The 247,994-nt window shown below is 40.2% G+C and overlaps 3 protein-coding genes and 1 long non-coding RNA gene across 19 annotated transcripts; 3 read left to right on the top strand and 1 right to left on the bottom strand.

The window, feature by feature from the left end:
- Positions 1-6: 6 nt before the first annotated feature.
- LOC148149164 (uncharacterized) lies at positions 7-6,626 on the top strand. The gene is made up of 2 exons (XR_015758176.1): positions 7-1,941; positions 2,083-6,626. It is a non-coding gene; the product is annotated as an uncharacterized LOC148149164 (long non-coding RNA).
- Positions 6,627-7,438: 812 nt separating this feature from the next.
- Positions 7,439-61,715, top strand: clcc1 (chloride channel CLIC-like 1). Of its 4 annotated transcripts, none has more exons than XM_043699729.2 (11): positions 7,440-7,490; positions 29,021-29,167; positions 33,032-33,157; positions 36,790-36,900; positions 39,576-39,794; positions 42,521-42,658; positions 45,503-45,602; positions 49,579-49,676; positions 49,757-49,903; positions 51,291-52,037; positions 59,058-61,715. In XM_043699729.2, the coding sequence occupies exons 2-11, from the start codon at positions 29,030-29,032 to the stop codon at positions 59,097-59,099; spliced, it is 1,866 nt and encodes a 621-aa protein (XP_043555664.2). In that variant the 5' UTR covers positions 7,440-7,490; positions 29,021-29,029; the 3' UTR covers positions 59,100-61,715. The 4 variants fall into 4 exon arrangements, with proteins under 4 accessions (XP_087846930.1, XP_043555664.2, XP_043555662.2 ...); XM_043699727.2 differs by lacking the exon at positions 7,440-7,490 and adding an exon at positions 17,549-17,614; XM_043699728.2 differs by lacking the exon at positions 7,440-7,490 and adding an exon at positions 26,311-26,420.
- A 10,098-nt stretch (positions 61,716-71,813) lies between these two features.
- On the bottom strand, positions 71,814-140,523 carry gpsm2 (G protein signaling modulator 2). Of its 3 annotated transcripts, XM_087990803.1 has the most exons (16): positions 140,219-140,523; positions 123,942-124,243; positions 112,693-112,764; positions 111,772-111,993; positions 110,029-110,164; positions 104,026-104,168; positions 96,559-96,682; positions 95,503-95,618; positions 94,681-94,836; positions 91,683-91,791; positions 88,005-88,134; positions 86,450-86,520; positions 83,061-83,198; positions 76,053-76,209; positions 74,283-74,488; positions 71,814-73,082 (listed from the first exon to the last, which is right to left on the bottom strand). In XM_087990803.1, the coding sequence occupies exons 2-16, from the start codon at positions 123,998-124,000 to the stop codon at positions 72,906-72,908; spliced, it is 2,016 nt and encodes a 671-aa protein (XP_087846929.1). In that variant the 5' UTR covers positions 124,001-124,243; positions 140,219-140,523; the 3' UTR covers positions 71,814-72,905. The 3 variants fall into 3 exon arrangements, with proteins under 3 accessions (XP_087846929.1, XP_043555657.1, XP_043555658.1); XM_043699722.2 differs by lacking the exon at positions 112,693-112,764 and having other exon boundaries at positions 140,219-140,522; XM_043699723.2 differs by lacking the exons at positions 112,693-112,764; positions 123,942-124,243 and having other exon boundaries at positions 140,219-140,522.
- Positions 140,524-147,783: 7,260 nt separating this feature from the next.
- aknad1 (AKNA domain containing 1) lies at positions 147,784-235,395 on the top strand. Of its 11 annotated transcripts, none has more exons than XM_087990801.1 (24): positions 147,784-148,509; positions 152,937-153,027; positions 153,113-153,224; positions 154,161-154,611; positions 158,834-160,158; positions 164,593-164,667; positions 170,633-170,780; positions 176,107-176,225; positions 179,561-179,620; positions 185,090-185,223; positions 187,665-187,809; positions 189,077-189,225; positions 189,786-189,980; positions 192,139-192,289; positions 198,349-198,443; positions 206,092-206,297; positions 211,062-211,218; positions 216,229-216,375; positions 216,562-216,665; positions 219,681-219,833; positions 224,639-224,722; positions 230,178-230,295; positions 230,515-230,590; positions 235,185-235,395. In XM_087990801.1, the coding sequence occupies exons 4-24, from the start codon at positions 154,278-154,280 to the stop codon at positions 235,323-235,325; spliced, it is 4,116 nt and encodes a 1,371-aa protein (XP_087846927.1). In that variant the 5' UTR covers positions 147,784-148,509; positions 152,937-153,027; positions 153,113-153,224; positions 154,161-154,277; the 3' UTR covers positions 235,326-235,395. The 11 variants fall into 11 exon arrangements, with proteins under 11 accessions (XP_087846927.1, XP_043555653.2, XP_043555647.2 ...); XM_043699718.2 differs by having other exon boundaries at positions 147,884-148,509; positions 211,077-211,218; positions 230,515-230,677; XM_043699712.2 differs by having other exon boundaries at positions 147,884-148,509; positions 230,515-230,677.
- The last annotated feature ends 12,599 nt before the right edge of the window (positions 235,396-247,994 follow it).

Genomic DNA, 247,994 nt, shown 5'->3' with positions numbered 1-247,994 from the left:
AGAACAATGGTGGATATATGGGCAAACAGGAAAACATCTGTTCTCCTCGCTTGTACAGAGACACAGGAACAAACCCTAATTAAAGAGGTCAAAGTGGCCTCTGGATGGAAATAGATGCTGATAGAAGAAAAGATATGCCTAATCAATAATCTATAATAGACTGACGTCAAACACCCTTATGGGAGTCAGAGATAAGAGTTTGTCACGGACAAAACAGGATAAACAGAAGTTGTGGGATCAGTCTTAAGGAAATGAGTGACGTAAGCGAAGCAGGGAACAAACAATGGAATAAGGAAAAATATGGGGATTCAAACTGTATAAATTTCGAGAGTTTGTTGGATATAGTGTGCATTCTGTAATTACCATACCTGGTAATTAGACAAGGCATCCACCTATAGGTGTATAAATAAAAAAGAAGCTGTTATTCAGATATTTGTCTCGGACTGAAATTATTAAAGTGAGTGAGCTTTTGTTTCTCACAATTGGGGGCTCGTCCGGGATTTTCTTCCATCACCGGGGGGAGTGGCTGGCCTTGGACACTGGGAAGACGCGTCCCGTTCCCCATTGAGGAGCGGTCTCGTGTCCCGGTTTGGTCTGCTCCCTTGGGTGACTGATGTGAATCCTATAAGAGAGACATCTGAATCAGACAGTGATAGGAGCTCGATAGAAAATACGGTGACAAAAGGGGCCAGGCAACTCTGTGCACAGACCAAGGTAAGAAAATTGACTTTTAAGTATTGCCTTGGTGGCCGGGATTGAGTTTTAGTAGTTAATAAGGGACTAACGAAGGAACTCAATATGGCTTGCGCTTTGGGTTAGGAAAAAGCCTCCGGGGAAACAAAGTAAGGAAAAGGCAATGGAAATGGAGGCGGGGTCCCTTACAACATTCCTCCGGAAAGTCCTTTGGGCAGGATGTTGTGGAAATTGGCAAAATAATACTTGTGCAAGGGAGAAAGATGATTAAATATTGTTGCTTTGTATGGACTAAGGACTCCATTCTTCGTCCCGCTGTCTTCTGGCCAAAGTACAGATCGGACGAAGACTGGGTTTGTGAATATCTGAGTTTATATGTCAATGTGCGAAAGAGAGTGTGAGAGAGAGAATGTAAAGAGCTGTACAGCTGGTAGGAAGTTTAACCCTTTGTGATTTGGTTTGAGTGAACATTTGTTTGTTGGTGATTGAATGTTTGTGTTTTATTCCCTGGAGCTTGAGTTCCAGGACTGTTTTGAATCTGATTTTGTTATGGAAACTTAACATGATTTCTTTTAAGGTTAAGGATTCTATTGTGATTATGAAAAAAAAAAGGAATGATAACTCCTGTTCTTTTTACAGATCATGACTGCCTTACTATCAGTTTCTAACTAATCTCTTATCTTTACATAAAAGCGATTTATGGAGGACAGTTGAAGTTTCAGTTCAACATTAGATTGTAGTAAAAGCAAAATTCTATGGTTAATATCTGTGACCTTGGATTCAGCCATTGTTCATGCATTAGAAGTTTTTTTTTTAAAAAACTTGAGTAGACAAATTCTTTTAAGGCAAGTTCTGATTATTTTACGACCTATAGTATTGTAATTGAGCAATGATTGGTCAGGACTATTTAAGAAAACTAATTCTGGATCTAAATTAAAGGACTAAAACTGGGTAATTACAGTGAATTGCAAAATTGGGAACTGTATGCATTTTGCATTTTAACTATTAAATACTGAAGAAATGAACGTAAATATATATAAATATATTTATAAGTTAGGAACAGGCTTTGAAGGTTAGTCAAGCAGTAATTGATGAATTGGTGTTTGAAGTTATGGGGAGCTAGAAATATTGCAATATTTCTTTAAAAAAAAGAAAAAGGGGAAAAACGTAACGACTTATCCCCTTTGGGAGGTGCCCATAGGGGACAAAGAGATTGGGTTTGTAAGTGCCCCCCTCACCAGTGGGGAGGTCAGAACATTTAAAAAGGAAATGGAGGTCCTGGTTGAGGATCCGGTGGGGTTGTCTGAACAAATTGTTCAATTTTTGGGGCCCAGTCTGTATACATGGGCTGAATTAATGTCTATTTTGAATATATTATTTACTGGGGAGGAAAGGGGACTTGTACGAGGAACTGCCATTAAAATATGGGACAGGGAACACCCGATTGGAGATGGGGATGCTGGACAGGGAGAGATGAAGTTTCCCCTCAGAAACCCCCAGTGGGAAAACCAAAACCCAGAGCATAGAGAAGAAATGAGGGAATTGAAAGACCTGATTCTAAAAGGAATAAGGGAGGCAGTTCCGAAGTCACAGAATTTGATTAAAGCCTTTGAAATTAGACAGGAGAAAGATGAGACTCCCTCAGCTTTCTTGCAAAGATTAAGGGACTCAATGCGGAAATACTCTGGAATGAACCCTGAGGACCCAGTGGCACAGGGTCTTTTGAAAGTACATTTTGTGACAAAAGCATGGCCAGACATACAGAGAAAGATACAGAAGATAGAAGGATGGAGCGAAAAATCATTAGATGAATTGTTGAGAGAGGCACAGAAAGTGTTTGTAAAGAGGGAGGATGAGAGACAAAAACAGAAGGCGAAAATGATGGTAGCTACGGTTGATGAGGTAATTAAGAGGAGAATGGAACCAATAGTGAGCAACCGGAGTGGCAGGAGGCAGCATGTAGGACAGAGAGGGAGAGGGAGAGGGAGAGGACAAGGGGGAACATTTGATAGAGGGTTTGAGCGACAGGGGCAGAGATGGAAGTCGCTACAGGCAGGATGCTATTATTGTGGAAAGATAGGGCATTTTAAGCGGGAGTGTCCTGATCTACAAAGGGAAGAAAAGGCAATTCCGCTTATGAATTATGATGAAGAATAGGGGTGTCAGGGGTTCCTGCCCTCGGGGGCCCACCAGGAACCCTTGATAAACTTGAAGGTGGGACCGTGTAGGGAGGAGGTAATCTCCCTAGTAGATACGGGGCAGCACGGTCATCGTTGAATTTTAAACCAAAGAAAGTAGAAATGTTTACACGGTCAATTATTGTTTCGGGGGTGAAAGGGGAAGGATTTACTGTTCCAGTATTTGAACCTATGATGATAGAAGGTTCTAAGGATAGGATCACAGGGGAACTGCTGTATATCCCTGATATAGGAAGTAACTTACTGGGGAGAGACCTAATTATCCTTTTAGGACTGGAGATTGGAATTCAGGAAAAAGAATTAGTTGTACAACTGGCAATATTGACAGAGGATGCAGAGAGAGAGATAGACCCTATAGTATGGGCTAGAGTAGGGAATCGTGGAAAACTACAGATCCCTCCCCTTTTAATAAATTTAAAACGGAAAGGGGACGTTGTCTGTGAACGACAATATCCTATTTCCATAGAAGGTAAACGGGGACTGCAGCCAGTAATTGAGGGACTGATTAGAGATGGACTGTTGGAACCATGTATGTCTCCTTATAATACCCCAATTCTACCAGTACGGAAATCTGATGGAACTTATCGATTGGTGCCAGATTTGAGAACATTAAATCGGATAGTGCAGGTCAGGCACCCAGTAGTGCCAAACCCCTATATGTTATTAAGTAAGATCCCTCATGATCACAAATGGTTTAGTGTGATAGATTTAAAGGATGCCTTTTGGGCTTGTCCCTTGGCGGAGGAAAGATTTGGGACTATCCCCCTATGAAATCTTATTTGAATTACCTTATCTGGGAACACAGGGAGAATTGCCAATTCCCGAAACTAAAGATTTGTTTTTAAAGAAGTATATACTGGGCTTGTCCTCCTCTTTATCTTTCCTCAGAAAACAGGGTCTATTGGCACAGACTCCGCCCCTTGAATTTGCTGTTCATCCCATCCGGCCAGGAGATTGGGTCTTAATAAAATCATGGACAGAGACTAAGCTGCAGCCAGACTGGGAAGGGCCGTACCAGGCTCTTTTGACTACCGAAACGGCAATAAGGACGGCGGAAAAAGGCTGGACTCATTATACTCGGATCAAAGGGCCAGTGGACCCTCCAGTTGAGGAAGAAGTCTGGACAGCCGAATCAACGCAAGACCCGCTGAAACTCAGACTAAAGAGACTTTGAGTAATTGACTACACAGTGGCGACGCGAGCGCGGGATTATTTCTGTAAGATTGTATATTAAGCCTTTTTTGTGTTCTAGCATAATGATCAGAATACTGGGAATGCTTAGAGTTATGATGCTAGCCCTCTTGGTATTAGGATTTTGTCACATATCATTTTCATATGTATTATTAATGGTTCCTGAGTCTGATAATCCACAAGTAATAGACACTGATATATGTAGCTTAGTAAATTGTGGGAATGTAGCTAATCAGAGACAATACCGCAACTCAGAGATACATCTTAAGTCCTATGGGGATGGCCTTGGGGATGGTACCTGGTATAATGGTCTTGTCACAATACACCGGGCCCCCTTTCGACCAGCACCGATTGTCCCGATAAAAAGTGTAACCCCATATATTTAACGATAAGAAAAACCACATGGCACGGAGCGGTTTTGGGAGGTGGCACTTATGAGGTACAATTAAATGAAACATTTGGGATTGAAATGAAAGCAAATAGGAAGGAGTTTGTGGGCTGTTGTTTTCGAATTAGCATAGGACAGGGAAAAATGGGTAGAATTACTGGGTAATGAGATACAACCTTTCACCCCTCCCAATGATCCTACAGTAGTAAAAATTATAGAGGTAAAGGATTTGAAACAGACCATAGAGATAGAGACTGGGTACGGGGATGCAAATGCCTGGGTTGAATGGGTAAAGTATACTGTAAAAAGTCTGAACAAAAGCAATTGCTATGCATGTGCCTCCGGTAGGTCAGTGGCCCAGGTGGTTCCCTTTCCGCTTGGGTGGAAGCGAGACAGGAAGGGCATGAAATGTATGATAGCCCTGTATCAGGATGAGACTGCATGGAATGATAGGAATTGTACCTCCCTATCTCTGATGTTCCCTCCCTTGGAGGAGAAAGATGCAAAAGGTCCCCCCACATTTTCCGCCGCAGTTGGAAATCACACGTCATGTGTGCACAGGCGAGGTACAAGCCGGTCGAGAGATTTGGGGGAGCTGAAATTGTGTACAGAGATTAAGAATGTTACCGAAACGGAGAAGGGAGGAAACTACTCGGCATTAAAGGTTCCCCGAGCGGATCTGTGGTGGTACTGTGGAGGAAAAATATTGAGACCCACACTACCTCCGGATTGGAAAGGGATATGCGCAATTGTACAATTGGCAATTCCATTTACCCTGGCATTTGAGAAGGAAAAGATAGTAGGGAAAAAGGGAAGGGGTAAGAGATTACTGTTAGATAATTCTTTTGATGACAGGATTTATCTTGATTCGGTAGGAGTCCCTAGGGGAGTACCTGAATTCAAGGCTCGTAACGAGATTGCAGCAGGCTTTGAGTCAGCTCTCTTTTGGTGGGTAACAATTAATAAAAATGTAGATTGGATAAATTACATTTTCTATAATCAACAGCGATTTATAAATTATACAAGAGAGGCGGTTAAAGGAATATCAGAACAGCTTGATGCGACGAGTAGGATGGCATGGGAAAATAGAATAGCCCTTGATATGATTTTAGCAGAGAAAGGGGGTGTATGTGTGATGTTAGGAGGAAGCTGTTGTACCTTTATTCCTAATAACACTGCGCCTGATGGTTCAATTACTCGGGCCGTACGGGGATTGACTACCTTAGCAGAGGAACTGGCTGAGAATTCAGGAGTAGACACATCTCTCACAGGGTGGCTTGAATCCTGGTTTGGAAAATGGAAGGGGGTGGTGGTTTCTATCCTTACTTCCCTGATAGTAGTAGTCGGGGTATTGGTGGCCATTGGCTGTTGTATCGTACCCTGTATACGAGGGCTCACCCAGAGGCTGATTGAAACAGCCTTGATGAAACGAATGCCCCTGAGGGGAATCAGACAGAGGAACTTTATCAACTAAATAATAAGGAAATGAGTGAGACTAAGATGGATGAAATCTCTGAAATGATGCTTGCGAATTTTGGGAACAATGTTTAAAAAAAAGAGACAAAAATGCAGAAGATAACAGATAGTAATGAAAAGAAAAAGGGGAAATTGTGGGATATAAATGAATTAATGTTATTTCTGCAAGTATAAATTCTGATACAGAATAGGAATGAGAAAATACATATTCAGCAAAAAGAAAGGATATGTGAGCATGAGACATGAATACAGAACAATGGTGGATATATGGGCAAACAGGAAAACATCTGTTCTCCTCGCTTGTACAGAGACACAGGAACAAACCCTAATTAAAGAGGTCAAAGTGGCCTCTGGATGGAAATAGATGCTGATAGAAGAAAAGATATGCCTAATCAATAATCTATAATAGACTGACGTCAAACACCCTTATGGGAGTCAGAGATAAGAGTTTGTCACGGACAAAACAGGATAAACAGAAGTTGTGGGATCAGTCTTAAGGAAATGAGTGACGTAAGCGAAGCAGGGAACAAACAATGGAATAAGGAAAAATATGGGGATTCAAACTGTATAAATTTCGAGAGTTTGTTGGATATAGTGTGCATTCTGTAATTACCATACCTGGTAATTAGACAAGGCATCCACCTATAGGTGTATAAATAAAAAAGAAGCTGTTATTCAGATATTTGTCTCGGACTGAAATTATTAAAGTGAGTGAGCTTTTGTTTCTCACATTCTCATGAGTGTGCAAATATCTCACTTTTCCACACTGTATTCACTTCTTTGCTCATTCTCCTAGCCTGTCCAAGATCTTCTGCAGTTTGCTCTCTTTGTGTCATCTGAAAATTTAGTAACAATGCCCTCAGTTCCTTTGCTGAGATTGATAACGTACAACGTGAATAGTCATGATTTGGAGATGCCGGTGTTGGACTGGGCTGTACAAAGTTAAAAATCACACAACACCAGGTTATAGTCCAACAGGTTTAATTGCTTCCAATTAAACCTGTTGGACTATAACCTGGTGTAACGTGAATAGTCTTCTGCCTCTGTCCCTCCTTTAAATAAGGGCCATTTAGGGGTTGTGGGGTGAACAAAATGACTACTTATGAGGAGATGATAGGGTGCTGTGTAGCTTATCTGGTTTGTACCTGACCCTCCTGGTTCAAACATTAGCCATTTTTCATTCCTCTGGTACCCTGCCTAACTCCACTGATTCGGGAAAGATCGCCACCAATGCCTCTGCAATGTCCTCTGCTCGCTCCTTCAGGGCTCTCTCAGCTTCCCCAGCCTTTTCTTCTTAGTGACGGCCACTGCACCCACCTCCGCCCCCTGACTCTCTCCAACTTCTGGTTATCTTTCAGATCTCCACCCTCTGCAGGTTCGGCCTGGTCTTTGCTGAGTGGATTGAGGGGGAAGGAGACAACGACAAGGACTACAACTCCCAGCATGCACAGGCTGCCGGAAATGACGTCGTCGGCAACGGTTTCCGCGGCTCGAGCTGGTCGCTCGTGGTCAGAGGTGGGGGTGGAGCCAGGAGCCGAGGGAAGGTACAGTACAAGGCCCGGAGGTTTATGGCGTCGGTATTCAGTAACCTTCCGTGTGTGTTCAATGAACACTTGTTAGAATAATGTGCTTGAGTCTGTAGCTCAGCAAGAAGGAACGGCGACTGGAAATAGACAGGGCGGTGGGAGGATCTTGTGGCGCTGTGGTAGTGACCCTCCCTTGGAGCCCAGGAGGCAGGGGTTCAGGGCCCCTCTGAATTATTTAGAGCCGTGCGGTGACTCCTGCACATCTTTGTCAGCGGCTGTGAAAATAACCGCAGTCCACAATTTCCGCCAGGCGCCTGAGTGCTGAAGGTTTGCGTTTAGACAGGCAGCATCAGGAGGTGGCGAAGTCAACGTTTCAGGTGTAACCCTTCTTCATGACTTTGGAGGGGGGAGGGAGGTCACCTATCCCTTCCTCATTATCTCATCCCCATTACCTACAGCTCCCCTTACACCCCCCACCCCCGTCCTGAAGAAGGGTTACACTTGAAATGTTGACATCTCCACCTCCTGATGTTGCCTGGCTTGTTGTGTTCTTCTAGACTCCTGGCTGTCTAACTTGGATTCCAGAGTCCCTAGGTTTTTTTTTAAATCTTGAATGGTGGTTTGCATTTAGTAAGTTGTGGATGCAAAATTCTGCGAGTGTGATATGACAAAGTGAGAGCTGTGTGGTCTCGCACACAGGATTGCTAGCATACCTGAATTCCAGCAGTTAGCGGAACTTGTGCTAGTGCAGGCTTTTAATGATACACCTGTGCTGTAAATCAAGATGATGTTTTGTTTCCCACCTCAGTCAAAGCAAAATGCTCAGAGAGACAGTATAGTTTTACCTCCTTCATCTTTATTCCGGGCCTGGGAGGGAGGGAGATCGATTGCCTATGTGCAGAGGGATGTAAGTTCTCAGTCTTCTCTGGAGCAGCAGTTTTTTTACAGGGAGGAGTATCCATATAAGGTGACATACATATTGATTGGGTGACATTTCAATCAGTGAGTGTCAACAGTGAAGATTAATTGTCCTTAACCTTGTTAACTGGCTTCACATAATGAATACTTTTCCCTTTTGTTAATTGACGTTACATAATGAATGCTTCCAATATTGTTAAATGGCTCCACATAATGAATACTTTTCCACCTTGTTAACCCATTACCCTTGCCTCCAATACATCATTGTTAACTGTAAGTTCTTATCTAATCTGAGGAGAAAGTGAGGTCTGCAGATGCTGGAGATCAGAGCTGAAAATGTGTTGCTGGAAAAGCGCAGCAGGTCAGGCAGCATCCAGGGAACAGGAGAATCGATGTTTCGGGCATAAGCCCTTCTTCAGGAATGAGGAATGTTTGTCCAGCACGCTAAGATAAAAGGTAGGGAGGAGGGACTTGGGGGAGGGGCGTCGGAAATGTGATAGGTGGAAAGAGGTCAAGGTGAGGGTGATAGGTCAGACTGGGGTGGAGGCGGAGAGGTCGGGAAGAAGATTGCAGGTTAGGAAGGCGGTGCTGAATTCGATGGATTAGACTGAGACAAGGTGGGGGGAGGGGAAATGAGGAAACTGGTGAAATCCGAGTTCATCCCTTGTGGTTGGAGGGTTCCTAGGCGGAAGATGAGGTGCTCTTCCTCCAACCGTCGTTTTGTTGTGGTCTGGCGATGGAGGAGTCCAAAGACCTGCATATCCTTGGTGGAGTGGGAGGGGGAATTGAAATGTTGAGCCACAGGGTGGTTGGGTTGGTTGGTCCGGGTGTCCCAGAGGTGTTCTCTGAAACGCTCCGCAAGTAGCCGGCCTGTCTCCCCAATATAGAGGAGGCCACATCGGGTGCAGAGGATGCAATAGATGATGTGTGTGGAGGTGCAGGTGAATCTGTGGCGGATATGGAAGTTTCCTTTGGGGCCTTGGAGGGAGGTGAGAGGGGAGGTGTGGGTGCAAGTCTTGCACCTCCTGCGGTTGCAGGGGAAGGTGCCGGGAGTGGAGGTTGGGTTGGTGGAGGGTGTGGACCTGATGAGGGAGTCACGGAGGGAGTGGTCTTTACGGAATACTGATAGGGGAGGGGAGGGAAATATATCCTTGGTGGTGGGGTCCGTTTGGAGGTGGCGGAAATGACGGCGGATGATGCGCTGAACATGGAGATTGGTGGGGTGGTAGGTGAGGACCAGTGGGGTTCTGTCCTGGTGGCGGTTGAAGGGGCGGGTCTCAAGGGCGGGGGAGCGGGAAGTGGAAGAGATGCGGTGGAGGGCATCGTCGACCACGTTGGGGGGGAAATTGCGGTCCTTGAAGAAGGAGGCCATCTGGGTTATGCGTTTTTGGAACTGGTCCTCCTGGGAGCAGATGCGGCGGAGTCGAAGGAATTGGGAGAATGGGATGGAGTTTTTACAGGGGGCAGGATGGGAGGAGGTGTAGTCCAGGTAGCTGTGGGAGTCGGTCAGACCACAACAAAACGACGGTTGGAGGAAGAGCGCCTCATCTTCCGCCTAGGAACCCTCCAACCACAAGGGATGAACTCGGATTTCACCAGTTTCCTCATTTCTCCTCCCCCCACCTTGTCTCAGTCTAATCCATCGAATTCAGCACCGCCTTCCTAACCTGCAATCTTCTTCCCGACCTCTCCGCCCCCACCCCAGTCTGACCTATCACCCTCACCTTGACCTCTTTCCACCTATCACATTTCCGACGCCCCTCCCCCAAGTCCCTCCTCCCTACTTTTTATCTTAGCCTGCTGGACAAACATTCCTCATTCCTGAGGAAGGGCTTATGCCCGAAACGTCGATTCTCCTGTTCCCTGGATGCTGTCTTATCTAATTTGAGTCATGCTCAGCTGAACCTCTTGTTTCACGAAACTCAAAACTTAACTCTTTTCCCGACCTGCTCATACCCTATACACATTATCAATGCAATCGCTGCTATTTTGTTAAATATGGTAACTGCTTAAAATACTCAATTACAAATCAATAATTCAGAAACAGACCACAGTCAAATTATTAATATGATGCCATCAGCACTCAAGCTTGCATGATGTCTTCACCATTTCATCAAGGATCTGGTTTGGCTATAAAGCTGTACAGCACAGAAACAGACCCTTCGGTCCAACTCGTCCATGCTAACCAGATATCCTAAATTAATCTAGTCTCATTTACCAGCACTTGGCCCATACCCCTTTAAATCCTTCCTATTCATATGCCCATCCAGATGTCTTCTAAATGTTGTAACTGTACCAGCCTCCATAACTATTTCTGGCAGCTTATTCCATACACGCGCCACCCTCTCTGTGGAAAGGTTGCCCCTTGGATCCTTTTTAAATCTTTCCCCTCTCACCATAAACATATGCCCTCTAGTTCTGAACTCCCCACCCCGTGGAAAATACCTTGTCTATTTACCCTCTCAATGCCCCTCATGATTTTATAAACCTCTATAAGGTCACCCCTCCGCCTCCGACGTCCAGAGAAAACAGCCCTAGCCTGTTCAACCTCTCCCTATAGCTCAAATCCTCCAACCCTGGCAACATTCTTGTAAATCTTTTCTGAATCCTTTCAAGTTTCACAACATCGTTCGATAGGTAGTAGACCAGAATTGCATGCAATATTCCAACAGTGGCCTAACCAATGTCTTGTACGCCCACAACATGACCCCCAACTCCTATACTCAGTGCTCTGACCAATAAAGGAAAGCTACCAAATGCAGACTTCACTATCCTATCTACGTATGACTCCACTTTCAAGGCGCAATGAACCTGCACTCCAAGGTCTCTTTGTTCAACAACACTCCCTAGGACCTTACCATTAAGTGTATAAGTCCTGCCCTGATTTGCCTTACCAAATGCAGCACCTAGCATTTATCTAAATTAAACTCCATCTGCCACCCATTGGCCCTACTGATCAAGATCTCGCTGTACTCCGAGGTAACCTTTTCTGTGCACTAGAGCTCCATTTCTGGCTCTGAGGTAACCTTTGCTGGTAAATACACCTCCAATTTTGCTGTTATCTGCAAACTTACTATACCTCCTATGTTCACATCCAAACCATTTATATAAATGATGAAAAGCAGTGGACCCAGCACCGATCCTGTGGCACACCACCTATCACAGGCCTCCAGTCTGAAAAGCAACCCTCCACCACTACTGTCTGTCTTTTACCGTCGAGCCAGTTCTGTATCCAAATGGCTAGTTCTCCCTGTATTCCACGTGATCTAACCTTGCTAACCAATCTACCATGATGAAACTTTTCAAACACCTTACTGAAGTCCATATGGATCACGTCCATCACTCTGTCCTTATCAATCCTCTTTGTTACTTCTTCAAAGAGTCATAGAAATGTACAGCACGGAAACAGACCCTTCGCTCCAACCCGTTCATGCTGACCAGATATCCCAACCCAATCTAGTCCCACCTGTCAGCACCTGGCCCATATCCCTCCAAACCCTTTCTATTCATATACCCATCCAAATCCAGATTTTCTGAACCCTTTCAAGTTTCACAAAGTCTTTCCAATAGGAAGGGCACCAGAATTGCATGCAATATTCAACAGTGGTCTAACCAATGTCCTGTACAGCCACAACATGACTTGTACTCAATACTCTGACTGATAAAAGAAAGCATACCAAATGCCGCCTTCAGTATCCTATCTACCTGTGACTCCACTTTCAAGAAGTATGAACCTGCACTCCCAAGATCTCTTTGTTCAGCAACACTCCCTGGGACGTTACCATTAAGGTCCCAAAATGCAGCACCTCGCATTTATCTGAATTAAACTCCATCTGCCACTTCTCAGCCAATTGGCCCATCTGATCAAGATCCTCTTGTAATCTGTGGTAACCTACTTCACTGTCCACGACACCTCCAATTTTGGTGTCATCTGCAAACTTACTAACGATACCTCTTATGCTCACATCCAAATCATTTGTATAAATGACAAAACATGGTGGACCCAGCACCGATCCTTGTGGCACTCCACCGGTCACAGGCCTCCAGTCTGAAAAACAACCCTCCACCACCACCCTCCATCTTCTACCTTTCAGCCAGTTATGTATCCAAATGGCTAGTTCTCCCTGTATTCCGTGAGATCTAACCTTGCTCACCAGTCTCCCATGGGGAACCTTTTTGAACGCCTTACTGAAGTCCATATAGATCACATCTACCGCTCTGCCTTCATCAATCCTCTTTGTTGCTTCTTCAAAAAAACTCAATCAAGTTTGTGACACATGATTTCCCACGCACAAAGCCATGGTGACTATCTCTAATCAGTCCTTTGCACCCCGTTAGCCAACCTCCAGTCGACAGCACCTCACCTGTGACTATCGCTGATACAAATATCTCAGCAAGAGGCCCAGCAATCACTTCTCTGGCTTTGCACAGAGTTCTAGGGTACACCTGATCAGGTCCTGGGGATTTATCCACCTTTATGCATTTCAAGACATCCAGCACTACCTCCTCTGTAATATGGACATTTTGCAAGATGTCACCGTCTATTTCCCTTCAGTCTATATCTTCCATATCCTTTTCCACAGTAAATACTGATGCAAAATACTCATTTAGTATCTCCCCCATTTTCTGTAGCTCCACATAAAGGCCACCTTGCTGATCTTTGAGGATCCCTATTCTCTAGGAGAAAGTGAGGACTGCAGGTACTGGAGTCATCCTGAAGAAGGGCTCATGCCCGAAACATAGATTCTCCTGCTCCTTGGATGCTGCGCTTTTCCAGCAACACACTTTCAGCTCGGGTCCCTAATCTCTCCCCAGTTACCTTTTTGTCCTTAATGTATTTGTAAAAGCCCTTTAGATTCTCCTTAATTGTATTTGCCAAAGCTATCTCATGTCCCCTTTTTACCCTCCTGATTTCCCTCTTAAGTATGCTCCTACTTTCTTTATACTCTTCTAAGGAATCACTCGAATATCCTGTCTATACCTGACATATGTTTCCTTCTTTTTCTTAACCAAACCCTCAATTTCTTTAGTCATCCAGCATTCCCTATACCTACCAGCGTTTCCTTTCACCCTAACAGGAATATACTTTCTCTGGATTCTCGTTATCTCATTTCTGAAGACTTCTCATTTTTCAGCCGTCCCTTTTACCTGCAAACATTTGCCCCCAATCAGCTTTTGAAAGTTCTTGCCTAATACTGTCAAAATCGGCCTTTCTCCAATTTAGAACTTCAACTTTTAGATCACTATTTTAAATCTAATGGAATTATGGTCGTTGGCCCCAAAGTGCTCTCCCACTGACACTTCAGTCACCTGCCCTGCCTTATTTCCCAAGAATGTCAAGTTTTGCACCTTCTCTAGTAGGTACATCCACATACTGAATCAGAAAATTGTCTTGTATACACTTAAATTCCTCTCCATCTAAACCCTTAACCCTATGGCAGTCCTAGTCGATGCTTGGAAAGTTAAAATCCCCTACCATAACTACCCTATTATTCTTACAGATAGCTGAGATCCCAATAAGGTGATCATCCCTTTCCTATTTCTCAGTTCCACCCAAATAACACTCCTGGATGTGTTTCCAGGAATATCCTCCCTCAGTACAGCTGTAATGCTATCCAATATCAAAAATACCAATCCCCTTCTCTCTTGCCTCCCTTTCTATCCTTCCTGTAGCATTTGTATCCTGGAACATTAAGTTGCCAGTCCTGCCCATCCCTGAGCCATGTTTCTGTAATTGCTATGATATCCCAGTCCCATGTTAATAACCATGCCCTGAGTTCATCTGCCTTCCCTGTTAGGCCTCTTGTATTGAAATAAATGTTGTTTAATTTATTCGTCCTCCTTTATCCCTGTTGCCCTGACTGTTTGACTTGCTCCTGCTCTCAACTGTACCAGTCTCAGGTTGATCTCTTTCCTCACTATCTCCCTGGGTCCCACCCCACCCTCCCCACATTACTAATTTAAATCCTCCTGAGCAGCTCTAGCAAATCTCCCTGCCAGTATATTAGTCCTCTTCCAATTTAGGTGCAACTCGTCCTTGTTGCACACTTCTACCCCAAAAGAGATTTCTGTGATCCAAAAATGTGAATACTTCTGCCATACACCAGCTCCTCAGCCATGCATTCTGCTCTATCCTCCTATTCCTGCCCTCACTATCCCGTAGCACTGGGAGTAATCCCGATATTACTACTGTCGAGGATCTTTTTAAATTCCTGCCTAACTCTCTGTAATCTCCCTTCAGAATCTCTTTTTCTTTCCCTTCCTGTGTCATTGGTTCCAATGTGTACAATGACTTCTTGCTTCCTCCTCTCCCCTTTGAGAACATTCTGTACCCTCTGAGTCATCCTTGATCCTGGCACCAGAGAAGCAACATTCTGATTTTTCACTGCTGGCCACAGAAACGCCTGTCTGTACCTCTAACACAGTTGATCTCTTGGAACCTGACATACCCCTCATTGCATTAGAGCCGGTCTCAATTCCAGAAACTTGGCTGTTCATGCTATGTTCCCCTGAGAATCCAACACTCACTACATTTTCCAAAACAGCATACTTGTTTGAAATGGGGATAGCCACAGAAGACTCCTGCACTAACTGCCGAGCTCTCTTACCTTTCCTGGAGTTAACCCATCTCTGTGACTGTATCTGTGACTTTTCCCCCTTCCTATAACTACCATCCATCACATACCGTTCATCTTGCAAATTACTCATTGCCTCTAACTGTCTGTCCAACCGATCCATTCGATCTGATAGGATTTGCAACCAACAGCATTTATTGCAGATATAATCCACAGTAACCCGTAAACTCTCCTTGAACTCCCACACCTGACAAGAAGCGCATATCACACTCGTAAAGGCCATTTCTGCTCCTTCACAATCTACAGACCCAGAAAATAACACCATCTTATTCCTCTACAAAAACACTGCTCCAGATTAAACTATTCACTTATCTGTGTCTGTGCTGTGACTCCGCCTAAACAGTTCCTCCAAGTTCAGTTGTGAATTTCACTGTTTGTTGATTTTCCCAGACGCACTCCGATTTCCAGCAAACTCAAATAGCAAAGGCACTAACTGTGCAGGTTCACTGTAGTGTCTGTCTCTCTGTCTGTCTCTCTCTCTGTCTGTCTCTCTCTCTGTCTGTCTCTCTCTCTGTCTGTCTCTCTCTCTGTCTGTCTCTCTCTCTGTCTGTCTCTCTCTCTGTCTGTCTCTCTCTCTGTCTGTCTCTCTCTCTGTCTGTCTCTCTCTCTGTCTGTCTCTCTCTCTGTCTGTCTCTCTCTCTGTCTGTCTCTCTCTCTGTCTGTCTCTCTCTCTGTCTGTCTCTCTCTCTGTCTGTCTCTCTCTCTGTCTGTCTCTCTCTCTGTCTGTCTCTCTCTCTCTCTGTCTCTCTCTCTCTCTGTCTCTCTCTCTCTCTGTCTCTCTCTCTCTCTGTCTCTCTCTCTCTCTGTCTCTCTCTCTCTCTGTCTCTCTCTCTCTCTGTCTCTCTCTCTCTCTGTCTCTCTCTCTCTCTCTGTCTCTCTCTCCTGCATTGAGCTCACCATGTGCTTCCTTTGTCTGTACCTCTCCCTTTTTAAAACTGCTGTTTTTTTGACTTTGTTTTCCAAAGTTCCAAAACAATGCAACAGCATATGAAACAGTATTTGCTGCTCTTGGGATTCGAGGAAGTCACCTCCAACATCTGAAATACATCAAAAAAGGAGCAGCTGTTACAGCCAGAAATTTTTCCTATCCTCCATCTTGGATGAACCAGAAGTTTGTGAGATGTGATTTCCCATGCACAAAACCATGTTGACTACCCCTAACTAGTCCTTACCTCTCCAAATACACGTAAATCTTGTCCCTCTGGATTCTCTCCAACAACTTGCCCACCACTGATGTTAGGCTCACTAGTCTTTCATTTCCTGGCTTTTCCTTATCACCTTTCTTAAATAGTGGCAGCACCTTAGCCAACCTCCAGTCTTGCGACACCTCATCTGTGCTTATCGATGATACAAATATCTCAGCAAGGGACCCAGCAATCAGTTCCCTAGCTTCCCACAGAGTTCTGGGCTACACCTGCTCAGGTCCTAGGGATTTATCACCTTTACATATTTTAAAACATCCAGCACCACCTCCTCTGTAATATGGACATTTTTCAAGATGTCACCATCTATTTCCCCATGTTCTATGTCTTCCATGTCCTCCACCGTAAACACTAATGCAAAATACTCCCCTATATCCTGCAGTTCCACACCCTTGATAATAAAATCTATTTGGTAAACGTGGCAGTAAATGACACCCTGCTGCAGGTGCTTATGCATACCAGGTAGGAAAGGCTAGCATGTAACGAAAATCGTGAATCTGGTGTTTTGACCGGTTGCTGGTATGTTGCATTACTTTCCTCTTTAAGTTGTTTGGTCCAGGAAGTTACTAAATGTTCCCTTTAGAATCAACAGAAATTTTATCTTTGAGGTGATGAAGTTTGAAAGTGATCAAAATGAACAAGAATTCAATTCCTACTGTGAATTAAAATGGAATGCCATTAACTTTTATATAAATTACATAATAGATATTATATGGCAATGGTAATTGTTGAAAATTTTCCAATGGTTAGAGACCTACCTGCCACACAGAAAGATAGTTGTAGTTGTTGGACATTAGTCATCTCTGCTCAAGGACATCTCTGCAAGAGTTCCTCAATAGTTTCCTACAGACGACCATTCTCAGCTGCTTCATTAATGATCATCCCTCCATAATGTCAGAAAAGAGGATATGTAATTATCAGTGAAAAATGTTCAGCACCATTTACAACTCCATTTATTGAAGCAGTCCAAGTTCAAATGCAACAAGGCCTGGACAATATCCAGGCTTGGACTGAGAAGTGGCATGTAATGTTTGCGCTGTACAAATACCAGACAATGACCATCGCCAGGGAGGGACAATCCACCCATTAACAGTCAACTGAATTCTCCACTGTCAATATTCTGGGGGTTACCATTGACCAGAAACTCAACTGGACTCATCATATATATACATGTTCATGTCCCAGGAATGAATTTTTTTAAAAAGGGTGTAGATTGTGTCCCAAGTAGCCTTTGAACAGAAATTCCTTGAATAGTTCCAGTGGTTGTACTGAAATATCATTTCTGATATGCAGTTTTTGTTTTGTTTCAATTTTGATTCTAACAAGTTTTGAGTTCTGGATTTCAAATGAATTGGACTGCATACTGCTCATAACAGTAATAGTGATGGTAAGCATCCAATTTATACCAAATTGATTTTCTTGAATGCATTTACTTGTATATTCTGACTGAAATTAATTTTAAATGCTTCAGAAAGTATTATGTAGATGAGTTTTTCACTGGAACAGTCACAATCGGGAGTTGGGGAAATCCCATGAATGTTGAGAATGTTTTCAGTTAGAGGTTGCTGAGTTCTGATAAAGGGCCTACAACAGAAATAGGAGCTAAAATCTACACTAGTAGGACAATGAATAGCATATGTTGTTAAATAAATGTACCCATGCTCATTTAATCTCTTTATTATTTTTGTGCCAATTTGCTGAAATTTCAAGCTGATAAATCCACTGAGGGTGAACAGGGGCATCTAGCCATGAAAGCAACTGATGGCCCACTCAGATTGAAGAATTGTGAAGTTAACCATATGGATTGACAAGGGGGTATATATTTATGATAGAAGTAGAGAAATAAAGAGAGGAAGAAAGGTTGGGCTGAGGACGAGAGAAAAAAAGAGAAAGGAAAAGAAATTCACTAAACTTTTGTGGGACAGGTTTTTTGACAAAGCTGAGTTGTTATGTGCACATTTTCTTCTGTGCTAGGAATGTAAGCAGGCACGAGTGATTAGGGAGTCTGCAGGATGTCAATGATTAGAGTCATAGAGATGTACAGCATGGAAACAGACCCTTCAGTCCAACCCGTCCATGCCGACCAGATATCCCAACCCAATCCAGTCCCACCTGCCAGCATCCGGCCCATTTCCCTCCAAACCCTTCCTATTCATATACCCATCCAAATGCCTCTTAAATGTTGCAATTGTACTAGCCTCCACCACATCCTCTGGCAGCTCATTCCATACACTCTCTGCGTGAAAAAGTTGCCCCTTAGGTCTCTTTTATATCTTTCCCCTCTCACCCTAAACCTATGCCCTCTAGTTCTAGAACATAGAAGAATACAGCACAGTACAGGCCCTTTGGCTCTCGATGTTGCGCCGATCCAAGCCCACCTAACCTACACTAGCCCACTATCCTCCATATGTCTATCCAATGCCCGCTTAAATGCCCATAAAGAGGGAGAGTCCACCACTGCTACTGGCAGTGCATTCCATGAACTCACGACTCGCTGAGTAAAGAACCTACCCCTAACATCTGTCCTATACCTACCACCCCTTAATTTAAAGCTATGCCCCCTCGTAATACCTGACTCCATACGTGGAAAAAGGTTCTCATGGTCAACCCTATCTAAACCCCTAATCATCTTGTACACCTCTATCAAGTCACCCCTAAACCTTCTTTTCTCCAATGAAAACAACCCCAAGTGCCTTAGCCTTTCCTCATACGATCTTCCTACCATACCAGGCAACATCCTGGTAAACCACCTCTGCACCCGTTCCAGTGCCTCCACATCCTTCCTATAGTATGGCGACCAAAACTGCACACAATACTCCAGGTGCGGCCGTACCAGAGTCTTATACAACTGCAACATGATCTCAGGACTCCGGAACTCAATTCCTCTACCAATAAAAGCCAGTACGCCATATGCCTTCTTCACCGCACTATTTACCTGGGTGGCAACTTTCAAAGATCTGTGTACATGGACACCAAGATCCCTCTGCTCATCCACACTATCAAGTATCCGACCATTAGCCCAGTACCCATCTTTTCGTTACTCTTACCAAAGTGAATCACCTCACACTTAGCTACATTGAACTCCATTTGCCACCTTTCTGCCCAGTTCTGCAGCTTATCTATATAACCTGCCACATCCTTCCTCACTGTCAACAACTCCTCCGACTTTCGTATCATCTGCAAACTTGCTCACCCAACCTTCTAGCCCCTCCTCCTGGTCATTTATAAAAATGACAAACAGCAATGGTCCCAAAACAGATCCTTGCGGAACACCGCTAGTAACGGCACTCCAAAATGAACCTTTACCATCAACTACTACCCTCTGTCTTCTTCCAGCCAGCCAATTCCTAATCCAAACCTCCAACTCACCCTCAATGCCATACCTCTGTATTTTTTGAAGTAGCCTACCATGGGGAACCTTATCAAACGCCTTACTAAAATCCAAATACACCACATCTACCGCTTTCCCCTCATCCACCTCCTTAGTCACCTTCTCAAAGAATTCAATAAGGTTTGTGAGGCACGACCTGCCCTTCACAAAACCATGCTGACTATCCTTGATCACATTATTCCTATCCAGATGTTCATAAATCCTATCCCTTACAATTCTCTCTAAGATTTTGCCCACAACAGAAGTGAGACTCACCAGCCTATAGTTACTAGGGTTATCCCTACTCCCCTTCTTGAACAAGGCAACCACATTTGCTAGCCTCCAGTCTTCTGGCACTACTCCTGTAGACAACGAGGACATAAAAATCAAGGCCAATGGCTCTGCAATCTCCTCCCTTGCTTCCCAGAGAATCCTAGGATAAATGCCATCAGGCCCAGGGGACTTATCTATTTTCACCCTTTCCAGAATTTCCAAAACCTCTTCCCTACATACCTCGAAGCCATTCATTCTACTTAATTGTGACTCAGTATTCACATCGGCAACAATGTCCTGTTCCTGAGTGAATACTGACGAAAAGTATTCATTCAGTGTCTCCCCAATCTCTTCAGCCTCCACACGCAACTTCCCACTACTATCCTTGACTGGACCTATTCCTACCCTAGTCATTCTTTTATTCCTGACATACCTATAGAAAGCCTTAGGGTTTTCCCTAATCCTACCAACTAAGGACCTTTCATGTCCCCTCCTTGCTGCTCTTAACTCTCTCTTCAGATCCTTCCTGGCTACCTTATAACACTCGATCTCCCCAATTGAACCTTCACGCCTCATCTTTACGTCAGCCGCCCTCCTCCATTTAACAAGGGATTCCAATTCCTTATTAAACCACGGCTCCCTCACACGACCCTTTCCTCCCTGCCTGACAGGTACATACTTATCAAGGACACTCAATAGTTGCTCCTTGAACAAGCTCCACATATCAATTACGCCCTTGCCTTGAAGCCTACTTTTCCAAGCCACGCATCCTAAGTCATGCCTCACCGCATCATAATTTCCCTGCCCCCCAGCTATAACTCTTGCCCTGCAGTGCACACTTATCCCTCTCCATCACTAGAGTAAAAGTCACCGAATTGTGGTCACTGTCCCCAAAGTGCTCACCTACCTCTAATTCTAACACCTGGCCTGGTTCGTTACCCAGAACCGAATCCAGTATGGCCTCACCTCTTGTTGGTCTATCTACATATTGTGTCAGGAAACCCTCCTGCACACATTGGACAAACACCGACCCATCTAACGAACTAGAGCTATAGCTTTCCCAATCAATATCAGGAAAGTTAAAGTCCCCCATAACAACCACCCTATTATTTTCACTGTTCTCCTGAATCATCCTCGCAATCCTTTCTTCTATATTTCTAGGACTCTTGGGAGGCCTGTAAAAAAATTCCTAACAGGGTGCGTTCACCTTTCCTATTCCTAACCTCAGCCCAAACTACCTCAGATGGCGAGTCTTCATCCATCGTCCTTTCCACCGCTGTAATATGATCTTTGACAAGCAATGCCACACCTCCCCCTCTTTTACCCCTACCTCTGACCCTACTAAAACATCTAAACCCTGGAACCTGCAACAGCCAATCCTGTCCCTGTTCTACCCATGTCTCCGTAATAGCCACAACATCGAAGTCCCAGGTACCAACCCACGCTGCAAGTTCACCTACCTTATTTCGTATACTTCTTGCATTGAAGTATACACACTTCAAGCCATTTTCCTGTTTACAGGCACCCTCCTTTGAGATTGATGCCATGTTCCTAACCTCCCTACACTCCAGGTCCTGCACCCTAAAACTACAAGCTAGGTTCCCATGCCCCTGCAGAGTTAGTTTAAACCCCCCCCAAGAGCACTAGCAAACCTCCCCCCAAGGATACTGGTGCCCCTCAGGTTCAGGTGTAGACCATCCTGTTTATAGAGGTCCCACCTTCTCCTGCGCGCTTTTATAGGGAAAAAAAACCTACCCGGCTGCCCCTCTGGTCTTCGTCACTTCCCCCTGCTGCTCCCGCTTTTTCTGTGAAGAGAAAAAAAAACACCGCTGCCCGCTACCGGTAAGTAATTTTAAAACCATTAGCCTTCCGGGTTCCTTTACACTCTGCTGATGCTCGCACTCAAAATGCGACTCCCCAATTCCAGGGAAAAGACTTTGTCTATTTATCCTATCTATGCCCCTCATAATTTTGTAAACCCCAGCCTCCAACGCTCCAGGGAAAACAGCCCCAGCCTGTTCAGCCTCTCCCTGTAGCTCAGCTCATCCAACCCTGGCAAGATCCTTGTAAATCTTTTCTGAACCCTTTCAAGTTTCACAACATCATTACGATAGGAAGGAGACCGGAATTGCACGCAATATTCCAACAGAGGCCTAACCAATGTCCTGTACAGCCACAACATGACCTCCCAACTCCTGTACTCAATACACTGACCAATAAAGGAAAGCATACTAAACGCCTTTTTCACTATCCTATCTACCTGAGACTCCACTTTCAAGGAGCAATGAACCTGCACTTCAAGGTCTCTTTGTTCAGCAACACTCCCTAGGACCTTACCATTAAATGTATAAGTCCTGCTAAGATTTGCTTTCCCAAAATGCAGCACCTCGCATTTATCTGAATTAAACTCCATCTGCCACTTTTCATCCCATTGGCCCATCTGGTCCAGATCCTTTTGTGATCTGAGGTAACCATCTTTGCTGTCCACTATACCTCTAATTTTGGTGTCATCTGCAAACTTACTAACTGTGCCTCTTATGCTCACATCCAAATCATTTATGTAAATGACAAAAAGTAGAGGGCCCAGCACCGATCCTTGTGGCACTCCACTGGGCACAGGCCTCCAGTCTGAAAAACAACCCTCCACCACCACCCTCTGTCTTCTACCTTTTGAGCCAGTTCTGTATCCAAATGGCTAGTTCTCCTTGTATTCCGTGAGATCTAACCTTGCTAATCAGTCTCCCATGGAGAACCTTGTCGAACGCCTTACTGAAGTCCATATAGATCACATCTACTGCTCTGCCCTCATCAATCTTCTTCATTACTTCTTCAAAAAACTCAATCAAGTTTGTGAGACATGATTTCCCACGCACAAAGCCAGGTTGACTATCCCTAATCAGTCCTTGCCTTTCCAAATACATGTACATCCTGTCCCTCAGGATTCCCTCCGACAACTTGCCCACCACTGAGGTCAGGCTCACCGGTCTATAGTTCCCTGGCTTGGCTTTATTGCTCTTCTTAAACAGTGGCACCACGTTTGCCAACCTCCAGTCTTCCGGCACCTCACCTGTGACTATCGATGTACAAATATCTCAGCAAGAGGCCCAGCAATCACTTCTCTAGCTTCCCACAGAGTTCTCGGGTATACCTGATCATGTCCTGGGGATTTATCCACTTTTAACCATTTCAAGACATCCAGCACTTCCTCCTCTGTAATCTGGATATTTTGCAAGATGTCACATCTATTTCCCTACAGTCTATGTCTTCCATATCCTTTTCCACAGTAAATACTGATGCAAAATATTAATTTAGTATCTCCCCCATTTTCTGTGGCTCCACACAAAGGCCACTTTGCTGATCTTTGAGGGGCCCTATTGTCTCCCTAGTTACCCTTTTGTCCTTAATATATTTGTAAAAACCCTGTGGATTCTCCTTAATTGTATTTGCCAACGCTATCTCATGTCCCGTTTTTGCCCTCCTGATTTCCCTCTTAAGTACACTCTTAAGTTCTTTATACTCTAAGGATTCACTCGATCTATCCTGTCTATACCTGACGTATGTTTCCTTCTTTTTCTTAACCAAACCCTCAATTTCTTTAGTCATCCAGCATTCCCGATACCTACCAGCCTTCCCTTTCACCCTGACAGGAATATACTTTCTGTGGATTCTTGTTATCTCATTTCTGAAGGCTTCCTATTTTCTAGCCATCCCTTTACCTGCGAACATCTGCTTCCAATCAGCTTTCAAAAGTTCTTGCCTAATACCGTCAAAATTGGCCTTTCTCCAGTTTAAAACTTCAACTTTTAGATCTGGTCTATCTTTTTCCATCACTATTTTAAATCAAATGGAATTATGGTCGCTGGCCCCAAAGTGCTCCCCCGCTGACACCTCAGTCACCTGCCCTGCCTTATTTCCCAAGAGTAGGTCAAGTTTTGCACCTTCTCTAGTAGGTACATCCACATACTGAATCAGAAAATTGTCTTGTACACACTTAAGAAATTCCTCTCCATCTGAACATTTAACACTAAGGCAGTCCCAGTCGATGGGAAAGTTAAAATCCCCTACCATAACTACCCTATTATTCTTACAGAGAGCTGAGATCTCCTTAAAAGTTTGTTTCTCAATTTCCCTCTGACTATTGGGGGGTCTATAATACAATCCCAATAAGGTTATCATCCCTTTCCTATTTCTCAGTTCCACCCAAATAACCTCCCTGGATGTATTTCCAGGAATATCCTCCCTCAGCATAGCTGTAATGCTATCCCTTATCAAAAATGCCACTCCCCCTCCTGTCTTGCCTCCCTTTCTATCCTTCCTGTAGCATTTGTATCCTGGAACATTAAGTTGCCAGTCCTGCCCATCCCTGAGCCATGTTTCTGTAATTGCTATGATATCCCAGTCCCATGTTCCTAACTATGCCCTGAGTTCATCTGCCTTCCCTGTTAGGCCCCTTGCATTGAAATAAATGCAGTTTAATTTATTAGTCCTGCCTTGTCCCTGCCTGCCCTGACTGTTTGACTTACTTCTGTTCTCAGCTGTGCCCGTCCCCGATCGATCTCTTTCCTCACTATCACCCTGGGACCCCCCCCACCCCACCTTACTAGTTTAAATCCACCCAAGCAGTTCTAGCAAATTTCCCTGCCAGTATATTAGTCCCTTCCAATTTACGTGCAATCCGTCCTTCTTGTACAGGTCACTTCTACCCCAAAAGAGATTCCAATTATCCAAAAATGTGAACCCTTCTCCCATACACCAGCTCCTCAGCCATACATTCATCTGCTCTATCCTCCTATTCCTGCCCACACTAGCTCATAGCACTGGGAGTAATCCAGATATTACTACCCTTGAGGACCTCCTTTTTAAATTTCTGCCTAACTCTCTGTAATCTCCCTTCAGAATCTCAATCTTTTCCCTTCCAATGTCGTTGGTTCCAATGTGGACAATGACCTCTTGCTGGCCTCTCTCCCCCGTGAGAACATTCTGCACCCTCTCTGAGACATCCTTGATCCTGGCACCACCAGAAACAACCACACCATTCTGCTTTTTCTCTGCTGGCCACAGAAATGTCTGTCTGTACCTCTGACGACAGAATCCCCTAACACAATTGATCTCTTGGAAGCCGACGTACCCCTCGTTGCATTGGAGCCAGTCTCAACACCAGAAACTTGGCTGTTCATGCTACGTTCCCCTGAGAATCTATCACCCCCTACATTTTCCAAAACAGCATACCTGTTTGAAATGGGTACACCCACAAAAGACTCCTACACTAGCTGCCTACCTCTCTTACCCTTCCTGGAGTTAACTCATCTATGTGACTGTATCTGAGACATCCCCCCCCATAACTGCCATCTATCATATACTGTTGCTGTTGCAAATTCCTCATCACTTCTATCTGTCTCTCCAACCGATCCACTCGATCTGATAAGATTCACATCCAACAGCATTTATGGCAGATATAATCCGCAGTAACCCTTAAACTCTCTTTCGACTCCCACATCTGACAGGAAGTACGTATCGCTGCAAAGGCCATTTTTGCTCCTTCACAATCTACAGACCCAGAAAATAACACCGTCTTATTCCTCTACAAACACTGCCCCAGGTTAAATTAATAGCTATGGCTTATATTTTAAGTTTAATCAAAAGACTTATCTCCAAAAACATATAATCAAGAGAGAATCCACTGTACTCACTACTGCAGCCTTTCTCTTGGACAGACTTTAAACTACAGTTAACTTATCTGATTCTGTGCTGTAAACTTCGCCCAACAATTCCTCCAAGATTAGTTGTGAATTTCACTGTTTGTTAATTTTCCCAGATGCACTCCGATGTCCAGCGATGCACAAATTCAAACAGCAAAGGTGGTAACTGTGCAGGGTCTCTCTCTGTCTCTCTCTGTCTCTCTCTGTCTCTCTCTGTCTCTCTCTGTCTCTCTCTGTCTCTCTCGCTCCTGCACTGTCCTCACCATATGCTTCCTTTGTCTGCTCTTCTCCCTTTTAAACTGCTGTTGTTTTGACTTTTTTTTTTCCAAAGTTCCAAAACAATGCAACAGCATATAAAACAGTAATTGCTGCTCCTGGAATTCGAGGAAATCACCTCCAACACCTAAAATACCTCAGAAAAAAGGAGCAGCTCTTACAGCCAGAAATGTTTCCTGTCCTCCATCTTGGATTACCCAGAATCCCCAATCCTGAGTATTGAAGGATATATGATATTCAGGAAGAGTAGGATGCTAGGTAAGGTAGAAAGGTAGCACCGTTAAGCAAGAATGGTATTTGTGCAATAGGTAGAGATGACCTTGATTCGGGGGATCGGGGTGTAGAATTTATTTGGAAGAGATTAGGAATAGCTGGAGAAAGAACAATGAATTGGTGTGGTCGACAGGTTCCCTAATAGTAACCACACTGGAGAATCAAGAAGAATTTTTTTTCATTTACGGGATGAGGGCATTGCTGGCCAGACCAGCATTTATTGCTCATCTCTAATTGCCCAGAGGACAGTTAAGAGTGAACCACATTGCTATGCGTCTGGAGTCACATCGCAGCCAGACCAGGTAAGGATGGCAGTTTCCTTTCCTGAGGGACATTAATGAGCCAGATGGGTTTTTCCTGACAGTCAACAATGTATTCATGGTCATCGTTAGACTCTTAATTCCACGTATTTATTGAATGCAAATTCCTGCCGTGACAGGATTTGAACCCAGGTCCCCAGAATGTTACCTGGGTCTCTGGATTAACAGTCCAGCAATAATACCACTAGGCCATTAACTCCCCCGGTTGGGTGCTTGTGATGAAATTATTGCAACAACCATGGCTGACTTTAATCTACATATAAGCAGGAAAAATCAACTGACAGTAATAGCCTGGACGAGAAGTACATAGAAAGCTTTTCAGAGAGTGGCTTAGAGCAGCACATTCTGGAGCAGACAAGGAAACTGGCTAAGTTAGAATTGTTATTGTGTAATTTGGTAGGATTAATTCAAAACCTGCAGCAATCACAACAGGATTGAATTTTGCATCCAATTTGAAAGGGAGAAAATTGGGTCTGAGACTAATATTTAAAGATTAAGTAAGGGTGACTATAGCTTAAGAGCTGACTGAGATGAAATGAATTTAATTAATTGGCTAAGCTGTAAATCAATAGAGGTATTTAATGAGAGATTTCAGAATTGTATTATTTAAAAATCAAATTGGGAGAACCTACCATCCATGATTAACTAAAGATGTTAAGTAAAGCATTAAACATAAGAAAACATATACAACCATTAAGAGGAGTGGTGTTCAGATAATTAGTCAGTTTATAAAGTACAGTGACAATCAGGAAATTAGTGAGAAAAAAACTATATGCAAGTTTTTTTAAATAGTGTTTGTCCTCCAGAGTGAAAATGATGACCTAATGGTAATTAAGAAGGAATTGATAAATGAAATGAACACATTTTTTGCTTGTCTTCAAGAGAATATAAAAATCAATCCGACAATATAATTAAACCTCCTGATTTATAGGTAATCATGAAGGAAACCGTTCTAAGTGACTGATGGAGCTGTGAACATCTCTGGGTCTTGAGTTGGCTAACAAGATAGATGCTCTCGTGATGATTTTCCAAAATATTGTAGATACAAGGAAGATTGCATTAGATTGAAAAGTAGCAACCAGAACACCTCTTCAAAAAAGAGAAACAAGAAATTATAGGCCAATTAGCTTGATGTCTGTTGTGAAGAAGGTGTTAGAATTAATCATTGAAGTTATAGCTTTGCTCTTCGGAAAAGTTCAAGGAAATCAGGAGGAGTCAGTCTGGTTTCATCAAAAGGAAGGAAAAAGTGAGGACTGCAGATGCTGGAGATCAGAGCTGAAAATGTGTTGCTGGAAAAGCGCAGCAGGTCAGGCAGCATCCAAGGAGCAAGAGAATTGTCATTTTGGGCATGAGCCCAAAATTCAGGAATGAGGAAAGTGTGCCCAGCAGGCTAAGATAAAAGGTAGGGAGGAGGGGCGTTGGAAATGCGATAGGTGGAAGGAGGTTAAGGTGAGGGTGATACGCCGGAGTGGGGATGGGGACGAAGAGGTCAGGAAGAAGATTGCAGGTTAGGAAGGTGGTGCTGAGTTCGAGGATTGGGACTGAGACAAGGTGGGGGGAGGGGAAATGAGGAAACTGGAGAAATCTGAGTTCATCCCTTGTGGTTGGAGGGTTCCTAGGCGGAAGAGTCAGTTCCGTAGGCTGGTGCTGAGGAAGGAGATGTGGAGTCGGTTCCGTAGGCAGGTTCCGCCTAGGAACCCTCCAACCACAAGGGATGAACTCGGATTTCTCCAGTTCCTCATTTCCCCTCCCCCCCCCACCTTGTCTCAACCCTCGAACTCAGCACCACCTTCCTAACCTGCAATCTTCTTCCTGACCTCTCCGGCTTATCACCCTCACCTTGACCTCCCCTCACCTTGACCTCCTTTCACCTTAACCTCCTTCCACCTATCGCATTTCCAACGCCCCTCCCCCAAGTCCCTCCTCCCTACCTTTTATCTTAGCCTGCTGGACACACTCTCCTCATTCCTGAAGAAGGGCTCATGCCCGAAATGTCAATTCTCCTGTTCCTTGGATGCTGCCTGACCTGCTGCGCTTTTCCAGCAACACATTTTCAGCCCTTCATCAAAAGGAAATCATGTTTAATCAATGTATTGGAATTCTTTTGCTTTGGATAAAAGGGAACCAGTTGATGTACTGTACGTGGATCTCCAGGAGATGGTTGATAAGGTGCCATGCCAAAGGTTACTGTGAAAAGGAAAAGCTTATGGTGTAAGGGGTCACATTTATAGCATGGATAGTCGATTGGCCTGCAGGTAGAAAACAGACATGCAGAAATTTTGGTGTGATCGTCAATGGATCAGGTAACAGTTGACATGGAGATAATTACTTTGAAAAGTTTTTCCTCCACCACCAATAAAGTAAAGAATTTGCATTTGAATAGAATTCTTAATTATATCAACATGCCCCCACATGCTTAAATGACAACAATGTACAGTGATTGGTCTGATTAAAGAAAAGAAAAACAATCAATTTTGTATCTAATCATTACTTGTATTCTACATTACATATTTCTTAAAGCAAACTGAAGCATTTGCAAAGGTTATTTCAATGACATTGCCATGTTTATCTTGTGCCTTTAGATTTGAATCATGTTCATGCTTTGGTTGATATTTGAAGTACTGCTCGTAGTGAATGGTCTACAAGGTGACGATGTTGATGAATGGATTGATCCAACAGATATGCTGAATTATGATGCTGCTACAGGTAGAATGAGAAGGCCACAACAGGTAATTCTTTGTAGTAAGCTTTGTTGTGGCAGGATCCTGACACCACGTTTAAAACTTCGAATAATATGAAATAGTGTTGTAGCAAAGCTTTCCAAAATATTGTCTCCATTATTTTTTCCTGACTTGCTATATTAAAGATAATCTTGTCTAATTCAGCACATTTTCCAGCCAGCTTGGACCATATATGGTGACAGCTGCTAAAGTTTTTATATTGACATCCTTATATCTGTGAGAAGTGATGGACATGTCACCTCGGTGTGTGATGAGATTGTTTGCTCTCTTTTTGATTACTAAATAAGCTAATTCTGGGAATGCCAAGTCAACCATAAGCACTGCAAACAAAGTTGTCTTGTTCCCTGTTATAATTCAGCTTTCCTTCCCTGCCCTCCAACACACCCAACGCATTTAGCGCACATGCTCAAACTCTAGTTGTCATCAAGCATTTATGGCCAGTGTATGTACATTTATTTTATATTTCGTTTTAGCCTGACTGCATGTAATAGAGATTTTAACGAATGGTCAGTTTCAGATTGGATTACCAGAAACCTGACATGAGTCACCTGTATCAGGGAAAGACTGAGGACTTGATGTAGAACAGATCTACCAAATGCAATCTTGTTTGACGGCAACATCTTTATTGCTACTCAACAAACAAATCTGGATCCATCTAAATCAACAGCAATTTTGTGAAACAAGAATATTGACAATGTCTGCTATTTGTTATGTCATTTGACCATCAGACTTTTTATTCTAGATTTCCATCCAAATTTCCAAACAAAATTTGAATAAACTGCTAGCAAGCATATGACAAAACAGAAATCTCAAACACAGCACAAGTAATTAATAATCCCTTCCACAGCAATGGAATATTTAAGCGGGTTAGTGTTATAATAACAGAATATTAGAATTCTTGATTTTAAATCCTTTCACTTGGGTATTTTCATAAAACTGTCTGAGATACAGACACTCTGTATATACTGATACCAGCAACTGATGTGTATTCTGTTTTCAAGGAAGGTTTAAGTTCAAAATTAGTATTATTTGGAAGGTGACATTAGTAATTTCAACTATTTGAAATTTCTTGTGATTGAGCAGTCTCTCACTTATGTATAGGATGTGCTGGTACTAGTATTGCACCATACACAAAATATTGCAATAAACCTCACATAAAGGCATGGTAAAAATGTTTGGATGGACATTACTTGCACATATTAAAAGAATAGGGATTTTATTTTACTTTCAAAATAAATTAATTTGATAATTTTGCATTTAACCCAAAATCTCCACTTTGGAATGGACACCAGAACTTATTTTTGGTGAAATGTCAGTCTATTTTTATTATTATAAAGTTGACATGATTCTGAACTAGGAGAAAGTGAGAACTGCAGATGCTGGAGATCAGAGCTTAAAAATGTGTTGCTGGAAAAGCGCAGCAGGTCAGGCAGCATCAAAGGAACAGGAGAATCAACGTTTCGGGCATAAGCCCTTCTTCAGGAATGAGGAGGGTGTGTCAAGCAGGCTAAGATAGAAGGTAGGGAGGAGGGACTTGGGGGAGGGGTGTTGGAAATACGATAGGTGGAAGGAGGTTAAGGTGAGGGTGATAGGCCGGAGAGGGGGTGGGAGCGGAGAGGGCGGGAAGAAGATTGCAGGTCCAGAAGGCGGTGCTGAGTCTGAGGGTTGGGACTGAGACAAGGTGGGGGGAGGGGAAATGAGAAAGCTGGAGAAATCTGCATTCATCCCTTGTGGTTGGAGGGTTCCTAGGCGGAAGATGAGGCGCTCTTCCTCCAGGCGTCATGTTGCCTTGGTCTGGTGATGGAGGAGGCCAAGGGCCTGCATGTCCTTGGTGGAGTGGGAGGGGGAGTTAAAGTGTTCCGCCACGGGGCGGTTGGGTTGGTTGGTGCGGGTGTCAGAGAGGTGTTCTCTGAAACATTCCGCAAGTAGGCGGCCTGTCTCCCCAATGTATAGGAGGCCACATCGGGTGCAGCGGATGCAGTAAATGATGTGTGTGGAGGTGAATTTCTAACGGATATGGAAGGATCCCTTGGGGCCTTGGAGGGAAGTGAGAGGGGAGGTGTGGGCGCAAGTTTTGCATTTCTTGCGGTTGGAGGGGCAGGTGCCGGGAATGGAGGTTGGGTTGGTGTGAGGTGTGGATCTGACGAGGGAGTCGGGGAGGGAGTGGTCTTTCCAGAACGCTAATAGGGGTGGGGAGGGAAAGATATCCTTGGTGGTCGGGTCTGTTTGGAGGTGGCGGAAATGACGAAGGATGATACAATGTATCTGGAGGTTGGTGGGGTGGTAGGTGAGGACCAGTGGGGTTCTGTCCTGGTGGCGATTTGGAGGGGCGGGGTTCAAGGGTGGAGGAGATGCGGTGGAGAGCATCGTCAACCACGTCTGAGGGGAAATTGCGATCTTTGAAGAAGGAGGCCATCTGTGTTGTTCGGTATTGGAATTGGTCCTGGACTAGATCACATCTATTGTGGTCCTCCCTTGAGAATGAATGAAAGCTACAAAACATGCTCATTCCAGGTGACCATGTGTTTATTGCATCATTATTGTTCAATCTTAAGTGGCTGCAATGTGAAAACTACATAAATTTAAATCTAGGGCAATCCCCATTTCATTGCTTTGAATGGGAAGGAAGGTTAGTGGTAGTGTTTTGGGGATTAAGGTTGTAATCAAGTTCGCACAGTTTTGATAAGTATACTCTTGGAACACCTCAGCTCCTAGGAAAATGTGGTAACACGTACGAAACATCATATCTCACTCACTGTAATTTCCTAAGCTTATCTGCTGAAAAACAAACCCAAATTGAAGTTGGTGCAAATTTCCAATAAACTTTGGCATTATCCAAGTCTTTGATTTGAGATCAGAACCAATTTGGAGACATAGGAACTAGAAAATAAGCTGCCTTATTATTCCACCTATAGACATCAATCACAAGTTACAAACTGGTCTCATTAACTTGGACACTAGTTCAGGTTTTTATTGATGCGGGGCATCCAGGGTGTGGCCTGTTAGACATTTTCCCTCACCGTTCAGCTTGAATGCTTTTTGTCCTGTAAGTTGTACTTGTTTTTGTCCTTGGAAGTGCAAACTGATAACAGCACAATGAGGTCAACTGCATATTTCGGACTTTGAATGGTGGAACGAATAGTTTATCTCTTTCATAAATGCGATATAAGGATTAAGGAAGAAACCAAAACAACGAAATAAGTGAGAATGGGATAAAATCAGGTACATTGAGAAATACGTGAGCGAAAGAAAGACTGTTTCTTTTTCTCTCCCTCAAGCTAAAAGAAAAATTAAACACTAAAACTTACTGTGTGTGAATGAGATTGTGCAGTTTCACTTCCTCCTTGTTTGGGCTGCAGAAGTTGCATGACATAGATGAAAGGCATAAATTATCTTAATTTTTAAAAAAATACACTTAACATAGCAACCTTAACTTTTTCTAGTACATTTAGTTTTATGACTAATGGTAATTTACAATGAAGTGATTTCATTAAACTTATTGGGAAATTGAGGACAAACTGCTATCTTCATTAGGTTAGTGATGAGTCGTGCAGATTATTCAATCAGTAGCTCTTCGCAACAAGTTGCTGGACAGTACATGCATGAATAATGACAACCATCATTAAACTTATTATTTTGGCAGCATAATCTGAGTCCATGTTACTTATTTTACATAATTGGATTCATGCCTCATATTGAAGGAATTTTATTATAAATACAAGAGGTTTGCTTTACTTTTAGTTATGAATTCACTAGTTACACTAACCTGGCTGATCTTTATATTAGTCATTATATCCTAAAATATGTTTTATATGAAGTTAATTACATGCTTTTCTGTTCATTTCATCGAAGACTGGAACTACGGAAGGAGACACTGAAACTCTGACTACTGGGGATTATACAGAAGTTAATCAGGGAAAAGAATTATGTCCAGATTGTTCTGATTGTGAGAGACAACTTGATAATTTACAAAAAAGGGTTAGTGTTTTTTTTTCTATTTCATTAATATGTTGCTATTAACATATTTTTAGATTAAAAAACAAAAGGGGAGGGAATGAAAAATATACAACTGTGTGACTTGTATTGTAGGATTTCACAAACTGTTATGGGTGTGAGGTGCAACTTACTGCTTTTGCCTTTAAAAGCAATTTTTGAATGCATGTGACATCAAGAAACCATTCAAATTACAGTCAGTAGAGTTTGTGGGGGACAACTCCAGTGGTTGGAGTCATACCTACCACAAAGGAAGATGGTTGTAAAATTGGGATGTCAATCATCCCCTGCCCTAGGAAGTGGCTGCAAGTGTTCTTCAATATTCTTAACTGAGGGGAAACACTGACGTATTCAGAATTATTATTGACTAATCTAGTCTTATGATACACCTCTGGAGCAGGTGCGACATGAACATGGATCATCTGGTTCAGAGATAGGGACGTTGCCACTGCATCACAAGAGCCTGTGTTTCTCAGCTATTTTCTAATTGTCCTGTTGAGTGATGTTGTTACACACTTCTTGAGCAGGTGGGACATGAATGTGAATTATCTGGTCCAGAGGTAGGGACACTACCACTGCATCACAGGAACTCTGTTGGTCCTCAGAGTAGATATTTTAATCAACCTGGTTAGAGATATTCTCCAGTCCCTCTGCTGTTGGTGGAACTTGAATCTGGATCTCCTGGCTCAGAAGTTGGGACACTATCAAAGACCACAAGAGCTCTGTTGTTCCTCAGTTTAGCCCAGGGGATGCTACTCTATTTTCAGCTGCTTCATCAGTTATCTTCCCTCTAGCATATGATTAGAGATGGAGCTGTTTGCTAATTATTACACAATGCTCAACTCCATTCACAATTCCTGGCATATCTTTATGCCTGACTTGCACATCATCCTGACTTAGCCTGATAATTAGCAAGTAACACACAACAATCAATACCAACAAGAAAAAGTCTAATCATTTTCAAATGGAATGTCATCACTGAGAATCCCCACAAACAACTTCCTGGGGTCACCATTGACAGAAACTCAGCTAAACCATTCACGTTCTCCCCGTGTCTGTGTGGGTTTCCTGCAGGTGCTCTGGTTTCCCCCCACAGTCCAAAGATGTGTAGGTCAGGTGAATTGGCCATGTTAAATTGTCCATATAGTGTTAGGTGCATTAGTCAGGGGTAAATATAGGGTAGGGGAATGGGTCTGGGTGGGTTACTCTTCGAAGGGTCGGTGTGGACTTGTTGGGCCGACGGGCCTGTTTCCATACTGTAGGGAGTCTAATCTAAAAATAACCACACAAATTCCATGACTACTAGAGCAAGTCAGAAGCTGGATATTCTACCTCCAAACTACTCAAAGCCTCTCAACCACCTAAAAGGCACAAATCAGAAATGTTTTGACCACTCCTGACTTTTCTGACTGAATGAAACTAAGCCAACTCAATTTAATACAAATTGCATGATCAGCAGGCTATATGCATTCTGAATCATCAGATCCATCAGGATAGCATGATTACAGTGTGTACAATGTACAGAATCACAAAATTGTTAAGTTTTGACAATTCACCCAGACTACTTTGACAGTACTGCCTAAACATGTGATCACCCAATTGTAAGAAAAAAGGCAGCAAGTGAATGTGAATACCATCACTGTCCAGGTCTCTCACTTTGCTAGGTGAGAGGTGCTAGGTTTTGAGAGATCACCTTCACCATATGAACTGCAGTAATTCCCAAAGTTGGTGCACAACCTTTTTTGAGGTAAACTAATAATAGAAAGTAAGTGCTCGTATTGCCCAACCATGAATGTAAAAGAAATGAGGATGTTGGAGCTGATTGAGGAATGCACCAGGATGTCATAGAGGGAAAGGTCCCCTTGGAATGGTGACTGGATGCAAAATATGTTTAGTAATGATGTGCTGGAGGTTGCAGGAATGGTGGGGTATGACTTTTTTTGAATATAAAGACTGTTCGGGTGGTAAGTGAGGACCAACAACCCATCACAGTTCTGGGAAGAGGTGAAGGGGCGAGAGCAGGAAATGGGGTGGCCCTCTTGACCATAACGAGGTTGAGGAAGAACTGCTGTTCCTTTGTTGTCACTCAGTTAAATATTATTTATAAATTGGACAAAGACGTGAATATAAGGCATGGAGAAACGCAAAAATGTGTTTTGAGGAGGATATGTCAATCTGTGATATGCATATAGTGCAGTTATATCATTTTTGAACAATATTAAAGCTATGTATGTAATGTGTGATGCAGCACTCACTGAGAGCTGTAGGCTGTCTGATGCACCCGTTGCAGCCTGCATCACAACTTACTAGTGGGAATCTGTCTAGTTCAGTTGACTGGATTGTCGGCTTAGAGAGTAGTATGATGCCAACAGCGTGGATTCAATTCCCATCACCGGTTTGAGGTTACCATGAACAACTCTTCTCCTCAACCTCTTCCCCCACTTGAAATCTGGTGGCCCTCAGGTTAAATCAGCATCAGTCACATCTGTCTGATAAGAGAGCAGCCCCTATGGTCTGGTAAGACAATGGTGACACATAACAATTAGTATAAATTGCTATACCAACGTTGCCCATTTTACCAGGCAATTGAGCTCTAATTGTTGTCCCTGTCACTAAGTGGCAGTGTGCAACAAATTTCTGAAGTGTCTTTGCACATTCCATTTGAGGATGGATACAATATCACAGGTAAATTATTTGTGAATTCTGAGTGGGTTCTCGTATTTTTTCAACCACTCTGGATTTCCAGCAATAGAAACTTTATGAATTATTGATTGTTGAAAATGTGGTGTCAGCAGCAAAGTTAAATTTATTATCCATACTTGGTTCTCCTGAAATTAGTTGGGATGAATTTTCTCTTTGACTGCGCAACAGTGTTCTTCTGAGGGTGTTAAGTGGGAAATTCCAGAACATTGGGAGCATAGGAATACCATATCGCTTTGAACCTATTCCACCATTTAATGATATCATAGCTGAATTATGTCCAACTTCATATATCTGACTTTTTCTCACATTCTTTAATGCCTTTGATTAATTGCTGCTATGATGATAAAGAAATGAAATCGTTGTGTGTCAGAATGGAGTGTTAGTTGGAGAACATTTTGGTATGCTCATGAACATTGCTACTTTGCTCCTTCTTTATGTTACAGAACCCAGAGAAGGGAAATAAATATTTTTCATGCTAGTCAAAGATATGTACAGACCTTAGTCTGTATTCTAACATTCTACAGAAAAAATAAGTACATTTTTATTAACCTTCATGCACAAATAGATATCTTCTACTGTCCGCCACCTACAATACAATTGCAAAAGTGATATAGTTTAATGTAGAATTTATATCATATTGATAGAACAAAGAATCCTGCAACTGAAGTAAGTCCATACTGTGAAAACATTTACAATATCTTGTATGTTGATATGTTTAGTACTGATGTAAATTCCCTTATTTTATATCTCAGTAATAATTTCAAGGTATGATGTTTTATGTTACTAGTGATAGTGCTCAGGACTGATATTACACAATGTGAATTAATGTTGACCATTTAAATACTCTTGCATGTCCTGTGAATATGGTATCGGATATATATTATAACTGAGCTGATTTTTTTCCCTTTTAATAGTTTGAAGAATGTAGAAAGAAAACATCAACTGAATCAACAGAAATCGGTTGCAGTCCCGTTTTTAAGAGATACCTGAATAAACTGCTTTTGGAGACTGGAAAATTAGGTTTGGTAAGTACTCTAGGAGGAGAATATTTGATTAGACTTATGTTACTTTATCCACATTACAAATAGTTCAACACTGAGCAAGTATAAATTTGAGGTTCTCCATCCTGATGTGTGTTATTTTTCCTGGGATTTAGAGTGATGCAATTCCTAGTCAACAGTTAGCGGCTGGCTAACCATTTACTACTTTTAATCAAATGCTGTTGTTGCTGCAATGACTCCTTTTTCTGCTGACCTGGGCTTTCTCCTTTTATTCCCCATCAGAGTAAAAGCATATCGTGCTAAGTTCCTCAGTCGTTGTCCAAATGCAGTAAGACTTGGATATTATCCAGGCTCAGGCTGAAAAGTGGCAAGTAACATCTGTACTACACAAATGCCAGACAATGACCAAAACCAACAAGAGACTCACTGCCTCTTGGCATTCAATTCCATTGCCATTCCTGAACCCTCACTATCAACATAATGGGGGCTGTTTTTGCCCAGAAACTCAACTGGATTCACTATATAAATACATGACTACAAGGGTCAGCCAAGGACTAGGAATACTGCAATGAGTAACTCCTCACTTGATTCCCCAAAACCTGTCCACCATCTACAAGGCACAAGTCAGGAGTATAATGGAACATACTCCCACTTGACTGCATGTGTACAGCTCCAACAATACTTGAGAAGCTTAATATCATCCAGACAAGGCAACTTGCTTGAGTGACACCACATTCATAATCATCTGCCCCCTTCACCTTTGTTCAGTAGCAGCAGTCTGTACTATCTGCAGGATCTACTTCTTTTCAAAACATGTCAGTGTTTGTATGTTCTCATTGGTCATTTCTAGGCTGCACTGCAATATAGTTGAGTGTGTGGTGCTGGAAAAGCACAGCTGGTCAAGCAGCATCCAAGAAGCAGGAGAATCGATGTTTCGGGCATAAGCCCTTGATCAGGAATGAGGCTTGTGGGCCAGGGGGCTGAGTGATAATTGGGAGGGGGGTGGGCTGGGGATATGGTAGCTGGGAATGTGAAAGGTAGATGAAGGTGGGGGAGAAGGTGATAGGTCAGAGAGGAGTGTAGAGCAGATAAATGCAACAAGCGATGGACTGGTCAAGAGAGCAGTGCTGAGTTTCAGGTTTGGGACTGGGATAATGTACAGGGAGGGAAACTGGGGGCTGGTGAAATCCATATTCCTGTGTGGTTGCACAGTTTCAAGGTGGAAGATGAGATGTTCTTCCTCCAGGTGGTTAGGGTTTATCGATGGAGGTGGCCCAGGACCTGCATGTTCTTGGCAGAGTGGGAGGGGGAGTGGAAGGGATGTTCAGCCACTGGGCGGTGGGGTTCGTTGGTGCGGGTGTCCCAGAGGTGTTCTCTGAGATGATCCGCAAGTTGGTGTCATGTCTTCCCGATGTAGAGGAGACAACATCAGGTGCAACAGGTACAGTAGATGACATTGGTGGAGGTGCAGGTAAATTCTTGTCAGATGTGGAAGGATCCTTTGGGACCTTGGGCGGAGGTGTGGGTGCAGGTTTTGCACTTCCTGCGTGGCAGGAGAAGGTGCTGGGAATAGGGTGTGGGCTGGTGGGTAGGGGAGTGGTGTGGATCTGACGAGGGAGTCGCGGAGGGAATGGTCTCTCCAGAACGCTGCTAGGGGCGGGGAAGGAAATATATCCCTAGTGGTGGAGTCTGTTTGAAGTTGGCGGAAGTGGCAGAGAATGATGCGATGTATTACTGGTGAAATCCACATTAATCCCGTGTGTTTGCAGGGTCCCAATACTGGTGAAATCCACATTAATCCTGTGTGTTTGCAGGGTCCCAATACTGGTGAAATCTATATTAATCCTGTGTGTTTGCAGGGTCCCAATACTGGTGAAATCCGCATTAATCCGTGTGGTTGCAGGGTCCCAATGTTGGTGAAATCTACGTTAATCCTGTGTGTTTGCAGGGTCCCAACACTGGTGAAATCCGCATTAATCCCAATATTGCACTGCAGTTTAACCTATAACTTGTACTGAATATTGTTTAAAAGAAGAATGCTGTCTGAAGTTTACAAGGTAATACCCAGATCCTGATGATGATTGTGTGAGTGTTGTAGATTCAAAATTGCTCGTACCATGAAAATGTATTTGAGAAGCAATTGGAATGGGTTTAGTAATGTAAATTATACAATAAGTTGGTAGTTCTTGTTTTCACATGGCAGCTCTCAATGGACATGGAGAAATTACAAACTTTATTTAGAATGGTCCCCTGTGGTCACTTATCTCTATCTTGAGATATATATAATCAATTTACTCAATTTATGGCAGACTACTATTTTGCCCCTTTTGTTCTTTAAGGAATATAAGAACCATTAATCTCAAAGATTTCCTAGTGTGGGTGACCAATACAACAAGAATACCATTTTGAAAATTCTCAGTACAGGTCTTTGACTGATGGGATCTCCCAATAACCGTTTGTCAATGTTGCCCTTTGAAACCAATTAGGAATATTCTTGTACGCTGTGTGAATTCCTGATAATTATGGCTGTAGGTCATTCTCAATAGCTATAGTGAGGGCAAAGCTATTAAGATACAACACTTTCAGTTTATGTAAGATCAGACATACAGTTACAGGAATTTATACGCAGTTTCTATCTTGAATTATTGCTTCTATTAAAAGAAAACCTTACCCTCTTTATTTTTACTTGTTTCCTCCAGCCTGATGATGATAATGAAGTTCATTATGACGCCGAAATTTTTATTACAAAACAGGACGTAACTGCAATTAAGAAGTTTCTCAGTGATAAGACATGGAAGGCTGGTGCTTTGGATGATGCACTCAGTAAAATTTTAATTAATTTTAAGTTTCATGATTATGAAAGTTGGAAATGGAGATTTGAGGACACATTTCATGTGGATCCCTTAACAGCGTTTCTGGTAAGAGTAGCAGTTCCTAGATTTAACATTAAATGATTTTTGTTTATAATGCGTGAATTTTATCCAAGCTAAGACTGTCAATAAATAACAGTTCATGTTATGCTTTATAGATGTTAGTTGACTGTTGAAATAGGAAACTGGCTTAAATTGAGCAAACATGACCAGTATGGATGTGTGTATCAATTAGACTAGTAATCACGTCAACCAAAATTATTCACAATTTATTCTGTCATAAAGATGGTCCAGATTTTCATATGTATGTGAATCAGGTTTAATTAATCTCTGGTTTAACTGGCAACACTCTAACATCTGGATCAGAATTTTGAGTTTAAATCCCACTCCAGAGACTTATGCATGTAACTAGGCTGACACTGCAATGCAGTACTGAGGGAGGGCTGCACTATCAGTGATGCTATCTTTTCAAGGAGACATTAAACTGAGGGCCCATCTGTTTTCTCGGGTGGATATAAAGGATCATGTGGCTTTCTTTTGGAGACCTACAGCAGTCCATTTGATGTCCTGGTGAAGGTGTAACCAATGTTACTTAAACAGATGATCTAATAATTTATTACCTCTATAATAGTTTTGTCTCTTGTTTGCCTGTAAACAACATATCTCAAACACTAATTGAAAGCATTTAGTGAATCGTGAGGCTAGGGCCCAAGGAAGAATTCAGCATAAGAATATAAGATCTGGGAGCAAAAGTAGGCAATTCAGCTTCTCTAGCCTGCTCCACCATTTAATATGATCATGGCTGATCTCGCCTCAGCCTTGACTCCACTTTCCTGCCTGCTCCCAATAACCCTTTAACTCATTACAAATTAAAAATCTATCTCCTCCTTATAAAGTTGTTCAGTGTCCTGGTGTCCAATATACTCTGTGGTACGAATTTCATAGATTTACAACTGTCTGAGAGAATTACTTGCTGCTCATCCCTGTTTTTACTTCTGGCAGCCCTTAGCCTAAAACAATGGTCTCTCATTCTAGATAGCTCCAAAAGGGGAAACATCCATTCTGCATTTACTTTGTCAAGCCCCTATTAGTGTCTCATATATCTCAATCACTTCTCCTCTCATTTGTCTAAACTCTAGCGAGTACAGGCCGAAACTGCTAAATCTTTCTCCATAAGATGAGCCTTTCATTTCTGGAATTAATCGAATGAACTTTCTCAGAACTGCCTCTAATATAATTTTAGTCCCTTTGAGGAGGGATATAATTACATGTAATATTCCAGTGCAATCTCACTCTTGTACAGTTTCAGCAGCAATTCCCTCCATTTTTTAACAATAACGGCCAAAATTCCATTTGTCTTTTTTTTAACCTGTTGTATCTGCATACCAGCTCATGCATGAGGGCCAAAGCATTTTGAAATTTCTCTCCAGCTTTTGACAAAGATACAAACTGTACCTTGAATGGTTTTTCAATGATAACTATGAGAAATAGGACAAAATAGCATTTTATTTTAGAATGTTGTGAGATCTTCTATTGGAAATGCTCTTGATAGTCTACAACATTCTCAAACAATCTCAGTGGCTGTAGTGGCTTTCATCACGGTTGTAAAAATGAACAGAATTTTCAGAGCAGTTTGTTAGATATAGATTGGCTTGAAGTTCCCATGGTTAAATGGAACCTTTTAATAAAAAAAGGCTTATTTATTCTACACTGTAATTACAAAGCATCAAACAGACAAGGCAAAGCTTCCAAGAAGAGCAGTGTAATTGTAATAACGATGAGTTAATATGGCATGGCAGAGTTCAGTGCTCTACTGAGTGCCGTTCTATTATTTCTGTTTTCGGGAGCTTGGTATGTGAATTTGCCTGTCATATTTCATACAATAGTGACCACTCTTCAGAAGTGTTTAATCAATTATGAAGTGCTTTTGGGCATCCTGAGGAAGGCAGTATATAAAATCAGCATTTCTTGGTTTAATGTCTCACCTGAAAGACAGCTTTCCCGATTAAACAACACTTACCACTGAAGTGTGAGACAACTTTGCTTGAGGCCTGCAGATGGCCTTATACCTATGATCTGACTCTTGTAAGCATGCTAACAGTGTACTAAGCTGAGCCATTTGCACACATGCAAAATAACAGAATCTGCGCCCGCTTTGTGGGCGGCACGGTGGCACAGTGGTTAGCACTGCTGCCTCACAGCACTAGAGACCTGGGTTCAATTCCCGCCTCAGGCGACTGACTGTGTGGAGTTTGCACGTTCTCCCCGTGTCTGCGTAGGTTTCCTCTGGGTGCTCCGGTTTCCTCCCACAGTCCAAAGATGTGCAGGTCAGGTGAATTGGCCATGCTAAATTGCCCGTAGTGTTAGGTAAGGGGTAAATGTAGGGGTATGGGTGGGTTGCACTTCGGTGGGGCGGTGTGGACTTGTTGAGCCGAAGGGCCTGTTTCCACACTGTAAGTAATCTAATCTAAAAAAAAATCTAATCTAATGTATAATTACAGTAATAAAGGGCTTGCACAATGAAGGTAACTAGTTTATTTACACTATATTTCAGAACTTTCTTGTGGTTTTATTTCACTCTAGTTTCCATGCTTTTGTACTTCACTCAGTGCCTCCACACTAAAGGCTAGGAAGCTGACCCATATTAACAACTATTTACATAGATTAAAAAATTGCAGTGCATATTTGAACATTTTGTACATTAGATTTATGGATTTTGATTGCAAGTAGTATGGTATCTCTTTGACTTACTTTTCTCCATTCTTTTGTTTCAGTTGTTGGCCATGCTAACATTTATTATTATAATATTTCACATCGTATGGATTGTTGCCCCACCATTTACACGGCCTTATCGATTCTTCTTGTTGTGCTTTCTAATTAGTTTTGTTTGGAACTGGGTGTTTTTATACAAGGTACAGTAGTCAACAACTAGCACAACTGACTCATGCGTCTTCACTAGATCTTCGGGCCTGACAAATAATTGGACATTGAATAGCAATTTTAAATGTGCTGTTTTCTTGTTTGCACTGATATAATTGATCAATACTGGAAGACTCTTAGATTAATATGAAAACATAGGTCATTAAGTTTCAGTTTTAATTGAATACTATCAGTTCATATGGTTAATGTCTCAATTTTGATGTAAGTATTAGCATGTGAGCTCTTGGTTTGTTTTAATATGTTGGACATGATTATCCAGGACCTCTTTCCTTTTTACTGCTCTGACCACTGACCGAGAGGATAACCTCCTCCCAGGTCTTTATGTATATTGATCTGAATCTGGCCAGTTTTTACAAACCTCCCTTAGAAGCAATAAATAAGCAGATGTAGAGCATGCACTCTAGTCTTCCTGGTTTTGATTTTACCATCCAGTACCAATGCTAGATGTTATCCATATGGGCAAACAATCACTTTAAAAATGAATATATAGAACAACTTTGTCATTTGTCAGTGTTTCTATTCTTTTCTATTAGGCTATATGTTTTACACAGCAGGTAGTTGTATGTATCCCTTAGAATTGTTCTACAATGGGCTATAGTATACTTCCAGGAGGAGAAAGTGAGGTCTGTAGATGCTGGAGATCAGGGCTGGAAATGTGTTGCTGGAAAAGCGCAGCAGGTCAGGCAGCATCCAGGGAACAGGAGAATCGACGTTTCGGGCATAAGCCCTTCCTCAGGAATGAGGGAAGTTTGTCCAGCAGGCTAAGATAAAAGGTAGGGAGGAGGGACTTGGGGGAGGGGCGTCGGAAATGTGATAGGTGGAAAGAGGTCAAGGTGAGGGTGATAGGTCAGACTGGGGTGGGGGCGGAGAGGTCGGGAAGAAGATTGCAGGTTAGGAAGGCGGTGCTGAATTCGATGGATTTGACTGAGACAGGGTGGGGGGAGGGGAAATGAGAAAACAGGTGAAATCCGAGTTCATCCCTTGTGGTTGGAGGGTTCCTAGGCGGAAGATGAGGCATTCTTCCTCCAACCATCGTTTTGTTGTGGTCTGATGATGGAGGAGTCCAAAGACCTGCATATCCTTGGTGGAGTGGGAGAGGGAATTGAAATGTTGAGCCACAGGGTGGTTGGGTTGGTTGGTCCGGGTGTCCCAGAGGTGTTCTCTGAAACGCTCCGCAAGTAGCCGGCCTGTCTCCCCAATATAGGGGAGGCCACATCGGGTGCAGAGGATGCAATAGATGATGTGTGTGGAGATGCAGGTGAATCTGTGGCGGATATGGAAGTTTCCTTTGGGGCCTTGGAGGGAGGTGAGGGGGGAGGTGTGGGCGCAAGTCTTGCACCTCCTGCGGTTGCAGGGGAAGGTGCCGGGAGCGGAGGTTGGGGGGTGTGGATCTGACGAGGGAGTCACGGAGGGAGTGGTCTTTACGGAATGCTGATAGGGGAGGGGAGGGAAATATATCCTTGGTGGTGGGGTCCGTTTGGAGGTAGCGGAAATGATGGCGGATGATGCGATGTACATGGAGATTGGTGGGGTGGTAGGTGAGGACCAGTGGGGTTCTGTCCTGGTGGCGGTTGGAGGGGCGGGTCTCAAGGGCGGGGGAGCGGGAAGTGGAAGAGATGCGGTGGAGGGCATCGTCGACCACGTTGGGGGGGAAATTTGCGGTCCTTGAAGAAGGAGGCCATCTGGGTTGTGCGTTTTTGGAACTGGTCCTCCTGGGAGCAGATGCGGCGGATTCGAAGGAATTGGGAGAATGGGATGGCGTTTTTACAGGGGGCAGGATGGGAGGAGGTGTAGTCAAGGTAGCTGTGGGAGTCGGTCGGTTTGTAGTAGATGTCCGTGTTGATTCGGTCGCCTGAGATAGAAATAGAAAGGTCGAGGAAGGGGAGGGAGGAATCTGAGACTGTCCAGGTGAATTTGAGGTCGGGGTAGAAGGTGTTGGTGAAGTGGATGAACTGTTCAACCTCCTCGTGGTAGCACGAGGCGGCGCCGATACAGTCATCGATGTAGCGGAGGAAAAGGTGGGGGGTGGGGCCAGTGTAGTTGCGGAAGATGGATTGTTCCACATATCCTACGAAGAGGCAGGCATAGCTAGGGCCCATGCGGGTGCCCATGGCGACTCCTTTCGTTTGGAGGAAGTGGGAGGATTGGAAAGAGAAGTTGTTCAGGGTGAGGACCAGTTCAGTCAGTCGAAGGAGGGTGTCAGTGGAAGGGTACTGGTTGGTACGGCGGGAAAGAAAGAAGTGGAGGGCTTTGAGTCCTTCGTGATGGGGGATGGAGGTGTACAGGGACTGGATGTCCATGGTGAAAATAAGGCGTTGGGGACCGGGGAAGCGAAAATCATGGAGCAGGTGGAGGGCATGGGTGGTGTCCCGAACGTAGGTGGGGAGTTCTTGGACTAAGGGGGACAGGACGGTGTCAAGGTATGCGGAGATGAGTTCGGTGGGGCAGGAGCAGGCGGAGACAATGGGTCGGCCGGGGCAGTCAGGTTTGTGGATTTTGGGCAGGAGGTCGAAGCGGGCGGTGCGGGGTTGTGGGACTATGAGGTTGGAGGCGGTGGATGGGAGATCCCCCGAGGTGATGAGGTTATGGACGGTCTGGGAGATGATGGTTTGGTGGTGGGGGGTGGGGTCATGGTCAAGGGGGCAGTAGGAGGAGGGCTATATGGAAGTATAGTATACTTCCATATAGCAACGTATTGGCTTGCCTTAACTGCAGAGTTTCGGGGCTTTCAAAAATACAATGTGCTGAATGTGCAACTTTACAACAATTTTTGTAATGCAAACCTTCAATTTATAAGATGTAATTTTTCTTTACAGACAGCTTTTGCTAAGCGACAAGCTAATTTTGCCAAGTTACAACTTGATAAACCCATGTGTACAGGGGTACAGAACATGGATTGGAAAGGGAGCCTGCTTGGTGAGTAGGAGTTGCTGAGAATGCTAATATTTAAATAAATCAAATGCTCCGAAGCGTTGGCCTTGTAAAATACAAACTTTTTAGCATTATTAAAATAGCAAGCACTATTTATCAAACAGATGTAGCACTGGAAAAGTACTTTGGTTTCATTTTATTGTATCACGTTGTAAAATGTTAAAATTGTCAGTAATTATGTTTGTTTGGTTATAGTTTGTATTGGTCGCTGTCTGATTTAGTTTACTGTTTAAAGTTTTGTTGAGGAATAATTTGATCAGGCATGTGGAACTGATTCAGCTGAGGTGAAGAAACATTTGGTACTGACACCCAGTCAAGCCAGAATTGGAGCCACACCAGTTTAAACAAATGAGCTTGTCTTTCATGGCATTTGACACCATGAATAGGTTCCAGGATGAGGTGAATTGTACCAAAAAAGGTTGATGCTGAGCTAACTGATCATTGGGCAGAGCTGATGTTTGACAATGCAATATTATACAACGGGGAGCAACCAGGAGAACTTGAAAAGCTTAAAGCACCAAAATTAAATGCCTTAGTAGACTGATCTGCAATTGAAGGTGTGCACGTGCAAACATCTCATGATGTCAGAGGGGGGCATAGTCTGAATCATTGGAAATATATAATAACAAAGCAGTCTCGATCTGATTTTCTAAATCCAGCCCTCTTATTAGTGGGATCGGCGGCCTCCATTTTTATAGCAGCAACAGGAGCAATGAGAGCAAGGACCGGGGGTTGCCAGGAAGGTAAATTTATCCGCCTGGCAGTCGGTGACCAGTGGTGTCCCACAGGGATCTGTTCTTGGGCCTCAGCTCTTTGTAGTTTTTATAAATGACTTGGATGAATAAGTGGAAGATGGGATAGTAAGTTTGCCGATTACGCAGAGATCAGTGGTGTAATAATCTTAAGGTGATTGGAGGAAGGTATAGGGGAGATGTCAGAGGTAGGTTCTTTACACAGTGGTGGGTGCGTAGAATGCACCGCTTGCGGTGATAGTGGAGTCAGAGACATTAGAGACATTTAAGCGACTGATGGTCAAGCACATGGATGGCAATAAATTGAGGGGTGTGTAAGTTAGGTTGATCTTAGATCAAGATAATTGTTCGGCACAACATCGTGGGCCGAAGAGCCTGTGCTGTGCTGTTCTATGTTTTTGATCAGGAACTGGAGAATTCTGACAACTTGTGGCAGTAGCCCATGGGTGACTTTCTCACAGGAGATAAGGCAGCAAAAAATGTATAAAAATCAATTCTACAGCTTTCATTGGCCAATATTGTAAAAGGTACAAATGAAGTTTTTTTACATCAATGACCAATGTCAACAAATAAGTAAATTCAGGAATTGTAGCAAATGTTCCTTCCATTATTACTAAATCCATCACAGGAATCAGCATAAATATTGCTGATCCTTTGTCCAATGGAAGTCAGTTAGGGCAGTGGTGCTTTTAACATAATATGCTACAAGCCCAATTATCCAGATACAGATTTTTAGCTTGGTTACAGTGATCACTTATGGCATAAATTTCACCCATTTTGAAAAATTTTATTTGCCCAACTTTCTTCTTCCATTTATTTGTGTGTTGCTGTTTGCAAAATATGCCTTGGGGCAGCGCAATTGGACATTATTTATAAAATAATGTTTTTTTTTTAAAATGCCTAATTTGCTTCGAGCAAACTAATAAAAAAAATTTGCAGAAACACAAATAGTAAAATGCAATTCTGTTAATCTTTTTTCAATTTGTACCAGTTGTGTCGATTTTCAGCCAAATTGTAGTGAAAAGATAACATAATCAGGTAGAAGTGCTAGGTCTATCCAACTGAGAGCTAATATTATGTTTAATGGGGAAAATTATGGTAATACACAAAATTATTTGTTAACTCCACATTTCTCAGGCAAATGGGCTTACAGCAAGATTTCATGATAGTTAGCTTGTATGATGTACATCTAAAAGACTGATGTAAAATTCTATCATATTTGCTATTTACTATGGAGAGATACATAATCGGTCTCGAGGCTGCTCTCCTTTCAAGTAACTGCATGCATGCCAAAGGCACAAGTGTTCATACTAACTGGACAGGTATGAGCTCAAAAAAACCACAAACTTTTCAAATCAGCATTAACCACACAGCTGTCATGAACTATCACCATTACTTAATTGAAAAATTTGTGTAGTTTGGTTGAACTCCATTAGTGTTCAGCAAATCAGTGCTGATTTTCTTTTGTTAACACATTTTTGAGATTGCTTAATTACTGACTTTTAAAAGTTTCTTCACCATTGATGTTACATTGACTGTCTGTTAATTGTCAGGTTTATCTATGTTAATTTTGAACAGGAGTGTGAATTATAAATTTAACCTCACTGATCAACACCCTCTCTCAATTCCCACCGCGCCTCAAATTTCTTTTCCGTTATATTGGTGGCGTAGATTTGTTTTCAGAGAGCATAATGTCAAAACTTACAAATGAAGCAAAATTTGAAAATGTAGAAATCTGAGGAAGTTGTTAATGGATTTCAGAAGCATAAATATGTTAGCAAAATTAGATGCTAGATGAAATTCAGCACAGGAGTTGCAGCCTTGTACATATAACATAAACATATTTGGAAGGGCACATTGGTCTATTTTATTTGACACTTGCGTGTTTGATTTTTAAAAATTTTTTATGGCACTGTATTAAACATCATTTCAAATCTTGAGTTGAAGCATGTAATGAAGATTTGGTATCTCAGTGACCTTTTGCTTGCTACTGTTTAATTAACTCCAGTCTGAAAGGGTCAAACCTATTATAGTCGATAAAATGTGGAGCTGGAAAAAGCACAGCAGGTTAAGCAGCATCAGAAGAGCAGGAGAATTGACGTTTCAGGCAGGAGCCTTCATCTATGTTTTCTCCAGCTTCACATTTTATCGATTCTGATTTTTCAGCATCTGCAGTCCTCACCACCTCCAAGTTGCTCAGACCTATCACAGACTTGTAGAAAAATATTTCCAGAGCACCGAGTTTTGCTTCATATGCCCAACTAGAGATTTTCCTTCCACTCACAGGTGTCTTATTTCTGATGGTAGATAAAGTAAGTTTTCCAATTAGAACTATAACAGTATAGGTTAAGCAAACTTGGCTTGCAATACAAGGTAATAACTTATTCTTTTCTGGGATGTGGGCATTCATAGAATCATTAGAATCCATACATTGCAGAAAGAGGCCATTCAGCCCATGGTGTCTGCAGCAACCCTCCAAAGAGCATCTCATCTGGCCCTAGATGAACTCCCTAACCCTAGCCCTGTAGTTCCATTTACCATGGTTAATTCTCCTAGCCTATAAATCCCTACCGGCAATTTAGCATATCAATCCACCTATCCTGCACATCTTTGGAGTATGGCAGGAAGCTGGAACACCCGTGGCAAACTCATGCAGACACAGAATGTGCAAACTCCACATAGACAGTCACTGGAGGCTGGAATTGAACCCAGATCCCTGATGCTGTGAGGCAGCAGTGTTAACCACTGAGCCACCATGCCACCCCATTCTGGCAAGGGCCAAATCTTTTGCCTATCCCTAATTGTTTTTGAACTGAATGACTAGGCCATTTCAGAGGACACTCAGCCATGTTGTGTGGGCCTAAATTCACACACAGGCCAGACCAGATGTAAATGGGAGAGATGCTTCCTTAAGCGACATTATTAGTCTACTGCATGCATTTTTACAACAGTCGATGAAAGTTTCATGGTCACCATTGCGGAGACTAGTTTTCAATTCTAGTAATATTATTTGAACTTAAATTCCATCAATTGACATGGTAGGATTTGAACTCCTGACTCCTGGCCCTCTGGATCCATTGACATTACCACTATGTCTCCATTTTGGAAAAAAATTGTAAATTCTGCATAAATAGCTTTTTTGTAACTCATGGAAGAATAAGCTTTTTTTAATTCACAAGCCCTTTAACAGTCAGATTCTTCTCCAACAGAGTGGTTCAGGCAAACTTGGACATTACAGAAAGACCCTTGTGAATTGTACTACGAGGCTCTGTTAGTGGATCCAATTTTGGAGGTTCCCCCAACCAAGGTAAAAACAAATAATTTTGGATCAGCAATGTAATGATTTTACTTGAAATGCCAAATAATGTGATTTGCCTTCTTTTTAAGGCCTTCATGCTTACTGTAACAACACTGATGACTGAACCACTGAAACATATTGGGGAGCCTATCAGTCACTTTTTCCGCGATCTCCTGAAAGACCTACCATGGATCTGGCAGTTCCCTGTGACCCTGACAGTTATATTGGCTGTTGTTGTAAGTCTCTGTTCTGAATGCCAAAGTGAATAGTGTTTATTTAAAATTATATTTTATGCAATCAGCACTCACGTTACTAGTATCATACTAATTAATGTTCCACTGGTGTTTCCAAGTGCAATGACACAAAGTACAGGAATGCAGATCACTTGATGGTTCTAGCCATATTACCACCACTTTTTTTTTTAATTTATGTTCAATAAAACTATTGTGAAAGTTTTATTTTCTGTACAGGCCTGAAGTTAATGAATTAAAATAGCTTATTTTGCAAGTTAATTTTAGAACATTGAATAATACAGTGCAGAACAGGCCCTTCGGCCCTCAGTGTTGCACCAACCTGTGAACTGTTCTCAGCTCGTCCCCCTACGCTATCCCATGATCATTCATGTGCTTATCCAAGGGTTGTTTAAATCTCCGTAATGGGCTGAGTTAACTACATTGGCAGGTGGGGCATTCCAGACCTTAGCACTCTCTGAGTAAAGAACCTGCCTCTGACATCTGTCTTAAATCTATCACCCCTCAATTTGTAGTTTTGCCCCACATATAAGCTGACATCATCATCCTAGGAAAAAGACTTTCACTGTCTACCTATCTAATCCTCTGATCATCATATATGTCTCTATCAAATCCTCTCTTAGCCTTCTTTCCAATGAGAACCGACCCAAGTCTCTCAGCCTTTCCTCATAAGACCTTCCCTCCAGACCAGGCAACATTGTGGTCAATCTCCTCTGCACCTTTTCCAATTCTTCAACATCTTCCCAAAATATGGTGACCAGAACTGTACACAATATTCCAAGTGCGGCCGTACTAGCGTTTTGTATAGTTGCAGCGTGATATTGCGGCTCCGGAACGCCATCCCTCCACCAATGAAACCTAACACACCGTATGCTGCCTTAACAGCACTAGCCACCTGGGTGGCAACTTTCAGGGATCTATGTACATGGACTCTGAGATCCCTCTGCACATCCACACTACCAAGAATCTTTCCATTGACCCAGTACTCTGCCTTCCTGTTATTCTTCCCAAAGTGCATCACCTCACATTTAGCTGCATTGAACTCCATTTGCCACGTCTTAGCCCAATTCTGCAGTTTATCCAAGTCCCCCTACAACCTGTAACATTCTTCCAAACTGTCCACTACTCCACCAACTTTAGTGTCATCTGCAAATTTACTAATCCATCCACCTATGCCTGCATCTAAGTCATTTATAAAAATGACAAACAGCAGTGATCCCAAAACAGATCCTTGTGGCACACCACTAGTAACCAGTGACATTCTTCCTGAAGCACTCAGATTTTTTTTAATCATGGGGATAGGATTTGCATAATTTACTATTCAGCTAGTCTCAGGTATTACTATAATCACCATTTTTTTTTCTCTTTGCAGGCATTCTGCTATTCTTGTGGTCATGCAGTTGTCCGATATGGTTTATCTAGATCACTTCCAAATGTTGGTCCTCAAGCTCCAATTGCACATCATAACGTGCCATATAGTGTACATGGACCTGTTGATAATACCTTATACCAAAGGGGAGGGTATGTGGATTACCAAGCTGGAGGTGATGCTAGTTATTTTCCTCTCATCAGAAGAGATCCCAATCATGATGCAGTAACTGCAGATCCCTTTGGGCAAAGAGATCTAAATTTCCAGGGTGTGGAAGATTTAAAGAATTGGGAAAGAGCTGAGATGGCAAGTAATGGGCAAGGTGACAATCATCTACGTAGAAGAAGAGTACCAAACCATAAAGATTGTCATTGTGCTAGATACACTCCTGACCAGTTGGTGTCAAGGAATGAAGTCATTGCACAACCATCAGAGGAAAATCCTGACACAGAAGATGTTGATATTTACCAAGCTCAAGAGATTGTTGAACAGTGCAAAAGTAATAATTTCCAAAATAAGAAGGCAACTGAGTTACCTGTCAGTAAATTACACAAAGTGAGACGAGCAAGTGAAGAGGATATACAGAGTAGAGTTCCTGATGAACTTGGTACAGCAGACAGGCCTCTTGATGCAGTTTCACAGCTTCCGTCAGAAATGAATGTCACCGAGTTGGATGTTACTGAGAAAAAGCGAGTACAGGAAAAGAAGCATGAAAATGAGTTACCCATCATAGAAAATGTGGGAGCGCAAGTAAGTCTTCCAAGAAACTTAGATGCATTTATGTCAGAAATTAAACCATATTTGATTAACCCTTAACTGTAAAATAGCAATCGGTTGATTTGTAGGATGTCATTTTCTCTAAACATAAATGTACAGTACAGCAAGTATTGGATGTTTTATATTGGTCTGTTGACAGCCAGTTTTTGGAACATGTTTATAAGTCATTGAGCTATGTGTGAAAACCAAGCTTCGTAAGTATTTTTAAATATTCCTCTTAGAGGAAGTGGCACAAAGATAGGAGAAGGACTAATGTTTGTATGAATAGGAGGAACAATTTGCTGCAAACAATTTAGTAGCTTTTAGATGATCTTGTGATCATAATCCAGCGGGGGGGGAGTGCTTAAATGGAATGAATTGTAGATGATTTATTTATCTTTTATTTATTTGTTTGTTTGTTTGTCTGTTTGTTTATTTATTTATAGTCACGTGTACTTTGTTACAAATTACAGTGAAAAGTGTTATGCAGTGTCACCACTCTCCGGTGCCATTAAACAAGTATTTTTATCAACCGGTTCAGAGATGCTATCATACCTCTGGAGCAGGTGGTACCTGAACTCAGCCCTCCCAGTCTAGGCACCACTCTTCATCTTTGTTCTAAAGGGTCGGCCCTTCACTGTGTGGCTGTACACTCGGGTTCTAGTCTCTCCTGTTAGTAGAAACATCTTCTCCATATCCACTCTCTCCAGGCCTCTCAATGTTCTGTAAATTTCAGTGAAATCCCCTCCTGCCCCACCATCCTTCTAAACTCCATTGAGTACAGACCCAAAGTCCACAACCACTCTTCATATGTCAAGCCCTCATTCCTGGGATCGTTCTTGTAAACCTGCTCTGGATGCCCTCCAAAAACAACACATTTTTCCTTAGAAACCACTTGCAATGTTCCAAATGCAATCTTATACAGCTTCAGCAGTACACCTCTGCTCTTGTATTCTAGCTCTCTTGAAATTAATGCTAACATTGCATTTGCCTTCCTGACTGCCAACTGAACTTGCATATTAATCTTAAGAGAATCCTGAAACAGGACTCCCAAGACCCTTTGTGCTGCAGATTTCCAAAGCCGACTCTATTCTCCCTGGGAGAAAGTGAGGACTGCAGATACTAGAGAGTCAGTGTCGAAACATGTGGAGCTGGAAGAGCACAGCTGATCAGGCAGCATCCAAGGAGCAGGAGAGTCGATGTTTCTTGAAGGGCTTATTTCACTTCTTTCCCCACTCTCTTGTCTTATTAAGTCCTTCTGCAGCCTCCCTGCTTCCTAAACTCTACCTGCCCCTTCACCTATCTTTTGTGTCATCTGAAAAATTGGCAATAATGCCATCATTCCGTTATTAAGATCGTTAATGTATAATGTGAATAGTCTTCTGCCTCCCTCCCTCCTTAAGCAGATGTATTATGTTAGCCATTTTACAGTCCTCTGGGACTCTCGCTGACTCCAGTGATTCCTGAATGATCACCACCAATGCCTCAGAATTCTGGTGTGCAGTCTATCTGGTACACATGGTTTATCCACCTTCAGACCTCTCAGTTCCTCAGCATCTTCTTAGTGATGGCTGCTACACTCACCTCTGCCCTGACATTCTCTTCAGGTTCTCCAGCCTCTGCAGTTCTTTGTCTTGGGAAGTGTATGCTTGGAGATTAATTGCTTGGTATTGAAATTATTTCTTTTTCCAAATGTGATGGGGGCACGTATCATTTGCAGTTAATTTCATTGAGGCTTGTACAGAACTGCTCAGTTAAGAATCAGGGAGGTATAAGAAGTAGCCACTAAACAGGACAGTGACACTCAACTAGGAAAACTAGGTTATTCCTCATCAGGGCAGAGGTCCTCCTTTTGCAGCAAGAATGCTGGTATTTTTGGTATCTGCCTTCATTTCTTTTAAAGCCTTTGTCTGACTGACAGAGGTCAAAACAATTGGAATGACCAAATAGTAACCTGTTTATATAGCAGTGGCTTAGCGATCTTGTCTGCTTCCTAAATGATGCAAGGGTTTAGTAGTAAAGAGTGGGAAATTTGTTTTTGCCAGCTAAGAGATTAGTAACCAGGAAATGCACATTTAAAGTAATAGGCAAAAGAACTAGAGGTCAGTTGAGAGTTTTTTTTGCACAATCAGAAAGGACGACGGAAGCAGATTCAGTTCAAATGAAATTTAATAAAATCTAAAAACAGTGGAGAATGATAGGGGTGCAGGGAAGGCTTGGGGAAAGTTGCTTAGCTCTTTCAAAGCAAGTGAATAGGAGGGCAGATGGGATATTGTCATTGATTGCAAGGAAAATGGAGTATAAGCTTAACGGGAATTTTACTGCTGCTGTAAAGGGCATTGGTTTAACTACAGCTCAAGTGCTGTGCACAGTTTTGGTCTCATTTGATAAAGGATGTAATTGCTTTAGAAACGGATCAGAGAAGACTTTTTCAACTCATTCCTGGGTGTGAGGTTATCTCATGAGGAAAGGTTGAACAGTTTGGATCTGTATCCATTGGAGTTTAGAAGAATGAGAGGTGATCTTAATAGATTTTCAGGGGATTAGATAAGGTGGATTCTGGCAGCATTCCATCATACAGGGGAGACTAAAACTAAAGGGCATAGCTTAAAAATAAGGGGTCAACCCTTTTAAGGCACGTGATTTGTTTTCACCCTCTTGGGTCATTAAAGTGTGACAGTGATGGAGTCTGAATCTTTACACTTAAGGCAGTATTACATGGATTTTTGATAGATAAGGGAGTCAAAGTTTATAGAGTATAGACTGGAAAATGGAAATGAGAGCATAGTCTGATTGCTCATGATCTTATTAAGTGTTAGAAGGCTTAAACTGTCAAATATTCTGCTCCTGCTCAGAGGTCCTCTCTCCTTTTGGTGATGAAAACTTTCATGATAAAGTGTCAATTATTGTATTTATAAGAAATAGATATGTTGGGTCAGAACTTGAATATCACTGAAAATAATCTTTCCATTTTGGACTCATCAAGACAAATACATGATTGCAAAATTGTAATGACTTGTACTACAAGAGAAAAGGGTGTTGATTTGTTCATATGGCAACTCTGGCTATGTTACGTTCGTTTGAAATTTGGTGTTCTTGCCGTTCTCTCGCTGCCAAAGCCAGTCGTCCTGTGCTCATTTTTCTCTCCTACAATATTCAAGAAGTAGATGTATAGTACATGTAATCAACAAAAGCTGACAAACAAACAAATGAATAAATGTTCATGTAAGGAATATAACATCTTATGAGTGCAAAATTAATTTATTCAGTTCATTTACATCATTTATATTAGGAGATTAGAAAGTTTAATGAGTTCGTAAGTAAGATTAAAGGATAATTTAAAGGAGAAAATTTGGTGAGCAAATAGCTGATTTTAGTAGTTTCAAGATGTTAACATGATATTAGAGTCTCAAATGTGTCTTAGTGCATGCTGGTACATATAGGCACGAAAGTACCTTGGCCCTTTGGAAAAATGGCAACTTTAAAAGCACTTCAGTGCTCAGAAATAATGCAATGAATTGCTGATTATTTATTATATAAGACTGAAAGTTAGCAGATGTATTACCAAAAAGAATGTAAGGATTGTGGAAGTGAAAAAAAAGCTGTTGTACCTAGAATGGGGAGGAAAGGTATATGAAGATCAAACCATTTCTCAAATTAAGTTATAGTTGACATTTGGTGATGTAAAAAGGATGTGATTTGAGTGCATATATGTATATAGTCTTCCTGGAGAGCAATGGGATTTTATTTTCATTGGATGAGTTTCATGAATTAATAAAAAGTGATGTATTAGGCTTCAGGTAGAAAGATCCTGTTGTGACAGTTGATCCAGAAGAAACAAAGTAATTTAGAACTGTAGAGAAATATTACCTCAGTGAAAAGAGTCAGCTTGAGAGAAACGTTTGCTTAAAATCCTGAAGGGTTTCTATGAAAGTTGAAAAGTGTGGTGCTGGAAAAACAGCAGGCCAGGCAGCATCCGAGGAGCAGGAGAATCGATGTTTCGGGCATTAGCCCTTCTTCAGGAATGAGGCTGGTATGCCAAGCGGGCTGAGATAAAGGGTTAGGGGGGAGGGAATTTGGGGGAGGGCCACTGAGAATACGATAGGTGGAAGGAGGTGAGGGTGATAGGCCGGAGAGGGGGTGGGGACGGAGAGGTCAGGAAGAAGGTTGCAGGTCAAGAGGGCGGTGCTGAATCCAGGGGTTGGGACTGAGATAAGTTGGGGGGAGGGGAAATGAGGAAGCTGGAGAAATCTACATTCATCCCGTGTGGTTGGAGCGGAAGATGAGGCGCTCTTCCTCCAGGTGTCGTGTGGTCAGGGTCTGGCGATGGAGAAGGCCAGGGACCTGCATGTCCTTGGCCAAGTGGGAGGGGAAGTTAAAGTGTTCAGCCACGGGTCGGTTGGTGCGTGTGTCCCAGAGGTGTTCCCTGAAACGTTCCGCAAGTAGGCGGCCTGTCTCCCCAATGTAGAGGAGACCACATCGGGTGCAACGAGTACAGTAAATGATGTGCATGGAGGTGCAGGTGAATTTGCGACAGATATGGAAGGATCCATTGGAGCCTTGGAGGGAGGTGAGGGGGGAGGTGTGGGCGCAGGTTTTGCACTTCTTGGGGTTGCAGGGGAAGGTGCCGGGAGTGGAGGTTGGGTTGGTGGGGGGTGCGGACCTGACGAGGGAGTCGCCTCTCCGGAACGCTGATTTGGGTGGGAAGGGGAATATATCCCTGGTGGTTGGGTCTGTTTGGAGGTGGTGGAAATGACGGAGGATGATACAATGTATCTGGAGGTTGGTGGGGTGGTAGGTGAGGACCATGGGGTTCTGTCCTGGTGGCGATTGGAGGGGCGGGGTTCAAGGATGGAGGTGCGGGAAGTGGAGGAGATGCGGTGGAGAGCATCATCGACCACGTTGGAGGGGAAATTGTGGTCTTACCTATCTGGCCTGCTCTGTTTTTTCCAGCACCACATTTTTCAACTCCGGTCTCCAGCATCTGCAGTCCTCACTTTCTCCTAGGGTTTCAATGAAAGTCTAAGTGAAGTTATATAGACTTGAGGAAGAGGCTGGTTCTCAAGATTGGGAATTGAAGCCACGTTTAGGTTAAGCCCGTATAGCCGTCTCTGCTATGACTACTGTACTTGAGTGCTCTTGCGTTTAACCATGTTTTTCAATCTTTACGTTTAACACATTCAAATAGTTTGGTTTATTCTACTTTTCTTCATTTCTTTGAATAATAATCTTAAACCAAGCCTGCAACATTGTGTGCTTGACATTCAGTGAATGTCATTTTGTTTTTAAAAATAAAAATAAAAAAAAAACAAAAGCCAGATTTCATTCTGGGAGCAATCAAGTCCAGTAATAATATAATTTGGGTTCATAATAATTGGCATGTTTATAGATTCTACTTGAGAACAACGTTATTTAATTCGGAAACCACTTTAGTGTTAGAGTTGTGAAAATTAATATTTCTGTATGGACAAATGGAGTTTATACTGACTTTATTTTCAATAAGTCTGGTCTAATATGAATAACTGTATAATACAATTGACAGTGTGGAAAATGTGTCTAAGTGTTGCTTCTGCAGAAGTCATAAAGACTCAGTGTGCAGAAGTGATGAGATCCAGTGTTGCATCAGCAAAAGTAATAAGACTCAGCTATCAAGGAGGGTTGCACGCTCACAACAGGCCACAGACAGATGTGGTAAGCCGATTAGATTAGCAGCTGCACAAAGCAATACAACTGTCACGTGAGGTAAAAGGGGAGGTACAGAGAGGCTCATAGAAAACTGTATAAATGTGCAATAATATTATTCAGAAGTGTGCCTACTTTGTGGTCACCCAGACTTGCCTGAATGTATGAATAAAGACTGCTTCGGAATTTGACTCTGACTAAAATTATTTGGCAGTGAGCTTCGTTTCTCACAACAGCAAATGTTGTTTTGATAAATTGTGCTTTGCAGTGACTGTGATTTCCTGCAAAGATGAATGCTGAGTTTAGAAAATAAAAGAATCTTGTTCATAGGAATGGTAAAAATCAATGAAAAACCCAAGCCAATTTGAGACCAAAATTTAAAAATTTGAGATTAGTCCCAGGGTCCATGTTCACCTTGATTGATTGATTGTACAGAATACCAACCATGTATAAGATGATCTCCACACCAGTCAGAAACAGGTCCAGATCTCTCTAAGTTATACAAGAGAGAGTTTGCCACATCCTGTGGAGTTCTGTTGATAGGTTTGATGTTCAGCAGCCAACTAAATTCCTTGCATAATCTATAAGCATGACCCCAGTGTTCCCTCACACAGAGTTAAAATAATTGGTCCACACAATGCAATCCAGCTTTTTGTATTGTGTATATCTCCATTGAATCGCCTGTTCTCAAATGCTTCCCAGAAATAATACAAACCTAGCTCTGCTAAGCCTATTCGCATGGCTAAGGCACCCAACACCAGCTCAGGGCAACAAAGTCAGCCCATTCCTGGAGAATAGATAATAACTAAAATCAATCCACAATTTTAATGAATTATCAGAATTTGCTGGAAGAAAGAATGCGGTGCGTTCCTAAGCAAGAGTTGAATTATTGGTTTTGTGGACAATTTCTGTCATGTGCAGTGTGATTGAAATAACACTGTTCTAAAATTGAGATTTTTTATTTTAACCGAATTTGTATAACATGAGCTTTGTTTTTTTTTAAAGACTTTATCTCCAACTTCAAATTTAAACAAGTGTTTTGTTATTACTGTAGTAGTGTAATTTATGTCAAATATTGTAATGTAGAAGAATTTGAAGTCATGATAAAAGGTTCATTTTTCCTGGAAGAGCTTCCTAATGTACATAATGAGTTTCTTGTGTGAATCTTTCCGTATCCCATTTACTTGAGTGATTAAAAAAATCGTTGAAAATCTCAGAAAAAGTAAATGGAGTAATATAGTGTTTTTGATTACTTCACCAAAGTGTTTGATTATGTGGATTACTATTTTTAAAACTCTGGAGTTGAACCATTAATGCTTGTTTGTTCCATAGGCTTTCAATAAACCAAAATCTGAAGAAAACCAAAGAGAATGAGGATTTTTGTTGAAGAAAACTTCATTAGTTGCATCTTGTAACATTTGGTGGATTGTTGGAAATTTCAGTCAAATGAATTAAACATTTTTCATAACACTTTTTCTCAAACACAAATTTGTTAACATTTGTGCTGCTAATGAGCTTTTTATATTTGGGCAGACAGTTACAATCTTTGTGTGCACACATCTCTTTGTGAACAAAGTTTGAATGATAAAATGGCAAAAGCAATTGTAAGAAAAAAGTATACAGTGAGATACTGCCTTTAAAAGTTAAATATTCCTGTTGAAATGTACATTTTCAAATTAGAGCTTTATGTAGCATAAGAGTAATTTTAAGATTATTTCAGAAATAGTGTAGTTTCATCTTTCAATTTAGTTTTAATCTGTAGTACTTTAGATATTTTTTTTTAAAAGTTCCTTTTTTTAATTCTTGAAGGCAGAGAATTTTGATTACAGTATGTACATTTTTCAATTGAATTTTTAAAAAATTGTTTTGACTAGAAGCAGCATTTGTTGGTCTGGTCCATTGCCATTGTTTCAGCCAGCCAGAATGGTGTATATCAACTTTAGGAAATTCTATAGATAGCACAGATATTTTGATTTTGTGCAGACCTTTAGCTATGGTCAGTGCATGTTAAATTTTCAGTTTCCAGCTTTCAGTTCCAGGACTGAACATCACCTGCAGCAGTACTCTATAGCTTTCCCGTATTATCACTGATCTGCTTGTACTCTACTGTCGTGCAATTACCTTACTGCAAAACAAAGGTTCCTTTTCTATGAGGAAGTACAAGAAGTGTGCATACTTTGGCCATCAGTCTGTTTCCCTTGATGCACTGTGATATTGCTGTGATGTTTTACTGAGGAGCACCTGAAATATAACAGCAGTATTAAACAAAACTAAAATTAATGAAAACCAACTAAAAACAGGATTCTATCATTGCATGAGTCTACCTTGAAAAGTCATTGGGCTTAGTCTAGTTTATATTATTTGTGATGTACAATAATATTTTAGGCTTTATTCAATAGCATTAGAATGGCACAATTAAGCTGTTTTCAGTAGCATTTAAATTGCATAATGCCATCCTTGTCTACCTAATAATTAAAATATTTACATGCATATTGTGATTAAAGAGGCAATTTTTAAAAAATATTTTTTTGTTTAACATTTGGATTTTAAATTAGTAGCATATACATGTTAATCTCTTTTTGTGAATGGGCATAATAAGTAACTCGATCAGTCTTTTCAGAATCATGAATTTAATCCAGTGTGTGTCAGAGAGCAGACGACTAAAGGCTTAAAGAGTAATTGAGTTATACAGCATTGAAGCATCTTTGGTCCAACTCATCCATGCTGACCTGCTATCTCAACTGGTCTAGTCCCATTTGGCAGCAATTTGGCCCATATCCCTCTAAACCCTTCCTATTCATATACCCATCCAGATGCCTTTTAAAAGTTGTAATTGCACCTGCTCCCATCACTGCTTCTGGCAGTTCATTCCATAATGCAACATTCATTGCGTGAAAAAGTTGCCCCTCAGGTCTCTTTTAAATCTTTTCCCTTTCACCTTAAACATATGCCCTCTAGTTTTGGATTCCCCTAACCTGGGCTATTCACCCTATCCATGCCTCTCATGATTTTATAAATCTATATAAGGTTACCCCTCAGCCTCTAACATTCCAAGGAAAATAGCCCCAGCCTATTCTTCCTCTTCTTGTGGCTCAAAGCCTCCAGCTCTGGCAACATCCTTGTAAATCTTTTCTGAATCCTTTCAAGTTTAACAACAGGTTTCCAGTAGCGATGAGACCAGAATTAAATGCAGTATTCTAAAAGTGGCCCAACCAATGTCCTGTACAGCTGCAACATGACAGCCCAACTCCTATGAACAATAAAGGCAAACATACCAAATGCTGCCTTCACTACCCTGTCTACCTGCGACTCCACCTTTGAGGAACCATGCACCTGTGCCCCTCGGTCCCTTTGTTTGGCAACACTTCATTGAGTCTGTCATTAACTGTATTAGTCCTGCTCTGATTTGCCTTACCAAAATGCAACACCTAACATTTATCTAAATTAAACTCCATCTATTGTGGAGTTTAACAACAGGACAGAGAAAATATTGAAAGATATCAGGGTTTAGAATAATCAAGGATTGATGTTAATTCAAAAAATTGGAAGTTTTTATGCATTTCATAGAAAACCTGACTGACGTTAAGTGCAAGTATAGTTTCTGCCAGAAAACCAGGCTGTTCAGAGCAGTTAATGGAAGAAATTACTTCTATAGTTTGTGTAAACTCCTAAACCAGGAGTGTTTGCTAATAAATTTGCAATGGCTCTTCAAAGCTGAGAAAGTGTAAGATCAGTTGTGTAACTCTTCAAGAAAAGGGCTTCAGATGTGTCTCAGGACTGAAACTGAAAGTAAGTGATTATGCCAAACCTTTTGATTTGAAAGGGAAGGAACATCCTTCTGGTTTTTAAGTAACTCTAAAATGATGGTTTTGAGGAGTAATGGGATTTTGTTTTACTATGTGGTACAAAATCTTTCAAACTGATGCATATATGGGTTTGTTTTATTTTTCTTTCTTTCACATAGTAAACTTTTTTTTATTGTTGAAACCAGATCTGTGTTTTGTGTTCTTATGTTTGTGAGAGTGTAAATTAGACAAAGAACAATATATGATTTTTCAAGCAACATTTCATTCTGGGAATTTGACTTGTCCAGTAGCAACACCAGCTGTGATCATAACAATATGCAATGCTTTATATATTTTTCACTTTCACCTTAAACATATGCCCTCTATTCCTGCAGTGGGCTTTCCTGATGATTTGAGCAAAAAACCCTTTTGTATTAAATGGCAGAGAACTAACAGAACTTGTGAAACTATATTCAAAATGATTAACTGGCCCCTTCAATTATATTAGAAGAAAGTCATCATGGGACACAGCCAGTCTTTATCTCCCAAGTTTCTAACTAATACCATAACTTGCTTCAAAGGAAATATTTAAAAAATCTAAGAGGAGAAAATATTTTCATGCCTTCTAACAAAATAGTATTACTTGTGTGAAATGTGCATTTTTAAAATGAGTGACCAAAACCTGAAATTTCCCACTTTGAAATTGAAGTATGGCAATGATCAAGCTCACTGCAGGAAGAGTGAGCCCAGTGCAGTGGTGAGGGAGGTTCCCCAGCATCTGCAGCAGTGAGAGCAAGCAGTCCGAGGTCTCCTGGAGAGCAGGCCAAAGTGGAGAAGATGGAGCCCTTTTAGGAAGTGCAAGCTCAGCATGGCTAAGTACTTGAGAGACTGTTGAACTTTTAACTTTATTTCTTTATTTTTCTACCTTGTATCTAAGATTTTGTACCTAGGTACTGGGAATGGCGACATTATACACTTTTCATTGTGATCACATGGTTCCGTACTTGTGACGATAAAACATAACTCTAAAAAGTAACAGAGAGAAAGTTCATGCTGTTCTCAGATGATCGCACCAGGAGACCATCTCTTTAGATTCATTCTGCCTAGGAGCAGTTTGCAGGGCAGTGGTGCAAGAAACCGAATGATATCCTACGTGCCAGAAGGGTGAGTGACACTATCTTTTTTTTCCTGCTACCTCATACAGGGGCATCACTCAGTCTCATTTTGTCACTGTACAGGCATCTCACTAAGGATTACAGCTTGCAAGCCTCACTACAGCATGATGTTGTGCACTCAAGGAGTGATCCCTCTTCCTCTCAGACTGCTAACACTTCCTGCTCACTGCACGTCCTGTTCACTGAGTACATCTCGCTGCCTGATAAGGCTATACACATTCACAAACTGTTCCTGCTCCTGTTACCATCACACTTAATTCTCTTTATCTTGTTGCAGGAGAAGCTGGTGTATAACCATGCTGAGAGGGCCAAGACCAGCAAAGGTGATGCCAGATAAATTCTCACCCCCTTAAAAGAAAGACCCAACAAGCCAGCCAGGGATGACTGGGACAGTTTGTGTGAAGACAGGGAAACCTGAATAGACCAACAGCCCAGTAAGCAACTGGACCGAACAGTTCGCAGTCTCTGTATGATGCACACTTGCATCCTCTTTGATCCGAGTTGCTTGAAGCAATGAGGTCTCTGGCAGTGGAGAGTTGGAGGGAGCACGGCAACTCTGGAGAGTCCTTAGCTATTCTCTGAGCACAAAAACAAATGAGCTGACTTGCATCACCTATTCTGCATCTTCACCAACTAACTCTTTCCATCTGCAGGTACTACCAACCCCAGCTCAAGGGGCTTCAGCCTGAGTTCCAGGTACCCTCTCTTCTCAAGGATACAGGATAATGCCAACAGGCACTCCCTGGGAGGAGAACTGACAGACAGCAACCTTAGCAGCAGTTTCTAAGGACTCTCCAGAGTTGCCCTGCTCCCTCCACTGCCAGAGACCTTGTTGCTTCAAGCAACTCAGATCAAAGAGGATGCAAGTGTGCATCATACAGAGACTGTTAGGCCCAGAGGATACCAGCCAGATTCTTCGAAGTAACCAGGGTGTACTTCCTTCACCACATTTACTGAAGTCAGACTTGCATCTGGATTGTAGTCCAAGATTCTATAGGCAAATATTGGGACCACTGAAGGTAATCCTAAAATCTACTGGAGGAACTAGCACCTGGGACGTCCAGTTGTCCACACGTGTAGCTTATTGAAAGAATAGTGGAAATTTTCATGTATCTATTACAGGTTCCAGGAGGGAAACATCTGTCCTATGACTGAGGTTCTCAAAAGCCAGAGGATGTGGTGGAGGCTGGTACAATTGCAACATTTAAGAGGCATTTGGATGGGTATATGAATAGGAAGGGTTTGGAGGGATATGGACCGGGTGCTGGCAGATGGGACTATATTGGGTTGGGATATCTGGTCGGCATGGACGGGTTGGACCAAAGGGTCTGTTTCCATGCTGTACATCTCTGACTCTATATTCAACACTGAGATAGGCAATGGCCAAATCACATTTCAATGTAAAATAAGTGTGGAGCTAAATGGAGGATGCAGTTCCTTACTGTATATATCATTGTGTTGTTGGTGAGGATCCTTGGGCTTTACAAGAGTACAATGAGGACTCATTTAAAAGCACTGAAGGGATTATGAGGGTATATAGCACAAAAGGTGCACGCTTAGGATGTGGAACAAAGCAGTGATATTCACCAAGGAATGGACTCCCTGATGGCGCTCATATGTCTAACATGATTATTTTTGTGCAAACCTTCAGGAGTTTGAGTAGAAGAACTAACTGCTCCAAGTATCACAGCTGTTTTAGCATTGACTTTGGTCTCGGGTAAGATTTCAGCATGCATATTAGTTGTCAGAGGTGAGGACATCAGAACCATAGTTGAAAGAAAAAGTCTATGTTTGATTGCTTAGATCAATAAATAGAAAAAAATACCCAGCCCTAAAGGAATGTGGCAAGCAGAGAGATGACTAACTACATCAATTAAATATTAATAAGAGCTTAAGTCTAACAAAGCTCATGCATCTTAGAATCAGGCGACTAGAGGTTGTAGCTCAGTTGACAGTCTTTCAATCTTTGATAACCATCCTAGCCCATCTTTGGATTCTTGCCCTTGTCCTCCTCTTTGTCGTCTTGCTGTGAATCTCCTAGCAAGTACATCCCTACTTTGGAAAACTGAGATTGTGCTAGATGCAGTGGATTGCTATGATGCAAGAGCCTTGTTTGGGTTATACTGTACAGCACCATCCAGAGCCTCATCTCTGCAAGGCCTGTCAGTGGTCTGATCTGCAATGTGTGTGATCTCAGGCATGTCTTTGCGCTGCATTATATCTCTGTAGAAGGGAGCATTTCTTAGAGGTGTCATAAACAAAATGTGAAGGGATATTCGTTGACAATCCAGTAACTATCCTTGTATGAGCTGACAGCCTTTGAAAAAGTGGGGAGGATATAAGTGTTGTGCAGTTTCTTAGACATCTAGTGCAGATCTGCAATATGGTCACAAATAGTTTAAAAGTGATGGAGTGGAATCCTTTGTTGACAAAGGTTTGCAGTGGATCCTTTGATAGCTATGTGAGCACATTCAACTGCACCCTGAACCGGTGCGATACCAGCAAGATCAGATTCCTAATGTGTGAGCTATCTGACTCTCTCCATCAAGGAGAAAAGACGTAAATTGGTGGGCTGTCATAAAGAAAGAATCAGTAATATCCTTGAACAATCTACTGGTGTGGAAATATAGGGCAGCTGCTATCTGTAGTCTACCAGGTTGGGATTATCTGACCTCAGGACCTTGTCTAAAGCTTTAGGGATGATACACTGGCGCAGGGTAACCTGAGTTTTATTCTACACTGTTTCTCACTCATTTGCAGAGTTACACCTAAGCCTGTAGATTCTGTTTTGTATAAGAACTGTCCTTTGGCTTGTTCTTGTCCGGCTGCTTCTCCCTGTGCCATGATTAAAGGAGGAATTGTTGGATTGACCCCAGCCATGCTTTATTCACCCATTATTTGTCACAGATCTTTTACAAGTGAAAGTACACAGTCTTAGTAAAGAGACATTGTAGCTCTGACCTCCTTCCTCATGAAGTTCCTAGATTATGCTCTTGGAGGTTAATCTTGCTCCAGTCTAAAGCCACAAAATATTCTGTGATTCTGCATTGTTGTGCTTCTTGAAAGGGCAGTGCAATTAGTTCTGTCTTATAGAAGCAAGAATTAATTTCCCAGAAATGCTAGGGAAGCAATGGGTCTATGGGGAAGGTAGAATTGAAGATGCTGGCAAAATTAATGCGACTGAAAGCTGATAAATCTCCAGCACTGAATAATTTGCATTCCAGAGTACTTAAGGAGGTTCATATTATTATTGGTTGACATTTTCAAAAATTCTGTAGATTCTGGAACAGTACCAGCAGATTGGAGGTTGACTAGTAAAACCCCACTATTTTAAAAAAAGGGTGGGGAAGAAAAGCTGGGAATCACAGATTGTTACCATCAATAGTACAGAAAATGCAGGAGTTTGTCTTGTAAAGGGATTTGATAATGGATTTATGAAGGGGAAACTGGAGATTTCAGGATGTAACTTCTAAAATATATAAGCTATGTTGTATTTGGATTTTTAGTATGTAAAATCAAAGCATATCAAATAAAAGGTAAATAAACTGGCACGGATTGAGAATTGGTTAGGAGACAAGAAACATTGGATGTAGGTTTGCTAGCTGAGCTGGAAGGTTCATTTTCAGAGGATCCGTCATCATACTACGTAACATCTTCAGCGAGCCTCCGGACAAAACGTCTGAAGATGAACCTTCCAGCTCAGCGAACAAACTGAAATCCAGAACCTCAACCTGAGCTACAAATCTTCTCAAAACTCACTGACAAGAAACATTGTAAGAAGAAATGGGTCATTTTCAGAATGGGAGGTGGTGATTTGGGGTACTGCAGGGATTAGTGCTTGGGGTCCCAGCTATTAACAATGATTTGGATGTGAGCATAAGAGGTATAGTTAGGAACTTTGCTGATGACACCAAAATTGGAAGTGTAGTTGACAGCGAAGAAGGTTACCTCAGATTACAAAGGAATCTTGATCAGATGGGCCAATGGGCTGAGAAGTAGCAGATGGAGTTTAATTTAGATAAATGTGAGGTGCTGCATTTTGGGAAAGCAAATCTTAGCAGGACTTTTACACTCAATGGTAAGGTCCTAGGGAGTGTTGCTGAACAAAGAGACCTTGGAGTGCAGGTTCAAAGCTCCTTGAAAGTGGAATCACAGGTAGATGGGATAGTGAAGAAGGCATTTAGTATGCTTTCCTTCATTGGTCAGAGTATTGAGTACAGGAGTTGGGAGGTCATGTTGCGGCTGTACAGGACATTGGTTAGGCCACTATTGGAATATTGTATGCAGTTCTGGTCTCCTTCCTATCGGAAGGATGTTGTGAAGGTTGAAAGGGTTCAGAAAAGATTTACAAGGATGTTGCCAAGATTGGAGGATTTGAGCTATAGGGAGAGGTTGAATAGGCTTGGGCTGTTTTCCCAAGAGCATTGGAGGCTGAGGGGTGACCTTCTAGAGGTTTATAAAATTGAGGGGCATGGATAGGATATATAGACAAAGTCTCTTCCCTGGGGTGGGGGAACTAGAGGGCATAGGTTTAGGGTGAGAAGGGAAAGATCCGAAAGGGCAACCTTTTCACTGGCACGTGTATGGAATGAGCTGCCAGAGGCTAGTACAGTTGCAACATTGAAAAGGCATCTGGATGGGTATATGAATAGGAAGGGTTTGGAAGGATGTGGGCCAGGTGCTGGCAGGTGGGACTAGATTGGGTTGGGATATCTGGTCAGCATGGACAAGTTGGACTGAAGGGTCTGTTTCCATGCTGTACATCTCTGAGTCTAATACGTATCAACAATTTGGATGAGAAAAATCAAAAGTAATATCTCTACAAGTTTGTTACAGCACAAAGCTAGGTAAGATTCTGCATTGGTGTGGAGGATATAAAGAAGTATAATGGAATTAAAGTAACAGTAAAGAATTGTGTTGGAGAACAAGTTTGAATTCTGTTTTGCTATTTCCAATGACGTTTCTTATTGTCTTTTTTCTATATATAATAGTTTTGTTTTTTAAACTGTAAACTTATTTTTAAAGAACATCAGCCTTATGAATAAGTTTTGGTGACTAATGACCACAATAGCTAAATACAAAATTGAAATATCTAATCTATCAAGTCAAGTTTCCTTCTGGAATCTGACTTATGCTGCCAGCTGATGGTAATACTGGGTAAGGTCACAAGGTGCCAGTCAAGTCACCATGTACTCTTAGTGAGTGCTTTGAGGGATTGGGTCAGAATAGGATCATATGAACTAAAACGAAAATCATCTATTTACTTCTGGCAAAGGTGGGATTTGAACCGAAACCTTACAAATTAAAGGTATGCATGCTACTGTGCTACATTTATTTATCTACCCAAAGTCACCAGGTAGGTGCTTTCTTTTTACAGTTGAGTTTCTGAAGTGTCAAATATCTCAACTGGATAGAGATTAATTGCGAACAGGAAGTTAATTCCAGTAAGTTGTCATTGATAAGATGCAAATACATGTGTATAGGCTTCTTGCCATGTAAGAAGGGAGAACTTTAATTGTGAAGGTTTATTTCAATGGTCTGATTTTGGAATACTCATCCAGTTTTATTATAAGCACATTCACCCTTCTTCTTGCCACCTCAGAAAATGGAAATCCTGTCCTGAGATTATGTTGTAGCATCTTTGAACTATGTGGATTAAATAAAAAGTTCGTTTCAGTTAGTTTAGTCATTGGTATAGTATTAGTCACTCTGGGGGGAAAAAAGGCTGCTTTTATTGTTTCCTCAACTGAAATAACTACTTTCTTTCCATTTGTATTCATTATCAAAGTTGACACAGGAAAGACTACCTGAAAATCTTAATGCAAAAATACATTCCTAAATAAATAACTTTTAAGAATCCTATTTCAAAATTTGATTTGTAATTTAAGACCATAAGTTGTAGGAGCAGAATTATACCATTTGTCTATAGTCTACTCTGTCATTCAATCATGATTGTATTTGTCAACCCCATTCTCCTGCCTTCTTCCTGTAACCTGTGATCCCCTAACTGAACCTGTCTAGCTCTGTCTTACATGTTTAAGAAAGTAATGTAGTCCTGGTTTGATCATGTCCATGAAATACAACTTTTCATAGTCATGTGATTTGGACTGGTTCTGGCTCTTTTTCTAATTAGGTGCATCTAATGTTTCCTCCTTGCCCTGTAATTTCTCCTTCAATTATTTATAAAAACTTAATTTTAAAGTAGCTACTGAATGTTTCCACAAGCCTTTCAGACAGTGCAGTCCCGATCTCCTCATTCTAATATTTCTAACATTTCTATTGCCGCCCTTTACAATTTTGAACACCAGGGAACAATCTTAGCTTCTTCAGACTCTTCACATCACTGAAGTCGCTCATCCCAGTCAGTGAGATCTGCATTCTAATACTGGATATCACACTTTAAGGAAGAATGTTGAAGCCTGGAAGAGACTACTCAAACTGGGGCCAAAAGGCTCATTAATTCCTTGCTTTTGTACTCTTTCTCTATTTAAAAATCCATTAATTCCATTTTTTTTTTAGTAGCCTTCTGAACTTGTCATGCCACCTTTAAAGATTTGGACAAATACATTATCAGATTATATATCTGCATCTCCAATAAAATGTGCCTGTTACAGTAACAGTTTAGTGTCAAAACTGAAGTGAGGTATTGCTTCATCTCAATGGAAATTCAAATTAAATTAAAGTTCATTTGTGGACACTTTGGTCTGGCAGATTGAGGCACCTTGGGAAATTTTTGTTACGTTTAAAAAGTATACTTTGAGACCATCTTATTTAAATAATGGGCTCCTGCATATTTGATGCAAGTGTTACTGTAGTTGAGCAGGATATTTGCCCGAAATATGCCATTGCTCTCATTTAAAAGGAGGACTTATAAACTGGATGTGTTGCTCTGTTGCCTATATTAAAAAGAAAACAGATTGCCCTTTTTGGTATTACTTTGAAAGCTGCTACTAAATATTTCCACAATCCATTCAGGCAATGCAGTTAAAATCACCTTAGATCTGTGTTCTCTTAAACTGTATTTCCTGTAAGTGAGCCATCCTTGGTAAATAAGGTGATTTTCAGGCTCAATATGCAAGTCCAGATTAGATGCAAAACTCGCACTTTTTTTTTTACAACAAAGTAGTAAGAGACAACTTGAATAAAACAGATCTCTGGCTTTCTCTCCAAATGCTGCCAAACTTCCTGAACAATCTGTTTTATTGACGAAGAGACAACTTAAACTGCATTGTTCACAATAGGCTGAAATTCCAAAGCCTGGACCTCATCAACATTTTAATCACTTTCTTAGCATATATGCTAACTTTAACAAGTGTGGACATGTACCCTCAGCTCTCTGTTCCAGCATTTTTTTTTAAAGTCCTAATCTACATTATCTTTGTGCGTGGGGAAATCATGTCTGACAAACTTGATTGGGTTTTTTGAGAAAGTAACAAAGAAGATTGATGAGGGCAAAGTAGTAGATGTGATCTATATGGACTTCAGTAAGGCGTTTGAAAAGGTTCCCCATGGGAAGCTGATTAGCAAGGTTAGATCTCACAGAATACAGGGAGAGCTAGCCATTTGGATACAGAACTGGCTCAAAGGTAGAAGACAGAGGGTGGTGGTGAAGGGTTTTTTTTTTCCAGACTGGAGGCTTGTGACCGGTGGAGTGCCACAAGGATCGGTGCTGGGTCCTCTACTTTTTGTCATTTACATAAATGATTTGGATGCAAGCATAAGAGGTACAGTTAGTAAGTTTGCAGATGACATCAAAATTGACAGTGTAGTTGACAGCGAAGAGGGTTACCTCAGATTACAACAGGATCTTGACCAGATGGGCCAATGGGCTGAGAAGTGGCAGATGGCATTTAATTCAGATAAATGCAAGGTGCTGCATTTTGGGAAAGCAAATCTTAACAGGACTTATACACTTAATGGTAAGGTCCTAGGAGTGTTGCTGAACCTTGGAAACCAGGTTCATAGCTCCTTGAAAGTGGAGTCGCAGGTAGATAGGATAGTGAAGAAGGCGTTTGGATGTGCTTTCCTTTATTGGTCAGAGTATTGAGTACAGGAGTTGGGAGGTCATGTTGTGGCTGTACAGGACATTGGTTAGGCCACTGTTTGAATATTGCATGCAATTCTGGTCTCCTTCCTATCGGAAAGATGTTGTGAAACTTGAAAAGGTTCAGAAAAGGATGTTGCCAGGGTTGGAGGATTTGAGCTGTATGGAGAGGCTGAATAGGCTGGGGCTGTTTTCCCTGGAGCATCGGAGGCTGAGGGGTGACCTTATAGAGGTTTACAAAATTATGAGGGGCATGGATAGGGTAAATAGGCAAAGTCTTTTCCCTGGGGTCGGGGAGTCCAGAACTAGAGGTCATAGGTTTAGGGTGAGAGGGGAAAGATATAAAGGAGACCTAAGGGGCAACTCTTTCACGCAGAGGGTGGTATGGGTATGGAATGAGCTTCCAGAGGAAGTGTTGGAGGCTGGTACAATTGCAACATTTAAGAGGCATTTGGATGGGTATATGAATAGGAAGGGTTTGGAGGGATGTGGGTCGGGTGCTGGCAGGTGGGTCTAGATTGGGTTGGGATATCTGGTCGGCATGGACGGGTTGGACCGAAGGGTCTGTTTCCATGCTGTACATCTTTATGACTCTTATCTGTACACTGTCAAAAATATTCTTCTAAAACATTTACAATGTTCTTTCACACTTGGATCACTGAAAATATAGCAATTGACCACTAGTAATTTTACTTTATATACAGTCTTAAAGAGACATGAAAATTCTGATTTGAAGGCAACATACTTTAATGTTATATATACAATAAAAATACATTTAGTGAAGTCATGATTCCACAACACACTACATCATTACAAAATAAAACACTCCACTAACATTCAGTATTTGAAGCGAAAGCCAATAATGATCAACACAAGACAAAAAAAATTGGTAGTCATTGCCTCCCTAAAAATATTAAAAGTAATGAAATTTTATATTTTGTCAATATTCAGTGTTTTGTAGTGACAAATACAACATATTGCTCCTTTTGCTTTGGAAACACATTTTCAAATTGCGCTGCTTGGGATCATTTTTCAAAAAAACCAAATCAAATATTGACTCAATATTTGTAAGCTTGTTCACTCGCTTTATTCTATCATTATTGCAAAAGATATAAGAAATGCATAGTGTTAGGAAACATTACCAGCTCAAATTGCTTTATTAAGAGACACTAGTAGGGGAAAAAAGTTCAATATGCCTCATTATAGCTTTTATCCTGAGATTTACATTTGAAAAAAAAATCTGGTAGATAGTCCAGAATTGTCATTCTCCTACAACTTTGAGGAATACCTTTGTTTAGAACTTTTACAACTATATTTTTTATTAAAAAAAAACATTTTTTACCTGACTGAAATCAACCTAGAATGAATGACTTCAAAAGGGATAGACTTGGAGATTTTAAACCCAATGTGAAAAGTCAAGACTGACACTAACCACAAAAAAATTATTACAAAGCCAGTACTCAGCATTTATAAAGAACTAAAACCATTTCTTATAGCAGCAGATTTGTTTTTTTACAAAATCTGGAAATTGTACAATTTGAAGAAACTTTTCTAAACTGCAAGAGAAAATAAAAAATCAGCACAGGATTAGTAGAAGAATACATCAAGGCTACAAATATATTTGTACTTCAGATAATTGTTATAAACACTGATTTCCTGTAGTAATTAAATGTTGAAGATCAGTTTGAAATGAAATCCTAAAACAGGTAGTGCTCATCTTTCAAAAAAATCTGGTTGCAACTTTATTATCCTAACTGAAATTGAAATACATCTAAAAAAAATGTAACCAACATTAATATTTTTGATCTAACACTTTTTTTAAAAAGAAGCAGGATGATCCTGTTATTACTCATCATTACATTGATATAAGAATGCTTTCAATTTTACAAAAAATGGAGATTACTTAAATATTTTTGACTAGTTTTTAAGGAATTCGAACCATTAGTCCAGTTTTAATGTCTTCTCAAGTCATTCAAATTCCTTTGAAAATTTAGAACTGAACAATGAAAGAAAACCTAAGAGCCACATCCACTTGTGGGCAACAGAACCTTTAGAATGTAAGAGAGCCATTATTCCAAAGTGCAGTGTGAATTGTATCAAATTCAAGACATTAAATTTCAACTTTCCCAGAATAATTATATTCTTAATTATGAGTAAGCAAGCATGTGTATGTTATTCAATGGGAGAACTCCCTCTTTTGTTCCTTTATATTTGAGGGAAGTGCCACACGCTGTTCATTCATCCGTTTGGCCTGAGATCGCAGGACAAGACTGAAGAAATCTTCATCAGGAACAGTAATAGATTTATGTAAAGTCTGAGGTGGTGCACATCTCTGGTCATTTAGTCTAGCACCCTAAAAGAAGAATGAAATTCAAATGAAGAAACTAAAGATTTAAGTCACTTACAATGAAGTATTTATTATAATAATAGTATTTTCAAAATTAAAATTTCAGAATATTATTTTGAAATTTAAAATCCATTGATTGCATTTTAGCACATTTCCATATTTGAATTTTTCTATTTCCCTTATAAATGATTCTGAAAGATAGGATTTATATGCATTTGGAGAGGCAAGACAGATTAGGGATTGTCAGCATTGTTGTGTGTGAGGGGAAATAGTGTCTCAAACCTGATTGAGGTTTTTGAGGGAGTAACCAAAAGATTCAGAGTAGAGGGGTAGACATTGTTTAAATGGACTTCAGTACAGCCTTTGATAAGGTTCTACATGGTAGAACCCAGTTAGATCACATGGGATTCAGGGTGACTTTCCAACAGTATACAAAATTGACATGGTGGTAGGAGACAGAGGGTGGTGGCCAAGGGATGTTTTTCAGGCTGGAGACCTGTGACCACAGGTATTCCATTGGCGTTGGTTCTGGGTCCACTTTTGTAATTTATACAAATGATTTGCATGAAATTGTAGGAGGCTTGGTTAGCAAGTTTGCGAATGACACCAAAATTGTTGGTATAGTGGACAGTGAAGAAGCTTATCTAATATTACAAAGGGATCTTAACCAGTTGAGTCAATGGGTTGAGGAATAGCAGATAGAATTTACTTTAGATAAATGCAAGGTATTGCATTTGTTAAAACATAATTGTTTGACATTTGCATTGCGGGTAGACATAGTGGTTAAGAAGGCATTTAGCACACTTGCATTCATTGCTAAGACCTTTGAGTATGGAAGTTGGGATGTCATGTTGAGGTTGTACAGGACGTTAATAAGGTCTCTTCTGGAGTACTGTGTGCAGTTTTGGTTACCCTGTTACAGGAAGGATATTATTAAATTGAAGGGGACTCAGAAAAGGTTTACCAGGATGTTGCCAGGAATGGAATACTTGAGTTATAAAAATAAGCTAGATGGGCTGGGATTTTTTTTCCAATGAAGTGTAGAAGGTTTCGAAGTGACCTAGACGTTTATAAAATCATGAGGGGCATAGATAAAATGAATAGCAAGAGTCTTTCCCTTGTAGAAAAGTGGGGGGGGGATGAAGCAAACTTCATTAACCACAATATTTGCTTAATAAAGATGCATGGTATTGAAATTTGGCTTACCTGACATTTTACCAGCATATCAAAGAAAGAATCGTCTGGCTCCTTACTATCTCCAGTGGTGATCAGGTGACCAAGTACAGAGTGATTATTATGCTGGTCTAGCCGTAAACCTGGAAGATTGCCAATGCTTGCACGTTGATCATCTAGCCGACGACTCTGGGAGCTTGCAAGCAGATCCAAAAATTCACCTGTCTGCGGTGAGGCACCTGAAGGGCAAGATTATTGGGGATATGTTCACTTTAACACAAGAATGTACAAACTACACCTTCAAAAAAAATGATTTTCTCTGTCCAGTTTAAATTTTTAAAAATTCATTCATTTATGACAGCATCACTGGCAAGGCAGCAACCACGCTTCAAATATTGGCACCACTTTGACTACATTCAAGATTTCTGTAAAGGTTTTAGCTCGGGTGCTGGTTGTCGTAGTTGTGGGTATGTACGCCGAGCTGGGGAGTTGATTTGCAGACATTTTGTCCGCTGTCTACATGACATCTTCAGTGCTATGAAGCCTCTTGTGAAGCACTGCTGTACTGTCTCTTCTAAAATTTACTTGCTTCCATTCCTGTTGCTTCCGGTTGTTTGTTGTAGTGACCTAGGTTCAGGTCAATGTGCTTGTTGATAGAATCTGTGAATGAGCGCCATGCTTCGAAGAATTCTCTGGTTGGCCTGTGTCCAGCTTGTCCTATGATCGTTGTGTTGTCCCAGTTGAATTTGTGGTCCCTGTCATCTAGGGACAGCTGGTCATGGCGTTTAGTGGCTAGTTGGTGTTTGTGGATGCAGATTGCTAGTTGTCTGATTTGCCCAATATAGTGTTTGTGCAGACTTTGCATGGAATCTTGTAAACTACGTTACTCTTGCACATGATGGTATAGGGTCTTTTGTTCTGATGAGTTGTCTGAGCGTGGCTGTCGGTTTATGGGCTGTTATGAATTCCAGTAGTTGGAGAGGTCTGGCTGCCAGTTCCAAGACCTTTTTTTATGTAAGGTAGCATGGCTAGTGAATTAGGTAATTGCATATCTTCGTCACATTGTTTGTCTATTAGGCCTCTGCAGATGAAGTTGTGGGGATTTCTGCAAGATCTTCGCCAAGAAAGGAAATCCCCGTAACTTCATCCGCAGAGGCCGAATAGACAAACAATGTGACGAGGATATGCCACAACCCAACTCGTTAGCCATGCTACCTTACATAAAAAGAGTCTCTGAACTGACAGCCAGACTTCTGATCACTGGGATTCATAGCTGCCCATAAATCGACAGCCATGCTCAAACAACAACTCACCAGAACAAAAGACCCAATACCTATCATGTGCAAAAGCAACATAATTTATGATGTTCTATGCAAAGACTGCACGAAACACTATATATAGGGCAAACAGGCAGACAACTAGCCATCCACATCCACGAACACCAACTAGCCACTAAACGCCATGACCACCTGTCCTTACTAGCCATACACTTAGATGATAGGGACCTGGGGCAACACAACGATCATAGGACAAGCTAAACAGAGGACAGCTGGAGAATTCCTAGAAGCATGGCACTCATCCATTGACTCCATCAATAAGCACATGGACTTGGACTCCATATACTGGCCACTACAACAAACAACTGCTTCCAGTCAAAAAAAGGAGCTAGATACCCCACATAGACAAAGAACTGGCTAAGAATGTGAGCAAAATTGAAGATATCCAAAAGAAATTTGAACTGAAAGGAATCAATATATCGGTATAATAAAGATATGTAATAAAGTCCCAGAAAGTCTCACTCACCAAATATTTTAGATGGGGTTGATGAGGTTGGTGCAGTGCTTGTCAACCCATTCTGACTCTTTATGAATGAACATCGTTGATCATCCATCCGATTGCTCTGAAATCGGCTCAATAAGTCAAAAAATCCTTCATCTCCCACCACACTGGGATTGATTCTCTATGGGGGGGGGGGGGGGGGGAAGATATAATAAATTTACAATGACTACAGTATTTAGCCACAAAACGCCACGACCAGCTATCCGTAGTAGCCACACACACAGACGACAAGCAACATGAATTCGACTGGGACAACACTAATTCGACTGGGACAACACTACCATTATAGGGCAAGCCAAACAAAGAGCAGCCAAGGAATTCATAGAAGCATAGCACTCATCCACAACCAAATATACGAACAAATCAACGGAACACCCATGGGTTCACCGATCTCTGGACTCATAGCAGAAGCAGTAATGCAAAGGTTAGAACAAACAGTCTTACCACAAATTCAACCCAAACTCTGGGTCAGATATGTTGAAGACACGTTTGTAATCATTAAAAACACAGAAATAGATAAAACACACCGGATCATTAACGCCACACTAACAGGAATCCGATTCACGAGAGAAGAAGAAAAGGATAACCAACTCCCATTCCTAGACGTGATGGTACAGAGAACACCGAATGGAGAATTCACCACAAAGGTATACAGGAAAGCCACACACACAGACCAAATCCTGAACGATGAAAGCAACCACCCCAACACACTCAAACGAAGTTGCATCAAGACACTTCAAAAGGGCCACAACACACTGCAGCACACCAGAACTGCAAAAAGAGGAAGAGGAATACCTGTACAAGGTATTCGCCAAAAACGGATACCCGCGCAATTTCATCAACAGATGCCTAAGAGAAAGACAACGGAACGAGGACATGCCGCAACCCAAAGGACTAGCCACACTACCATACATCAGGAGCATTTCAGAACTGACAACCAGACGACTGCGACCACTAGGACTTATAACAGCACACAAACCAACAACTCACCAGAACAAAGGACCCGATACCCAGCATGAGCAAAACTAATGTAGTGTACAAAATCCCATGCAAGGACTGCACAAAACACTATATAGGACAAACAGGAAGACAGCTAACGATCTGCATCCATGAACATCAACTAGCCACGAAACGCCACGACCAGCTATCCTTAGTAGCCACACACACAGACGACAAGCAACATGAATTTGACTGGGACAACACTACCATTATAGGGCAAGCCAAACAAAGAACAGCCAGTGAATTCCTAGAGGCATGGCACTCATCCACAAACTCCATCAACAAACACATCGACCTGGACCCAATATACCGGCCACTACAGCGGACAGCTGAAACTGACAATCGGAAGCGGCAGGGACAGGCCACTATAAATGCCGGAGGAAACACCACAGAAGCACTTCACAAGAGGCGCCCAAGCACGGAGGATGTCACCTAGACAGTGGACGAAACGTTTGCAACAAAAATTTCCAGCTCGACGAACAGAACCACAACAACAGGTTCTACATAAGTTATACAAAATTTGTGCATATAAACACCAGAAAAGAGGTGTTCATGGCAAGTGGTTGACAGGGCCTTTGATCAAAGGTTCCTCTAGCCCTCACTTTCCACACCACCAGCTTTCAAATTCAGTAGATCATCTGCCACTTCTGTTAATTCCAGCACAATGCCACCAATCCCTCCCCTCCCCAGTCAGCAATCCACAGATACTGTCCCACTATAGCATCCTGATTCACTACTTAAAAATGGCCCTAATACCTCATCCCCTTCCCACAAAGTGCTCTTTTCCTCTTACTCTCCAAAGCCCTGAACACTCCTTCCAGTGGTGAAACAATAATTGACTTGTATTTCTTCCAAATCACCATACTGTATTTGCTCCTCACCATATAGTCTCCTCTACATTGGAGACTTCATTTTGTGAAAGTTCTCCACCCAGTACATTAAACCCAACTCAGAATCTGGTTGTTTGCCATTTCAGTTCACCATTTTGGTCTCATGTTTCTGACCTCAGCCTGCTGCTTTGCTCTCTTGAAGCTCAAGGTAAGCTTCAGTAATGACACCATCTGATCAATTACTATATAGTCTTCTAAGCAATGAATTCTACAATTTTAGACTATAAATTTGTCCCTTTTTTTAAATTCCCCTTGGCATATGCTGATCATAGTTTTTCATGTTTTTGTTTTCAGACAAAAATGTTCATTTTTCTAGAATGTGAATGGAAGCATAATGTTTTTTGCTTTATTACAACCTTTTGTTCCAAGGTATCTGTGCTGAATAATCTCTTCCTCCTCTTTCTTATCCCAGACCTTGCCTTTTGTTCTTCATCTTCTCTCCTCATTCCCCACCCGCTTCTCCCAGCAGCATAAAACACTTGATATTTCTATTTTCCTTCCACTCAAAATGTTTACTTAGCAGTATCCACTTGATTGTTATTAGCTTTCAAGGATATCCATTTATTACTTTAATGACCCTTCAGGAGAACAAATCATTTCATTATCTAGGGAATATATCTAGTATCCAAGAAGTGAGACTTGCACCTTGGATTGTAGTCCAAGATTCTATAGGCAAATATTGGGACCACTGAAGGTAATCCTAAAATCTACTGGAGGAACTAGCACCTGGGATGTCCAGTTGTCCACACGTGTAGCTTATTGAAAGGATAGTGGAAATTTTCATGTATCTATTACAGGTTCAAGGAGGGAAACATCTGTCCTATGACTGAGGTTCTCAAAAGCCAGAGGATGTGGTGGAGGCTGGTACAATTGCAACATTTAAGAGGCATTTGGATGGGTATACGAATAGGAAGGGCTTGGAGGGATATGGGGCCAGGTGCTGGCAGATGGGACTATATTGGGTTGGGATATCTGGTCCGCATGGACAGGTTGGACCAACGGGTCTGTTTCCATGCTGTACATCTCTATGACTCTAAGTATACTCCATTGAAGTACATCTTGTTTTTTTCCCTCAAGAATTACTCCTGTATTCATTTTTCCCACCCGAGAAAAAGTCAGTCATGCAGCCAAGATTAGGACATGATCCAGAAATCAAAACATAATGATTGTGAAATTCGTGCTTTTTCATTTATTCATGGGATGATATACCACTGATTTAGGGCAGTTGCCTATCTCCACATGCCCTTGAGCACAGCATGGTGAGCTGCCTTCTTGAACCACTGCAGCCAATTATGTGTATGGAGATCCACAATGGTGTTCCAGTGTTTAACCAAACCAGTAATAATGGAAGAACAGTGATTTAGTCCAAAGTCAGAATTGTGGAATAGAGCAAAAATCCTCAATATTAAAACATATGGACCAATCACTGGATTTTGGGCAGAGTCCTAGACTTTTAAAAATTCTAAAAAATAATGAGTGTGAAGGAAATACACAACCAGCAGGCCTGGGAATGGAGATTGCTCTCTAGGACTACTGTTCAGCCTGGCATTCCAATTTCCATTTCTTCTCTTAAAAAAAACAATTGACCAAAACGAACAGACTTTAGCCCGAGACAGCTTTTACATCTACACAGCACAGATGATATGGTGCCTATAGATACTAGTTCAGTTTCTGATCAATTGTATTCCATTGATAATTGATATTAGGATCCAGTGATGGTAATGCCACTGATTATGAAAGGGTAATTGGTAGATTACCTCTTGGAGATCTCAATGCTCAGCACTAGTACAAATGCTACTTGCCAGTTCTGGATTTTGTCCAGATCATGCTGCATGTGGACACAGACTGCTTCAGTACCTGAGGAGTAGTGAATGGTACTGAACATTCTGTGATCATCAGCAAATATTTTTTGTGAGTTCATAATGAACAGATGTTAATTGATTTAAGTGGTTAAAGATGGTTGGGCCCAGAATACTCTTCTGAGGAACGCTGCAGACAATGGACCTCCAACAAACATAATTGTCTTCATTTTGTGCTAGATATGATTCCAACCAACCAAGAGTTTCCCAACCCACGTTGTCAAAGGCAGTCACTCTCACTTGGCTTCTGGAGTTCAACTCTTTTGGCCATGTTTGAACCTGTATGGAGGTCAGGAGGTGAGTCACTTTGTGGAATCCAAATTATGTCAGTGAGCAGTTATTCCTTTGCAAATGCCATTTGATAGCACTGTCGATGGCCTCTACCATCACTTTGACAATAAATCTACATTGTTTTGATAAGTTAGTAATTGGCTGGATTGGATGTATTCTGCTTTTTATGCAGAGGATATACCTGCACAATATTCCACATTGTCAGATATATTTGTGCTGTAACCATACAGAAATAGCTTAGTTAGGAGTGTAGTTGGTTCTGAGACACAATCTCAATGCCTGAAAGTTGTCAGGACCAATGGACTTTGCCTATCCAGTGCCTTCAGCCATTTCTTGGTATCACATGCAATGAATGAATCGGTCAAGAATGGCAGACCTCAAAAGGATGGTGAAATGGATCATCCACTTGGCACACCTAGTTGAAAGTGAATGTAAATACCTTAGCCTTATCATCTGCGGTCATGTGCTGAGTACTCCAATCATTGAGGGTTGGGATATTTGTGGAAACAACTCCAGTGAGTTGTTTAATCATCCACTGTGATGAAAGAAGTCTGATTTATATTAATGCATACTATTTTTAGAGTTTACTTTTAAAATAGTGGCATGTGGATTTGGTTAGTTTTCTGGCAAGGCTTTTAAAAAAAAACTAGGTCAAACAGTCCTCCCAGAGCACTGATCTAATCCAGGGTATGTCAGACAGCAAGAATCATCTAGAATGAAAAATTGCTTTTACTTGGTGATTTATGACAGGTGGGGTAAACATGGAAGGCAATTTGCTTGTTTTTGCTTTAGAAAAATCAAGGATTGATTTTAGCTTAGAAAACGTAAAAAAAATGAAAATTTTTAGGTTAGTTCAAAGAAGACCTGACTGGGATTGGAGGATATATAATTTATCTCTGGAAAAGGAGTATCAGACAGTTCAAGAAAAGCAGTTACCCCAATAGAAAATTTAGTTTGTTAAAGGACCATTTGATTTGAAATCTGCAAGTTATTAAAAGGTGAAAATCTGAATTCAGTTTTTGTGAGCATTGATAAAAGAAGATTTCATAGTTCACAGCAAAGGACTAGGGAGAATCAGTTAAGTCAAACTTAAATCTAGAGAAATTATTCCTGAATATCAAATCTTTGAATCTCCATAATGGATAGTCTAGTCTTAAGCTACAGTCTAAGGATAAGGGGGGAGGCCATTGAGGACCAAGATGAGGAGAAATATCTTCAGCTACAGAATGATGAGTCTGTTGAATTCTAGTCACTGAAATAACAAAGGCCAAAACATTGAATGTTTTGAAGAAGTGACTCTGGATTTTGGTAGTGATTCTGAAAGATAGGACTTCTATGCATTTTGAGAGGCAAGGAATGATAAGGGTAGTTAGTATGGTTGTGTGAAGAAAATAGTGTCTCACAAATTTGATTTGAGTTTTTTGAGGAAGTAACCAAGATGATGATAAGGGCATTGTTAACTTGGTCTTTACTAATTGGTCTACCATACAGAACCTTGTCAAAGGCTTTACTCAAGTCAGATCACATAGATAGAATTCCAGTTGAGCTTGCCAATTGGATACAAAATTAATGCCAGGAGAGAGAGATGATTTGGAAACAGAGTAACGGTAGAGGGTTGTTTTTTGGACTGGAGGCCTGTGACCAGTAGTGTTCCACAGGGATCTGTGCTGGGTTCACTCTTGTTTGTCATTTATATAAATGATTTAGATAAGAATATAGAAAACATGGTTAGTAAGTTTGCAGATGACCCCAAGATTTTGATCAGTTGGGTCAATGGGCTGAAGAGTGACACACTGAGTTTAATTTGCATCACATTTAGTGGGGTGATTAAGGTGGCATTTAACATGCTTGTCTTCAGCGCTCAGACCTTGGAGTATAGGAATTGGGACGTTACGTTGGAGGTTGTGCAGGAGGTGTTAGTGAGGCCTTTTCTGGAGTACTCTATCGCCCCTTCTGGAGTACTGTGTTGTCCCATTTATCGGAAAGATAATGTTTAAACTGGAGAGGGTTCAGAAAAATTTTACCAGGATGTTGCCAGGAATGGTGGGTTTGAGATATCAAAATAGACTGGAAGGCTGGGACTTTTTTCATTGGATTGTAGGAGATTGAGGGGTGACCTTTTAGAGGTTTATAAATACATGAGGGCCATAGATAAGGTGAATGGAAGATGTCTTTTCCCTAGGGTGGGGGATTTCAAAACTGGGGCCATATTTTTAAAAGGGAGAGGAGAAAGATTTAAAAAAAAAAGACGAGCAATTTTATTTCAAACAGTGGTTCATGTTTGGAATGAACATCCAGAGGAAGCGTTGGTTGCAATGTGTTACAATGTTTGAAAGGCATTTGAGTAAGTACATGAATTAGAAATGTTTGGAGGGATATGGGCTAAGCACAGGTAGGGGGACTAGTTTAGTTTGGGATTATGGTTGTATGGGCTGGTTTGAACAATGAGTTTGGTTCTCTGGTGTATGACTCTAATGATTTGAAGTTAGATATAGTTATTTGGGCTAAATGGACAAAAAGTGGAAGCAGGGTACTGAGTTGGATAATCAGTCATGATCATATTGAAGGATCATGGGCTACTACTCCAGTTCCTATTTTCTGTTTCTACAATGTCAAGAAAAGGGATAAGATTTTGCTTTGAGTTATTTCAAACCATTTTATATTTAGCTACTTTTTTTTTCCTCTATAATACTTCTGTTGTTTAAAAAAAGCTCTGCGGCCTCATGTAATGGAGTTTCAGTGACTGGCTATTATGTTAATTAAAATGAATTAAACAAATATGATTTATAGAGTCAAATTTAATTCTGTAACTATCATCAACAAGGATCATTACACATCATAACTGACAACTTACGGTTGTTTTAAAAAGTTGTGTTGTATAATTTTGCAAATTACAAGATGCAATGAAAATAAAGTATTGTAACAAAACTTACCTTTTGAGGAACTTTAGCAGATGAACTGTTACTTTTATGCTTTTTGACCCTGAATCGATTTAGAAATAGCAACTTTGTTGATGGCTTCCAAAGTGCAGGTTTCTGTTTCACAAGAATTTCACTGTTCCAGTTTTCAACCTGGACAAAAGAATTAAATTAAATTTTTTCAATTACAAAACCTGCATGTTAAATTCCTCAAACATGGCAACTGGATGGTTGATGGGCACTGAAATGTGGGAAGAGAAAAGTTGAGCAGTCCATCTTACCCACCATCCACTTAGTCTCTCCTGAAGAATTAGAAGATGGCAAAACAGTTTTCACTAGGAGGTGGTAATCTGCATTTTGTAGTTCAACTTCCAGTTTCAGATAGATCTTTCAAGTTTGATACTGTATTGACTGACATTGAGGCATAGACAGGGTAAACAGGGAAAGAAATCTTCTCTGCTTGGCGGAGGGATCAATGACCAAGAGGTTTAGGAGGAATGCGAAGAGAAACCTTCTTCACCCCGACTTATGTCAGAATCCAGAACTCTCAGCCTATAGGTGTGGTAGAGGCAGAAACCCTTAACTTTTATGAAGTATTTAGATGTATACTGTGATGCTAAGGCATATGAGGCGATGGGCCAAGAGCTGGAAAATGGCATTAGAATATAGTTGTGTTATTTTTGATTGATGCAGACTCGATGGGCCAAAGGGCATTATTCTGCACTCTAGACATTTACAACTTTAACTTTCAGGCTTAGGCAATTATCTCAGCAACTGGATATACCTTGAATGTTAAGGGAAGCTATAGTTATATATTGTCCATCACATTTTTTTCAGACCATGGCAAATTCCACTCAATGCTTCCAATATATTTTCCTTTTTCCTCAACTAAGAATTTCTCTTCACCATGGTCAATGTAGCCCTTGACCATGTTCTTTCCATTTTCAAACTTCTGCCTTCATCCCTCCAGCACTTACTCAAAACCATACCACATCTTTAGCAGGTCATACTCCACTAAGCACCTTTCATTTAATCATTCTTAATACCTAGATTAGATAGATTAGATAGATTTAGATAGATTAGATTACTTACAGTGTGGAAACAGGCCCTTCGGCCCAACAAGTCCACACCGCCCCGCCGAAGCGCAACCCACCCATACCCCTGCATTTACCCCTTACCTAACACTACGGGCAATTTAGCATGGCCAATTCACCTGACCTGCACATCTTTGCGATTGTGGGAGGAAACGGAGCACCCGAGGAAACCCACGCAGACACGGGGAGAATGTGCAAACTCCACACAGTCAGTCGCCTGAGGCGGGAATTGAACCCGGGTCTCTGGCGCTGTGAGGCAGCAGTGCTAACCACTGTGCCACCGTGCCGCCCACTACCTACTTGCCCTTCTCATGGCAGTTCCCTATACAAGCACAGGTGATAAAACATATGCCCTTTCACCTCCCCATTTCCCACTGGCACTTCGAGACAAAATAGTTCTTCTGTCATTTAGTGTACTGTTTCCCTGGCCAGGATAAAGTCTCCGTTATGATAATTAATATAGTAATTATTTCGCAAAAACACTTGAATCCAGTCTGGAATCATAACCCTGAGCATCCGATCGCTTATTATTTTAATTTTGTCCCACTTTGAAATCTAAAGGGTCCTCACCTTGTACAGCATTCATATTAAGCCAAACAGAAGCTTGATAAATTAGCATTCTTCAAGCTTTATAGAACATGTAACTAAAAATTCATCATGGCCTATCTTAGGTACAAAATCACAATTCACAAACTGCCTGCACCAGTTACAACTGAGACAGACAGCATTCAAACCGGTGCCAGTTATTTACCTGACTGTAGCCTTGACTAAAGTGTGGCTGATGCTGCTATCTACCTTAGCAGTCAGTCAAGGAGCTAAGCAGCCTGCATTGATCTCATTAGGTGCAGCAGATCAGGACATTGACAAGGATTCACAGTATTATTTAACAACTACATCTGTGCCTTCTGAAGCTATGTCAAAATGCCACTACACATGAATATAACATGCACAACACAAACTTTACTCATGTGTTACTTTAAATTATAATCAAGGTGTCAACTATATCATCAGAAGTGAAAAAGATCCATTAATGGTTTCATACAAGTACTTCAGCTGCCCAACAATTCATTTCTGTGAAAGGTACAAGAAATCAACCATTAGGTAATGGGGTTCTAACTCCAAGTGACAATTGTCCTGAAATGTTACAAAATAGATCCATGCTGACATTTTTCAACCAGCAAAGTCAGTCACATTTTGATTTACCAGGTTTAGAATTTTTCCAGTCAGAAAAGAATTACCTCATTTTGCCAAACCCACTGGATAAGAAAACTTAATAAGAAAAACAAAAGTTACAGGTCTATAAATTCAGTCATGCATAAAAATGTGAAATTAGTGCTAGCAACTTCCTCTACTAAGAATGATAAGCAGCCAGCCTGAACCTCATTACTTACTGGATGTGTGCCCTTTGTAGGGTTGAGAAATCAGGTGGCTGCAAACACAGCGTGTTAATCAATAACTAGCTTAAAAATGTGTTGCTGGAAAAGCGCAGCAGGTTAGGCAGCATCCAAGGAGCAGGAGAATCGACATTTCGGGCATAAGTCCTTCCGAAACGTCAATTCTCCTGCTCCTTTGTTGCTGCCTGACCTGCTGCGCTTTTCCAGCAACATATTTTTAAGCTCCGATCTCCAGCATCTGCAGTCCTCACTTTCCCCGTGTTAATCAGTAAGCACTGATCAAAATGGCACTTGCACATCACTGAAGACAGGTGAAACATTCTTAGGATCAGCAAAGTGGTGCTTGGATTCTCCCATCCAAAACATAATTCAGGTCTAGGTGGGAAGGTGGTAGAGGTCAGGTCCAGAACCATCTCGGCCAATCAAGTCTTCTTGTTGGCTCGACAGATTCTGTCCAGTAATGCTGTTTCATTGCACGGATTCCACTTGAGCTGCCCTAAAATCTAATTTAGACCGAATCCCATTTAGCCTGTTGGGGTCTACATTGACTCGTAGTCCAATAACACCTCAAAGTATGAACATCTTCACACTTGTGCTCAAATCTCTCCACAGCATTATTTCTCCCTATATGTGTAATCTCCTCCATTCCTACATCTTCTGAGATCTAAGTATTCCCCAATTCTGGCCACTTGTGCATCCCGATTACTTTGAATCTCCTACTGATTAGCTGCACCTAGCTTTCTGGGCCACAGTCTGTTAATTTCCCTCATTAAACTTCGAAGCATCCCAGACTTGTTTTAAGATGCTCTTTAAAAATCATGCATCTTGGTCCAAATTTATATCCAAATATCCTCCTTTGTGTCACAAGATGTTAAGTTGTTCAATTTTTTTTTTTACAAAAACTATATACCAGTACCTTATCTGGTGTTAGCTTCATTAGTTCCATTTTCTCCATACTCTGTCGACGTCCTAAGCTTGGTCGAGCACCTAGAATAATAGATCAATAAGAGGGTTTTTGCTGTTGCCTTTTGACCTTGGTTTTTAACTACCAACTGTAATAAATATGCAATATAAGCTCTTCTATCTACTTTCTCACTCCAGCAAAGAATCTTCCATCGAATTTTCTGTTCGCTGGGGAAAATCATGTCTCAAAATGCTATTACTTTTATTTTTAATATGTGTTGCTTTCCAACTGGAAACTGCGACTGAAGATGAGTTTGTATTATTTAATGAAAGTATAAAGACTGATTTTATGATCTCTTCCAATGTGTGTTGAGTCACCTATGAGCTAGGCAAAGCTCTTTCAATTTATGTTTTTTTAAAAAGTTGCACAAACTTCACTTAAAAATTCATTTTAATATTATATATAGAATCTCTACAGTGTAGAAGCAGGCCATTCAATGCATCAAGTCAACACAGACTCTCCAAAAAACATCCCACCCAGAACCACCCCTGCCTCATCCCTGTAACCCAGCATTTCCCATGGCTAATTCACCTATCCTGCACAGCCGTACCCATGGTGTCGAATTTAGCATGGTGAATCCATCTAATCTGAACATTTTTGGGTTGTGGGAGGAAACCAGAGCACCCAGAGAAAACCCACTCAGACACTGGTGCTATGACGCACCGTGCCTTCTATTAACTTTTTTTATTTTTAGAATTAGAATCTCTGCAGTGTGAAAACAAGCCATTCGGCACAACAAGTCTACACCGACCCTGCAAAGAGTAACACACCCAGATCCATTTCCTTACCCAGTACTTACCCCTTACTAATGCATATAGCCTACACATCCCTGAATACTACGAGCAATTTAGCGTGGCCAATTTACCCAACCTGCACATCTTTGTGATTGTGGGAGGAAACCGGAGCACCCAGAGGAAACCCATGCAGACACAGGAAGAATGTGCAAACTCCACACAAATAGTCACCTAAGACTGGAATCGAACCCGGTCCCTGGCGCTGTGAGGTAGCAGTGCTAACCACTGAGCTACCATGCCTTCTATGTAGCTAAACACAAATAATTTATGCAAAAGTTGATATGAGTAAAATGTTGAAAATAATTTCCAAATCACCATGTTAATATTTTGAGCAGTACTAGGCTCTTCCAAAAATACACACTTCATTATCCTGCAGGAGTCTAGATCTGGTCTTTGTTTATTGTTTCACCAATACGAAGCACTTTAGTAATTGTGATGGTGATTATTAAAATAGATAAGCCAGTGCTGATTAAATTAAAGACTCATATTTTAAACCTCAAGATACCCTTCATACCAGTACTAGTAACTATATTTAGTCCGAAAAAAAAGTGAACTATTAGCAAATCACTTTATGGTTAAGTAAAATACCAACATTAAAACATAATTTTGTGCAATTTGCAGTAACAGAGCCACTTCAAGGACTGCAGCAGAGAGCTGTTGTCAGCGCACAGTTTAGAGTTAGGACCTCAAAAATTATCTTTCATTGTACTTACCTTGTGAGTTGGATTCCAGTTCGTGGCCTATGGCCAAAATGGAGTTATTTGCACTATAACTTATGCCCAAAACCATCTGAAGATCTGAAAGATTCATCCGAGCTGCAAGTTCACCACTTCTATCCCCAACCTATAAAATATTGATATGTTGAAAAAGAATTGCACATTACTATTATAAACTGTGACCCAGCATGTAGTTCCACAATGTTAAGCAGTGACTTAAGTATTTCAAAAGCTGCCTCATATTACTAGACACAGGAAATCTTTGAAGTCTAAACATGTAGTACATAACTAATGGTGTTTTGAATAACAATAATGCACTAAGACAACAATATTTTATCCCGTCTTACAGAACTCAAACTTTTAGATTATAAAACGACTCTTCAATCAGAAGATGTCTGGTAAAGGAAACATTGACCAGTGAGCACAGAGCCTATTACAGATAGCCCCCACTACCTGAAAGTACAGCCTTCCCAGGAAACCTTTTGTAAGCCAAAAATGGCATAATGTGAAAGTGCATCATTTATATGGGAAAAAGTATTGCTGTTTTTCATAAAAGTGAAAATCTTCTTCGGATTCGCAAAAACAGGTACTAAGGTAGGTCTTTCATAAAAGCGAACTTGTGTAAAGCAAATGTTCGAAAAGCAGGCGATACCTGTATTAATTTCCCATATCCAAGATTGGTAGTTGAGGCTACAAACCAAAAAGATTGGAATACCTGTTTAACTGGCATTGTAGATGGGCAAGGAGCAGAAAGACTGATGAAGGTATTGAACAAGTTCAAGGAGGATTAGGATTCTTCCTACTATCCCCACCCCTTATGCAGGAGGAATAGGAACACACAATCATGTACAAGACTAGAAAAGACTACTGTGTTCAGCTGAAGGACAACAATGAGTCAGATTGAAGCTTGCTTCTTAAAAAAAAAACGTCATGTTTACATTGAAGACACAAAGATTCACCTTTAGAGCTGAGAGTTCTTAAAATGATTTACAGCTTTAATCTGAAATGAATTTTTACTTCAAATGTTGTTACATTTCAGGTTCTTTACACAATTTTCTCAAACTAAATCCTAGTATTCGTTCTGTTGAATAGACTTTTATCCCTAATGTCAAAAGCTAAATATATTATAATAATAGTTGGCAGCAGAGTAACACAGTTCACTGCCATAAAAACTGCCTTGGTTAAAAGATGACATTTAATCGCCAGTTTCAAGAATGAACAACAGTGAAGCCTTGCCAGACACTCTCGAATCCCAACAATACCAATGCCCCCATGCTAAATCTATTTTTTTTTTTAGTTAGCCAAACCTCTATCCTTGCTAAAGTACAAATTCTAACATTGTGGGATTTCAAGTCACCTATTATGTGATACCTTATCAAACACTCTGAAAATCCAAATATGTAACATCCATTGCTTCCCCTTTACCTATCCTGCTAATGACTACTTTTTTTCCTTCTAGTAATATAGTTATTGTGTTTATTTCCTCCTTATTTTGCATATTGAAATTTTAGTAATTTTAGAATGTTATTTGTGTCTTCTACTGTGAAGACTAATGCAGAATATTTATTCAACTCCTCTGCCATTTCCAAGTTCCTAACTGTATCCCCAGGATATTCTCTAAGGGGCCTATGTTCACTTTGGCTTCTCTCTTGCTTTTCACATATTTAAAAGAAGCTATTGCTGTCCATCTTGCAAGTTTATGTTCAAAGTTTATCTTCCACCAATTATTTATTTGGTTGTTCTTTGTTGCTTAAAACTTTCTCAGATCTGGTTTACTATTAATTTTTGCCAAATTGTTTTTTCTTCCTTTCAAATTTGATACTATCCTTAACTTCCATGGTTAACTATGATAGGCTTATAGACCATAAGACATAGGAGCGGAAGTAAGGCCATTCGGCCCATCGAGTTCACTCCGCCATTCAATGGCTGATGGGCATTTCAACTCCACTTGCCCGCATTCTCTCCATAGCCCTTAATTTCTTGTGACATCAAGAATTTATCAATTTCTGCCTTGAAGACATTTAGTGTCCCAGCCTCCACTGCACTCTGTGGCAATGAATTCCACAGGCCCACCACTCTCTGGCTGAAGAAATGTCTCCGCATTTCTGCTCTGAATTTACCCCCTCTAATTCTAAGGCTGTGTCCATGGGTCCTAGTCTCCTCACCTAATGGAAACAATTTCCTAGCGTCCACCCTCTCCAAGCCATGTATTATCTTGTAAGTTTCTATTAGATCTCCCCTTAATCTTCTAAACTCCAATGACAATCTTCCTAGAAACCTTCTTCACTGGGGTATATCTTTGCTTTGAGCCATGAAATAATTTTCTTACATGTCTGCCGTTTTTCCTCAATCATCTTTGCTGCAAAACTCCTTCAGGCAGCTCTGCCCTCATTCCATTGTAATTGCCCTTATCTATGCTCAGCTCAGTTGCTGCAGACCCAAATTCCTTCTTCTCAAACTGAATGCAAAATTCATGCATTCAATACACTTAAATACAATACAAGCCAACTGACAATCCTAAATTGTTGTCTGTGTGTTTCTTTGCACACCTGGGTCTATTTAGCAAATGGTGTCCAATGGGAAAAACACATCTAATGTCCAACACTGCATTTTAGTTTTACGAGCATGGGCTGATGGTACAATCAATACCTTCCTTGCTACATAGAACCAAATGGTACTTGCTGTTTGATACAATCCGACAGTCTGTTTCGGCTTATCATTTATAGCTTCTTCAGCAGTTCTTCACCTTCATGTTCAAGACTATGAATGAGAACTATTAAAAAAACTACAGAACTGACTACTAATTGGTATATTTATTAATCTGCAGGCAATGCAAAACTTGAACTGAATGGGAGGAAAATAGCTTGAATAATTAGTGGATCTAGCAAAGTTTGAAACTTCTTCTCTTTCCCCCCCGCCACCGAATAGTATATTTTGGAACAAGTTTTCATCATTCACTCACAAAATTCTGTTATCATTTCATGCCTCAACCCTCAGCTCAATTTGTAACCCAGATAAAAGCTTCTGGATAATGCAGCCTCAGCAAAATATGCTGAACTGCAATATTACAATGCTTAGAGTGCACATTCCTACTAAAAGCTTTCTTGCCGCTTTGTGGACTTCCAAGATCCATGCATGGCAGTAATGTCTGGAATCGAAGGTCAATTCATCTGCACTCCAATTGCAGTGCATGGACCCTCAAAGCAGCTTTGCAACCTTGCAATCACACAGTGCTCTTACTCAAGTCACAAGGTTCCAGGTTCAGTCCCAATCCAGAATTTGAGTAGAAAAATCGAGTACAATACTTGAGTGCTGCACTGTCAGAGTAGCCACCTTGCGGATTAGACGTTAACCAAGGTGGTCCAATTGCCCGTTTAGATGGATTTAAAAGATACCATAGCACTACTTTAAAGGAGAGCAGGGAAGCTTTAGTGTCTTGGCCAATATTTATCTTTCAATTATCATAACAGCAGATTATCTGGTTATACAGTTTGTTGGGATTGTCTATGCACATATTTACTGCTCTGTTTCCTATATTGAAAAGCATTTAATTAACTATAAAACATTCTGGTAGTCATGAATTACACTGCATGAATGCAAGTCATTTTCTTCCATTCACATACATGTTAATAACAATTTAACTGCACCGTTAAGCAAATTATACAAAAATGTTACCTCTTTTGAAATTTCCAAGTGCTTCTCAGCAAACTGTACAGCTTGTTCATGATTTCCTAGTGCAGTGTAAGCATTTCCTAAACTCCAACAAGCTCTCCCTTCACCAATCCTAAAATTCAAAAGAAGAACAGAGTTAACGATGTTAGTTCATATTATTTGATTTTTTCCTTTAATTTCAAGTGCTATTATTTCTTAAACAAGAAATATATACCTCTGGAAGTTGTCTGGGCTATAGTCAGAACATGTTAACAAATGGATTTCTGTATATATTTATAAAACAATGTCACCTTGCAAAAAGTGGAATGCATATAAAATGTGTATTTGAAAAAGACTAAACAAGTACTCTGATGAAACAGAGGAATACTTCATTTAAAAACTTTGTTTGTTACTAATACTGCACTATACATGGGGTATACGGGTGAGGAGATAGAGTTAGTACTTTGCATAAATTCTAGATTTCAATTACTGGGCCACATATTTATAATATTAGTTGGGGAAAAAATAACTAGACGTGTTTTTTTGGTGCAGATCTTATAATAGCCATGCAAAGTCTTTTAATTAAGATTTGAATAAATTTTAAAAATTTGATCTTAAGATTTCTGAAAACATGGAGGACAGTGTAGAACTTCAAAATGATATTAGAGAAGTTGGAGGAGTGAGCGAATAAATACCAGATGAAGCTCAGTGCAGAGAAATGTGAGATAATGCAGTTTGATGGGGGGGAACATGGACAAAAAGTACAAAACAAGACTATAATCCTAAACAGGGCAGCATGGTGGCTCAGTGGTGAGCACTGCTGCCTCACAGTGCCAGGGACCCAAGTTCAATTCCAGCCTCGGTCGACTCTTCTCCCAGTGCCTGCATGGGTTTCCTCACACAATCCAAAGACGTGCAGGTCAGGTGAATTGGCCATGCTAAATTGCCCATAGTGTAGGTTATTAGTCAGAGGTAAATATAGAGTAGGGGAATGGGTCTGGGTGAATTACTCTTCATAGGGTCAGTGTGGACTTATTGGACCGAAGGGCCTGTTTCCACATTGTAGGGATTCCAATTCTAATTCTAAAAAAAACAGCAGACGAACCTTGGAGTATACTGAAGGAGGCAGCACATGTAGAGAGAGCAGTTAAATAAGCATACTGTATTCTTGGCTTTATTTATAGGGGCATAGAATATAACAAGGAGATGATGCTGAGAATGTAAAACACATTTGTTAGACTTCAGTTGGAATACTGTTTACAGTTCTGGATACCACATTAGAGGAAGGATGCAAACGCATTGGGAAGAGTTCAGCACAGACTTACAAGAACTATTTCTACATCTGAGAAATCTACATTATGAGGATAGATTGGAGAGGCTGGGATTGCTCTTCTGGAGGGGAGAAAGGCGAAGAGATTATCAGACAGAAGTTTTCAAAATCATGAGGGGGCTGGATATAGAAGGTAGGGAGAAACTGTCCCCACTGGTACAAAGTATGAAGAATGAGAATGCACATATTTAAAGTGATTTGCAAAAGAAGCAAATTATTAGGAGAGTTTTTTTCCACATAATAAGTGGTTTAGGTCTGGAAGCATAGTGCCTGGATGTGAAGTGGAGGCAAGTTCAACTGAGGCATTCAAGAAGGCATTGAATGAACATCTGAATAGAAACAATATGCATGGGTATGAAGAGAAGACAGGATATAGGCAGTAATGCATGATGTCTTTTTGAGGCGATACAGATATAATGGACCAAATGGCCTCCAATGCCATAACACCTCTATGATTCAGTCAGATAAAATCAAGTACAAATTTGCTCAGAATTTATTGCAGCATATTGATGAACAATAACCACCATTCTTGCTCATGGCCATTTAATTTCTATGATATTTTGCTCTGGAAACTGCACGATAGAAATAGTGCAATGCCCTTGCTTAGGAAACTGAATGGTACTTGTACTGTTCGACCTCCTTAACCAGGCTGTAGGAACGTTTACTTATAACATGATTAACAGAGCAAATAAATGCAATGCTGAGGGAAAGCAAACAAGAAAAATAGGATAGGAAAGGAGGAAGAAAAGGAAAGAAACAAAAGGATAGAAAAGCAACTCTACTACAATTAAAGCCTGAATGAAAAAAAGAAAGCGACTACACATTTAATACCTAACTTTCAGTACCCAGAGGTTGACTGGCAAAATTAGCACTTTACCACATTAAGAGGGCAACATCATGCATTCAGTTGGAAGAAAAAGGTTAAGGCATAGAAATAAAGTATTCACCCATCATTCATCTGTCTGAAAAAAATGTTAAGGATAATCCTCTTATCTAGCTGTTGGTTCTTAGGTATTCAATGTTTTTCTAAGATAATGAAAAGAATGAAAGACAGTTTTCATAGGCAAAAGTAAATCTGCACAGCTTGAATGATGAAAGCTAGATTTTCAATTGTTTTAAATCCAATTTTCCAAACCAACCTGTTCAGAGATGTGATTACACACCTCTGGAGCATGTCAGGTTTGAACCCCGATCTCTTAGACCGGGAGTAGGAACAGACATCACAAGAGGACCCTTGAAAGTTAGATTTTCACACTTAACCAGCAATTTCCTTAACCTGAAGCTGCAATAACAATAAGTAACATTAGTCTCACCACTATTTCTTATAGAATAAAACAAAGACTGCAGATTCTGAAGATCTGAAACAAAAATAGACGTGCTGGATTCTGTGTCACCAGATTGAAACATTAACTCTGCTTTCTTCCCATACTTGCTGCCAGACATGTGGAGTTTTGCTAGCAATTTCTGTTTTTATTTTATTATTTCTGTTAGGCTGGATAGATAAGCATTATTCTCATTATGAACATCTGTCAATAAAGCTTAATTTCTTACTATAAGAGATGCTTGCAAACTAAATGTAGTACTACAATGAACATTTCTTCACATACTGGAATGAATATATTGTGGATTATTATTTGTGGTAACAGCCATAAACTAGATCTTAGAGATTAAAGCAATTAAAAATAACTTTACCTATCTGCAAGTTCTTGTGCTATCATAAGATGTTTCAAATGATATTCAATGGCTTTTCCGTAGTCTTGAAGAAGAGTATAAGTGTTTCCAAGGCTGTAACAAGCTTGTGCTTCAACTGCCCTGTCCTTTAGCTGTCTAGCAAGATGTAACGTTCTCCTGAATCAGTAAAGCACAAGTATTTTAAAACAAACATTTTAAAATGTTACACAACATTGAAATATTTTGTTCCATTTCAAAAGAAATAGGAATTGACAGGCCGTTAGCTTCCGTCAAGCTCACACTCATTAAAACATAATTTGTTATCATGGTTATACATTGATTGCACCTTGTGGTGTGGGACCAAGACATACAGACTAATCTTTTAATGAAAAGGCCTGGATTTAAACTCTGGTCCGTATATAGCTAAGTGACCATGCCATGCAATTTAAGCATGCATTGGTCCTTGCATTGCTATTTTGAAGAGAGAGGGGAAAAAAAAAGTCCTGCAACTACACATCATCTGTGGATTATGCACAAGTGAATTTTAGTCAAGTACCAGACCATATAGTCAAGACACGTGAATTTGATCAGGGTACAGGTTTGATCATTGAACTATGCCGAGGAAAGGACTTCAAACCAGAGCAACAAACAGTCATTCAAATTAGCCATGATAATGTGGACCATGTCTTATTAGTCTGAGTTTACACATGAATGGTCACTTAAGGCCAAAGCTCCTGAAAATTGTTGAAATTGTGGCTTTCAAACAAACTTTTCTCACGGTCTTTAACTTACTTGATTTCAAAACAAAAGATAAAAAGATTTTCATATGCAAATAAAGCTCACTTGTAATATTCAGCAGCCAATGCAAATTCACCAAGAAACACATAGGCATTTCCCAGATTACTACTCGCTCTCCTTTCAGCTGATTTGTCTCCAAACTCCTTTGCAATCTCTAAGCGCTAAAAAGCATGAAGTGAGTTAAAATCAAGCAGAATATCAAAGTAGTCAACTTAAATATTTAAAGAACTGTAGTGTACACTGCACAGTAAGCTGAACTTGCAGGTTACAGTTTTATTTACTGCAATGTTTGACATAGAGCAAAAACATAGCCCCTTTAAAACTAAATTAAAGGCATCTAGCTGCTTGAAATGCACAGTCTACATACATAAGATTGCATTTAAAATTTCAAATGATTAAAGAATCCAAATATATCTATGCAAGGCACAATTTAAACACAAAACACTAACTATAAATATTCATTTATGGTTTGATAGCATCATCCCTTTCTTCAAGTTCATAATTTGATATTTTCATAAATTGGCTTTGACAGAAGTTCATATTTAAAAGGAATGGCATGAGTTGCACTTGTGTAGTTGATTCGCATAACTCTTACAATATAATCAGTCAGTTAGTCGGCAAAACCAATAGAAGGAAACTTCCATTTCCTGCAGTTTAAAAACAAGGTTTCTTGCCCTGGTAACAATTTAACATGGAGAACAATATAGATCAAATCCACAGATCATGCAAACATAAACACAATATGCAAATTACCTCTCAACATCTGTAGAAGCATTGTGAACTGTGACAGACATGAACAGGCAAAAAAAAGCCAAAAATGATTTACAAGCACACAATAAGAGTTTATGCCTTACAGATAGCTACAGCAGGATCTAGTGGCTTCAGATCCATGCCTATAGTAAGTAAATAAAGAACTAATACATTGTGGCTTCACTTTCCAACAGGGCACAAAACATTAATCCAAGAAAATCCAGATTACTGTATCCTGCCTTCTAACTATAGAGAACATTACAAAATTATGTAATTTTAATAAATTTGCATCTCCATGTAAATATTCTGAAATTAAGATTGGGTTAAATATAGATGTTTGCTATTTCATACCTCTTTGTGGGATTTCACTGCTTTTCTGAAGTTCCCCAAAAGATAATGTGTATTTCCTAGATTTCCATAAGCACGCCCCTGAGCTGCTCGGTCTCCCAGCTCCTTTACTATTGCTAAATTTGCCCTATGAATGAAATTATTACCAGTAAATAGAACTGATCTTTGATGGTTAGTTCAGATTGTAATTTAACAAAGTAAGGATTAATTCAGTTAAGAAATATAAGATAGTTGATAATGATCACTGCTCATATCTATGTCTATGCAAACCCTTTGTGAAAATCAGGAGTACCAGAATCAAACCTGTACATCTACCACTTAAAAGCATAAATTGGCGGCTAATGGGTTTAGTGTAAGACTATGTTCCTTTTTACAAAATAGTGTGGGCACTTTTATTTAAAATATGTGTATAGTCTCTTTAAAAATTATTTGCACCACCTCACTTTATGTCAAAGTGGTCAACACACTGCACAGGTACTTCAGGTTCCCGCACGGTCTAGAAGAAACACTGGCTAGAACCCTTTGTACAGAAATCCCAAGCTCTTCATTCCTTTCCAGGAACAAACTAGTAAAACTGGATAGAGGATTTTTCTTTTAAGATTGATCAAAATTCTCCAGAAGATTATATGATGTCAAACAGAAAACATTTTACCCACCATGAACAAAGTACATCAGAAAACAATAGAAAAAAAACCCTGGGCACATTAACCAGATCTAATCCCTCCATATTCCACCACATACCCTAAAGACATGGAACCATAAATCAAGATGTTAGGAATCCAGAGATTTATCATTTTTCTTTCTTTAATTTTTAGCTAGCTCTCATCAGAATTAGCAAATCTGCCTCCCAATGCCTCATCCTTACTATCAGAACTAATACTTACATTGCACACAGACGTGAATCTTTACCAAAAGGCATATGTTATGGAGCAGCTTAGCACTATAACAAAAAACAAACTGTGCCTATGTATGCAACAGGGACCATCATAAACTGTGAAATGTTGCTCCTAAAAATTATGCTTCGTGTCAATGGCCAATTATCAATTCAAATCGTGCTCCCAAATTGCCCAAATGGCAATACCTGACAAATTTGCCTTAAAACAAGAAATAAATGTCATTAACTGGATGTTATAGACAATAGACAATAGGTGCAGGAGTAGGCCATTCTGCCCTTTGAGTCTGCACCACCATTCAATATGATCATGGCTGATCATCCTTAATCAGTATCCTGTTCCTGCCTTATCTCCTTAACCCTTGATTCCACTAACTTTGAGAGCTCTATCCAACTCTTTCTTAAATGAATCCAGAGACTGGGCCTCCACTGTCCTCTGGGGCAGAGCATTCCACATAGCCACCACTCTCTGGGTGAAGAAGTTTCTCCTCACCTCTGTCCTAAATGGTCTACCCCGTATTTTTAAGCTGTGTCCTCTGGTTCGGCACCCACCCATCAGCGGAAACATGTTTCCTGCCTCCAGAGTGTTCAATCCTTTAATAATCTTATATGTCCCCTCTCAGTCTTCTAAACTCGAGGGTATACAAGCCCAGTCGCTCCAGTCTTTCAGCGTAAGATAGTCCCGCCATTCCAGGAATTGACCTTGTGAACCTATGCTGCACTCCCTCAATAGCTAGAATGTCTTTCCTCAAATTTGGAGACCAGAACTGCACACAGTACTCCAGGTGTGGTCTCACCAGGGTCCTGTACAGCTGCAGAAGAACCTCTTTGCTTCTATATTCAATCCCTCTTGTTATGAAGGCCAGCATGCTATTAGCCTTCTTCACTATCTGCTGTACCTGCATGCTTACCTTCGTTGACTGGTGTACAAGAACACCCAGATCTCTTTGTACTGCCCCTTTACCTAAATTGATTCCATTTAGGTAGTAATCTGCCTTCCTGTTCTTGCCACCAAAGTGGATAACCATACATTTATCCATATTAAACTGCATCTGCCATGCATCTGACCACTCACCTAACCTGTCCAGGTCATCCTGTAATCTCCTAACATCCTCCTCACATTTCACCCTGCTACCCAGCTTAGTATCATCAGCAAATTTGCTAGTGTTATTACTAATACCATCTTCTATATCATTAACATATATTGTAAAAAGCTGCGGTCCCAGCACGGATCCCTGCGGTAACCCACTGGTCACTGCCTGCCATTCCGAAATGGAGCCGTTTATCACTACTCTTTGTTTCCTATCAGCCAACCAATTTTCAATCCAAGTTAGTACTATGCCCCCAATACCATGCACCCTAAGTTTGCTCACTAACCTCCTATGTGGGACTTTATCAAAAGCTTTCTGAAAGTCCAGGTACGCTACATCTACTGGATCTCCCTCGTCCATCTTCAGAGTTACATCCTCAAAAAATTCCAGAAGATTAGTCAAGCATGATTGCCCTTTCATAAATCCATGCTGACTCTGACCTATCCTGTTACTACTATTCAGATGTGTCGCAATTTCATCCTTCATAATAGACTCCAGCATCTTTCCCACCACTGAGGTCAGACTAACCGGTCTATAATTTCCTGTTTTCTCTCTCCCACCTTTCTTAAAAAGTGGTACAACATTAGCCACCCTCCAATCTGCAGGAACTGATCCCAAATCTATCGAACTCTGGAAAATAATCACCAACGCATCCACGATTTCTCGAGCCACCTCCTTCAGTACCTTGGGATGTAGACCATCAGGCCCCGAGGACTTATCAACCTTCAGACCCAACAGTCTCTCCGACACCAATTCCTGGCAAATATAAATTCCCTTAAGTTCAGGTCCTTCAGCCACTGTTACCTCAGGGAGATTGCTGGTGTCTTCCCCAGTGAACACAGATCTGAAGTACCAATTCAATTCTTCTGCCATTTCTTTGTTCCCTGTAATATATTCCCCTGTTTCTGTCTTCAAGGGCCCAATTTTAGTCTTAACCATTTTTTTCCCTTTCACATACCTGAAAAAGCTTTTACTGTCCTCCTTTATATTTTTGGCCAGTTTACCTTCATACCTCATTTCTTCTCTGCGTATTTCCTTCTTAGTAATCCTCTGTTGTTCTTTAAAAGCTTCCCAATCCTCCATTTTCCCACTTATCTTTGCTATGTTATACTTTTTCTCTTTTAACTTTATATGTTTCTTAACTTCCCTCGTCAGCCACGGCCACCCATGCCTCCTCCTAGGGTCTTTCTCCCTTTTTGGAATGAACTGATCCTGCATCTTCTGCATTATACCCAGAAATATTCGCCATTGTTCCTCCACTGTCATCCCTGCTAAGGTATTGCACCATTGCCACTGTCATCCCTCCTAAGGTATTGCACCATGTTGCTTGAATAAAGTCTGCCACATGTCTGATTCCTGCCTGCCTCCTAAGACATTGTCCCTGGTCGGGGGTTACACTTCCACAGTATCTATGTGACAAACTGAGTTCACAAACAAGTTTGATTAAAAAGCATAAATACTGCCAATGCTGGAATTCAGAAACAAACACAGACAATACTAGAAATTCAGCAGGTCTGGCAGCATCCCTGGAGAGAAAATATATGTTGACATTTAGAGTCCGGTATGACTGTTCTAAAATGGAAACTTCAGAGTGCTTTTGTGCAGAGGTATCTGGTTGCTGTAGTGCATGAATTACAGGTACAGCAGGTAATAAGGGAGGCAACTGAATTTTAGCATTTATTGCTAAAAGAATAAAGTAGAAAAGTAGAAAAAAGTGTTGCTGCAACTGTCCAAAGCATTTGTGAGACTGTATGTGTAATGACAGTTTTGGTCCCCTTACACAAGTAGGGACTCAGAGGGGATTCACTAGATTGATTCCAGAGATGAGTGGTTTGTCTTGAGAGAGTGAGCAGGTTAGACTTGTATTCTCTAGAGTTTAGAAGAATGACTTGAGATCAAATTGAGGTATACAAGATGCTATTGAGTAAAGGGGATTGACTAAGTAGACATAGAAAGGAAGTTTCTTCTCATCAGACAATCTAGAGTGAGAGGTCATAGTTTTAGCATTGAGCAGCAGATTTAAATCAGAGGAGAAATTAATGCTCTCAAAGGGTAATGAATCTGTGGAATTCACTACCCCGGAGTACAAAATGCCAGGTCATCGAACATAGGACAGTACAGCGCAGTACAGGTCCTTCGGCCCTTGATGTTGCACCGACTTGTGAAACCAATCTAAAGCTCATCTAACCTACACTATTCCATTATCATCCATATGTTTATCCAGCAGCCATTTAAATGCCCTTAATATTGACATGCCCACTACTATAGCAGGCAGGGCATTCCACTTCCTTACTAGTCTGAGTAAAGAACCTACCTCTGACATCTGTCCTATAACTATCACCCCTCAATTTAAAGCTATGTCCCATCGTGCTAGCCATCACCAACCAAAGACAAAGGCTCTCACTATCCAACCTATCTAATCCTCTGATCATCCTGAATGCCTCTATAAAGTCACCTCGTAACCTTCTTCTCGCCAGCGAAAACAGGCTCAAGTCTCTCAGCCTTTCTTCATAAGGCCTTCTCTCCATACCAGGCAACATCCTGGTAATTTTCCTCTGCATTCTTTCCATTGCTTCCACATCCTTCCTGTAATGCAGCGACCAGAACTGTATGCAATGCTCTAGGTGCTGCTGCACCAGAGTTTTGTACAACTGCAACATGACCTCATGGCTCCTAAACTCAATCCCTATACCAATAAAAGCTAACACACTGTTCGCCTTCTTAACAACCCTATCAACCTGGGTGGCAACTTACAGGGATCTATGCACATGGACACCGAGATCTCTCTGCTCATCCACACTACCAAGAATCTTACCATTCGCCCAGTATTCTGTATTCCTGTTATTCCTTCCAAAGTGAATGACCTCACACATTTCTACATTAAACTCTATTTGCCACCTCCCAGCCCAGCTCTGCAGCTTATCTATGTCCCTGTGTAACCTGCAACATCCTTCTACACTGTCCACAATTCCACCAACTTTAGATTCATCCACAAATTTACTAACCTATCCTTCTACGCTCTCATCCAGGTCATTTATAAAAATGACAAACAGCAGTGACCCAAAACAGATCCTTGCAGCACCACACTAGTAACTGAATTCCAGCATGAACATTTCCCATCAACCACCACACTCTGTCTTCTTACAGCTCACTAATTTCTGATCCAAACCGCTAAATCACCCTCAGTCCCATGCCTCTGTATTTTCTTCAATGGGGAACCTTATCAAACGCTTTATTAAAATCCATATATACCACATCAACTGCTTTACCCTCATCTACCTGTTGGTCACCTTCGCAAAGAACTCAATAAGGTTTGTGAGGCACGACCTACCCTTCACAAAACAGTGTTGACTATCCCTAATCAAATTACTCCTTTCGAGATGATTATAAATCCTCTCTTATAACCCTTTCAAAAACTTTACCTACAACCGAAGGAAGGCTCACTGGTCTATCATTACCAGAGCTGTCTCTACTCCCCTTCTTGAGCAAGGGGACAACATTTGCTATCCTCCAGTCTTTTGGCACTATTCCTACAGACAATGACAACATAAAGATCAAAGCCAAAGGCACTAGCTTCCCAGAGAATCTTAGGATAAATCCCATCCAGCACACTTTCCAGAATTGCCTACACCTCTTTCTTCCTTATGAACCTCAATCCCAGCAAATCTAATAGCCAGTACATCTCAGTATTCTCCTCGACAACATTGTCTTTTTCCAGTGTGAATAATGATGAAAAATATTCATTTAGCGTCTCTCCTATCTCTTTGTACTCCATGCACAACTTCCCACTACTGTCCTTGATTGGCCCTAATCTTACCCTGGTCATTCTTTTATTCCTGACATACCTATAGAAAGCTTCAAGGTTGTTCTTGATTCTACCTGCCAATGACTTCTCATGTCCCCTCCTGGCTCTCCTTAGCTCTCTCTTTAGGTCCAGACTGGCTAACCTGTAAATCTCAAGCATCCTAACTGAGATTTCACATCTCATCTTTACATAAGTCTCCTTCTTCCTCATGACAAGAGATTCAACTTTCTTTAGTAAACCACGGTTCCCTCGCTCAACCACTTCCTCCCTGCCTGACAGGTACATTCTTATCAAGGACACACAGCAGCTGTTCCTTGAACAAGCTTCATATTTCAATTGTACCCATCCTCTTCACTTTCCTTCCTCAACCTATGCTCATAAATCTTACCTAATTGCATCATAATTGCCTTGCCCCCAGCTGTAACTCTTGCCTTGCAGTATATTCCCATCACTTTCCATGACTAAAGTAAACGTAACTGAATTGTGATCACTATCACCAAAGTGCTCAGCTACCTCTAAATTTAACACCTGGCCTGGTTCATTACCCAGTACCAAATCCAATGTGGCCTCGCCTCTTGTTGGCCTATCTACATACTGTGTTAGGAAACCCTCCAGTACACATTGGACAAAAACTGACCCAAACTATAGTGTTTCCTGTTAATATTTGGAAAGTTAAAGACCCTATAACAACTACCCTGTTACTTTCACTCCTATCCAGAATCATCTTTGCAAGGCTTTCCTCTACATCTCTGGAACCTTTTAGAGGCCTGTAAAAAACTCCCAATACTGCGACCTCTCCTTTCCTGTTTCTAACCTCAACCCATGCTACCTCAGTAGATGAGTCCTCATCAAAAGTTATTTCTGGTACCGTAATACTGTCCTTGACTAACAATGCCACACCTCCCCTTCTTTTATCACCTTCCCTGATCTTACTGAAACATCTAAACCCCGGAATCTGCAATAACCATTCCTGTCCCTGCTCTATCCATGTCTTCGAAATGGCTACAACATCAAAGTCCCAGGTACCAACCCATGCACCTGGCATTGAAGTATACACACTTCAAACCACTTTCCTGCCTGCCAGCAAACTGAGTAAATTTAAGGAGGAGATAATAGATATAGTTGTAATTATTTATGGGTTGATAGATTATTGGGAGTGGCAGCAAAGTGGAGGAGAGGCTGAGATGTGATCAATCGTGGTCAGATTGAAGGGCAAAGCAGATTCAAGGGGCTGAATTCCTGATCCTAGCTCTTATATTTTTTCAGAAAGAACAAATAACAAACAAGCTCATCATGCTCACTAAACCAAAGGTTAGCCATCAAGCAGTCTTTCATGTTCAAGTTTATTCAGTAGCCTAATATATTTATTGTCCCAGTTACTTTGTTCCTCTTCTTAAGCAAGATATTATGCTAGACAAAAAAAAAATGCTGATTTCTATACAAAAATACTTTCCTTAGTAAGAGGGGATGCACAAGGAATATGAATTTCTGAAGTGGTAGTTTAGCAAAAAAAGATTTGAACTACTGCCAAAGATCGGAAACAGAATCCATCACAGCTTTTAAGGTGGCAGGCACATTTCGATAAACAAATAACTCACTCAGAAAACTGGCACGCAACAATAGACCAAATGGTTTCTTTTACTATTTTAATGTATCATATTTTATTGAAAGAAACTACTCACTCATAGTAGTCTGAAGCTTTTTGTAAAACCACAATCACCTCTTCTGGAAAGTCACCTGGATTCTGAGTTTCTGCACAAACTAGACTTTTGCCTTTAGCATGGTATGCATTACCAAGGTTGTAAAGTGCTCTTGCTTCACCCACCTGTTTTTATAAACACAGTCAAAATAAAAATTGTATGAAGAAAACGAATTACTCAAAAGATTAATAAAAGTCTACCGTGCAAATCATTTCTTAAAATTCTAACACAGTTACCATTCAACCAAACAAGTTAGTGGTTTTATTTTCAAATTTTATGATTTCTTAGAAAAGCTACAGTAATGTCAATGGACTGTAAAAGTCTCTATAGGTATGGAGAAAGGAAACATTTGGCCAAAATGTGTGTGTCCCCATTACAGAGCCAGGAAAATGTATAGAGTGTAATAGAGAAATGAGAGAACCAAAATGATTTTTTTTTTGTCTCATTTTCACTTAGGAATATACAAGAAATTTCCCAGAGATCAGGTGGCTAAAAGATTTGAAGTAAATCAGCCTTGAGAAGATTGTAATAAGAAATTAAATGAGGCTGAAAGTTGGTAAATCCCAAGGACTGTATAGTCTACATCCCAGAGTACCGAACATCATCGGTAGTTATGTTCCAAATTTTTATAGATTGTGAAATAATGCTGGATTAGAAAATGCTAAATGTCATCCCACTATTTAAGAAGGGAGCGAGAGACAAAAAAAACAGGAATTATTGACCTCTTAACTTCTTAAGTTTTTACTTAAGAGTAGGGAGAACATTAGAATCTATTACAAAGAATGGGATTAATTGGACACCTGAATGATAATGATCTGATTAGGCACCATCAGCAAGGATTTGTGAATGGGAAATCACATTTGACAAACCTGTTGGAGTTTACAAAGGGAGGCCGATGGATGTGGCACAGCTACATTTTCAGAAAGCTTTTGATAAAGTCCTCCATAGCAGGCTGGTTAGAAAATCAAAATATATGGAATAGGATATAATGAACTGTATTTAGCTAACAGACTTAAAACACAGAGTAGGAATAAATAGGTTATTCTCAATTGGTATGCTCAGACTGGTAATGTACTGCAAGGATCAATACGTGGGCCCCAGCTGTTTATATTATCAATGACTTGGAGATGGAGACCAAATGTAACATTTCCAAATTTGAGAATGATACAAAGCTAAGTGTGAACGTGCATTGAAAGGAAGATGTAAAGCAGTTTCAGTAGGATTTGGATTAATTTATTTAATGGACATCAAATGGCACATGTGAAAATGTGAAGTTATCCACTTCGGCAAAAAACAAAACAGACGTGCAGAACTGTTGGCAAGGGTCTTGTGGTGTCCCTACCTCAGAGATTGTGAAAATTCATCCCATAATTTTTTTTCTGTATAATAAGCTTACATTTCCTTATTAAGAACATCAGCAGCCTCATATATAGTATGCTCAATGACTGACGAGCTAATTGTAAAATTAAAACTCAATTACCTAGCAACCTCCCAGGTTTCATTTCAGGATCTGATCTAGCCAGTATTAGCAAAAGGTGGGATCATAACAGTACTTCCATTAGATTTTGCATTCAAATGAATATCAGAAAACTACATTAAGTAGCTGTCAACAAAAAATGAGTGCACATGGAATAGCGAGAAATTTATTTACTTGGCAAATAAGTTTTGTTTATTTATTCATGGAATCTGGACATATCGAAAGACAAGCATTCCCAATCCTAAATATGTACAAGAATGTCACTATGAGCCCCTTCTTCATCTGTAGTCTTTGTGATGTCTGTATATCCACAGTGCTACTGGGGAGGGAGTTCCAGGACTTTGTTACACTGACAGTAAAAGTGCAGAGATATACTTATTGGTTAAGCAGTATGAGACAGATAGTAAGCAGAATTTGTTGTCCATTAAATAAATTAATCCAAATCCTGCTCAAATTGGCAAGGTGCAAATAGTGGGCTTCCCAAGAATGTGTTTCCCTTGTCGAGGCAATCTAGAAAGACAAGATAAGGATATAGGTATAGTATATTTACACAAGGAGAGAGAATGGCAGATTTAAAACAGAGACAAGAAGGAATTAATCTTGGAATTTTCTAACCCTGAGTGCAATGGATGCCAGGACACTGAACAAATGTATGTTTTTTAAAATAGTAATGGGTTGAAGGGTTATGAAAAGCAGACAGGAAAGTGAAGTTGAGGCCAAGTTATTGGCCCTGATCATATTGAATTACAGAGCAGGCTCGAGAAGCTGAATTGCCTCCTCCTCCTCCTTCTTATTTTCAACTTTCCATTCAATTTATAAAATTATATAAATGGAGTAATAGAGAACCAGATATCTAAGTTTGCTAAAGGCACTAACGTGATACTAATTACTGCATAATTACTTACAGTAAGTTAAAAAGGCATAAAGTTGCAAAAGGACAGTCATTGTTTTTCCCACTCACTACAGGGGAACCTCGATCTTCCGAAGTCCTTGGCGGGCAGGTTTTCATTCGGATAATTGATTATAAGGTAAAGTGATTTGACGTTAAACAAAGGAAGCTGCACTGCCCATAATTGTGTTAAAACAGAATTTTTATTTCATTTGATCACTAAAAATCTGTACAAACACTGCATATCGCTTAAAAATTAATGACATTTTACAACTCAGATCACTTTTTCTGAACCTGTACAATAAAAAGGAATTCATCAAAGTGGAGGTTGGTTAGTATTTCCGAAGAAATTATCCAGCTGCTATTGCTTGAGGAAGTGCTGTCTCTTTTTTTTGTAGCGAACAGTAACATTTGACAAAGATGCATCAGTTTAAAGGCATCAACTCCATCTTGTGCTTCGTACCACTCCATGAAAAGTCACAAACTGTCAATAGCTTCATTAATGGGTTCTGGAGGTGCTGCCAGTATCAGACTTTCCTTGCTATCCACACCATTCATACATTCCTGCTGTTCCGCTGTGACTACGTTGACTATTTGATCATCGGTGAGTGTCTCTGTTCCAATTTCTTTGTCACAGTTCACCCAAGCATCAATCTCTGTTTCTGCAAAGTCTTCTAAACCCAGCTGTCTGCAGTTTTCAGTGATGTCAGTGGTTTTGCTTTGCTCTGGATGGGTGTCCACTTCACTGGCATGGCTCCCAATATGCGAGCTATTGGACCAACAGTCTGCAATTGTCGATGGCATGATGCAGTCCCAAGATTCAACAATCATGAACAGAGTGTCCTTGACTGTGATTCCCTTAATGATTTCTTGCAGTCCTTTGTCAGCATTGTCTTCATCCAGGACGGCACGCAACATGTCATGGCGGTAATATTTTTTCATAATTGCAATGATTCCCTGATCTGTAATCTTGAAGTGGTGTTGGGTGGTAAAAACAAACACTTGGTAGCTCAGTCTGCTGAATATAACTGGCTGACTTTCACATTGTCAACAAGCAGAAGGGTGCATTGGTAGAGTCCTTTGCTTGCCAAATGTGACCTGACAGCGTGTACAAAATCTTCATGGAACCAGGTTGAGAAAAGTGGATATGTCATCCATGCTTATTATGTGCTCTGTACCTCATGGGAAACGAGTTCTAGTCACAGTTTGTAAAGCAACGAGGATTAGCATATCGCCCAATGCAGACAAGCTGTAATTTATGAGTGCCGGTGTCATTGACACAGGGGAAAATAGTGAGTCAATCCTTCTGCACTTTATTCCTGACACCTGATTTTCCACGGTGGACCTAAGTGTTTTATCTGGCAGTGCATGCCAGAACAATCACGTTCATCTGCATTGTATAATTGCTCAGGTTCATACTTTCCTTCATGAATGATGGATTGCAGTTTCAGTCTGTCATCTTCCACGGTGCTGTCATCCACAGACTTCTGCTCTCCCAGAACGCTGAGCTGCCTAATACTGTGACGATGTTTGAAGCGCTGTAACCAGCCCAATGATACACTGTGATCAGACTCACCGGTGTGGAGAAATTCATGGAAACTGGCAGCTTTTTCCAGTATCATCAGGCCAGATACGAGAATTCCCTTTTCATGCTGCTGTGGAAACCACAAAAATACAGCTTGAACAATTTGCTCATCCTTTGCTGCTTTCATGGATTTTCTTTTTAGAGCATTTGCAGTGTCACTTAGGCTGATGAATTTCTCAATCGCTGGTCTTGCTTTCTTGATGTCAGACACTGTCGCTATTCCAATGTTGTACTTCTGTGCAATTCTCACCACGGTCTAGGCACTGTAAAATCTCATTTTTCTGTTCAATTGTCACCGTGGTGTGCTTTCTCTTCACAGAGATGGTAAGTACATACAACAAACTCGATCAGTTACACCAGATACGAACTCAGAAAAAAAGTTGTAGAGGGAATGAAGACACCACTGACTTTGTCATGTATTTTAAAATCCTTCAGCATGTCAGTCATTTTCATGTGTTAAAATTCTTTCAATACTGCAACAATTGATGGACTAAAATTGTTGGACCAGTGTCATTAACACCTTATTTGCTGCGACGCTTGCACATCATTTTTTGTGCGAGTACTCCCCTGTTTTCCTCAGTTAAACTAAAGACCCGATCTTTGCACCATTGTTGGTTAAAATTATGTTAACACTTGTACAATTGACTGGCTGAGATTTTTGCAGCAGTGTCAGTAACACCGCTTTTATGCAACATTTGCAGATCTTCTTCAGTTCAGGTAACCCTCATTTACCCTATGCTGCCAACAAAAGATGTGATGGCAACACCATTATCAGTAACACCACTTTGTTGTAATAGTTTCACAGGACCGTCAGATTCCGTTCGGATAATCCGATTTTCGGATAATTGGTATTCGGATAAACGAGTTTCTACTGTATGCGCAACAGAAGGTATGGTTATCCACTTTACAGGGGCAAGTGAGGACTGCAGATGCTGGAGATCAGAGCTGAAAATGTGTTGCTGGAAAAGCGCAGCAGGTCAGGCAGCATCCAAGGAACAGGAGAATCGACGTTTCGGGCATAAGCCTGAAGAAGGGCTTATGCCCGAAACGTCGATTCTCCTGTTCCTTGGATGCTGCCTGACCTGCTGCGCTTTTCCAGCAACACATTTTCGTATCCACTTTACACCCTAGAAAGTTAGGTCAGACTATTTTCTGGATCACAAGAGTTAAGAACTTCTAAAAAGAAGCTGGAGGTAAAAATATGGAATGCTAAAAGATAGTGTACAAGTACAAAAATAAATCAACAATCTAATAAAATGTTGGCCTTTATCTGAAGGTAGCTAGGAGTTACATTACAGTTGTACAACATTTTGAATCAGTACTATGTAGAGCACTGAAATCTGATTTTGGGCGCACCTCAACAAAAATATAATGACCTCAGAAATATCTCACTATTCAACCAAAATTATACCGGCACTAAAAAGGTTTAGTCAAGGGCATGTTGCATAAATTATTGCTTGAGTATTGAAAGGGTGATCTAACTGGATTGTTCATATAGCAGATACAGGGTCTCTCTCTCTCTTCTGATGGAGAATCCAGAATAAAGATCATGGTCCTAAAATTAGAGCTAGGATGGGATGATGTCAAGGTGTTCTCATTTATATTAAGGATAGTAGAAATCTGGAGCTCTTCTCGACAAAGCAATTGAGATTAACAGATCTATGTGAGTTAAAGATTATAGTAGTACAAGTCAAGAGTACTGTGTGAAGTTAAAATACAGATCAGCCATAATCTAACTGAATAATCGAATACATTCAAGATACTAAAGTCAAGAGGAGGGGTTGAGAAGGAGAATCCTTCACAGTAATCTAAGCCAGTGCAGAGAATTTAACTCACATTGTTGGCATCATTCTGTGTTGCAAATCAGCCATCTAGTCAACCAAGCTAACTGACCCTGCTGAATAATCAGGGCCCACACATCATTAACAAAATAATATTATAGAATATGCTAAAGCAATTGATCACAAAAGCACAGAAAAAAAAGGTTAGCAAGTGAACTACTACCATGCACAATGAATTCTTCCAAACTATTACCTTATCACAGAGTTCCCTGGAAATGTCTAGATGTCTTTGACAGCAAACAACTGCTTCATCGAAGTGTCCTAAAACCTTGAAAGTATTGCCAAGGTTACCACTAGCTTTAGCTTCTCCCAGTCGATCACCAATTGTTCTGAAAAATTAAGCAAATGGTAATTTAAAACAAAAAGAAGCTAAGTTTTCTGCATCAAATCCTTTGATATTGATACTCCTTTATGCTTTCTAAATCCATCTGTACTAACTATTCCCTTTGTTCTACATGTACGTTTGATTTTTGTCAGCATGTAATATTTAATAAATCTGTAACTAACATTAATCAATTTTCAATGTGGAACTGATGCAGTTCATTAAACACATTTGATATCCTTTTCTGTTCTTCCTGCTTAAGTGTCCTTGCCCAAACTAAATAACATTGGGTTCTGCAATACTGTATGTATTAGCAGGTCTTTGGAATTCAACTGGATTGAAATAAAGGCTGAAGTTTTGGGCAATTTCTTCTCTTTTCATATGTTGACAGGCTAAATATATCCATTTATAATTTAGTATTTTGGACAAAATGGCTCATTTAGATCATAAAACTGAAACAAGAATAGCTTATGTGGAAAAACAACATAGGCTTCCAAAAAAATTGCAATTGCCATTTCATGTTTATTTCACTTCAGCAATAGAAGATTCAAAACTTGAAACTTAGATAGGTTATGCTGAGTTTCATACAGTTTAAGTTTACAGCACAATATTGACTCAGTTTTCTAAGCTGAGCAGTCATTAAAATGTTGTTAACTTAAACATAAATCGCATTATGCATCAGATAAAAAGCATGATCTTAAATCTCCCCTTTTGGTGGAAACCGGGTGCAGGTAAAATTAGAGCAGTAACTTACCTGTTCCACTAACAAAGATTTTTTTTAAGCATATCTTTCAAGCAGAATATCTATTTAAAGGCACAATCACACTTTAAACTAGGTGGCTCGGGCTCTAATGGTATCAACAGGGCTCAAGTAACGTTTTAACTCCATGTCTACGCAAGGAAAACATTGAGGGTATCTTGCCAGGCCAACTTCAAAACTAAAGTCAGCCTAGTACACCAAGTAATTTTAATTGTTCTTTCTATGGGAGCGAACAGGTGTAGTCTTCCAAGCCTCACCCCCTATGAAAACCTTGGGGCACCTCAGCCCTATTCTTTCCTTGCCATTCCCAACCCATCAACTGCAATCATTTTCCCCCACTGAACCAGCTACCTTGAAAGGTCCTTTAGGTTTCTGGCAGCAGTCTCTTACTGCAAAAAATTCCACTTGCCTACAGGGTTCAGGTGGAAAAACAGAAAGTAGGTATGCAGATGAATCTGGAGAATTAAAAGCTCATCTTGTAAAATGTTGGATGTTTTAGTGTTTACCTTGGTTTCCACCAATAGTCAAAAAGGAAACTAAATTTAAGTTGAAAGAGTGGGGTAGAGCAAATGTTTAATGGTTCACAGCAATATCTTAAAAGTGGAATCTATTGAAATACTGTTTGAACTGTCGTTAAAAAAAATCACAAATAAAATTAAAATACAGAAAACATTGAAACTGGTTTACAAGTAACAAAATTAATTTTGATATTCTTGCATAAAAATATTCATAACTATAAGGAATGAAATTCCAGCAGAATGTTTTTAACATAACTCCCCTCAAGAAAAAAGCTGAAATGAATGTGATAGTTTTGTATACACGGAGACTCAAGGTAAGGGAAAATGCATGCCTACCTTGCAAGAGTCAAATCATGATGGTGGTAGTCCAGTGCTTTTGAATAATCATGCAAGTAAAAGTAGGCATTTCCAAGCTGACTGTAGATGGCACTGAGGGTTCTCAGGTCCTCTGTTCCAACCTGAACAGCGGCTTCAAAAAATGACACCCCAGCTCGACAGTCTCCTGTTTTACATAGCCGTTCACCTTCTAAGGCCAATTCCAAGCAGGAAGCTTCCATTCTACAAAAATCACCATTAAAAGTAATCAATTCCATAACATGGCAACTTGAGACATCACAAAATTGTTTCATGAAACAACATGCATCAGTACAGCCATATAGAGTGTGGAAACTTATCTTGTTTTAGATTATTGTATAAATCAGAAGATAAGAAAGGCATGTAAGAAAGGCACTTATTACAATAATCATGAGGGACTTCAATATGCAGTAATATGCTGGGAAAATCAGGTTGGTAATGGAACTCAAGGAAAGGCATTCATGGAATGCCTGTGAGATGGTTTTTGGAGCAACTTGTGGTAGGGAACTGAGAAATGGCAGAAGGACTGAGTAGATTACTTTCCATCAGTTTTCACAGTGGAAGACACCAGCATACCAAACTTCAAGAGAGTCAGGGGCAGAGGAGAGCGTAGTGGCCATCATCAAGGAGAAGGTGCTGAAGCAGTTGAAAGATATGGAAGTGGATAAGTCACCCAGACCAGATGGACTCTACCCCAGAGTCTGAAGGAGATAGTGTGGAGACATAAGTGGTGATCTTTCAAGAATCACTGGAGTCATAGATTCAAAATCCCTGCAGTGTGGAAACAGGCCTGTCAGCCCAACAAGTTCACACTGACCCTCAACAGTAACCCACCCAGACCCATTCCCCTATTCTATTATCCTAATATTTACCCCCTAACTAATGCACATAATCTACACATACCTGAACACTGTAGACAATTTAGCATGGCCAGAGAGGTTTCCAGATGATTGGAAAATGGCAAACCTAACACTCCTGTTTAAGAGGAGGGAAGCAGAAGACAGAAAATTATAGGTCAGTTAGCCTGACCACAGTCATTGGTAAGATTTTACAGTCCATTATTAAGGATGAGATTGCAGAACACTTGGCAGTGCATGTAAAATAGGGCTGAGTCATCAGAGCTTTCTTTGTCAAAGGGAGGTCATGTCTGATAAATCTGTTAGAATTCTTTCAGGAAGTAACAAACAGGTTAGATAAAGGAGGACCAATGGACTTGATCTATTTGGATTTCCAGAAGGCCTGTGACAGGATGCCACACAGGAGGCTGATAAATAAGAGCCAGCTACATAAGAGCTCATGGTGCTTGGGGAAAGATACTGGCATTGATAGAGGATTGGCTGACTAGCAGAAGGCAGAGATTGGAGAAAAAATCTCTGGATCGGGATTAAGTAACTGAATGGATTGTTTGCAGATGACACAAAGGTGGGTAGAAGTTCAGGTAGTGTTGAGAAAGAGAGATGGTCTGCAGAAGGACTTGAACAGGTTAGGAGGGTGGGCAAAAAAGTGGCAAATTGACTTCAATGTGGGAAAGTGTGAGGTCATGCACTTTGGTAGGAAGAATGGAGGCATAGCTTAATTTCTAAATGGGGAAAGGCTTCAGAAATCTGAAGCACAAAGGGACTTGGGAGTCCAAGCTCAGGACTCCAAGGTTAATATGCAGGTTCAGTTTGCAGTTAGAAAGGCAATGATAGCTTTATTTCAAGAGGGCATGAACACAAGAGCAGAGATGTACTACAGGGGCATATAAGGCTCTGGTCAGATGACATTTCGAATATTGTGAGCAGTCTTGGGCCCTGTATTTAAGGAAGGATGTGCTAACCTTGGTAGGGGTCCATAAGACATTCAACAAGAATGATCCTGGTGCAGTAGTTGACAACTCTGGGTCTGTGCTCAATGGAGTTTAGAAGAAGGAGAGGAGATCTCATTGATACTTACAGAATATAGAGGCACCTGGATAGAGTGGACATGGAGATGTTTCCTCTAGTAGGAGAGCCTAGGACCCAAGGGCCTAGCATCAGAGTGAAGGGATGACCGCATAGCACTGAGACGAGGAGGAATGTATTTAACCAGAGGGTGGTGAGTCAGTGGAACACTATGGCAATGTGGACTGAGGAGTCCAAGTCATTGAATGCATTTACGACAGTTAGATAGGTTCTTGATTAGTAAGAGGATTAAGGGTTATGGGGAGAAAGCAGGAGAATGAGGTTGAGAAATATATCAACCATGATCAAATGGCGGAGCAAACTCCATGAGCCAAGTGCCTTAATTCTACACCCACATCATAGTGAAAAGATTGAAATGAAAACACATACTGAAAATATTGTGTTTGCAAACAATGAAGTTAGGGTAACTGGGAAGTCCAAGAGTAATTTTGCACTAATATACTTCTCCAAAATGGAAGTTAAAATTCAACTTGAAAGCCATGAAACTTCTTATAAGCTGCAATCAATCAGATTACACATGGAAGGAGAAAAGGATTTTACTTAATGAAAATTTCCAAAGGTGCCATTCCACCATAATAATAATTTAAGATGAGAAATTCTGGATTTTTAAAAACATTTTGTATATTTTGCAATATACAATTTCAAAACTCCAGCAAGACACTGACAGGATAAAGTATCATAAAATAATTGGCTTTCACTGCGCAAGTAATAAACAAATCTAGTTTTTAAATTAGTTAATAACTTAACACTATGTTCCTTTTATAGCCACAAAATCAAAGTTTAAGCTTGAACAGGATTGGCAAGTTTATACTTTAGCCAGAACATTTTCAAGAAATAAAAGTAGTCAGTAAAAGTTGGGATTATTAAAGGATTTGGTGCCTGTGCAATGTAGTTCTTAAACAGGGTTTCACTGTCATGTTGGGATCCATATAGAATATCTGGGGTCTGCAATGTTAAATGCTAATCAGGAGGCAGGAACAGAGGAGATTGATGGTTTGATCCAAGGGGAGCTCAAAAGGTCAGGCAAACAGCAATGTTAAACAGTCCCACCTCCCTCACCAATATCTGTAAACAGGTTTGTTCACCTAAAAATGTTATTAAGCCACAATTTTCATGTCATATTGAGTAGTTAATTAGATATAACGTCATAATTTGGGTCAATATATAATTGCGAAACCATTTAAAATAGAGATCTAAACTAAAATAACAACGAGGGGGACACTTGAACTGCAAGCCTACACACTGGCACAGAACAGCCAGATTAACAATTCTATTCTTTCAGCAGCTAGTATTTAGTAATAGCTTCCTTGACAGCTTTCTGGACAGAATAGTTTCTAAGAGCAGTAAAACAGCTATCTTCAATGAGGATGAGAACAAGTAGCAGTTTGTGAATACCAAAACAGTTGCAGATTTTACCATTATCAAGGCAAGATAACAGCATGGATTTATGCTATTAACGTATCTGCTTCTTTTTACAGATATCTATGTGAATTATAATTCAGGATTAACGTGAAAAATAAAATATGAAAACCCCCAGTTCACAACAGTGAAGATTATGAACTGTTTCTTACATTTAGGATTGCATGCAGTAACTGTGTAATTACAAACAACTATTTTGAACAATACTGAAAAAGGTAACAACTACAAGGATATGGACATCCTTGTTTTTGTTGACCTAAACAACACAAATGAGAAAGAAAGTATATGATTATTGTTCTTCCTCTCATAATGCAACAACTTTGCCAAATATTGACCAGCTACAACAGATTCTGCAGTGTCATTAAAATGTACATTCTAATTTGTTTCAGATTCCACTGGTTTGCATACAGGACATTTAGAACAACAATAAAGATTTAAAGGTTAAACTTATTAAAATATGTTTTCACCACCTCAAAATACTGGTAAGCTAATATTTACACAACAGGGAAAAGAAAGGTTGTTTACTATTATTAACACATTAAAACATATCTAGGAAGGCTGGCATATATTTCATGTATATAGAACAGGTAATGACAAAATTCTCAAGACTCGACAATAGTGGCAGAAGGGAGTCACCTGGAAGCTGAGTATAGCAGTACAGGCAGTCCTTGGGTTATGAATGGGCTCCATTCTGGAGGTAGTTTACAAGTTGATTTGTACACAAGTCGGAACATAATGCAGGATAATATAGTCATTTTTCATACAACGAACCATGCGAATGTTCGATCATCTGATGAAGGAGCAGCACTCTGAAAGCTTGTGATATCAAATAAACTTGTTGGACCATAACCTGGTGTTGTGTGACTTCTGACCTTGTCCACCCTCGTCCAACATCAGCATCTCCACATCATTCACACATCTGACGTTAGTAAATTGGGAGCTTCCTATATATAATGATATAGCCAGGATTGTGGAATGACCATTTGTAGATTGTAAAAATAAGTCGTTACTAAAAGCCTTCAAAAATCAGTAGAACTACACTGTGTATGGCACATTCCATACTATGGTCAGGAAGATTGAAGTTTTTGAAGGGGTGACCAGGTGTGTAGATGAGGGCAATGCTTTTGATGCGGATCTACTTGGACCTCAGTAAAGCTTTTGATAAGGTCACACATGGGATACTGATAACAAAGGTAAGAGTCCATGGGTTTCCAAAACAATTTGGCAAATTGGATTCACAACTGACTGACTGGAAGGAAGAAGAGGATGATTGTTGAGTGATGTTTTTCTGAGTAGACGTCTGTGCACAGTTGGGTCTCACAGGAGTCAGTATCAGTGTCCTCACTGTTTATGGTTTATATAAATGACTTAGGCATGAATGTAGGAGGGCTGCACAGTAAGTTTGCAAATGAATCAAAAATTGGTTGGGTGGTAAATTAAGTGAAGGACAATCTTAGATTACAGGAGGATATAATTGGGCTGGTCAGATGGGCTGATCAGCGGCAAATGGAATTAAATCCAGATACATCCAAGATGCTGCCCTTGGGCAGGGCAAACAAAGCAGGAAAACACACGATGAATGGGGAGACCCTGAGGGACCTTGGTGTGTATGTTCACCAATCCCTTAAGGAATCAGGACAGGTGAATAAGGTAATTAAGAAAGCAGATGGTACATTTGCCTTTATTAGCTGATGCTTAGAGTTTAAGAGCAGAGGGGTTATACTAAAACTGTATAAAATCTTGGGTAATCTACAGATGGAGTACGTTGTGCAGTTCTGAAATCTATATCATAGGAGGGATGTGATAGCATTGGTGAGAGTGCAGAGGAGATTTACTAGAATGTTGCCTGGACTGGAGAGTTTCAGTTATGAAGAGAGATTGGAGATTGGCTGTTTTCTTTAGAGCTGACCGGAAATTAATTGTCAGGAAAAGTAAACCTAATTCACATTTTAAGAATGTTATCATTTGGCTTCAGATAGTTTCTTTGGACAGGACACATGTAGCTGGAGAAGCAGCTAAAAGTTTACTAATGCTAAAAAAGGTAAACTGTATTGTTTAACGCCAAGTTCCTATACATACTTTAGAACCTTTCTGGGCTATGTTCAATGGCTCCTAAAAATTGAGATTATAATGTTTTCTTAATTCCGCCCCATTGTTTCCAATGCAAGATAGCACTTCAACACTGTAATGCATGCTTTTTGCAGGTTAACTGTGTAATTGAGGCAGATGGAACTTCATGGAAGGGCCAAGGATGTTGCACTGGTCACCTTGTGGGAGGTGACAAGAGATCTGGTCAAGGTAATGGGATCATTGTCCTTTTGAAGAAAGGGGAGACCACACCATCTCCTGAGCCTGTTCTACCTTTCAATAAGATCATGGCCAATCTGATTATTACACACACTCACCTACCCTCCAATAATCTTTCACCCTCTTGCTTATCATAATTCCTCCACCTCTGCCTTAAAAATATTCAAAGATTCCGCATCCACCACTTCTTCAAGAAGAGTTTCAAATATTCATGAATGCCTGACAAAAAAAAATCATCTATCTTGAATGGGTGACACTTCATTTTTAAAACAATAACCCACAATTATACACTCTCCCACATGTGGAAAGGGAATTTCCACATCCAGCCCTCAGGATTGTTTATGTATCAAAACAAATCATTGCTTATTCTTTTAAACACCAGCAGATACAAGCCTAGCCTGTCCAATTTTCCTAAAAGACAATCATGCATTCCAGGTATTAGTCTAGCATAGTAAGAGAGAATTTATAAACATTTAGAGAGGCAATAATTGCTTCGAGATAGCATGATTTTGTGCAAGGAAAATCATGTCTCACAAACTTGATTAAGCTTTTTTGAGGAAGCTACCAAAAAGATTGATGAGGGCAGAGCAATAGACATAGTTTACTTGGACTTCAGAAAAGCCTTTGACAAGGTTTGACATGGTAAACTAATTAGAAACATTAGGTCACATGGGATTCGGGGTGAACTTGCCAATTGGATACATAATTGGCTTAACAGCAGGAGACAGTGACAATAGGAACTTGCGTTTCGGACTGGAGACCTGTCATCAATGGTGTTCCACAAGGATCAGTTCTGGGTCCTCTTTTGTTTGTCATTTTAGAAAAATGATTTTGATGAGCATACAGAAGGCATGGTTACTAAGTTTGTGGACAACACGAAAATTGGTGGCATAGTAGACAATGAAGAAGGTTTTCTTGATCAAATGGGTCAATGGGCTGAAAAATGGCAAATGCAGTTCAAATCAGATAAATGTGAGGTATTTTGGTACAACAAACAGGGGTGAGACTTATACAATTAATGGTGGGGCTTTGGGTACTGTTGTAAAACAGAAGCACTTAAGGGATTAGGTGCATATTTTTTTTGAAGTTTAGATCACAAAAAGACAAGGTGGTTAAAAAGACATTTAGCACTCATGCCTTCATTTTTCAGTCCTTTGGAGTACATGAGTTGGGATGTCATGATGAGGTTGTACAGGGCATTGATGAGGCCTCTTTTGGGAGTACTATGCCTAGTTCTAGTCGCCCTATTATAGGAAGGATTTTATTAAGCTAGAGGAGGTTCAGAAAAGTTCTATTAGAAAGTTGCCAGGTATAGATGGCTAGATAAGCTGGCACTTTTTTTTAAACTGGAGCGTAGGATGTTCAGAGGTGACTTTATTGAGGTTTATAAAGGTCATGAGGGGTGTACATAGGATAAATGGTAGGTGTCCTTTTCCTTGGATTGGGGATTTCAAGACAAGGGGGCACATCTGTAAGGTGGGAGGAATGAGATTTAAAAGAGACATGAGAGACAATTTTTATTTTTTGCACAAAAGGTGTGTGGAAAGAACTTCCTGAGGAGCTGATGGGTATGGGCAGGTTTGCAATGTTTAAAAGGCATGAATTGGAAAGGCTTGGAGGAATATGGGTCAGGAACAGGCAAGTGGAGACTAGTTTAGTTTGGGATTATGTTTTGCATGGTTTGGTTGGACCAAAGGGTCTGTTTCCAACCTGTATGACTCCGTAAAAGAGATCCTCCAGCAAAGCTTTGCAAAGGCAGTGCAACCAGATAGCCACAGCTGCCAGAGAACTTGAATTCGATGCTACAAGGTTCAACAATGGCACACAAGTGAATTCATCTTCAAATGCCATTGCCTACAAACTGCAACCCTCATCTCTTATGATGCAGAAGATACCATCCATTTTATTCACATACAATCTCTACCAATTATTACTTCTTCAGCTTACTTTTATACATTATTATAAGCTTTATACCCATATCTCAACTTGTATACACTACCAGCTATTCAAACACAACAACCAAAAGGATTGCACTACATTCAGACACGCCTCCCTGTTTTTCAAGGACAAGGTCATCTAACTTTCCATTTTCCCCATGAGAGATACTATTTTATATATTTCCAGGAATTTGTAGATTTGCCTTATAAATGGTGAGAACTAAATTTAGTGGTGTATTTTAGCTGGAAAGAGCGTGTACAAAGAAAACTACAATTCCTTAGCAACAGTTGGTCAAGCTCAGGAGTATCATTGAACAGCTACACAACCTTCATCCATGTTTTATATATTCAATAAATATTTTAAAAATATTGTTTAATAATATTGTATTACACTTTAATCTATTTCATCAAATGGAATGATACTACTTGTATATTTAAAGCAATAAAAAAATTAGTATCTGGTAGACATTGAAGGTCGAGTCTCAATCTATACAATTTTCTTGCTTGTTATTTAATTTTTCCACTTTAAAAATTCAAAATGTTAATTTAACTTGAGATCACAAGACTCTCTCTTGTAGGTTGTGTATTTCAAAAAGAAAAATCAAATCACTCCAGAGACAAGCAAAATTGCATTTGGTCATATTGGTTTAACAATAAAGCCAGGAATCAGAAACCTATGTCTTTTCACTGGGAATTTTGCCTGGGTAAAAACTACAAAACCTGCAGTAAACAACATTTTAAAAACTTGATGTTGCATAATTTTACTTTAATTTCACAGCAGTAAACCCTTATGGTAGCCTCTGTCAATTCCTTTGGATTGTCATCATACATGGCAATAAATACGGTTTGTTTTCTTCTTCCATCATTGTAAACATTCATTGAACCGAAAATGAAAGCAACTCCAAATCACACATCTGTTTAGATGAAGTATTCCATGATACACACACATCCACAACTAATTGTTGTTAATTATCAATAGAGTCAGAAAAAGATAAAAAGCACTAGAACAGGCCCTTTGGCCCAACTCATCTATGTCCACCAGGTTTCCTAAACTGAACTAGTCCCATTTGTTGGTGTTTGACCAATATGCCTCTAAACCATTCCAATCCATGTACCTGTCTAAATGTCTTTTAAATGTTATAATTGTACCTGCCTCTACCACTCCATCTGGTAGCTCGTTCCATATATACACCACCCTATGTGAAAAAGTTGCACCCAAGGTCCTTTTTAAATCTTTCCCCTCCCATCTTAAACCTTTGTCCTTTGGTTTTGGCTCCTCTACTGTGGCAGGGATAAGATGTCAGTGACAACAATCACCAGGCACCACCACAGTGGCCTCAACAAAAGTACCGTGGATCATTTTGGTAGGCTGGACAAAAGTGTGAAGTGGCAAGCCTTAGGGGGATTGATTGGGCTCAGTCGAGGGTATGGTGGTAATTCAAGGTTGTGGGTGGGATCATGTCGTGATGGGCTGTGCAAGAGTTGCCAAGTAGAAAAAGGAACATGTAGGTTCAGAGGTATCCTTGACTATGCTGAGCCTGCAACTTGCGATGCCAAGGGTGACCTGCATTTCCTTCCATATTCTAACTATAAAATACAAACAGAAAATGACTAAGTTGCACATGGAGTGGCAGGAATCAGGCTTTTTTTTTAAATCAGGAGTTTCACTTCTGAAAGATGGGAGTCAATTCAAGAGGCACTGAGTCAATTATTACTTGCAGTCCTTTGCAACTATATCACTGTGCATGTGAAATGCATGCGGTATACACCTGTTGGGTATGCAAACCCTGGTCACAAGTGATATTGACCATGTCATTGTTCACTACAGATTGAATATAATCATCTCTGTGAACGGAAATGATCACAAGCGACCTTAAAAGGAGATACCTGCAGGCCACAAAACAAAGTAGGGCAGGCTTTCATAGGCTGTACAAGGCACCAATTTGATTTCCTATCACTTTAAAGTGCAAGTAATCTGCAATGTGCTCTTATATGCAATGTGGCACAGAAAAGGTATCATGACTCATGCAGCACTACAATTTCCCAAATGTCTTTGCAATATGACTGCTGCTACATTCATCAGAATAAAGTACAAGTACCATATACAGGCATGCCATAGCCCTCCTTGTCAGAGTGGTTCATGTCTCATGAATGGAGGAGTATGTCAAACAGGCATTTATGAGTGATGAGAAGGCTACCCATTCACAGCAGTGAGGACCTTTCAGTTTCTTATGTTTGCCACATAGGTTCATTGCAAGATTCACTGATGGATTCAGCCAAAATAGGACACAATGCAAGAAAAGCATAAAGAAATGGAGGAACAAATGCACCAGCAAGACCAAGACTGGCAACAACTGTGAGCAGATGTTTAACAGCCTTCACATGAAAGATTGAAACTGAAGGACACTTTATGACATGCAAGTAGGCCAAAGCATCTTGTCCTCAATGCCATTTCCTCTGAATGATCAAGGCAAAAATCACTGAGAATGCACACTGAGAACATCCCAGACACTGACACAGAATTACACTAACTGCTGAAACATGACTCATGACCTGAAGGAATGGTGACAGTTGTATTGAAGTTTTATGCAACTGGCTCCTTGGACACTGGTGTGGGTTGTCTCAATCATCCATCCACAAACATATGAGGATCACTGGAGTCGAAATGTAAAGCCATTTGTAACAAATTACACACCATTCCTTCTTGTTTTCCCATGTCAAGGTTAGTGCTGCAGCTGACTTCTCCCAAGTGCACAGAGAAGGTCCCATATTTTAAAATTATTGGTGGAAACTCTGCTCATATCAGTGCAACATGGACATCTACTTGGGAAGAGTGAGAAAATATAGTGCTCACAGCCCTTTCTACTGACCACAGCAACATAAAATAACTCAAAAGCTGCCAGGGATTTCAGCATTCCAAGTCAAGCAAACTTTGCTTCCACCATTTAGAAAGTCTTGTCTCTGCTTTCTATTGGCATATCAGCAATACAACAGACCCCAACATATGATTAAAGAAGGATCAAGACTACATGTTCCATTCCTTTGACAATGGAGATGGTTTGAGCATTGTAGCTTACATGGCAAAAATATAAAAGCTGAGCATAATTCTCAGACCTCCTGCAGCATTTCCAACTTCTGAAATTATGCTGGGAATGCCTGTACAAATTTCAGACCAGTCTTTAATTTACCTAAATTCCTATGATGCAGCCAAGTAATTTGATGCTGGATTCACTACCCTATTTTCTCAGGAACTTAATAGGCGGTAATATCTGCTTCTATTTTTTAATTGAAATTATACAATCTTAAAAAGAAAGCACCTGTACATATTTGATGCCATGCACAAGATATGATTTGGAGAAAAGACAAAAACCTTTCAGAATATATTTAATAAAGGTAAAGAGAACTAACGATAATAAAGTCGATCCCCTATGTTTGGCCAAAAAAATCTGGAATTTTCCATATATCTCATGTTAATAGTCAACCCTAGCTCTTCATAGATAACAGATCAATATTTGAGAGTCAAGGTATTATTCTGTACATAAATGTTACAATGAGGAAATGAAATGTTTTTGTGCTATTATGCATTTTTATGTACAATGTTAGGCTACGGGTTTCTTATGAATGAGCACTATAATTAGTATAATTAGTATGATACAAAGTTTACCACACCATCATTTCCTACAAGATAGGCCTATATGCATTTACTTCACTGTAATTACCATACAGCTGTTGACAATTTCTCACGGCTACAATGATCGGTGAAACTGTAGGAGAGTAAAATGCCCGATAACTTTCAGAAATAAAAGCTTAAAATGCTGGTTTTAAAAACTAAAACAACAGTAGATGAGAGAAAATGAAGGGAAATGGAAGAATTTAGTGTGAACATTTAAGACGCATCAGATCAGAGTCAGGTTGTGTGCAGCTCAGTTTCCCTGTAGAACTCATGAAATTACTGTAATTGGTTGTGTCTTTTTTCTTTAATTAGAGATCAATTGGGCTTCTGCTAATGATATGTTTTTGGACTGTAGCATGAATTTCAATGCCTTAAAAGTAGAATTCATGCAATAATTGACCCCATAAATTTAACCTTAAAAAATAATCCAAAAAATCTGACTTTCACACATGTACATCCAGTCATAAGTAGGGAAAAAAAATACTTTGATTTGCATTTTTTGACTTTTGTAGTTTATTGGATTTTTGTCCAGATTTACAGATTTCCATATTTCCACATTTTTACTATAAGAGACAATGCACATTCTTAGAGGACTAGTTGGCTTAATTGGCTGGATCAGGCTGATGTCCATAGCTCAGGATTTGATCCCCATTTTGGCTGGAGTGGTGGAAATTAACTCAGTGTGATTCAAATTCCTAAGGGAAGAATCAAGGGATACAAGATTCTTCTTTAAAATAGTGCTTTTTAACATTGCTAAGTTATTTAAAAAGATAAATGTTTAATTGTTTTACCAATATAGGCCAAAATTGAATGAAAACATTCAAACAAGTTTATATAATTTACAAGTTAAACAAAAAATTGAAGAATTCCTACCTGTATCGGATATGATAAGGGTGCTCACGCAGGCTAACCAAAATATTATTTGCATCCATTCAGTTGCGTCATATGACATCACTCAACATATCCACTGTTGGCTCCAGAAGGACGTTAATTCCTATTTTAGTTTAAAATTCAATTAATGTCCACAGATTACCTATGCATGACAGCTTCAGGAATTCCGACTACATTGTGGGCTCTTTTCCCATTTTTTTCTAGTTCCTGAAGATCATAGTTATTTCAGATCACAAAACATCTTGTGATTTTTTAATAATGGCCCCAGATTCTTCAACTGTAACCTACAAAAGAAAACATAGGAACATTTGCATGATAGCTCATAAAATATACAGCTTATTTGTATAAACTTTAATGATTGCTTTTATCTAGTGACAATTTCCAACGAAGACAGAAATTCCATGCAAACAAAGAAAATACAGGAAACAATTAGAAGAAGGAGTACGCCATTCAAAAGCACTCACTGCCTCAAATCTGCTCCACCATTTGATAATATCAGGCTTGATCAGATTGTGGACTCGATACGACTTCCTCTCCATTCCCTATGCCCGCTGGGCCCTTTGCCAATTCTGATGAAGGGCTTTTGCCCGAAACGTCGATTTTCCTGCTCCTCGGATGCTGCCTGGCTTGCAGTGCTTTTCCAGCACCTCTCTGATCTAAACCCTTTGTCAATTGAGACTATCCAACTCAGCCTTGCAAATATTCAATAAGCCTCCTTCAATTGCCCTCTGGGAGGAAGAATTCCAAGCACTCATGATCTCAGAGAAAACAAAGGCTCATTTCCACTTTAAATCAGAGACCCCTTATCTTCTAAATCATAGAATCCCTGTAGTGTGGAAACAGGCCCTTCAGCCCAACAAGTCCACACTGACCCTCAGAAGAGTGACCCACCTAGACCATTCCTCTACTACTCTGCATTTACCCCAGACTAATTCATCTAACCTCAAAATCCCTGAATACCATGGGCAATTTAGCATGGTCAATTCACCTAAACTGCACATCATTGAATTGTCCCGAAGTACCCGCAGACACGGGGAGAATGTGCAAACTCCATACAGACAGTCGCCAGAGGCTGGAATCGAATCCGGGTTACTGTCGCTGAGGCGACAGTGCTAACCACTCAACCACTGTGCTGTCCTAAATTAAATCCTTTAGTTTTAGTCTTTCAGCATCCACGCTGTTAAGTCTCCTCAAGATCTACATGTTCTAATAAAGATTACTTCTTGTTCTTCTAAACTCAAGTTTGCCAAGTAAGTAAAGTTACTAAACAAAGGCACAGCAAACAGGAGAAAGTAAGGACTGCAGATGCTGGAGATCAGAGTGAAAAAGTGTGGCACTGGAAAAGCACAGCAGGTCAGGCAGCATTTGAGGAGCAAGAGAATCGATGTTTCAGGCATAAGCACTTCATTGGGGTGGTGGTTGTGGTGGTAGTGGTGGGGGCAGTGGGGGAGTGGGAGATGAATAGCTGGGCAGGTAATAGGTACATGCAGGTGGGGGTTGATGGTGATAGGTCAGAGGGGAGGGTGGAGCAGTTAGACGAGAAGGAGGGTGGACAGGTAGCACAGTTCAAGAGGGCGATGCCGAGTTGGAGGGTTGGGTCTGGGCTGAGGTGGGGGCAGGGGAGATGAGGAAACTGGTGCAATTGAGGTTGATGTTGTGGTTGAATGAGAATTCATACAGGTGTGGAAACTGGCCCTTCAGCCCAACAAGTCCACACCAACCCTCCTAAAGGTAGCCCACTCAGACCTATTCCCCTATTACTCTACATTTCCCTCTGACTAATGCACCTAACCTAACATCCCTGAACACTATGGGCAATTTAGCATTTAACCTGCACATCTTTGGACTGTGGGAGCAAACCGGAACACCTGGAGAAAACCCAGGCAGACATGGGAAGAATGTGCAAACTCCACACAGGCAGTCGTGCGAAACTCGAATCAGACCTGGGTCCCTGGCTCTGTGAGGCAACAGTGCTAACCACTAAGCCACCGTTCGCCATTGGTTGGAAGATGAGGCGTTCTTCCTCCAGGCATCAGATGGCTTAGATTTGGCGGTGGAGGCAACCCATGACTTGCATCTCCTTGGATTTGGCAAGCAGCACAACCTTTACTTAATTAAAAGGATCCCAGCAAAAAGCCACCATTTAGTTGTTGAAACTTATCCATCCTTCATTTAAAAATGGCAGTTATAACTGGCCTAAAAATGACAATTATCCTATGAATGACATTACAGCAAGATTTGTGCTATAGTCCATTCATAGTTCAAGAGATATATTGCAGAAACTTATATAATTCTATTTTAAATTTTACTGCTTAAATTCCTAACAACCCAAAATGAAGATCCTCCTAATGATGTGTGTAATCCAGGCCTAAAATGTATAGCTAAAAAAATTCAAAAGTAAAAGGGGATTCTGCCAGTTGGAATCTTCATGTTCCAAAATCAAGTTACTTTCTTTGATGAGCATCGAGCACATTTCTCAAAGCGGAAAATTCAACTAGTTAATTTTATTTTCACATTGTAAAATAACTCTGACAATCAGATAGCTTTGTATGTGTTGTGATTTCTTTACAGTAAACGTCATAGCCAAAAATATGCTTGAGAAATTGAATCTAATTGAACTATTTGCTTGAATCAATTAACTTTAACATTGATTATGGATGAAATTATACTAATTTTTCATATCTTCTTCATTGCAATGTCTGAATAGTGCAGGAAACTGCAACCACTACTTTCAATTTTACCTAAAAAGATTGTTACTTAAATATCTAGTAGGTGTTACAATCTTGTTACCATGTCAGGGATGGTGGAAAGTGGTAATGTCACTGAACCACTATCTAACCTAAAGACACAGACTAATGGTCTGGGGGTGTGGAATCAAATCACACCATAGCAGCTGACTGAATTTCAGATTTTAAAACAGTGAATTAAATTCTAAGTTAATTTCTTTATTGATAAAACTTTCAATTTTGCTGAAGAAAGAATCTAGTTGGTTCACTAATGTCCTTTAAGTAAGAAAATCTGCCATCCTTGGCCACCATGCAACTCCAAGCCCACAGCAATTTGGTTAACTCTTAAATGCACACAGAAATGGCCTAGCAGGCAATTAGGGATGGGCAACAAATACTTGCTTTGCCAATGACGCCAACAGCGCATGATTTTGTCTAAATTGTCACTTTGTTTTATAGTTGAAACTTTATTGCTGGAACAGCACAGCAGGTCAGGCAGCATCCAGGGAACAGGAGATTCGACGTTTCGGGCACAGGCCCTTCTTCAGGAAGAAGGCCTGTGCCCGAAACGTCGAATCTCCTGTTCCCTGGATGCTGCCTGACCTGCTGTGCTGTTCCAGCAATAAAGTTTCAACTTTGATCTCCAGCATCTGCAGACCTCACTTTCTCCACTTTGTTTTATAGTGTAATACTTGTCAAACACACAAATGATGCTAGTTCAAAAATGTTTGTATTAAATGTACATTTCAAAGTACAGTATATTCTCCTGAATTATGCACCAGGACTACTTCAATAAAATGGCAAATTTAATAATTTCAGTGGTGGCAAGTAGCTTTGGAGCACATTTCATAATTGAAAACAAATAGGTCTTTTTCTCTGATTTATTTGGAACATTTTAATTAGCAGCCAAAGCCTACCTGATTAGTGGAATTGCTGTTTGGCAAATTTAACTGGCAAGGTAAGACAAGCTGAAATAGTTAGATGACGCCTTAACAAAAACAGTGAGAAATTATTCCAAATATCCATAAATGTCATTAACAAATCATTCATCTCCAATCTAACAGAAGTGGGAGCATACAGTCATAGAGATGTACAGCACGGAAACAGACCCTTCAGTCCAACTCCTTGCCAACCGGATATTCCAACCCAATCTAGTCCCACCTGCCAGCACCTGGCATATTTCAGTAAAGGAAGGACAATCCACATGCCATGTGTTAGCATCTTTGCAAAGACTGTAGTCAGCTTTGTGTAACCTCTGTTAGGAATATCTGCCAATTGGTCATCTTAAAAGCAGGGTTTATAATGGCGGAGGGGCCAAATTAAAAATGCTCAGCATAAATAGCTTTCAGACAAACAAAACTGACAAATTTAATGTATCTTTTAAAAAATATTTAGCACACGGCTTCCACCACAATCACTGTTTCCAATCCATCACTTGATATTTCTCAGCATTTGTTGGTAAATTGATACCACACTTTTAGATTACGATGACTACTTCACAGTATTTCCATTTGTGTATCTGTTTCCTGATTTTTTGCTTTATGCTCAAATACTTTATCATAATGTTGCCTTTTATTTGTTAGGTAGATTTGCCCTTCCTAATGTCTCCTTAAAACGGTGTCTCAGAATGAGGGATCTTTTATTCTCCATTGGCTTCTCTCTTCCCCATTCTCTTCCACAGCCCCAGGAGCAGGCGGCAGTGGCAGGAACTTGGTAGGAATGCACTTCTGCTCCATGTCAAATGGATTTCTCTGGTTGGCAAATTAATTATATTTCATATTTACATTATAGGGGGAATAATTGAAAAAGCAGACTTCCAAAATGTCAATATTAATTGTATTTGCATATAAAGAATACAAAAAAAAAGGTTCTAATTACTTGTAATATCGTTTGAGGTCACATAAACCATGGGTTGATCCAGCAGAATTTATTCACATACCTAGGACACTACAGCATTCTACTGTCAAAGTTGACCAAGTTACTGAAATTATAAGCTTAGCAAGTTATCATCAAAACATTTTTATGACTACAGTGGAATCATTTGTGACTATCAGTAGTCATAATAAAAATGCTCAGCAAAAATAGCTTTCAAACAACTGGGAAGGTAGTGAAATTTAAAGAAAAAATAATATTCAGTGCACAGTTCATTCAATGGTCAATTTTCTATATGTTAGTTGATATTGTAATATTATACTGTACCTTGACAAGAATTTTGGATGCTTAAGATTTTCAAAAAAAAATCAAAATCTACTGATTACATAATACAGTGGTTCCTCTGCTCAAAGAAAGTAGAATTATGATCGAAATGTGTAGGCAATACAGTTGTCATAATACAGAATGTTTAAACATTTTATCAAAGAACACAAATCTGTATGCTGTCTGATCTCAGAATTAAGAGATTAACACGACTAATGCAGAATAATGTGTGAACTTCAAAAGTGCAGGTTAACTTTTACAATTCTGAACAAAAAATAAAATATGTTTGTCAAGGATTTGAGGCTAAAATATATATTTTAATCTCAAAGACAGAATTATTTTAATTCGGCTAAACATGCAATGATCGACACACATAAATAGTCAATTCCAAAACAAAGCAATTTAAAAGAAAAAAAGGGTCTGGAAGTAATTGTTACAAGAATTCTGACCAATCAGAAAATTCTTAAATCACAAGAATTGACATGACAATACATATTCTTCCACTTTTGTTCAGCTTCTACCTATTATATAGATTATGCTAATATAGGCTTCGTCTGGAGACTCATTGAAAATGTTACCTAGTATGGTGACGAAATTCTGAAAATGAACCTTCCAGCTCAGCGAGCAAACCTACATTCAGAATCTCAATCTGAGTCACAAATCTTCTCAAAACCTGCTAAGATTATGCTAAATCACAAAATTATATGAAATGCTTCACAGGTTTTAACATCTAGACAAAATCATATATTAGAGCAGGCTTCTAAAGCATGAAGCTGAAAATGTGTTGCTGGAAAAGCGCAGCAGGTCAGGCAGCATCCAAGGAACAGGAGAATCGATGTTTCAGGTATAAGCCCTTCTTCAGGAATGAGGAAAGTGTGTCCAGCAGGCTAAGATAAAAGGTAGGGACACACTTTCCTCATTCCTGAAGAAGGGCTTATGCCCGAAACGTCGATTCTCCTGTTCCTTGGATGCTGCCTGACCTGTTGCGCTTTTCCAGCAACACATTTTCAGCTCTGATCTCCAGCATCTGCAGCCCTCACTTTCTTTCTAAAGCATGAAATCAACATATGATACACCTTCCACAACCCATTTAATAGGCCACTATTTTGTAGTGGCTTTTATCAAGAATTTAGCCCGAAAATATTTTGAGTAAGTTTCATTGTAGAAATACATAATGTGTACAATGAATTCCTCCTTTGCCATTTTAAAATAAAGCATTAACCAATTTATTGTTAAGTAGTGGAAATACAAATTTGGTATCTGCATTCAATCATATGATAGTACTGTGTATGTCAATTTCCAGGCTTTTGTTACCAAATGCAAAAAACCCTCTTGATTGTAAATAAAACCAAGGAAATTCATCAAACACAAATGTTTTTAACAACAATGAAATAACTCTTAGTCAAAGTTTTAGCATTTACTTTCTGAATGGAACTGTTCTATCTTCTGGATTGTAGCTGCCATATCTTCTTGTCAAACTAAATATTACTTATCATCCAAAGCACAGATCTCTAACAACGCAAGCTGAAAGAAATTCAGCTAAACAGGGCTAAGACATTAAAAATCAAATTACAATACGGAAGGGTCTGGGTGGGTTACTCTTCAGAGGGTCAGTGAGGACTTGTTGGGCTGAAGAACCTGTTTCCACACTGTAAGCATTCTATGATTCTATAAGTAAGTATTGGTTCTAGTGTATCCATAATGAAAACACAGCTCAAAGCTGCCACTTATTGTTGCACTCATCCACTACCTTCATCATTCACTCTGTCCACCACCAACACAGTGGCAGCAGTTCTACCATCTAAAACATCATTAAGGCAGCTTCCAAAGCTATGACCTCCACCATCTGGAAGGACGAGGACAGCAGGTGCATGGGAGCACCACCACCTGTAAGTTTCCCTCAAAGCTAAAAACCATTCTGTAAAGGAGGAATACATTTTTTAAAAATCAAAATAATCTCAATTTTATGTAGGGCTTGATCATTACTCAAAAAAAATTTTCTAAAAATCAACCTGTTCAACAGTGTTATTACACACCTTTGGAACAGGTGGGACTTGAACCCAGGCATCCTGGTCCAGGGACACTACCACAAGAGAACCCTGATGGTGCAATTTTATTTGCCCTAGGCCCAATCATCAACTGCTTCATCAATAACAAGATGTTCAGCAACATTCACGACTCCGCAGATACCAAAGCAGTTTGTGTCCAAATGCAACAAGCTATGCACAGTAGCCAGGTTTAGGATGATACGTGGCATTTGCATCAGACAAAAGCCAGACAATGACCATTTCCAATAAGAAAATAATCCAACCATCACCCCTTTATATTAAATTAACCCACTATCAACCTTCTAGGGATTACCATGGATCAGAAACGGAACTAGACTCACTATATAAATTCAAGTAAAGATCAAAAGCTAGGAATCATTCAATAAGTATATCATCTCCCAACTCCCCAACACTTGTCCACCATCTACAAGACAAGGTCAGGTGTGTGATGTAATTCTCCACAAATGCCTGGATGAGTGCAGCTCCATCACTGCAGAACTCTCAAACCATCCACAAACATTCATTACTTTCACCATTAATATACAGGCTATAGAACTTCACCAAAGTTCCCCAGACAGAACCTTCCAATCCTAAAACTACTCATTTCAAAGAAAAAATCAAGGCAACACCAACACCTGCCAGTTCCCTTTCAAGGTACTCATCATCCTGCTTTGGAATACAGCCATCTTTCTTTCAGTGTTACTGAGACAAAATCCTGGAACATCCTGATGGTATTATGGATGTACCGACAAAATGGATTGCAGCAATTCAAGAAGATAGTTCATCATCACCACCTCAAGGGCATTTAGAAATAGGCATTAAATGATGGGCCAGTCAGTAAAACCCACGTCTAAATGAACTGAAACATCCCTCATGACTTTGGCTAAAAATCAGGTTTTAAAATCTGCCGATAATTAAAATACAACAAATGTTAACTCTCAATGAGACAGATTATTGAATTTACTAGACAGTGCAGATAAGAATTAGACGATATTAATGAATAAATCATGCAGATGTAGAAAGTGTTTTCTGGATACTAAAACACCACAAACCCCAGGAACCCCATCCAGGACAAACATATAAATAGAAAGCAGGAGACAACAGCTTCGCTTCACTTGAAGGTCGCCACTAATGATGTTACCTAGCCAGGTAATGAAATGTCTGGATATCAAATCTACAGCTCAGTGAGCAAACCTAAACCCTATACTAAAACTGTATTGTTAATTAAAAGAGGCAAAAAAAAAACTGCAGATGCTGGAAGCCAAAGTAGACAGGCAGGAGGCTGGAAGAACACAGCAAGCCAGGCAACATCTGCAGCATCTGCCAGGTGCAGAAGTCGATGTTTTGAGTGCAACCCTTCTTCAGGAATGGGGTGGAGTCCTGAAGAAGGTTTACACCCAAACCGTCGACTTCTGCACTACCTGATGCTGCCTGGCTTGCTGTGTTCTTCCAGCCTCCTGCCTTTCCTACTTAAAAAGCATATTAAAACAAAGACTTTGGGCTGCAATGTGCCAGTTCTGGTTGTGTGAAATATAGAACTGTCAAATATTGTTCTGTTTATATCAGAGATAAGTGTGTTAACTGACGAGGAATTGAAACATAATATGACAAACAAGGCTACCTCTAACAGAGTTACTGTGGCCTGAACAGATAAGTATTCTTAATTTACAAGATTAGCCTGAAGGATTACCAGTTGGGACTTGGCATCAAACTTGCATATCAAGTGAAAAATAAATTTAAGATTTTTATTCTGTTTACAAATACAGCCGGAACCACCAACCCCCCCAAAACATACAAAAATCCAGTTGACAGTAATACAAAGGTAATTCTCAAGTAACATTCCATGCTCCATTAATATTTTCAGCTTGCTGTATGTTCACATGGTCATTCGTAAGTTGTAGGAGACAGCTACGTTTATTCTATAGGCTTGTTCCTTTAGAGAAAAAGATATGGTTCAGGACAAGAATCAAGAAAATGAGGCCCAACATACCAAAACATGTAAAACTAGACCAGAAATATCAACGAGGAGAAAGTGAGGACTGCAGATGCTGGAAATCAGAGCTGAAACTGTGTTGCTAGAAAAGCGCAGCAGGTCAGGCAGCATCCAAGAAACAGGAGAATCGACATTTCGGGCATGAGCCTGAAGAAGGGCTCATGCCTGAAACGTCGATTCTTCTGCATCTTGAATGCTGCCTGACCTGCTGCGCTTTTCCAGCAACACAGTTTCAGCTCAGAAATATCAACTGCAAACCAATTGAGTTCAATTTTCAAGAAATCATAGTGAAGCTATATTCTGCTCAGGTCAAGCTAGGCCTATGATATTGTAATCAATTTTAGTCGTTGCTATATAATCTATAACCCCAAGGTGAATGATCATGATAGAAATGAAAGAACAAGTAATTTAGTTTTGAGAGATAGGGATTATTACCAGCTAATTGAGGGTTTTTCAACCTGAAGATATGTCTCCTAAAAGAATTGCAATCAGTAGGATTGCAAAATAATATATTTTGGACATTGTAAAGAAGCAGGATAAGGTGAGACCCGAATGGGAAGAATGAAACAAGAACAGAAATTCAAACAGATAAACCATCTCACTGATGTTCTCACCACTGATTAAGTAACCTTCCAAATATCTGTTTGCTTCTACTTGTATTCTGAGATTTATAGCCCCTGTCACAATATTGGTTCTGTTACAAGGTTACTATGTCCTTGAGCTTTTTATCAGAGAAGGGTTAATTGACCAGGCTCCCTCATATCTGAATTTTGAATGGCTCATTGGGGCTTACTGTTTACCCCAACAGATAATACCTTCAACTTAAGACTTGCTTGTCTTAAAAAACCCGGCATAATAAAAAGGAAGGCCAGCTCTCTAGCTGTGTAGTTCAATTCAGTTCAGGTATGTGTTGAATAAGAGTCTTAGGGGAAGCTAGAAGCCTTCTCTCTCTCCTTCTGCCCTTCTGATTTCAAACTGCAAGTTGCTTGCACGATGTTTTACTGTTTCTTCTAAGTGATGTGTGTATTGTGACTGTTGCAAGTATTTTTGGAACAGCATCATTAAGTCGGGTTTGGATAATGATAAGTTGTCCAGTATTCTGTTTTCTGTTCTTTGTGTTTTACTGCATAATTTTGGAAATAAATTTTGTTTGTTTAAAACTTGGCAGTCGAACCAGCTAATTTACTCTGGGAATATCAACTATACACCTTGCTATTTGTTTAGCTAAATTACGGTCTGGGCTACCTGCTTAAAACGTGTTTTGAGGGGCCTAGCTAAGTTCATAACACCCCAAATTTTGATGTCACACAGAAGAAACATCCTCTTTACAATAGCCGAAATAAAACCTACACATAATTTTAAAAGCCTCTACGGGATCATATGTTTTCTAAAAAACGAGCCAAAGTACATAATCATAAATACAAGAAAACATCTGAACCCTCTTACTTTTGGAGAGAAAAAAGTCCCAGCCTGTTCCATGTTTTCTGGTTAAATGTATCCACTCAGCACTAGTAATATTCTTTTCTACATTTTTTCCTGCGCCTATAACATTTTCATGGGTATTAATACTGGACTATTAATCCAGAGACCGAGGTAGTACGGTGGCTCAGTGGTTAACACTGCTGCCTCACAGCACCAGGGACCCGGGATCAATTCCTGCCTTGGGTGACTGTCTGTGTGGAGTTTGCACATTCTACCCGTGAATGCATGCATTTCCTCCAGGTGCTCGGTTTCCTCCCATAGTCACGAAGATGTGCAGGTCAGGTGAATTGGTCATGTTAAATTGCCCATAGTGTTAGGTGCATTAGTCTGGGGTAAATATAGGTTAGGAGAATGGGTCTGGGAGGGTTACTCTTCAAAGGGTTGATGTGGACTTGTTGGGCCGAATGGCCTGTTTCAACACTGTAGGGAATCTCAACATAATGTTCTTGGGGCCCAGGTTCAAATGCCACCATGGCAAATGGTGGAATTTGAATTCAATTTTTTTTTTAAAATTCTGGAATTCAGAATTCATGAAGTCATTGCCGATTGCCGTAAAAACCCAACTGATTCACTAATGCCATTCAAGGGAAGAGATCTACCATCCTCACCTGGTTTGACCTACATATGACTCCCGACCCACAGCAATGGGGTTGACTCTCAATTGCCCTCTGAAATGGCCAAGCATGCCATTCACTTGTATAAATCGCTAGCAAGTCTTGAAGAAATGAAACTGGACGGATCACCTGGTATCAACCTCGGCACCAGAAAAGACAAAAGCAGTAACAGCTCTGTCAATCCTGCGAAGTCCTCCTCACTAACATCTGGGGGCTCGTGCTGAGAGAGCTGACTCACATTAATCAAGCAACAGCCTGACAGTCATACTCTTTGAAATCATACCTTACAGACAAAGTCCCAATCAGCACCATCACCATCCCTGAATATGTCTTGTCCCACCAGCAGGACAGACCCACCAGAGATGGCAGTATACAGTCGGGAGGGAGTTCCATGGCATTCCTCAGCATTGACTCTGGATCCCATGAAGTCTTATGACTTCATGTTAAACACAGGCAAGGAAACATCCTGCTGGTTACCATGCACTGTCCTCCCTCAGCTGACCAGTCCATGTTGAGCAACACTTAGAGGAAGCACAGAATGCAAAAGCAAGGGGGATTTCAATGACCACTACCAAGAGTGGCTCAGCAATAGTAACACTGATTGAGCTAGTCGGGTCCTAAACGATATAACTGCAAATCTGGGTCTGCGGCAGGGGTAAGGGAACCAACCAGCTGCAGATGCATCTGTCCAAGACAGTACCAATAAGTGTGACCATTGCATAGTCCTTGTGGAGACAAAGTCCCATCTTCATGTTGAGAATAACCTTCACTGTGTTGTGTGGCACTATTGCAATGCTAAATAGGACAGACGTCAAAACAAATCCAGCAACTCAAGACTTCATGAGACGCTGTGGGCCATCAACAACAACAGAATTGTACTCCAGTTTACCATCTACAAAGCACAAGCCAGGAGTGTGATGGAATATTCCCCACTTGCCTGGCAGCCCCAACAACACTCAAGAAGCTTGACACCATCCAGGACAAAGCAGCCCACTTGATTGGCACTGTAACAAACTCTCTCCATCACAGACATTCAGTAACAGTAGTGTGTACTATCTATTAGGTGCAATGCAGAAATTCACCAAAGATCCTCAAGACAACACCTTCCCACAAGCACTTCAATCTAAAAGGCCAAGAGCAGCAGATATGTGGGAACACCACCACCTTCAGGTTCCCCTCCAAGCCACCTACCATCCTAATTTGAAAACATATCGGCTTACCTTTACTTGTTCGAATTCTGTCCCTAATAGCATGTGGACTGCAGCAGTTCAAGAAGACAGCTCATCACCACCTTCTCAAGGACAACCAGAGACTGGCAATAAATGCTGGCCAGTCTCCAAAAGAATAAATAAGGAAAAATAATAATATGGAGACAAGAGCAGTGCTCCAAGTGTAATTTGACCAAGGACTAGTACAAATTTAACATATCCTGAAACTATAACAGAAGGGTTAAGAGGTAGCAGATTTAAAACAGATGAAGATAAATTACTTCTCTTAAAAGAGTAGTGAATCGGAGGAATTCACTACCCCGAGAATGCAGTGGATGTCTGGTCATTGAGTAAATTTAAAAGGAGGAAATAGGCGGATTTTTAATTAATAATGGGTTGAAGGGTTATGGAGAACAAGCAGGAAAATAGAGTTGAGGCTGAGATGAGATCAGCCATGATCATATGAAGTAGAAAAGCAGGCTCAAGTAGCTACCTAGTTCTTAGGTAGCTCAATTGTATTCCTCTAGAATTTCCATTTCTCAAGTCCAAATTGTTTATGCAAATTTTAATTAATCATTCACCTCCAGGGTCTGCTAAATTAGTATCAGAACTGACACAAAGGACATCAAACTAAAACATTAAATCTTGATTTATTTCCACAAAATGTTACCAATCTGAAAATTTCCAGAAATTTCTGTTTCCATCTTTGCACAAATTAATGTAGAACACCACTTCCCATCTTCTTAACCAAAGAAGCAACCCTGAAAATGAACAAAACTAGAAACTGATGGAGAAATCCAGCAGGTTTGGCAGCATTAGGAGAGAAATAAAAGTTCATGGTTCTGGTCCAGTGACCCTTCTTCAGAACAGATGGATTGGATTTCAGTAATCAGTTAAGCTTAGCTCCTACGGTCTATTCTGCTATTTTTTTCTTCTGACTCTACATCCACTGATCTTAGACACAGGAATAATATCACAACTGTTTACATGTTTGAAGAATTTTGAATAAATCAAATAAAGAAATGCCAAGATTAGTCCTTAGTTATTAAGTGTTTATCCACTCTTAATTCTGACATTGAGTCAAATAAAGCTTTACCTGTGGTTATACGTTTGCTCGCTGAGCTCGCAGGTTTGTTTTCAGATGTTTTGTCACCATGCTAGATAACATCATCAGTGAGCCTCTGGTGAAGCGCTGGTGTTCTGTCCCGCTTTCTATTTATGTATCTTCATCTCCTAAGGTGGGTGATATCATTTCTAGTTCTTTTTCTCAGCGGGGGTAAATGGGGTCCAAATGAATGTGTTTTTTGATGCAGTTCCAGTTTGAATGCCAGGCATCTAGGAATTCCCGTGCATGTCCCTGCTTAGCCTGTCCTAGGATGGATGTGTTGTCCCAGTCAAAGCAATGTCCTTCTTCATCTGTACGTAAGGACAGTGATGGTGGGTCATGTCTTTTGGTGGCTAGTTGGTATAGTACCAGACTGTTCTGACCCCTTGGCATCATGGTAGCCCACAAATCTACCAAAACACTCAAACAGCTACTGATGAATCTATAGGACCCTATACCAACAAGCTACAAATGAATGTAATTTACAAAATACCTTGCAAGGTCTGTATCAAACATTACACTGGACAGACAGGCAGAAAACTAGCCACTAGAATACACAAACACCAACTAGCCACCAAAAGATATGACGCACTGATCCTAGTATCCTTACATACAGACGAAGGAGGACACCACTTTGACTGAGACAACACATCCATCCTAGGACAGGCTAAACAGCGACATGAACGGAAATTCCAAGAAGCTTGGCATTCAAACTGGAACTCCACCAATAAACATATCGATTTGGACCCCATTTTTCCAACCTCTGAGAAAAAGAACTGGAAACAATATCACCCACATTAAGACCAAGGCACATAAATAGAAAGCGGGACAGAACACCAGCACTTCACCGGAGGCTCACTGATGATGTTACCTAGCATGGTGACAAAGCATCTGAAAACTAACCTGCCAGCTCAGCAACCAAACTTACAACCTGAGCCTCAATCTGAGTTACAAATTTTCTCAAAGATTGCTTTACCTCTGTTTAATATATGTAACTGAAAATTGAAGTCTCAAATTCAGTCAGTAAGTTACCTCGTTTTGAATAGTTATTTGCATGTGGTACTGGTGGTTGTCATATGCTTTCCCTTGGCTAATTTTAATTATTCCACACTGTAGATCAGGCATACAGTAGATCATGTCACTGAATAATGTTCTGCACTTTTGTATAATATATCTTAAATTTAATTCAGACTAGGCAGCAAATGCTAATCTTTAAAAGCAAAATCTGCAAACAGTTATAATATGAACATAGTAATGTTTTACAAAGATTGCAAAACAGCTCTTCAATATGTTATTCAGCTTTAAACTTTCCACATGGTTATATTTGCTGAAAGAAACTACACTATAAAACACTTCGCATCCATGATACAAAGTCTATTACTAGATTTGAAATAAACAAAACAGCTTTGATGAAAACTAAATACAGCAAACCAGTAAAACCATTATTGCAAGTCATGAAAGCTAAGATACATCTATATTACAATACATATACAAAGATCTCATTCTTCACAGTGAATACTAAAGATGATCTATCCCTCATATGCAAATTCACAAGATTACAAGATTCTGATTTATATTTAAATTGCATTTTCACAAAGAAGTTAAAACACAGTTTATAACAATTTTCAGTGCACATATTACCACTGTTGTGCTTGGAACTATTGAATTGCTTCGCCTTGGGCTGGGGCATTTGATGGGGAAAACAAGGAAATCAAGCAAAGAGACGCAATAAACCCTGAAAGACGGCCTAATTTTCCATCTATTCATAATTTATGTCCATTTTAAATGCGGGGTTAGGTGTGTGTTGGGGTGTGGTAGGGCGGGGGACGTTGTTACTAGACGTGTAAACTGTCACATTTCAATTTCCTGAATATACTGTGCCCACTGTAGCCTAAGATGAAGAAGGAAACCTCTGATTCTTTCTATCCATCTGCTTATTTTCCCACTAGTAAAGTTCAAAGACTTACTGCCATTCAAAAAGCCCTTTTTCAGTTTTTTTTTGTTCAAATGCTTATAAAATTGGCACTAACCCCCAAATCGATGAATACTTGGAACTGTTAGATATTTCTTCAGATTATACCATGTTTAATTTTGCCAAAATACTGGCGGCACGGTGGCACAGTGATTAGCACTCAGACAATTCTCCGTGTCTGCGTGGGTATCCTCCCACAGTCCAAGAATGTGCAGGTTAGGTGAATTGGCTATGCTGAATTGCCCGTAGTGTTCGGTGAAGGGGTAAAATGTAGGGGAATGGGTCTGGGTGGGTTGCTCTTCGGAGGGTCGGTGTGGACTCGTTGGACCGAAGGGCCTGTTTCCACACTGTAAGTAATCTAAATCTAAATTCTCCCTAGTTGTGGGCATCCTATCAATTTATCATTGGCATCTGATTTCTTTCACTTTAAAACACAGATGAATTTCCAACTTGTCTCCACAATCCAATCTGCTGGACATCTTAGCTTCAGTTCACTCATGAATTTCCAATGTTAAACTGGGCCACGAAGGAGAAATCCGATTAAAGAATACAAGACGTTTCAAATGCCGTTGAGCTGGATAATAACTTAATGGACAGCTACAAACCCAACAGTGCAAGGCGAAGTTTTAACTAGCATTTAGGGTACTTCATATTTGTCACTTTTTAGCAGACAGGGACACTTCAAACCTGAAGTTTAATTTCCCTCAGTCCCCCCAATGAACAACTCAAATTCAAAGGGCAACGCAAGTGAAAAGACTTGCAAAAGCAAGCACAACTCTGATGAAAAGGCAAAAGGCGAGGGAGAGAGGCAAAGGACACGAAGGCAGGGGCAAGTTAGAAACAAAGCGTGAAAAGTGGCGAACAGACCAAGAGAGCCAAACGGGAAGCAAGGAGGTCTTTATTGTTCATACTGACCACGACCACAAATCTTGTCTCCTGGAGGTGTCTGGAAATTGCAGTGTTTCGATCAGGCCCAGCCAATGGGTTTTGTTAAAGACAGATCACATTCGGCGGCGAACCTCACTTTGTGTTAATGAACACCGAAGGCGTTGGGTTTCCAGGTTGGTCACTTATTGGAAATCTAATCCTTTCTAAATTCAGTCTCCTGGAGAGACCAGCCTGCCCCTCCCCAAACTTTAATCCTCCCAGTGCCGCCACTCACTCCCGGTCAATTTTCCACTAGTTTTTACAGTTAGACATTGCCTTCCGCGAGCTGGCTCATACTCAACGGCAGTTACATAAATTAGGCAAATGAGCAGAAACCGCGCTCCCATTGGCTCAAATTTGAATCAGCGTTCGGGTAAGGAAGCAAACTCGGCGCCGTTGCTATGGTGACGGAGAAGCTGCGCCCACCCCTTCCCTGGCCCCAAGTTCTCGGAACACCTATACTATAAAGAGCCTGGCAGCCTATCGGCCAATTCTACCTGACCTGACTCAGTGAAAGAACGACTTAAATCACACGCAGTCCCTTGTTCTTTTCATTCATGCGATTTGTACAACATTGCCTGGACGAGGACAACTATAAAATAAAAACGCGTTTGCTTGCTTCTTTCAAGGGCAGTGCCGTTCAGTGATTCGCACTGGGACCCGGGGTTGGATTTAATCCTTGGGTGACTGTTGAGTTTCCACATTCTCCTTCTGTCTGCGTCGTTTTCTACCTAGTGCTCCGGTTTCCTCCAATAGTTCAGAGATGCAGGGTTACAGGGAGACGGTTAGGTCTGGGTGGGAAGGTCTTTGGAGGGTGGCTGTAGGGATAATGTAGGGATTCTATGATTCTCGCATGCATTGCCAATTAAGAACCAACCACAATCTGCAGTCATAGAGATGTACTGCACAGAAACAGACCCTTCGGTCCAACCCGTCCATGCCGACCAGATATCCCAACCCAATCTAGTCCCACCTGCCAGCACCTGGCCCATATCCCTCCAAGTCCTTCCTATTCATATACCCATCCAGATGCCTTTTCAATGTTGCAATTGTACTAGCCTCCACCACCTCCTCTAGCAGCTCATTCCATACACATACCACCTTCGGCATGAAAAAGTTGCCCCTTAGGTCTCTTTTACATTGTTCCTCTCTCACCCTAAACCTATGCCCTCTAGTTCTGGACTCCCCCACACCAGGGAAAAAAACTTCGTCTATTTATCCTATCCATGCCCCTTATGATTTTATAAACATCTAAAAGGTCACCCATCAGCCTCTGACACTCCAGGGAAAACAGCCCCAGCCTATTCATCCTCTCCATATAGCTCAAATCCTCCAAACCTGGCAACATCCTTGTAAATCATTTCTGAACCCTTTCAAGTTTCACAACATCCTTCCGATAGGAAAGAGACCAGAATTGCATGCAATATTCCAACAGTGGCCAAACCAATGTCCTGTACAGCCACAACATGACCTCCCAACTCCTGTACTCAATACACTGACCAATAAAAGGAAGCAAACCAAATGCCTTCTTCATTATCCTATCTACCTGCAATTCCACTTTCAAGGAGCTATGAACCTGCACTCCAAGGTCTCTTTGTTCCGCAACACACAATAGGACCTTACCATTAAGTGTATAAGTCCTGCTAAGATTTGCTTTCCCAAAACGCAGCACCTCACATTTGTCTAAATTAAACTCCATCTGCCACTTCTCAGCCCATTGGCCCATCGGACCAAGATCCTGTTGTAATCTGAGGTAACCTTCTTCGCTGTCCATTACACCTCCAATTTTGGTGTCATCTGCAAATTTAACATTTCTCAAGATGCAGCTCCACACATAGGCCACCTTGCTGATCTTTGAGGGGCCCTAGTCTCTCCCTAGTTACCCTTTTGTCCTTAATGTATTTGTAAAACCCTTTGGATTCTCTTTAATTCTATTTGCCAAAGCTATCTCATGTCCCTTGTTGCCCTCCTGATCTCTCTCTTAAGTATACTCCTATTGCCTTTATACTCTTCTGAGGATTCACTCAATCTATTCTGTCTATACCTGACATATGCTTCCTTCTTTTTCTTCACTAAACCCTCAATTTCTTTAGTCATCCAGCATTCCCTATACCTACCAGCCTTTCCTTGCATCCTAACAGGAATATACTATCTCTGGACTCTCGTTATCTCATTTCTGAAGGCTTCCCATTTTCCAGCCATCCCTTTACCTGCGAACATCTGTCCTCGATCAGCTTTAGAAACTTCTTGCCTAATACCGCCAAAATTGGCCTTTCTCCAATTTAGAACTTCAACTTTTATATCTGTTCGATCCTTTTCCATCATATTTTAAAACTATTAGAATTATGGTCCCTGGCCCCAAAGTGCTCCCCCACAGACACCTCAGTCACCTGCCCTGCCTTACTTCCCAAGAGTTTTGCACCTTCTCTAGTAGGTGTATCCACATACTGAATCAGAAACTTTTCTTGTACACACTTAACAAATTCCTCTCCATCTAAACCCTTAACACCCTTAGCAGTCCCAGTCTATGTTTGGAAAGTTAAAATCACCTACCATAACCACTCTATTATTCTCACAGATAACTGAGATCTCCTTACAAGTTTGTTTCTCAATTTCCCTCTGACTATTAGGGGGTCTATATTACAATCCTAATAAGGTGATCATCCTTTTCTTATTTCTCAGTTCCACCCAAATAACTTCCCAGGATACATTTCCAGGAATATCCTCCCTCAGTACAGCTGTAATGCTATCCCTTATCGAAAATGCCACTCCCCCATCTCTCTTGCCTCCCTTTCTGTCCTTCCTGTAGCATTTGTATCCTGGAACATTAAGCTGCCAGTCCTGTCCAACCCTGAGCCATGTTTCTGTAATTGCTATGATATCCCACTCCTATGTTCCTAACCATGCCCTGAGTTCATTTGTCTTCCCTGTTAGGCCTCTTGCATTGAAATAAATGCAGTTTAATTTATCAGTCCTACCTTGTTCTCTGCTTTGTCTCTGCCTGCCCCAACTGTTTGACTCGCCTTTGTTCTCAAAGGTAGCAGTCTCAGATTGATCTCTTTCCTCACTATCTCTCTGGATCGCACCCCTCCACCTTACAAGTTTAAATCCTCCTAAGCAGCTCCAGCAAATCTCCCTGCCGGTATATTAGTCCCCTTCCAATTTAGGTGCAATCCATCCTCTTGTACAGGTCACTTCTACTCCAAAAGCGATTCCAATGATCCAGAAATGTGAATCCTTCCCCATACATCAGCTCCTCAGCCATGTATTCATCTGCTCTATCTTCCTAATCCTGCCCTCACTAGCTTGTAGCACCGGGAGTAATCGAGATATTACTACTCCCCAGGACTTTCTTTTTAAATCCCCGCCTAACTCTCTGTAACCTCCCTTCAGAATCTCAACCTTTTCTCTTCCTATGTTGTTTGTTCCAATGTGTACAATTACCTCCTACTGGCCCCTTTCCCCCTTGAGGACATTCTGTACCCTCTCTGAGACATTCTTGATCCTGGCACCAGGGAAGCAACACATCATTCTGATTTTTTGCTGCTGGCCACAGAAACATCTGTCTGTACCTTGAACTAGAGAGTCCCCTAACACAATTGATCTCTTGGAACCCGACGTACTCCTCATTGCATTAGAGCCAGTCTCAATAACAGAAGCTTGGCTGTTCATGCTACGTTCCCCTGAGAATCCATCACCCCCCAAATTTTCCAAAGTAGCATACTTACTTGAAATGGGGATAGCCAGAGAACAGAGATGGAAATGTGTTGCTGGAAAAGCGCAGCAGGTCAGGCAGCATCTAGGGAACAGGAGAATCGACGTTTCGGGCATTAGCCCTTCTTCAGGAATGAGGAAAGTTGGCCAGAGAACACCCCTGCACTAACTGCCTAGCTCTTTTACCTTTCCTGGAGTTAACCCATCTATATGACTGTATCTGTGATTTTTTTTTCCCTTCCTGTAACTGTCATCCAACACATCCCCTTGCTTTTGTAAATTCCTCATTGCCTCTAACCGTCTCTCCAACTGATCCATTTGATCTGATAGGATTCGCAACCAACAGCATTTATTGCAGATATAGTCCTCAGTAACCTGTAAACTGTCCCAAAATGCCCACATCCGACAAGAACAGCATATCACTCGACTAAAGGCCATTTTTGCTTCTTTCAATCTACAGACCCAGAAAATAGCACTATCTTATTCATCTATAAAACACTGCTCCAGGTTAAATTAATAATTATGGCTTATATTTTAAGTTTAAACAAGAGACATATCTCAATAAAACATAAATCAAGGAAGAACCCACTCTACTCACTACTGCAGACTTATTGTAAAGCCCACTTAAAATATCCACTTATCTGTTTCTGTGCTGTGACCTCTCCCAAACAGATTCCTCCAATATCAGTTATGAATTTCACTGTTTGTTAATTTTCCCAGACGCACCCCGATATCCAGCAATACATGAATTCAACAGCAAAGACAGTAACTGCGCAGGTTCACTGCTCTGTCAGTTAGCAATGTGGGTTTCTTTCTCTCTCTCTCCTGCACTGATCTCACCATGTGCTTCCTTTATCTGTTCCTCTCCCTTTTAAAAGTGCTGTTGTTTTGACTTTCTTCTCTCAAAAGTTCCAAAACACTGCTACAGCATATAAAACAGTAATTGCTGCTCCTGGAATTCGAAGAAATCACCTCCAACACCTAAAATACCTCAAAAAAGGAACAGCTGTTACAGCCAGAAATTTTTCCCGTCCTCCACCTGGAATTACCCAGAGAGAGACCACGTGTAAAACAAATAAGGATAAGGATGGCAGATCCTAAAAGAATATTAGCAAATTGGATAGTTTTGTAAAACACTATGGCCTATCATTAGGTTATAGTTTTATTCTAAGTATTTACTGTGCTTAAATTTCCCCACCTATCATGAGGTACTTGCACTCACGTCCTCAGAACATTCACCTGGTTTCCTAAGGTTACTAGTCTAGTGACATGGGCACTATTCCAAAACCTCCCTTAATCAATTACTCAGCTCATTATCCATTTGGAGGAGAAAGTATTAATTTGCACACTGAATTAAGATGTAAAAACAGGTTTCAATTACAAAGGCATTGAATGTTAACATTCTTTTAAAGCAATTAGAGGAAGGCCTTGGAATGCATTTTCATTTAATTAGGCAGTGCTTACAAAAGGCTATGAAATTTCCCATTTGTTTTGTGTGACGTTTTAGCAATTAGCAGAAAAAGTGGTAGGAGAGCAGACATAGCTGTTTAATAAAGCATACAGTATTCTAGGCTTCATAAATAAGTTCATAGAGTACAAGAACAGGGAGGTTATGACAACCCTTATATAAAAAAGTGATTCGACCTCAAATCAAGTATTGTGTATAGTTTTTAGCCTCAAAAACATTGGAGAGAGTGCAGAAGAGGTTGACAAGAATGGTTCCAGAAATGAGACAATTTAGTAGGAGGAAAGACTGGAGCTTTCCTTGAAAAGGAGAAGGCCAAGAAGAGATTTGATAGAAGTTTTAAAAATCATAATAAGAAGTTCGGTTAAGTAGAAACTATGTGAAAGTGAGTACTGCAGATGCTAGAGATCAGAGCAAAGATTACTGTGGTGCTGGACAGGCACAGCAAGTCAGGCAGTAGCTGAGGAGCAGAAAATCGATGTTTCAGGCAAAAATCCTTCATCAGGAATTCCTGATGAAGGGTTTTTGCCTGAAACGCGATTTTCCTGCTCCTTAGAAGCTGCCTGACCTGCTCTGTTTTTCCAGCACCACTCTAATCTTGACTCTAAGCAGAAACTGTTCCTACCCATAAACAGATCAAGAACTGTATGTATTTTGATTGCTGGAATGAAATGTGAAAAATAGAGGAAATTTTAAAATAAAATGACTATAATTGTGGAATGGGAACCTAATAGTGGGTCTGGTGTATTTAACAATAATTAAATAATTTGACAATGATGTCACTGGTTGCTAGGTCAACCATGATCTCAGTGGGTTCCATGACTGAATCATCTCATTCCTGCTGAAGAGCTTAAGCTTGAAACATGGACTCTTTTGCTCTTCGGATACTACCTGCCTGGCTGTGTTTTTCCAGTGCCACACTTCTTGACTCATTTCATCATCAGCCTAATTTGTACATTATAGTTTATCATTCATTGCTCCTTTCAAGCTGACTTATGACCATTTCAACAATAATGATGCCCCCAATAACTAGGCAACCAAAACGGTACTGCTGCTCAAGTGTTTGGCGGAGGCAGATACACTTACGGATTTAGAAGGGCACAGGATAATTATCAAAACAAAACCTTTTAAAACTGTGGGGAAGACAGGGGACTGGGACATGCTGAGTTGCTCTTACAGACGCCAGACGTGGACACAACAGTCAACACATGGGTCAAATAGCCTCTCTTTATACTTTAACCATTCAATTGTTCTTTGGTTGCTACTATAGAAATTAAAGAACTGTAAACTCTGTAAACTATTCAGTTAAAGCTCATCTGCAACAAAAACAAGCAAAAACTACTGTTAACCAAATTCCAAAACAAAAGTATACACAGCCGGAAATGGTTTAGACAGCTCATTAAAAACTCAAACAATTGAATTCTTCAGTATAGAAACATGTTACAGATATGAATAACCCTCGTTTCACAATTCTCAAACAGCTGATGAGTTGTGTAACTGGTAAAAAGTAAAAATAAGTAAACGGAGTTGATTAAAGTAAAAAGCTGATATAGTAGTTTTAAATAGGCGGAAGTGGGTACTGCAAATGCTGGAGATTAGAGTCAAGATTAGAGTGATGCTGGAAAAGCACTGTACAAATTAGGCTGATGATGAGACGAGTCAAGAAGGGTGGCACTGGAAAAGCACAGCCAGGCAGGTAGTATCCCAGCATCCCAGGAGCAGGAAAATCGACGTTTCCTGATTCCTGATGAAGGGCTTTTGCCCAAATCGTCCAGTGACCGTCAGAATCTAACCCTGTAAATGCTTTTGCAGGCATTTAAAACTACTACAGTCAAGATTAGAGTGTGGTGCTGGAAGAGCAGAGCAGGTCCGGCAGCTTCCAAGGAGCAGGAAAATCGACGTTTCCTGATTCCTGATGAAGGGCTTTTGCCCAAATCGTCGATTTTCCTGCTCCTTGGAAGCTGCCGGACCTGCTCTGCTCTTCCAGCACCACACTCTAATCTTGACTGTAGTAGTTTTAAATGCCTGCAAAAGCATTTACAGGGTTAGATTCTGACGGTCACTGGACTCGAAACGTTAACACTGATTTCTCTTTGCAGGCGCTGCCAAATCGGCTGCAAAGATTTGAGTGGCATTTACACGGGCACCTTTCATCCATACGAAAGACACGTGTGCACATCTATGTCACTTCGAGGTTTTAAAAAGAGGAAGATACTGGAAATACTCAGTATATCGGCCCTGCACACAAGCGAGAACTAAAGTTGCAATCTTGCAGGAACCGGTTTTCTGTACTGTTGTGCGATAGTCAGTCATTGGATCCTGTTGAATTCGGGCAGGAGGCGAGGTGTAGTTTCGCTGTCACCGGAACAACGGCGAGGAAACCCCACCCCCTTACTCGAGCTCCGATTCAAATTTGGGCCAATGGGAGCTTGAGGATCGTTCATTTGCCTAATTTATGTAACCGCCGCTGAGCCCGTGCCAGCTCGCGGAGGGCACTGTCTAACTGTAAAACTGTGGGAAATGCAGCCGGGAGTGAGCAGCAGCACCGAGAGGATTAAAGCTCAGGGCGTGGAGAGAGAGGTTTATCCTATCACCGGGAGAGCGAGTTTAGAAAAGATCAGAATTCAGGGTTAGACACTCATTACAAACACAACGCCTCCTTTACTCCGTCAGACCTATTTACGAGGTGGAAGAAAGGAAAATCCTCAAGTACACTTGCGATTTTGAATTTAGTGCCTTTCACTTTGCACTGCAATAATCACTAGTCACCCCGGGACCCGTTGCCGGCGCTGGAGTGACTTGACATTCACCCACTGGGAGTGGAAATTTATGCCCTTTTGAGCCTAGAGATGCGTGGAGTTGCGACGTAAAAGACCCATTCACCTCAGAGGAAACAGCTGCAACTGTGTCCCGTGAATATTTATGGTACGCTGGAATTTCCTTGCTCTTTCACGCCTAAGTGCCGCTCAATCTACCTTGGATCATTTGGTAACGGGCTGGAGCTTGCTCGGGTTGAAACAGCTCATTGATGTGACCAATTCGACTTTTTCAACGCGCCCTCCAGATCAAAAGCGGGATGTGTGGGCGGATAACGGCGCAGGTGGGTGCGAATTTCGTTTGCATCGATCCTTCCCAGGGGGCAGGCATCACCCCAGCCTGTTTGACCTGCCCTAGACCCCTCAGTGAAGGGGCCACATGGTGGCTCAGTGGTTAGCACTGCTGCTTCACAGCGCCAGATATCAGGGCTCGATTCCAGACCATCTGTATGCAGTTTGCACATTCTCCCAGTGTCTCCCACAATCCACATATGTGCAAGTTAGGTGATTGCCCATAATGTTCCGGAATGTGTAGATGGGGAATGGGTGTGGGTAGGTTACACTTCAGAAGGTCGGTGTGAACCTGTTGGGCCAAATGGCCTGATTCCTCAGTGTAGGGATTCTATGAAGATAGCGAGGAAAGTCGCAGAGGGAGCACAGTAATGCCTGGCACTGGCAAATCGGCTGGTAATTTGCTCCCACCTAAGTTTGATGGACTGCATGCAAATTTGCAATGCCATTTTGTTCTTGTAACACCGTTAGAGAGAAAGTGTGGACTGCAGATGATCAGAGTCAAAATCACAGCTGGTCAGGCAGCATCCAGGAGCAGGGGAGACGGGCCTAAGCCCCCACGTTCCTGATGAGTTGACAATGGTCAATGCTGGTGTAAAATTAAGATCAGAAATTTAGACACAACTATAAGTCACATTCAAAATTTGCAAAGCTTTGATGATTATCTGATCACAAATACACCGTGACTAATGCACGTGATCAATGAATGATTTAGAAAAGGAATATATTTTGTGTGACAAGAGATTGCTGGTGAAACTCCGAAGAGTCACTGGCCTCAAAACGTTAACTCTGCTTTCTTCACAGAAAACTTGCTGAGTTTTGCCGGCAATTTCTGTTTTAGTTTCAGATCTCCAGAATCTGCAGTTCTTTGTTTAATAAGTTTTGTACTGTCAGAGGAATTGTCAGGCTCTAATTGTAAATGCACAGTTTCATGTTATGCATATGTTAGTAGGTTTGGCAGGAAATTTGAGAATGAATAGGTAATAACAAAATGGGTTTGTGATTGGAGATAATTTTGCATGCAGCTCTCCGCTTATCTCTGTGCAAAATATTGTGAGAAACAAAGCTCACTCACTAAACAATTGCAGTCCGAGACAAAAATCTGAATCAGTAGTGTCCTTTATTTGTACACTTGCAAGTGGGTGCAATGTCTAATGCCAGGTAAGGCAATGACAAATACACATCAAATTCAACAAACTCTTGAAATTTATACAATTTGAGTCCCTATATTTTTTCTTATTTCATTGTTTGCCCCCCTCTCCGCTTACGTCACTCATTTCCCTAAGACCGATCCCACAACTTCTGTTTATCCGGCCTTGTCCGTGACAAATGCCTGTCTCTGGCCCCATAAGGTCGTTTGACGTCATCTCACTACAGGTCATCGCTAGGCATATCCTTTCTTTATCAGTATTTATTCCTTCCATCTGGGCCTCTCTGGAGGCCACTCTGACCTTCATGACGTCTGTAATTAGGGTTTTGTTCCTGTGTCCCCGTACAAGTGGGAAAACAGATGCTTTTCCTGCTGTCTTATCTGTTCGCCCATACATCTACCATTGTTTTGTAATTACGTCTCATGCTAACATACCATTTTTAACGGATTATATACTTCCTCTATATAGTCCCCATTCTTGTTAACTCAGCTCTTAGCCGAGAAACAATCACAAACTAATGTGAATTCATTTACTCTGTATCAGAACTTATAATTGCAGAAATAACATTAAATCATCTATATCCCACAATATGTTTGTGAAAAATGTAAGTATTGGTTTGGCAGAAACCACAATCAATGGTCATAAGGCTCAGTGCTGCAGAAACCACAATCAATGGTCATAAGATTCAGTGTGGGCTATCAGGGAGGAAGACATGCTTTAGCAGAAGCCATATTGCAGAAGTTATGTACACTAACAATAGATGACAGAGGGATGTGGTAAAATGGACAAGCTAACACCTGGAATTTGTCACAAACGAGGCAAGAAACAAACAAGAGTAAGGGGCAACAGGCTTAGAGTAATGGAAGAAGTAAACAGAGGAGGAGTGAAGTGAGTAGCTTGTGATACCAATAAGGTAAAAGAGGAGTACAGAGAGACTCAGCTGAACTGTATAACTTGCAATGTAACCTTTTGATCTGTGTGCCTACTTGTTGCACACCCCTTCTTATAAGAATGTTTTAATAAAATACCTGCTTCGGAATTTGACTCAGACTGCAATTATTGAAGAGCGAGTACCATTTCTCACACCCTAGTGCTGGAAATTCCAAATCTCCTTCGAATAACATTCTCAGTAAATTGGTGTTTAGCTCAGTGAAAAACATAAAATTGTACTGCCAACAATTCTCCAACTCCATTTAATATTATTTAGTCAAAAGGTAGCCTGTGATTTTAAAAGTAGAAGATAGAAGTTAGTAATAAATTAATTGAAGTTAAAACATTGACTGTCCTGTTCCTCAGATGCTGACATAGTTTCACCTTGAATTTTTGCAAGATATGGCGGATGAATGTTTTTTGTTTTTCTAATAAATTGGTGATCATTAATGACTTTTCTGAATATCGGTAATACTTCCTGAAGTTGGCCTGGGTTATCATTAGCCTTTTAATGTACAATTAGATGGCAATTATAATATGAAAACAATCAGTTAACCAAGCCCCATAGAGTTTTATCCATACAGAATTAGAATTGTTTGTTTGCTATCTCTCTAGCTGTGTTTTCAATATCATTTTATTTCCCTTCCTTTTAACCATTGAAAATTTTTCAGCAAAATAATGGGAGAAATATTGTTAGTACGCATAAGAAAAGATGGATAAAGACCAGGTTATCCAATGAGCCTTTGCCATCTAGGCATTCTGTATAGAAATTGCACCAACCACCTATATCCAGTCTTTTTTCATTCTTCACCATCCACATAATCTCCCAAGGATAGGCAAGAAAAAGGAATAAGCACTGTCCAAATGTGTTTGATCAATGTTTGGTGCAGCTGATTCCCACTCTTGACCCATAAACCTGGACAAAACGTATTCATTTCAATTCTAAAGTTGACAACAATAAACAGATGGCAGTAGTCAACATATGACAACCACAAGTATCAAGTTCAGATTACTCAGAGTATTTACTGACTGAAACTGATCCTTCCATAGTTTCCAAACCCTGATGCGAATGAAGGAAGGTTTATTTGAATAAATGCGCATCCAGTGTCACATTAATATAATTAATGTGATTAGGGCTCCTCCATGGTTTCACCTAATTCCATCTGCCTTCCTACTATTTAATTTAGAGCCTTTGCTTATTGATAAATTGTATGGAAATGATATGAGGTGTCAAATGTAGACAATGCTAATTCTTTTGCATTATTAATAGTAATCTCTGTTACCACCCTCCAATTTGATACAGAACTGAACTTGTATTTGCAAATTTTAAGCAGAGTTGATTTGTAAATTGCCTATTAACTTGGGTGTTATCTTCCCATTTTCAGACTAATCCAGAAAGTAGGAGAGATTGTAGCCTGCTTGATCTTCCAGCTATTATGCAGCTGATTGGTTCAGGGCATGGTTTTCAATTGGTATTTGGACCTTGGACAAGGGAGTCCTGGTTTCCAAGTGCTGCTGGCTAATCAGAGGCTGATAGCCCCAGTGTTTGACAGCGCTACCTAAACACAGTGGCTACGACAGTGGGTCAGAGGCTACGAATACTGAAGTGAGCAATTCGCCTCCTGATTCCCCAAAGCCTGTCCATCATCTAAAAGGCACATGCCAGAAGTGTGATGGAATACTCCCACTTGCCCGGATGAGAGCAGATCTAACAACACTCAAGCTCAATACTATCCAGGACAAAGCAGCCAGCTCGATTGATGCTACGTCCACAAGCATGCATTCAATTCACCAATGTTCAGTAGCAGAAGTTTTGTATAATCTTTGAGATGCACAGCAGAAATTCACCAAAGATCCTTAGATAGCACTTTCAAAACCCATGACCACTTCCATCAAGAAGAACAAGGGCAGTAGATAAATGGGAACACTACCAATACCAAGTTCTCCTTCAAGCCAATCACCATTTTGACCTGGAAATATTTCTTTGATTCTTCAGTGTCATTGTGTTAAAATCTTAGAACTCCATTCTGAATGGCATTGTGAGTCCACCTACAGTAAACGAAGTACAGTAGTTTAAAAAGGCAGCTCACCAACACCTTCCCTGGGGCAATAAGGGATGGGTAATAAATGCTAGTCCAGGCAGTGACTTACACATCCTATGAACAAATTTTTTTCAATTGTCTTTAGTACTTGGGCAGTAATCTGACACAATAGATGCACCTATCCAACAGGACTATTGCTGCTGACCTTTGGGCAAAGAAAGCCCTATCCTTTAATGATCTATTGGAGAAAAATAAAAATATCTCCCTGACTTGTTGCTCCATTTGGTATATTTCCAGGGCTCTCTTGACCCTCCAAACTGAGGACAGTTTTGATACTATTCCAACCATCAGCTGTTAGGGGCATTCCTGCATTTGGAGACTCGAATATGTAAGTGAACGATGGGTATAAATTGAGAGAGGAGGGCAGGGATTACCCATTTTTATCTTATTTTCATATTTTGTCTTATATACAGGTATGCTTATTTGGGAAAGGTGCAATAATTCTAAGTAAATGGAGTGAAGCAAAGATCTCATGTAAAAGGCCTCCACTTTCATTCTTATACATAAGGCCTGGGAATCCCTGAGGTATTGTGATGACAAAATCCAGCCCTATTACGTAACTACTTCTGAAGCTACCTTTGCTCTTTTACTACTAATATTGAGAATTTTTTAAATTTCCAAGCAAGTTTGTTAGGGTATGAAACTGACCCAGAAACCAATTAAGAATTTTAAATATGAAATACAAAGTTAATCTGTCTTTTTAAATAAAGTAATAAAGTTTCTGAAAATTTGCTACTAAAGTAAAGACGCAAGTGAGTGGGTAGAATTGAGCATGATTTGACATAAATAAAGTTGTAAAGACTGCATCAAACAAACATCAGAGAATTCTTTAATGTGGGAGAAATCCTTTGAACACAGTATACTTCTAGATATGGATGATGACTTCAACTTAAATTTTAGTGAAATATGTGATTCCTATACCATCTTCCTTTCTCAGTCATCAGCAGAAGATGATAGCCTTAACATTACTACAGGTTTGTGAATGTGATCATTCTTAATGTTCAGTAAGGGATTCTGGATTTTACTGAGTCAGGGCAGAAGGGCTGCAGCTTAGCATTTTAAATATGTTCATGAGGCAGGAAGCCTTGATATAATCCAATTTGGAGCTTTTACTGTTTGATCATCCAGGTTTCCCATGTCTCATGAAATTTAACAACTACAGCAAGCTGAAGAGCATTTTCTCCCAACCTTAAACTGTATAATATGTTAATATGGTGATAAACATACTTTGAAGGCATTTAATTGTAGGGATGTGACAGTGCGATATGTTATAGTTAGGCACACAGTATTTCGTATAAAATATTTAAAATAGAATGAAATGTTTAATGTGTATATCACATCTTCTGACTCTTCACATTTTGTGAACATATGATTAGTAACAATATCACTTTTTATAGTAAGTATACTCAAATGTTAATTATGAAAGTTTTGTATAACTCTCTTTTCTTCTCTCCTGCATAGATTATTCTACTTTTACAGTACATATTTCAGACATCATTAAATGAAGATTTTCAGGTGTCGTGTGTCTTTTTAGAACAATCTCTTTGTGCTAATTTACCTCTCTGCTGATTTCAAAAAATGGACAGCTTTGAAACAGATGTTAATCGTAATACAACTAATGAATTGAATATAAGTGACAATGAAGAACTTCTGGAAAAAATGGATGATTATCAATTCGCCACATTTGTAGAGAACTGCTGTGTTAATTTGCAACAATCACATGACATCCTAGATGAAGACTGCATCAAACAAACATCAGAGAATTCTTTAATGTGGGAGAAATCCTTTGAACACAGTATACTTCTAGATATGGATGATGACTTCAACTTAAATTTTAGTGAAATATGTGATTCCTATACCATCTTCCTTTCTCAGTCATCAGCAGAAGATGATAGCCTTAACATTACTACAGGTTTGTGAATGTGATCATTCTTAATGTTCAGTAAGGGATTTCATTTGAGAATGTTAGAAAGTGAAACATAATGTAGGATATTGGATCAATGTCAGTCATGTACTAGTGTACTAATTTTGCAACACTCTTTTGTCCTCTAGTATCCTCTATTGTCAGAGGTGCAATATTTAATTCATTTTTGACAGTTAATTTCAACATTATTTTTAAGCAACTTTGCAATGTAAGCTTTGCAAGTATCAGTAAATTAAGATCTGTACTTTTTAAAAATGACAATTAAATATTTTGTATTCATTTGTAATTCACTTATCCAATACCATAATGCCTTTCCTGTTTCCTGAATAAATCAGAAGTGACAGGGTGGTTAAAAAAGTTGAGTAATCAACAGTATGAAGGAATTTTGTACTTTCTTCAAGATATTTTATTCACTTTTCCCTCTCCAGATTTTTGTATTGAAAATGCTAAAGATATTAATAGACAGTCCTGTGCTTTTATTTTATTTGTGTGACTGAAAATGTAATCTGTTTCTAATTGTTATACTTAGTTAGCAACTGCAAAACCAGTTGGGAAGGATTTGATTTTTTTTAAAATGTGGACTTCATTAAGTTAAACAGGCTCATGTTGTTATTGGAATTTGGTTGTCTTCCCCATTTTTAATCATACTCCAAAGGCCTAGCAAGTCTGGTTCTAATTAAATGCAATTTATTTATATCTCATTTATGAAGTGAATGAGCTACAATGTTGCAGGATTAATGACAATAGCTTGCAGTTATAGAATACTGTTTATGTAGTAAAATGTCCCAAGGCACCTCACGAGTATAATCAGACAAAAATTGACACAACCACTGAAGGAGACATTGATAGGTGGTAAAATATTTGATCAAAGCAAGGGTCTTGAAGATAGAGGAGATTGGGAGTGACTTTCAAAATCTGGTGCCTAAATGTCTGCAGTTACTGCTGCCACATGGTACAAGTAGGTCGGTATTCACAAGAAGCCAGCATTAGAGAAACACACAATTTTTGGTGGTTTGTAGGACCGGAGCATTTTTCATAAGTAGGGAGGGACAATGATATAACGAAATACCAATACCATGATCTGAATCTTAAAATCAGAGTTGGTGGTCCAGGAGCCTGTCTGGGTAAGCAAGCACAGGGGTAATGGATGTTTGGGTTAGGATACAACAGCATGAATGTGCTCAAGACTGTGATGATGAGAGGGTGTCCAAGAGCGGATTGGAATAATTGAGTGTGGAGGTAATGGGAGCATGGATGAGGGTTTCAGTAGCAAATGGTTTGGCATCTTACTGATTTCTGCAAAACATTTCTACTGCAATTATAACATAGTCTTACAATATTGCACTGAACTTTACTCCACTGATACAGTGGATATAAATTCACATTGCTTCTATGCGATATAACATCTAATAGTTAAGTCTATAATTCAGTTATTAAATTAAGTTATGCAAGCTAAAACAATTTGCATTTATGTAGCCTCTTTCATGCCCAGCTGTCTTGAAGCTCATTATAACTAATTAAGTATTTTGATGTGGAGTAAAGTAGGAAACAGAGCAAGCAATTTCCACACTGTAAATTTTCACAAATAGGCATATGTTGCTGACCAAATAATATTTTTGTGATGTTGAGCAAGGATAAATATTGGCTGGGTCACCAGAGTTAAAAAAAACGCAACAACCTGGCCTTTGAATTAACACCACGCCATCAGTGGTTAGCACTGCTGCCTCACAGCGCCAGAGACCAGGTTTCAATTCCCGTCTCAGGTGACTCTCTGCGTGAAGTTTGCACATTCTCCCAGTGTCTGCGTGGGTTTCCTCCGGGTGCTTCGGTTTCCTCCCACAATCCAAAAATGTGCAGGTTAGGTGAATTGGCCATGCTAAATTGCCTGTAGTGTTAGGTGAAGGGGTAAATGTAGGAGAATGGGTCTGGGTGGGTTACGCTTCGGCGGGTCAGTGTGGACTTGTTGGGTCGAAGGGCCTGTTTCCACACTGTAAGTAATCTAATATAATCATTTACATCTGCTTGAGAGAACAGATAGTGCGTTGGTCTAACATCTCCTGCAAAAGGCTGCACCTCCAATATGTAGCGGAACTTGAACCCATAAGATCAGACTCAGCAGAGAGTGTACACCAATGGAGCCTTACACTGGCACTAAGGGAATATAAGATTAATTCCAGTGAAATGTGCTACTTAATTTTAGTGATACTATTAAAGAAAACCATATGAAGTTGAACTTTCATTTATATTTAAACCTCTTCAGTCTTGTTACTGGGCCAAAATCCTGAAATTCCCTCTCTTACAGTTCTGTAGATACACATACACCATATCGACTGCAATGGTTCAGCTGTGGTGAGGACAACTAGCCTTAGAAAGAAGTCCAGCCTGTGTATGTGCTGAAATCTCTCCTGAAATTTACATATTACAAGGTGAAAAGAAGTAACCTTAAAACGTCCCCAAAAAAAAAACTTACAAGTGCAACAGACTCTAGAGCACTTTGTAAAACAAGGTACAATCCCAAATTTACTATCCATGCCAGTTCCTACTGACACAGTGTGAAAATACCATCATCAAGTAGGGTTGCCAACACTCCAGAACTATCTTGGAGTACCCATTAATTGAAGATGAATCTTCTCAACTCTGGTGAGAGCAGCCAAGGAGAAAAGTCAGAGTGGTATTTAAAAGAATCTTTCATTATAATTGTACAAATTTGTGATGAGAAAATAGGTTTTTTGAGTGTATTGTTAGACTTGAGGGTTCACAAGATGAAACTTCTAAAACGTGTTCAACTATAATTGGCAAGCCTATCTCTAGGGAGTATTCCTCCACTGTGTTGAGATTCAGTTTAGTAATTTGGGTAAAACTCTGCACCTGTCAGTCTTAAGTACCATTCTTCTGCAATAGTACCTAAGGGTGGCAGTAATTCTATGTACAACTGGTGGAATGTTGACAGGCTGAGTTTTAGACATAAACAGAGTCTCTTATTCATCCCATCTCCACAAAAAAAAGAGTATATGATTTTTCTTTTGGTAATGACTTCAGCAGTCAGAAACTGCTGTATTGTCAGTAATTTTAAATCCACAGAAGACTGTTTTTCTGGAATGGGGTCCTAAGCTGTGGGACAAAACCCTATAGTTCATTGGCAAAATGGGCTCAATGAGGTCTAATTCTTCTCCATTAAGTTTTAGATTGTGGAATTCTGTTTCTGCTCTTTTTTTCATCCCAACTTTATATATTACTAACTTCATCAAAGGATAGCACCATATATATGTGCTAGATTAATGAATACAGGCTTGAATAAATCAGAAGTTCTCCATGATTAAAATTCTCCAACTTCACTAGCTACTTTATTCGTGCAAACAATTGTGATCCTTGTTGCCAATTATTTGAAGCATAACTTAATAAACACAACTTCCTATAGTATAGATTGCTTTAGAATTGAACGTAACATTCTTGCTGATGTGCAAACAAACAAGTTAGGAGCGGAATTAGGCCATTCAGTCCCTCAAGGCTGCTCTACCATTTAACAAGATCATTGCTGGTCTGATTCCAATCTAAACCCTTGTAACTAACCCACTGCAGTTAACACAGTTGCATATAACACTCATAAATATAGGCTGTGACTGCAGATCTACGTGTCAAAGTAGACATGAAAAGGTATAGGATCTCTCTTGGAGTTCTAACTCAAATCCTCCAATGTTCAATCAATCTGGAGAACAACCAAGGAAAGTCTAGTTGTCCATTTATGTCAAAATCCCCCCTTAATCTCCAACAATTGAAATAAAGAAAGTGTAGCATGAATTTAAAAATCTTCTCATAAATGTTATCTTGCAGTGAATAAATTATCATACAACTTCTGTGTGGGAAGCATGTGTGGAGAGGATGAGAGAAGGGAATTAAAATCTGTATAATTTAAAGAATAAATTATTAAGTGGAAAATAAGACAACATTTCAGTTTTTGAAGTTTTCGATCAGAAGAAAATATTTTGAATTTTACTCAAAAAGGCTTACAATTTTTTTATACCTTCACAGAAAACTTTATAATATTTGTAAGAGTTGCTAGTTGATTTGAATAAAGAATTTGATTATACTCAAAACAATGTATGGCTTTGATTATGACCATTCATGATTGAGTTGTTTATTTTGAAAATTAAAGAAGTTTCTGAAAATAAAACAAGTTTTCTATATTGACAATGTTGTCTTTCTGCAATAGATGATATTGACAAGATTGAAAATGAATATGATGGCAGTGATGAAGATGAAATATACAGCACTAAAGAAACCAAGTATGAGGAAAACCAACATATCTGTCGTTCTAGCTATTCAGACCAAAATGATGAAAGACAAGAAAATTCAGAAAATAGTTTTCAAGAGAACAAACTACAGGATTTGCAGGACAATACCACTGATGAGGAGCAGGAAGAATTGCCATATGATGGTCACTTACAGAATGTTAGTGAACATCCAACAGATGAGCATCCTGACTTGGTTGATCACATGCTGCCATTAACTAGACTTGTCAGGAACCAGTCAGCTCCTTTGCCTGTTAGTAGGGTGACACAAACTATCCCATTGAGCCATGAAAGATCAACTGTGGAGAATTCATTCTTCTGCCAAGAAATGCCTGAAAATCAGCTAAGTACAGAAGCTGAAGATTCTAATCATAGAAGTAAAAGTGAAACAAATACTTTTTTTTCAGAGGATACAGTTGATGCATTGGTATCCAGACATGAAACTAAATTAGAAAGTAGTGTACCAGTTGAACACAATCAGCTTTATGATGGAAGATCAAACATTACCGAATCACTTCAATATTACTTCTCTGAAGAAGACCTGGCACTTAATTCAACGATGTACATTGATTCTGAGACCTTACCGGAGACCTCTTTTACAGACAGTGTAGAAGAAACTGTAATTAAGAACCATGTTTCATCAATAGCTAGTAATAATTTGCCTATAAACATTAACAAATTTACATTGTCAGAAGCAGATCTTTCCAGTAAACAAGGGGTGGATAGCAAATTTGCAACTGAAAAAAAGGTGTTTCAAGCTGAAAATGATTCATGCTACAATGCTCATGAGAACATGGAAAATAATTGCACATGTGGACCAGTGAATTCACCAAAACTAACACAGGAAGAAAACACACAAGCACCAATTAATCTTGAAACAATATCAGAAATTGCTCAAAATCCTATTTTAAAAACTGGAAGAACAATTTCATATAATGAAATCAAATACGGTAAAGGAAAACAACATTATCCTCAGCTTGACTTTTCCAAAGTTGAATCCAAAGTCAAAATTCCCAAGAGGACTACTTCTAATAATTATAATCTGGAAAGACCAATAATAAAAAAGGCAAAATCTTCAGCCAACGTACCAGAAAGTTCTCATGCAACTCATAAATCGAAAGTAGATGTAACACAAGTGATATTGGATAGTACACAATCTTCAATAGTTCCTACCAGAACAAAAGTTAACAGCAAAATACAATCTGTGAACACAAATCATACCCCAGAACTGTTTCAACAATTGCAGGTAACAAGATGGTAGTGGCCAAGAAAATTAATTTGTGCCTGAACTATGTGCAATTCTAACACAATGTATGTGCCCAATGAGGCTAGCTGGCAGGGCAACAACTAATTGGTTCATCAGTCTCTTGAGATATTGTCCTTGGCACAGGCAATTCAACAGTCATGGAGAGACCAGATCAGCTAGCTATTTGTGGGGTGGTGATTGGTTTTAGTGGGAAGCCAGGAAGATCATTCATGTCCCACCTGGTTCCAGTAAGTAGGCCATTTGCAGTTCAGTTTGACAAAGGGGGTCATTTTACATATTCAATGGAACTAATAATAGTTCAAGATGCAACCCTGGATGCTTAGTGAAGTATCTATAATCAACATGGCAGGTAGTAAATATCTTACACAGAAAGATGTTTTATATGCCATCCATTATACTGGGCACTTAAGTACCTGTTTAACATTGATGAACTGGATGCCATGCCATTGATATTATTTCCATTTCACTACTAGTTCTTTCATATTCTCCTAGCTTGACCTTAATAGAGTCATATGATTGGAAATGGCTAGTCACTCTGCTTCTACACTTAATAATGAGCAGAATATGACAAATTGCAAGACTGACGCAAACATGTGAAATGACCATTGAGCAGAGTACTCCAACATGCTGTGTTAATTCAAATGTAGTTTCAATTGTGCAGTTCTTCCTTGAGACCTTTTCCTGTCTGGTTGTTGTTCTGTAGCTATAAAACTAAAACAAAAAGTCACTTAATTGAGAGCTTCCATCTCATCATTTACGTTCAACAATCTGTACTGAAAGTTCTACTCACATTTTGACACCTATGACAAATTCTATCACAGCAGCAAAGATAGTTTACAACATTATTTAAACAGCCCATATCATTCTAAAAATAGTCAATTTTCCTTAACTTTCATTTTTAAAATTTCCAATCCACATCTTCTCCAAATATTAATCAGTTCTTCCCTGGGTCATAGTCTTTCTGTTGAATTTTCTTTCTTGGTTTACCTTTTGAGATGTGTTGTTTATGAACAGACTACCAAACAAGTTAAAACATTATCTCCTTCAATAGCACAGGTACAAAGGTTAACCATAATGATTTGACAAAATTCTATTCAAATGCATTGTTTTTCTACAAAAGAAAATCAATTGATGTGTGTTTAAAACACTAGGCAATAAATCTATGTACAACTTTGGAACACATTCGGATATGTGATACATGAACATTTCAAAAGTCAAACTATTAATGGGTACCCAACAGGTATCTCTAATGCTTTACTTCTATGCTTATATGATAGTATAACATTATATAGAGTATACTGTATTACTATGCCAATATGCATTTACAAAACACAAATTAGAGTCATAGAGATGTACAGCATGGAAATAGACCCTTTGGTCCAACCTGTCCATGCCGACCAGAAATCCCAACCCAATCTAGTCCCACCTGCTAGCACCCAGCCCATATCCCTCCAAACCCTTCCTATTCATATGCCCATCCAAATGCCTCTTAAATGTTGCAATTGTACCAGCCTCCACCACATCCTCTGGCAGCTCATTCCATACACGTACCACCCTCGGCATGAAAAAGTTGCCCCTTAGGTCTCTTTTATATCTTTCCCCTCTAACCCTAAACCTATGCCCTCTAGTTCTGGACTTCCCGACCCCAGGGAAAAGACTTTGTCTAGTTATCATATCCATGCTCCTCATAATTTTGTAAACCTCTATAAGGTCACCCCTCAGCCTTTGACGCTCCAGGGAAAACAGCCCCAGCCTGTTCAGCCTCCCCCTGTAGCTCAGATCCTCCAACCCTGGCAACATCTTTGTAAATCTTTTCTTAACCCTTTCAAGTTTCACAACATCTTTCCGATAGGAAGGAGACCAGAATTACATGCAATATTCCAACAGCGGCCTAACCAATGTCCTGTACAGCCACAACATGATCTCCCAAGTCCTGTACTCAATACTCTGACCAATAAAGGAAAGCATACCAAACGCCTTCTTCACTATCCTATCTCCCTGAGACTCCACTTTCAAGGAGCTATGAACCTGCACTCCAAGGTCTCTTTGTTCAGCAACACCCCCTAGGAGTGGGCGGCACGGTGGCACAGTGGTTAGCACTGCTGCCTCACAGCGCCTGAGACCTGGGTTCAATTCCCGCCTCAGGCGACTGACTGTGTGGAGTTTGCACGTTCTCCCCGTGTCTGCGTGGGTTTCCTCCGGGTGCTCCGGTTTCCTCCCACAGTCCAAAAGATGTGCAGGGTCAGGTGAATTGGCCATGCTAAATTGCCCGTAGTGTTAGGTAAGGGGTAAATGTAGGGGTATGGGTGGGTTTCGCTTCGGCGGGTCGGTGTGGACTTGTTGGGCTGAAGGGCCTGTTTCCACACTGTAATGTAATCTAATCTAATGTAATGTAATCTAATCTAATTTCTGACCTTACCATTAAGTGTATAAGTCCTGCTAAGATTTGCTTTCCCAAAATGCAGCACCTCACATTTATCTGAATTAAACTCCACCTGCCACTTCTCAGCCCATTGGCCCATCTGGTCCAGATCCTCTTGTAATCAGAGGTAACCCTCTTCACTGTCCACTATACCTCCAATTTTGGTGTCATCTGCAAACTTACTAACTGTATCTCTTATGCTTGCATCCAAATCATTTATATAAATGACAAAAAGTAGAGGGCTCCGCACCGATCCTTAAGGCACTCCATTGGTCACAGGCCTCCAGTTTGAAAAACAACCCTCCACCACCACCCTCTGTCTTCTACCTTTGAGCCAGTTCTGTATCCAAATGGCTAGTTCTCCCTGTATTCCATGAGATCTAACCTTGCTAATCAGTGTCCCATGGGGAACCTTGTCGAACACCTTACTGAAGTCCATACTGATCACATCATCAATCTTCTTTGTTACTTCTTCAAAAACCTCTGGGTCTCTAATGCGTTATAAAAAAAAGTGATTAGAACAATGAGAGCAAATTCTGTGGGTCTTGTTTTCCCTTCCAAAGAGCAGTTAATAAATATTTTTTTGTCAATTGCTGAGAAGCAATTTAAGCCTGTGTAATTATAGAATAATTATAAAAGCAGTTATGTAACTTAGAAGTTGGAGTAGGACATTCTGCCACCACCATGCCCCACCCTCTTCCCCCAAGCCTGCATAGCTATTCTAGATTGTGGCTGATCATCATTTTCCTACACTATCCCCATATCCTTTGATGTCATTAGTATCTGGAATTATATTGATCTGGGTCTTGAATATACACAATTACTGCCTCTGGAGGAATGAGTTCCAATGATTCATTACCCTCTGCGAAGAAATGCCTGCTCATCTCAGTCCTAAATTACGTCTCTTATTTTGAGACTGTGTTCATTTGTTCTAGATTCCCCAGCCACGAGTAACATCTTTTCTATATTTATCCTGTCTACACCTCTAAGCATTTTAAGTTTCAATGAATTCACTTCTCACTCTTCTAAACTCTAGAGAATACAGATTCAGACACTCAGCTTGTGAAATCCCATCAAACAGCTTGCTATTAATGAAAACAGGTTAACTTGGACATTCATCCATGTTATGAAAATGCATACAGAGTTTAAATCAGAATAAATAATAATTAAGAACACAAGAGCAAAATGCTACACATGCTGGAAATCTGAAATCAAAATATTTGAAATACTCAGCAGGTCTGGTAGCATCTATGAAAAGGGGAAGATAGTTAAGATTCTAGATCATTTTATCAGGTTCAACCCTTCCATGAATTTTCTGATAAAGGTCATGAATCTGATACTTATGTTTCTGTCCAAATGCAATGTTATGCACTTGAGGTTAGAGAGCTCCAGGCATGTTTTTGCTATGAAAAGGTAACTGATCAAGAAAGAGACCTGAATTAGTATTTGCTTATTAACTGAAGGAACATAAAATATATGAGTTTACTACAGGCAAAGTTGGATTCCCTAGGATTTTAAGTCCGTTTACAGGAATGATGTTTGTAAAAGTAAAGGTTGCTTAAACCTTGATAATGGGTCTATATTGCATGTATACTTAGTCATTGTGTTCAGTTTTGAACTCCATCCATCAAGAAGAATAGAGATGCTCTGCAGAAATGCTGAGGAGTGTGACCAGGAGGATATCAAATATGATAGCACTTCCTCTTAATATTGTTGAAATGCTGACTTGTAAAGGGTAGATTAAACTTATTTTAAGTGACAGGTGATTTACATACAGACTGATTAGTATTTAATTTTAAATTAAATAAAACAGAAAATAGGATAAAGTTGTGTGCCAGGTATTCCATTTTTATTGCAGAATTTTAAAACCAAAAACTTTGCAACAATTTGCCAATTTGTAGAAAATATTAATGTAAAACTTATATATTTGTCCAAAGATGTTTAGCAACCAACTCTGTCTCTATAATTTCATTTTTATGCTTTGGTCTTAGGAGGAGTTTGACAAACTATTAATAAAGTATGCAGAAGCTGAGAATACCATTGATCAGTTGCGGTTTGGAGCAAAGGTAGGCACATTAATATAGAGAATCTATAAGTCACTCGATTCCATGATCGGTCAATTATCACACCTGTAAACGACTCTTTGTCCAACAAGCAAACAATCGTTTATTGTATGTTACAGTGCTGGGTTGGCAGACTCTGATTTACCCAGAAATATGAAAACTTCTTGGCAATCAAAAGAATCCAACAACCTTACAGAGTTTGCATAAGGTTTATATCATCATCAGACATAGAGCATGATTGCACAGTTAGAACCAATGAATAGTTATAATTACTTTGTAGGTAGTAATTTGAACCAATGATATTGATTAAGTTGTAATGGCTTATGTCACCTTTTCACAGCTTGCAAAATGTGGTTTAGTATTTCCTTTACATAGACTCGCAGTTTGCAGGTGTGGTTAGTTATTTAAATGACTTTAAGGACTAACTGTAGGATTTCCATGTAGGGAACCATTTTGTCCTATCTCCACTGTTATTTCTGATTTTTATTGGAGTTACATCAGTCTACGGTTTCTTGTTTCTGACTGGTTCAGAGCAATTTTAATTTAGTAATGCAGAAGTTCTTTTGTGCACTTTGCAGAAGCCATTTCGTCCTACCTCCCAGAGGCCCATATTCTGCCATTTTGTGCCACCTCCCAGAGGCCCATATCCTCAATATCAGCAACAATATGCAAATCTTTAGTGTCAAACAATGTCATAATTGGCACCTTGATAAAAAGTATTGTTGTGAACAGCATCTAAGACTAGGTTTCCATCTTCAGTTTATTCTTGCATCATGTTTCCTAGATTTCAGGAACAGATGGATAATCAGAGTCACTATCATTTATGCAACGAAGAGAAAAATAATTTCAACTTTAAAAAGAATTCCTTTTTATGTGTGGATACATACCACTCAATATATGTTAATAATAATTCATTGATCTTTAGTTTTGTCACAGGCAGAAAAGGGTGGTAAATGAACTTTAATATTTTATTTCCCTTCTAAGTTAAGCAGAGAATTGTTTTCCTTCTGTTTTGAAATGCACTGTGACATGTTTCCCCTAAAGTTTTCATGAAGGCCACAATTTATAGTGATTCGCAGCAAACTCTCTTTAAGGTTAAATCAAAAGTTTATTCATGTATTCAAACCTCGGGGATGATCGTCGCAACACATGCACGTGGACACAAGCATACAAGGAAGAAAAAAAGAGAAAAGCGTTCATAGGAAGTAATAACCTAGGCAAAAATCAAAAATACAATTAATAAGTCATGTGATTTTTAGAGTCCAGAAAGCAAGTGTCCAGTGAGAATTCTTTTTTATAGGAATTCAGATTCAGGCAGATCCAGCCTGCCGAGGGTGAATTCTTTTTAAAGTTGATGAAAGCAAATAAAACATGATGTTACTGTATGAACAAACCGCATCAACATTTCAGCTGAATAGAAGATTACTTTAGAACTAGGTTCGAGGAGCACATCTGACTTGAAGCTGACTTAACCGTTAGCTTGGAGTAAGGTTATTCTGTTGATGGTCTTAAGACTCAATTCAATTGACTGGTAAAAGCAAATATGATTTTACCAGCCTGTTATATTATTTGCAGACTGATTATATGTTAACAGCCGACTGATTCTTATCAGAATGAAGCAAAGAAGTCCAGAAATAACAATGAAATGTTTCAGAGACAAGAGGAGTTCTAACTATGAGACAAGGTTACTGGATGAGTCAGAATAGAAATGCTGGAAAACTTCAGCAGGTCTGGCAGCATCTGTAAGGAGAGAAAAGAACTGACGTTTCGAGTCTAACTGACCCTTTGTCAAAGCTTTGGCAAAGGGTCAATTAGACTCGAAACGTCAGCTCTTTTCTCTCCTTACAGATGCTGCCAGATCTGCTGAGATTTTCCAGTATTTTCTCTTTTGGTTTCAGATTCCAGCATCCGGAGTAATTTGCTTTTATACTGCATGAGTCACTTTAGTTAATGGGGTAGTTTCTATGCCCCTGGTCAGAACTATTGCTTATTCTGTGAGCTAAATGATGGGCCATTAGTGTTTTTCAGGTATAATGAATTTTAATAGACCTCTTAGTTACTAGACGTGGCTGGGAGACATATCATCTACTGTTCTTTTGTGTTTGTTGCCTGTAAGTCTATACAATGCAAGTGTATGAGATTCCAGGAGGATAGTGTCTGAGTTGTGTCCTGATAATTACTGATGACAAAAGGCCAGAAGTAGTATAGTCATAGGAGTCAACTTGCATCCTATGATGGGAGGCAGCCATGTTTCAGTCTGGAAAAGTCCATTTTAAATTAAACAAGAACATTTTTTAAAAAACAATTTATGATCTTTTTCAGGTCTTGTACACTTAATAGTTTGCATAATTTAAATTTGTGAAATAAGGTCAATTTGCATGTTATTCAGCTCCTCTTCCTGTCTACTTAATGCTTTACAAATAGAATACTTTTAAGAATTTACCAACATGGTCTTATATAAATACACAATGTATAAATCACTGGAATTAGAGAGATTATGTATTTATTTATCCAGCCATTTCAAAACGTATTGAAGTGGGAAATATTCTCCTGTAACTAACAATTGTTGCTTAGGCTATAAAGTATACTGGTAATAAAACTATGATCATGAAAAAGGCACAAGCAATCTTTAAGTCATATGGTCTGTCCACTATTTGCTAAATTCCGTCAAACATCCTATTCGCTGTTTTAGAATTTTGGATACCATTGTCAATTTAATGAATTTAAATACAAAAGGAAAGTATGTTTTATTGAATGTCTTATCAGTTTTTTTTTAATATTCTTACTAATCATTCAGACTTATTGTGCTGTTTAGAGGTGGTTGAAGTAAATATTTGGCAAATTTTGCACAGCTTCACTGGAGAGTTTGCAGGCTGGAGTACTAACATTTTCCAGATCACCTACTTGTTCTCCTCCCAAACTGTCAGCAATGCTATTGAGGGTGCATGAGATCTAGAGTGGCCATCTTTCCTTCACCCCAGTGAAGCCCTTAGTGGCCAGTTATTAGCCTCTTCCCAATTGATTGCAATATATTAAGCTGGTGGAAGGAGGTTAGGGCTGGTTTGAGAGGTGAGGGACCAAGTAGGAAGCTGGCAGGTTAACCTGCTCAAGTTAAGGATGGGAGAGGGTACAGGGGTCCTCCGCCACTGGTCTCCCTTCCCAAATGGGCCTATCCCATGGGCCTCCCAGCACCACCATCCACAGGTAAGCCATATATCCTACCCTTTTCAACATGACTTCCAAACCCCAAATGCCTGCCACCAGTCCTTGGAGCCTCCTATCCTGTCTTCACCACAAGGCCACCAGATGTCTTTTCTAGTGAAATTAGGAGTGAAGATTGTATTAATTGTACAAATGTATGAGTCAATATATATTACTTAGCAAATTGTAAGTCAATTTAATAGAATATGTTTTGAAACATTCATTCCTGTGCTTTCATTCCAGTTGGGTTTATCTTTGATAAAAAGTTGCTAATAATGTAGTCACCTAATAGAAGCAAAGATGGCTGAACATAGAGATACAATCTTTTTTTACCCTTTTGCAGAGTGTATACAGTATATAGTTTACTTAAATGTTTTGGGACCATTTCCAAAGTGAATTTGCTTTATACTAAGAGCATGTGAATATGCCAATCTTAAGCTTTACAGACTAAATGCTAAAATTACAAAACTGGAGTTATAATTTAAAACAAATTTAGCAAAAAAATAGGTTGGAATGTTATGCAAGCAACAGGAACTCCTGCACCAGTTAACAGTTCAGGTGGAAGCCCAGGTTGTTTCTGTAGGGGAGGCATAATGCCTTTTAAGTGCCTTAACTGGCCACCTCTGAGCCTATAACCACAAGATAGAAGTCCTGCCCCCGATCTCCTTAGCTACATACTAACCACTGATAGCACTGGCTGCTGCTGATAATGCTCCAGGTCCCAACTCAGAGATTGTCACTGGATCCCTGGAAGGTTAGTAGAACAGAATGAGGGTTGAGGAAGAATTTTATTGAAGAGGGGACACTGAGGCAAAGTCAAGAGCAGAGAGCTTTCAGTGCTGCTCCATTTCATGATACCAGCAGCCTCAACCAGACATTGAGCATCTGACAGTGAAAGACCATGATGCCATGGACAAACTGAACAGAATTTTTGGGGCAGACTTCAGGATGCATGAGACGGCCATACAAGTTCATTAAATTCATGAACCACCACTAAATTACAGTGCCTCAAAGAAAATTATCTGTCTTTGGACTACAGGCTGTGGTATAAATACAAGCAAAATGTTGCTGACAACTCAGCTCCACAAATATGCCCATCCTTAATGATTGGGAAGTCCAAGCATCTTTAGTCAGAAAAGCCAAGTGGACAATCCATCTTAGGCCTATCCTCAGATCTCCAGCATCAAATACACCACCTTTAAGCAATTAAATTCACTGCCCACAATATTCAGAAACAGCTGAAAGGACTGGAACTAGAAAATCTATGCACCCTGACAACATTTTGGTAACAAAGCTGAAGACTTCTGATTCTGAACTAACCCTTCCTTAGCTACACTGTTGCAGTACAGATACAAGCACAACATCTACTAGCAAAATGAAAACTTGCCCAGATATGTCCTGTTGACAAAATTTAGGTCAAATCCAACCCACCAGCTTCATCAGTCACCTCTCAATCATCAATATGAAAATATAAAGTACTATCAATAATCCTACCATGCAGCAATTATTTGACAGTAACATATTCATTGCCACTCCATTTTTGTTCTGTCAGGCCTATTCAGTGCTGACCTGTTCAGAGCTTGGTTCAATGATGGAAGATAGAGCTAAACCAAAGAGGGAAGTGAGAGTAATTGCCCTTGACATCCAGACATCATTTGATTGAATGTAAGATCAAGGAAACCTAGCAAAACTGGAATTAACGGTAAACATTTCATTGATTGGAGTCATACCTAGCGCAAAAGAAAATTTATTTTGATCAGTCAGTCAGTCATTTAAGCAACAGAACTTCACTGCAGGGTATCCTCAGGCTTGTTCCATGTCCAAATTGATCCATCAAAGACCTTTCCTCCATCATAAGGTCAGAAATAGGGATGTTACTGATGATTTCACAATGATGAGCAACAATTTCAACTCCTCAGACATTGAATCAGTCTTTGTCCAAATTCAACAAGACGTGGACAAGATAATATTCAGGCTTGCTTTGATAAGTGGGAAGTAACATCTCTGCTACACAAGTACTAGGTAACGACCATCTCAAACAATCCAGCCACTTGACAACATACTAGGTGTTACCATTGATCAGAACTGAACTGGACTAGTCATATAAATATTATGACTACAAGAGGAGGTCAGAAATTGACATTCTGCAGTGAATAACTCACTTCCTGATTTCTCAAATTATATCCAGACACAAGTCAGAAGTGTGATGGAATACTTACCACTTGTCTGGATGAGAGCAGTTCTAACAACACTTAAGAAGCTGAACACCATCCAGGACAAAGCCGTCTGCTTGATTGGCACACTATCTAACAGTTTCAACATTCTATCTCCACCACTGATGCAGTGACAACACTGTGTACATGTACAAGATACACTGCAGAAATTCACCAAGACTACTGTAACAGCGTCTTCCAAACCCATAAATTCTACCACCTAGAAGACAAGGACAGCAGATGCATGGGAACACCATCACTTGCAAGTTCCCTTCCAAGCAATACACCATCAGGACCTGGAACTAGGTTGCTATTAATAGGAGGAAATTCTTGAATTCCCTTCCTAACAGCAAAGTGAGTATACCTACACAGATTGTAGTGGTCTAAGCATGGACATTATCTAACTCATCCATGCTGACCATTTGTCAGCATTTGGCCTATGTCACCATAATACATATCATTCAGGCCCCTATAAGATTCCGCCCATTTACTTTTTCTGCAAATACTTTGCTTTGTCAAACACAGACTAATTCTGACTTTGATTCTTTTACTAGGTATCTGAAAACTCTGTTTCAAATCAGAATCAAATGCTTCAGTCTGGACTTTTGTCATCATCCTGTCAAGTAATCAATTCGGCTGGTTCCCAGCAACATGAAACTCAGTCAGGATCTGCTTCCCATTCAATTATATTCTCTCCTTCAGGTAAATCACTAACATTTAGATTATGGATTTGTGTAATATTTATCTTTTAGGACTTGTTCATAGAAAATCTAAATATTTAGTGTATCCAAGAGGAAGTGTGTTAGCAGTGTTTGTGTTCAAGTGGTTATTGGCATTTCAATTACCTTGAATTTTATCTCTTACTGTTTCCAACAAGGCCTATACAATAAATCAGCAATAGATCACAAAGTATATTGAAGTTGTTTAAACTTACTTGAACTTCTCCATCCAGGAAAATTATGTAGTTTAAGTCTGCACTCAAAAGTAGACTGAGAGCATGATTTTTGGTCCTTGTGAGCTGGGAATGGAAGGAGCCTGAAAATTACAGGAGAGCCAGTTGATTTGTTTCCTAACCCCTTTCCCGCCCAGACATTTTGGATGACTTGGTTTTGAGGCCAGGTGTAGCGTACATACCACAGGGCAGTAAAGCAATAAGGTTATTTCAGATTGTTAACCAGAGGTTAGAAACCGAATGGAATTTTTCCCTCTGTTCAATTGCCTGAAGTGTGTAACCATGAGAGACTGGGATACCAGAGCTCCAGACAGGCCTATAAAGTCTGCCTACAAGCCTGAGTACAGGTGCAATCAAAGGCTACTCTGCACTCACCCTACCACAGTCTAGTTCCACCATTCACAAGGGCAGGTTTAATTATGAGTAAGAGTCCAGGCTCTTGATTCCCACTTCCAAAGCAAAAATTAATAGACATACATTTTAGTAAAACAGGGAATGGCCGAATAGACTGGGGCTGTTTTCCCTCGAGCATCGGAGGCTGAGGGGGTGACCTTATAGAGGTTTATAAACTCATGAAAGGCATGGATAAGGTAAATAGACAATACCTTTTCCCTGGGTTGGGGGGAGTCCAGACCTATATGGCATAGGTTTAGGGTGAGAGGGGAGAGATTTAAAAGAAATCTAAGAGGCAGCTTTTTCATGCAAGGGTAGTGCATGTATGGAATGAGCTGTCAGAGGAAGTGGTGGCAGCTAGTACAATTACAACATGTCATAGAGTCATAGAGATGTACAGCATGGAAACAGACCCTTCGGTCCAACCCATCCATGCCGACCAGATATCCCAACCCAATCTGCCAGCACCTGGCCCATAACCCTCCAAACCCTCCTATTCGTATACCCATCCAAATGCCTCTTAAATGTTGCAATTGTACCAGCCTCCATCATTTCCTCTGGCAGCTCATTCCATACACGTACCACCCTCTGTTTGAAAACGTTGCCCCGTGGGTCTCTTTTATATCTTTCCCCTCACACCCTAAACCTATGCCCTCCAGTTCTGGACTCCCTGACTCCAGGGAAATGACTTTGCCTATTTACCCTATCCATACCCCTCATTATTTTGTAAACCTCTATAAGGTTGCCCCTCAGCCTCCGACGCTCCAGAGAAAACAGCCCCAGCCTGTTCAGCATCTCCCTATAGCTCAAATCCTCCAACCCTGGCATCATCCTTGTAAATCTTTTCTTAACCCTTTCAAGTTTCACAACATCTTTCCAATAGGAAGGAGACCAGAATTGCACGCAATATTCCAACAGTGGCCTAATCAAAGTCCTGTACAGCCACAAGATGACTTCCAAACTCCTGTACTCAGTATTCTGACCAGTAAAGGAAAGCATACCAAACGCCTTCTTCACTATCCTATCTACCCGCAACTCCACTTTCTACCTGCACTCCAAGGTCTCTTTGTTCAGCAACACTCCCTAGGACCTTATCATTAAGTGTATAAGTCCTGCTAAGATTTGCTTTCCCAAAATGCAGCACCTTGCATTTATCTAAATCCATCTGCCACTTCTCAGCCCATTGGTCCATCTGGTCAAGATCCTGTTGTAATCTGAGATAACCCTCTTCGCTGTCCACTACACCTCCAATTTTGGTGTCATCTGCAAACTTACTAACTGTACCTCTTATGCTCTCAACCAAATCATTTATATAAATGACAAAAAGTAGAGGACCCAGCACCAATCCTTGTGGCACTCCACTGGTCACAGGCCTCCAGTCTGAAAAACAATCCTCCACCACCACCCTCTGTCTTCTACCTTTGAGCCAGTTTTGTATCTAAATGGCTAGTTCTCCCTGTATTCCGTGAGATCTAACCTTGCTAATCAGTCTCCCATGGGGAACCTTGTCGAACGCCTTACTGAAGTCCATATAGATCACATCTACTGCTCAGCCCTCATCAATCTTTTTTGTTACTTCCTCAAAAAACTCAATCAAGTTTGTGAGACATGATTTCCCACGCACAAAGCCATGTTGACTATCCCTAATCAGTCCTTCCCTTTCCAAATACATGTACATCCTGTCCCTCAGGGTTCCCTCCAACAACTTGCCCACCACCAAAGTCAGGCTCACTGGTCTATAATTCCCTGGCTTGTCCATACCACCCTTCTTAAACAGTGGCACAACGTTAGCCAACCTCCAGTCTTCCAGCGCCTCACCTGTGATTATCGATGATACAAATGTCTCAGCAATAGGCCCAGCAATCACTTCTCTAGCTTCCCACAGAATTCTAGGGTACACCTGATCAGATCCAGGGGATTTATCCACCTTTATCCATTTCAAGACATTTAAAAGTGGCCACCCGAGCGGGATGCAAACCTGGGACCCTCAGATTAAGAGTCTGATGCTCTATCAACTGAGCTAACCGGGCTCACTGTAAAAGACATCTTGAGGGGTATATGAATAGGAAGGGTTTAGAGGAATATGAGACAAGTGTTGGCAAATGGGACTAGATTAATTTAGGATATCTGGTCGGCATGGACAAGTTGGACCAAAGAGTCTGTTTCCATGCTGTATATCTCTATGACTCTATAATGTTTGCACTTGCTACAAGATGTTGAAATTTATATTATTTCTCCTTATATAAACCTTGCATATGATTTAGCAAAGCTTTGGCTGTTGTAAATAGTGAATATAGTATTGTTTATACAATTATTTTATACCCCTTTAGTTCTGTGTCAAAATTAACTATTACAGTTCATACCTAGTTAAGCACTGAAATTTCAAATTGGCTGAATCATTTGCAGTCATTTTTAACTCTTTTTAGCCAGTATCTTGCCTTCTCAAGTGAAAGAATAAATATAAATGTTTCTAAAACTTGGAAACTGAAGTCACAATATGTATCTTAAAGTATTTTTAAAATATTGCTGCCTTATATGTTTTTAATATGAAAAGAAAAACTTGGATTACGTGTTAACGTTGATCATGAAATAAAAATTCTTTTGTTTAGAAGATAGGCTGTTCTCAATATTTTCTAATCAACCTGCTCAGAGATGTTATGACACACCCCTGGAGCAGGGAAGACTTAAAACAGGATCTCCTGGCTCAGAATCAGGGACACAACCAAACATCACATAAATTACAAATGAAAGGAAAATAATATGTTCATAGTCTTGTAATCCTTGAAGATAGGCCCAAAGTAATTCTTAATACTTTAAAACAGGTGACTATAATTTCTGCCCATCCCATTTTTAAATTATTTGTTCTCTTAGTTATTAAATTCCGTCCACTCCAGGCATCTATTACATAGTACTGAAGGGCCTGCCATTCTGATAGTGAGTAAATCACCAAGGCTGGATTGTATCCCAGGCTGTTAAAGAAAGCCATGAAGGAAATAATGGACATATTGAGGATCATTTTCCAATATTGATACAGACAAGATATAGGCAGATTATTGGAAGTGTATGAACATTGTACCATTGTTTAACAAGGGTGCAAAGGATAGGCCAAATTGTTATAGACTGGTCAGCCTGACCTCAGTGGTGGGCAAATTATTAGAATCAATTCTGAGAGACAGGTAAATTGTCGCTTAGAAAGGTATAGATTAATCAGGTGTAGTCAAAATTGTTTTGTTATTGGAATGTGAGGGGATAAAGGGAAATGTGGCAAGTTGGATTCAAAATTGGCTCAGCAACAGAGAACAAAGGGCAATGATCACTGATGTTTTTGTGAATTGAAAGTAGTTTCCACTGGTATTCCACAGGGCTCAGTAATGGGTCTCTTTCTGATTTAGACATAAATGTGGAAGACATTATTGGGAAATTTGCGGATGACACAAAAATTGGCCATGTAGCTGGTAGTGAAGAGGATAGCTGTCAACTCCAGATTTTTTTCAATGGTATTTTTGAGTGGTGGAAATCTGGCAAATCGAATTCAGTCCAGAGAAGTGTGAGGTAATGAATTTGGGGAAGGCAAACAGAGCAAGGGAATACTAAGTACATGGGAAGATATTGAGAGGATTAGAAAAAGTCAGAAACTTGGTGTCCTTGAAGTTGGCAGAACAGGTAGAAAAGGTGGTAAAGAAAGTATATTGAATACTTTCCTTTATTGGATGATGTACAGAATACAAAGCAGGTTGTAATGCCGGAACTCTAAAAAATTCATAAACCGGAATTTTGTGTGCAGTCCTGGTCATCATATTACAGGAAGGGCATAATTGCTCTGGAAAAGTACACAGATTTATAAGAATGTTGCTAGGGTTTAAAAAGTGCAGCTACAGGAAATATTTAATAGATTAGGAATGGTTTTCTTTGAACCGAGAAGGCTGAGGGATGACTTGTGAGATGTCCAACATTAAAAGAGGCTTAGGTAGAGTAAACAAGAAAGGCCTATTTTTCCTAGTGGAGAGGGGTCACTTACCAGAAGCCACAGGATTAAGATGAATATTAGAAGGATTAGAGGGGAAATGAGAAAAACACTTCTTCACCCATAAAATGGTCAATATATTGTTTGTGGTGGAGACAGAAACCCTCAAGTCCTTTAAAAGGTATCTGGATCTGAATCCTGTAAGATTATGGACAAGGTGCTGGAAGAATGGGCAGCTCATTTTATTTCCAGCTAGATGGACTGAATGGCCTCTTTCTGTAGATCAGAAGACTTACAGTGTGGAAACAGGCCCTTCGGCCCAACAAGTGCACACTGACCCTCCGAAGAGCAACCCACCCAGACCCATTCTCCTACATTTACCCCTTCACCTAACACCACGGGCAATTTAGCATGGCCAATTCACCTAACCTGCACATCTTTAGACTGTGGGAGGAAACTGGAGCACCCGGAGGAAACCCACGCAGACGCAGGGAGAATGCGCAAACTCCATACAGACAGTTGCCCGAGGAGGGATTTGAACGCAGGTCTCTGGCGCTGTGAGGCAGCAATGCTAACCACTGTGCCGCCCGGTGTTGCACCTTTCTACAGTTTCTTCTCTTACCTTAAATATTAAATGTGACATTAACAACAATCAGTTTTTTGGGGTTTTTTTTCAAGAATCAGCATACAGTATACTAATTGTCCTATGTCATTTTCAGTTATTTCTGCTGGAACCAAGCCAGATTCATGTCAACCCTTTGCTGAGGTTCACAAGGCAACAGAAGCTGAACAAATGGCTCAGGAGCTAAATGAACACATTGAATATTTTAAACATCAGGTGATTACTTAAGTGAAGCATAACTATGCTAACTATTGTAGCATTCATTGCATGTATAACATTAAAAGAAGCAATAAACATACTGACACAGAGCAAAATTATCCAAATTCCACATAAATTACTTTTTGATATATTAATTGGCATTTTGAGAAAATTAATAACAGACCCCGCATAGCAATAAATAGGTATTTTAAGAACAATGTAGAAACACTGAATCTGTTTTGATTGTGACAAATTAGTATCATTGCTTACGACAGAGGCTACTGAAGAATTACAGTTTTCCAAAATACAGGGTTGTTTATAACACTGATTTATTAATATAAAACAGAACTCTACTTACAATATTTGCAAAATTCTTTGTATGAATTCATGTGAAACAACCTATAGTGACAGCTGATGTAGTATTACAAGACTGGCTAATCTCCAGAGATAACATGTTCCGCCACAGGGAAAGATTGTAAACAGGATCTTGATTGGCATTTTACAGTAGTGGCCATAAAGCAGGGTGCACCAGGAATCTGCTGGGAGACTACAAGTGTTTACCTGATGGACTCCCTATGTGGCAATGGCATCTCACAATGTTCGTAAAAGGCCAATCAGGTCATGAAGTACCTCTTAATTGCTAGCCTAATTTGCATGTTGGCTGTCCAATGAACAGCTGTGCCACTGAGTTTCTTGCCCTTGGGAAAATGCCAAAGTAGCAGGAAGCTATCATGCCTCCCTGCCGATGGGAAAATTCAGCTGTCATTTTCTTCATTGAAAATTGCTTACATTCCCCAGCATCATTCTTGCAATGTCAGAACCAAAAATAATCAAAGTTAAAAATCACACAATACCAAGTTATAGTCCAACAGGTTCAATTGGAAGCACACTAGCTTTCGGAGCGCCTGACAATCACCTGATGAAGGAGCGGCGCTCCGGAAGCTAGTGTGCTTCCAATTAAACCTGTTGGACTATAACCTGATGTCGTGTGATTTTTAACTTTGTACACCCCAATCCAACACCAGCATCTCCAAATCAAAAATAATCAAGAATGTGTTTCAATATATGCCAGTAGGTGGAGCAAAGTAGAAGCTGATGAATAGCTTTCCAATGAGAAAGTTGTACCTTACGTAGGTGAACGTTTGTTTCTTTTTAGTATCACAGCTAATGATGGGTTTGGGGTATTAGGGCAACATATGCTAAAACATCTGTAACCATATTTGCAGTTCCTGAGTAGTTTATGGTATTTAAAGAACAATATGAATTGTTGTTTATGAAAATAAATACTAATTATAAAACAAACACAATAAATGGTTAAGTATACATTTAATTTGATTATTTGTTTTCTGTTCTAATATTTTGAACACAATTATAATTGAGTATCAGAAAGGAAGATTAATAATGCACATTCCCAGAGATTACATTGTGATTATTTTGGATTAAAAGGCCTGAATACTGGTCTACAAAATTATGAGAAGCTTGGGTCAAGTGGATAATCAGAGGCTTTTTCCCAAGGATGGAAAGGTCAACTACAAGAGGGCACAGGTTCAAGGTGAGAGGAATAAAGTTTAGGGGAGAAGTGTGGGGAAAAGTATTCATGCAGAAGGTAATGAGTGCCTGGAGCACACTGCCAGTGAAGGTGGTGGAAGCAGGCACGTTAGCAATGTTTAAGGCATATCTTGGTAGACACGCAAATGGGCGATGAACAGAGGGACAGAAACCGCACATGTGCAATAAGTATTGGGTCTAAGTAAGGAATAGGAATCGGTGCTGGCTTTGTGGGCCACAGGCCTGTTCCTGTGCTGTATTGTGATATATTGTATCATTGTATAAATGTAGGGTGACACACTGACTTCAGGATTCAGTTACATATTTTTTTCCTCAAGAAATTCCATGTAACTAGATCAATACATTTCTAAAATAGTACAGTTGAAATTTTGAAGATTCCATAATATTTTCACATTTACATTGATAATATTTGATTGTTTAATCAGTGGTTTGGGCTTGCCTTAATCTGCCGCTTTTTTTGCTCCAGTTACTATACTTACTTGTTTATTCATTACCATGGCTCCATTTGTCACTGATACCTTCCTGTTATTGTGATATTCAATAGAATAGCTTTTGTAACATACACCTGCTCATAGTTTTTTCTTTCCCTCATCGACCCAATCAACACCAAAGCTTGGTGAGAGTAATATGTTGTCTTTTTGAGTATCTTTGTTCGGTCTAGGTGGATTGAAGTATTACTTTGCAAGGACATGTGAACTGATTCATACTGATAAAGAAAATAAAAAGACATAAACACAAGGAGCACAGGCTGTTTTAAATGAGTTAGTATGTTTAATAGAAAATACATTATTGATAATTCATCTTTGATGAATAGATTTCATCCATAATATAGGTATTCATGTTAACTAATTAAGCAGAAATACTTAAATATATTTCACTTATTATCACAGTGCTGGATTACGTAGCATTTGATTTTAAAGCCTCGGATGCTGCCTGACCTGCTGTGCTTTTCCAGCACCACTCTAATCTTGACTCTAACCTCCACCATCTGCAGCACCCATTTTAAGCACAAAGTACAGAAAGCAAAATTCCAGAATCCAGTAATTAACTATTTAACAAAAACTATAACACTGATAGTTATCAATCAAATGGAACATTTATTTCTTCATGGCAATTTGGTGCTTTGAACAGTAGACTGTCTATTTTATTCAGTACTGTACAGTTCTTTGTTTTAAAATTTTAAAGAATAAATGTAGTTTACAGAATTGCTGTCTGTCTCTATCACCTTTTTCTGCCTTATCTTTGGAGTTGCTAATTACAGTTTATCCTCCAATTTTTTGTGTCAACTATGGGAATTTTAATGCATTCCTTCAAATATCTAAGGTGACATGGCAATTTATTAGGCTATGCTTCACCGTCAGTTAGCTGCAATTAATACTTTTTGATATATTTGACACCTAAAATTTCTCTGTTTCCATATGGTGGAAATGGTCTCACAAACTTTGCAAAAAAAGGGATGTTTTTAATCAACTCAATTGGCAGAAACTGAGTGTGAAAATTTAAAATTACAGAACCATTGTCCTGCAACAAAGAAGTCAATTTCACATTCTAGAATGCAGGTTTTAATATCAGTCAGTAATGATTAGTGATGAACTGTTGTGGTAATGGGTTGGAATTACATCTTTATTATCAGTATCAAGAAATATCAGTAAATTAGTAATATAAAAAGAGTAGCTATTGAATCTGAGGAAGCATATTTTACTACATATGTCTCAAAATATACAGATTGTTGTTTAATGTTTGTTGGATTCATTTAATTATGACAGTGAACATTACCTTTTTAGGTTGAAGACTTTCAGAAGCGCCTTAATTCTGAATCAGTTTCTCTAGAAGATGTACAATGGGTAATATATTTATTAGTAACTTTTCAACATGTCTACATGTAATTCAACATTGAAATAATAACAATTATTTTAATAATTATTTTATAGTACAGAACCAGCATACCGTTGAAAGTCAGGCATGTTTCTGAATCTTTAATTTCAAACAGTTGCAACAATTTATATGATATAAGAAAATGGTGCTGATGGGTTGGCAAATGTACTCTGATAGACTAAGAAAATTTTCCATGGAAAAGGCAACAAGAAACTAAAGAGTCTCCAGGGTCCTGAGTAATTTAAAAGAATGCTTAAGAGTTTTACATATTTCTAATGTTTGCAAAGAATGTGGCCATGCTTATGATCATTTGTTACTTCTAGTAAGCATAAAGAAACTATAATATAAATTTGAGAAATGCATCAAGTCTGACAGCATCTGTGTCAGTTTTGAAGAAGGGTCACTAGTCTTGAAACATTAACTCTATTTTCAGTCCACGGATGGTTCCAGACCTGCTGAGTTTCTCTAGTAGTTAGTGTTTTCATTTGTTTCAGATCTTTAGCATCAGCAATTCTTTGTTTTAATATCACAATATAACCTAATTATCACAAATTGAATGTTCATGTAGAAATTAATGTATTTAGAATTTTTGAGCAAGTGTTGCCCAATCACAAAATCATATTTAACAATAACCATGTTATATTAGGAACAAATTACTGCAGATGCTGGAATCTGTACTGAAAAGCCAAATCCCGAAGATCACAGAAGGCCAGTCAGCATCCATGGAGAGAGAGCAAGCTAACGTTTTGAGTCTAGATGACTCCTCCTAAAAGTTGGAGTGTGGAGGGGACAGCAATTTATGCTATAGTTTGAAGGGGAGGGGGCGGGGGTGGGAGCTGGGGATAGTGGGTGCTGGATGCTGGTGAAGAAAGATGTTGATAGTTCAGAATAAGTGACCAGAGTGTGAGAATGGCAGAACAATGGTGTATCTCCTGCCAGACTTGAAAGATTTTATATTAGGCTTTGCAAGTGCAGGCTGGTTGACACTCCGCATTCCAAAACATTGGTCTTATCAGTACTCTTATAGCTAACTTGCAAACAATAGACTGTATCAAAGGTATCTTGTTCGCTGTAGATTAGATTCCCTACAGTGTGGAAACAGTCCACACTAACCCTCTGAAGAGTAACCCACCCAGGCTCATTTCCCTCTGACTAATGCATCTAACACTATGGGCAATTTAGCATGGTCAATTCACCTGACCTGCACATCTTTGGACTGTGGGAGGAAACCGGAGCACCCAAAGAAACCCACGCAGACACTAGGAGAATGTGCAAACTCCACACAGACAGTCATCTGAGGGTGGAAACGAACCTGGGACCCTGGTGCTGTGAGGCAGCAGTGCTTACGACTGAGCCACCGTGCCGCCCATGTATATCATGCAAACTCATGAATGTGCCAAAAGCCACCACCTTTGAAATTGAAAAGTGCTCAATCCACTTCAGATTATCATGGAAAGGCAAAGTAACTGAAAAACCTGAACAACAGGTTAAGCATAGCTCTGCAGATAAACAAACTGCAGAATCCAAAGCTGGAATCCAAAGTAGACAAATAGGTGGCTGGAAGAACAGAGCAACCTCAGGAGGAGAAGTCAGTGTTTCATATTTAACCCTTCTTCAGGACTGGATGTGAGGGTATGGAGAGCTGCAGATAAATAGGGGGTTGGGTGAGGAGTAGAATTATGACGTAGTGATGGGTGAGCACAAGTCGTGGTCGTGACTAGGTGGACAGAAGGGATGAATCTGGTTGGTAGCTGGAAGGAAGTGTCAGTCCTACCTCGACACCATTCTCTCTGCCTTGGTCCAGGTGCTTCCCACCTACATCCAGGACACAAACCACGGCCTCAACTTCCCTGGCCCTCAATGTTTCATCCTCGTGATGGACCTTATACACATCCATAGCCCACAATGATGGCCTGAAGGCCCTTAGTTTTTTCCACTCTAACATACCCATATAGTTACCCCCACCCTTCTCACTTTCTCCAAATTCAGGAGCTGGCTATTGGCACTCGCATGAGCCCTAGCCACACCTGTCCCTTTGTCGGTTATGCTGAACACTCCCTCTTTAGTGCATACGCCGGTACTGTTCCCTAACTCTTCCACTGTTATATCGATGACTGCCTTGCTGCTGCACCCAGGCTGAACTGGAGCAGTTAATTAAATTAGTTAACAACTTCCACCCTTCCCTCAAATTCACTTGATCTATCTCGGACACCTCCCTCCCCTTTCTTGACCTCTCCATTTCCATCTCCAGTTTACAGACTGACATTTACGATAAACCCAAAGACTCCCATAGCTACCTGGACTACACCTCCTCCCATCCTGTATCCTGTAAAAATTCCATCCTATTTTCCCAACTCCTCTGTCTCTGTTGCATCTGCTCTGATGAGGAGACGTTCCACTCCCAAGCATCCCAGATGTCCTCCTATTTCAAACAATGTCTTTTGCCCCCTTTGTCAACCAGACAGACCTCCATTGCAGCTCCTCCATTCCCTTCTCCAATGCTCTAAACCCCAACCCCCAAATATAAAAAAGATAGGGTCCCCCTTATCTTCACTTTCAATCCCACCAGTTTCCGCATCCAACATATCATCCTCAAACACTTCCACCACTCCAATTAGACCCCACTATCCAGAACATCTTCCCCTCCTGACTCCTGTCTGCCTTTTGCAATGACCCTTCCCTTCACCATTCCTGGTTTGCGCCACACTCCCCACCAATGCCTCCAACCCCCCCACCCCTATCTTCCCCTGTAAAATCTGCAACACCTGCCTGTACACCATTTCCCTCACCACCATCCAGGGCCCCAAACAGTCCTTCCAGGTGAGAAGGAGGTTCACCTGTATCTCCTCCTACCTAGTTGACTGCATCTGGTACTTCCGATTTGATCTTTGCTACATCGGGGACACCCAATGTAGACTAGGTGTCTGTTTCACTGAGCATCTTTGCTGCGCCCAAAATGGCCGGCCTGACTTCCTGATCACTGCCAATTTCAATTCCCCCACCCACTCCCTCTCCAACATGTCCATCTTCAGCCTCTTCCTTTGCCATGGTGAATCAGACCATAAATTAGAGCTAAAACACCTCATCTTCTGCATGGCCATTCCAGAGGACCTAACATTGAATTCTTGAATTTCAAATAACCTTCCCACCTATCCCTGGCTCCCTTTCCAGCCCTGCCTCTTCCCTTCCGTTCCACCTATTGATCCTTCCAGCTAACAATTGGATTCATCCCTCCCATCGACCAACCAGGTCGTACCCATTACCTGTGCTCACTTATCAGTACATCATCATTCTGCTACTCTCTCCACCCCACACCACACCCCACACACCCCCAACACCCTTCTATCTGTAGCTAACCCCTACCCCCACATCCATTCATGAAGAAGGGTTAAACCGGAAACGTTGACGTCTCCACTTCCTGATGCTGCCTGGGTTGCTGTGTTCTTCCAGCCTCCTGTTTGTCTAACAGATTAAGCAAGCCATTTAATGCTGCCTCTATGCAATGATTATGCAAGTGGTATTTCTACTAACAGGATGCTGCTGTCAATCTAAAGTGACATTCTACCTATCACATTATTAAGCAATGTTGTGTATGAACTTCAGTGCCAGTGCAATGCCAGGAGTGTAGGCTATCCATCACTATGACTAGCTGATCTGATCAAAAAGCATATTCCTTTGGTTATTTGTAATAGGCAATGTACAAACCATATTCAACTCGCCTGCAATTTCAAAACCCAAAGTAAAATGTCTGCTGTTAGTATTTTCTAATCGACTTGTTCAGAGATGTTATGGCAGATGATTCTTGAACTCAGGCTCTTGGTTCAGAGGTAGCGACACGGTGGCTCAGTGGTTAGCACTGCTGCTTCACAGCACTAGGGACCCAGGTTTGATTCCTGCCTTGGGTGACTGTCTGTGTGCAGTTTGCACATTCTCCCTGTGTCTGCATGAGTTTCCTCCCACAATGCAAAAATGTGCAGGTTGGGTGAATTGGCCATGCTAAATTGCCCATAGTGTTCAGGGGTTGTAGGTTAGGTGCATTAGTCAGGGATAAAGGTAGAGTAGTGGGGAACAGGTTTGGGTGGGATACTCTTCGGAGGGTCGGTGTGGACTTGTTGGGCCGAAGGACCTGTTTTCACATTGTGGAGATTCTATACACCACTGCTGCATTACGAGAGCCCATAACATGTTTGCTGTTAGGTATTTTCTAATCGATCTGTTCAGAAATGTTTTGATATACTCCTGGGGCAGGTGAGACCTCCTGGCTCAGAGGTAGGTACACTACCACTATGCCATTATAGACCTCCCAAAATTTATGCTGTTAGGAATATTCAGTAATAGGCAGCACCTGCCAAATAGTTCTGAGTGTGCTAAAAAAAACAATTTTATACATTCAGCCAAGCTTGTAACAAGGCTCATTTAGATTTGCGAAAAAAGACATACATTCATGTGCAGTGATCATTGTCTGCCAACAAAGGATATATTCAACCCTTCTAGCTTTTATGAATTACCCTAGTGCTTGGGAGTCTATAGTTCATTATTGCATTCCAAATTGCAACACCTCAAACAATCACTGTCGACTTGCCAACTAATTATAAACTTTTTCTGCTGTAGAATAAATAGTTGGGATTATGTGAAATTTGATATTCTTCCATTTTGTCCTGATAACTGCAGGACAAAACACCTCAGAAACATGTCTCCCTTTACAGCAATAGTATTTTAATCAGCATATGGATATTTGACAGACTGTTTGATAAAGCAAAGTATATTTATAAAAAGTGAAAGGGCGGAATCTTATAGGGGCCTGAATGATATGTACTATGGTGAGATAGGCCAAATGCTGGCAAATGGTCGGCATGGATGAGTTGGATCAAAGGGTCTGTTTCCATTCTGTACAGCTGTATGACTCTATGATACTAAATCAAATGCAAATATATTTTATGCAAATTAAAATGTTATGGTGATATTTATTCCAAGCAATGTACACCAAGTGCATGTACAAAACAGGGCTAAAACATCTAATATACTTAATAGTTTCATTTGATAACGTAGTAAAGAGAAATAAAGAGCTACAAGATTTGAGTTAGAATATTCTTACCAGTTACACACTACAGGTAGTTCTTCTATAACGCGATGATTGTGTTCTTATGCAACCCTGTGTTATAGAAAAATCGCACTTTAGAAACAGCACTTAAAGTGTTGGTGATGTAATCGCGTTACAGCTAACACACATTTTAAAAGTTCATACTTCAGAAAGAGTGTCCCTAATTTGTCAATTGCACTACAACAAATTTGCATTAATGAAATATGTGTTATAGCAGAATGATCTGTATAATTATTGGTAGATATGAGGATGGGAATAAAATAAAATTAACCTAGGGTCATAATCTAAACATAATCTGTCTCAAACCTGCAATTAGTAATTGTGAATTTTCCTTCAGGAATTTAAGAAACTAAGAGATGGCCAAGAGAAACTAGAAAGGAGATACATTGCAACAAAAGATGAGCACCGAAGTTTGCAGCAGCGCCGCTACCTGGACAATAGTATCATTGTTGGGGAGTTTGACCCTGACAGGTATGGTTTGATAAAATGGTATTTGACATTTGTAGTATGATTCACATTTCTGTTCATTAATGGACTAAATACAATTTTGACAAAGTGATGAATTAACATATCAGCATTAAATGCAAGGGAGAACCACTGTCTGGGTGGAGCAGTGTAAGAGAGAGAGAGAGCGAGAGAGACAGAACCTCTAATTGCAAGAGCAGCTCATTATGGATTCTGTCTTTCTCACATATAGAGACAACATTGCTCTGATTATTTATAGGAACATATAAATTAGGAACAAGAGTAGGTTATTTAGACCCAAAGTTTGCTCCACCATTCAGTAAAAATCACAGCTGAAACTGATTGTAACCTCAAATCCGCATTCCCACTTATCCCTGAGAAACTTACACCCCCTTGCTTAACAAGAATCTACCTGTTTCTGTCTCAAAATTATTCAAGAACTCTGCTTCCATAACCCTTTCAAGAAAAGATTTCTAAAGACAATCTTCTTGAGAGGAAAAAATTGTCTCATCTCTATTTTGAGTGGGCAATCCTGATTTTTAATTAGTGGCCCCTCATTCTCAATTCTCCCATAAGAGGAAACATCCTGTCCCCATTTGCCCCGTCAAGGCACCTCAGGATTTTGTTTTCATAAAGTTGCTTCTTCTAAATTCCAGCAAATGGAATTCCAGCCTGTCCAACCTTCCTTCATAAAACAAGCCGCTCCCCCACCCCCATTCCAGGTATTAATCTAGTAAACTTTCTCTGAACTGCCTGTACTGCATTTACAATCTTCCTTAAAAAATGCTCAATACTGTACACAGTACACTAGGCGCAATCTCGCCAGTGCCCTGCATAAATGAAGCATAGCTTCACTACTTTTTCATTCAATTTCCCTTGAGATAAATATAGCACTCTAATTGGCTTTCCTAGTTACTTGCTGTATATGCACATTGCTGTATCTTTGAGATTCATGCACAAGAACACTCAGATCCCTTTCCATGTCAGAGCTCTGCAGTCATTCACCATTAATATGCTTCTTTTATATTCTTCCTATCAAAATTGACCATTTCACATTTTTCCACATTATACTCCATTTGCAAATTCTTTGGCCACACTCTTAATCTATCTATTGTAGCCTCCTTATGTCTTCTCCATAACTTAGTTTCCTACATATCTTGTGTCATTAGAAAATTTAGTGGCCATACCTTTTGTTCTAAAACAAAAACAGAAATTACTGGAAATTCTTAGCGGGTCTGGCAGCATCTGTGGAGAGAAATCAGTGTTAACATTTCGGGTCCAGTGACCTTTCTTCAGAACTGGACCTTTTGAGTTGTCATTTATGTGAATTGTAAACAGTTGAGGCTCTAGCACCAATCTTTGTGACACTCACTTGTTATATCTTGCCAATCTGAGGAAGACCCATTTTGCTTACTCTTTGCTTCCTGTTGACCAGCTAATATTCTAACCATGCCAAAATGCTACTCCCTTTACTATTAGATTTTATTTCCAACTGTAACCTTTGATGTGGCACCTTGTCAAATCAAATTCAATTCAAAGTCAATCCCATGATTGATTTTTCCAGGGTGATTTGGGGCTTTCAGCAGTGATTTAGTCCATGACCACATGTAGTTTGAATGCTTGTTATGACAATACAGTCAGTTTTATCCTCCCTAACCAGGGACAAATGTACACTTATCCACATCCTAGCTGAGGTCAGATGACTAAACCTTGGACTGAACCTGGAACTTTCTGATTTGTAGGGCTCAGTCATTCACCTTCATAACCAAAGAAGCATTGGAAGCATCCCATTAATGTTTTTATTCAAATCTTTCAAATAAGCCATAATAAGTATAAAGTCTACATTTTTGACTTTCCTTCATAGATTTAGTGCATGATAAAAGCATAATTTCAAATTATATTTTTATAAACAAAATAAATCAATATTTCTGTTCTTGACAATTAAACAATTTACTAGAATATTTTCAGAAATTATCCAAAATAGACATTTTGACATTGGAAACAACTTTATATATAGATTCACTCTTTTTAGAGCTATGCATGAACTGATATTTGCATATTAGTCTGTTTTGACAAAGACCTTTCACATTTGAGAAATGGATTCAAATCCAGGCTATTCAAAACTGTAGAAAGTCTCTTTACTTGGAAAAGTTCCTTTGTGAAAACGATGATTCAGGTATAAATTGTGCGGCACAAACCAAGTCAAAGAATGTTTCATGGGAGAAACAGCTCAAGGTTGCAGTTGAGCCTGAAAGTGGGCTGAACGCATATTGTTAGAACAGAGTAGACTCACTTTTTCCTTTGCTCTTTAATAATCCTCCATATGCTGGATATACTTAATGGTAGAATTTGGTGCTAATAGTTGAAAAGTACACCATTCTTCAAAGCTCATTCTTCAATTGATGAGCAGAAAATACAAACTTTTTAAATATATCCTTTTTCTGCAGGGAAATGGATGGAGAAATATTTAGAACAGGAATGCAACTGGAAAACATGAAAGAGAAAATTGATGAATACATTTGTATTCAGGCAAGCCCAAATAATTCTATCATGACTACACCACATTCCACAAATCACTCTCTGTCCTCTGAGGTAAAAACTGCATTATTCAATGTTTTGAGGTTCTATAGTTGGTGTGATAGGCGGTGTTATTTGAACTCACAAACTGGAGATTTTATCAGCTATTTACCTCTCTGGGCTAAGAGGTTTTCAGGGAGGTTCTGGGGAAGAGGGATCAATGAAGATATTGTGGGAAGGTAAGGGCTGAAGTACTTGTTACCTTCCTCTCCCTGCCAGTGGCCGGGAATGCAGTGAAAAGCTTTCTGCCCAGAAATCAAATGAGTCACTTAAAAAAGCCAATTAAGAGCTTCTTCCTGCTGTTAGCGATTACTGTGGTGGTATTTTCATTGCATCATTCGATACCTAGTAAATGTTTGTGTTCTACAAGTGGGCTTAGTGGGGTGGTCCTCCTAACTGGACATTCAGGCCAATGGAGTAGCACCCTTGTGGTAATGGCTTTCCCCTACTTTCATCAACCAATCCCTTCTCCCTCCCTGGAACCAGACAACTGACCCTGCAACCCCTGATCACACTCACTGTATTCTGAGAGAGGTAGCCATTGTTACATCACTTGCTGGGTGCCGTCCCAACAGTGGCCACCAATGTTGCATGCCCCTCTGATCAGTCAGAAGCTCTTGGCAACGTTAACATTCCTTGAAGGGACAGGAGCCTCATCAGAAGCTAATTTGCTTCATAGGTGTCCTAAAATTCAGCTTGGACCCCTCCCAAATGGCCAAGACAGGTTTGCCAATCTTCAGAGCAATGGTTGCCCTGACAAAATCCAAACCACTGTTCCAAACATGACTTCACTTCACAAATGATCTGTGTAATTTAGAATAACTAGGTGTAACTTATGATAGGAGAAAGTGAGGACTGCAGATGCTGGAAATCAGAGCTGAAAATGTGTTGCTGGAAAAGCGCAGCAGGTCAGGCAGCATCCAAGGAGCAGGAGAATCGACATTTCGGGCATGAACCCTTCTTCAGAAGGGCTCATGCCCGAAACGTCGATTCTCCTGCTCCTTGGATGCTGCCTGACCTGCTGCGCTTTTCCAGCAACACATTTTCAGCTGTAACTTATGATAACCTGGTTTTTATAATTCGCTCTATTCAAGGAAACTGGCTTGTCAGTGACTGTAAGAACAAATACATTTTTAAAGAACTGATATAAACTGGACATGTTCTTTATTTGTCGCTTTCAATTTTACGGTGAAAGCCAGAAAGCCTTGTAGTTTGTGGTAGAGTTGTATTTTGTTGTTAAATTGGAATAACTATGCCTGTTACCATTTCTTCTGTATTTAAGAATACCGTGGCTGCCGTTATACAGGAAGGACTGGGGGTGGTTTTAGTAACACAGGATAGTTTTCAAAAGGATGTAAAGCAAGAGGAGACACCAAAGAGGAATGGTAATTTATCAGTACCAGAAGACAGAGACAATCCCATTCAACAGAGGTAAGAATTAGTTGATTATTTTTTTGAGCTGGAGGATTTCTTGTTAGAGATATGATAGGAGAAAGTGAGGACTGCAGATGCTGGAAATCAGAGCTGAAAATGTGTTGCTGGAAAAGCGCAGCAGAAGGGCTCATGCCCGAAACGTCGATTCTCCTGCTCCTTGGATGCTGCCTGACCTGCTGCGCTTTTCCAGCAACACATTTTCAGCTCTGATTTCCAGCATCTGCAGTCCTCACTTTCTCCTATCATAAGTTACACCTAGTTATTCTAAATTACACAGATCATTTGTGAAGTGAAGTCACTTTTTTTAAAAAAAAGTTAAGCAAAAGTCAGTCAAAAAAATATTTTTCAAATGGAAAAGAAATGTCAGAAAATAATTACTGGACACTAGTAAAATAACATTTGCGAAAATTAACTGATAGCCAAATTGAACATTTAGATATGTGAAACAAAAGTGATTTGTTTACATTTTGATAGAGATTGTTTGCTGGCTGCTTTATGTTATTAAACGCCTGCCTTCCGCCTCTCTACATTTTTCACATAGTTCCATTTCTTGACAGAGATCTGATCAAATATTCCAAACTGCCAACAGAGGAAGTGGATTTCTCAGTGCCTGAAGAGAAATTAGTCAGTAATTTCTTAATGCCTTTAGCATCTAACCCCACAATAGATGACCAAAGTTGTAGAAGAATTTCAGAAATAGTAGTAAATGTCAATGAAAACCAACTAGAACAGGATCCTCAATCACTTGAACTGTAAGTTAAAATGCCCTTTCTCAAATTTGCTTATTAATAGTTTTAATATATAACATATAATTTGCAAAATGATGTAAATTTTATGGTTAGATGGTAAATGTTTCAGCATCTTGTAATACTGCAGATGCTGGAAATCTGAAATAATATCAAAAAATGGAACAAACATTCTACAGGTTTAGCAGCATCTGTCATTAGAGAAACAAGGTTAATGTTTCTGCTGTGTAACCTTTCATCAGAACTGAAAGAGCACTGACATGAAATATTGATTCTGTATCTTTCTTCACAGGAGATGCCAGACCTTCTCAATGTTTCTAGCATTTTTTGATTTTATTTGCACATCCTACTTTGACTTAATGAAAAATTAGATAATTGTACTTTTGGAATTATCCTGTATAAATGGTTTAACAGCACCATATATATAAATGTAGCTACATGCCAATCACAACTTTTAATTGCATAATTCAAGATATTTATTGATACACATTAGATGCTTAAGTTATTACCATTTTTTAGAAAATAATTGTCTGATTGTAAAGTGTTAACATGGATTTATGAAAGGGAAATCATGTTTGCCAAACATGATGGTTTTTTGAGAATGTTATTAGCAAAGATGTTCAGGACAACCAGTGGATGTGATACATTTGGAATTTTCAGAAAGCTTTTAATGAAATCCCAATCCAGGCTATTAGTAAACAAAATTAGATCACATAGGATTGAGGGTAATATACTAGCGTTGGTTGAAAATTGGTTAACAGATAAAAAGCAGAGTAGGAATAAATGGGTCAGTCTCACGTTGGTAGGCTATGACTTTTAAGATATCCCCAAGGAATATTGCTTCACCTCCAGTTTTTTATAATTTATATCAATGACTTGGATGTGTGGGCCAATTGTAATATTTCTAACTTTGCAGATGAAGTAAAGCTTGGTGCACATGTGAGTTGTGAGGAGGATGCAAAGTGGCTTCAAGGGACGTTAAACAGGCTGAGTGAGCAAGCAAGAGTATGTAAGATAGAACGTAATGGGAATAAGTGTGAATAAATATCCACTTTAATGGGAGGAATAAAGGTGCAGAGTATTTCTTAAATGGCAAGGCTTTAGAAAGTGTTGCTGTCCAAAGGGACTTAGATGTCTTTGTTCATAAGTCATTGAAAGCTAGCATGCAGGTGCAGCAAGCAATTCTGAAGGCAAATGGTGAATTAACCTTTATTGCACGTGGATTTCAATACAAGAGTAAATAACTCATACTTCAGTTATATAGAAGATTGTGAGATTGCATCTAGAGCATTGTGTGCAATTCTGGTCTCCATTACCTAAGGAAGGATGTGTTTGCCATAGAGGAGTGCAGCAGTAGTTCACCAGATGGATTGCTGGGAGAGTGGAACTGTCATCTAAGGAGACTGAATTTGTAGTTTCTGGAATTTAGAAGAATGAGCAGCAATCTCAGAAACTTATAAAATTCTTCAAGGTAGCTAGAGTTGCTGCAGAAAGAATGTTTCCTCTGGCTATGGGGTCTACAATCAGGAAACACAGTCTCATAATGAAAGGCAAGCCATTTAGGACTGAGATGAGGAAGAACGTCTTCATTCTGAGGGTGATGAATCTTAGGAATTCTACACCACTGAGGTCAATGGAAGCCAAATCATTAAGTAAGTTCAAGACAGAGATTGATAGATTTCTAGTCATTAATGATCAAAAGGATATAAAACAGTTCAATAACCTTGTATTATCTGGTATAGACTGTAGCTGTGTTGGCGTCAGGGATGCAGGAACTAATTAATTTCAGAGAGAAAATCACAGTTTGGAAATGTGAAGATTTAGATTCAAATTTAATACTATTTATGGATCACTGAAGAGCTAAAAATGATAAAACTGGATGGAAATTAAAAGTACCAGTTACTCACGAGTGATGATGCCTTCAGAAAAGTAGCTAAAGTAGAAAGTTGCAGGAGCACTGATTTTAAAATTAGCATTATATCCTCATGTTCGTAGTTGAAATTGTGCAGATTCCTCCTGACTCTGCAATGCCAATTTATTAAGACATTGTCACAATTTATATATATGGAGACACTTTTAGAAGCAATGAATTATATTAGTAGTCTTGATGAATATCCAAGTAATCAAAAATTTTTGTTTACTAATCGTTCTTGGTCTGTTACAGACAAACTTCTACAGTATCGACAAAAGCACCATCAACCCTGCTTGACAATAATTTTCATGCTTCTGTTTATCCATCTAATTCATTCATGAATCAAACATTAATATTGCACAGCACTTCACTCCATGAGCAGGAACCATCGAATGAACTCAAGGTGTGCATGCTATCGAAAATCATTTTTGCATTACAAAAGTGTAAATGCACCAACCAGTGCTGTTATTGGGGAACCTTTGTAAAGTATATTGTTGGTTGGATAGAGTGCTACGGTATAAAATGAGCAGTGCAAAGGAGGCTACCTTCTGGGTATGTGGTAGTGAAAAATTTATTTTAGAATCTAATAGTAATTTCAGGAAAAGTTAGGTCCTATTATGCAGTGCTTACAATAGGAGTTTGAGGTTCACTAAACTTGTGGTGATAAGGTCCACTGCTTGACACAAAATATATGCAACATTAGCAAAATAAATGCACTCACTTTCAAAAATAGATTTGAGGTTTTAAATTGTCTTTGAGCAAGACCAATACACTCACTGCAAGAGGCAGGAGAACAGCTTCAAAATGGTTTTGCAATCTAACTGTGTTGCAAAGCAAATCTGTGTATACGCTCAAAAATGGTTATAATCTGATAGCTGAAATGATCTCTTTCTCAGAATGTGTTCTGATTTATTTTTTGAAAAGGACTTCCAGGGTAAAATGTTTTTTTAATCGTAAGGATATATTAGGAGACTTAGGAAGAAAAATGTCAGCAACTCTTCACACAAAAACTAGGAGGAATAGGTTATTTGGCCAATCAGATTTTCCTGCTCCTCTGATGCTGCCTGACCTGCTGTGCTTTTCCAGCACCACTTTGATCTAAACTCTATTTTGCCAATCAAACCAGCTCTGCCTTTCAATATAATCATGGCTGATCTTCAATCACATCATCATACTCCCACTCATTCCCTAACCATTGACATCTTTAGCCTCTAGAAATGTACCATCTTCTTTCTTTAAAATATCCAGTGCCTTGGCCTTCGCAGCATTCCATGGTAAAGAGGTGCACAGGATCACTAAACTGAGTGACAAAATTTCCTCCCATGTCAGTTTTAAATGACCTACTCCAGATCCTGAAACTGTAATTCCTTGAGACTATAACAAAGCCAAATCTAAGGTAGTCTGTTCCCGAGTTGTTTCCTCAAAGTACTGGTCTAAAAAAAATCTTGTATACATTCTAGGAATTCATTTGCTACAGCATTACTTCTCATGTGGGTTGTATGTAGATTTAAGTTACTAATGATTGTAGTAGCACCTTATTGCGTGAATCATTAATTTTCTGTTTAATGCTATTCTCTACCACTATGGTTTGGAGGCCTCTGGAATTCCCACAACATAATGTCTTATGCACTCTTACTTTTACCGTGCATATGGTCAGTCACCTGCCATTTCGAACACAGTGTCTGGGCATCTAATCGATCTTTGGCTTATGGAAAATGTCCTTAATCTTTTAACACTAACAGCATCCTATTCCTTTCAATCATTTGTTTCAATAGATCTATTAAGATGAAACTGAACACGTTTGGATTTTGCTGTACTAACTCTGCTTCTCAAGATTGCATATTTCAACCCTCTTGGCAGCCATGTAATGCTGTCCATCACTCATGCACCTCAGCTACTTGAGGAAAACTACAAATAACAGCTAAGCAAAACCAATTTCCTCAGTGTGACTAGATTCACCAAGAAAAGTTTGACAGCAATTGGACCACTATCCTTCCACAGGGCACTCTGTTTACACAACACTTACAACTTGGATCTGCAGATCTAAATGACCGTCATTTAGAGTTAACCAAAGGGAACAGGAACAGAGAAGGTAACAAATGATGGACTGTTTTTTTTCTTTCATTCAACAAGTGGCCATAAGCTTCCAAGTTACTACAAACTCAACAACTACTAAGCATATTCTGATAAACATAGTCACAGTCTGACTGATAGGTGACTTCTGTGCAACATTGGTAATCATTGCTCAATTAGGGATGTGCAATAAATAGCTGTCTAGCCAGTGACATCTATAGCTGGATTGAATTCTCCAACTTTATTACTCCAACTAATTCTCCAACTGTATTGTGCAACAGTATCAATTTGCTACGTGTGGTGAGCAGTGAGCATATGGACAACCCCGTTTTAATGTTTATGTGTTGATTGGTTGAGGCATCTTCATTTTCCTGTGATGTTCATTTTCCTGTGATGTTGTTTAAAATTACTTTGGGGAAGCAATGTTATTGCCTTGTAAGCAAGCATCTCAGACAGATATCAGGGGCACAAGACTATTTGTCAATTCTAGGGTGTGTAAATTATTAAAGAGAAAAATAAAGTTCTGGAAACAGCTAGCAAGGTGAGATTCGGAAGCAACCATTAGTTGGTGTGCAAAAGTAATGTGATATGAATGTCTGGCAGATTTGCATCAGACTTTTCTTTTCATTACAATATGATGATGAACTCAAAAGGAGTTCAACTTATGTTTTACTACTGCACTGTACAAATGTTACTAATTCTATCTGAATGTTTTCATGGACGTTTCATGGCATGACCACACAATTTCCACCAGCACAATCTTACACTTGTCACCAGGAAAAAGGAACATGAGATAGCGTTGGCAAATGGGGTTAAGGGATTCCACAAAAAAAGATTAAGGACAAAAAGGTAACTAGAGAGAGAATAGGCCTCCTTAAAGATCAGAGTTGAAAAATGTGGTGCTGGAAAAACACAGCAGGCCAGACAGCATCCGAGGAGCAGGAGAATCGACGTTTCGGGCATAAGCCCTTCTTCAGGCTTATGCCCGAAACGTCGATTCTCCTGCTCCTCGGATGCTGCCTGGCCTGCTGTGTTTTTCCAGCACTACATTTTTCAACTCTGGTACTCCAGCATCTGCAGTCCTCACTTTCTCTTCCTTAAAGATATGGAACTGCAGGAGATGGGGGGAGATACTAAACAAGTACTTTGCATCAATCTTTCCTGTGGAGAAGGGTATGGAAGAGAGAGAATGTGGGGAAATAAATAGCAACCTCTTGAAAAATATCCATATTAAGACAAGGTGGCGCTGGATGTCTTAAGATGCATAAAGGTGGATAAATCCCCGAGACCTGATCAGGTGCACCCTGGAACTCTGTGGGAAGCAAGGAAAGTGATTGCGGGGCCCCTTGCTGAGATAGCTACAGGCAAGGTGCCAGAAGACTGGAGGTTGCTAACATGGTGCCACTATTTAAGAAAGGTGGTAAGGAAAAGCCAGGAACTATAAACCGTGAGCCTAACATTGGTGATGGGCAGGTTATTGGAGGGAATCCTGAGAGACAGGATTTACATGTATTTGGAAAGGCAAGAACTGATTGGAGATGGTCAACATTGCTTTGTGAGTGGGAAATAGTGCCTCACAAATGTGATTGAGTTTATTGAAGAAGTAACAAAGAGGATTGATGAGGGCAGAGTAGTGATTGAGATTTTTATGAATTTCAGTAAGACATTCAACAAGTTTCCTCATGATAGACTGATTAGCAACATTGGATCACACAGAATAGAGGGAAAACTAGCTATTTGGATGAGAAAGTGAGGTCTGCAGATGCTGGAGACCAGAACTGAAAATGTGTTGCTGGAACAGCGCAGTGGGTCAGGCAGCATCCATGGAACAGGAGAATCGACGTTTCGGGCATAAGCCCTTCTTCAGGATTTGGATACAGAATTGGCTTGAAGGTAGGAGACAGAGGGTGGTGGTGAAGGGTTGCTTTTCAGACTGGAGGCCTGTGACCAGTTGTGCCACAAGGATCGGTGCTGGATCCACTGCTTTTTGTCATTTATATAAATGATTTGGATATGAACAAAGGAGGTATGGTTAGTGAGTTTGCAAATGACACCAAAATTGTAGGTGTAATGGACAGCGGAAAAGGTTACCTCAGAGTATAATGAGAACTTGAACCAATGGGCTGAGGAGTGGCAGTTGGAGTTTAATTTAGATAAATGTCAGGTGCTGCATTTCGGAAAGGCAAATCAGGGCAGGGTATATATACTTAATGGTAAGATCCTGAGGAATGTGGCTGAACAAAGTGACCTTGGAGTGCAGGTTCCTTGAAAGTGAAGTCACAGGGAGACAGGGCAATGAAGTAGGCATTTGGTATGCTTGCCTTTATTGGTCAGTGCATTGAGTATGGGAGTTGGGACGTCGTGTTGCAGCATTCCAAGACCTGGGTTAGGCCACTTTTGGAATACTGCATGCAATTCTGGTCTCCCTGCTATCAAAAGGTTGTGAAACTTGAAAGGGTTCAGGATAGATTTATAAGGATGTTGCCAGGGTTGGAGGGTCTGAGCTATAGGGAGAGGCTGAATAGGCTGGGGCTATTTTCGCTGGAGCATCAGACTCTGAGGGGTGACCTTATAGAGGTTTATAAAATCGTAAGGGGTATGGATAGGGTAAATAGACAAGGACTTTTTCCTGGGGTGGGAAACTCCAAAACTAGAGGGCATAGGTTTAAGGTGAGAGGGGAAAGATTTAAAAGGAACCTAAAGGGCAATATTTTCATGCAGAGGGTGGTGCACGTATGGTACGAGCTGCCCGAGGAAGTGGTAGAAGCTGATACAATTATAGCATTTAAAAGGCATCTGGATGGGTAATGAATAGGAAGGGTTTAGAGGGATATAGGCCAAATGCTGGCAAATGGGACTTGACTTATTTAGGATATCTGCTCAGCTTGGACAAGTTGGATCAAAAGGTCAATATCCGTGCTGTATATCTCTATGACTATGACTGTATGACATGTTCAAGCTTAAAGTGCAATACTGTCCTATGCCATTAGGAAAATCGTGATAGCTCTTTACCCAAGAGGATGGTTCTTGAATGTCAATTAAGCAATTGGTTTTCCCCTTTAAAATATTTTAAACCTAAATAAATAGAGTTCAAAGAAAATCAAATACAGGTATCTGGGCTTTTTAACTGCTCTCATGATCTTTCTTTGTCCTGTTTTGATTTGATGTGGTTTGATTTATTATTCTCACATGTACCTAGATATAGTGAAACATTTTCTTTTGCATGTGGTACAGGCAGATCATACCATATAAATTACATGAGGGTAATAGATGTGTTGCTTGCCCCAGAGTGTAGGAGATTAACCTTTAATTTCCAGAGAATCCAAAACAATTTCTAAAGAGTTAGCAGGTGAGATCAGAAAATCTTCACATGGTCAATCCAAAGCCTGTCAATGTCTGGTGCAATAAATTCAGCTCAATCAGCTGCCTGCTGGATTTTGTCTGTTAACTTTTCAGGGTGAATCAGTTAAACATTGGCCAAATCAGAGCAAAGGATCATTGAATTTCAAGCACATATTTTATTCAGCACAATTAAAATTTCAGTGGAATTTTGCTGTAGTTTAGATAATATTGTATCGGAAGCCAGCCCTGCACATAAAATTGGTGTGCTCAAACATTTATCTATTAATATGGCAAACTACTGCTCATTACATATTTATAGAACTTCAAGAGGATCTTAATATTAAGTATTTTTAGCTGTATAATAAGCACTAATAAGTACTTCTTTAAAATGTTTAAGTACTAAAACGTATTTAATTTAGTAAGAAGGTGACTACTAAATGAAACTGGTAAGTGATTCTGCACATCTTTTAAAATCATTTTCAATTATTTAGAATCAGGTTGCTCACAAGTGATGACTTATTCAATTTTTTTGTGATAAACCCAGTTTCAGCTGTATCAGTAGAGCTGCACCAAGTTATCATTCTTAACTAGAACAAGGAATATTTAATGCAATAAAAATACTGCTTCATTGCAGCGATTCAAGGCTGATTTTATTTTTGGGATTGTGTATATAAATTTTGTGGAAATATGAACCATAAGATCAAATTGGAAAGCCAGAACGATTCACACTCAGATTGCAAATCACAGCCACAGCTGAAATCCTGCCTCTAAAATCAGTGGTCTCTGCATTTGTTATGTAATGCATTCAAAGCCTGGCTAGTGGATGGAGTAATCAAATAGCTTGTGAAGATAAAAAGTGATTTACTTATTTTCAATACACACACTAACCTCAGTAGCAATTTCTTGACAGCATTGAGTTATGTAAGTTTCAAAATAAGTGCCACATTAGTTTAGTTCTCTATCCAAGCATGGGCTACTTTAAAATGTTTAGTATTGCTGTTGTATTTCACCAATAAATGACATTGTATTTTCCACTGATAACAACAGATAATTTTGCCAGACAATGGAATTGCTGGATCAGAAAGTTGCAGACCCCACACAGCTATACACACATTGGATTCTGAACAACCACAAACAGAAAGGTATTTATACAGTTCTCAGAAACATAAATCACTAAGAAAATGCATTCTTTTGCAATAGAAATTCATATGTATCATCAGGATGTTTCCGGACCTGATGCATTTTTGCAGCATTTTACGTTCATACCGCAGATTTTAAACATCGCTAAAAAGGGATAAGAAATAGAAGTTTTTTGTCTTGCACTCGTCAGACTAGGATGTAAGAAACATGAATAAAGGGACTCTATTTTGTACAGCATGAGAAGAGGGCCGATTGGTTGAGCCATAATTGGCATAGAGAATTCAGCAAGAACAAGTTACCTTTTGATCTTAATTTGGCAGCAGAGATTAGCTATCCTCATGAACCTTTCATGAAAATGGTTCATTGTATGTGCAAATTCTTTTACCCTACATAAACTGGATCCTTTGTATTTGTGTATGTAGCTTCCAGCACAAGCAAATACATCACACTGCAAATCCAATAGATGATCATAAGCTAGTTTTCAGTATAACTGGATTGGTTCATAAATGATTTCCAGAATGAGAATTCTGAGGGTTGCAAGCAGCATTGCCTCTACGTTGCGTGGGTGCGCCCCTGCATGTAGCCACTCCAAGGTCAGCATCAGCAGAAACACTGCCATGCATAGACCATGGAGATGTACATAGCCGGAAAGAAAATTACAGGGAATGCTGCTTGGAAGCACAAGCTGAGCATGATCAGTATGATGACCACTGTGAATGGTCAGTGAGATATGTTGTTTGATATGGTCTGTCAATTATTGAGGTATTTGGCCTACACACCTAGCTTCACACTGGCACTGAAAAGTTACTCATTGTGTGGGAGGTACAACATCTTTTTGCCTTATTGGCTACATTCTGTTAATAGGAAAAAACACTTATGGGTTTACTGCATAGTAGCAACATGAGACAAGTTTCACTTGTTCAAATGTTTTGAGGCACCTTCCCCTTTCGGAGTAATCTGAGGCAGACTGGGCATGTTCAGGGCCAAAAGTGGTGGTCAAAGGATGACATATGAGTTTCAGCACCCAATCAATTCTTTCCATGATGTATAAAATGGTGTCTGTTTGTTCAAGTACGTTTCTTATGTTGGAGCTCTGATAAGTGCAAGACTAAAATTAGCACTGTTCAAGTTCTGTGAGTGTATGGATCCTTCTCAGGATGAAGAACAGCAGAGGTCCCTTGCAGGTCTGGAAAAGTATGGCCCTGAGCTGGGACAGGGCTGACTGCAGGATGTATAGGTGGCGGTGCACAGCTCCGAGCATGGAGCGGAGGATCCAGAGAGAGAACCATTTCTGGATGCTCTGGATTTGTTGTAGGTAGTGGTTGTCCTGGTCAGATCCAAATTGTGATGGTCTGAATGTAGTCTTGAGTCCATGCAAGATAGGCAGGTGTGTAGGCAGGCAGAGGAGACGACCTGGGTGGGGGAGCGGGGGGGGTGGAGTGAGAGAGAAACTCACTGAGATCCTTGTGGAGGGAGGAAGAGAACTTCTTCAAGGTGGGCATCCTTGGAAGAGACTGCACAGTAACGTTACAACAATTTTGAAGAGTTTATGCCCGAAACTCTCCTGTTCCTCAAATGCTGCCTGACCTGCTGTGCTTTTCCAGCGCCACACGTTTCGACTCTGATCTCCAGCATCTGCAGTCCTCACTTTCTCCTACTGCTCAATTTCTGTATAACCAAGCATTATTTTTATTTCAGATTTTCAGAATCCAAAATGTTTTATCTTTGTATTGAAATTGAATGTAGACAGTGGTTAAAGTCTAGATTCTTAAAATGTCCCCTTCAGATCTACACACTGTCTTACCATCTTATGTATAGAGAATTCCAATTGTTTTATTAATTGCATCAAATTTTTTTAACTGGCCATCTATGTATTGATCAAGGCTATGGATGTTAATCTTGGAAATTTAACGATTGCTTCCAGTTTTGGGATTTAAGTCAAATTGTTCAGTGAATGCGTGTGAAATGCTTAAAGGGACTAAAGTACCTTGGGCTAAAATATCTTCCATGCAGAAAAGACTAGCAAGATATTTTGTGTGAACTGATGTGAAGAAATTAACCAGCATTCCTCAATTTTCACTTGGTTGGTGGCAAGAAAATATGTGGCATAACTTTCTACAGTTCACTCAGAGAGTCCAGGTTGCTGTGGTAGCATGCATGTTTTAAGCTGCATGTCACAGTCACTTTCGATAGTGATGGTAGAAACGCCAGCAGCATTCTTTATATTACATGGCCAATCATCACTCTTTTCTGCTCTTACCATTTGCTATTGGCATATTGTGAAAGAATTTACAGGTTGAAGCACAACTTATTTGTGTTAATGAACCCTGTCCTTAGACATCAAGGGTTAGGTTTCAAATCCAAACTTCTGGCTTAAAGGCTGACTATACGCACTGCACCACAAGACTTCCCAACCAAGTAATTTTAGTCGCCATCTATTTTGAAAGGAGATAAACTTCGCCAATATTGTGACGATGCTGTGACTTTTAGATGTAATTTGTCCTTTTTTTAAGAGAGGTTGAACAAGAGGCAGCACGCTACCTGTAAGAAAGTAAAGAGCCTGTGAAGCCTTCCAATTTTTTATTTAAAAGTTGGAACAATGGAGACAGCCTTACTGAGTGTGGCTAGTTTTCACAGATAAAGCTTTCTAGGTTTTGTTTTTAGTTTTTAGGTTTAGTTTTAAAAAGTTTCTGCTGTGGACTTAATTAAGTAGAAGCTATCTTTCTCCTCTCTCGGTTACAGTAGAAAATAGGATTTCTGTCTGCTGCTTGGTTACTTGTGAGACAGATCAATTTTTCAGAATTTTCCTTTCTGCTAAGAAGTGTATTTATAGGATGTTACTATATTGGATCAGTTAATTAGTAACAGTTACTGTATCTATTATTCAGTTAAATTTTCCAATAGAGTTGTTATTCTAAGTTCTTCTTTCTTTGGTTTGTATTTTAACTATAGTGTTTAAATAAATTGTGGTTTTGCTTAACATTGAATAGTTTGACCAATCGCATTGCCTCTGGAACAAGGCACAAGCCTTTAAACTAAGAAAAGGTTTTCTTCAAGGCTACATTCTTAAAATATTTTGAGGTGGTCTGGTCTGGTCCATAACAATATCAATATCAGGAAGAGCTTGAAATCATGAGAATCAATTTGAGGAATGAACCTGTTAAGTAACAATTTAATTTTTAAAATGCCAGCTTGAATTTAGAAGTGGAACAATCAGCCTGACAGTCCTCCTTGAATTTTTGAGCACAGAAAGCTTTCAGGAGAGTTCAGATGAAACATTAATTACAAAATGCATAAAGAATCTGGAATGGAAATGGGACTGGATAAAAATGCAGTTGTAAGTCTGGAAACAGATAGTATTTGTGAGTCCCAGGGCAGAATTTTAAAAATTTGTTTTTTGGAATATGACCACTACATTACTGACTAGGTCAGCATTTATTGCCTTCACTAATTGCCCTTGATAAGGTGGTAGTGAGCTACCTTTTAGAACATCTGCAGTCCATGGTGTGTAGATATATACTGTATTGCCTTGGAATTTAATTTGTATGTGGTGGAACTCCTGTGCATCTGCTATGCTTTTTCAGGTCTGAAGAAGTTACAGGTTTGGACAGTACCATTAAAGGATCTTTGACAAGTTGCTATTGTGCATTTTGTGTATGGTACACACTGCTGTCATGGTGCACTGAAGATAGAGGAAGTGAGTTTTTAAGGCAGTGGTTTGGGTGATGAAAAAATGGACTGTTTTGTCCTGGGGTCCTTCTGAGACCAAGAATCATTAGATTAGATTAGATTACTTACAGTGTGGAAGCAGGCCCTTCAGCCCAACAAGTCCACACTGACCCGCTGAAGCCTAACCCACCCAGACCCATTCCCCTCCATTTACCCCTTCACCTAACACTACGGCAATTTAGCATGGCCAATTTACCTAACCTGCACATTTTTGGATTGTGGGAGAAAACCAGAGCATCCGGAGGAAACCCACGCAGACATGGGGAGAATGTGCAAACTCCACACAGAGAGTCACCTGAGGCAGGAATTGAACCCAGGTGTCTGGCGCTGTGAGGCAGCAGTGCTAACTACTGTGCCACTGTGCCGCGTGATTGGATAAACTTCTGGGTTCCAAACCAGCACTGTTTTAGAAGAACCCTAGTGCAATGTTTCAATGCCAGACCAATTAGTGTCAATGGGAGACCCTCCAATACTGGCACATCACCCAGCTGAGATCTGCCAATATATGTAGCGGGGGGAGAGAGAGAGAGAGAGAGAACCTCCGTTTTGACAGATTTTTCAGATATTACTTAAAATATGATTCAAAAGAGGCCACAACTGTCAGACCACTCTCATGGTGGGTGAACCCCTCCACTAGGTGGTGTATAGTTAAATTATCCATTGGAGAACTGACATCCTCTTCACTCCAACTTCCCCTCTTCCATCACCAAGTGAGTATGCTGCCAGGAGGCCACATCCTCTCCCTGACCCTGCTCTAGTACCTTAATTGGCCCATTAATTACCATTTTTGGCTACCTGCCATTTATGGAGAGTTAGACATTCTGCCTTAACCTGGTTCTTTAAAAAATGGCTTTAGGGACAGGATTATGCTGGAAAATATGCATTCTGCTTGCCAGTGAGGCATTCCAGGTCTGCTTGTCTCCTGCCCTACCTCCATATGGCTTTGAAAATCTGGCCATTAATTTTAAAAATTTATGAAGAACCTCACTTAGATAATGCTGTAGTAACTCAGTGGCATTTATCCACTTTTGTTCTATCTGCCTGATATCCTTACCCAACAAAAGTCTGTTAATTTCAAATATGAAAATATTAATTTGCTCTATTATTGTAGAAGCCTTTTGTAGAAGCACCTTCCAGATTGCCATTATCTTGATTGTTTATGAAAGTTTTCCAAGTGGCTTAGCTCTAATTTTAAGATTACAGTCCTTGTTATGATTGCACCAACAAAGGAAATAGTTAAACTACCTCAACAAACCCCTTTATCATTTGAACCCCTCAATTTGATGATAACTCAGCTTTCTAAACACAATTCAGGTTTACACATCCTGCCATCAAATTTTAACCCTTAAATTTTAGTCCTTTATTGTTCAAGTGAATAAGAGCTGTATGCCTTCCGAGGTCAATATATTTTTCCTGAGATTCGGTGAATGAAACTGAGGCTAGTACACTCAATGAGGTCTTTACAATGGCTGTTCTCTAATTCTGAATTCCAATCTTCCTAAGATAAACAACAATATTCAAGACTTCATTTTTGCTTATTTGTACCAGTGCCTATCTTTTGTTTTCTGAGCAACTTTCCTACCACCAAATCGTCTTGACTTTTGGAGTCATGGAGATGTACAGCACGGAAACAGACCCTTCAGTCCAACTCGCCCATGCCAACCAGATATCCCAACTAATCTAGTCCCACCTGCCAGCACCTGACACCATATCCCTCCAAACCCTTCCTATTCATATACCCATCCAGATGCCTTTTAAATGTTGCAATTGTACCAGCCTCCACCATCTTCTCTGGCAGCTATTTCCACACACGTACCACCCTCTGTGTGAAAATGTTGCCCCTTAGGTCTCTTTTATATCTTTCCCCTCTCTCCCTAAACCTATGCCGTCTAGCTCTGGACTCCCCCACCCTACAGAAAAGACTTTGTCTGTTTATCCTATCCATGCTCCTCGTGATTTTATAAACGTCTCTTAGGTCACCCCTCAGCCTCCGATCCTCCAGGGAAAACAGCCCTAGCCTATTCAACCTCTCCCTATAGCTCAAATCCTCCAACCCTGGCAACATCCTTCTCAATCTTTTCTGAACCTTTTCAAGTTTCACAACATCTTTTTGATAGGTCGGAGACCAGAATTGCATGCAATATTCCAACAGTGGCCTAATCAATGTCCTGTACAGCTGCAACATGACTTCCCAACTCCTGTACTCAATACTCTGACCAATAAAGGAAAGCATACCAAGTGCCTTCTTCACTATTCTATCTACCTGTGACTCCACTTTCAAGGAGCTGTGAACCGGCACTCCAAGGTCCCTTTGTTCAGGAACACTTCCTAGGACCTTACAAATCCTGCTAAGGTTTCCCAAAATGTAGCATATTTATCTAAATTAAACTCTATCTGCCCATTGGCCCATCTCATCAAGATCCCGTTGTAATCTGAAGTAATCCTCTTCGCTGTCCACTACACCTCCAACTTTGGTGTCATTTGCAAACTTACTAACTATACCTCTTATGCTCACATCCAAATCATATAAGTGATGAAAAGTAGTGGACCCAGCACCGATCCTTGTGGCACTCCTCTGGTCATAGCCTCCAGTCTGAAAAACAACCCTCCGTCATCACCCTCTGTCTTCTACCTTTGAGCCAGTTCTGTATCCAAATGGCTAGTTCTCCCTGAGATCTAACCTTGCTAATCAGTCTCCCATGGGGAACCTTGTCGAACGCCTTACTAAAGTCCATGTAGATCACATCTACTGCTCTGCCCTCTTCAAGCCTCTTTGTTACTTCTTCAAAAAACTCAATCAAGTTTGTGAGACATGATTTCCCACGCACAAAGCCATGTTGACTATCCCTAATCAGTCCTTGCCTTTCCAAATATATGTACATCCTGTCCCTCAGGATTCCCTCCAACAACTTTCCCACCACCGACGTCAGGCTCACAGGTCTATAACTCCCTGACTTGTCCTTACCGCCCTTCTTCAACGGTGGCACCACCTTAGCTAACCTCCAGTCTACCGGCACCTTACCTGTGACTATTGATGATACAAATATCTCAGTAAGAGGCCCAGCAATCACTTCCCTCACTTCCCACAGAGTTCTTGGGACACCTGATCAGGTCCTGGGGATTTATCCACTTTTATGTGTTTCAAGACATCCAGCACTTCCTCCTCTGTAATATGGACATTTTGCAAGATGTCACCATCTATTTCGCTACTTTCTATATCTTCCATGTCCTTTTCCACAGTAAATACTGATGAAAAATACTCATTTGGTATCTCCCCCATCTCCTGCAGCTCCACACAAAGGCTGCCTTGCTGATTCTCTCCCTAATTACCCTTTTGTCCTTAATCTTGCTGGGTTTTTTTAAATGACTGACCACCACCAGTAATATGCCTGTGTAGAATTAGATATTTTACAAGCAAAGCCATTACGGGCAATATGAACCATCAGAAGTGAAGAAGGTAAGGAGAGCAGGAAGGGGCTAAATCACAATTGATTTGGAGGGGAAAATAAGGCATTGTATCCCCTGCCATGTCCAACTCTCCTGAAGGCATCAAGAGCATTGATAGACAGTGTGTGTGCTCCTTCACAAAGGACACCCGAGCATGGACATAACCATGGAGGAGGGGCAGACAGTCATTAGATATGAGTCCCTCTACAGCCTGCTGCCCGGACCTGTTATGCTTATCGCTTTGGGATTTGACTACAAGTGTCATCAGCTTTCTCCAATCCATGCAAATACTGATAAACAGTAAAAAAAAGTACAACAATGATATTTTGTGGATAAATTTAAACATGTTGCCCTTATTGTGAATAAATGAGGTCAAAATTAGTATTTATAATCTTTCAAAGTTTTAAGTGGTTCCGTATTAATTATATGTTAATATACTTTCTTTTGTTAAATTTAATTTTTGAAACTCTTCAGATACTCAAATGTTTGTGAAAATATGCATTCCTGTAAGAGAGGATTACATAATGGAAGCAATGAATCAACCCACACAACTGAAAATATAATGGAAAATGATAACAAAGTAAGGCAGTTACTTCAGATGGCAGATCCATCTGGCTGTACCAATCCATTGAAGTGGCATGAACCCATCATTGGTGTAACAGACTTGTCAGCAGCTGCAGGTAATTAAACAAAATGAGTCTATCGATGAAATCTTATACTATTCTGAGCGATAATGGCTATGGCAAGATTTGTGGTAAATTTGTGTGTGGAATCTGGCAAGGCCCCTCTCAACTTCAAGAGTAAATCACTGGGCCTTTCTTGCACTTAACGAGAGGTAGTGAGTTTCTCGAGGGGCAATGGTGATTTGCCGAATCAGGAGGTTATAGCTTGTGAAACAACTCATCTCATTAATATTAAACTTGCTATCTTATCAAATGTGCCAAACAAACTGAGTGATCACAATTCTCAACATGGAATTCAGAGCAAATACCCAGTGACTTTAGTTGGCCACTACTTCAAAAGATCTTTGGGCACTGGGCACCAACATCTTATGGCACGCTCCATGTACTAACCCAATGATGTCCATTGACATCAAAATACAATATGTGCCAGCCTCTGGACTTGTTGGGCCAAAGGGCCTGTTTCCACACTGTAGGGAATCTAATCTAATCTCTGAGAACTGTCACAACTCATCTCTAATCCACTTAAAATGTAGTTTGCCACTTCATTGTGCACCGAGGGCTGCAATTATCATTGTAATGCTGCTGCAAGGACACTGTGTGCTCAGGGACACACATCCAGCTCATGGGAACGACCTGGATGCTCACAGCGAGGAGTTATTCCTGGAACAACGCATGATAATATGAGGACAGAATCAAATGAGGGCAACACTATCCTTCAGGGGTTAGGTAGTTAATGAGACAAATTCGATAAGATTTGGCAAGAAATCCTCTGTCTAGAATCCTCCAAAAAACTCAATTTGACTGGCACTTATCGAAATAAATGTAGGATTCAGCCTTATTTCTTTTTAGATAATGGAAGACAAAACTTGGAACATTTAGAGTCATACAGCACGGAAACAGGCCCTTTGGCCCAACCAGTCCATGCCAAACATAATCCCAAAGTAAACTAGTCCAACCTGCCTGATCCTGGCCCATATCCCTCCAAATCTTTCCTATTCATGTACTTCTCCAAATGTCTTTTAAACACTGTAATTTTACTCACAGCCACCACTTCCTTAGGACATTCATTCCACATGTGAACCACCCTCTGTGTAAAACATTGAACCTTATGTCTTTTTTAAATCTCTCTCCTCTCACCTTAAAAATATGCTCCTTATTCTTGAAATCCCCCATCGTAGGGAAAAGACAGCTACTATTAACTTTATCTATACTGCTCATTACTTTATAAACTTCTATAAGGTCATCTCTCAACCTCCTACACTCCAGTGGAAGAGTTCCCAGCCTATTGAGCCTTTCTTTATAACTCAAACCTTCCATACCCGGCAACATCCTGGTAAATCTCTTCTGAACCTGCTGCAGCATAATAATATCCTTCCTATAACTGAGCGACCAGAACTGGACACAATATTCCAGAAGAGACCTCACCAATGTCTTTTACAACCTCAATATGACTCCAGTTCCTCTACCCAAAGCATGCCAAACACCTTTTTAATCACCCTGTCCCAATGTGACACAAACGTCAAAGAAATGTGTACCTGAAGCACAGATCCTTCTTTTCGGCAATACTACCCAATGCTCTACAATTACTTGTTAAAGCCCTACCCTTGTTTGTTTTATCAAAATGCAATATCTCACATTTATCCAGATTGAGCTTCATCTACCATTTTTCAGCCCATTGACCCATTTGATTAAGATCACTTTGTAATCGTAGAAAATCTTCTTCAGTGTCTACCATGCCACAAATTTTGGTGTCGTCCACAAACTGACTAACCATGCCTTCTACATTCTCATCCAATCATTTTGATTGTCTTTGACATATAGTTTGAATCATTAAAATTGACCTACATATATATTCCAGTCAAAACTGAAAACTATCACAACCTCTGTAGAGTCTGATAAATTATAAAAAGAAATTTGAACTTCCAGTTAATAGCTGAAAGGATAAGACAACAAGATTTCATGCTTGAAGACTTTTATTGCAACAAAGGACCAAAAGCAGTTTATTTTTTGGATATACTTTACACTGTCCTTTTAATCAACTTTAAACTCTTGGAATCAGTCTAAGATGATTTTTTACTGTCCAGGTTTATTTTATTTTCTATTCTTTTCTTTTCTCAGCCAAGGAACCTCTAATCTCAAAGCTAGTTTTGGCGGTGAGGGTTTTTTCCTCTTTTCAATCCAAACACGATCTCCCACTTATGTTTCTCTGCAGTGAACCACAGCATCTTGATGCCTGAACTGCTCTCTGTCTAGCTGTCTGTCTCTCTCTTTCTTTCTCTTTCTCTCTCTCTGTGTCTCTCTCTCTGTCTGTCTCTCTTTCTCTCTCTCTCTCTCTCTCTCTGTCTTTCTTTCTCTCTCTCTCTCTGTCTCAGGTGCTGTCAGACTAACTAGGTCTTTGACTTTTCAGAGATTCTTAGACCCTTACCCAAACTCAGTAACAATGTTTGTTAAATGGGCCTTGGATCTAGGTAGGAATGCTGATTAGCTATTCCTGAGACCTCAACTCTCTTTCATTTTGGAAGCAAGTGGACAATTTGAAGAATGACTGTGCACTATCCATCATTGTCAGGCCTTTGAAAACTGACAGTCCATCCACTGTTAGCACAAAGGCTGCTGCTTTAGTCTCGAATTGATAGCACCTTGCAGCTTCTTCCCTTAGGAATGATCTAGCCATCCAATCAGGAACAGCAGATGGGCTCTGGCACTGAATGGCCAGTGATCAGCCCTCCAGCACTTGCAGATCAGCAGCCCCACAAGTGGATTAGTGGAGTGGGTTGGGAGTTACTAATTTGAAATATGGAAAGAAAGAAGGAGGTCAGGTGAGTTCTTGTTTTGTCTTTTAAAGTAGCCACAGTTGGCCTGAGCATAATTCCAGCTGTCCTTACAGGTGCTTGTTGGAAGGGAGTTAGTCTAGTCTTTCCTATGGACACTTGTGCTTTCCCTCACCCTACTTACCTTGAGCCCATCACAATGGTCTGGACATTGTCAGTTAATATAGGCTCCCTACAAAACTAGGAATCCTGCTCATCTTGGAATAGAGGAGAAAGTGAGGGCTGCAGATGCTGGAGATGCAGGACATGCAGGTCCTTGGACTCCTCCATCGCCAGACCATGGCAACACGCTGGTTGGAGGAAGAGCTCCTCATCTTCTGCCTGGGAACCCTCCAACCACAAGGGATGAACTCAGATTTCTCCAGTTTCCTCATTTCCCCTCCCCCCACCTTGTCTCAGTCAAATCCCTCGAACTCAGCACTGCCTTCCTAACCTGCAAACTTCTTCCTGACCTCTCCGCCCCCACCCCAGTCCGGCCTATCACCCTCACCTTGACCTCCCTCCACCTATCGCATTTCCAACGCCCCTCCCCCAAGTCCCTCCTCCCTACCTTTTATCTTAGCCTGCTGGACACACTTTCCTCATTCCTGAAGAAGGGTTTATGCCCGAAACGTTGATTCTCCTGTTCCTTGGATGCTGCCCGACCTGCTGCGCTTTTCCAGCAACACATTTTCATCTTGGAATAGAACCTTAATAACTAGTTATTAGATTACTTACAGTGTGTAAACAGGCCCTTCGGCCCAATAAGTCTGCACCGACCCGCAACCCACCCAGACCCATTCTCCTAACACTACGGGCAATTTAGCATGGCCAATTCACCTAACCTGCACATTTTTGGATTGTGGGAGGAAACCGGAGCACCCGGAGGAAACCCACGCAGACACGGGAAGAATGTGCAAACTCCACACAGAGAGTCGCCTGAGGCGGGAATTGAACCCGGGTCTCTGGCGTTGTGAGGCAGCAGTGCTAACCACTGTGCCACCGTGCTGCCCACAAAGGTCTGCCAGTCAGGTCATTACCTCTGAGTCAGGTGATCCCAATCCAGTTCTGTTTCTTTTAAATTTCTTGAGAGACTTCTGGTGCTTTGGTAGTGTCCTTACCTCTGGGCTTGAATCTGACGCTTCTCAGGTTCAAATCCAGCTGCTCCAGAGGTGTGTCACACATCTGATTACATTGATTAAAAATATCAATGTGACATCTCAATGGGTAAAATAAATTGAAATTGCTAAGATCAGGATTTTGGTTGGGAAAAATGGGTTGGCCCACTTCCAATCTCGATCTCAATTTCAATTGACAATTTGGCCGAGAATATCAGCAGGTTTAATTATAAGCTTAATTTGATGATTTCAAGCTATTCTGTTTTGCGACAGTGATATCTTGAAGGAATTTTCTTGGAGATTGTATGCAACAATAGTAATTAATTAAGTAATTAATTTTATTACTTTTAATACTTTATAGGTATAGCAAAATAAATGTGGTTAGTTCATGTTACATAATTTAGTAACTGCAAGTGTTAAGAAAAAGTGTATTGGTGTTATTCTATTCTTTCCTCTGTAATTTACTAAACACTAATTCTTACTGTGCTTGAAAGAACATCTTTTAGTTTTGCACCTTAACAATTAAACTTTGCCACCACGATAAATAAGTAACAAATAAGTCACATCAACTAGAATAGAGTAGGCATAGATTTTAAAATAGATTATCAATCCAGCTATTCAACACAAGAATGGTGCGCAGTGATCAAAAGAGAAATGGAAAAAAGCCCAGAAGTTTCAAAAACATAATTGTCACATATCTTGTTTACTTAACTTTAAGATGGTAATCTGGAGGCATGACGTATCAGCATTATATTAATTCCCAAATTATTATATATAATATTACTATTATCTAGTACTGATATCAAACCTTGCATTTGAAATGATTATTGTAGGAAATTGTTCCCCAGACTTGGACCTTCTCACTGAGAGCTCAGAGGATCATATACCACTACCAATCCCTCAACAGTGTAAATCCAAAACATTGCTACAGCAGACTAATTGTGGTGAAAAAGAAAATGAAGACTTATCTCAATCATGGTCAACAAAAAAGTAAGTGAAAGATTATACATAAGCTTAAAGTAAATTAAGATAAATTATATTTACTTTATGAGCAAATGTTAATTGGATATGAGCCATTTACATTTCAATTGTTATAAGTATTCCAAGGTGAGTGAATCAATAGTTTACTAAGTGCCACTGAGCAAAGGTTGCATTAATTTTAAATATTTAATTAACTAGAAATTTATTTCTGTACAATTGATTCTGAGATCTTTGAAATGCTCAGTCCATGTAAGATGCTTGCATTTAAAATTAATTTGCAAGGTTAAAACATTTTTCTGTTAGATTCACACTTGGTAAAAATGTAATAAAAGTTCTAAATATGAGGCTTAATATTTATTAAAGCATATAAAAGCCATCCATCAAATTACAGTAGATAGATCTCTATCACTTGCTGTTTTTATGTAACAAACCTTACAGAAGAACAAATACAATGTAATATTGCATGTGTAAATTTATTTACGTAATGCTTAAATTATTTTAAAATTCGTTGAAGAAGCTTTGAAATTGGTGGGACATGTTTTGTGTATTACAGTCCAATATCTACATTTGAATATCTAATTTTCTGTCTCTTCCAAAATTAACAACTTTTTAGGAAAGCACAAAAAAATCCCAAAATTTAACTCAGTTTCTAACTAGGACCTCAAACTGCAAGCCCTCAACCCCATGCAATTGAACTGCCAAAAGGTATTTGATAATTTACACTCTAAGATTAATAGGTAAAGCAAGTTTTGAGAAGATTTATAGCTCACGTTGAGGTTCAGGATGCAGGTATGCTCACTGAGCTGGAAGGTTTGTTTTCAGATGTTTTGTCACCATACTAGGTAACATCTTCAGTGAGCCTCCGGGTGAAGCACTAGTGGTGTAGCCCACTTTCTATTTATGTGTTTGGGTTTCCTTGGGTTGATGATGTCATTTCCTGTGGTGATGTCATTTCCTAATCTTTTTCTCAGCGGGTGATAAATGGGATCCAAGTCAATGTGTTTGTTGATTGAGTTCTGATTGGAATACACTGTATAAACTGTATACACCACACACTGCAGCACAGAGGAACTACAAAGAGCAGAGGAAAATCACTTATACAGTATATTCAAAAAGAACGGGTACCCAATGAACACAGTCCACCGGTTTCTCAGCAACAAACCCAAAAAGCAGACAAAACACATCCAGAAACCCTAGCCACTCTCCCCTACATCAAAGACATCTCAGAAATGACTGCCAGACTACTCAGACCCCTTGACATCATGGTAGCCCACAAACCCATCAACACACTAAAACAGCAGCTAATGAACTTGAAAGACCCTATACAGACAAGCAAAACTAATGCCATTTACAAAATACCTTGCAAGAACTGTAACAAACACTACATTGGTCAAACAGGCAGAAAACTAGCCATAAGGATACATGAACATCAACTAGCCACAAAAAGACATGACCCACTCTCACTCGTATCCTTACATACGGATGAGGAAGGACACCACTTCATCTGGGACAACACATCCATCCTAGTTCAAGCCAACAGAGACACACATGAGAATTCCTAGAAGCATGGCATACCAACCGGAACTCTATGAGCCAACACATTGACTTGGATCTCATTTACCACCCTCTGAAAAAAAGAACAGGAAATGACATCACCACATGAAATGATGTCACCACAGGAAATGACATCACCAACCCAAGGAAACCCAAACACAAATAGAAAGCAGGCTACATGGAGACTCACTGAAGATGTTACCTAAAATGGTGACGAAATGTCTGAAAACAAACCTTCCAGGTCAGTGAGCAAACCTACATCCATTAATAGATAAACTTAAAACTGTGGAAATTCAGGTCAAAAACACAACAATGGATGAGAAATTTGCTCGAGTGTTGAAAACAGCAGATGAGCCATGCTCAATGGGTGAGTAGTTAGTGGAATATCCCAAGGTTCAAAGTTGAGACCACTACTTTTCAAATAGGCATCAATGACTTAAGAACTGATCGGATTTATAAATTCCACCAAACCAGGGGCTGTAATAGAAATCGACTAGGTAGTCCAGACATTATAGGTTGAGTTAAACAAAATATGTGAGTTCACTGCACAAGCAACTAAAACATGATGCAGATAAACATGAAATTCTGCTCAAAGTGAGAAAAAAGGTAACAAAAAAACTGTACAAATGGTGTACAAATTTATCTATCTTGCACCCTCTCTGATCTTTTTCTGCTTGGCCTTCTGCAGTGTTCCAATTAAGATTAACACAAGTCTAAGGATCTGCACTTAACAGCCTCTGGACTCAATATTGTGTTAAAAAACTATAGACCTTAACCCCTACCCTCATTTTGTTTTGCTGATCTTTTTCTCTCATTTCTTTCTTAAATCCTGTAGTTTGCTTTTGGATGACTTCTATCCTGCCAATTCGTATTTCCCCGTATGTGCTCGCCACTGCCGGGATCTTTGGCACACTTTTTTTTACTTGTCCCATTGTTATTCCTTTTGGTTTTTCACCATGAAACCTTTTGTCACTTAATCTCTCCTACCCTCCACTCTATCACAAACTATCCCTTTTATTCTTCTTCCCAACTTTTCCCTTTCATTTGCTCAACTTTAAAGGCTGAATTTTCCCATATTTTGGCTGTGTCATTTTCAATGGGTTTTCTGCCATGGCATATGGCAATTTTTCTCAAACAATCTTTCTCTGTTCAATTCTTTAATTATGTATCCGGCAACCACAGTGCTCTTCTCATTGAATTATGAAGAGGGAGAAGTGCTCGCCACTGCCGGGATCTTTGGCATAGAGGCTGCAGATGCTACCTTTAAACACTGGCTGTGCACTAGCATGGCAAACCAGGAAATACCATTTAAAGGCAGTTGCTTCACCACTATACTGGAGGAGATGGCTGAGAGAGAGACATTGGAACCTTGAGGGGTAGTCATAACTTGTGCCTGAAAGTCAGGATATCCCCCCACCCCACCCCTGCATGCTTTATGTTGAATTTTATATAGCTGTCCCTGTCAACCCTGCCAAATTTTGAGGCAGTAACATTCCCACCAAGCCTTTTATTTGAAAATCAATATCCCCTATTTTCCACTCACCAAAGAAGATAGACATTCGGATAATATGACAAAGAAACCAAGCAGATTCAGCTCATCAGTTATTCCAAATGGAGTCCATGTTGGAAATCTGGCACCAAGATCTCATGGCATATTCCATGGGTACTGCCAAATGCACCCCTGCTTCATGGATACTGGTATCCAACATCTGCCAGCTTTATTTCCAATTCATCTTACGGTTCAGCACATCAGTGCAGTGCTGCACCAGTCACTATCATTGTAATGCTCCAATAAGGTCATTGTCAGCATCCAGCTCATGACCTGCTCCAGGTGCATCTCTTCACCAACTGTTTTGAGTTTTGAGTTAATCCAGTGCTCACAGCATTGATGCCTTGCATTGCCTTCCCTTGCTTTTTTGTGAATTTTCCTTTCAGGCTTGTAATACTCTCCTGTCTTGCTGTTCAGTGCAGACTCGAAAAGTGTGGCACTGGAAGAGCACAGCAGGTCAGACAGCATTCAAGGAACAGGAGAGTTGACATTTCGGGCATAAGCCCTTCATCAGGAATGTGAAGGGGGAAGGGGGCTGAGAGATAAATGGGGGAAGGTAGCTGGGAAGGCGATAGGTGAATGCAGGTGGGGGGGTGAAGTAATTGTGAAAGGTCAATGGGATGGTGGAGACAAAGCCTAAAAGTTTGTCACAATTGTCAGCGGGTCTCAGTCCAGACAACGAGGATAGCCTTTGCTTAAGGATTCTAGCACATTACGTTAAGGGCTGCTCAGACACAAGTCCAGGGTATGGTCAGGATGGGCAGAATCAGAATCCTCTCCAAATAAGGGGTGATGGAAACCTTGACTTGACTCTATATGCCCTACCATGATCTGTTTACCTCCTGGAATGAGAAAGAGACAGGGATTAAGCAGATCAAAGTAAGTGGCAAAGCTGTTGATTTTGGTGCAAGTGAGTCCCAAGCAAATGAGCAGGCAGTGCAGAGGACATACAGGTTTAATGCTGTCGGAGTTAGGTGTGAGTGAGAGCAAGTAGGGCAAGATGGTGCAGGTAGTTTTGAGAATGGTAGAACATGAGCTTTGATGGGAGGTGAGTACAAAGGGAGAAATCAAGTGAATGTGAGATATCAGAGAGGAAATGTTAGGTCTTAGACAGCAGAGTTGAGAAAGACATCGATCTCCTTCCTACACTGCTGGAAATTCCTCCATGCAGTTGAGACGGCCTTATTCTGAGTGGCCCCCTCAGACGAAGACCACCACGTGAGTCTGGTGCTGTGACGTCTATTGCTGGTCATGGGGGTTGAGGAAAACCTTCCTGGGCACCATCGCATCCAACAGCACCCTGCCTACAAAGTAGTACATTGAATTCCACTTGCCTGCCATGTCCATGGGCAAATATCAGGAACGATGCACAGCAGATTCATACTGACAGTGTTTGTCTAGGTATACAATGGACTTTTAAAGATTGTGCGGATGAAGAGAGGCCAGCGAATCCTGGGATACCTGCTGACTGGCAAGGTGTTCTAGAAAAAGCATGTGGCAAGATGGCGCAGAAATCAGACATGAGAGACACCTTAGGGTTGCGTAGGTAATTAATGAGGCAGGTTTGGTGAAATAGGGCTAAGAAATCCCGCTGCCTCTTGGCAAGAAAATCTCAAATAAACTCAATGCTATTTAGACTTGGACAAAAAATGTACGATTTAGCCTTATGCTTTTCTCTAGTGAACTGGAAGACTTATTCTAAATGTGTTACTTGTGTTAAATTCTCTTGCGCAGTACACTCTGCCTTTTAATTGTGGATGTGCAGATTTGAGGTGGACAAGTACAAAAGGGAGTCCCAAAAATTTAAAGATTGTCAACTACATATAAAATGTACTTATTACCGTATCCTCAAGATGTAATGCTGTTAATGTACTCGTACAAAGAGATTTATTAATCTACTTATTTCTTTACCAAAGTGAAGAAGTCTTGGAGCTGCAAAATGAAGTCTCAAAACTCAAGCAATCACTAAGGGAAAATCTTTCAAAGTTGTCCAATGTATCTCCATCACAGAGACAAAGATATCGAACCAGATCGTGCCATAGTGAGAAATTTTCATCTACAAGGTAAAATTATTAATAATATTAGAGCGTATTTATGAAAAATGTGGGTCTGTTTATTAAGTTTACGACTATGAATCTTAATGGATAGTAACAGTTTTATTTCAACAGTGTCTGCAGATGAATGCTTTGATTATGGAATTAATTCTCTACACTTATTTTACATTTAACGTATTTTCTTTTAAACAACAGATGTGAGGAGGATGTTAAGTTAACTACGAATTTCTTAAACAGCCTAAAAAGAAAATCCTGTAGTTGGCAAAGAGGAGATAAAGATGCTTCAAATCCAAAACTAAGTGAGTGCTTTAAACTCTTCCATGTTATCTTATGCCCTTGTAGATTTGCCATACAGGTTGTACATTTTCTAACATAAACTATATTGAACCAGATCATGCCATAGTGAGAAATTTTCATCTACAAAGTAAAATTATTAATAATATTAGAGTGTATTTATGAAAAATGTGGGTCTGTTTATTAAGTTTACAGACTATGACCATATGTTTTGCAAAAATGTCTAATTTCATGATTTGCATGTTTTAAGATTATAACTTCTAAGTTTTTAAAAGTAAGATAATGGAGCACCTCGTGGGAAGTTGGTAAACCAACCTAAAGTAATTATAATCCAAAGAGTGGCCTGTGTTTATGTAATAAGGTGAGAGTTAGAAGTGGGAAATACTTTAACAACAGATGGCCCCTTTCTGAGTCTTAGTCAAGATGAGGTATCTTCAGATGTCTTCATAAGTGGTTAATGTAGGACACATGTAGAACCAAAGATATACTTTGGAAGGTGTATTAATTGAAATCTTTATCTGGGACATCTCACGTTTCCAAGTTGCCATAGGGATAGACTGCAGGGGAAGACATGCGGGGTAATGCTAGAGCTAGGACAGCTTGGAAACAGGTAAAGAGAGAAAGCTGGTAGCAGCTAATGCTAGGAAGCAATGAAGACCTGTAAATAGCAAAGGGATTTTGGAAGTAAGGGTGATGTCTAATTTTGGAGTCAATGAGAAAGAAAGCACTGAGGCCCAGTTTTGAACTTGCTCCGTTACCCATTGATTCCAGTTTTGCAAGTGTCTCTTGATGCCGCACTTGGTCAAATGAGGCCATGATGTCAAGAGCTGTCACTCTCACCTCAGCTTTGGAATTCAGCTCTTTTGTCCATGTTTGAACCAAGGCTGTAATGATGTCAGGAGTGGAGGAGCCCTAGCTGAACCCAAACTGGGCATCAGTAAGCAGTTTATTGCTGAGCAGGTGTTGCTTGATAGCACTCTTGATGACACCTTCCATCACTTTACTGATGATCGAGACTAGACTAATGGTGTGGGAGTTGACCAGGTTGGATTTGACTTGCTTTTTTTTTAGACACGACATACCTGGAAAACTTTCCAAACTATCTGGTAGATGCCAATGTTGTTACAGTGATAATTTACTTTGTACTGCAAAGGACATTTTTTGAAAGTTAAGGCAGTATTTTATCCTCCTTAGAGGCAAGTAGAGGAAGTTATAATTAAGCAAGTTGTCCCTAGGCAGAAACTCGTCATCTTTTCACCACCTCATCAATTAATTTTTGAGCAAGATGATCTACCAGGACTTTCTCAACATGCCATCAATAAAGGTTCCTAAGTTGTCAAATTGTGCATTTGGTGGGGTGGGGGGGCCTCAACCTGAAATTTCACAGATAACCTACCTTCCTATTAGATATGAAAAGTGGCTAGATTCCCGACTGTGTAACCAAAGTGATCTGTCAGATTAAGGGAGTGGTCTCCAATTTCCCCAATCTGGGGTAATTAGAGGGAAATTGTATACCCACTGAAACCAACCTGCTTCTTTGCCTTCGACCCCTCCAACTCACCTCCCTGTGAGTCCCATCTGTGAGAAGCAAAAGAAAAGCCACCTTCTTGCCTTTGCATCCTATAAGGAGTAAGCCATGACACATGATCTTTAGGACCAAGAAACCTCTGGCCTCTGTTTAGCGCACAGTCAGTCATATTTTCTCGGAAATTGAGGTGTCAAGTTAGTTGACATTCAATACTACTACCCTCATGAGTCATCTGAAAATGGGAAAATCATGCTGGGGAGTACAAAATACTTTATGAAGCAGTTCTGTTCTAAGGAACTGGAATTGGTAGCATAAGCATATACTGGGACTAAATATTTTAAAATATTTGCTGCAATTCAGGAGAAGTGATTGGGGGATGTAAGCAGTTAGCTGACCCCAAAAATTTGGTTTACCAATTGACTTAAAACTGCCCATGTGAACTCTCAAATCAGGAGGTGATCACAGTCACAATTATGGCACTACAAACATTGGCTGAAGTTATAAGAAGAATGCTCTTCCAGTTGTGCAAAAAAAGGATTCTGCAAGTTGTCTTTTATTACTTGCAGACAGGGAACTCTTTTCCTTCCCAGCTTTGCATTATGGAGCCCCTATATTTTTATAAGGAAGCAGAAGAATAACAGAGGAATGAAGAAACAACACAGTACAAAACTACAACAAATGAAAAAGTCACCAATTAGGAATTATTCTTTCAACAATGTACAGACCAAACCATTCCCTACAGAAAAGACATCAACTATCTGTATCAGTTCTGATTCCTCCAGAATCCTTATGTATTGTAACTTATCCAGTACAAAATTGTTTTCAGAACTATACTCTTTTTCAAGATGAATTTCTCTGGGCTGCTAAGTGTAAATAAGTGAATGGTGGATTGGGTGAGAATGCAGCTGGTTGGATAGATATGGAAAGCAATTTTCATTCGTTCATTCTCTTCTGTTCTCTTTCACCTGAATGGCATCTCACTTTGTATTATCTAAAGGCAAAGAAAATGAAATAAATATAATTTATACAACTACTGTGGTAATTTCTCTTTACCTTTTATTGCTCTCTAATCATATTTCCAGCTACGTTTGCATTCCCAAAACATTGTACAAATGGTACAGATAAATCTGCACTTACCTTTGGCTCTCCTACATCTTCCACAGCGTATTGGGCAACATAGCTTGGTAACAGCACCAGAGTTTTTATTTCATGAGGTATTTTATTGTTTAACTCTTGGTTTGATTATCCCAATGGAAATTTCTGCCTTTTCCTATGAGACATACAAGAATTTGCAAGATACCAGGCTTGCAATTTACAATTCAGAAATGATTCTGCTGAAGCCATCATATTCACAATTTCACCAATGTGACATGTTACTAAATATATAGAAATATATATACCTCTCAATAATTGTAACATGGAAGTTAGTTTCTATAATTCTCAATAGTTTCATCATAAATGAGTAATTTATTTTATTACTGTTTTATTACAGACAACAGAATGGAAGATCTATTTTTTTCTGATACACAAATATCTGTATATGCAAAGCAAGGTTTCTTGGAAAAACCAAGAACAGCTCATCATAGACGAAGTTACTCAGAAGGTCACAAATCAACCAGGACTTGGCTAAAAGGTTCATATAAAGGTAATACTTATTTATACATTACTAATGGTGAGCCTTCACTTGCAAATAGGAACAAAAGATAACAACACAGATTGGAAAAGTATTCAATTTTAATGTTAAAGTATATTTAGTATGTAGAGAAAAAGTGTTATTTTGGTAACTATTTATGGAGAAGCAATTAATTGAGGATCTGAGCCATTTCACTGAATAGATATTTAAGATGTGGAGGTGCCAGTGTTGGACTGGGTTGGACAAGGTTAAAAATCACACAACACTAAGTTATAGTCCCAACAGGTTTATTTGGAAGTACTAGCTTTCAGAGAACTCCTTCATCAGGTTACATGTTGAAGGAGCAGTGCTCTGAAAGCTAGTACTTCCAAATAAACCTGTTGGACTATAACCTGGTGTTGTGTGATTTTTAACTAGATATTTAAGAAAATTCCACTTAATTGATTCATGGAAAAAAATCATTTTGTAAGTGAACAGAACATTTATGGATTCATTAAAATATTCTGGCCAAATATTATTCAGAAAGAAACCATCAAGACAGCAACTACGAGGGAACCTCAATTATCCAAATATCAATTACCTGAATTTCGGGTTATCCGAAGAAGATCTCAAGGTCCCAATAGAAACATTACATCGAAGAGGTGTTTCCAACACTGATCGCGTCTTTTGGTTACAATGATTAAAAATGTACTCGGCTTACTGAAATGCTGCCGTGAACAGTCCTGATCATCGATGAGAGCCCAGGCACCGTCTCCAAATGACTGACCGCCCACTCTCTGTCTCTCCACACCTTCTCTTGAGTTCCACATAGGGGTATACCCTAAGTCCTTCCATCTCCAGATAATCTCTCCAAAGGCAACAGCAGTCTTACTGTTGATGTTCACTCCAGCTGCCCTGGAGAGGGGTTGGGGGAAGGTGGGTGTTGGGCGGGGTCAGACAGTGGGTGTGTTTGGATGGGGTTGGGGGGTGGCAGACGGGGGCTGAGTTTGGACGGAGTTGAGGGGGGTTTGAACAGAGTTGGGGTGAGGGCGGAGGGGAGCGGGGTTGGGGGCAGACGAGGAGCAAGTTTGGAGGGGGTTGTGGGGTGGACGGTGGGAGGGAACGGATAGGGAGAGGTTTGGATGGGGTTGGAGGGTGGACAGTGGGAGTGGCCTGGATGGGGTTGGGGGTCAGGCAGGGGCGCGGACGGTGGGAGGGGTTGGAGGGGGTTGTGGCTCGCACGCTGTGTGCTGCTGCCTAGTCTCCTGAACGGGGAGCGGACTTAGCAAGTGCTCGCTGTGTCAATCCCATTGAACTGATGGCAGGGGGCACTGAGGCTTTAGCAATGCTGCAGGTCCCTTACACACCAGTGTGTGTCTGCTCAGAAACAAACCCTGAGACAGAGAGAGGGAGCAAGGCAGGCAGAGCGAGGAAAAAGGAAACTTCAGAAAACTCAGAGCCCCAGAGGAGAGACATTGAATCAGTTAACTGAATAATCAATTATCCAAACGAAATAGTGCCCACCCATCTCGATGGGATAATCGAGGTTCCTCTGTATTCCACTAGCGTGTCTTACCGCCTGCATGTGGGTTGTTGCTGGTATAGAATTATTGTTGCATTTGCCTAGATAGCAATATCTGCATCCCTGTAATCTGCTTCAACCTTACCACCCACAGAGATATCTATGCAACAGTTCTGACCTGTTGAGTTCCACCACTGGCAGTCATGCTTTCAGCTGCCAAGCATTAAACTTAACAATTTCCTCCCTAGTTCTACACAACTTCCTACCTCAATTTCCTCATTTTGATGGTTCTGAAAACCTACTTCTTTGACCATGTTTTTGGTGAACTATTCTAAAATCTTTTTAAATATGACAATATCAAATTTTGTCTGATGATGTTCCTGCGAAGCATTTTAACAAAATAAAATACTCCAAAGGCACTATATAAGTAAAAGTTATTGTTGCTGAGTTGGGGAGGGAATTCCAGAGTTTTAGACTGGAGAGATGAAGGTGTGTCTGGGCAATGATGGAGCAATTAAAATTTGGAATGTGCAAGTTATCAGATTGCAGCAAGGAATCATAAGGGATGTAGGGTTAGCAGAGATAGAACAGGGTGAGGGCTTGTTGGAATGAAAGAGTGAGAACTTCAAACTTGGGTCATTACTTGACAGGGAGTCACTATTCATCAGTGAGCAATAGACAATAGACAATAGGTGCAGGAGTAGGTCATTCTGCCCTTCGAGCCAGCACCACCATTCATTATGATCATGACTGATCATCCTCAATCAGTATCCTGTTCCTACCTTATCCCCATAACCTTTGATTCCACTATCCTTAAGAGCTCTATCCAATTCTTTCTTGAAAGTATCCAGAGACTTGGCCTCCACAGCCTTCTGGGGCAGAGCATTCCAGACACCCATCACTCTCTGGGTGAAGAAGTTTCTCCTCAACTCTGTTCTAAGTGGCCTACCCCTTATTTTTAATGTGTTCTCTGGTTCAGGACTCACCCATCAGCGGAAACATGCTTCCTGCCTCCAGAGTGTCCAATCCTTTAATAATCTTATACGTCTCAATCAGATCCCCTCTCCGCCTTCTAAACTCAAGCATATACAAGCCCAGTCGCTCCAATCTTTCAGCGTAAGGTAGTCCCGCCATTCCGGGAATTGACCTCGTGAACTTGATTCCATTTAGGTAGTAATCTGCCTTCCTGTTCTTGCCACCAAAGTGGATAACCACACATTTATCCACATTAAACTGCATCTGCCATGCATCCGTCCACTCACCTAGCCTGTCCAGGTCACCCTGTATTCTCCTAACATCCTCCTCACATTTCACTCTGCCACCTAGCTTTGTGTTAAGAGCAAATTTGCTAATATTACTTTTAATACGTTCATCTATATCATTAATGTACATTGTAAAAAGCTGTAGTCCCAGCACTGATCCCTGCGGCACACCACTGGTCACTGCCTGCCATTCCGAAAGGGAGCTGTTTATCACTACTCTTTGTTTCCTGTCAGCCAATCAATTTGCAATACATGTCAGTATTTTGCCCCTAATACCATGTGCCCTAATTTTGCTCACTAACCTCCTATGTGGGACTTTATCAAAGGCTTTCTGAAAGTCCAAGTATACTACATCCACTGGATCTTCCTTGTCCATCTTCAGAGTTACTTGCTCAAAAAATTCCAGAAGATTAGTCAAGCATGATTGCCCCTTCATAAATCCATGCTGACTCTGACCTATCCTGTTACTGCTATCCAGATGTGTCGTAATTTCATCCTTTATATTGACTCCAGCATTTTTCCCACCACAAAGTCAGACTAACTGGTCTATAATTCTCTGTTTTCTCTCTCCCTCCTTTCTTAAAACGTGGGACAACATTAGCCACCCTCCAATCCACAGGAACTGATCCTGAATTTATAGAACATTGGAAAATGATCACCAATGCATCCACGATTTCTAGAGCCACCTCCTTTAGTACCCTGGGATGCAGACCATCAGGTCCCGGGGACTTATCAGCCTTCAGACCTAACAGTCTCTCCAACACCATTTCCTGCCTAATATAAATTCCCTTCAGTTCAGGTCCTTCAGCCACTATTACATCTGGGAGATTGCTCGTGTCTTCCCCAGTGAAGATAGATCTAAAGTACCAATTCAACTCTTCTGCCATTTCTTTGTTCCCCGTAATAAATTCACCCGTTTCTGTCTTCAAGGCCCAATTTTAGTCTTAACCATTTTTTTTCTTTTCACATACCTAAAAAAGCCTTTACTATCCTCCTTTATATTTTTGGCCAGTTTACCTTCGTACCTTAATTTTTCTTTGCATATTTCCTTTTTAGTTATCCTCTGTTGTTCTTTAAAAGCTTCCCAATCCTCCGATTTCCCATTCATCTTTGCTATGTTATACTTTTTCCCTTTTGTCTTTATATGGTCCTTAACTTCCCTCGTCAGCCACGACCACTCCTGCCTCCCCTTAGGATCTTTCTTCCTTTTTGGAATGAACTGATCCTGCATTTTCTGCATTATACCCTGAAATACCTGCCAATGTTGTTCCACTGCCATCCCTGCTAGGGTATTGCACCATTGAACTTTGGCCAGCTCCTCCCTCATAGCTCCATAGTTCCCCTTATTCAACTGAAATATTGTCACTTCCGATTCTACCCTTTCCCTTTCAAACTGCAGATTAAAGCTTATTGTATTTTGGTCACTACCTCCTAATGGCTCCTTTATTTCGAGGTCCCTGATCAAATCCGCTTCGTTGCACAACACCAGATCCAGAACTGCTTTCTCCCTGGTAGGCTCCAGCACAAGTTGTTCTAAGAATCCATCTCGGAGGCACTCCACAAATTCCCTTTCTTGGGGTCCAGTACCATCCTGATTCTCCCAGTCTACCTGCATGTTGAAATCTCCTATAACAACTGTAGTAATATCTTTGCGAAAGGTCAATTTCAGCTCCTTATTCAACTTACACACTACATCCAGGCTACTGTTTGGGTGCCTGTAGATAACTCCCATTAGAGTCTTTCTACCCTTAGAATTTCTCAACTCTATCCATACTTACCCTACACCATAAACCATCCATCCAACGAGATGAGCTAACCTAATTGTAAACAGCTGAAAAATTGCTTAAAATTGCTTAAATTCAGTTCATTGGGAACACTTTTAGCTGGCAGACAAATGGATTTTCATCCTATCAGAACTAGATACAAACTCAGTTTTTGAAAGATGAAAAGAAAATGTTGCAATCTATTGAAACATTTTACAGCACATTCTCAGATGGTGTGATGATTAATATTTTGTTTAACAAGGCATATTATTCATTTTTTTATATCAACAGGCTTACACTCATCAACAAATGGACTGAATTTACATAGACCGAAAATGAATAGCTGTTTTTTGTGCAGTAAGAAAACACCTCATAGTGAGAACGAGGAAGAATAATCATTCTAATAAATGAGCGCTATAGATAAGTATAATGTGATGAGTTGCAACTCTGTGACTATTTAGTAGCAGAAGTGACTATTGCTTTTTAACAAATAATATGAATTTGAGGAGCAATCAGATCAGCTGATTCTTGAATCAAATCATCAAATTCTACTAATTCCTTAGATTTGTAAATCCCTTTCTTAAAATGTTTTACCACATTGTCCTTCCACTCTGAGCCTGCTTGAAATATGGAGATATCCCTCCACCAGGAACAGGAATATGAACAGACATGCATTGAATTTTGGGCTGCTGGCCTGCATATCAGTCCCCTCTCTCCATCCTGACCCCAAGCCATTTTTCTTGAAACAGACTGTTAATGGCATCTCAAGATCAATTGTTAGAGGCCACCTGGATTTTCCAATCACTTCCAAGTCCCCATAGTGGTATGAAAGAGTCAGTTTCCTGCAGGTCACCTCCTGATAACAGAATGGGCCAGCACCCCAAGCTGGCTTGTCATGTCTGCCTGTGTTCAGCTCCAGCTGCAAGCCACTCTATGGAGAGATACACCCCTGACAGTGGTAATTGGCTGCAAAGACCATCCTTATTTCAGATTCATAAAGGTTGATGAGAAAGGGTAGACCATTTTGAGATGTCCTCTCCTTCATCCACCTTTAAGGGTATCTTGCTGTTGCCATAAGCATTTTCTCTGAATTATGAAGCTGAGGGGGGAGTGGGGGAGCTCGGTAAAGCAGAATAAAGTAAAATTGTTTCAGTCTAGTCTACTGTATCAGCAGCTCATATTTGTAGTCACCTATACACTGGAGAGACCAAATGCAAACTGGATACTGCTTTGTGAAACACCTCCGCACTGTCCATAGGAATTACACAATCTTCCTGTTGTTTACCATTTCAATAAACCATCTTACTCCTGTGCAAATATTTCTGTTCTGGGCCTTCTACAGTGTTCTAATGAAGATCAATGCAGGCTAGAGAAACCTCAGTTTCTGCTTGGCACTTTATAGACTCTGGGACTCAATATTGAATTCCACAACTTCAGAGCATGAAGAATAATATTCCAATGAAATTTGGTATCTTACATTTACTCAAGACAATGATCAGATCATGGGTGAAACTGGTCTTCAGTGAGAGTGTGAAGTAAGCTAATAAAAATAAAACAGTTCCTTTTACAATTCCCCATTGAAATCAATAGGGATTAGGCAATCAAGCTGCAAATTTATTATCACCTGTTTTCTATCACCACCCAAGATCAATTTCATCCCACCAGTCATACATCAACATCTATATGGTTAGTGTTGAGGAAAAGGAAAGAGAACTATGCATTTTTCCAGTGTGCGGTATGTGTCACTAAAAAAGAATAAATTAATGAAGTGTTTTTGTAGACAGTTTAAAGAGATGTGGAGGTATAATAAAACAATAACGAATTTAGATGGTTTAACTATTTGAAGATAAACTGCGGTAAAAGTAATATATGTGACCAACATTGGGAATTATGTTTAGAGAACATTCAGGAGAAAGTGAGGATTGCAGTTGCTCGAGATCAGAGTCATGAGTGTGGCACTGGAAAAGCACAGCAGGCCAGGCAGCATCTGAGAAGCAGGAAAATCAATGTTTCAGGTATGAGCCCTTCCTGATGAAGGGCTTATGCCCGAAATGTTGATTCTCCGGCTGCTCTGATGCTGCTTAGCCTGCTGTGCTTTTCCAGCATTACACTCTTGACTTAGAAAACATTCAGTCATCTCCCCAGATCAGAAATTTTCCAATCTTCAGGAAAAGAAGCCTGACTTGGTATATTCCTGGGAAAAGGAAGGGGATTTATGCCCCCAAGAGGCCAAGTGGAGCCTCAATTGAATCTCATCTCGAAGATAGTACCTCCAATAGAATTTCTATATTATTGCATTGAAGTATCAGCTTAGATTTTCTGGAGTGGAATCATGACTGGATCATCAATTTAAAAATTTCATTGTGAGAATAAGAAGAGTAGTTGGATGGCATTTTTTTATTATTACAGTATGGATGCTTTACCACAGAATGTAGTTGAAGCAGAGATTATTGCATCTTTAAAGATGAGAGAAGAAAGATATAGCAGTCTGGAAGGAACTAAAATCATAGGATTAGTCTTGAATCAATCTATTAAACAGATGGTATGGACACAATGGGCCAAGCAGCATTTTTTCCTTGATTATAAATGTTTATGGTTCTTTCACTGATTACGTTGACTTCATTTGTGTTTCTTAAGTAGCATGTAGATTCAAAATAATTGGCTGTCATGTGTAACTGAATGATTACAGTTAGTATTTAGCCAAACTTAGCTTTAATCCACCCTTAAGTTTGAAGTTGTCTTTGAAACATTTGAAATTAATTCAGTTAAGTCTGTAATTTTTTTTAAGCTGTTGTTGGTTTAAATCCCCAGGTCCTGTGATTAGATTTAAAAGGACATTGTTTTTAATCATTCATAGGATGTGGGCATCACTGGCAAGGATTTTTTGCCCATCACTAGTTGCCCTTGAGAAAGGGATGTTGAGCTGCTTTCTTGCTGCAGTCCACTTGGTATAGGCACTCCCACAATGCTGTTAGAATGGGAGTTCCAGGATTTTGACTCAGTGATGCTGAAGGAATGGTGATGCATTTCTAAGTCAGGATGGTGAATCTCTTGGAGGGGAAGTTGTAGTTGGTAATATTGCCAAGAATCTGCTGCCCTTGTCCTTCTAGATGGTAATAGTCATGAGGTTGGAAGGTATTGTCTCAGGACTCATTGTGAATTTCTGTAGTGCATCTTGTGGCGGGCCCACATTACTGCTACAGAATGTCTGTGGTGGAAAAAGTTGGTGTTTGTGGAAGTGGTTGAAAAATGTGGTGCTAGAAAAATACAGCAGGCCAGGCAGCATCCGAGGAGCAGGAGAATCAACGTTTTGGGCACAAACCCTTCTTCAGGAATGAGGCTGGTATGCCAAGCGGGCTGAGATAAAGGGTAGGGGGGAGGGGCGCTGTGAATACGATAGGTGGAAGGAGGTGAGGGTGAGGGTGATAGGCCGGAGAGGGGGTGGGGGCGGAGAGGTCAGGAAGAAGATTGCAGGTCCAGAGGGCGGTGCTGAATCTGGGGATTGGGACTGAGATAAGGTGGGGGGAGGGGAAATGAGGAAGCTGGAGAAATCTACAATGATCTCAGCCCGCTTGGCACACCAGCCTCATTCCTGAAGAAGGGCTTATGCCCGAAACGTCGATTCTCCTGCTCCTCGGATGCTGCCTGGCCAGCTGTGTTTTTCCAGCACCACATTTTTCAACTCTGGTCTCCAGCATCTGCAGTCCTCACTTTCTCCTTTATGGAAGTGGTACCAATTAAGCAACTGCTTTCTCCTAAATGGTATCAAGCTTCCTAAGTGTTACAAGAGCTGCACTTACTCAAATAAAAGGAAGCATTCCATCATACTCCTGACTTGTGCCTTGTAGATGGTGGAAAAGGTTGTTGAGTTCAGGAAGTCAGTTAGACACTTCTGAATTCCTAGCTTCTGACCTACTCTTGTAGCCATATTATTTATATGACTAGTCCAAGTCAGTTTTTGGACAATGGAAATCTGCAGGATGTTGATAGTAAGGGATTCAGCAATAGTAATGTAATTGAATAAATGTGGAGGGCAATGGTTAACTTCTTTTTTGTTGGAGTTGGTCATTGCCTGACACTTTTGTGGTGTGAATATTACTCCCCTCTTATCAGTCCAAGCTGAGATATGGTCTAGGTGTTGCTGCATTTGGACAAATAAAAAAAAGCTTCATTATCTGAAGAATCACAGATGGTGCTGAACTTTGTGCAATCATTGGTGAACATCCCTACACCTCACCTTATGATGGAGGGAAGGTAATTGATGAAGCAGCTGAAAATGCCGGGGTATAGGACACTACTCTGAGAATCTCCTCCAGAAATGTTCTGGAGCTCAGATGAATGACCTCCAACGACTACAACTCTCTTCCTTCGTGCTAGATATGACTCCAAATCACCGAGTCAAACATAAAATATTATGACTTTAATATATTGACATTCACAGAATGTTCTAGTTAAAACATAGAATCCAGGTTCAAAGATGTTTTTTCTGTATGAAGATGCATTTCCCCAAACTCGATTAAATCAATTGTGTAAGAACAAGAATAATTCACAGCTGCTGGAAATCAAAGTAAAAGAGCTAATTTTAAAAAAAACTAGCCACAGAAATTCTCTCTATAGTAACCTGCAGGCATTTTCCATTTTTTTAGCAGCTTAAAATTTCTTTTTAATTCTATTTACAGATGCAATGTATGTTCAGCATTTAAAAATTCCATATTTGATAGTGTAGCTGCTGTTTATGAGGTTATTTGCTCAGTTTGAATTCACAAGGCTTTGTGTGTCAAAATAGCATCCAAATTTAAATTTACACACCAGTGATGTGACTGTCTGATGAGTTAGTAAGAAGTTTCTTCAGATAAATATAAAATGCAATATGTTCTTAAATACAACTGGTGGTATTAATGCCTCTTTACATAATAATGAATAAAAATCCACAAATGAGTCAAATTAAATCTTGAAAGCTGATTTATTTATACATCACCAATATGTCTCTGTTGTTGACCCATGAATAACATGTTATGCAATTTTGCCATTCAGATACAATAAGTATCAGGGACCAGATTTTCCTACCCCAATTAAGAAATGTTGATTTTCCTGAGGATGGTGGGGTAGGTGAGAGCAAGGTTGGTTAGCAAATTGAAGTCACCACTACCCACATGAATTGGATAGCTTGAAGTCATCAGGAGAGCTCATTAAGAATTCATCTCCTGACCTCCTAAGGTAATCATGGATGAAGTAGCTGTAAGGAGCTCTCAGAAGTTAACTAGGTGCAATCTGACAGCAACAGGGGTTGCTAGTCTGGAACAGTTTTAATTAAGGCAAAAATGTGAGCATTTAGACAAAACTTACCAAATGGCAACAGACTGTCTTATCCAACCTTTCCCTGTCCCACCCCAGGACTCTGTCCTGGTCAAGTTGGAAATGAGGATTCTGTCACATGCACAGATGACAACCACATCTGGGCCAGAATGTAGCCACCTCCCTGTTGTTCTGTAACCACTTTAATTACTACCCCACTTCACAATCCCTACCCAACACCAGCCATTAATTGGCAGCAGATCCATATCTGGTATTTTAAGGCCTTATACCTGTGAAAAGCATGTTTCATGCCATGTTGGAAACAGAGCTGTGTTCACAACCTGGAACTGAATCTGTAAACTAATTTCTTTCTCTGAGGAAAATCCACTTAATGAATTAATAGATATTTTGCAATCAAATTACATTTAGACATACTAAAATTAGAGCTAAAGCATATTATATATTAGGACTATTCAAAAAGACAACCATAGATGGCTTCTATTAATTCTGTTGTGTTTGTTTTTTTACTACACAGAAATCCTCTCTGAGGGATCATCAGGGCAAAGTAGGCATGGGCTCACTTCCAGCCTTGGAATTTCAGCTACTGCACCAAATAAATACTCTGAGATATTCGCCTCTATTTCACCATTAAGGTGGGTGTTATTGGATGGTTCACAAACGACTTAATTAATTTTATTTTCATAAATACATTTCAAATTGAAATGCATTCTTAAACTGAAGTAACAAAATGTTTTGAATTATTGTAGGTCTGTTGTATTCCTTTACCACATTTTAAAATTTATTTTCCTCCTTTAGCAAACTTTTCTCCCATACTTTAATAAGTCTTACAATTGGAATTTTATTTCTTGTAGGTATGATACCATTGAGTATCCACCAATATCAAATGGCTCCAGGATTTACTATTCACCTACATGTGAAATAGACAATGTAAGGTCACCAGTTTTACCCAATCAATTTTGTAGCACCAAGTCATTGTTGAGAGGTAACATTGAAAAAAGCAACATTAATGCACAGGTGAGCACTGCACTAACTAGAATGAAAGATGAGATACGGTAGTGCTTTGTAATTAATTACTTTCATCTACTAATTTTTCATTTTATTCATTTTTAAATTTTATTTATTTGAGAGATTTGGGTAGTGCAGGCTGGGCCAGCATTTATTGGAGTCTGTAGTTGCCCTTGAGAAGGTGGTGGCCAGCTGTCTCCTTGAACGTCTGCAGTTCACTTGTTGTAGGTTGACCCACAATGCCATTAGAGAGGGAATTCCAGCATTTTGGCCCAGGGACAGTGATGGAACACTGATATATTTCCAAGTCAGGATGGCGAGTGGCTTGGAGGGGAACTTGAAGTGGTGCTGTTCCCATATGTCTGCTGTCCTTGTCCATCTAGATGGAAGTGGCCATGGATTTGGAAGGTGCTGTCTGAAGATCTTTGGTGAATTTCTGCAGTTCATCTTGTAGATAGTACACACTGCTGCTACTGAGTGTCAGTGGTGGAGGGGAGTGGATGCTTATGGATGCAGTGTCAATCAAGCAGGCTGTTTTGTCCTGAATGGTATTAAGCATCTGGAGTGTTGTTGGAGCTGCACTCATCCAGGCAAGTGGGAGATATTCCATCACACTCCTGATTTGTGCCTTATAGGTGGTGGACATTATCTCAGATATAAAATTAACAATTGATCTAGCATCCACTGCCAAAGAGAACAGGAAGAGTGCAATAGTCAGCAGCATGTACTTAGAAAGAGTCTAAGACACTAGGAAGTTTAACTGCAGAATAAGATGTATTTGAAGGATTAATTCTGTGGCACTAACTGGAAGAATATCCTCAGTTGGAGAGAGGGTGAGTGCTGTAAGTTAACAAGATCAATAGGGTTTAAAATAATTTGGATTCTAATCTTTCATATTATTAATTTGTAATTAGAAATGAAATAGTGCCAATAAATAATATTCTACTTGCTTAACTTTACTTAAGAAGGGTCAGTGGTGTTGTAGTAGTCACTTAAGCAAATATTGTAGAGGTTAGTTTAATGCTCTCGACACATGGGTTCAAATTTCATCATGGTGAATGATGAAATTTAAATTCAATTAGTAAATCTGGAATGTAAAGCTAGACTCAATATTGGCAACCATGACAACAATTGTTTTAAAAATTCATCTTGTTAAGTAATTCCCTTTAAAAATGGAAATCTACCTGGTTTGGCCTACAGGTGACTCCAAGACCCACAGCAATGTGATTTACTCTTGGGCAATGTTTGTTGACACCAGTAACTGTGGGAAGCTACGGATGCATGGTTCCAAGCACCAATGTCATCATGTACATTTTATGTGACAAGGAGGGCCAAGACCCAGGACAGGATATTGCAAGGATTGCTCAGGAGCCAGGCAGTCCTCTCCCCAAATGTTTCCCTTCTGTGCTCCCCTTGGTTCTACCTCACCATCAAACTCCAAAAGCCCAACTCAGTTTTCTCCCCACACCCCTCTCTCTCTTCCTGGGTCTTCCTAGTCTCTCCCACAACCCCATCCTGATCTGTTGCCCCACCTCCCAATCTTCTTCCCCACCAACATCTACCCTCCCCTCCCCTACCCAATCCAGGCTGTGATTCCCTTTATTCTCCCCCCTCCCCTCCCTACTGCAACCCCCCCACGCTACCCCAGCCCATCTCACCACCACTATGAAATCTGGTGCAGATCTGGCCAATTTAAAGCCGCACATAGCAAACATACATCAGTGTCAGCGAATGCAGCCTTACTCTGAACTGCCCTATGAAATGGGCAATTAGAGACATGCAACAAATGCTGGCCTTGCCAGTGATGGCTATATCTCGTGAAAGAATGAAAAGGTATCAAAAACAAACTCAAAATAATGATTTGCCTACACCAAATCAGTTAGAATGGTCAAACATGGTCTTACACTAAATCAATCAGAAAGCTCTAGCATAAGACAAAACAAAAACCTATTGGAAATACAAACAAAAAGAGATATGCAGTTACCTAGTAGACAAACTTCTCCAAGTGTTTCATCGACTATGTTTTGGTGTCTACACTGAGGAATTTTACTCATAAACAATGTGTCCCTTGTTGCCTTTTCACCTCATTCAGACTTCTTTTGCCCAAGCAAGATTACCCTCTTCATAAATACATCACCACACTCTTACCTGTACAGAATTTCATTTTCCAATTATATATTTTGCAAACATATTAATTGCCCAAATGTTGCTGTAATAATAACAGCAAAACTATCATGGTTTACTGTTATTACAGTATAAATCTGGCAGTGGTAACATTTGCAACTAAATAAAGAAATCCAGAGGCAAGTGTTAGATCTCTTACTCTTCCACAAGGTGTGATGTTGCAGTCTTCACTCATAGACTTGGCATTGAAATCACTATAATGATATGAAGTCATGATGCTTACCCACTAATTCTGCACTAAAGACAGCTGGAACAAATGGGTGACTAAGTGATCATTGTTGATGAACAACTTCCCAAATAAAAAGTTTACAAATAGCAGGCTAGATGTTGTTGATTGCCAGCAAGTCCCATGGGGAGATCAAAAGTGGAAGATGACCCCTTTTAAGCAGTGAAATAATGCAGGTCACAGCCAATTAACAGACCTTCCCTGGAGCCACCATACCATTAAGAATGGCAGCCTGCCCTCAAGACCTGCTTGCTCAGTCATAAGGATTTGCAGCTCAGTAGCCTCAGCTGTGCGATTATGTGCAGTGCTCAATGCTGAGGCTTAAGTTCTAGGAGGAGGATACCACGATGGTCAGACACTCTTGATGTACACTAATGTTAATTAAGGAGAAGGGGTAAGACAAGGCTAGGCCATTGGTGTGGTAGAGTTATTGCAATTACTGATAATGCCATTGTTGCAAGGTAGTCATTGGCACTGAAAAAGGATATCAAGTGAGGAACTAACTACCTACATTCATTCTCTGAAATAGTGATCGCATACCAAATACAGAACAACCTCGATTATCCTAATGTCAATTAGCCGTATTTCAGATTATCCGAACAAAATCTTAAGGTCCCGTAAAAATATTATCCATTATCCAAACAATCAGTTATCTGAACAGTCAGTTATCTGAACAAGATACTCCCTGCCTGTCTCATTTGGATAATCGAGGTTGTTCCGTATACTGCTTCATTTTTGTCATATAACACATGAGATCCAGGGAGAACTTGCCAATTGGCTACAATATTGGCTTGATGGTAGGAGACAGAGGGTGGTGGTAGAGGGTTTAATTTCAGATTGGGGACCTGCAACCAGTGGTTTTCCCCAAGGATTGGTGTGGGGTCCACTTTTGTTTGTCATGCATATAAACAATATAGATGAGAGTACAGGAGACTTGGTTAGTACGTTTGCAGATGACATCAAAATTAGTGGTATAATAGACAGTGAAGAAGTTTATCTAAGAGTACAATTGAATCTTGATCAGCTGGATCAATGGCAGACAGAGTTAGAAAAAGGCGAGGTGTTGTATTTTGGTAAGACAAACTAGGGCAGGGTTTACACAGTTAATGGTGGGGCTCTGGGGGATGTTGTCAAACAGAAAGACCTAGGGGTTCAGGTACACAATTCCTTCAAAGTGGCATCACAAGTAGACAGGATGGTGAAGAAGGCATTTGGCATGCTTGCCTTGATTCATCAGAGCAATGAGTACCAGACTTGGGACGTTGTATTACAGCTGCACAAGACGTTGCTAAGGCCATATTTGGACTACCGATTAGAATTCTGGCCACCTTCCTTAAGGAAGTATATTATTAAACTGGAAAGGTGCAAGAAAGATTTACAAGAATGATGTAACTGAAACTGGAAGGTTTGAGTTATAAGGAGAGACGGGTGGTTGGGACTTCTTTCACTGGAACACAGGAGGTTGAGGGGTGGCCTTAAAGAGGTTTATAAAATCATGAGAGGCATAGATAAGGTGAATGGCTGAGGCTTTCTCCCTAGGGTAGAGGAGTCCAAAACTAGAAGGCATCGGTTTAAAGTGAGAGGGGAAAAGTTTAGAAGTGACTTGAGGAACAACGTTTTCTCATACTGAGTGGTGTATATATGGAATGAACTGCCAGAGGAAGTGGTAAAGGTGGGTACAAATACTACATTTCAATGATATTTGGCTACATGAATAGGAAAGGTTTAGAGGGACATGTGCCAAACAAAGGAAATGGGAATATTTCAGTTTAGGAAACCTGGTTGGTATGACTGTATGGCTGTAGTGCTGCTCTTGCAAAGGGAGAGATCTTAAAAAAGACATGGATTCAAAGCAATCCTAAAAGGGATTATATTTTTATCAATTCATTTTGTTCATTTGAAAAATGAGAGACTCCAGCTAGAGAAATTCTAACTTGTCCTGCACATTAAGAAATTTGTTAAAGTATTTTTAAATATATTAATTTTCAAAAGTAGAAATTACATATTGAGCATTGATTTGTAAAGTGTACCTAAATTTAGAAATATGATTGTTTCAAACAATTCATTTATACATTCTGTTTCTAAACTGGGAATGTTTTCTAAAAGGAAATTTTACATTTAAACACCACGTTGGACAGAGCAATTGAGACTGCAAACAACATGAAGAAAACCACCAGGAGGATGATTAAGATTTTGTCTGCTGACTTGGCCAAAGCTGAGTACTATAAATATTTGTATGATTTCTAATTTTCTGATACTGTAAATGAACCCAGTGTGATGGGTGGTGTAATATTAAATATAATAGTGCAAAATGGAATATGAATTTGGTACTTTTTTCTCAAACAGTACATTGATTTGAAATATTAAGGGCTACAGTTAGATAATTATTGCAGATTTTGGGTCCTAGCTCTAAACCTCTTATATCTAGGATAGTTTCAATGTATAATTTCAGTTACATCACACTGCAAATTTTTGCTATAAATTCTGTGTTACGATCGAGCCCTCCACTATCACCTGATGAAGGAGCGTCGCACTGAAAGCTAGTGTGCTTCCAATTAAACCTGTTGGACTATAACCTGGTGTTGTGTGATTTTTAACTATATCTAGGATGTCATTGATCACTAGTAATCAGAAGTGACTCATTTTTGCGCAGATGTACAAATAATTTGCTGGTGCTCAGGTTTCTATCTATTCCATAGTTCAAAAGAGCTGTCTTGATTAATGACCCTGAGTAACTGTAATTGGACAGAATGTTCCTTCTTGTCCTCCTCAACCTCTTTGCTTTAGTTAATCGACATGTAAGTTTCTCTATCCTTGCTTTTCAGTGTATTACTGTTGTAGCCACTCACTTGATTCTAGTCCTTGCATCTCCTTCAATGGCTTTTCACGTAGACACTTTGAAAGGGTCTAACCAAAGTAATAAGTAATTCAAAACTGTACAAAATCATGTAACCATGTGATTATGTTGTACTCCATGTGACCCCACCACATTTCTGTATCTGTAAAATCTTACTTAATGACCTGTTTTGACATAATCTCTCTACCTTAATTAGTTTGTACAGTTTTAAATTACTTATTATTTTGGTTAGACCCTTGGCATGTAACTCTTATACCTATCATGTTATTGCAGACATTTAGTCTATCTCCAGCACCATCTTATTTTTAATTTTTTAAATTATCTCTCTGCCTCACTTAATCGGATTATAGGTCATCCCTGTCACTGGTTATTAAGCTGTTGACACTTTACTCACTATCTAACACTCTTGGTCACCTGCAGAGACTAATTATCTGACACTCCACTCACATCAGCTGTATGATTCTTTGATCTCTCTGCCCTTGATCCCTCTGCCTATAAACTCTGTGCTGTGTGCTCTTCTCTCTCACTACACCTGACAAAGGGCTGTGCTCCAAAGCTTGTGATTTCAAATAAACCTGTTGGACTATAACCTAGTGTCATGTGACTTCTGACTTTGTCCACCCCAGGTCAACACCAGCACTTCCATATCACGACTCTTTAAAAAAAGGTTCAGAGATTCCCAACAGCTAAAGCATTGATAACTAGAATGCAAACATTTAATGTGATTGTCGAAGAATCACAGTCAACAAGTGGTTAGGATTTGGAAGGTACATTTTAATTGGGTAGCAAACAAAGATTCAACAGTAGCCTTTAAATTTTGGATAAATGCTTGCAGGATTGCAGAGAGATTAGAATAAGCAGGGCAGTAAGTCTAACTGTATTGTTCTTCAAAATATGCCAAATATCTTTTGTGTTGAACATTTCAATGAAGCTATGAAGTCAGACATTGAAAAACATACTTGCTGGTGAAGATTGAAAAACATGAGTAGACGTTAAAAGCACAAAGTATGGATTGCCCACTCGCATTTGAAAAAGTAGTGCTGCAGTTACAAATACGCAACAGTGGATGGTGCAACAATTCTTCTCAGCATCTCTCAAGCATCAGACATTTATTAAATCTTATTGAAATGATTTTTTCTCATTTTAATTTGCTATTTATGCAGGTAATAAACCCCAAATATAAGAGTGAGCTAATAGAAAAACCTAATCTCCAAATATGTGTGAGCCAGTAGATAAACACAGAGAAAAGTTTTATTACTTTTTATAAAGCTGCAGAAAGCACAAGAATCATTATCAAATATTTCAAAATATCCTAAATTAAAATAAACCTATTATTTAAACAAGAACAGTATCAAAATTCAGATTGATTAAATTACAGATCATCTTATCTCACCCAAAGAGCCTTGAGGAACCTTTGTAACTAAATCTTAACTTCCAACAATAGTTTGTAGTAGATGAATAATAGTACCTGTAATTACATTACATTTAAGTACTTCCTTCAGTTAAATCAACACAGTATTTTTGAGTTATTAAATCTGGCAATACTTATCAGATTACTGTTCATTTTAAGATGTCTATCATTAAAATAATACATTTATTCATGAGACTAATAGTTCTGTCGATAATGGTTTGTATACTGACCAAGCCAGTCCACTCAATGGATTTTGAAACAACTAGGTCAGCTGTAAAGTTCCCCTGTTATTGCTCCTGAAGTCTGATATTTCATCTCCCAGCCAACAGGACTCATTGAACATTTAATTATACACCATAAATATTCAAAAAGTGAACCATTTTCCAGTGTCATCATACACTGTGTATTACATACTGGATTACAAAAAGATAATAGAATGTAGCCAGGTCATGGTTTCACAAGAAATACAAGCATCTAGTTTTCTGAGAGATTCTGTTTCAAGCAAATGATTGAAGTTAATCTAAATATGTTATTACAACATTTCAGTGTATCATACATGGTTAATTTTACAGAATATTGAATGAGATCACTGAGGTAAATCAACATTCCTTGTCCTTCTTGACCAGCCTGCAGCCTTTGACATGGTTTAACTAAACCATCTTCCTCCACCATCTGCCATTGGAACCACTCTCATTCTTATTTTATCTAATTACAACCATATCATCACTTTATGAGTTATTTATTGTCACATATTTATGGGAGATACAGTGCCACAATCTGATGCCATTTTGAGTTACAAAAAGAATAAAAAGCAATTACATAAATAGAGTTCATCTTCTGTAAAAGGGGTCTTTAAATATAGTTCCTGGGCTTCTGCCAGGTCTCCACAAGGTGGCCTGGACCTCAAGGAGTTCCTGTGCTTCAGGCCTACTACAGCCAGGAGCTGACAATCTGCCAAGCACCAACGAGACGATGACCCATCGAGTTCACTTCTCAGGCCTACCGCAGCCAGGTGTCCTGACACCAGGCACTGCCACTGTTGCAGCCACAAACCCGAAGACTCCCTGAGTACACACTCACGGCCTATTATAGCTAGAAATCCTCACTCCAGGCACCACAGCCAACAACCCTCCGAGCACCGCTCCAGCTTCCCACTTGTAATGAGTTAACTCCATGTTCCACTACTATTACCTGTGGTGTCCCCTCCCATTTCTCAAAACTGCTGTATCTCTCTCTCACTGAGATCATGCTCATCCAGGTCTTTTTCAGCATAAATCTATGGATCAAAAGTAATCTTTTTTTTTGACAGCTTTCCACAAACTCTTTTCCTGGATGTATCAAGTATGACAGTGAATGTGACGAATGAATCCGGCGAGAGTCCAAAAATCAGAGTCATAGAATCCCAACAGTCAGATAGAGATTATTAGGTCCATTGAGTCTGTATAACTTTCTGAAGAGCATCCCACCCAGATCTACACCCCACTCTATTCATATAACCGACATTTCCCATGGCTAACCCATCTAGTCTGCCACATCCCTAGCCACTATGGGCAATTTAGCATGGCCAATCCACGTAACCAGAACAATTTTGAACTGTAGGAGGAAATCCACTGCCAGATTGCTGTCATCAAGTCAAACCTTCACAATTAGGTTCTCGTCATCAGTTGTTGAGAAGCCTATATACATGCATTTGGATCTCAGGAATCATTACTGGAATGAACTTCCCTTTCCCAATCAATTTCTGCCCAATAGAGATACATCCTGCTCAGGAAACGTGACTATATAAACCAAGCATATACCTGGTGATGTTGCTTCTCGGCTTCCAATCCAGTGAGTACACCATTTTAGCTGCCTCTACCAAACCTAATCATTGGACTTTGTCTTTGTTTTTACTGTAACCTCTGCAATTGCAGGCACCTCATTGGCAATTAGGCAGAATGTGTCCCTGGATTGTCACAGCTGAAGAACTGCAATGCACTGCCCTTCAAGTAGCACTTTAGCAGACAGAGTCATGCAGCAGATTTTGTGGAACTTTCACATTGAAAGCCAAACAGACAACCTATGGTTCACAGACTGTTTTTAGTGCACAAGATAAGGGCAAGAGCATGTCACCTTAAGGTAGAATTCTAGAAAGCTAGGATTAGTGGCTGTCATCAGGAAGCTGGTGCTCATGAATCCACACATCCATCAAAATGGTTTTAAGTGGCTGTGGAAGTAGAGGACTCAAGCTGCTGGAATGAGCAAACTGAATAGCTGAGGAATGGGCTGGATGATCCTGCATGACTTGGCATATTGTGCATCTGTTCATGTTCAATGGCTAACAAAGGCATCCATAGCCTCCCAAAACCCTGGCATTTGGCCCAGATGGCATTGAGGCAAGCAACGGATACCTATCTGAACTCATTCCTGTTTAGGCAGAATTTCACATTGGCCCCAGGCCCAGAAATCTCCCTTGAGAATACAGCCTACAATTGGAGTTGACTCATCGAAATAGCCTCCATACCATTTTGTTTGGCAATGAATTGTTTCCTGTACGGGCTGCTTCTGCACACTTTCCACACATTCACCCCTTTCAGCTCTCTGCACAATCATGGTGTTCCATCCTGCCACCTCTAAGTGGGGTAGGGACCATGGTAGCAGGCTTCCTATCTGGGAGTACTCCCCCCTTGCTTCAGAGAATTGGTGTGAAGGATGATGCATGCAGCAGTCTCGTGCAGTGGAAGGTTAAGTGGCTCACTGCTTCCACTGGATGTGATAAATTGCAGCCCCCCTCTCACTTCCTGAGGGGGTTGCTACTCAAGTTTCATTTGCACTTTAATTCCTGTTCCTAATCTTTGGCCATCCAGTGCTGAAGGATTGAGAAAATCAGAGGACCTACTCATGTGTCTAATCAAAGAGGCAGGATTCGAATTTGGAAGTCTAACTTGCGATTTTGAACTTAGTTACAGTGCCCATTTAATGGCTGTCAATTTTATTAATTTGTTTCCTCTATTTTTAAAATATATCATTGCATCTTATTCTGATCTAATCTCAATACGCTGCATGAGAGTGCATTGAGGTTTGACTGGCATCTTGTGATCTCTCAGCTCAGAGTCAATGGAGCATGGCACATTGAAGAGAAATCTCATCTTCCCCATTGGCCAAGGCAGACAGTCACTTGGACTATAAGCCATCACATTGTGTATCATGCCAGATCTTCATACATGAGCACAAGTGTGCTCAGAGAGATAGTGGGCGCCTGGGAGCTGCTCCATACCAAGACCATATTAACACTGGGTTAGCCCCTGAGGTGATTGTCTCTGTGCTTACAGAATATAAGGAAAGCACCTTGCCAGCGCATCCTCTAAGGGCTCACACACTGCTTCTTCAAAGATTTAATGGAGATAGCTGACAAGATAATGGAGGCGTTAGTGGTGATCTTTCAGGAATTGCTAGAAAATTACAGGCCGATTAGCATACCCTCAGTCATGGGTAAGTTCCTGGAATCCATTGTGAAGGATGAGATTCCTGAATACTTGGAAGTGTACGGTAAAATGGGGCAAAGTCAGTATGGTTTCATCAAGAGGAGGTTATGCCTGACAAATCTGCTCAAATTCTTTGAGGAAGTAATGAACAGGTTAGACCAAGGAGAGCCAATGGATATTATCTACCTGGACCTCAAGAAGGCCTTTGACAAGGTGCCGCACAGGAGCCTACTGAGTAAGATAAGGACCCATGGTGTCAGAAGCAAGATGCTAGCATAGATAGAAGCTTGGATGTCTGGAGAAAGCAGAGAGTGGGGATAAAAGGGTGCCTTCTCAGGATGGCAGCCAGTGACAAGTGGTGTTCTGCAAGGCTGTTTTGAGACCACAACTTTTCACTTTATACATTAACAATCTAGATGAAGGAACTGAGAGCATTCTGGCTAAGTTTGCAGACAATACAAGGTAGAGGGTTGGTAGCATTGAGGAGGTGGGGAGACTGCAGATGGATTTGGACAGGTCAGGAGAGTGGGCAAAGAAGTGGCAAATGGAGTACAACGTGAGAAAGTGTAAGGTCATGCACTTTGGTAGGAAGAATGGAGGTGTGAACTATTTTCTAAATGGGGAGAAAAGTCAGAAGTCTGAAGTGCAAAGAGACTTGAGAGTTCTATTCCAGGATTCTTTCAAGGTAAACTTGCAGGTTGAGTTAGTAGTTAGGAAGGCATTGCATTAATGGCATTTATTTTGAAAGGACTTGAGTATAAAAATAGTGATGTACTTTTGAGGCTCTATAAGGCTCTGGTCAAACCACATTTGGAGTATTCTGTGCAGTTTTAGGCACAATATCTCAGGAGGGATGTACTGGCCCTGGAATGTGTTCAGCGGAGGTTCATGAGAATGGTCCAGGAATGTAAAGTGTAACAAATGAGGAATGTCTGAGGACTCTGGGTCTATACTTGATGGAGCTTAGAAGGATGCGATGGGATCTATTTGAAACATACAGAATACTGAATGGCCTGGGCACAGTAGATGTTGGAGAGATGTTTCCATTGGTAGGAGGGACCAGGACCTGAGGGCATAGCCTTAGAGTAATGGGAAGACCTTTTAGAACAGAGATAAGGAGAAACATATTCACCAGTGAGTAGTGAATCTATGGAATTCATTGCCACACAAGGCGGTGGAGGTCATGTCATTGAGTATATTTAAGACTGAAATAGATAGGTTCTTGAGTATCAAGGGGATCAAGGGTTATGGGGAGAAAGTGGGAGAATGGGGTTGAGAAACTTATCACCCACGATTGAATGGTGCAGCAGACTTGATGGGCCGAGCGGCCTGATTTTTGCTCCTATGTCTTATACTGCTGAGCAGAGGGACTAAGGCTGTGGCTTCTCATGCCAGGTGGTGCTGGTGCCTATAGAACAGAAAGTATTATTTGCTGAAGATGCAGAATAATGTATGCAAATTCGTTATTTGCTTTGGTACTCATCAGAGTAAAGCAGAGCAGCATGTTGTTCACCGGATTGCTTCCCATCACTACAAAAACCGTAAGGATATGCCAAAAAGAGAAGTTAACAAATTCACAAACAGCAACATGAAGAGGCTTCATTGTAAAGAAAATGGGAAGAGCTGTAGATAAGACATTCAAAAAAAGCTGGGGAGAAAGGACCTTCCGGAAGCAGAGATTACCAGATCTGTAGGAGACGCTTCTACTAAAGATGCTGGCAGTGTTTGAAAAATAAATCAAATAAATCAAAAAGTCACATCATCAAAAAACTGGAAGTTCATTGGTTGGAGAGAAACTGCTGATAGGGAATGGCATTAAATAGCTGAAAATTATCTACCTTTTTAAAATCAAATACATTTTAAAATTTGTATTTCAATAAGGAACACAAGTAACAGGAAAGTAAAGTCAAAGTCAGGTGAAGTAAAGTATAAATAAACCAGTGTAAATAAAGCTTGCATAAATGCAATTAAGACATGGCAGGACAGCTCAGTCATGTGAAATGTGGTTCCTGTAATATATAATGAGAACTCATGGACACAATGTATAAGAAGTCTCACTAGCTGCAGAAGTTGGAGCTCAAGATGCTGAGGACTACCTGAATAGCACATTCGGACAGTTGGTCCCACTACAGGATTCATTTTTGGATATTGGTGAGGGAGTTGAATTCACAGAAGAGTGCAGTCAGAGTCAGGTTCTTGGCACTAAAGACAGCTCAACTACGCAGGAGGGGAGGAAGCAGAAAGATCAGTAGTGATAGGGGATTTGTTATTTTGGAAAACAGACAGGCATCTCTGTGTTAGTAGATGCAACTCTATGATGATATATTATCACCCAGGTACCAAGGTCAAAGATTTCATGGAGCAGTTGCAGGACATTGGTGGATAGGATGAACAGCCAGATGTTGTGGTCCACTCATATCAGTGACATAGATATGAAAGGGGATAAGGTCCTGAAAGCAGATTTTAGGAAGCTAGACAGGAGACTGAAAAGCAATACCACTAAAGCAGTAATCAAGGGGTTTCTCCCTGTCCTGTATACTAGTGACTGTAAAACTGGGAGAATTGAGAGAAGCTGGAATCTTTACAAGTCTACACCAGTACAGAATCGGGATGTACATCCTCACATTGAGATTTGCCAGGACCATTAGGTTCAGTATAAATTAGATTGACCAAGGGATATGGGGACTTGAGGGTAGATTCAGATTGGACAAATTCAGAGCAGGGAGACAGAAAATTCGCAAGTGATTCTGAAAAGGCAAAAAAAAAGCAAATACGAAAAGGAAACATCACAGGTATTTGGCAGTTTAGAAGGTATATATGTAAACACATAGAACTATAGCAAACAATGCTGATGAGCTGAAGGCACAGAGACACATGGCAACATAATAATATTGTTATAAAATAAACTTGGCTTAAAAAGGGGCAAGGAAGGCAGTTCAACTTCCCTGAATACAGAATTTTCAGGTGAATAAAAGGGTGGGGATATAGAATAGGTTATGGAATCAATTACAGCTGAGAAAGTGGATGATATACACAATTATTTATCAATTGTCCAGCAAAAATGGACTGACACAGCTACTTAAAAGAGAATCAGTGACAAGGCTTTTTTAAAAAAGCAAGATTCGAAAGGCACAGGTAGGTCCCTACAAAGTAAAGAAGGTAGTTCTGTCATATCTGGAGATCCATGATATCCAAAACGTACAGGGCAAGATGAACCAAAAAAGCAGGCTTATGACAGTAACATAATTTTAAAAAACCTTAATACTGTAGAAAGCCTAAAGGAGCACTGAAAGTACAGTGAAGAAGTAAAAGTAGAAATTAGGAAATCACAGCAGATATAAAATATAATTGGCACGGAAAAATCAAGAAACACTCAAAGATGTTTTATGATAAGCAAGAGGATAACTGAGGAAATGTGAGAGCCATTTCGTGATATACAGGTAATTAATGCATGAATTCAGATAATACGGGCAGGGCTCTTATTGATCACTTTGTCTCTCTCTTCACAAAAGGAATGAAGATTATGCAGGCATTCTAGTTAAAGAGGAGTGGTGTGAAATATTACCCCATATTATGTTAATTGTATGTAAGTAGTAGAAGGACTGATATCCTGGAAAGTAAATACATCACCAATTCTGAATGAATTGTATCACAGGTTGTGAAAAAAGCTAGGCAGGCAATATCAGACACTAAGAATCATTTTCCAATTTTCACTAGTTACAAGCAAGGTACCAGAGGACTAGAGGTGTGCCAACATTGTCCCATTGTTTAGCAAGGGTGTGAGATATAGGCCAATTAGTTAGTCTAACCTCAGAGGTGGGCAAATTTTTAGAATGAGTTTTGAGATAGGTGAGGTCAGTGCAGGAGAGAGAGAGAAAGAAACTGACACCAGAGTGAACCTGTACAGTACTGTTTGAATTCACGTATCGCTGGACATCGGAGTGCGTCTGGGAAAGTTAACGAACAGTGAAATTCACAACTGGGTGAAATTCACAGCAAAGAAACAGTGAAATTCACAACTGATCTTGGAGGAACTGTTTGGGTGAAGTTCATAGCACAGAAGCAGATAAGTGTACTGTTTTTAAGTGTGCCTCCAGAAAGTCTGCAGTAGTGAGTAGAGTGGGTTCTTTCTTGATTATATGTTTTTTGAGATATGTCTCTTGATTAAACTTAAAATATAAGCCATAGCTATTAATTTAACCTGGGGCAGTGTTTTGTAAAGGAATAAGATGGTGTTATTTTCTGGATCTGTAGATTGTGAAGGAGCAAACATGGCTTTTAGTACAGTGTGATATGCGTTTCTTGTCATATGTGGGAGTTTAAAGAGAGTTTAAGGGTTGCTGTGGATTATATCTGCAATAAATGGTGTTAGTTGCGAATCTTATCAGATTGAATGGATCAGTTGGAGAGACAGTTAGAAGCAATGAGGAATTTGCAACAGCAACAGTATGTGATGGAATGCAGTTATAGGAAGGGGGTAAGTCGTAGATACACTCACATAGATGGGGTAACTACAGGAGAGGTAAGAGAGGTAGGCAGCTAGTGCAGGAGCCTTCTGTGGCTATACCCATTTCAAACAAGTATGCTGTTTTGGAAATTGTAGGGAGTGATGGATTCTCAGGGGAACGAACCATGAGTAGCCAAGTTTCTGGTATTGAGACTGGCTCTAATTCACCGAGGGGTACGTCAAGTTCCAAGAGATCAATTGTGTTAGGGGACTCTCCAGTCCGAGGCATAGACAGACATTTCTGTGGCCAGCAACGAAAAATCAGAATGGTGCGTTGCTTTCCTGGTGCCAGGATCAAGGATGTTTCAGACAGGGTGCAGAATGTTCTTAAGGGGGAGAGGGGCCAGCAAGAGGTCATTGTCCACATTGGAACCAACGACATAGGAAGGGAAAAGGTTGAGATTCTGAAGGGAGAATACAGACAGTTAGGCAGGAATTTAAAAAGGAAGTCCTCAAGAGTATCTGGAATACTCCCAGTGCTACAAGCTAGTGAGGGCAGGAATAGGAGGATAGAGCAGATGAATGCATGGCTGAGGAGCTGGTGTATGGGAGAAGGATTCATCATTGGACCATTGGAATCTCTTTTGGGGTAGAAGTGACCTGTAAAAGAAGGACAGTTTGCGCCCAAATTGGAAGGGGACTAATATACTGGCAGGGAGATTTGTTAGAGCTGCTCAGGAGGATTTAAACTAGTAAGGTGGGGGTGGGAGCCAGAGAGATAGTGAGGAAAGAGATCAATCTGAGACGGGTACAGTTGAGAACAGAAGCGAGTCAAACAGTCAGGGCAGGCAGGGACAAGGTAGGACTAATAAATTAAACTGCATTTATTTCAATGCAAGGGGCCTAACAGGGAAGGCAGATGAACTCAGGACATGGTCAGGAACATGGGAGTAGGATATCATAGCAATAACAGAGACATTGCTCAGGGATGGGCAGGAATGGCAGCTTAAATGTTCCAGGATATAAATACTACAGGAAGGATAGAAAGGGAGGCAAGAGAGGAGGGGGAGTGGTGTTTTTGATAAGGGCTAGCATTACAGCTGTGCTGAGGGAGGATATTCCTGGAAATACATCTAGGGAAGTTATTTGGGTGGAACTGAGAAATAAGAAAGGGATGATCACCTTATTGGGATTGTTGAGAAACAAACTTATAAGGAGATCTCAGCTATCTGTAAGAATAATAGGGTGATTATGATAGGGGATTTTAACTTCCCAGACATAGACTGGGACTGCCATAGTGTTAAGGGTTTAGATGGAGAGGATTTTGTTAAGTGTGTATACAAGACAATTTTCTGATTCAGTATGTGGATGTACCTACTCGAGAAGGTGCAAAACTTGACCTACTCTTGGAAAATAAGGCAGGGCAGGTGACTGAAGTGTCAGTGGGGGAACACTTTGGGGCCAGCCACCATAATTCCACTAGATTTAAAATTTTGATGGAAAAGGATAAACCAGATCTAAAAGTTGAAGTTCTAAATTGGAGAAAGGCCAATTTTGAAGGTATTAGGCAAGAACTTTCAAAAGCTGATTGGGGCAGATGTTCGCAGGTAAAGGGACGGCTGGAAAATGGGAAGTCTTCAGAAATGAGATAACGAGAATCCAGAGAAAGTATATTTCTGTTAGGATGAAAGGAAAGGCTGGTAGGTATAGGGAATGCTGGATGACTAAAGAAATTGAGGGTTTTGTTAAGAAAAAGAAGGAAACATATGTAAGGTATAGACAGGATAGATCGAGTGAATTCTTCGAAGAGTATAAAGGCAGTAGGAGTATACTTAAGAGGGAAATCAGGAGGGCAAAAAGGGGACATGAGATAGCTCTGGCAAATAGAATTAAGGAGAATCCAAAGGGTTTTTACAAATACATTAAGGACAAAAGGGTAACTAGGGAGAGAATAGGGCCCCTCAAAGATTAGTAAGACGGCCTTTGTGTGGAGCCACAGAAAACAGGAGAGACACTATGAGTATTTTGCATCAGTATTTACTGTGGAAAAGGATATGGAAGATATAGAAAGTAGCGAAATAGATGGTGACACCTGCAATATGTCCAGATTACAGAGGAGGAAGTGCTGGATGTCTTGAAACGCATAAAGGTGGATAAATCCCCAGGACCTGAGCAGGTGTACCCTAGAACTCTGTGGGAAGCTAGGGAAGTGATTGCTGGGCCTCTTGCTGAGATATTTGTATCATCGATAGTTACAGGTGTGGTGCCAGAAGACAGGAGGTTGGCTAACGTGATGCCATTCTTTAAAAAGAGTAGTAAGGACAAGCCAGGGAACTATAGACCAGAGAGCCTGACGTCGGTGGTGGGAAAGTTGTTGAAGGGAATCCTGAGGGACAAGTTGTACAAGTATTGGGAAAGGCAAGGACTGATTAGGGATAGTCAACATGGCTTTGTGCGTGGGAAATCATGTCTCACAAACTTGATTGAGTTTTTTGAGGAAGTAACAAAGAGGATTGATGAGGGCAGAGTGATAGATGTGATCTATATGGACTTCAATAAGGCGTTCAAGAAGGTTCCCCATGGGAGACTGGTTAGCAAGGTTAGATCTCACTGAATACAAGGAGAACTCGCCATTTGGATACAGAACTGGCTAACAGGTAGAAGACAGAGGGTGGTGGTGGAGGGTTTTTTTCAGACTGGAGGCCTGTGACCAGTTGAGTGCCACAGGGATTGGTGC

This window comes from Chiloscyllium plagiosum, unplaced genomic scaffold, assembly GCF_037043375.1.
Source record: "Chiloscyllium plagiosum isolate Xiang-an unplaced genomic scaffold, Cpla_swu_hap1 HiC_scaffold_9, whole genome shotgun sequence".
NCBI classification, from domain to species: Eukaryota; Metazoa; Chordata; class Chondrichthyes; order Orectolobiformes; family Hemiscylliidae; genus Chiloscyllium; species Chiloscyllium plagiosum.
This window is presented reverse-complemented; position numbering and strand designations above follow the sequence as displayed.

Bases quoted from the DNA above. Each gene is read 5' to 3' on its own strand.
- clcc1 (XM_043699729.2), top strand. From the start codon at position 29,030: ATGTTCATGCTTTGGTTGATATTTGAAGTACTGCTCGTAGTGAATGGT. The intron at 42,659-45,502 runs GTACAGTAGTCA...TTTTCTTTACAG, and splicing joins ACTGGGTGTTTTTATACAAG to ACAGCTTTTGCTAAGCGACA. The intron at 49,677-49,756 runs GTAAAAACAAAT...CTTCTTTTTAAG, and splicing joins TGGAGGTTCCCCCAACCAAG to GCCTTCATGCTTACTGTAAC.
- gpsm2 (XM_087990803.1), bottom strand. From the start codon at position 124,000: ATGGATGCAAATAATATTTTGGTTAGCCTGCGTGAGCACCCTTATCAT. The intron at 111,994-112,692 runs GTATGTGTAGAT...TGATTTTTGTAG, and splicing joins AAATTGTCTACAGTGTTCAG to AATGGAAGCTTCCTGCTTGG. The intron at 88,135-91,682 runs GTAACATTTTTG...AATATTTTATAG, and splicing joins ACTTGGAAATTTCAAAAGAG to GTTGGGGATAGAAGTGGTGA.
- aknad1 (XM_087990798.1), top strand. From the start codon at position 154,278: ATGGACAGCTTTGAAACAGATGTTAATCGTAATACAACTAATGAATTG. The intron at 179,621-185,089 runs GTAATATATTTA...ATTTTCCTTCAG, and splicing joins CTCTAGAAGATGTACAATGG to GAATTTAAGAAACTAAGAGA. The intron at 216,666-219,680 runs GTGAGTGCTTTA...GTTTTATTACAG, and splicing joins TGCTTCAAATCCAAAACTAA to ACAACAGAATGGAAGATCTA.